The sequence below is a fragment of the Odocoileus virginianus genome, chromosome 32, assembly GCF_023699985.2.
Source record: "Odocoileus virginianus isolate 20LAN1187 ecotype Illinois chromosome 32, Ovbor_1.2, whole genome shotgun sequence".
Lineage (NCBI taxonomy): Eukaryota > Metazoa > Chordata > Mammalia > Artiodactyla > Cervidae > Odocoileus > Odocoileus virginianus.
Window position 1 is genome coordinate 18,619,333 of NC_069705.1, and position 288,358 is coordinate 18,907,690.

The following is a 288,358-nucleotide window of genomic DNA, read 5'->3' on the forward strand; positions in this document are numbered from 1 at the left end:
AATGGGCTTTCCAGGGGGTGCAGTGGTAAAGAATCCACCTGCCAGTACAAGAGACTCAAGCTCAATCTCTGGATTGGGAAGATCCTACCCCCCTGGGATAGGAAATTGGCAACCCACTCCAGTATTCTTCCCTGGGAAATTCCATAGACAGAGGAGCCTGGCAGGCTGAAGTCCATGGGGTCCGAAAAAGTCAAATATGACTGAGCGACTAAGCACATGATTGTAAGATATCACATACCAAATGTAGAAAATATGGAGAAGTATTTAAAGCAACAATTACATTTAGGGACTTCCATTATGGCTGAGTGGTAAAGAATCCACCTGCCAGTGCAGGGGACATGAGTTCCATCCTTGGTCGGGGAAGATCCCACATGCCGCCCAGCAATAAAGCCCACACTCCACAACTATTAAGCCTGTGCCCTGAAGCCGGGAAGCCACAACTACTGAGCTCACGGGCTGCAACTACTGAAGCCCGTAGGCCTAGAGCCTGAGCTCTGCAACTAAAGAAGCCACTGCAAGGAGAAGCCTGCACACGGCAACTAACTAACTAAAATTTTAATATATAAATAAATAATTTAAAATGTTTTTAATTACTTTTAATCCCGCAGTCAGAATGCAGCTTCAGTGGGAGAGGAGGGTAAATTGTTTGGGGAGGGAAAAAAAAAAGTCTGAACCTTGTGATTTGTCACTAATAATACTGTAATAATGCTAATAATACCAAAGGCGCCGAGGTACCTGTGATCCGCTGGGCTGGGGCAGTGGAAGGCAGTGGGCAGGAAAGAAGGGGGCAGGTTTTGGGAACTCCTACACCCCAGAGGTGGGAGTGACAGGAGCATTCAACCATTTCAAGCACTCATCTGTGCCTAAGGGAGTAGAGCTGAGATCACAAGGCCACTTGATCATATCTGACTACACTGAATACAGAATTGGCCCAGAAAGAGATCATTCCTTAAAAAAATCGGCAACCCAAACCCACTGCTTGATTTTTAAATATTTTCCATCTACAGTCTTTCAACAAGTAGGATGATATTTTTTCTCTTTTGAGGGAGTCAAATATCTGATTCTGGCAGAATGGATGATACTCTAGGATCTCTTCAGAAAATATGCTGGCTTTTCCTAATCTGGATAGACTAAGGTTGAGCCTTTCCAGAAAAGAAGTGAGCCACCATCTACCATAAGTTCCAATCTTGACCAAGGGCAGCTGCACCTCGTCACCATCACTTTCTTTATTTTTAAAATGTATTTGTTTTTTATTTTGGGTTTTCATTGCTGCTCATGGGCTTTTTTCTAGTCGTGGGGAGCAGACACTACTTTCTGACTATGGTGTGTGGGTTCCTCACTGCTTCATCACCACTTAAGTATTCACCCAACACACCCTCCAAAGAAATAAAACTGCAGCTTTTTTTTACTGCCTTGTATGCCTTAAGATAAACTTCCTTTGCAAGGCTAAAGCCAAGTGAAGTAAATTCAGAGATGCCACAAACAGAAGCGATATAAAGTGTGTTTTGCATTGTTCAGAGGTACAGGCCCTCAATATGGCATGCAAAATGTTTACATTACGTGAACATCAAACTCACTTTCCTGTTTACTGCCGTATGGTAGAGTATATCAGTTAAAAGTAGGGCTTTGGAGTCGGCCAGACTGGAATCCAATTAGTGGTGCTGCTGATTGTTTAATTGGGATTTGGGGCTACATTTTGAGTCTTTTAAGTCTCTTATTTTCTCATCCATGAAATGAGGATAACAACACCTCCCTCATGAAGTTTTTGTGAGGTTTAAATGAGAGGACACAGAAAAAATAAGCCCAGTGGATATTACATGACACGCACTGAATCAACACTCTCTGATACCATTGTCCACACGTTGTGGAAACAAGAGTGCCTGTCTCATGGGTGAGTAAACATTGCTCAGAGTTTCCAGCGACCTAAACTCTTACAGTCTATCTCTTTGGGTTCTAGAGCCCTTGACTTTTCCGGAATCAGAAAAGTCACGGCTGATTACTTGGGCTCCATCCAGTTTCATTCCCTCCCCCAGCCCATCACCCCTGATGAGTAAGTAAACAGCACATTGTCATAAAGGAATGGATGTTTATCATTTCGGGTTTAACCTGCATCATAGGGGAGCTGTCCTTAAGAGGACTCTGAACAATAAAAAGTTGACTTAAAAAACTTGGGAGAGGGGCTTCCCTGGTGGCTCAGTGGTAAAGAATCTGCCTGCCAATGCAGGAGACATGGGTTCCATCTCTGATCTGGGAAGAGTCCCCAGGCTGTGGAGCAACTAAGTGCCACAACTACTGAGCCTGTGCTCTGGAGCCTGGGAGCTGCAACTACTGAAGCCCACGTGTCCTGGAGCCCATGCACCCCAAGAGAAGACACTGCAATGAGAAGCCCGACACAGCTAAAGGGTATCCCCTACTCACCACAACTAAAGAAAAGCCCATACGGCAGCAAAGACCCAGCACAGCCAAAATAAATAAATAAAATTATTATTTTAAAAACTTAAAAAAATTTTTTTTTAGATCTCAAAGAGTCTGGAAAGCCTGGCAAAGAGAGGGTACATGTTTTTAAAAATCCCACTGGTCCCATGCAAGAAGCTTACAAAGTCCGCTAACAGCAGCAGCCAGGCCAACTTCTCTCTACAGGAAGGGAGAAGCCCAGCTGCCAAGGACAGAGCAAGGGACTTCGAAGGACCAGAGAATTCCCAACCATTCTTCCCAGACCATTTGTGCTGAAGGTCTCGGGGTCACACAATTTGCAATTTTAAAAAATGACGACAAAGCACATTTCCTATATCTCACAGCAGTGAGAAAAGTCAGCATATAAGCCACTTCTGTTCAAATCGAAGCCTTTCCCACCGATACAAGAACAGAGCCTCGCAGATTGGCTTAATTCCAGCGTGCTTGATGTGGTCTGTAAATTCCTGCGCTGTGTTCCTGAAAGAAGTCCCTGAGAAGATGTACTGTACCCCCACGGCTCTCCCCCTTTCCCCCTCACGCCACCCCTACTAGTCCACCCCAGCCCTACCAAGTAACTATAACTTTAAAAAATTAATAAATAAGATGCCTCACATTTTTGTGATAAGTTTTCCTAAAGCAGGCTGCATCCTGTTTATTTTATGGGTAGGGAAGTTAGGGTGAAGTCGCTTGGGCCATTCATAGAAGGCATTATTGTACTGAATAGAACCAAGGCTATAGGAACAAAAGCTTAACCCTGCATATCTCAGTATTGAAGAGAACTATCTGAGCAAGGTGACAAAAAGAACACAAAACCAAAAACTAGGACGTCTAACCCTAGTAAGAGCTTTCCTGGTAGCTCAGCTGGTGAAGAATCTGCCTGCAATGCAGGAGACCCCGGTTTGATTCCTGGGTCAGGAAGATTCCCTGGAGAAGGGAACAGTTACCCACTCCAGTATTCTGGCCTGCAGAATTCTGTATTTAACCCTAGGAAATAATATTTTTTAAAAATCTAAATTAACATGAGTCAATAAGCTAAGAGTCTGTCACCTATAGGAAACCAGTTGAGAAAGCAAAGCAGATAGTTGGAGAAGGGGACTCTTGGGTACCTGGAAAGGCTTATATCCCAGGAATAATCCCAGAGGCTTTTTCCCATCAGTGGGATGATCATTCATTGCAGGTTGACTGACATCGTGGATTGTAGCTCCAGGTTAAGGAGAAATAGCATTTTTTTTACTCCCCAAACTGTCTTTGTTTGGATGATAAGTTATATACTCACCCTATCAGTGGGGGACATTGTAAAGGCGTCAAGTGACCCATCGGCGATGATAGACAGAGTTCATTTCCTAGAAGAAGAGAAAAAGTATAGGTGAGTCGATACTCTACAGAGGATGCTGTAAGGCATAAATATCAGTAGAGAAGAGCTGACATTACACAGAGGAGAGTCAAAGAATATGACTGTCGCACAAAACAATATGATAGCAGGTTACAGCTCTGGGGCCTTTGAATTCCCTGTGCATGCTGTACTTATATTGCCCTTGCCATTTATAACGTTCTGTCTTACGCTATAGCCACAGGTCTGTAATACATACAGAATATTTCTTCTACTAAGATGTCAATGTATTGAATTCTTACCTTTGTGCTGAATGATGCAGGAGCTGTAGAGATAACTGAGCTACAGGTCCTGCCCTTAAAGAGCTTTAAATTAATAGGAGAAATAGGATAGAGCCATAATGACATAAGATGGAAACAGAAGAACATAAAAGGGGCTGGGAGGCATTAAAACAAAGGAGGAATCCTACACAATAAGGAAGGCAATCAAAAGAGTAACCCAAGAAGAATCATATTATATTAACCTTTATAATATTCACTGGAGATGCCGACATCTAAAAAACCCAAAACTGTAGCATCAAATCCTCTAGAAAATCTTGCTCCATTAATCAAACCCTCCACCGAATCCCCCAGAAGGTAAGACTTTAAAAACTTTGATCCCAAAGGCTGGGCTAGTTACTTAAATGCTATTATCCTGAGCTTCCTATTTTCCACATCTTTGGTAAACCAGAAAAAAATTCATTTTTCAATCAAAAAAGAGTTATACATGTTATTTTGTTTTGCAAGTGTTATTTTCCCCATTGTTTGTAGATTTAGGGTATCTCTTCTACATTCTAAAACTTTTCAGTAACATCCCCTGTGAGTGGAAGTTAGCAGTACCAGGTGGAGATGTTTTGCCCTGTTATAACTGTTCCTAATAAAAATGACTAGGGACTTTCCTGGTGGTCCAGCAGTTAAGACTTCACCTTCCAGTGCAGGGGTGTGGGTTCCATCCCTGGTCAAGGAACTAAGACCCCTCATGCTTCATGACAAAAAGCCAAAACATAAAACAAAAGCAATCTTGTCACAAATTCAATAAAGACTTTGAAAATAGTCCATATTAAAATTTTTTTTAAATTTCTTAAAAAAAAATTAAATGACTAATCTCCTAACAGTCCACTTGTAACTAACAGGGGAACGGTCATTCCTGTCATCACATCTAACTCACCAGAGAATCAGAAACAGGTTGAGAAGAACCTGATCATTTGTGGGCACCCCTTCTTCCAGCCAGATTTTGGTCAAGTGATCCGGGAAAATGGTATCTGAAGCAGGTGAAGTTGACATGCCTTTCTGTGCCTTCCTCCAGGGTTTCAGTGGAATCTGTGACCCAGGGGACTAATACTTGAAAATGTGAGCAGTTCTTTCACAGCTCTCGGGCTGCAAGCAACTGTGGAATGGGAATCTGTTCCACAACTTGATTGAGAAAAGGCCAAAGAGTAGTAGACAGGTTGACATGCTTTTGAGGGTCTGGCGTCCCTCACCCAAAGGGCAGCAAACAGCACCTGCTTACCTTCTAGTCAGACAGTATCTTCTACTTCCAGATGGTCATTACAATCTCCCCTAGTCAGGTCCCCTCCAGAAATTTCTGTCCACGATATATTCCAGGCAAGAATTTTGGAATGAACTGCCATCTCCTCCTCCAGATCTTCCCGACCCAGGGATTGAACTGGCATCTCCGGTTCAATCTGAGCCACTGGGCAGGTTCCCTCCAGAAACACAATGGCAGTAAACAGAGTCTCCCAAAAAAGTCCAGGGGCTGCTAGGCTGTGTCTCCACAGATAAGTTTGGTTATCCAAGAGCTTTGCAGGAAATCAGTCATTCGTCAACTGGAAAAAAAGGCACAATTTAAAAAGTGAGAATTCTGTTTTATTAAGCGGACTAACTGAAGACTTAAGCTCCAGCATCTCAGGTAGCTCTGAGGGATTCTTCCAAAGAGATAGGGAGGAGTCAGGAATATAGGCTTTTTTTTTGCAAAACAAACAACAAACAAAAAACCCAGGTAGTCAGAACATCAAAAGATTACTGCTAATTAAAGAAAACCAGACATCTCAAGTTAATGGATTTATTGGTAAGAGTCTAGGGCCAGTATTCCGTTTTTCCCTCTCCTGAAGCCCCTCCGGGTACACCACTGGGGGTGACCCGCAGAGGCTGGTAGCCACCTCTCCTCCCACCCCCCAGCATCTTGAGTTCCCCTTATGGTGCATCATAAAGGGCCAGGACAGTGGCTGATGATTTGATGGCCTCAGTATCCTTTGTTTATTTAAATGGCAGGTGACATTCTTTGTCAATGCATTCATTCACAAATACTCCTCAGCACCCACTAGTCAGACTTGTGGTGCTAAGCCTGCAGGGACTGAGGTAAAATAAGGTTTGGTCCCTGACATCAGGGATCCCTTCCGACCCACAGGGTAGACAGATAAAGGAAGTCAGCACAAGGGCTAAGAGCTACAGTAGCTCCAGGCCGAGTCCCAGAGCAGTGCTGGAGGAGGAGCAGCTTTTGAGCTGTTTTTTTAAGCTTAGGTAGAATTGCAACAAGGAAACGGGCCTTCTTGGCAGAGCAAAGAGCATGAAGGGGATGGCATGGCATGGCACATTTGAAGAAAAAAGTTTAGCGTGATAGGAACATGATGGGGGAAAGAGACATAGATTTACTCCTGCCTTCTACAAAGACCTAAAATTTGGGGGACTTCCCCAGAGGTCCAATGATTAAGAGTCTGTGCTTCCAATGCAGGGGACTTAGGTTCGATCCCTAGTCAGGGGAGTAAGATCCCACATGCCGCTCAGCAGGGCCAAAAAGTAATGATAATAAATAAGTTTTAAAAATAAAAAGAGGAATTGTAGTTTAAAAAAAAAAAGAATTTTCAACTTGGCCTTGGGGATACAGCAGAGAACAAGACAGAGTTTAGGCTCATGATCGCACCTTCTCATGCAGGAAGAGAGGAAACAAGCCAACAAATGAAAATTATAAAACAATTTCAGATAAAGCTTAGCAAGAAAGCAAACCAGGATGAAGTGATGGGGAGGGAAATGGACTTTCTTTAGAGAGGTGGTCAGAGACAGCCCTAAAGTGGGGAGAGGACTTTGGGAACTGAAGGTGACGGAGACAGGCCCAAGGAGAGAGGTTCCAAAAGAGGATGCAAAAGCAAATTTGGAGATGGTGAGGGGACCACTTAACCTCACCCACCAAGATGATGACTAAGAGATCAAGTTTTTATTCACCACTGATTTTGAAGTTCTATTCAGGGGTGATATTGCAACAGACCTGAAACATAAGTACATAATCCCTGACAGAGGTAAACATCAACTCTTTACACCAATGTTCTAAGGTGTTTATATTAAAATTTTCTGAAGAAAGTTGATTCACACCACCACCTCTCCACTTCCCCATGAAAGGATGTTACCGCATCCAAGCCCGCTCTGCTCACCGAACAAAAGGCCAATGAATCCGAGAAATGAGGGGTTGAGGCAAGGAAGAGACTTTAATCGGGGTGACCCAGAAGATGACAGGCTAGTGCCTCAAAATAACCATCCAGTCAGGGCCTGGTTGTGAGGTTCTTTTATAGATCAGAGATGGGGGGAGGTGAGGAAACAAAGTGAAAACCTTATTCGGTCCTTGCAAATGTCCCCAAAATGGCCAGCCTCAGGCAGGGGTAAAGTGTTAGTTTCACTTCCTTATAGCCCTTCACAGGTGGGCAGCTCAGGTTATCTCCTTGTGGCAGGTCATTATGTATAAGAAAAGGTTTAAAGTCACAGGGTTAAAAGGGTTAAAGTGATCAGTGCAAAGAAATAGAGGAAAACAATAGAATGGGAAAGACTAGAGATCTCTTCAAGAAAATTAGAGATACCAAGGGAACATTTCATGCAAAGTTGGGCTCGATAAAGGACAGAAATGGTATGGACCTAACAGAAACAGAAGATATTAAGAACAGGTGGCAAGAATACACAGGAGAACTGTACAAAAAAGATTTTCATGACCTAGATAATAACAGTGGTATGATCACTCACTAGAGCCAGACATCCTGGAATGTGAAGTCAAGTGAGCCTTAGGAAGCTTCACTATGAACAAAGCTAGTGGAGGTGATAGAATTCCAGTTGAGCTATCTCAAATCCTGAAAGATGATGCTGTGAAAGTGCTGCACTCAATATGCAAGCAAATTTGGAAAACTCAGCAGTGGCCAAAGGACTGGAAAAGGTCAGTTTTTCATTCCAATCCCTAAGAAAGGCAATGCCAAAGAATGCTCAAACTACCGAACAATTGCACTCATCTCACACACTACTAAACTAATGCTCAACATTCTCCAAGCCAGGCTCCAACAATATGTGAACTGTGAACTTCCAGATGTTCAAGCTGGTTTTAGAAAAGGCAGAGGAACCAGAGATCAAATTGCCAACATCCTCTGGATCATTGAAAAAGCAAGAGAGTTCCAGAAAAACATCTATTTCTGCTTTATTGACTATGCCAAAGACTTTGACTGTGTGGATCACAATAAACTGTGGAAAATTCTGAAAGAGATGGGAATACTAGACCACCTGACCTGCCTCCTGAGAAATCTGTATGCCGGTAAGGAAGCAACAGTTAGAACTGGACATGGAACAACAAACTAGTTCCAAATAGGAAAAGGAATACGTTATGGCTGTATATTGTCACCCTGGTTATTTAACTTATATGCAGAGTACATCATGAGAAACTCTGGCCTGGATGAAGCACAAGCTGGAATCAAGATTGCCGGGAGAAATATCAATAACCTCAGATATGCAGATGACATCACCTTTATGGCAGAAAGTGAAGAACTAAAGAGCCTCTTGATGAAAGTGAAAGAGGAGAGTGAAAAAGTTGGCTTAAAGGTCAACATTCAGAAAACTAAGATCATGACATCCGGTCCCATCACTTCATGGCAAATAGATGGAGAAACAGTGGAAACAGTGGCAGAATTTATTTTGGGGGGCTCCAAAATCACTGCAGATGGTGATTGCACCCATGAAATTAAAAGACACTTACTCCTTGGAAGGAAAGTTATGGCTAACTTAGGTAGCATATTAAAACACAGAGACATTACTTTGCCAACAAAGGTCTGTCTAGTCAAGGCTATGGTTTTTCCAGTAGTCATGTACGGATACGGATATGAGAGTTGGACTATAAAGAAAGCTGAGCACCGAAGAATTGATGCTTTTGAACTGCGGTGTTGGAGAAGACTCTTGAGAGTCCCCTGGACAGCAGGGAGATTCAACCAGTCTATCCTAAAGGAAATCAGTCCTGAATATTCATTGGAAGGACTAATATTGAAGCTGAAACTCCAAAACTTTGGCCACCTGATGCAAAGAGCTGACTCGTTGGAAAAGACCCTGATGATGCTGGGAAAGATTGAAGGCGGGAGAAGGGGACGACAGAGGATGAGATGATTGGATGGCATCACCAACTCAATGGACATGAGTTTGAATAAACTCCGGGAGTTGGTGATGGACAGGGTCCATGGGGTCGCAAAGAGTCAGACATGACTGAGCGACTGAACTGAACTGAACTGAGAGCCACAGAAACAGATCCAGTGTAAATTTAAAATTAACTCTTCCCAGTTACAAGGAGGTCAGGGTTGATTATTTATAATCCAAAGAGGACTAAAGAAGAAAATGATAGCTTCATATCCAGCGTGGAAAGGATCTTAAAAGTGGTTTATTTTAACCCTCCTCCTTTATCCCATTTCACAGATGGAAAAGACAAGGATCAAATCGGGTCATAAACTAAATCAATGGCAAAGTTGGAGCCAGGGACAAGCCAGGCCTCCTGACTTCCAGGTTTAACGCTTTTGCTAATTTTTGGTTTTTGTTTTTAAAAGAAAAGCTCAGGCTTTCAGCCAATGTTAGTCTACACAACTGGACTAAAAAGGATAGTTATCATTCTCTTCTATTTCAACTTAAACAGAATCACAAATAAGAGAGGGACAGTTACACAAGTGAACAGTGAAGAGTCTTGGAGTCTATTAAACACACTTGTAACTGTCTTTTCTTGGCCCCAATTCCACCTACCAGCACAGAAACAGCCCTTGCTGTGAAGGCTGTTTCCTGTATATGCAACTTCAGACTTGGAAAAATCAAACCTAAAGTAAATAATTATTGGGCAATGGAACAGGAGGCCTTACTATGGAGATACCTCTTACTCTTGGCCAAGGAGTCTGCCCATTTTTCTTCATCAGAGCACAGTAGCCATTAGAATGTATTATATTTGCCTTGAAGGAGTTGAAAAACCTTTCCCACCCCCTTTCCATATGGACAATGAAGAAAACATTTTGCCTTGAGAAGCTTCTGGCATTTTCCTATTCCCGGTTGTGATCCACACAGCCTGAGAAAAGCTAGTGTCAGGCAGACTATTTTGGTACCTCTCTCTAATCCCAGAGCTGAAAAAGGCACAATTACATCAAGTCAAAGGAGAGAGACTGAACCGCAAGTTGTATTCCAAGTGGGTTCCATTGAATTTTGTGGTGGAAAGTGAGTCTCGCCTCTTACACGGGCTTTGTGGGTTAATTCATAAACTCTACCCTTCCAAGCCCTGGAGCTTTCTCCGTGTGATTAAAGTCACCAAGAAGTTTCATGATTGAAAACTCCACTTTGCCCAGGATTTATTTAGATATTCCTCTGACACACTCTCGCTGACTCTGCAGCTCCGGTGGGAATTGTACGAGGAAATTTACCCATAAGTCACAAAGCCAAGCTGATATGACAAGCGGAGGAGAGCCATCTGGCAAATTGTTTGTAAGACACTTTCCTTGTGTTTGTTAAATCCTGTTTCCTTTTAAGTCATTTACCAGGAGACCTAACACACATGGTCTGACCAATTCTGAAAGTCCCCCAAAGCTTTCTGAGTGGGTATAAAATGCAGACTTAGGAAAGAAAACCTATATTCTTTCAGTGTTAGGATTCTTGATTGTGATGTTATGAAAAACACCCAGGCATTATGAAACAGACTCAGAAGCTTCCATAACTTCCAATAATTGACATTAAAAAAAAAAAACAAAAACAAACAGCTTTTCTTTGAACCAAACTGCTTTCCTTAAAGTTTACAAGAGGTTGAGAAGAAGGGGAAAGAGAAAGATACATAAACACACACACACACATACACACACAGCTTTATGAGGGCAGAACCAGACTTCTAAGATGGTCATCAGTACATCAGTACACCTGGGATGATTTTTATTTGTGAAAATTGAAAGACCTCAGGCTTCCATTCCAGCTGATAGAGAGTAGGGAGCAAAAACTATTAGGCAAAAATCTAGCCAAGCTCAAAAGCATCTTTCGTTAGTACTCCATTTCATTTCACAGCACAGTTTAACTCTCTCTGGTTGTTCTCTTTGGGCCCTGGCACTATAAAATGCTGAAGGACCTTATCTAACTAGGTCATCTGAGATTTCTCAGTCCTTCTATCTGACTTTGGTAGGTCTCACGGATGAGTTTATTAGCGAAGGTCGGTCGTGTTGACTCTGGGTTTGGAAGAGCCTAACTGAGCTTCACACCCCAGTCTACAGCCAGCCCGCCACCCCCCAGTGCCTGCCCCTTTCTTTCCCTGCGGCTGGTGCCTTCCCCACACCAGGACTGCAGCTGGGGCCCCTCTCAGGCTCAGCTGCTCCTACTGACTGCTCAGCTGCTGGTGGGGAGCTGGGGTGTTGACAACTGTGGTTGCCCAGAGTTCCTACAGAGAGATAGAGATGCCAGGCGTAGAGACCTGCAAAGCAGATAAAATGTGAGTTAGCAAACCGAGGTGGTGTCAGATGAAGAATTTACAAAACAAGAGCCCCTGGCCCGAGGTGAATGAAGGGTTTTAGTAGCATCTCCAGCACGCATCTGTCCCCCGTGTGCAGGAGGCTCCACTACCTCGCTGCTCACTCTGAATCTTCATAAATCTCCCCCACTCTAGGCTGATCCTCATGAATCCTTTAGCGCTGGGAAAACAGTAAGAAAAGATGCTGATTATACCCTCAAATACCTACTGGCCAGGATCTCAGTGGGGAAAGTCTGGTCTCAAATCAGGGACTGTACATTTTCTTGGACTTCCCTTGTAGCTTAGTTGGTAAACAATCTGCCTCTGCCTGCAGTGCAGGAGACCAGGGTTCAATCCCTGGGTCGGGAAGATTCCCTGGAGAAGGAAATGGCAACCCACTCCAGTACTCTTGCCTGAAGAATCCCATGGACAGAAGGGTCTGGCGGCTACAGTCCTTGGGGTTGTAAGAGTCAGACACGACTTAGTGATTAAACCACCACAACCACATTTTCTTACTTCACTTGCTCTATCTTTTCAATGAGAATAGAGCTCGCCCACATCTCCTGCCTGCATTTTTACTACACTGCAGCCTTAACTTTAGAGAAAAAGAATTTGTTTATTTTTAAAGACAGATATCTATAAATATGATAAATTAGATGAATTGGGGCTTTAAAAATAGAATCAGTTTTGTTTCAAATAAAATAACCAAGACCTAGATTTTTTTAAAGGTTAGTGTTTGTTTTTCTGTTATTTTTTTTTTTAAATATATTTATTTATACTGCTCTAGGCAGATTGTGGGATTAAACTCACATCTCCTGCATTGGAAGTGCGGAGTCTTAACCACTGGACCACCAAGGAAATCCTAAGACCTAGATGTTTTTATACAGGCCCCTCAAGACAGCTTGGGTTTCCCTGATGGCTTATATGGTAAAGAATCTGCCTGCAAGGCTGGAGACCTGGGTTCCATCCCTAGGTTGGGAAGATCCCCTGGAGAAGGAATTGGCAACCCACTCCAGTACACTCTGCCTGGAGAATTTCATGGACAGAGGAGCCTCGCTGGCTACAGTCCATGAGGTCTGAAAGAGTTGGACAGGACTGAGCAACTAACACTTTCACTTTCAATATAGCTTGGTGCCTACAATGCATGGTGAAAAGTTATTTTTCCAGCAGCTGTGTGCCCTTGTATAGTTAACTTTTTAATAATCTATGTTGGTAAGGGCTAGAAATACTCTGATGACCTAGATCCTGAATTTATTGTATTCGACTGGTGCTCTCACTTATTTTCAAAGCAAATAAATGTCATCCCATTTGCTCCTCTCATCAGTAGTCTGAGGAGATCAAAAGACTAAACCGAAACCCAGGTGTGGTCTGTCTCACAGAAGTGGTGTGGACTGCAGTTTTCTATTTATTCAATGTTTACAGTTTCACTGGCCTCCCACGGAGATGCTCCAGGCCACTTTCCCAGCCACAAAGTCAAATCCCATCTCCATCCGTTCACAGGAGATGCTGAGAGACCTCAAGGTCGGAAGCTTTTTCTCCCCTGTGCGCCCTCTCAACCCCCTGCTCAGGTCGAAAGAGTGAGTCCGTAGAAGAGAGAAACAGGAACAATAAGAAACATGCGTCTCTCTGCTGGGTCTTCCCCTGGTTCCAGTTATGCCTGTCCCTCCCAGTCCTCCCCTGCTCCACCATGTCCAACCCCAAATGATCAATTCTCAACGCATCAGGTTTTAAGAGGTAGAACAGAACACTGACTCCCAGAGTGGCAGGGAGATGAGACCAGACAGTTTACAAACGTGGTGGACACAGTTGAGAAATCACAAGAGCTGGCCAACACACGATGCTTCTTCATTCATGGAATTTAGAGAAAAAATAATTTATATCACATAGTGTTCCACACACAAAGCTGTCATGTTACAGGTCCTGTTAAGTGATGTGCACATTGAGAGAGAAGGGTTAACACGGGAAAAGGAAGCAGAGCATCCCTCCGAGGGTTGGTCCCATCTGCCTGCAGTTCCCTGCGTCCCCCACCTCACACACTTGGACCTAGTTGCATGGTGACCTTGAAGGGATCTTTAGGAAGACAAGTATTTAAACTTGGACTGTGGGATAAAGAAACATTCGCTGTTTATCCAAGGCATTTGTTTCTTTTTCCTTTACTTTACCCACAACATAACAGGCCCCTGAATGAGTTGGGAAATTTATACAAATAGAAAGTGTCCAAAAACAGGTGAAATTCATGATAAGTGTTGGGATGGAAGGGCAACTTGGAGAATGATGGTACGCCCAGCAATCACACGTCCAGAGATTCATCTTAAGACATAACTGGGCAAAAATGTATCTGTACATTATTTATTTATAACAGAAAAAAAACAAACCTATGAATAAGACAGAAGTTAAATAAATTGTGGTATATGCACAGAACAGATTACTATGGAGCCATTTAAAAACATCAGTGTTAATTTTTTTTTTTTTTTATATAAGAGACTTCCCTGGTGGTCTAGTGGTTAAGACTTAGCCTTCCAAAGCACGGGATGTGGGTTCGATCCCTGGTCAAGCAGCTAAGATCCCACATGCTTCACAGCCAAAAAACTAAAATGTAAAACAGAAGCAATATTGTAAAAGAAAAATTTTCAATAAAAATAAAAACAATAGTATGAAAATGACATTGCAAATTTACCCAGTGACAAGGTTAGATTCTACAACATGTACATTTTAAAAGTAATAGCATTTATAATATGACTCCATGGCCAGAAAAATAGGCACATATGTGTGCGGTTTAGTTTTTTTTCTCCTCCAAATATACCTATTATATTTATATTGTAAAGATTAGAGGAACACACAGTGAAATGGTAATGCCAATTACGGGTGGGGGTGGGATTCTTCTTTACATGCAGAATGTCTTTATTGTCAACTTTTTATAATGAAGCATATGCACGGGCACACACAAAACCAATTTTCACTGGTAAGAAAGCGAGACCTGGGCTTCTGTCTGACAAGTCAGTGGCATCTGTGCTCCAGGGCACACGTGCTGTGCAAACCTGCTCACGGGGTGACACGTGCCAGTCCCCTCTGAGCAGCACACGCTGACTTCTCGATGCCGGGGAGGAAGGAGGCGCCCAGCATTTGCTACTGTCCCCAGCTGCTTTATGGGACAGATGTCAAGATTTGCGATTCTGGTCACTCCTCAGAGGAAAATAAAAAGCAGCAAATGAGTCAGAGACACTGCTACCCACCAGGACAAAGAAAATAAGCCCCCAACCTCAAATACACTCCTCTGAACTTGGATGCTGTATCATTTTTCCCTGGGGTCAAGTTCAAAGTGATGAAAGAGATTCTGAAGATTACCCCTGGTTTCCGAGATACAAAGATCAAATAAAGCATGGCTGTATTTGAGTAAAAACGAACAGAAAAAGAGAAAATGTTGTCTTGTGACATTTTAAGAGGACATGGCCTTCCTTTTCTTTCTGTCTGCACGGCCCCACCTCCACCAAGTAGTTTAAATTAAGACCATCCTGTTTCTGTTATTTCTTCAGGCAAGGATCAGACAGGCAGACAAAACCTCTCCAAGGTGGTAAAGGACGTTGAGGGTGGGTAGGTGAGGGAGACACAGAAGAGAAAGCATCAGGAACAAAAGGAAAGGCAGACCCTAGCATCCAAGCTCGGTTGGGAGCATTTATTTTAATCAGCTGAAAAGTGAAGACAGAGTGCTAGGCTCCAATTCTGAAAGCCTGGTGCACCTAAGGGCTTCCCCGGTGGCTCAGTGGTAAAGAACCTGCCCGCCAATGCAGGAGACGTGGGTTCGATCCCTGGTTCGGGAAGATCTCCTGAAGAAGGGAATGGCAACCCACTCCAGTATTCTTGCCTGGAGAATCCCATGGACAGAGGAGCCTGGCGGGCTACCGTCCATAGGAGTCAGACATGACTGAAGCCACCATACACACACGTGCTATGCCCGGTGCATCTAAAGCCCACAACTTAGACAGAGGGAGCTTCCCTGGTTAGGACTCTGCGCTTCCACCGCAGGTGGCGCAGGTTTGGTCCCTGGTTGGGGAATTCAGATCCCACACGCCACCCGGCACAGCCAAATAAATCAATAAAATTTTTAAAAAATAAGAAAGAGGGAAGAAGAGAGGGGACAGAAAATCAGTGTGTGTCTGTGTGACTGTGTCTCCGGGTGAGTGTAAAGTAACGAACTCCATCGGTTTACAGGGTGTGAAAGAGACTTGAAGAACCATCCAGGCTCCACGGGGGAGGGGGCGAAAGAAGGAAACAGAATTGCCCTCCAGACCCTCTGCAACAGAGGAGATGCTCTTTCTGGAAGCCAGGCAAGGGATGAGGATGCAGGTGAGGCCAGGTCAGGCCCTGGGGAGGGCGTGGTCTACCTGGCTGGTGGCAGGGAGGGGGCAGGAAATGGATATTCTGACATCAAAGGCTGTAATGTGCTGAGGGACAGGACCGCATAAAGGCCTTTACCTCTCATAAGTCAGAGAGAGAGGATGGAAGGGGAGGAAGGTTGGGGGTGGGGTGGAGGGGGATTTGGGGGCGGTAGCGGAGATGGTTCAGGAAAGGAAAGAGGCTAACAGCCGCTCATCACTCTCAATTTCCTTTCCTGCTCCCTATGCGCATACACCACCTTAAGAAACAACTTCCTCTCTAAATGACTCTCTTGACCAGGGGCCTTATCCAGCTCGCTGACATGATTTAATCAACATTTAAAAAATCAGTTTCTTTAAAAAAAAAAAATGTGATTGGACAAACTCCAACTAGCAGTTTATGAAGTCACACATTTTCCCCACCACATGCTACCATCCTGCAAAGTATGTTTTATTAGCCCTGATTTTGACCGGAAGACCATGAGGCTCAGAGAATTTAAGGAGCTTAACCAGGTCACAGAGCGTAATAAGGGGTAGAGCTGAGCTGTGTGTCCAAGTTGTCACATGCTCTGACACCCTTGGTGAAGTCATAGGGTCTTAAGGTTAAAATCTGAAAGGTGTGAAGAAGTAGAGATTGCCAGTATACAGGTAATAATGGTCAGAAAGTCTTTTGAAACCACCTCAGTTGTAACCTAGCCATAATCACTTGGAGGGCCAATATAGAAAAGTGGAGACTGTTCTGATAGGTCCTTCCCTGCAGACAAGTTTTGCCATACGAATGCACAGAAGGTCTTCTATTTTTCTGATTGTGAAATGAACATATGACACATTATTTCAATTTAGAAAGCAGAATCTTTTTAAAATGTGAAGTAATAATTAAAAAAGCATTTTAAAGCAGCACTTTGTCTCATTTATGAAATGCTTCTAATAAAGTGTCTGCTTCTTAGTTGAGTTAACATTATTATATAGTCAGCCCTGCAAGGTTTGATGATCACGAATTTGTTGCTGAGGACACTGACCCGTCTGGAGAGGCCACTGGGCTCCTTTCAGGAAGAGGGCCCCAGAGATGATACCCGCTGCATTCTTCCAGGTCCCTGCTGACCTCTGCGAAGGCACACTTCACACCTCTGAGCAAAAGGCACGTCCCACACCTCTGAGCAAACCCTCTAGGCAAGGTTGTATCAGAGCTCTGCGAAACAGCTGGCTACAGAGGTTCTGTTAATACAATTGTGTTGTGCCAATGTGCTAATAAACCTTCGGCTACTTGGCAGAATTTAGCCTAAGACTGGCTTTCCTTGTCACTAGGACACCACTGTGGGGGCCCAACACACTTATCTCTGCTCCCCAGATTCTCAGCATCCTTTGAGGTCATCCTGCCATTTGCCCAATGGTCAGCCTGGCTTCAGTGCATCACCAACAGTCCCCCGACGTGGAGGGTGGGGGGCGCAAAGTCAGAATCTGGGGCCAGGTCCGTCTTCTCCAAGCCCTCGACCTCTAGAAAGAAAGGACGAAGGCCAATGCGAACAAACAGACCAATGGTTCTGTCAGTCAACAAGTAGGGAAAAAGCCCTTTTTATTGACTGAACTATCTTTAATCTTCAGGATCTTCCATAAAGTGAATCCTTAGAAATCCTCCTCTTGCTGTAACTTCTTTAAAGGTCAGGCTGAATATGTATGCCACTGTAAGTCCTAACAGGAAATAAAGGATGTTCAGTTTAGAGTATGTACTTATGTAAAATTCAGTGCTTGGCACACAAAATGGGAATGGGGGAGGGGGATGGAAACCACAGACACAAGTTTCTCAGTGTTCCTCTTCAAAAGGTCAACTTTATTTTAACTCTGTGTCCCTGGATCCAGCCAGGGAAAGGCACCCTCCTCTTTCACGTGGTGTAAGACTCCAGGCTGCTGCCGTTTCAAGCAGTCAGATTCTCCCGATCATCAACAAATGCTTATTTTTAGCCCTGAAAGGATGAGAATTTCCTATCCCTCCACCATCCTCACAAGGCGGTGGGGCCTTGTTTGTATTATCAACAAGGATAGAAAGCAGAAAATCTTTCAGAATTTTTTTTTCCCATCTACACTGACAGTTGACTAAAACCATTTCCAAATTAGACCCTAAAAAAGAGACATCGTGAGCAGGAAAATTGCCTTTGATAGGAACGAACAGTGAGCTGTTGTCTTTAAAACATGCGTGTGAGTCTTCAAAACACATGAACTCGATGCTAGAGATGGCTGTGAACATAGCTCCCTGTGCTATAGAGCAGCTTCCCACTAGCGATCTATTTTACCCACCAGTCTCATCCCTATAAATGCATGAAGGAGAAAAGTTCACGTGTTTTGTTAGTTTCACATCAGAAACTAACACAGAATTGTAAAGCAATGATACGCCAACAAAAATAAATAAATAAATATCGTGATAAGAGCCAGTGGGATCAAGGTTTTGAACTCGTGATGCTAGAAGCATAGGTTTTGGAGCTGGAGAGGCGGTGCTTAAGACATTGTCTAATCCAGCATTCTCATTGTACACGTGAGGAAACAGGCTCGTCGGAGGCCCCATAAATAGTTAGGTGCACAAGCAGAAGGATTCAGGAGTTTGGAATCCTACATCATTTTTCCACTATGACTTCCTAGAAACTAAAGTGCCTGCAGGTTCCAGGACAAGTGAAAGAGTTGGGTCATCACAGGCCCAAATCTAGATCCTTAGATACTATTTCTCCTGTGAGTCACAGTAGAGTCAGAGAACCCAGGAAACATCCTCTTCTCCAGCCTTCCCTTGAAACCTTTTGTTCCTGCCTGAAAGAACTTGAAGTTATGAAGACTTGTCATTTAAAGGAACATATTTATCCCTGCCTTGGGACAGACCCACTGAACTGAGGCCACAGTTTCTATCCCTTGTAAAATCAGCTTTCCATCTACAGGCACGTGTTTGGTTTCCTGAAGAGCTGAACTGTAGGAACCCGTGGCTGGGGAAGAGGAAAAGCTCTCCCCTTCCCGGCTTTGCTGGATACCACGGTGGACATGTGAGCCTGAAGCAGCCATGGAAAGGAGAGGGGCTGGGCATTCTAGAGGCGGTAGGTCCCTGGGGATCTCCAGGCAACTTTCTCGATTGTAAACAGGTGGATTCCTGTGCTTGGGTCTACCAGGGGTAAAAATGAAAGAGCTAATGTATAGGGCATGGGGCCAAGAGCTAGAAACCAGCTTATTTTAACTTTCTTCTGGAAACTCTTAACCTCCTCATCCTTATCTCCAGGCCTTCCTGGTGGACCTTTCTCTGCGTTTTACACTGACTCTTTGTCCCCATACCCTGGTGAGTGTGTCTTTTCAGGAAGCAAGTTTACTGTGGAAGCCAGGATGGTCCAAAAGGAGGAGAACCTAGTGATTGTCACTCCACAACGTGTTTGCTTCTTTCCATTTATTCGACATATATATTCTGAACACTTACCCTGTACTAGGAGCTGAGCTTAGCACTGAGGCTCTTGGATGAACGGCCCCCTATGTTTTCCCTGCTCACATTCTGTCTTATGCCCGGTGGAGCTGATCAGGGGTAAGCATTACCCCTCATCTCTTAAACTAGGCTCAGAGACTAGGCTGCACATTTCTCCACCTTCCACCCATTCAACAAAGACTTACCAATTCTCCCCTATGTTCAAACCACTGTGATGGTCCATGGAAGAATCAGGGGGGCATCCTGTCCTCACTGTCTTTGAGGAAAGATGATCGTAAATCAAAATAGAGCACTCACCTGGGTTGTTTCCAGTTTGGGGCTATTATGAGAAAAGCTGCTATGAATATACTTGTGGGATTCTTTTTATGGACATACATCTTCATTTATCTTGGACAAATATGTATGGGAAGGTCCTTTATTGGGTGAATAGATACACTGTGGTGTCTGCATCTCATGGAATATTACTCAGAAATAAAAAGGAATGAACTACTGATACAGCGTCATGGAAGAATCCAAAAAAAAACATAACGATGAGCAAAAGAGGCCAGGCACAAAAGAGTTCATTCTGTATGATTCTATTTATAGAAAGTTCTAGATCAGGCGCAATGAATCTATGGTGAGAGAAATCAGGACAGTGGTTGCTTCTGATGGGGGAGGATGGACCAGAAAAGATACACAGGAGAAAATTCTCTAATTTGTCTGGGCTGGTAGTTCCACTTATGTACACAGTTGTCAAAGCTTATCACACTGTACACTCAAAAATCTGTGTACTCTGTATATGTAAATTATACCTCAATAAATATTTAATTTTAAAAAAGACCCCACAAATCTGCAGAGGGAGTGCATTTGTATCCAGAATAAATGTGGCAAGAGGCTAAATCGGACAGTTGGTGCTGGTTACATGGATGTTTGTCAGTTATTATGTTACTTGTGTGCTTTTTTGCACACTTGAAAAATTCACAGTAAAAAAAATTGTTTTTAATTAAAAAACAAACAATAGATATAGAATAATCAAACCCCCAAATGAGAAGGGATCCCAGAGGTCATTTAACCCAACTTCCCACCTTGAACTTGGATCCCCTTAAAACATCCCCGTCAGATGGTCTCCCAGACTCAGCTGGGGCACACCGTTGGAGGGCGCGTGCGTGCTGCCTCCTGGGGCAGCTTGTTCCACGAACGACTAAGCAATGGGTGCAGCAGCCAGGGAGGCAGAGAGACAAGGTGTCTTGGACATTGAGAGGGGAAAGGGAGGGCCCCCAGGAGAGCCCCCCCTCCTTAGGAGCCGGGTCATTCGAGAATGACCATCCACTGAGCCCTTCCTCGGAGCCTCCATTGGAGATGCAACAGTGAGCAAAAATGGCCACGTCCCTGCAGTTTGCAGAGCTGCAGCCAATAGCTTGGTCAGACTCAGGTTCTTTCCTCCTGCCATACACTCTCCTTGTCTGCTAGTACTGACCCAGCTCCAGAGCTCTTGGGTGAGCTGATTTGGAAGAGAGAGGCCAGGCAAGGAGGGAGACAGCAGACTTGGAGCCTGGCCCTGAGTCAGAGCTGAGAGGCCAGGCTGGATGCTGGCCACCTAATGAGAGAACCTCCCTCCCAGGACACAGCAAGGTGAAAAGAATCTTCTGGAAACCACTGTTCAAAATACAAAGGCATTTTCTTCATGCCACCTAGAGCATGCAGCAGAGGGGCGGAGCTATTGGACGGAGCTCGCAGCGCAGCTGAGCCGCTCTGCTAGCAGCGCCCTCCTCTCGCGGCCGTCACTGGGGAAGGCAGGGTTCTGGGGACCCTGCGAGCCTGACCGGTTCTGTGTCAGCCTCTCCCTGCCCAGGATCAGGTCAAGGGACCGCCGCAGGCTACCTTTGCCATCACTTAGAGTTCTAAGGTTGCCAGCGACAGAAGACAACTCCAGATAACCTAGGCAAGAAAACCAGTGTATTAGAGGATACAGGTTCCCAGGAGGATATCCCAGGAGGATACAGGAGGATGCTGGTTCCCAGCATAGGAGATAGAACTGAATCATCAAGCAGGAAAAGGACACGAACCAGGGCCACGTGGGATGTGAGTAGCAGAATCCTATCAACAGGCCCACTGGGACAAATCCATGCGGCTGATCTCACGTGTACTCAAGAGAAAGGCGCTCTGAGAAGCCACTGTGATGTGTCCATCACAGGCAAGGCAGCTGGATCGACAACCCCACCACAACTGAGGGAAAGCTCATTTCCCCAGAGGAAAACCACGGTGCTGTGGCTGAAAGAGGAAATACAGGGCCGGTGAGACTCCTGGCCTTGTTCCACCATCATCTGCCGCAGGGCAGCTTCCAAGGGGCAGCACGTTATGCAGCATCATTGCCCGCTGTGCCCAAAGGCACCTGCCAACCCCCAGCTCCCCCATGTCCCCTCCCCTGCAGTCTCCCAGCTTGGACCTCAGATAGCACAGGGAGTGGACAGTGTGGACTCCGGACTGCACCTTTCCCCATCCCACCAGCCAAATGACGCTCACAAATGTGAGTTTCCCAGGCTCCCCAGGTTGGATAAACCTAAATTGAAGTTGAGGGGGGTTGTCCCTGAGCAATCACTGGAATGAGCTTCCTGAGTCACTTCTGTCTCGCATGGCCGGGCCCCCAGCAGGGCCTTAGGGAGGTCTTCTGTGCCTCCAGGAGGCCCTGATGGGGCTTAGAGGGTCGAGGAGGCCCACGTCCCACACCCAGGCCGACTCCCAAGATGAGCAGGGCCAGAAGGTAGGACCAGGCGGGGGGAGGAGACAGCCACGGGGACTGCAGGGCATGGATGCGGGGTGCCCGGTGGGGCCAGATCAGCTCAGGGCTGGGTTTCTTCAGCAGCTGGCTGAGCTCATTCATTCACCTGCTAAAATGTGAACTCCTGAAAGGCAGCATGTCTAGCTGGCTTTGTCAGCTGCTCGGCCTGCACCACCCAGAGCAGCGCTCGGCCTGTTTGGGAGACCAAAGTGCTTATAGCTTAAAGGGGTAACACTGTGTTGCCTCCTTTGCTTGGGATCCTCTCCCCCGAAGCTGGGTGCCTGTGAAGAGGGGCTGGAAAGGCCATCGGAGGCGGCCTAGGGACGGGCCCAGGCAGCTGGCCAGCTGCTCCGCAGGCTCAGGGCCGGATGAGTCAGGCACTCGGCCTTCAGCACTCAGCCCAAGAGGCTGTGACGCGGCCCGCCGGCCCCTCTGGGCAGCAGCTCGCAGCAGAAACACGCAAACAGACGCACACGGGAGCCTGGGGCTGAAGCCTGCGGGCCGGAAGGAGAGCAGGAGGCTTATGTAAGAGACGAGGGAGGGGGTCTGAGGCCGGCTGTCCCCGGCCACTACGCCCGGGCAGGCTTTCTTCCTGCCACTCCAGAGGGTGTGATGAAAAGGAGGGGGAAAAAAACCTGTGGCTGGAAAAGCTTCATTCACTGAGCTTGAGAGACAAATGCTCTTTTATCTCAAGCCCCCCTCCACCAGGGCTTCCCAGGTGAAAGAACCTGCCTGCCAATACAGGAAAGGTAAGAGATGTGGGTTCGATTCCTGGGAAGATCTCCTGGAGGAGGAAATAGCAACCCACTCCAGTATGCTTGCCTGGAGAATCCCATGGACAGAGGAGCCTGGTGGGCTACAGTCCATGGGGTCACAAAGAGTTGGACTGAAGCGACGGCAGGCACGCCCCTCCCCTAGGCACTAAAAGGGATGTCCCACTGCACCCAGCTGGGCTGATGGGCCTTAAAGCCACCGAGTCTCCTTGGAGATGCCCTTTGCAGGGGCTGATTCCATCCTGGTGTTTCTGTGCAGCCCTGTTTGCCAGCCCCCGCCCCCGCGGGTGTTTGGGGTCTGGCGATGTGGGCCCTAACACAGCCCCCTCTCAGCTTCCTTCCTCTTGCTTCTCCCCCCATTCCCACTTCTGTGCTCAGAAAGGGTTTCCCCTTGGCAATCAACTGTCCAGAGCCAGGAGAGCAGCCATTAAGACTGCCTCCCAACAGCAGTTGGAAACTGGAAACTACCCCACTTGGCCCAGCAAGATTCCTCTGAGCCAGGCAAGGGGGCTCACTGAACCCCAGACTCCCTCCTAAGCCCCTCTCTGGCTGCTCATTTATCCCCCTCCACCTGCGTGCACCAGGGGGCATGAAGGAGGCGGGGTTCGCGTAGGACTCTGGGGCCAGCTGCAGGGGTCACAATCCTGGCCCTGTGAGATCCTGTGAGATCCCCCTGCCCCAGGGATTCTCCAGGAGTGCTCCAAGTTCTGCGGGCCTCACTGTCCTCATCTCTAAATTGGGCATAGTCACAGTACCTACCTAGAAGGCCTGTTGTGAGCCGAGCACTCCAAGCAGCTCCTGACAGAACAGCTCCTGGCACCAGCTGCTGCTTAATAAATGTTTATAATTATTATCACCCCTGTCCTAATCCATCTACCTAACCCTCCAGGGCCCAACTGGTCATCTCAGGGGAGAATTCTTTTTCTTCTCCAAACTCCCACAGAACATTTCATCTGAATCACATGATATAAAACTTATTTCACAATGTATTGTCAATAGGTTTTGCTCGGGTTACTCATCCACACAGTTCTCTCTGCCTCTTGGGGAAATGGTGAGCACCCAGCTCAGCGAAAGGCCTCTCATGGGTGTCGGTTACATCTAAGACATGTCCGCAGTCTCTATGAACTTAGACCTTCTATGCGTGGGTCACAGGAGCGTGTCCCGATTTCCTACAAATTGATTTTAAAACTCTCCTTTAGGTTTTTCATATTTGAGTTCAATAACCACGACAGATTTTTTAGGCGTCTATGATGAAAGAGCTTCATCAACCTGTCTGCCCCGTTTGAGGCACAAACTTGGAGTGATGCCTCCCTGCCCCGAGTCTCCATCGCAGGCCATCACTCCTTCAGTGGTTTTCACGGCAGCCATCACCTCCGGCACGTCCTCACAGCATCACCCTCGTCTGTTCTTTCTTGCCTTTGTTGTTGTTGATTAGGTGCTCAGTCGTGTCCAACTCTTTGTGACCCTGTGGACTGTAGCTCACCAAGCTCCTCTGTCCGTGGGATTTCCGAGGCAAGAATACTGGAGTGGGTTGCCATTTCCTTCCCTTGCTTTTTTCTTAATTTCAAATTTTTAAAAGACTGAAGTGTACTCTTGATGGGAATGCAAACTGATAAAACCACTGGAGAATAGTATGGAGATTCCTTTAAAAACTAGGAATAAAACTACTATGCTACCCAGCAATCTCACTACTGGGAGTATACCCTGAGGAAATCATAACTGAAAAAGACACATGTATCCAAATGCTCACTGCAGCACTATTTACAATAGCGAGGACATGGAAGTAACCTAGATGTCTAGCAACAGATGAATGGAGAAGGAAGTGGTGGTGTATAAACACAATGGAATACCACTCAGCTATAAAAAGGAATGCATCTGAGTCAGTTCTAATGAGGTGTATGAACCTAGAGGCTATTATACAGAGTAAAGTAAGTCAGAAAGAGAAAGATAAATATTATATATTACCGCATGTATGTGGAATCTAAAAAGATGGTACCAATGATTCTACATGCAAGGCAGCAGAGGAGACACAGACACAAAGAACAGACTTTTGGACCCCGTGGCTGAAGGAGAGGGTGGGCTGATGTGAGAGAATAGCACTGAAACATATACCCTGCAGAGCCAAAAATAATTAATTTTAAAATAATTTTAAATATTCATATTTATTTATTTATTTGGTTGTGCTGGGTCTTTGTTGTGGCAAGAGGAATCTTTACTTGCAGCAAGAGGAATCTTTACTTGCAGCATGCAAACTCTTAGCTGTGGCATGTGGGAACTAGTTACCTGGCCAGTAATGGAACCTGGGCTCCCTGCATTGGGAACTTGGAATCTTAGTACTGGACCACCAGGGAAGATTCTAAAAAAAAAAACTTTTTTTAAAAAGAATCCACAGTCCAGGAATACTCAGCTGGTAGTCTCCCAGAAAAGGCATCACTCCCAGGATGCTATTCCAAGAATTTCTATTACCCCCATCTCAAATCTCCTGCCTGCAATGTAGGAGGCCTGGGTTCGATCCCTGGGTCAGGAAGATCCTCTGGAGAAGGAAATGGCAACCCACTCCAGTACTCTTGCCTGGAGAATCTCTATGGACAGAGGAGCCTGGTGGGCTACAGTCCATGTGGTCACAAAGAGTCGGAGTTCCTGCTCTGAGCCATACCCAGAGGTTGGTTTAGAGCGATTTGTGGACCAAGATCCTGACTAGAAGGCACAGAACCTGGGAAGTACAAAAAGTCGATGGGAATTCAGTACAGGTTGTATGAACAATTTCAGATCTGCTTTGCTAAAAAAGTATTTGATTAATAATCATCATAAGCAGAGTCTGGTATGAGCTGTACTTTGATTATTTCCCGACAGTGACATTACAGGGGAACGGCTAACCCCCACCTACCTCAAATTTCTCAGCAGCTGCTGCCATCTACCAAAAACCCCCTAAGAATTGAGCATATCCAAAATGGCTTAGGTCAAGTTTATAAAATGTCTTATTTAAAATTTTTAGCATCCTCCAATGTTCTGTATCTCTATCCTTGCTTTATTTTTCTCCATGGCCTATCAATATGTAACACATTATACAAATTACTTCTGTGTTTTTATTGTCTTTCTCTGTACATGATGTAAGTTCCATGAGATCAGGTTTTTTTATCCTTGTCTGTTTTGTTCACTACCATAGCTCAGGGCAAGCAACAGTGTCTGGTATAATAATAATGCCTGGGTATCTGTTAAATGAATGAATAAAAGAAGATAGGGGCCGGCTTTACAGAACAGACAAAATGTTAAAGGAGCTAGAGAGACAAGAAGGTTACTTTGGGCTGAAAAATTAAGAAAACTCTGACTAGGTCTTGTCAAGAAACAAAGACAAAGTGGCCTAAATGTACAGAATGTATTGTTTGCGAGGCAAAGAGAGCCACATCCTTGAAGGAAGCTCAGTGAGCCTCCCCGAACTGAAAGTGAAAGGGACAGACATCATGCAGAAGTTCTGTCCAAATTTCCAATTGATTAATAAGTGAAGTTCAAAGTCTCTCTTGAGAGCGTTATGACTCTAGTTTTGCATCATTCAGGCATGGGGCAATTCTCAAACAGACCGGGGGTAGCTTGCATAAGTCTCTGGTGAGAGTGGGCTGGGGATCACATGGATGGCAGATTCGGATGTGCGTGCTCAAAGCTCAGAGGCGGGATCTTTCTTAAACTGTCTCAAGAGTCCCAGGAGAAGGGCGTTGGGGGCACAGAGAACAGGGTGAGCCCAGTCACTTGGGAAAGAAAATACAGAGCATATCCAGGAATGACTTGGGGCAAAGGGTGATTCCAGACGAAGGGTGGACATTGGGAAAGGAGGTGGAGAGTCCACTGCAGCCTCCATGAAGGTGGCCAGAATCACAAACATTTGTAATCAGGATATATGATCAGAGTAGCCACGTGCGTAGGGTTCATGGAAGCAAGAAGAGACAGGGCCAGGGGCCTGGGATGGGGCGGGTGGACAAGTAAGGAGGCCGGGGCAGTAACCCAGGTGGGAGGTCATCCAAGTCAAAAGGTCCAGAGACACTGAGCCAGATGAGCCAGCTGCCAGGGGAGTGCCCTGAGAAGAGAGTGGGAGAAGTAGAGAGGGCTCTGGGAGGGCCCGCAGGGGGTCCGCAGCCCACTGCCGCGTGTGCCTCCCACACACCCCGGGGCTCCTGGGCTCAGCCAGGAGGCACGCTTGACACCCACAGTGGCAGCCAGCGGCCTGGAGGGGTTAACCCTGGTTGGTTTCCAACCTCCGGTTGGAGGGCAGGAAATGTAAATCCCCGTGGTCAGAGGGGCAGCTGGCGCCAAGATGCCAAGGGGGTCACTCACGGGGTGCAGGGCCTTTCTGTTCAGTTAGATAGAGCACACCCACCCCCATCTAGGAAGTGGGGCTTCAACAGGCAGCATCTAGCCCCAGGTGGGAAAGGCCTGACTGCCAGACCCAGGCAGCAGGAGTCCACGCCTGGGACAGACATGAAGCCCAGACCAGGAAATCGTGGGGAAAGGCCAGGCCTGGGCAACACAGCCAGCCCCGAGACTGCCAGCCGGTGGGGAACGGGCTCCCAGCTAGACTTGGGGGAGGAACTTCGGGGCTGAGTGGCATCTGTGTCGTCTTCGTGGATAAGCTGGGGAGCCCGGGGAGCCCTGTGCCCATCCGATCTCTCCTCCCCCACCCCCAGGAGAGCTGAAGGAAGACACTGGGGCTAGGGCGCTGACTTAAGCTCTTGTCTGTTCTCTGTTGCTCTGGGAAGAAAGGGGTGCCTCCGAGCACACAATACCTGCAGAACCCTAACTCAGCCCCATCTCTCTCCAAGCACAGCAGACCTGCTTCCCTGTGACCTCTCTCCACTCTGCACCATCTGGAGAGATGCAAGCCAGCCACGAAGGGCAGGAAAAGGCAACAGGGAGACGGGAGAGGACGGGGCCACCAGCGGGCCAGCCTGTCCCCGTGCGAAGCCTTAGTGGGGCTGGCCTCCCCCTCTCTCGTCATTTCTCTGCCAGAGGCTGCTGTGCCCCTCACCCAGAGCCCCCTGCCTCAGTGGAGCCCGCTGGCCAGCGCAGGAGGGGTGGATATGGGGGTGGCTCTTGGAAGGGCTGATGCCAGCTGCCCTGTGACACTCTTGATTGAGAAACTTCTTCCCTAAATTCAGGGCCATCCTCCACACACTGCTTTCTCTCCCAGGGAGTCTGGTCCCTTCCCTGCCTCCTCTCTCTCCCCCAATGCCCTGAGTGACAGGTCACCTTCCCCAGCCTGGGAAATTGCTAATGACTGGCCTCTGACAACTGGCAAGAGTGGCTTTTGCCTTGGCCCTGATCCAAGCCTGGAGCCTTCTGATTTCAGTCTGTGGCCCCTCTGGAGTCTAAACCCCGCCCCCTGCCTATTTAGGAACAACTGGCCTTGGAGGTGAGGCTCCCTAGGCTCTGCCCACCCCCAAGCCAGACCAGGAGCCACATGCAGGTTCAGCTGAGCCTGGGGGACCCAGGAAGAGACAAGGCCCTGGGAGATAGATTTCCTTTCATGGAGGTCTGAGGTGGGCATAGTGATGGGCCTGGCTGGCACCTGCTGACATATCACAAATAAATGCATCTGTCTTCTCTCTGGATGGCATGTCCTTGGGGACCTAGAGAAGGGAATAGAGTCAAGAGGAAAGAAAGGTAGAGGATCTGGGTACAGAGATCAGTACCAAGCCAGGCATGTATGTAGTTTGCCCCCATTTCCCAGGAGAGGAAACCTGAGCTCAGAGTTATCAAGTAACCGACCTAAGGTGACATAGCTAGAAAGGATCCAACTGGGGTCCAAGTCTGATTCCAGAACCTACAGGAAGCTACCTCCTGGGGAGACAGGGTCAGGAAGAATACGGTGAAGGGATCAGATCTCCTCCTGGGAAAAGTTCACAGCAGTTTTGTTACATCACCAGAATTAATAAGTTAACGTCCTAACTCCCAGGACTTCAGAATGCGATATAGTTGGAGGCAAGGGCTTTAATAAGGTAATTAAGTTAAAATGAGGACCTTAGAGTGGGTCTTAATCAAATATGACTGGTACCCCTATAAGAAGAGGCCACGAGGACAGAGACTCACAGAGGAAAGGCCATGTGAGGACACAGTGAGAAGACCACCATCCATCCATCCACCAAGGAGAGAGGCCTCAGAAGAAACCACCCCTGATCTCAACTTCTGGCCTCCAGAACTGTGTAGAAATAAATATCTGCAATGTAAGCTGTTCAGTCTGTGGTCCTTCATCACAGCAGCCGTAGTGAACGAGCCCCCGGTTCAGAGTATTTGTTTCCTGGCCTCCATGAGGGGTATTTTATATTGTGTTCTCTTCAGAGCGGAGTCCCACCCATCCAGGGGGCAGGCAGGAGGTTGGGGAATCGTCCACAGGCGCCCCGAGCTAATGGGGTACCTTGGCTACAAACCCAGCATACACAGTCCGTGCCTCTGTCAACCACCTTTCCATTTTAATTATCCTGGCAGCGCCCACCTCTGCCTCCTCTCAGAACAGGACCTGAAGGAACACAGGAGGGAGGCAGGGACACAGACACAAGGGAACCCCGAGGTGTTGACTGGGGTGCGCCCGGCACCGGAGCCATGCCAACGTGACCAACTACTCTCCCCCGCCCCGCTCTCGCCTGTCAATCACCACCCAGTGAGGGCTGCTGACCTTCTAAAGTGAAAACCAACTAAACATGCGTCGGCGAGTCAGAAAACGCACACTGCGGGTGGAAGAAAAACTGGTCTCTGAATTTTGTGAGCATTTAATTTGAATACATCCTGTCACGAGTGTATAAGAGTTAACAGCAACAAAGAGTGGGAAGGAGAAAACCCCCTTTACATTGCAAGGGGTGGGGAAGGGATAAGGGGATTTTGCAAAAATGAGGGGGAAGTTGGAAATGGGTGTTTCAAGATGAAAGAAAATAAATGTTATACACACATGTGTATATGTACACATGCCTATGCATACATACATATATGTATATATATGCACACACACACACACACACGTCACCTCTGCCGTGCAAGGTCATGGGGAATTTAATACAGGAAAAGACCTTTGCCAGGGTTGCCCTACAGAGAAAGTTCAAGCAAAACATTTTCCTTAATTCTTCAGTCAACTGGAGACAAGGCACAGAAACAGGAGTCCTCATAAGATAAAAAAAGAATCTATATTTTCAGCTTTCTTCAACTTGATACACTCCAGACTTGATAACTTCCAAGTGGAAAACTTGATCACATTTAGATAACTATTTAGATATTATATAATATTTAGATATTTACTGTTTTTCCCAACCCATAGATGGAAACTACTGCAAGAGGCACGCAGTCTAATCCCTTGCCTTTCCCTTTAAATCACCAACAAATACCCCAGAGAAAAGTCCACTTTAGAACTATCTCTGCTGACACGTGTATACAGTATTCAATGACAGGCTTTGCTGATTTCCATTTTCATTCACATGTATAAAGAAGAAGGAAAAACCTCTGACTGACCTAATATTCTAGAAGAGAATATGTTCTGACCACACTTCATTACAAGCCTGAAAAGTATCCCTTCTGAAAGGAAAAAATACACACGTGGTGTTTATGCCTGGGGCCAGGAAGTGCGTACATACCCTCCAGCGCGGGTTCAGCTCTGAACAACCATCCACACACATAAGCACATTTCAGTGTGACTGGGTTTGCAAGCCCCCGGTGAGCGGAAGCAGTCTGTCTGGTCAGAAGTTGCTGCAGAGAACACGAGAAGATTAAATCTGCCTTTTCGGGGGAAGATTGGAAAGGCCCTCGGGCTATTGGTGGTGCTGAGGGGGCCGGCGCCAAGCTGGTTGGGTGGACTAACCAAGAAGCTGAGGCTCCCTGTCCAGGGGAGTGAGCTGGTGGCCCTGGGTACCCACCCGCCCCCACCTCCACCCCCCACTCCCCACGCAGCAAACATCTGAACTACATAAAAGGAGCAGGAAGTGGAGGTCAGAGAAGGCAGCCACAGGGATGGTGTGGAGAGCAGGTGAATCCTACAGTGTTTGAAAGAATGTAAACAGCATGAACGGTGCAGAGAGGCTGGTGGGAGTGCAGGACAGAGGCGTGGAGGACTCAGGGCTGTTTTCTGAGCACAGTCCTAGCAATCAATAAATTAATACATCTCTGATCCAGGTATTCTGCGCTCAGGTTTGGCCTGAGGACTGTAGAAGTTTGGTCAAGGTCCATGATCAGATCGGAACCGTGTTGCTTGGCAGGGGTTGTAATGCAAATCGGCTGCAATACCTAAGATGACTCAATTCTGCTACAGAAAATGAGGAAAACTAAGTAGAGAAGTGTGCTGCAGACTGAAGGTTTGTGTCCTCTCAAAATTCATGTGTTGGAGCCCTAACCCCCAAGGTGATGGTATTAGATGTGGGGTCTTCAGGTGGTGATTAGCTCTTGAGGGCGAAGCCCTCAGGAATGGGGTTCATGCTCTTGTAAAAGGGACCCCAGGGAACTTCCTCATCCTTTCTGCCATGTGAGGTCACAATGAGAAGATAAAACCAGATGGCAGACCTGCTGAAATCTTGGTCTTAGACTTTCCAGCCTCCAGAACTGGGAGGAACAAATGTTTGTTGTTTAAGCCTCTCAGTCTCTGGAAATTTGTTATAACAGCCAGAATAAACTAAGACATAACTTATGAGACATGTGAGCTATGGAAAAGTAAATAGAGCATATGAGTATCCAACAGATAAAAAAAGATGAACCTCAAAGAGTTAAACCAAGAATTACTATATGATCTAGCAATTCCACTTGCAGATGTAAACCTAAGAGGTTTGAAAGGCAGGACTTAGCAGATACTGTACACCAATATGCAGAGCATTATTCACAATAGCTAGAAATAACCCAGATGTTCATCAACAGATGAATGGATAAAGAAAACGTGGTCTATACATACAATGAAATACTATTCAGTCTTAAAAAAGAAAGGAAATCCTGATACATGGTACAATATAGACCACTCTTGAAAGCATAATGCTGAGATAGATAAATCAGACACAAAAGGATAAATATTAGGACTTCCCTGGTGGTCCAGTGGCTAAGACTCGGAGCTCCCATTGCAAGGGGTCCAGGTTTAATCGCTGGTCTAGAAAGTAGATCCCACATGCCACAGCTAAGAGTTTGGATGCCACAACTAAGAACGGGCACAGCCAAATAAATAAATATTAAAAAATCAAAACAAAACAATGTTGCCTCATAGACATCTCTTAGCTTCTTTTAAAAAAGTTCTTTAAGAAAAAGGAGTAAGATTTGTTGAATAACATTCCCAATAATTAGTCTACATGTTAGTAACATTCCCATTGAAAAGATGAGGAAAGGGGAAATCAGGACTTACCTAAAGTTCCCCAGCCGCTAAATGGCTGAGCTAACAACCCACATTTGCCTGGCTCCAAAGCCTGGGTTTGTTCTCATTGCACCAAATGAAATCTAGGGCCTGAGAGGATACAGCTCAGACTCAAGGCAGGGGCAGCAGGATGGGCCTTGCTAAAGGGGCCTGGGTCACCTAGAAGAGAGGACAGAACTGTGTGACCCAGAGGACTCAGGACACTGGGAGTCTGGGGGGTGGGGATGGGGGAACAGGAACAAGTTAGATTAAAAACGGAGTTGGCTGGGTGCTAATTAGTTAACCTCTAATAAATGGGATAAATAGCAGAATGTAATTAACCACTGCTTAAAGAGGACCCTGGGTGTCTCCCTCAGTGAGTAAACTTCTGTGGACTGTTACGCTAATTCCAACAGAAAAGGTATCCAGAGACTATAACTCTTACCTGGGAAAGAATGGAGCACATTTAACTATATTCCTTTGGCATATTGACTCTGGATGGCTCAAATAATTTTTTTTTTTAAAAGACAGAAACTGGATAGCCTGGACAATTAGATCACACAGAGGAAATGTACAGAGTCTGAGGACGGCTTCACGGTGCAGGATGATGGAGGCAAAGGTGGGTCTGGGGCCCCTGAGCAGGTGGACTTTCTGCCGGAGCCCTAGCAGCTCACTGAGAAGCCTGAGGTGGCCGGTGGAGCCCCTTTGCCCCGCCTCCCTCTGCTTCTTTTGTTCCTTTCCAGGATTGTTGATCTGAGTATCCAACCAGCTAGGAGAGGCTGGTCCTGATTTCAGATTATTTCAACCAAGGTGAGCTGAACCAATGATTTGTGAATTGATCATGGAGTATCCATGGCATTTTGCTTTATGTTAAAATAGTTCATTGACTGTGGATATTTTTCCTTTAGGAGTTGTTGCTTCTTGGTCCCTTCCTTCCATCTGCCTGAAAACTCAGAAGTAAGGACTTTAGCTTCTAATGGGTTTCTAAAACCATTAATGGGCTGAATCATTCAATGATTCACTGATGGGTGATGTACTCATCATTCAAGTACGCCTCAAGCTGAGACTCTGGCATCTCTCTTTGCCCTGCCAAGTATTTGGTCAAGCTTCGAGATGGTTCTGAAGGGGATCACAATGTGCCACCCCCAGAAATGCTGCAGTAGCATAAGGACTATTGTCAGCTAAAGGCAACTGAGAAACAGATGTGAAAAGAGCTCTCTGCCTCCCTATGTCCCATCTGCCTAGAAGCAGGGCATGAATTCCCCCTTGTAGGTGCCTCCTTCTCCTCTCAGGGGGAGGAGAATGACCCTTGTCACCAGGGTATAGTACCTAGATGAGTCTGCACAAATAAAACCTCACTAAATAACCCTGAAAGTGAAAGTTGCTCAGTTGTGTCGACTCTTTGTGACCCCATGGGCTGAACAGTCCACGGAATTCTCCAGGCCAGCATACTGGAGCGGGTAGCCCTTCCCTTCTCCAGGGGATCTACCCAACCCAGGAACTGAACCCAGATCTCCCGCATTGCAGGTGGATTCTTTACCAGCTGAGCCACGAGGGAAGTCCTAAATAACCCTAATCTACCATTATTTCCCCCACTTATTTCCTAATCACCTTTCCATAACTCATCAGCCCAAGACGCTCAACTTCTCTTTGTCTAATTGCTCCTCTACAATTTATCAGGGGTTCCCTAATAGCTAAGTTGGTAAAGAATCTGCCTGCAATGCAGGAGACCCCGGTTCAATTCCTGGGTCGGGAAGATCCCCTGGAGAAGGGATAGGCTACCCACTCCAGTATTCTGGCCTGAAGAATTCCATGGACTGGAATTCCATGGTGTCATAAAGAGTCTGACACAACTGAGCGACTTTCGCAACTTATTGCTCTTTGTTAAAATGGCATATAAGCCTCCAAGTCTAGCCACTTCTTTGGGTTCCTTTTCTGTGAATCCCCTGTACATGTTAAAAAATATATATGTACATGTATATATTAACATCAATTAGAATTGTATGCTCTTTCTCCTGTTAGCCTGTCTTTGGGGGGGTGGGGTGGCTCCCAGGTGGTGCTAGTGGCAAAGAACCCGCCTGCCAAGGCAGGAGACATAAGAGACTCAGGTTTGATCCCTGGATCAGGAAGATTCCCCTGGATGAGGGCGTGGGAACCTGCTCCAGCGGTCTTGTCCAGAGAATCCCATGGACAGGAGCCTAAACGGCTACGGTCCATAGAGTCACAGAGTCAGATATGACTGAAGCGGCTGAGCGCACACACAGGCACAGCCTGTCTTTGTCAGTTTAATATGTTCCAGGTACAAAGCTAAGAGAGTTGAGGGAAGATATTTGGTCTCTCCTATACAGTTATGAAAAGAATGAGCCAACCATTACACAAAAAGACTTCAATTAGGCCAAAATGTGGAAGCAGACTACAGCTAAACCATCTGAAAGGCAGGACACACACTCCCTTTGTTACATCATTGGGCAGGAAGGATCGCATCCAGGACCCTCTGCAGAATGACTATGGAGACTTCAGTGGATGATGATGATAAGGGGCTGTGATAGCAAACAGGTGGCCTGACAGGGATCTTCTGTAAACTTTGCTTCCTCTGCTGTTTCACCAATGGGGCTTTCTAGGTGGCTTGAGTGGTGAAGAACCTGCCTGCCAGTGCCGGAGCCTCAGAAGACGCAGGTTCGATCCCTGGGTTGGGAAGATCTCCTGCAGGAGGAAATGGCAACCTGCTTTAGTATTCTTGCCTGGAAAATCCCATGGACAGAGGAGTCTGATAGACTATAGGCCATGGGGTAGCAAAGAGTCAGACATGACTGGAGTGACTGAGCACATGCTATTTCACCAGTGAAGAAATAATGCCCTGAAGTCCCAGGTTTCCTGTGATAGTCTTAATTTAGGGTTGTTTTATTGCTTTCAAAAAAACATTTAGAAAATACATAAATGTGATTTAATGCTTAATTCTTGGTAAGAATTTTAAAATTATATATATATATATATATATATATATATATATATATGCTCACAATTCCAGAAATCTTTTCTGACCACTTATGCCAATATTTGGTTTGGAAAAGAAGTTCACAGCAGGATTCCTGGGAAAGTGATTTAGATATTTTGCTGTTCTGAGAAAAGCAAATAAGTACATTATTTTCCCTACTTCTACAGATGGTAAATTAAGATGTAGAAAATTGATTTGCTGAAGATGACAGTGCAACCTAGAGTCAGGCCCACACTTGGGTCACCTTACATCTGGGTCGGCTCACTGTCCATGGCAGATATTTTCTACAGAACTTTTGCATCATCTTGGCTCCCTTGCAGCTTCAGACCAAGAGCTCATCTATTTTCAGCAGGCAAAACCACTGGGGAAGAGAGAAGTTAACAGATGAAAGGAAAAGACACAAGGCTCAAGGACAGAATGAATGTCAGAGGTGGAATGAAAGCTTAAAAAAAAAAGAATAGGGGCCAACCAAGAGAAATCAAGGATAACATCTAAATAGATGAAATTCATTTTATTCACAATGGCCTTTTTCTTCCATTTCCCTATAGATCTCACAAAACATTTCAACCTCTTTCTTGTCTGAATCCCCTTGGCATTGTGTTTGTTCTTCCCTAAAGATATTTGATTCTGCCCTGCAATAACAAACTGCAACAATCACATCTTGACTAAACCAAATAGATTATAAACTCTTTGAAGGCACAGTGTTTGAGACAAGTTTGTTTCCCCCATGGAGTTTAACGTGTGTCAAATACATGAATATTAAAATATTCACAGCTGGAGTGAACTCCCCCCAAAATCTGAGCCATTTTTTATCTCCTATGTGGAATACTTGCTTTCAAAATTTGATTTTCAAAACTTGAAGTTTTGTTAAGAAGCTGGGGACATTAGCACTTGACATAACATATAAATTAAAATTACCAACGTTAAGCAAATGAGGGACAGGAAGGAGGCAGAGACTGTGCTATGACTTGTGGATTTCAGAGTGCCTGGCTTTGAGAGAGAGAAGGTGATTATTTCAGGCAGGCAGAGAGCTCTCCAACTCAGAGTCACACAGGGTTGGAAATGAACTGGCTCTGACAAACCAATCGTGCCCAAACTCTTCATTTTGCAGATGAAGAAACTGAACTCCAGGGAGATTATCTTGCCCAAGATCACTAAGCTAAATGCTGGCATAGCCTAGATTGAATCGTTTTTAAAATAAAGTATGGGGTGAAGCAATGTATTAAAAGCTTTCTGCAGAGACCCTGGATTAGAAATCTAGCACTTTAAATCATCAGCAAGTGCTACAGTGCTATGGCTAGAAAAATAAATGGAGGTTACTGAACAAATCTATGAGAAAGTCAGGACTAAAAAAACCCTTCAGGCTGTTTTTGAGGTTGTTTGGTGATGTTCATTCTCAACACTGAAGACCTTCCATTGCTTTTGAGTCCTGATTTGATAAGCAGAGGGAGGCAGGAAAGGACAAGACATTCTTCAATTCATCTATACCTGTTACCTAAGAACACACAGTATGTACAGACTTCTTCCCTTGAGGAGCATGAGACAGCCTCTCAGTTCTTTTCAGCATTCTCATTACTAGGGTGGAAGCTCCCCAATCAGCTGATCTAAGAAACCTAGCCAACAGCTCTATGCCAAAAGGACGACTCCTGTTCCACTTGAGAGTAATAAGCAAGGTGAGAGGGATCCACTCAGTAAATAGGAATCCACATAACTCTTCTTTTCATCATCACTTTAATTCATTAGTGATTTTTCAGGCAAGTTTTATTTAGGCACTTGGAGACAGCACAGTGAGTCAGAGGTTGGCATCAAAACCAGAATAGAAGCCATAGATAGTCCTCTCAGGGGATCCTGCTCTGGGCTTTAAATTCCCAGATCACACAACTTCCTAATTGGAAAGAAATGTTCTTAAACAAGAACAAGGGTTTTGCCAGGCCTAACAGTGACTAATAAGGTTAGTCTGAGGACTATCTGATGAAAGAGAAGTTGGATTTACATGTCACAGTGAATGTTTAAAGTATTTTCACCCCCGAGGTTTCCTGCAGAGTATAAATAAAATATCTCTCCAGTGGGCAATCCCATTCCAGCTCCCGCAGAAATGCCTTCCTTAATCAAATTAACTTTGAAATGACATTCAGTGTCTTCCTTCCAAATGCCTTTGTTTTCTCCAAGATCTTGGAGACAAGCTGTTTCAGGAGGTTCTCCTGTAAACTGATTAAGGTTCCCCCCAACCCCTCCGCCCCGGCCTGCATACTCAGTGGAGACAAGTTTTATCACCTCTATAGCTAGGAACGAGGATCCCTTACATTGTATTTATTTGTGCAGCAAATGGCCCACACACTTATAACAACAAAAATTTAAAAAAATTATCTAGGGTGCTTACAGAGAACCCAGATAAAAACAAAATTTAAATCTTGCTGGCTGAAACTCACATAACCGAAAGCTAATTCCTGATTTGAAGGGAAAGGATTTTTTCCCCCCCAGTCTTTTTTCAAATATCAGGCATTCGCGTTGGTAATGCAAAAGGATTTTGGCTTAAATACTTGAATTGGATGCTGCGGCTCGCCTCCAGGTTGCGGGCGCGCAGGCGCAGGCGGGCACACGTGGACACAGAGACACACTCACACGCGCCCGCCCACGCCCCCTTCCGTGTGAATTGCCTGCGGGATTTACGGGCTTTGCCACCGCGGATTACCGTCAGGTGCAGAAAGCAAGTCTTTGTTCGGTGGGCATTTTCCTGCCTCCGGACCTGTTATTTACGGGCCACGTGAGGGCCGGCTGGGGGTCAGGAGGACGCGGAGGCGCCCCCGGCTTATGCCAGACAAAGGCTAGAGGGGCCCGGCCGTGCCGCCGGGGGACGTCTCCCAGCTCCTGCGACACGTGTGCAGTTCGCCCGGACCTGCCTCCGACTGAGAGGCTCTTCCAAGAGATGTCCAGTTTAAGTCCTTGTAAAGGCATCGGCGTTTTTCTGGAAGCGGATTCCAGGGCTGCCCAAGAGCGTCCCGGGGAAGCCGGGGAAAGTGGGCGCGCGGGGGGCTCCTTGGAAAGGGCGAGCTCCTGGTGTGCCAGGGACAGCAACTCTGTACACAGAGCCTCAAGACCACCTCAGCACGCGAGAAAACGGGCAAAAGCCTTGGGAGGGAGTACAGTCCCTTCCCAGCGGAGAAGCCAAGCAGCAAACCTTTGACTGGTGACCTCCCCTCCCGAGCGCCCCGCGGCCTCACTGGGTCCTCAGTGCTGGCCGCTCCTCGTGGGCCAGATGTCAAGGGGAACCCGAAACTGAGTAGTCAAAATAAATACAGTAGTGGCTTAAACAATTAAAATTAGTGCCGCCGCCCTCCCCCCCCTCAAGTCCACGATGAATAAAATAGTAAATTCTATATAGAGGCGGGATCAGTACATCGCGGAGCTATTTTGGCGCACTCGGCTTGGGCCTGGGGTCCGGGAGCCCGGACGCTGCGGGAGGGAATCGAGAGCTGTAGATTTCGGAGGTGGAGGCCGCCGCCGAGGCCCGGCTGGGGAGTGAAGGGGTGGCCCTGGGGGCCGGAGGCGACAGCCCTGGAGATCCGCTCCGCGGGGAACAAAGGCGGAGCGGAAGGCCGAGTCGGGGGAGGGAGCGGGTTCACCGGCCCTGTCGCCTCCGCCGGCCGGGAGCAAAACACTCGACCCCGCTGCCACCGGGGCCCCGAGCGAGTCCCGTAATTCCCTGCTCGGTGGTTAATTCTCACTAACAAGACTTGGCAAGATGTCGGACGCATCATTTTCGGCTTCTGTCGTGTCCCCACCGCTGCGCGCACGCACCCCCTGCCAAAAGCGGCCTCTGGGAAATTAAATGCGCAAGTAAAAGTGGGGGCGGGGAAAATGAGACCGGACCGGGAAAGAGGAATGCAAAGAAACCCGAATCGGCCCTGGGACGTATTAAATTCTTTTCGCGTCAATTTCTCGGGGTCTAGTTTCGCACCAAATGTGGACCCTAATTGTCATTTCCTGAAAGACAATTCACACTAGTACGAGAGGCGTGAGGACTTTTCCAAAAGCCGAAAATGTCTGCCCCCCCACCCCCCATCAGGGTTAAATAAACATCTTTAGGAAGCGTGGAAGGGAGTGGCACTCCGCCTTCCTCCTTGGGAACAACATTCCGGATCCAATTAATGTCTCCCTCTGGGTCGTAAAGCAACAAACTCAACACTTCACTCCTATTACCGGGTTTCGGGGCGCGAGGGCTTTCTCTTTCATCTTCTGGATTCGGGTTTGCCCACGTTCCTCGGGAGCTATAAAACTGATTTAATACCTTAAGATGAAAATCGATCAGGCTAAGGCAGAAGCTAAAATCGGAGGAACTGCAATTGAAAAAAACAAACAAAAAAAAACGCCTGGCGACGCGCTCCGTAAGCCTGGGGCGAGAAGGGCCTGGCTGGGCCGGCTGCGATGCTGTGTTTCCCAGTCCCCTGGATACGAGGGGGCCACCTGCGAGGCTGGCAAGGGGGAAGCGCGGAGGTAAACCGAGATGAAAGCTCAAAACCGAGTCCGCCCTCCGATAGGCCAGCTTCTCGGCTGGCAATTTTTTTCCGCAGATCATCGCCGCCACCACCGAGGGGTGCAAGGCAACTCGGGTCGGGCTGGACGCGCGCGCAGGCTGGGGAGAGGCGCCGCCACGCTCCATTCACAAAGTCCCGGCGCAGCCGCTCGCCAGCGGGTCGGAGGCCTCCTCCCTCTTCCTCTAGGTCTCGGTTTTATGAATGGGCCTGGCGGCGAGCGCCGCGCGCCCTGTTTACTCCGCTCTTTGTGACGTCGCGTCCCCGTGACCAGGAGCGAGCGGCCGGCACTCCATTCACGCGCCGGGGCGCGCGGAGGAGGTGGGGCCGGAGGGGCGGGGGGAGCCGCCGGGGGGCGGGGAGCGGGCGCGGGGGGCGGGGCGGGGCTCGCGGCCGAGAATGGAAAGAGGCGGAGCCTCGCGAGGTAGTAATGCATCTGCCCCCTCCCGGGGGAGAGCCGAGGAGCATTAATAAATCTATACGCCGAGGAGAGGAAACTCTGACTGGGGCAGAGCGCGGAGCTCCGGCAGTTCGTGGGGGAACAGCGGCCGGATCGGCAGCGCAACGGGCAAAATACAATAGAGGCGACAACAGAAGGGAGCCCTCGTACCTCTCCCGTAAACACACTCCACTCCACTGCCACCTGCCCCTTGGCATCGTGCTGCCCGGCGCCCGAGGCCGCCCGGACTGCTATGTAACCGAGAAGCTGCCGGAGGAAGGGGGAACCCGGGAAAAGAGGTTCGCCAGTGAGAGCCCCTAGGGGCCAAGTTTGCTGCCGCTTCTGCCCGCGCGCGCCCTTTCGTAGCCCCCGTTCACCCCTTCCTGGAACCCAGCTCGCCCGGGCGTCTTTCGCCTCCTCGCGTGCCCAACAGACGCGGTTCCCGGCGACCATGGTGACTGTGGACGAGCTGCGGGAGATGGACTGCAGCGTGCTCAAAAGGCTGATGAACCGGGACGAGAACGGCGGCGGCGCGGGCGGCAGCGGCAGCCACGGCGCCCTGGGGCTGCTGAGCGGCGGCAAGTGCCTGCTGCTGGATTGCAGACCGTTCCTGGCGCACAGCGCGGGCTATATCCGAGGCTCGGTCAACGTGCGCTGCAACACCATTGTGCGGCGGCGGGCCAAGGGCTCCGTGAGCCTGGAGCAGATCCTGCCCGCCGAGGAGGAGGTGCGCGCCCGCCTGCGCTCCGGCCTCTACTCCGCCGTCATCGTCTACGACGAGCGCAGCCCGCGCGCCGAGAGCCTCCGTGAGGACAGCACCGTGTCGCTGGTGGTGCAGGCGCTGCGTCGCAACGCCGAGCGCACCGACATCTGCCTGCTGAAAGGTAAACGGGGGCGCCGGGCGCGAGCTGGAGGGTCGTCGATGCGGCGGAGCTGGGCGGCCTGCACGTTAGTGGGCAGGAGAAGAGGTGCCTGGGGGTATTCGTGGCTGCGGGATCCCCCCGCGCGCTCTTTTGTGCGTGTTGGTGTGCGCGCTAGTGTGCAAGGATTGATTCTGTGCGTTTGTGTGCAAGCGCGAGCTCCTGAATTCCTCAGAGATGGTGAGGGCTCAGTCACCTGCAATTCCGGAGCCTTCCCGGCGATTCTGCATTTGTTTACACCCACTAACGGTCTGGCCTTGCGGGAGAAGCGACTCAGCAGCTTTTCCACCTTCGAGTCCAGGGAAGTGCTCTCAAGTGCCACTACGCGGGAGGTTGGGGACAGGTTAGGCCTGTTGGTTTGGCGTGGCCGGGTCCCGCACCGATTTCGAGACGTGGGAAAGAGAGGGAAGGAGGGTGAGCGCCGGGGTGCGATCGGTTCTGCGGCTCTGCTGGAAAGCAACCGTTCATAAATGCAAAAACGAGGGTCAGCTTGCGGGCTTGATGTGGAGCAAATCCATATCTCCTCTCCTGCAGCCCAACTCCGAGCTTCACCAGGAAGGGTGGCCAACCCCTCCCGCCTCGGGCTAGACCCAGGCTCCGGAGACGGAGGGCCCAAGCTCCGGGGACGGAGGCAGGAGGTCCGAGTATTTGCGGGGGTCGCCAAGCGGGACGAGGCCTCTTAAATGAAGGGAGCTGAGAAGTAACGACCTTTTGTTCAGACTCAAGACTCTCAGATGGCGGCGCGTGCTTAAGTGCGAAACTCTACGGGAGGGGAGGTCTTATCAAATCTGCAAGTCGGAAACTCCAAAAGGGCCGAAGGCTACCCAAGTACCTGGAAGGACCCGGGTGCCGGCCGCACCTGCCGGGCCGGGCCGGGAGCGGGCGAGTCGTTGGGGCCCTGCGGCGCTGCGTTCCCCGCTTCCACCCGCGCCACATTCCGCGCATTCCTCAGCCCGCTGCGGGTCCTGGCCGCCCCTGGACCCGAGGGAGGCGTTTCGAACCCCCGCCATCAAAGGGCCGCTCCTTTCCCAGCCGGCGCCCCTGGCCCCCTCCCTCCTGCCTTTCCTCTCCTGACCCGCTCACCCGAGAGGAAGGGAGATGGGGCGGGAGGCGCGGCGGAAACCTCTCCCCACCGCCCCTTCCAAAAAGCACGACCACACCGCTCGGAGCCGGGGGGCCGGGCTGGCCCCTGTGAACAGCGGGGGGCTTTGTTCTCGGCAGTTGTTTCCTGGCCATTTGACCTGTCAGCTGCTGGGGAAATGCTGTTGACCTTTGGTTGAACCACTAAGGCGATTTTGCTGATTTTTCTTTCTCTGCGAGGGCGGCCTTTGGCACCTCTGATTGGGCTCATGGCTCCTCCCTTCTCCTCGCAGCGCTTTAAGGGAAAGTGCCAGGAAGGGCCTTGCACCGGAAGGACCCGGCGCTAAGCGAGGCGACCTGGGCGCAATGGCCAAGGGGCCTTCCCCGGCGCCGAGGTGTGCCGGGAGCCCCGCGGCCCCGGACCGGGTGGAGCGCCGGGATGGGGTCCCCGCCGTAGAGCACGCCGCTCGTCCTCCCCTGCGTGGTGCTGGCGCACGTAGGGGCGGTGAGAGAAATTTCTCTGGGACGAAAGCCCCTTCGAGTGGCATGGGCTGGCCGCGGTGTTCTCCGAGCCGTGCTCACCTCGATCGCTCCGGATTTGGACCCCGATCGCGCGCCTGCCTGCTTGGCCCCGGAACCCAGGACCCTTCTCGAGGCAGAGCAGAAGCACGTGGCGTCTGGGTTCGTTTTGTTTTCTTTTTTTTTTTTTCCTGGAAGAAATCCAGAGAGGACCGCCCTAGGGTTTCCGGGCGCGCACTTAGGCCCCGCTACCGGCGAGAGAAGCAGATTTTTAAGGTTCCCTCTTCGGGCTATCGGCACCTGCCTGGTTCCCCCCGAATACCGCCGGGAGAGCCCGGAGCCAGATCTGTACCGAGAGCCGCCGCGCGGGCCGGCCTCCCGGCGCGAGGCAAATGCTAGTCTGTGGGGTCGGCAGTCCCCTGGCGGTTGGCGAGGTGCCTGGCCGAAGGAAAAGGAGTGCTTTAAGGGCTGTTTCCTCCCGAGGCCTGCACTGCCTCCTGTTGTCTGACCCGGAGCGCGCAGGGCGGACCGCTGCTGCCTCTCCAAGACCGCATCCTCTGAGCTGGGGAGGGTCATGACCTGGGCGTGGGGTCCAACTTCTCTTTAGAGGCCCTCCCAGGAAGGGCCAGGAGGGGTTCAACTGGGTCTTTCTAAGCACTGGGAGCCTGCCTTTGGAAGCAACCGCCTAAAATTCAGAGATTGTGGGGAGGAAGGATACCTCTTTCCAGCTTGTTCTGCAGTGGTGATAGAACATCTTTGAGGTTAACTGGTTCATATTCTATTCAGCTCAGCTTATTTTCATTTAGGTGCTAAGCAGAGGCGGTCTTCACACGGTTCCTCTTCCTTCTCCTTGCCTTTCCCTGCAAAGGCACCCCCCAGTGAGGGCAGAAGGAAATGGGCTCCCTTGGCGCTGCGGGGAGGTGCGCCTGGGGGCGGCCAGTGCAGAAGCCCGCGGAGCAGCAGGAAACGTGGGTTCCTCGCGGGAGGCCCTGGGGGCAGGAAACTAAAGGGAAACGGGAGGACACAAGCCGCTTGTATTATCTTTAGTAAATGCCTGAATTGCTGAGGGGTTGGGTAATTTGGAAGATTCCTCCCACCCGCCAAGTTCCTTTTATTTTGCGGCCAGTGGGGCCTTCTGTGTGACCTTTCCTGTGTGGTGGTGGGTGAGGAGTAAAAGTGGTCAGACATTAAGCCCGTGGAAGACTGTTGATATCTGCCATCCAAGGGACAGTAAAAACAGCTGGATATTTTCAGAAGTTCTGTTACCCTTTCTGGTCACAAGCTATGAACTTTTACCAATTAACGGCATTTAAACAGCTGATTTTTCTATTTCTGCCACTTTGAAGGGCAATTAGTTATATAGTGCAGGTAGTTAATAACTAATACCACAGGGAGGAATTCGTAGTTAAGAGAAAACTTTACTTAAGATCGAGGCAATGCTAGGGGCTGGCGTTTACAATTCCGAATAATACCCAAGGTTTGCTAAAAGCAGTAACCCAAATCACTACATTTTCTGATCATTTGGCTAGTTAATTTTCCCACTGGGGTAAAACTCATTTTATTGAAAACCCTGTAAGGCATTTTGGGACAGTTTAGAGATTTCAGCTTTTCATATTTAATTATATTACACGTTTCTTTAGAAATCCCTTTCTCTTTCCTTCATAGATCCTTGGATTAGGGTTTTAGACCCCTTCCCCTGAGTAGAGAAAGACAAAAAGAGCATTTTTTTTTTTACCTTAATAGAAGTCATTCTTTACTTTCCACATCCCCCAAATAAGAGGTCAGTCTGTTACACAGAAGATTTCGGGTATATAAACATTATCTTACTTTTTCTTCTGTCTAAAGTTTTTCTCAACCTTTGACTGTTGTCAGTTCTTACTCAAGTTCTGGTTTAAAAGCCATCCTGGAGCTGTTTTGAGAAATTGGGAAGATCAAGATACTCCAGCTTCTCCTTCCAGGTTGGAAGTCACATACCCGATAGTCCCCAAGCTTGATTATAGAGACCTGACATGATACCTTCAGTGCGAACAGCGACTGAGGCCCATCATGAGAGCTCTGGGCAGCGGTCAGGCGGCTGTGTTCTGTCTTTTCTCTATGCCCATCTGCCCTGCCCATCCTCATTTCCAGGTCAGTGGCACCAAATGGCAAGTCCTGGGGGATGCTAAGGGCAGCTCTTTCACCCAAAGGCAAAAGGACTGGCTTTTCTCCTCGTGAACAGGACACAATACTCATGAGAGCTGAGAACTGTTAGTTACAAACATAAATAAGGGTAGGCCTTAAGGGTGGTTCCTAACCCGTAGTGTGAGGCTGTCAAGAGTTTTAAAGAATGAGGCCAAGTCACCACTCTTTGCATCATCTGCACTGGATGTTTCCAGTCCACACAAGCGACTAAAGACGGCGTAGGTGTAAACTGAGGGTGACTCCTGATTGTCAGAAAGTCCATCTCACCCCCCTTGGGCTTGTCTTGGATGCATATAGGAAAGGTAGGCTGCCCTTCCCCAAGGTGGGCTGCAGAGAGAACTGAGAGGAGAAAGGTGGCCTTTTTAAAGAGGCAAGGAATTCCTTAAAAAAAAAATCAGAACATCCGAAACCAGATAGCTGGTTTCCTTCCTGGAAGGCAGTTCCCGTTTAACAAAGAGGAAGTTGGGGAGGAAGAAATCTAGACTAGACGGAAGCCAGAGTGCTGAAGGGAGCAGATGGCAGAGAAGGACTGGGAGGGGCTGCAAAAGAGATCCAGCCTCGGGTGTGACCTCGGGTGTCCAGCAGCTGCTCGGGACACCAGAGGTGTCAGACCCAGGACTCAGAGGTCTTGGCCGGTGACGCTGAGATGAGCCCACGTGTGTAAACCGGAAGTCTTGGCAGCTCTCAAAGCCAAAGGACCTTCAGATGTCCCCAGATTTTGCCTGCTGGGCAGTGTTTGCTTGGTATTGATAAGATGTCCCAGGACAGCAAGCCCATGAGCCCTGTTTGTGAACAGGTTGATGTTGTGAGTGTAGAGAGGGTAATAGGAGAAAAGTGGCAGCCACGTTAAGATCCGCGCCCATCGTCACCACCAAGAGACCGTCCTTCCCATCACAGACCCTATTAAGAGTCCTATCACAGCGAGATAACGGGCACTACAGCAGCCTGTCCTTTGAAAGGACTTCGCACACATCACCTCCCACCCCACCCGCCTGAGCAGTGGGCCAGCCAGTTTCACAGTTCCTGTCAACTTTGAAAGCCGCCTTGCTGTCCGTGTGAGAAGACGGAAAGAACAGAGTTGAACCATAGGCGCAGTTATTCCTCAAGGAAGCTGGGTAGAAAATTATAGTCCTTTCTGCCCCGCCCCCTCCAGACACTCTGGTTTTAAAATTAAGATGAGAAAATGAGAGCTTTAAGGCTAGAAGGTATATTATTAAATAAGAACATGGGAAAAACAGGTCAAAATTAGTCAGCATATCTGTTACTGAATTAACACGCAACAGGACGTAGGGGGAAAAAATGGTGGGAAATTCACTGACGAATGTGTTGTGAGATTGTGTTCAGAAGGTGGAAATACACAGGTCTGATGGGAACATACCTGCTGTCAGTTGATAATCAGCAAGTCAGTTGATGACCATCCAGGAGCACAGAATGTTGGAACTTGGAGATGATAGCGTCTGGAATCCTTGTGTTCTGAGGGTGGAAAATGGGGCGTAGGAGGGGATGTGTCTCTTCCGGCTCCTACCGTCAGAGCTGCGGCTCCTCTGTACCCATCTGCCTCCCCACCCCCCCACAAAGCTCCAAGGCCACGGGATAGAAGCTCCCCCATCCCACCCCACCATGTCTGCAGTGGCAATAAACTTTCCCTCTCATGAGTTCTGGATAAAACTTGGAGGTCTAAATGTAGCTCTTGGGACTTCCCTGGTGGTCCAGTGGCTAAGACTGTGCACTCCCACTACAGGTAGCACAGGTTCTATCCCTGGTCAGGGAACTACGATCCTGCATGCTGCAGGATGTGGTCAAAGATAAAAAAAATACAAATAAATCTCGCTCTTGCTGGAAGGGTTGTGGCTATGGTACCTGCACAGATGTGAGCTGGGAAGGGAGGCGCTGAGGGGAGAGGCTGAAAGCAGTCTTCCCCACCACCCCACATAAGAGAGTTTTGTTTCCATCAGGACCTAGTACAGGGCTACTCTATATACTTCTAGAGGATCTGACCCTTTTTTTTAAAGTGAAATGATCCATGTGTTTATTACATAGTTTGAGCTCTTAAAATACATTTTCCTCCAAGAGATGTAAGACATGAGTGGTGTCCTGCGGCAGCTCCTGGCCTGGCCAGGTGTCTGTCGCCCTGTTCTGGGGTCGTGCCTCGCTGCAGCACGTGCCATGTACGGTCTGGGAAAAGAAGAGCCAGCAAGTGCCTTTAAGTGCCAGGGAAGTCCCCATGATGGGGGACCATCGCTGTGAAACCAGAGTGCCATGAAATCATACCCTCTATAAATGCAGTGCTTTCACGTTGGTTTTATTCTGTTTCATTAAATTAAAAAAAAAAAAGCTGGTCACGACTCCTCCATAACTACCTGGAGTTCGAAAAGCATCGGAGAGAAGCGGAGTCCAGTGAAATGTCAGCAGTGCCCTGTTCACATTCTTTCTACTTCTGCATCAAAATTCTTTCCTAGAGTGATGAACCACTGCGGGGGCCGGGGGTGGGGGGGCTTAGAGAAGGGCCACTGGAGAAAGCAGCAGTGGGCAGGCACCAGGACGGGCTCCTGATGACCAGGTTCCAAGTGACTTTGAGGCCCCTTCTGTGGGCTGAATGCCCTTACGAGGGGGCCGCCGTGCAAGTTTTCTCTTCTGTTAAATTGGGGCTCGGCATGCCTTCCTCCAGGGCTGCTGGTTGTATACCAGAGTGGGAAGAGCCTGACACATAATGAACGTTTCCTTTTAAGAGGGTCTGTCATTTTTATGAACCTGGATGGGAGATGGCTTCCTGGGGTGTGGCCTGAATGGCCTGCACTCCTGTATCTGCACTGCATCACGCGAGAGCTCCCGACTCCACGATGGTGTGTTCTATCATCTGAAGTCCTGGCCTGACTGCAGCTCCTAGCCTCAAAAGGAGGTTCTTTGGTGATGCTCCTTGTAACTACCAGTCACAGATCCCCCACAGCTCATGACAGCTCCAGAGGGAAATCCTTTCCCTTGCTCCCATGGCAGGGACGCCACCCTCCCTTTTGCTCCTGTCTCCTGCACGAATCTTCTTCACTTAGCTCCTTTCTGCTTGTTCTTTGAAGATCTCCAGAGCAAACGGACTTTAGTGATCATTTTGCATTCTCTCTCTGTCCTGTTATGTGCAGCCTTGGGGAGACGACAGGTAGCCCCCCTTTCAAGCCTGGTCTGGTCTCTGGGCCCGCCCGCACCCTCCCCCACCCCCCACAGCTGCCACACCCCCAGGGTCATTTACAGGCTGGGGACCCTCCAGGGTTCTGCTGCTCCCTGGGGATTGATGGATGGTCAGCCCGGGAGGTAGCAGATGTCCTTGACTGGGCAGGGGCCGTGACACTCAGGAAGTGCCTGGTACCTGTTCTTCTGCCGCCTAACTACCAGCTCTCCAGATGCCCACTGGAAAAAAGAAGGAAAGCCTAGGAGGAGAAAGCTGTCCGGAGTGTGAGAAGTTGTCAGTGAAGCTGGAGTCCCCTTAGGTACCAAAGGAGGAAACGTTCATTGCATGTCTCCCTGGGGCCAGGCACAGCGCACTGGCTGTTCCGGTCAGTCCCCACCGGAGACTGACCTGGAAGTTTCATCACATTTTACAAATGAGGAGGAGGCTCAGAGATGTTCAGAGATGTTCAGAGATGTCTCCAGGCCGCACAGCCCATGATTTATTCACAGAGCTGGCATTCAGCCCAGAGCTGTGTGTCTGACTGCAAAGGCAAAGCCCTTTCCCTTCCGTCTGGTGCTCTGTCCCGAGCCTTCTCAGCAGCGGGAAGAACATTCTTTCTACCACTGAGGTTCCTTGGCTCCTTCTGCCCTCAGATCTGCTGCTTCTCTATGACCTTGGATTCTTGCTCTAACCCTCCTGTGACTCTGCTGGCCTGCCCGTCCAGGTGATGAGCTTTTTGGAGGGCACCCCTCAACGTCTTGTATCTCTTTGAGATGTATTTTCATAGCTCAAATTATGTAACAAATACATAGATCCTTTCACTCAACTTTTCAGATCCTCTGGAAGTACAGAATAGCAAGTGATGGTGTTTCATTTAGACGATCATCGGTTTGTAGATGGACCCACTTCTCCTTTTACTTTCTCCAAAGGGCAGCATTTCCCCAAGTTTCCATCCCAGAGGCCCATCACAGGGGCTTCAGCTAAAGGCCCTTGCCGGCTCTCCTTGCCCATAGCCTGCGTTTGGGGCAGAAGCGTTGGCAGGTTTATAGGCGAAAGGGAGGGCTGCTTCTGTGACAAGAAGCCCTCTCAGGCCACTAGCACCACTGAAGACGGCAGGACTGGGCCCTCCAGCAGGTTTTCCCTCCAGGGAGGCTGGTCATTCTGACTCGGCAGGAACGAGGGCCTGTGGCCAAGAAGTGGCCGTTCACAGCCTGGGGGAGGGAAACCGGGAGCCTCCCGCTCAGAGAGGAAAAGATGCCTGCCCTGTTTCTGGAAGCCTTAGGATGTGGCAGAGGATCATTTTCTTCCCTCTCCAAAGCGGTAGTGTCTAGGGTTGGGATTCAGGGCAAGGAATTAACTAGCCGTCACATGTTGGAAAATTGCTTTGAATGGTAGGGCTAAAGAACAGTGGCACCCACCCTATCAGTCAAAGGTGTAACGGGCCAGCTGCCTACGTGACCATGCGTTGTGTGGCTGTTCCACAACCTGCAGACCCTGCTGAGTTCATTTATAATCTATTTTTGGTCCAATAGTAATACAAGCAGGGGGATTCCCTCTTGATCCAGGGGTTGAGATGTCAGCTTCCAACGCAGGGGGCACAGGTGTGATCCCTGTTTGGGGAGCTGAGATCCCACGTGCCTCAGGGCCAAGAAACCAAAACACAAAACAAGCAGTGCATGCATGCTCGGTTGTGTTCGACTCTTTGTGACACCGTGGACTGTAGCCCGCCAGGCCCCTCCGTCCAGGGAACTCTCCAGGCAAGAATACTGGAGTGGGTTGCCATGCCCTCCTGCAGGGGATCTTCCTGACCCAGGGATTGAACCTGCGTGCGTCTCCTACACTGCAGACAGATTCTTTACCACTGTGCCACCTGGGAAGCCCCCAACACACATCCAATCAAGACTCCAGAAATGGTCCACATCAAAACAGAAACCAACAACAAAAAAAAAATAAAAAGGGCCAAACCTTGACAATAATAGATGGTAAGTTTCCCGCAAAGCGGAGTCCCAGAGTGCACAAGAAAATCAGAGACACAGGCTGATCTCTTCTTGGTGTGTTTTCCTGCCCGCCTCCGCCTGCGTCTCTGCCCACCCCTGCCCAGCCGCCCTTTCCTGAGTGGCACTAACGCTACTCCACAGAAGTTGGCCGTTTGTCTCCTTTTACTTAAACGACCTCCCTTCCCCGGAAGATGATCCTGCAGAGAACTATTCCAGGGCTTAGCAACTCTCAGGTCAGGAAATCCTCTCGTGCCCCAAACCTGGATGAGGCAGGAGGGATTTGTTTAGATTTAAGCCCGTTTCCTCTCGTTTTGGCCCCTTGTTGATGGAACAGCTGTTCATGAGGCTGTGTGATTGGCATCTGTTCTGATGCTGAGGTCCAGAAGGGCTGGTGCCAGGATAATAGTTTTTTTATTCTCTCCCGCACTGGAGAACCTCTCCAAAAGAAGAGCTGGAGTTGGGAGATGACAGACATCTTTGTGGTCCCAGGACTCAGTTGTGGCCTCATGAAAACCCCTAGTGGCCCTTGCCTCTTTCTTTGTCATCACTGTAAAGAAAGCATCCCTTCTTCATCTCCCCCTGCACATCCTCCTTTGTGTATCTGCATTCTAAACGGAAGTCTTGTCCCTAAAGCTTTTCTTCCAGCTTTTAGGATGCGTTCTTCCCCAAGGTAGTCTCCCCATCTCTGGAAAAAGGTCTCCTTAGCCATTATCTCTGGGCCCACAGCGCCACCCAGTGGCCAGTGGAGGTGCAACCAGCCCTAGCTTCCCAACTGCTTTCCTCTATGAAGGGTAGGGTTCAAGTTCTCCCCTGGTTTGGTTTCCTGCTAGCTCAGTGACCCCATTAACCCAAGCATCTTTCTCCTTTACAGGTGGCTATGAGAGGTTCTCCTCCGAGTACCCAGAATTCTGTTCCAAGACCAAGGCCCTGGCAGCCATCCCACCTGCTGCGCCCCCGAGCACGGCGGAGTCCCTGGACCTGAGCTGCAGCTCCTGTGGAACCCCACTGCACGACCAGGTGGGGGCTGAGACCAGACTTCTGCTTGTCAGAGGCTTAGGACTCAGGGCCCCAATGCTGGGTGAATTGATGAACCCTGAGTGGTGGGGTGCGACCTTAGGTGGAATCCATTATTCCTTCGAAATTCTTCCCCTTCCTTCTCTCATCAGCTTTAAAAAAAGAATATAAAGACCCAAGTCCCTGACTTCGCTCCCAGAGTTATGTGCAGACAAGTAAGGAGGCCAGATGTGTGTGGGCTGCTCTGTAGGAAGCTGAGACCCCAGCCCTGATTCAAAAGAGTCAGAGCTGTCCGCCCCCCATATAAGGAATTGTAAATGCTAAGTGAACATCAGTAGGCAACTAACCCTTCTCCTAAGAAAACCAGCTCATGCCACTATGATTCTTAGAAGCACGCCCCTTCCAGCCCTCTCCTTTAGACAGAGATGGAGTAGATTGATGAGGTCCTGCAACTCTGCTCCCCAAATCCCACATCACTCGCGTTGATCTGCCTCAGAATAGTGTCGTCAGCGAAGCCAACATAACCTCCTTTTGCCAGGATCTCTCCTCTTGTCTTTGAGGTTGCTCTGGCGTCTGTTTTTGATCTGCAGCAAGTAGCTTTGTGGTAGCAGGTGTAAGCTCCTCACATCACACAAACAGTGGAACAAGGCCAGCGCTGTGTCTCCTGCTTCATTGGTCACTGGGGGCGGGGGAGTGGGCTGCTTGCACCAGAGAGGGGGGCCCAGCATCAAGGCCAGAGAGGTCCCACTGAGCGCATCACACCCTCCCGGAGCCCCAGCAGGACATGGGGAGACCAGGAGGGGCTGGGTCCACAGGCCATCTTCCCAGGACCTGTGAAAGCGCCACCCCGCCACCCCAGACTGGCTTCCCTCCCCGTCCCACCACCCCAGCCCTCTGTTCTGTCTTACACTTATGATGTTTGGGGGGCCCCTTTGTTCTCCCCTTCTGCAGGGGGGTCCGGTGGAGATCCTGCCCTTCCTCTACCTCGGCAGTGCCTATCACGCGGCCCGCAGGGACATGCTGGATGCCCTGGGCATCACGGCCTTGCTCAATGTCTCCTCCGACTGCCCGAACCACTTCGAAGGACACTATCAGTACAAGTGTATCCCGGTGGAGGACAACCACAAGGCCGACATCAGCTCCTGGTTCATGGAGGCCATCGAGTACATCGGTAGGCTGGCCCTGGCCGGGGTGCTGGGTCCAAGGACGGGGTGCTGGGTGCAAGGCTGGCAGAGACAGGAAGGGAGGGAAGAGGGAACACTTGGAGCTGGAGGGACTTAGGAAGGGCCCTGCCCAGAGGGTGCCTATTTTCCCTCTTTCTCAGTGGGACGGCTGGCCCGTGGGGTGTTGAGTTGCTCAGGGGTAGGAAGATGGACTTACTCAAGCCGCAGGCACTGTTAGCTGATAGAGCCAAGAACCTTTGCCTTGGGTGTCCCACCTGCCAAGCAGATAAGACTTTGGGGGGTGGGGAGGAAGGCCCGGAGGGAACTGGGTCATTGTTTTTGCTCCGGCAAATGAAAACTCCTCTATGTGAGCTGGCATCCAGCTTTAGCATGTGTATTTTCTAAGCCTGGCACATTTGTTTGGTTAAGTCTCCCAAGTAGCCTAGAACTGACGGCCTTGCCTGGCCCCGTGGGTTTCCTCTCCCGGCCTCAGCCTCGGAGGGCTGTTCCTTCCGTGGTACAGAGGGAGGGCCCCGACCAACTCTTCTCCGATCCTTCCCCCAGCGCCCTCGTCCCGCCCGCGGGACGGACGGGGGCTTGGGGACGCTAACGGGCGCGCGGCTCTCTGCCCCAGATGCGGTGAAGGACTGCCGCGGGCGCGTGCTGGTGCACTGCCAGGCTGGCATCTCCCGCTCGGCCACCATCTGCCTGGCCTACCTGATGATGAAGAAGCGCGTGCGGCTGGAGGAGGCCTTCGAGTTCGTCAAGCAGCGGCGGAGCATCATCTCGCCCAACTTCAGCTTCATGGGGCAGCTGCTGCAGTTCGAGGCGCAGGTGCTGGCCACGTCCTGCGCGGTGGAGGCCGCCAGCCCGTCGGGGCCGCTGCGCGAGCGGGGCAAGGCCACCCCCACGCCCACATCACAGTTCGTCTTCAGCTTCCCGGTCTCCGTGGGGGTGCACCCGGCCCCCAGCAGCCTGCCCTACCTGCACAGCCCCATCACCACCTCCCCCAGCTGTTAGAAGCCTCGGAACACACCCCCCCCCACCAGCCCACATCGGGTGGGGCCCCGTGGCCGGGTAGCAGGTCCGGACTGACCCGCAGGGGGCCTGGCGACAAGCTCCTTCCATCCATCTCTCTTTGGCCGACCGTGGGGCCAGCTAGAATGGCAATAAGGACCTCGAATACATATTTAAACGCAGACAAACAAAACACTCCAACTTAGAGCAATAACGGCTTCCTCGGCAGGCAGGGAAGACCTGGGTCTTGGTTTGTGTCAGTTTTACTTTTCAGATAGGAATTTCTTACCTCATTTTTTTTTCCTTTTTTTTTTTTAAAGCAGTAAGGCTTGAAGTTAGGAAACCCACAGATCCTGGCAAATGTGCCCTCCTGGTTTTATTAAGGGGGACACTGGTGGAGGGGAAGGGACAGGGCCGAAAACAAGTTGACCAGAAGTGCCTGCTTCTGTGTGCTGGTCCTTTTGTTGTCGTAGTTACAGGATTTTTTTTTTTTTGGAAGAAATCTTTTAGGCCATGGTTTTCCTTTCTAAGTCACCACCAACAGGTGAATACTTATGCTTAATAATAAATAAAAGTATTTATTGAGAATTTGCTCAGAATATGTAAGTACACAAAGTTTAGTGACCGTGATTTTAGAATATATTGATGTTGGTGTGGACTGGCGGAGAACAGCAGCTTGCAGACGTCAACGCAGTGAGGAAGTGGTATGTTTGAGATGGCGTGACGATCAACTTGCATTTGCTCCCGCTGAGAAGGGGTCAGGGTGGGGTGGGAGGAGGAGAAAGGGAAGGGAGGACGTTGTTAGCGTTGTCCCTGGGTATCCGTGGGAGATTGGTTCCACCACCCGCTCCGTCCATCGCGAATACCAGAATCCGTGGGTGTGTACATCCGCAGATAGCACATCCTTGAATATGGACTGGAGACGTTTTGAAGTTGGTTCTTGGGCACATGGACCACCGAAGCGATTTGAAACTGCAACCATACAACCGATTCGGATGATCAGTAACTCAGTTTGGCGGTGGAAGCATTTTTCTGCTAGACCTGCCCGAGGACTTGTATATCATCTGTGATAAATGCCATATTGTGTAAGGTGCTCCTAAAAAAAAATTGGGTGCAATTCAGATTTTCCTGCAGTGAATCATTTGCCAAGGCCCCTGGGGAACCCAGCTAACAAGAGATAGACCAGAGAGGGAAGTGGAAGCACCGTTTTTTTTTTTCTCTTTTGCCTAAATCGGAGATTTTAATTTTAGGGGGTTTGTTTGGAATGAAGTATGCCAACAAATTCTTGTGATGGTGGATATCTGTAAAGTGAATAGGTGAACAAAAAGAAGGGCATGGACACCCCACTGGAGGTCCTGTGGAAGATTAGGACGGCAAGAGTGTGAGTGAGGAGTCAGGCAGACTCTTTGCAGGGAAGCTGGTTTCTGGATGGGCACCAGAGTGCCATAGCAGAATCCTTTCTTGAGATAATGCCGTTTTCAGGGGGCCTTTGCAAATAGAGGAGTGGCTTTTGGAACACGGAGCAGGTGGGTTGGGCTCGGGGGGGGAGGGAGGAGGGAACTAACTGCGGGTTATTTAACTTATAGTATTGTGGAACAGTGTTGTCACCCTGTGCCAGGTTAGCAGTAATCCCAAACTTGTCTAGAAACGAGAGCATGCTTTAGGTTTTGCTTTTTGGGGTTGTTTTTCCCCTCTGAGGATCAAAGTGCTGCTCACCCATTAATAACTTCAAGCCTCGATGTCAGCATAGTGTCGGAATGCTCCTCCTTGTCCCCACGTCCCAGACAGGACCAGGTTCCTTACGTTTTCTTCCATAAACATGAACCTGGCATCATCTGTCCTCCCTTTGTCAAGCCTTGTCTTGGGTGTGGCCAGAGTTCCCACTTCCTGTTTTTAGAAAAGCCCAAGGCCCCCTCCTTTCCCGGGAGCTGCTTGGCTGAACCCCTCCTGAAGACGTGAAGGGGTCGGGTTCATGACCCTGGGCCTATTGAGAGACAGCTCAGCTGGACGTTCCCTTGTCTTCCTTGATTCTTGGAAGTTGCTTCATGTTTTGTGATGAATGCAGTCAAACGGGCTCCACTGCTGGAAAAGTGTGGGTTCCCACAGACAGATAGGTCCGCAGGAGGGACTGCTTCCAGAGCAAGGGAAAGTAGCTTAGAACAGATCGACTTTTTACAGAATGAGTGTACATTTGCCAAAATCTGTGTATTGTGCTTTCCCGGACCGGATTCCAGCCGCCCGGACAGTTGGAGCCCAGGACCCGCCCCGACCGGATCTCTTCCCTGCTTTCCAATTCAAGTCTCGTGTCACAGTGTCAAACCACTATTTATAAAGCCATTTCCTTTGTACTTGATAACAGTGTGAGTCCCCAAACCCTTAGAAATCAAATAGGAAATGGGCTTGATTGGAATCGGGGATTTGGGGGTCACTGTCTACTTCTACCATCAGAAGCCTCTTTGATGACTTGGAAGGAAGAGCTCTAATGAAGACAGCACCATGAGGTCCCTCGAAATGGCCACTGGGTTTCAACAGGTGTCTCTCCCTTGAGCTGATTTCTGGTGAAATGCAATTTCTGTCACAGTCGGAAAGCTTTGCCACTTTGGTCCATGGTGACCTGTGCTATTGAATCACTGGATCATCTGTAGAGACTGGAGGCCATTTCCCTCAGATGTCCATCCTAGCCTGATTCTAGAGAGTTGATTCTGATTCTATAAGAGAAAAAATACAAAATTCTTGGGAAGATGGGCAGAGGGATGTGGGATGGGTGATTTCAGTGTGAGGGGAGGGGGCCGTGAGATCGGAGTTTGGCCACCAGCCTCTGTTGGTAAAGTCGGGGTTTGCCTTCGCTGCCCGTTAGCCCAGACGAGGTACACCAGGAATTCTGGAGGAGGGACCTGGGCATCATTAGGTTTCAAAGCTCCCCAAGTGCTTTCCCTGCATAACTGAGTTTGGAAAACTTAACTTTCTAGATGGCAAGGTGCTGTTGGAGGCCAGGGCTTGGTAATGCAGAGCTGGCTTGTGTGGCAGAAACCACAGCAGACAGTTGTCCCTGGCCCCGCATGGTCCCAGCTCTGCTGAGGGACATTATGGTTTCTGTCAGGAGCTCCCGGGGCCTAAGACCTGCTGGACGAGGTGCCTTTCTACGCCCCTCGAAAGCTGATGTGTGGTTCGTAAGGAACTGAAGAACGTGTCTGGCTGTTAATGCTCTTCTTTGCACATTTGTTTATCAAGAAGTGTGGAGAGGGACTTCCAGCAGTCCAGCCCCGTGCTTCTAATGCAGGGGCTGTGGGTTCGATCCCTGGTCAGGGAACTAAGATCCCACATGTTGCATGGTGCAGCCGGAGAAAAAAAGGCTGGAGAGTGCCACGTCTTTGAAGAGAACCCTGCTCTCCCTTAGAGCTTATGAGTCATGTGAGAAAGAGGCTTCTTCAAGACAGCAATGCAATACTTGTAATTTCTGTAAATAGCCCCATCTTTCAGAGTGATGTCATTTCTACATTTGATATGCTTGTATTTCTGTAGGATGTATATAGTTTAGGGGAATTTTTTTGTTGTTGTTTGGTTTTTTTTTTTTTAGAAAAGTCAACATGTCTGTTTTTATTTATTGCTTGAAACAAAGATCATTTGAAGAAAAATAAATACATTTTTGACCACCCCTGGCTTGGTTTATCCTTTCCCAAAAAACTGCCAATATGATGACTTGGAAGATCCGAATCATTTGATGGTAATCTTGTGGAGACGGGCCACTCAAATCTGAGCTCCCTAAACACCATGGAAGGTGCAGGTGAAGGCAGAGAGGAAATCTCTGAGAACTGGGTTTTTTAGACAGGAAGAAGTGAAGGGTAAGACACAGATGTCCTCATGTGAGAGTCTGCTTTCTTTTTAAAAAAATTATTTTTAATTGGAGGATAATTGCTTTATAATAATGTGCCGGTTTCTGCCATACATCAACGTAAGTCAGCTATAGGTATACATGCGTCCCCTTCCTCTTGAACCTCCATCCCACCCCATCCCACCCCTCTAGCTTGTCACAGCACCAGTTTGAGCTCCCTGAGTCAAACAACAAATTCCCACTGGCTCTCTGTTTTACCTATGGTAGTGGATATGTCTCAATGCTACTCTCGATTCGTCCCACCCCCTCCTTTCCCCACTGTGTCTACAGGTCTTTTCTCTATGTCTGCATCTCCATTGCTACCCTAAGAACAGATTCATCAGTACCGTCTTTCTAGATTCCCTATATATGCGTTAATATACAGTATTTGCTTTTGCGAGTCTGCTTTCTGCCAGGCACAGGATGGAGTGATAAGGATGGCTGGCAATCTTAAACACAGCACACGTGATCAGGGCTACAACAAGATTGTACACAGAGTTGCCACACCCTTCCCCAACAATAGCAAGGGGGCCTGGCTCTCAAAATCTTAGGAAATTTTGGAGACCTCGTGTTGCCTCATGTTCTGTTGGGAGCATGGAAATAGCAATTTGCATCGAGGCCAGATAGAATAAATAAACGGACGACTGTGATATAAGGCAGTGGTTCCTTAGTGCTCATTTGGGGATTGGTTCTATCAGATTCAGTTGGTACAAATGTCCCAAAGTGTAAACCAAAAGCATGTTAGTAAACATGTATTTTCACTGTGTCATTGTTATCTAACATTATTTTGGAAGTACTCAGTTCAGTTCAGTCGTTCAATCGTGTCCGACTCTTTGCGACCCCATGGACTGCAGCACGCCAGGCTTCCCCGTCCATCACCAACTCCCAGAGCTTGCTCAAACTCATGTCCATCGAGTTGGTGACACCATCCAACCATCTCACCCTCTGTCGTCCCCTTCTTCTCCTGCCTTCAATCTTTCCCAGCATTGAAGTCTTTTGTAATGAGTCTCTCTTCGCATCAGGTGGCCAAAGTACTGGAGCGTGAGCTTCAGCATCAGTCCTTCCAATGAATATTCAGGACTGATTGCCTTTAGGATCGACTGGTTTGATCTCCTTGCTGTCCAAGGGACTCTAAATAGTCTTCTCCAACACCATAAGCAATGCAATTAGCAATGCAGTTTGGAAGCACTAGTCAATGTAATTAGCAAGTGAAAGAAATTAGGTATACAGTTTGAAAAATGGGAGGCCAAATTATTTGCAGATGATATGTGTCAGGAATCAACTGGAATCAACTGAAAAGCTATCAGAAACGAGAGAATTCAGCTAGTGGTTCATCGTATTAACATGAAAAAAAATCAATAGCTTCCCTATATGAAAATATCAGTTAAAAATAAAATAGATGTAGTAGATCCCATTTACAATATCAGCTTAAGGATAAACTGCCTACAGTAAACTTTACCAGAGATAGGCAAGACCTAGCTGATGGACATTGTAAAGCACTACTGGACTTCCCTGCCAGTCCAGCGATTAAGACTACGTGCTTCCAATGCAGGGGGTACAGGTTCAATCCCTGGTCAGGAACTAAGATGGCACGGTGTGGCGAAAAAATAAAAAAATAAAGTCCTTCAAAGAAAAAAAAAAAGCCCTACTAAGGAACATAAAAAAAAAAGTCCTACCAAGGGACATATAAGAACACTTGGAAAAAAAACTGAAAGACATACCGCGTTCTTGGATAGACTCATTTTATCCATTGAAAGATATTGAAAAGGTACTGAAAAGGTATTGAAAAGATATTTTTTCTCCATACATCAACCTATACATTCAATATGATCTCAATCAAAACACCAACAAAATTTGGGAGGAACATGGCAAAATATTTCTGATTTCACCTGAAGAGACAAATATGCAGAAGTGTGTAGGAAGATGGAAAAAAGGAAGTCACAAGGTTGGGGGGGGGTACCACTTGTACTGCTCATCTCTCACTGTTGTGATAAAACAGTTTTAAATTTTTTATGAGATTATTTTAAAAATAGAGACCCTTGGATCCATCTAAGACATTGAGTCAAAGACTCCACAAACTTCCACAAGTGGTTCTGACTGAGCCACCAGGGGAAGCCCAGGTAATCTTTTTAACTAGAACTGTAGCCGAGGGAACTGATTCCCTACTAGTTGCCATAGAAAGGTTCCGTGGAAAAGCTCCTGAACTTGACCTTGGGGTTCCAGGCATCTCCACCAAAGTGTTGGCAAGCTGACTCTGTGTGACCACTTGGGGTGGCTGTAAAACTCTTTTTTTTTTTTTAATTTTTATTAGTTGGAGGCTAATTACTTTACATTATTACAGTATGTAAAACTCTTAAATTTGGTAAGTTTATGAAAAAAATCTTGTACACTTAAAATGGTAAGTTTCATGGTATGTAAATTACATCCTAATAAAGTTGTTTGATGATTAATACACAAAAATAAAAAAATATGTTCACTGCCACAAAATTCAAAGAACGCAAATACATACAAGGAACACTGAAGGTTCCTTCTTGCCTTACACCCCACTTTCTTTTAAGAAATTTTCAGTAACCAAAATGAGCCATGGGGTGTAATAACTTCAAGACTGATTTATGCATTTTATAAATTCAAGTGTTTGACAGTGCAGGAGAGCAAAACAGACCTCTCCTAAATGTCTTTTTGGCATGCAAATTATTTCAAGCTGAAAGTATGAACGAACAAAAGGCTCAGGAAGAAGCTTTGACCTTCCTCCTGAAGAATGCAGACCGGGGACCCGCTTCAGGAAGAGAACATCATCTTAGATAACCTAGTCTGGACCAGGTGTGTAGATAGGGAGGAATCCAGCAAAGTCTGTTAAAATTCCTCCGTCCCATTGTCTCCGCAGGGCCCAGCAAATATTTATTTACCAAACATTTGCTTTTCATCTCCATGTAAATTGCCTTCCTTTCCTTTGAAGTGCCAAATCACTACCCCCAACATCCTCTTTTATCTTTAGCCAAAGATGGTCTTTAACTGGAGGGTTTCAGCCGTTTTGAGTTACTCAGTTTTCCTGGGTCTCTTCCACAGATACATGTCATCCAACTTTTGTGGGCTTTTCTCCCGTTCATCTATACATACTTCATGCCAATTTAATTCTTAGACCAGTCAGAATAACGTAGAAGAGTAGAGGGAAAATTTCTTCCTCCCGGACGACAGGATAACATTTGAGTTGTTAACCAAGTCATTTATTTTAAATAGACATTCAGAGTATACAGTCTCTGCTTTTGTTTTATCTATTTGTTAAAAATCAAGTTAGTTGAATATCATATTCAACACCCTGATACTTTCATTTTTATTTTGTCAGTTTCTTAGAATATTACAAATATGAGGAGGATTTGATAAACTCAGAATCACAGTGGAAGACTTGAACAGTTTGTGTTTTCTATTTCAAAGATGCCTTACATGCATGAAGTCGTGCTTTGTACAGCTTCTTGTGGTCAGCAGCTGGGCTTCCCAGGTGGCGATAGAGGTAAAGAACCCGCCTGCCAATGCAGGAGACATGACACAAGGGTTCAATCCATGGGTTGGGAAGATCTCCCGGAGGAGGGCACCGTGGCCAACTCCAGTATTCTTGCTTGGAGAATCCCCATGGACACAGGAGCCTGGCGCGCTACAGTTCATGGGGTCACAAGGAGTCGGAAACGACTGAAGCGACTTAGCACGCATGCAGCACGTGGTTGATAGGTAGGTGATGTTTCTTGTTTTCCACGTATGTAATGTCATTCTATTGATACTTTGGAATCAATAATACCATGTCTACACTTGCTTGTCTGGTATGTCTTTATACATCTCCTTTTCATTTTAAGTAACAGTTGGGGATTTATTTTTCAATCCTAGAGAACACATGACCATTAAGTGACAGAAATATGACTAGATTTACAGGTTGAATTCTGTGATTAGGGTCAATGCTGATTCTGGATATTTGTTTACAACAATGCTACTCCTTTTGAAATATAACCCATGACTTTAAAGGGGTCCAGCAAGAAAATCAAAGTGATGTTCCACGCCCTTTTCATTTTCATCTCCCAGTGGAAAAGATTTTCTTCCAACATTCTGAGCAAATGGGCAAAAATAGAAGAGATGCTAGCAGAATCACACATTTATGGTTCTGTCGTCATCATCACAACTTTCTTCATTTCTAAGATGATTGCTCCTGCTTTTAAGTTTTCAAACAGAATGAAGCATTTCACCTGGAAATCAGACGCTAAATTTAGAGGACAGGCTTTGAATTACTGAGCTGCATGATTTAGAAAACATGTATTATTCTTGTTTCAATTTCTTCCCTTCCCACAGTAACATAGTTTTATTGAAAAAGTCAAACACATCCGAATATTAGAAAGCAAAAAATCTCCTGAAACCCTGTATCTCTGAATCACTCACCCTCAACATTCCATGATCACCTTTCTACATATACACATGTGCATATATATACAATACATATACATACATGTGTGTTTTCATGTTCTAGCTCATGGACAGAGTCATAATAGTTATGTTTTCTTGTGGTTTGCAGGTGATGTTTCTTTCTTTGTTCTATGTTCCAGACAGACAGACATAAATATATATGCACACATATTTTTTCCTTAAAAAATGTCAGCCATATTGTTAAAAAATATTTTCTTTTCACATGTCTCTCTCCACCAGATTCTGCAAACAACTACTGCTAACCATCATGTGTCCTTCCTTTTCTCTCTATCCCCACAGAGTCATACACAATATGATGTGTTGTATTATATGGTATAACAGTATCAAGTGCATAACACCATGTATCTATATGTTTAACTACATATCGGGATTTTATTGGTATTTGCTTTATAAAAACAAGATCATACAATACACAGTTTCTGCATCTTGCTTCCCTTGATGTATTGTGAAAATCACTTCAACCCAACGATAAATGAGTTGATTTACTCCTAATTTCTTTCTTTTCAACATTTTTTGGCTGTACCGCATGGCATGAGGGATCATAGTACTGAATGGGGATTGAATCCAAGCCCCTTGCAGTGGAGTCTTAACCACTGGACCACCAAGGAAGCCCCCACTCCCAATTCTTTTATGTAGATAAATTATTCACATAGATCAATAATTTTAAAAATATAGACACCTATATAATAAAATGCCTCTGTCTCAACTAAGTCACCTCACCACCTATTTACCAATGTTATTAGATTAAAAAAAAAATTGTTACCAGATTTTGACATATTCACCGACAAGGTATTCCAATCATTTGAGTAAGCACATGAAGGTATAGTATGTTTATATTTGTGTAACTTCTCCCCCATCTACTGCTTTTATACCCACTCACTAACACTTGTTATACAACTTCTTGAGTTTTGTCAGTCTGAGAGCTAACTTGTGTTAACTTATTTTAATTTGCATTTCTCTATGAGATAGAGCAATTTTTATATATTCAAGAACCATTTGTATTTTTCTATGAACTGTGTTTATAACTTTGATCTGAATTTTTTTTTTTTTTTTAGGAACACACTGGTACTTTTATATATATACAGTGCAAGGTACAAGGTCTCAGTAAGAAAATACACTCTGTTCAGATGCACCCCACCCCAAGAACACCCCAGACTGAGGACAAGAAGGAAGGGGAGAATCATAAAGAGAGAATAGAAGGGAAGGCTGATGCTCTGAAGGGCAAACACGGGCGGGGAACACACTGCTGGAAGGAGCCATGACCTCTTTTTCCCTGGAGGAGAGCAATGTAGGCAGCACAGGAGAATAGCAGCCAGGACGAAGCCTGTGGCGCCTGGCGTGGGGCACCTAAAGGGTAAGAGAACGGCGGTGGCTTCGGGAAGAGAGCCGGGACAGCTTCCTTCCCGCTGGTGGGGCCGGGGCCCCTCAGTTTACATGCATGAACCCTGGCTTGGGTGGTGCACCGCAGGCAGAGGACGCCGGGGGCTTCGATGAGCCAGCCTGGGGTTGCAGACGGCCTGCCACGTCCTGGCGCTGGTAGAAGAGGACATAGGCTGCCTTGGACTCAATCTGATTCTCCATCGCAGGCAAGACGCTGTTGTCATCGAAGTAGTGCCCCTGGCCGCTGTCCTTGTTGCAGGCAAATGTCGTGTAGTGTCCATCCTGCAGGCCCCCATGATGGTTGGAAACCGCGATGAGGTCGTATTTGTAGAGCTCCGGAGCTGAGTCGTCCTGTGGCTTGATGACAAAGTCGGAGAAGTCCAGGTCCCAGATAGGAAACTCCACAGAGATGTCCAGCTTTTCGCGGGAGAACGTGGTGTAGGAAAAGTGCTTCAGGTGGATAATGAGTGTCTCTGGAAGCATCCACAGGTCCAGCTTCTTGGTGGCGGTGCTTGCAAGTGGGGCAGGACCAGGGGTTTTCCTTCTCCAGGGTCTCAACGGTGGTGAAGAGCTTGATGCATTCCTGCAGCCACACTGGCACCTCCTTCAGCACGTACCCGACACAGTCATGCTTCATGTAGCTCTCGGCCTCCACCTCATCATAGTAACGCTTCTTCATCTCTGGCTCCCAGTCAATGCAATATACGGCTGGGCCTGGGTATCCTTGTTGAAGGGCGAGCGGTCGCTGGTCCCGCTGGAATTCACTGTTTGCAGGGTGAAGAGGTGCTTGTGCTGCGTCCTCTGGGGCCAGTGAGATGGCCCAGGAGAGGTGTGCCCAGGGCTCCGACGACTGCTCGTGACTCCAGAGCCGGACCCGGCCTGCTCCGGCCTAGGGTCTTGGGAGCTGCCCCCAGCCCCACATCCAGGCTGAGGGAGGCTGTCCTTACTCCCCAGGTCTCTCTCATCCCCATCCTCGTCATCCCAGCTGGGTCTGGTCACGTAGCGCGAGACGAGGTAGAGCAGGATGTGATAGAGGGCGTCCCCCGAGAGCCCGTCCCGGGGCACTGACACCAGAAGCGGGTGCCCAAAGAGCGCCAGGCCATGGGAGGAGCTGTTGTGATCCCGGGCTCCGGTGCGCTCCCGCAGGTAGACAGGAAGCACAACGTCCTCTCTGGAGTTCTCCCCAGTGGCCGCCCTGCCTGACATCTCGTATATGAAGATATCCTCTCGGTCCAAGATGCTGCTCAGAGACTCCTCCAGCTGGTAGATCTTACAGAAGCGGTGACTGAAGACATCGGCCACCATCATCCTTTCTGGAGAGACGCCAGTGTGTTTGGCCAGAGCCACACACAGATCCGAGACCTTGCCTTTCTTGGGGACCAGGAGCTGGTGCCACTCTGGCTTGAGGCGGGGGTCCATGGAGACAAAGAAGACCTCCATGACCCTCTTGTGGCTCACAGGCAGTGGGACACTGAGGTAGCAGAAGGGGTCGAAGGTCACAGACACTGCCACAGTCAGGGCACACCAGGGTGGACTTGAAGAGGCCATGGAAAGTGTCCACTATCACAGAATCCTTCCATCGTTTGTGGTTCTGCCAGGCCTCCTGAGTCACCTCCTGATCGGGCCTCCCAGCAGCGTTGCGCAGCTCCGCGTATCCCTTCTTCTTGACGCGGTTGAGGTCCTCGTGCAGTCCATCCAGGAGGAACGACAGCAGCTCCTGTGAGTCATGGAGCTGGTAGCCCAGGAACTGGGACGCAAAGTGGCCGACCTTGGTCTTGAACACGTAGGGCACGATGGAGCGGTGGTGGCCGGACCACACCTGCTTCACCAGGTCGGCATAGGCCTCTGCAATCTCCCCCTTCATGCCCAGCGGGTTGCCGAGGTTGAGCTCCTCCAGGTAGCGGTTTTGGAGGAAGTACTCGGTGAGCTGGGGCACGTTGCTGAGGCACTGCAGGGCCGAGTTCATGAAGCACGTGTTGCCCAGGTGGGTGAGCCCACAGATGCCCGGCTGGCCTTGGAAGTCCTCACCCTCCTCCGACGCGCCGCTCGGGGCCTGTAGCTGCGCCCTGGGCCAGGTGGCATCCTTGTTTCGGGTCTCCATGACGACCACCTGCTCAGTCTCGAGAGCGGGCGTCAAGCACTGTGACGCGGGCGTCGCATAACCTCTCAAAAGGGCCCTCCGCGTTCTTGAGCCACAGCCGGGTCTCTTCCTGGGGGCGCCCCGGAAACTGCTCTCGAGAGGCGCGCAAAAACGAGGTCCCTGGAATCTGCGGGGCTGAGCCGGGCCGTGGGAGGTGTGTCCGTATCGCTGAGCGGGACGAGCATCAGTTCTAGGGCGCACTTCAACCCTGCGGATGCGGGGCAGTTCCATGACCTTGCGTTCCACGCGAGGCTGGCCATGCTCTAGAACACACCAGTTGACCAGGTAATGCCGAGCATCCGCTGGGAGCAGCACGTAGTCCTCACCTTCCGCCAGTCCCTCTTGAGGCGCGCGTTTACCTGGTCTTCAAAGACCTCAGCCTCGTTGATGCATCCAGGGAAGGTGCTGGAGTCCTGATCGCCTCCTTGCACATACACCTCCCACTGCTCCTACCCGTGCTGCCAACGAGGAGCCTGCACTTTCTTCCGTCCTGAGAAGACGAGCTCGACCAGAGACAAAAAGCTCGCTGCGTCACAAACTTCGCTCATTTGCAGGCGCCATTTTTTGCTTCCCCTGAAAAAAAATTTTTTTTTAAAAGTAATCTTCCAGGATTTTAGGAACTCTTTCTGTATGAAAGAGATTAGCCCCCTTCTACAGTAAGTAAGTAACGTTAGTCGCTCAGTCATGCATGACTTTTTGCGATCCTATGGACTGCGGCCCACCAGGCTGCCCTGTCCATGAGATTTTCCAGGCAAGAATACTGGAGTTGGTTGCCATTTCCTTCTCCAGGGGATCTTCCCGACCCAGGGATGGAACCCGGGTTTCCTGTACTGCAGGCAGATTCTTTACCGACTGAGCTACAAGGGAAGCCCTTCTACAGTATGAATTACAAATATTTCCCCTCAGTTTGCAATTTGTCTTTTGACTTTGTTTATAATAGTTAAAAAAATATGTATCTTTTTGAGTCTTTGCTTTCCATTCTTTTTGTATACATTCTCCTGTCTTATTTTTTTTCCCCATTTATTTTTATTAGTTGGAGGCTAATTACTTTACAATATTGTAGTGGGTTTTGTCATACATTGACATGAATCAGCCATGGAGTTACTTGTATTCCCCATCCCGATCCCCCCTCCCACCTCCCTCTCCACCCGATTCCTCTGGGTCCTGTCTTATTTTAAAGAATATTGAGACCGGGAACACAGCTCCTCCCCTTGTAGGTTGGTCTCAGTGCTGAGCAAGGAAACATCAGTTTTATTTCAACATCATACATTGAGTGAGTGCCCGAGAGAGGGGCTTGCTTGGCTAACTGTTCTCTCTTCCCAGGACTTCCCCTGGGTCTGAACTTTGGAGCAAGGATCTGCAAAATCAGTTCCTAAGTTCGAAGTGGCAGAAACATAAAGAATATTTGAATTCACCCTCTGTCTTCCCCAGTTTTAAATGAATTTAAAACACCACCCTTTTAAAAAAATACATGTTCACACTATTCACCTCCTTGAAGTCAAAGGAGGATTAAGTTTAAATTAAATATTATTTATTTACTATTTATTTCATCACGTGCATCTCTAGGTCTCCTCTCTAAAAGAGGAAGTATTCATGTATACATTTTGTACATATGTTTCTAGCCTTCTCTCTCTTTATAAAATAGATTTAATTTTTTTAGAGCAGTTTTGGGTTCAACAAAATTGAGCAGGAGTTACAGAGATTTTGCATAAACCCCTGGTCCCGATTGATAAAAGCCTCCTCCATTATCAACATCCTCTACCAGAGTGGTATAATTGTTACAATTGATGAACCTATGTTGATACATCACAATCACCCAAAGTCTACAGTTTGCATTAGGGTTCACTCTGGGCGTTGTACTTTCTATGGGTTTTGGTAAGTGTGCAGTGACATTCATCCACTTTTATGGTATCTTTGAAGGTATTCTCACTGCTCTGAACATCCTCTGTGCTTCACTTAGCCATCTCTCCCTTCTTGACTGCTGGCAACCACTTCTCTATTTGTCTCCATAGTTTTGCCTTTTTCAGAATGTCATATAGTTGGAATCATACACCCGGTAGCCTTTTCAGATCAGCTTCTTTTGCTTAGCATTCATGTTTCTTCCATGTCTTTTCATGGCTTGAAAGTGCATTTCTTTTAAGCGCTGAACAAATATCCCACTGTCTGGAGGTGCCAGAGATTATTTATCCATTCAGCTACTGAAGGGCATTTGGTTGTTTTCAAGTTTTGGCAATTGTGAATAAAGCTGTTAGAAACACCTGTGCGTGGGTAGCAGTATGGACCTAACTTTTCAACACCTTTGCATAAATATCAAAGTGCACTCTTGCTGGGATGTATGGTGTGTTTAGTTTTGTAAGAAATGGCCAAACTCTTCTGAGGTGACTATACCATCTTGCATGCCACCAACAATGAGAGTTCCTGTCACTCCATATCCTCACTAGCATTTGGTATCAGTGTTCCAAATTTTGGCCATTCTAATAGGTGTGTTATGGCATGTCGTTTTTTAAATTTGCATTTACCTAGTGTCATGTGACGTTAAACATCTTTTCCTATGCTTATTCATCATCTTTACCTCCTTTGGTGATTGTCTTTTCAAGTCTTTGTTCTATTTTTTAACTCAGGTTGTTGATTTTCTTAACATCCAGTTTTAAGGGTTCTTTGTATATTTTGGATAGTTGTGCTTTATCAGATATACCTTTTGCAAATATTTCTCCCAGTCTGTGGCTTCTCATTCTCTACCCAGCATCTTTTGCAGAAGTTTTAAATAAAATTTTAGCTTATCAGTTTCTTTCTTTTATAGATGATGCCTTTAGTGCTATATTTTAAACAGTCATTGTGGTCTGGGGGTTCTAGTTCTACATGTAAGGAATTTGGAAGGTGCTAGTGCTAATAACACGTCAACAGCCAATCAAAGTGAAAAATCAACTCTTCTAGGATACGTAAGAGAGGGAAGGACACAGGGGAAATTGTCCCCGAGACTGGAGAAGTTGACAGGCAAATACAGAGAATAACAATTCACTGGAGCTGAGATTCATGAGCTGAAGTTGCTCGGGGATCCAGTACTGAGCAGGAAAACAGGAACTGCAATGACTTGCTAGAGGCTGAATGTGGATAACCCTGAGAGCTCAAAACTCCAGCGGGACCCAGTCACCGGGGACCGGGACAATTCAGAGAGATTTATTTCCAGGAGCTCAAATAGGTTTTCATAGTAAATACTGGAGAAAAATATCCTTGTTCTTCAGGCAGTAGGAGAGAGAGAGGAACCATTTTGAAATAAACCACAGCCTCTGTTCTTAACAACCTTCCCTTATGAGAACTAGCTGACCAGGGCCTAAATCAGCAGGTGCTCACTGTGTGTGCAGGTCTACTCTGTAGGATCTCAGTTCCAATACAAAACTCAGCAGAAAATGCTACTGTTAATTCTTACAGCAACTCTATGAACTGCTGGTAGTAGGAGTAGCATTTTATAGTCTTTTATTTTTGGCTGAACTGTGGGGCTTGAAAAGTGAAAGTGAAAGTCGCTCAGTTGTGTCCAACTCTTTGTGACCCCATGAACTGTGGGGCATATTGGATCTTAATTCCCCTACCGGGGATTGAACCTGTGCCCCCTGCATTGGGAGCACAGAATCTTAACCACTGTACTATGAGGGAAGGTCTGAGACTCATCTTACAAATGAAGGGACTGAGGCACTGGGAGGGTAAGGAGCTTCCCAAAGCCACATGGCTGTTAATCGTAAGTGGCAGAGCTGGGCCTTGATCTCAGGCAGTTTGAGGTGCCTTCACACCATACGGTCTAGCAGCAAACTTGCTGCACTTACAGACTGTAGTCGGCCAGACTTCTTGTTACACTTCTGCTTTCTCCTAGGACCCCAAGAGCACTTGAATATCTTCCAAATATTCCTACTAAATAACTTTGGCAGAAAATTTTCCCACTTAGCAGATAGAAGAGACCCAGAGTCCCCACAGAGTTTCCTGGGAGTTGTGATGCAACCTGGCGGTCCACAGCAGCCATGGTTTCCTGAAAACTCCAGCCTCTTCATACCGCCATGGATTCGATCCATGGTTTTCTTCTTTTTAAACTTTTTAAAACAAAATTAAGTATAGGTATTTTACGACGTTCTGTTAGTTTCAGGTATACAGCAAAGTGATTCAGCTTTATATATTCTTTTGCATTTAGGATATTACAAGATATTATAGTTCCCTGTTCTGTATTTTTTGTTGTTCACTCAGTCATGTCCGACTCTTTGTGAGCCCATGGACTGTAGCACACCAGACTTCCCTGGCCTTCACCATCTCCAGTTTGCTCAAACTCATGTCGATTGAGTCAGTGACGCCATCCAAAAGTAAGTCCTTGTTATTTTATATGGTAGTTTGGATCTGTTATTCCTAAACACCTAATTTATCTTATGCTTTGTATAACATTCTCCGGACTTGTAAGCAGAATTATGAAAGTAGAGATGAATAGAATTACTTTTCACATCAGCCTTTGACCAAGTAAAGTATGCCAAGAATCCTATTAACAAAATGAACATGTCACCTACATATTGTCAGATGTTTTATTCATTATTAGCTCTATCGGCCAGGTGGGGATTGGCCAATTGAAGTCCTGCACCACTCCCTTCCCCTTGTTCTGGACGCAGGTCTTCAGAGCAGATGCTAAGCTGCAAGTCTGGCAGCCAGGTCTCAGCTGAATGGGAACTGATGACCTTTTATATTATCTGTTTGTGTTGGATCTCAGTTACGGCCATGTGGACTTAAGTTGCCCCGTGGCATATGGGATCTTAATTCTCTGACCAGGTATCGAACCTGTCTCCCCTGCATTAGAGGGCAGATTCTTAACCACTGGGCCACCAGCAGTCTTCAGATGACCTTTGTAACGCCAGGTGCTCCTTCAGCTTAGATGCCCACTGTGCTGTCTTATGATTATAAAATAACAAGGAAAAGTGAACCATGCCCAGTGACAAAGGGTCCCAAGTGCTCTTCACAGGGTGCACCTTCTCTAGCCTGAGTCACAGCCACCACAGCAGCACCATCACAAGAGGCAGGTGGTCCGCTGGCTCCTGCGCCACCCCCCCCCCCCCCCCCCCATACAAGGAGCGAGTGAGGTCTGCAGGGATAGCGGTTAGCTGGCCTCCCCGTTGCCTTGGCAGCCAGTGTGGCGTCTGTCTCCAAGGCGCGTGCCCCGTTGTTGTAAAGGTACTTCTCAGAGGCAGCTGTGCTTCTGCTGTTGCTGGACCTCAGGGACTCCCACGTGGGCTGAAGGTGAGGATAAGGCCCTTCATGCAGGTCTCACTAGAGACCTGTCCCATGGTGAGAGGGACCTGTTGTTTGTCTTTTCCGGCAGTCTTAGGGCAGTCGCATTAAGGTTGGTCAGGTTGAAGGGAACAAAGAGGGAAATGAAAACACTTCAGAGCTAACTTTTACCCACATACTGTATACTTTAAAAACGTTTTTATTGAATATTAAACAATTACAAGTACTGTAAGTTAGACATTTAGCCAAAGCACAAGTACAGGTTAAGTATAATCATAAAGATGTCTTAAATAGAAACCCACCATGCAGGCAGGTTGAGTTCCTTGATGCCCTCTTTTGGAAAGAAGAGGGCGAGGGGGGAGAAAAAGGTCCTCCATTCTGTGTGAAAGAGAGTGAAGTCTAGAGGAATTTACATGCTGTAAGCAATTTCCTACGACCAAATCAACAGGCCTGCCAGATTTAGTAAAACTAAACAAAACAAAGCCGAAAAGCCCAGAATGTTCAGTTAAGTTTGAATTTCAGATAAACAATAATTTTTTACAGTAAATATATGCCAAATAATGCAAACCATACTTAAGCAAAACAATTATTTGTCTGAAATTCAAACTTAACTGGGTGTCTTTTATCTGGCAATTCTACAAATAGACAAATGCAAAAAAGGACAGGAGAGTGAACTGGAACTCCCTGCCACTGGTGGGTCACAGAGACTACAAATAAAAACATTACCAATAATGAACCGAAGAGTCACTACATTGGTTATGTACACAGACCAACATCACAATGAGAAAATACACTTACTACTTCAAATGCTGTTGCCAGGAAACACTCTTGATTTCCTCAAAGCTGGTTTTGTAAATGTTTTTGAGAAACCTTGATATAAGTACCTTTCAGTCTGTAGGTATCAAAGACAATAGCCAGGGTGAGCTTGAAACAATGGAAGCAGAAGCAGGTATTCTATGCACATGAAGGGTTTAAATATTCTGTGTCATGAACATAATGGTTATATAGTCAAGGTCCGCTTCTAGGTGTAGGCTATTAGCCTCAAAGATCTTGGCTCCTTTCTAATTTTTATTGTTGTGTTTTCTAGCTTTTCTTCCTGAGCCTTGGGAGGGGCTGGGAGTGTGTAAGGGACCGCCCCCGCCTCCACCAGGGTTTAACTGTACTTCTCTGCAAACACTAAGAGACAACAAGGGGCTTTTCAAGAGCTGCCTGTGGAAAAGGGCAGGCAGATAAATAAACACTCTAGATCCTAGAGCATGAGAAATCTGAAAAGATGGGTGGTGGGGTGTGTATGGAGATGTGAAAGTGTAAAGCATAAGAGAAAATGTGAAAAAATGAAGAGTCAGAATGCAGTCACCTCTGCTGTGTGAATATTATCTCAAAGGAGTTAAAAACCTCTGCAGATGTTTAAAACTGGTCACTTTGTGAGCATATTTAGTCTTGGGGAGTATGTAAAATCTTAGCTTCCTATTGCTTGTCACTTATCACTGTGGTTTATATTTTTAAATGGTTCAAAATTAGCTTGTGCAACACTCAAATTCTACGTGGTACCTTCATGAGTTGTTGGTAACCCCTACATGCACAAAACTTCATGGGTTTTGAAATCATTTGTCTCAACCAGAATGTTTGATAGCTGAGGAAGTTCAGATACGGAGGAATTGGGGACAGCTTGATCCTCTCAGCTGTTCTGCAGATAAAGGAGGATTCCTTAGAAAATAGACTCTCATCAACTTAAGTTTATCAGGTGTGAGATACATGGAGATACACCCAACATGCTGACATCTTTCACATGCTGAGAAATGGAATTACAACTCTGTGTTTATTAGGAGAAGGTTAAAAATTCTCTGCCATAGTTAAGGCTTTCTTAAGAAATTTTAATTGTCTATTAATTTCAGAATGCACAAGGTCTTTTTAAGGTTGCTTTTTTTAAAATGCATTTCCTTTTCATATGCTAGACGTGTCCAGCCATAGCACAAATATCATCTTCACAATTACTTTCTTTTAATTTCTCTGTCATCTGACATCAAAGAAGTTTAGTCTTTAAGTTTCTGATGCAGGAAACCCTATCTTAATGTTAGTTTTCAGCACTGCCTGAATGATTAAAATCTATATAGCTCTATGCCAGATAATTGCCCAACAGAGATATACAGAAAAAAGGCTGTTTATCACAGATTATCATACAAGTGGGATCTGGATATCCTAGGGGAAAGGTGCTTAAAAATACACACCATCTCTGTTTGAAAGTGTTCACGGGAACCCAGAAGGTACAGGTGTTTAAGAACGAGGGTGAGCCTTGGCCAAGAACCGTTGTGCAGCTGTGAGATAGAGAAAAACACAGACAAATTACTGCATTCTAATGCTGTTTTCTAGCATACACCAAAATTTTATTTTTTGAATAGAGGCTAAGTTATCACTCTATATTAACTTTATTTGCCACATTCGGGTATTTCTCTGCACCTATCAACGCACTTCGCTGTTTGAGAGCAAGGGGAAGTCAGTGTAGCCGCTAACATCAAGCTCAGAGGACCACAAGGATGTCATTTCACACAAACATCCTCGTACTGTTCACTCGACTCATGTTATTGAGAAGCTAGGAATTCCAAATTCCAAGAAGGAAAAGATAAAGGAAGGATTCTGGCTGTACTGCCATTATTCTACATAGAATTAGAACTCTGGGTTCCACGCTGTCATCTGTCAACAAAGTGACTGAATCTTCTAAGCAGAGAACGTAAGGCCTACTACCCGACTCTGGTTGTGAACTGGAAGCTGAGGTACAGTTGCTGTATGTATGCAAGACTTAAGACAGAGAAAGGAGGCAAATGAGTGGGGTCAAAGGTAACTGCTGGAGCTAATCCTAAATCCAGACTAGCCATCTGGGGAAAAGGGAAGGAGGCCAAGAAGAAGAAGAAAAGTGCCCAGTCCAGACCACTTAACTGATGCCAACAGCTAGCAAACTGGGCTATCAGGGCTAGAAGCCCTTTGGTGTCAGACCTGCAGCGGGCTGGTGGAGGGTCTGGATTCTCTCTCCTGTGTGGTTTGGGAAACAGAGGGGTCAACTCAGGGGCGGGCACAAAGGAAGCCCTCACTTGCTAGTGTTTCCGTAGAGCGTGCACAAGAAACAAACTGCATTTCAGCCTAACTGAATGCCATGCTTGTAAGCTCCAAAGGGTTTTTCACACTACTATGGGTAGAAATTCCAAATGCAATCAATGTCTGCTAACTTGAACGCGCTCAGGGTGACCTTTGGTTTTCAAGTTTTGAAAAAATGTATTTGGCTCCTATGAGATATTGATTACCTCATTCTCTTCAGCAGATGAGTAATATGTACACATTCCTTCAAGAACTACTACATACTCGAATCATTACAAGACAAGAAGCACAGCAAATGTCTTCCTTACACAGTACCTTTACTCGGCACACAGAATGTCAGATAGAACATTGGCAGTTTAAATACTGAACCACGGCTTAGCTTCTCAAATGTAAGGCTGAAGCTTCAACTGGCACATCCATTAACCCAGTTAGTGTGACGGAAACGACATAGAACCACAGTTGAGTGGGTAGTGGCTTATGTTTTTAATGAAGCTATAAAGCTTTTGAGATCCATACCATATTCATCCTTTTACTTAACTAAAAATCACAGCTGTGTTTACCATTTTAAACTATATCTAATTGGAGGCAAGTATTATACACTTTCACAGCTACTGAAAACGACACAAATGCCAATTCCTTCAACCCACTGTTACAAACACAGCAAAAAAGAAGGAAGGGAGGAAAAAAGCCCTCTTCATGAATATCAAACTTGGGAGCTCTGTGTGGAATTCTAGTGCTATTAAACAAGTAGCCAAGACACAAACACCCAGCTTGGGTCACTAAAACTTCAATAGAAGCAACAACTGAGGCTAATTCTTGATTTAATTTTGAGGACCCATGCAAGATTCAGCTATAAAACTCAAAACTAGTTCCTGATGCCTAGTTCTAGCATTGGACTCAAGCCAAAAGGAAAGCAAAATGTGTATTTTTAAGACCCTATTCTAGAATCTTTGCGTGTAACCGTTTTATTTTTCTTTAAGAGATTAAATGAAGTCACAGCTTAATCAACCTGCATTAAAAAAACAAGCAAATTAGTTGTCAGGACTGTAAATTGAAATGGCAAGTTTCCATCACACTGTTTTTCCTTTTTTTCCACCACATTTATATTACTTTGCTTCAAAGCTAAGTAGACACACAGCATGTCCAAGTAAATATGCTAATGCACTCAATTCAATATTCACTTAAGATGAAAAGGACAAGTGTGAGAACTGTCACGGATAATTTTTTTTTTTTTTTACAAGTGTCAATGTGCACTTGACAAATGTTGAGGGAAAAAAAGCAAAACAAAGCAGTGATTTCAAGAAGAAACAGTATGACTATTTCTCTCCTTTCATTTAAAAAACTGAAAGAGCTTTGGTTTCCATTTTTGTTCTCCTCATCTATTAAGTAGTTTGAGACAGTGGTTCAAAAATTTAGTGCAGGGACCTATGTAAACTATCTGAAGCACCTCACTCAAAATAAACCCCAAATTTGGAGCAAACAAAAGAGTTCTCCCATTTGTGCCTATCTAGTGACTAAACAGGATTTGAACCCCAGCTTTCTAAACTAGAGAAGTAATCAAGCAGTATTTTTGTTACTCTACTGGAGTATGGTTAGTCCACCGAATCTGGAAGTAAGGCAGCTGATTCTGGGGCGGCAGTTCCGGTGGTGCAGGCTAAGTGAAACAGTGTTATCTTGGACAAGTCCTCCTGGTCCTTTTCTGCTGCCGTATGATCGCGCCCCGGGCCCTTCACGTGTCTTAATGATGCTTCTGCATTCACAGGCCTCCCCGGCGGCCTCCCCTCTGGACGTCACCACAGCCTCTCACTGGCTGGGCTCTTCCTGGCCCTCCAGCACTGTCCCGAACGCCTTGGAGGCAGGCCTGTGTTGGGAAGTGCGAGTGGCTCTCATGGGCTTCGACTTGCTCTGAACCTGGGAGTTCCTAAATCAGGTGGACGCCGGGTGCCTTTCCCTTGTAAGACTGGCCAATCATAAAAGGAAACTGAAACGTGGCGTTTTTCCTTTCCATCTGAGTTTACGCTGATAAGAGGTACAGATAAAAATAAATCAGTGGGGGGAAAAAAGTGGACACTGAAAGCCTTGCTCAGCCAGAAGCTCAGGTTATGTCACTAGTGATTTTAGTCAGTGTGACTGTGCAAAATATCCTCGGGAAGGCTCGGGCTCATTTTCAAAGTAAGCAACAACAATGACAGCAACAAAAAGTGGATGATAAATGCTCAGAAAAAACTAAAAAATGAACCTGTCATACGTGTATATTTATTATATACACGGGCCATATGTAGAAAAGCAAGTGTAGTGTGTGAATTGTGAACATTTGGGAAAGTATTGGTTATGTTGTCTTTTTTCCCATTTCCAAGTCTAGATCGAAGCAGTCCTGTCTTAGCGATGGATAACTGCAATGAAAATGAGCCTGAGATATATTAAAAGGCCGCCCCTGTAAACATTTCCTCAAAGGGAACAGTAGCAGTTGAGTATGTATCAGTTACTCATACTATATTCATCACTATCGCAATGCTTTATAAAAGACAAACAGCTTATTTCTAGGCTGTCAGGGATTTATAGAATATTGATTTTGTTGAAAACAATCCACTGTCATCCAGGCCCAGGCTGAAATCTGATCCGGCCTTTACCGATGGCCATTCACTAGGTCTTTTGCTCTGCGGCTGTTGCGGTCTGTGAAGGAGCTTCCGGCTTCATGATCTGGTATGTGATCAGATACTCTGGGTATGCCTGGAAAGGACAGGAAGAAAGCATTTAGCACCCTTTGAGCAGGTAAGATACTGAAGCCCAGCTTCATGTGGACGCTTCAGAGGCTGCTGGTCATAACCCACACTCTACATACACCTGAGTGCCTGCAAAGGCCAGCTAATTTACAGGTGCCTGGACAGTGAGGAGGTCCACTTTCATCTCTGTACATAAACCTGTGTAAACCCTGTAATCCCAGAATTGCTATCATGTTATTTCACCTCTGAATACTGTAAATTCATCACACTACATTTATGCCTCCCTAGAGAGTCATGTGCCATAAACCAGAAAACTAAGGCAAAGAAAAATCTTTCTCATGTCACCTTGTGGATTGCTATCACATAGCATTTTCAAGAAAAGTCTGTTCAATGACAGAATAATTCACTGAACTGATTTCAAGTTAATCATAGATTATGAGGTAACCCACTGAGTGAGGAGGGGGAAAGGCGAGGTTTGCAGGGTCACCAGTAACCTAGAGGCAACAGTTTGGAGGTAATTTTGACAAGTTGACTAGTGAAAGGCAACTTTGAAAGAGAATGGCTCTGAAGATGAGCCTCTACCCCGTCTTCTATGATCCTTTGTGTGATACATCCTTTTGCTTGTAGAAAAGTTGCTTAAGCAAAGGAATAAGTAACGCAAGCGTTTGAATTTGGTAGTATGGTATTTTAGATTTCCAACACATGTAAAATTTAGGCAGATTCTAATGGTATGAATGATTTAATCATTCATACCATTCTGAGTGCTTCTGGTTCCTACTCATTAGGCTATTGAATTGTTTCTGTGTACAATGGCAACCCACTCCAGTGTTCTTGCTGGGAAAATCCCATGGACAGAGGGGCCTGGAGGGCTATAGTTCATGTCGTCGCAAAGAGTTGGACACAACTGAGTGACTGAGCACATAGTCTGAGACAGGAATTAATCATATCAAAGTCCAGAAGTAGGCTTTAAGTCAAGGGAATTAACTAAACTTCAGGACCAGAAGTGCCCAGGATAGACCAACAAACATTATTTCCTGTCAAGTCTTACTCTAAACCCAAGCTGGTTCTAAGAGCATAGAGCATATTTTTTTAAGTACTTAGAAAAAAAGATTCAACAACCACTTTTAGTAGCCAAATTCTCTGATAGCTCAGTTGGTAAATAATCCCCCTACAATGCAGGAGACCCCAGTTTGATTCCTGGATCTAGAAGATCTGCTGGAGAAGAGATAGGCTACCCACTCCAGTATTCTTGGGCTTCCCTTGTGGCTCAGCTGGTAAAGAATCCGCCTGCAATGTGGGAGACACTGGGTTCAATCCCTGGGTTGGGAAGATCCCCTGGAGAAGGGAAAGGCTACCCACTCCAGTATTCTGGCCTGGAGAATTCCATGGACTTTATAGTTCATGGGGTCGCAAAGAGTTGGACGCGACTGAGTGACTTTCACTTTCAGGAAATTCTTAACTCAGATCCTCAATGCTACAATTTAAACTCAAGTGCTTTTAGTTTATTCTCCACTGAGATGAAGAAGCATCATGCTTCCTTGAATGATTCTGTATGTTTGAAAATCATTCTACAAATCGTTCTGTTCCGTTCTCCAGGTTAAGTTGCTCTGCATTGTTCCTATCACTTCAGTAAAACAGGCCACATCTCTGTAGCTGCCAATGACCAGAGAATACTTCCTCTATGTCTAATTAATGTGAAGCTTAAAGTACAAAATACTAAAATATTCCTGATATTTTAAGTCCAGTCATATACTAAAATCAGAACTATTTTTCTTTCAAGTACAGTGCAGTTAATTTTAAATATATCTTTTCAATTCTAAAGAAACAATCCCACCAATAATAAATTATGCTCTTCAGATCAGCCCTCTGAATAAAACATTTACGTGGTCTTAAAAATGTTGATAATAAAGGTGAAATATGATATAAGGTATAACTAAGGGGAATGAAAGAAAAGCTGGCAAAGGAAAACTACCGTAAGTCAGGAGAAACTGCTCCTGGGCAACGACTCAACTAGTAGACACTAATTAACACTGTCCATGTGTTATCTGCATATGGAAGCACCGGTGTGCTCCCCTGAAACAAAAGAACTTACATTTTCAAGTTATTTTTTTTTCTTTCAAATATGATGTGGACCACATCATTCTTTAAATTCTTCTAGCAAGAGAATTTCAACAAGTTTTCAAGTCAAAGTACTTGGGAAATGGTTAAAAGATCAGCAAATACTAGAGGTGTAAACTTATTATTTGTATCTCTTATTTCTTTCCACCCAAATGTGAATGAAGTTCTATTTCCCGTAGCTAACTTACAAGATCTGGAAAAGTGTTCGGTAGAGAAAACTGTAATCATCTATAATCTTAATACCCAGATAATTGTTCTTATGTTTTCGTTGATTCTGTGTTTAGCAAATATCATGTAGACGTATTTTTAAATCACAGGCACACAAATATACTAACATTCATTTAATCATTCCCTTTTTGCTAAATATTTAGTTTGTTTAAAATTTTATTTGGTTAAAATTTTAGTTTGCTAAAATTTTCTAGGCGCTTTTTTGGGATGTGACCGTCACTGATTTTATCTGAAACAAATTTCTGAAGGTAGAATTACTGAGTCAAAGTGAAAATATTTTTTCTAGAAGCTGGGCATTTCTGATTTAAAAAGAAAAATCTGACAAAAGTATTCTTTGGTAGTTTAAAAGCTCTTTATTTGTAAACAACTGCAAACTGGCACATTAAGTTGCAAAAATTAAACTAGTACCTAATATACCTGTATACCCTAAGTTCTAAGTTCAGTCTCTCAGTCGTGTCTGACCCTTTACCTACATCCAAATATTGTTAAGTTTTATTTATCCTATTTGCTTTATCATGTGGACTTTCCCCCTACTTCTCTATATACTAGACAGACACACAGAGAGATTCAGATATGCTTCTCCCTGAGTCATTTCGGAGTAAGTAATATACCTCATTATGGTTCTTTATCCCTAAATATGCCAGTACTTATTTCCTAATAATAGGGATATTCTCATATATAAATTTTATACTGACATAATGTTTTTTAACCTACCATTTATATTTCAATTTTATCTGTGGATCTAATAACGTCCTTTTTCTTCTAGTACCAGATCTACTTTGGGGGGAGAATCTGCAGTTAGCTGTCCTGTCTCTGGGTTTCATTTAGCCTGAAAGCTTCCTTCCTCCCTCTCTTCCTTCCTTTCTTTCTTTGTTATCAGTATGGAATTATAAATTCCTATTCTTTCCAATGGTGTAAAATTTATTACTATACTTATTTTGATGTTCAAATTATCTCAGATTTGGCCAGTGGGAGCCACTCTGAGCTGATTTTGTTTCCCTGTGACATGCTCCCATCACTTTTTTGAGGACTTCATTACTTTCTGGTGTAACAAGTTCCTAATCTGCTCCAGCCCTGGAATTAGCTGTTTCTTCAAAGATCCTTCTATGGGGCATGGTATTACAGGCCAAAATTTGGGCTTGAAGAGTCCTCATTGCTACTGGGTTTTTTTTTGGCTTTCAGCAGACAGTGCTAAGAAATACATGCACATATGTACTCACATATATATATGCCTACACATATCTCTTGTTCATAAACCTATACATACACATACTTACATGTGTACAAACATATACGTATTTACTAGAAGCCATTCGTTCCTATCAATACCTCCAATTTCTGCCCTTCCCTAGAGTCATTGTTACCTTCCCTCATTCCATATTTACGTCTCTTCTTCCACTGTGAGAACCCAGTTCCCAAAATCAACACATCAACATATTTACTCATTTGCTTAATCCCAGAATACACCTGAAAGAGTTTCAAATCTTTGCCCACAATCAACAGATCTAAATGAAATCCAGGATTTGTTTGCAATTCTTCGCCCTATTCCACACCTAACCTGGCCCAAGACTGTTGGCATATAATAAAACATTGTTTTCGTGTATACAGTTAATCTGCTTTTTCTCCTTTTCAATCCATTTGAAATTCAACTAAATTCATATCTACATTATTACATTTAAATGGTTTTCTTTAATTCTTATGTGGTCTTCGCATTTTGAATCAACTGTTTACAGTAGCCTGGTCTCGCTTATTTCACGAGCACCATACCTGCTCTCCTCTGTAGATGACGTATTCGGCATAGGCCAGCCCATTCACACTTGGCCTCCCAATGACAGAGTGATGGCCTGGGGGGGCGTGGGCCATTTTCATGGTGCTGAACTGCAGAAAGGACTTGCCAAGGGTCACTCTACAGAAAAGCATTTGCCTGAAGAAAAAAGCAAAGCAATACTTTGAAGGAAGCTTTAAATCTTAGAATGGTATAACTGGTAGGTTTATTGATTTTTTAAAAAGACAGTTAACATAAGGCAAGCTAATTTAAATGTCACTTTTAATTTTATGAGTAGGAATAGGATGAGATTTAAAATACTGATTTACTATAAGCAGTTAGCAGGTTCAATAGTTACACTTTAAGTTTAAAGTGGTTTTGGTATGGTTTAGAAATCAATCACAGATAACACCTGGCAAGTTTTGACTAGTGGAAAAAGACAAATACTGGTGAAACTGCATTCTGGAAGAATGAGTGTGGACGGATAGGAGGAAAGTGAAGAAAATAAGCATATGGCAGCAGTGTCTGAAATTAAAGTTAGGTTTACTCATTATGAAGACGTAAAGTCTGAGATGAGATAAAGAATAATAATAAAAGTGGATTATATATAAAAATACTTAGCTTCAATATATGGCCAGAAAGTTCACTACCTGAGTGAAACATGAATTGAAGCAGTTGTTAAATATTATGGAGGGAAAGAAAGATTGATTGGGAAGACAGTGTATTAAATAAACTAGGCACTGGCAAACTATGGGCCAAATCTAGGCTGCCACCGGTTTTTGTAAATAAAACTTTATTGGAACACAGATTCATTACAGGCTGTCTGTAGCCGCTTCTGTACCAGCACAGAGCTGAGTCATTGTGACAAGGATCCTACAGCCTGCAAAGCCTATAATATTTACCACTGTGGCCCTTTGAAATAAAAGTGTGCAAACCCTTAATAAATACTTGAACATATTAATAGACATCTTAACTAAGCTATAAGATTTGGTCCTACTGTTAACTGTAAATAGTTGTTATTCAATCAAGTAGTTTTTAAGTAAAGTAATGAAGTATGATCTGTGCATTATGACTAAACAAGTATTACTTTGAATCAAAACTGTGCTAGACCCAGTTTAATTGAATCCTGCCTGGGCTGGCTTTTTTAGTGTGATGCTACTGGTGATGTTGGCTTGGCAGCAACTGTATCCTCTTGTAGGCCCCAGAGGAAAAGGTTTGGACTCGCATTAGAAGGAAGCTTTTTGAGACTGTGGTGGCACTACAGTGTCATAGGCCTCTGCCCGCTCAGCCTGCTGGGCCCACTGCCACGGCGATACCCAGTGTCCATATGTCACACGAAGTGTGACCTGACAGCCCTTGCTTCCTGCCTTCTGCCCCAGGGCATCCTTGTTGCTATGGAGACAGGAGAAGATGCAGGCCCTGCCTAGCTGGCTCATGTCTATTCACCAGCTTGCCTTGTGCCTGTGTGTGGCCTGCAGATGCAGTGGCCCAGTGTGGGATACCAATACCCTGTGGGGCAAACGCCGACCAGGAGCAAATGAAAGATTCTACTTGTTTAGAGAAGTTATGTGCTCTAGTTCAAATGTGATTAGCGCTAGAGGCTCCTTGTTCTCCAGAAATAATTCTCAATCTTGTCCTGAATCTGAAATAAGGAGAGTGGAGCCCGGGGAGGAAGTCAAGACAGAGGGAGCTTCGCTGAAACCTATGCCTGGCTTTCCCCAGACAAACATTTGGCTTTTACCACAACCGCTGTTGACTCTGCCGTCGTGGCTCTGATTAGAGCAGGGGCTGACCAGCTGTTCCTATCTAACCCCCAGGATGGTCTGATTCGTTAGGAGTAAGAGTGAGAATGACCTGTGACTTCTGCAGAGCCTGAGAAACTAATCTGGTCCATGACCTGAGGATAGCAACCCTTACACAGAAGGAATGATGCTCACCTGTGACATATATAACATGACCGGTCTTTGTGTGTGGGACAGCCTGTTCCTCCTCCTATTCCATAAACATACTGGTTGCTTTTAGAAGAGTTTTCAGCAAAATAAATCCCAGCACCAAACATTCCTCCTATATATGCATGTCGCTCATCAAACCCTTTATGAATAATGGCATTAATGAAAGGAGAACCTAAAAATATAAAGACAGATCAGTTTTGAGCACTTTCCAGAATCTCCATTAGCTGCATACTATTTGCACTTGGCAGAGTAACACTAATAATGCTTACATGAAAAGTTTACTCTGTAGGATGGTCTACAATACAGAAATTACTATCATGTACTAGAATTTTACCAGGGACTCATAGCTGTTGTCCAGCGAGGAACTTATATGGATTTTGCAGATGACATGGGATTTTAGATAGCAAAGTACAACATAACTTTGAAAATACAGATTATTTTACACCCAGCATTGCTTTAAGCAAAAACAGATAATTCAATAAACTAAAACAATTATGCTGAAACTACCACAAAAATAGCGTTCCACCATCTAGATGGCTCAGTATGCAATGTAAATTCTGAGACAATTTCAGATAAATTATTTTCATTGTAAATGCCTTGGAAAGCCCAGACATGTAATGCTTTAGAAAGCCGGTACGAACATGTAATGAAAAAAGATAAATAAAAACAAACCATTTTTAACACAATACGAATACAGTCAATACCCCAGGCTTTTCACCTTCCTGGAGTTTGCAAACACTCAGAGCTAATGACCAGTGGGTGCTCACCGTGAAACAACATGCGTTCATTGTGGTGGTTGTGATTCTCCTCAGACACTTCCTTCTGTCTGTGACAGAACCGTTCTCTCAACTTCTTGTTCACAACTTTTTGAATCTTTAAAGATGAGGAAGAAAGAAACAAATCAGTGAAATGCATGTTAACTGGCAGTCTATAATTTAAAATAAAAAGTATGTTTTTCTTTAGGGAGGTTCAATTTTTGTTTTGTTTGCTTAAAGCATTATTTAAAAACGATATAGTTGCCAGGTCACTACAGTTCAGTTAATACTCTGTTTTTAGTGACAATTCTCAGCTACACTTTTTGTTCGTTATCTACACCTGACCTGGCTATACCTCAGAATCACCTGAGGACTTCAGGTTGTAGGGGCCTGTAAATCTGCACTTTCAGAAAGCTCCCCAGGTAATTCTGATATGCACTGGTGTAATGTCAATAGGTCTATTAACCCAAAGGGTTAAACCATTTATCAACAGATTTTATTCATCTTTATGACACCCCTTTGAAAAAAGCATGTGGCAGTCATTTATTTCATGTTATGAATTAAAATATTGAGATTAAGAGATATATGCATTCTGATATAATCACTGACAAAATCAGATTAAAAATCGAGGCCTTTAATACTACTTTGAAATAGTGAAAACAAATTACATTCCAAATTTGTGCTGGGAGTCTTATCACCATACTTGTCTCACGAATGCCAGCTGATCTAGCTTATATCTGAGAGTCAGGCAAGCTGTGCTATCCAATTTTCACCCTGAAATGCTCAAAACTTACTCGAATGACATTGTATCTGTTGAAGATGCCACCAGCATTACCACCATCTCGGTGTTCTCGAATTGTACTTTGCATCTATAGAACAAAACAAAGTAACTTTCTGAAAACAGGCCAGTGTGGAATTCTGAAGACATTCCCCCTGTTGTTTTCAACATTTTAATTCTATTGTATTGTTTCGCTAATGAGTCTAAGACTCAGCACTGTAAGTAATCAGGAGTTCACTATAAATGAGTCAACAAGTTTACTGAATCAGTATTTCTGGTGAGAAAATAGACATAAATATCAAACTTTTGCACTTTCTGTTTATTTTTAAATAAAAGCTTTGAAAGTTTTTTCTGCAAACACCATGGGGTAAAATACCACAGTAAGTCACCCACATTACTATTTTGTTATTGAGGAGAAACAACATTGTGATTAAGTCAAACTAAAACTCTTAACGTTGAACTAATACCCCATTACACTAGTGCTAAAAGTAAACACAAAGAATTTATAAAAATTCATAAATCTTTGTCCCTTAGGTGAAAAAGTCCATGTCGTCTCTTTGCTCTGGGATCTCAAAGTATATCTACACAGACGGGGGAAGCTGGGTATAACGTGTAAGTAAGAAAGTGGAATAACTCTTCTGAACACTACTTACCCTTCTCCTACTCTCTAAATTAAGGATTATGATAGTTTGAAAATTAAGATGTTTTAAATACCTAAGTTTCTCAGAGAACTGACTCAGAGTTGATTCTCTATCTCACCGCTCCCTCGGTGAAGTGAGTCACTACATTTTTGACCTTATAATCAGAATTTACTTACTACAAGGAGAATGATTACCCAGTAAGACAGGAGAAAACAGGATGCTTTCCTGATAAACTAAGTACGAGGTGAAATGCTACCCTGGGGTAAGGGTCCTGAGACCCTGGGATGGGAATAATATCAGCAATAATTAAGATGTAGAAAACAAAATAAATGTAGGCATGCCTTTCTCTGCAAAAGGTGGAATTAGTTAGGAAGCTTATTTATTATGATAATGCCATTAGGCACTTTATGATGCATAAGCTAAGTGAGGCATAGGGCATCTCTGTGGCATCACGTCTACCAGGAGGCTCATACAAAGTCTTACTCTGGCACTTTAAAATAATTGACTGTAGAAATGAAAGCTGACTGGAGTTATGAGGCAGGTTTCCTAAGCACACATATTATTTTATAACCACATTTTAGAACTTTCATGAAAATAAAGATTAGACGATGTTTATTATTTATGACACAAGATTCTCACTCCGTATTATTTTTAGGTAGCATTTTAACAGTATGAAAAAATAGTTCTGTAGGGTCTTTACTTCTACGAGTTTCAGGAAAGTCTCCAGAGTAAAAAGGTACATGGTGGCCCACCCACTGGAAACCCTAGGGGTTCTGATGTGAAAGCAACATAGTGTAGTCCTGTGTTAATGTTGGCAACATGCCACCACAATGGCTAAGGGAGACACAATAATAAACAGGCAACAGACCATCAGTCAATATAAGACAAGTTTACCTCTTTTGGAAAAAGAGGTGTGAGCAGGGATTTCAGGAAAAGATAATGAAAAATTTTGATGTACATTACCTCCTCTTCTACTGACTGATATTCTTTATCTTCTGGAGCAAGATCCAGCAAAATAGTTCCCTGATTAACACAGTGAAAAGTCAAATAAGGATTGGTGCCTGCAGGGAAGAAAAATTAACATATTAAACAAAGGTCTACACTATCCAGGCGAAAACTCTCATAAATAATTGACATTCTGGAACAAGTCTAAGCTATTTGCAACTTGAACCCAATATATAAGGTAATATTCAACAAATACATCCAAAGACAAGAAAAACATAATGGAGATGTGTTTGCGGTTCAATTTGTTCTGTTCTTACAGTTCCCTATACCCGCAACAGACTCAACAATTATTTGTTGAACTCAATCATGAACATACATGATTCTGATCCAAAAGAGAACACACTGTAATTAAATGCAGTCAGGTCTAAACTGTAAGAATTATCCTCTAAAAGAATTATCATCTGTGAGAGCTTGAAATGGTCACTTATATAATAAGTTTAAAATACATTATTCTTGTTAATTTCATTATTCTTGTTGAGTTACTATAGCTAAATAAGCAAGACTCAAGATCAATATCTGCTAATATTTACTTTCATGTCACTCTTACAATTTTACTGTCTCTGCAGACTAATTCAAGTTGTTTCTTTTCTCTCTCTTTGCTTTTCTATAGTGAAAGCACTGCTAACAGAGAAATGATAAACATGGAAGCATACCAAAAAAGAAAAGGAAAGGCGTGTTAACAGCAAAGTGCAACAGAAAAAGACTGCACTGAGAGTTGTGAAGGAGGGAAAAGGACACAAGGTGAGACAGAAAGGTCAGCTTCTGAACAGTCATGTTAGGAACGTTTGATTTTATCCTAAAACCAACAGTACTCTATTGAAGGATTTCAAGCACCGGAATGATACGATCATACAGTCACTCTGAAGAGTCTTCTGGTTATCATCTAAGGAAGGTTTGGGGAGCCGGGTGGGGGGGAGGCCGCAAAGGTGACTGTTGGAGATAAGCTGGAAGGTGGTTGTGTCAGTCCAGGAGAGAGACGACAGTGGCGTGGATTGGGTGGCAGCAGTGGGAAAGGACCGAAGTGCAGATTCCAGGGAAATTTAGGATGCGGTGTTATGGGGGAGAGGAAAGAGTGGCTCTGATTTTTAGCCTAAATGACTAGAGGGAGAGTGAGACCAATGATGGAGACGGACAGGCAGGAGACGCCAAGCTGAGTGCATGAGCTCTGGGGTCGGGCCACCTGATTAAATGCCAGGCAGGACACTACACGGGGCTTCCCTGGTGGCTCAGCTGGTAAAGAATCTGCCTGCAATGCAGGAGACCTGGGTTCGATCCCCATGTTGGGAAGATACCCTGGAGAAGGGAACGGCTACCCACTCCAGTATTCTGGCGGGGAGAATTCCATCGACTGCATAGTCCATGGGGTTGCAAAGAGTTGGACATGAAATGAACGACTTTCACTTCACAGGACACTTTATCACTAATTTCTGAAACCTCTTTATTTTTAATAGCTTACCTTGTTGTCCACCTAAGAGTCTTTCCACTCCCTTGATTAATTTATGGCGGTGTCCGTATGCATTGATGCCTATTTCTTTCAACTCTTCATGACCCATATCAGCCAACACATCTAGCGTAATCTGAAAAATGAAACAAAATTAATTGCTAAATCTTTAACAGTTCTTCAGATGATGAGAACTCTTCCATTTGTCTTCAATGCTCCAGTATCCAAATTAAGAAAATTCTTGTCTCCTTTATCAGCATGAACTTAAATCTTCTTAAAGTTGCCTTCATAAACTTACCAGCTTTTTGCTCACTTGAAATACTCCTTGATTTGTTTTCAGTCGATGGAGACGGTAAATGGGAGAAACAATGCTACGGAAATATGAAATGATCATTGCCACTTTTCCTTTTGATTATTTCATTCCACCACATTTTCCTTGCCTCAAGATATGAGAGGAGACAGCCAGCAGCTTGAAAATGGGGAAATACCAGATCTCAATACCCAGAAGGTGGCAAAGACGAATGGCAGGGGAAAGAGGGGCTCAGCACAATGAAACAGACGAAGCTTTAGGGAAGTGGGATTTAAAGAAAGATAAGAAAGAACTTCCCAGTGCTAAGAAGTATTCAAGCATGGAAGAGGCTGCCTGAGAAAGGAGCAAGATTTATATCACAAGTATTTAGTTAGATTACAAACCATCTTATATAGAAACTATATAAAGAATTCCATTTTGGAGAAGAGAGTAGGTAGAATTTGTAAGAGCTTAAAAGCCATCTAACAATCCCTGAAGTCTAACATACATTTTATTTTATTCAAAACAGTGGTTTAAAAGTTTTGGTCTTTTTTTTTTTTTTTAAAGTTTTGGTGATTTAATCCCTGTAAATGGAGGTGGTTTGCTTCCACAATGCAAGATCTAAGATCTCTAGTCCGTTCTTTGTTTACTAAAAGTAACTGCGACTCTACTGCCACCCAGTGGTGGTGCTCTGAATGCACAGGGTGAAATCTCCAGCAGTTGCATCTCCTGGATTTTCAACTCAGAAGCAGCTGGTCCTGTGACAATCCAGATACTACTTCACAAGATCAGCTTCTGATTTTCTTTTTCCTTGGGAAACCGAGAAATCCTTTGATAAACACTCTTTTTCAACTCAAGAAATTTTTATTCATGGCTTTCTCTACCTTTATACTTGTACGTAACATTTTAAAAAACTAACAAATTAGGTCTGGAACTCTGATGATTTTTACTGTGAGAATAAAATATTACATAATGAGTCTGATCCTCTCAGAGCAAAAAGCATACATCATTCACTCTCTGGAAATAATTTGCTATATTTCTCCTAAGTGGCCATTTAAGAAATAATCTCTCCATTGCACAAAATGGGCAATTCACTTCCAGTCACCCAAAGGAAGTTTTTGGCAAAGCTTCTAAAAAAACCACAGTTCTGAAATGTACATCTTTGAGACAGCAGAGTTTGCAACATAATAGGAGTGTTTACATTTTAAGATAGATGTGATTTTAATATAATTTGGAAACATTATTGATATTTCCACTTTTTTCTTCTAAACTTCAGATCATGTTGACATAAAAACAGGATCTTATATCTATGTGGCAGCTTCAATTTAGAGTCTTTTAGCCTTTCTGAATTGATATGTATAGTGTATGTCTGAAAGAAGCAGAAACCAGGCCAACAAAACATAGTATTAGGTTTCAGAGAAGAAATGGAGAATGTTTGATACATTTGTTCATTATGTGATTCCAATTGTGAAATGAGTACCTCATTTCATCCTCATAATGACCCATGATATACTATTACTGTCCTTATGAAGAAATTCAGGCTCAGTGAAATCATAAAAATAGTATACAGAAGAGCTGAAATGTATTGCTATATTTGTCTTTCCCTTTGCTTATTTGTCTTAAAAGGGATGACTAGAGTGTTAAAATAATTAAACATTAAATTCAACTGTTTTGAGTTACATGGTACTCAATTTGTCCTTATATTTATTGGAACTGGGGACTGGAAAACCTTAAATAACTAGCTGTTGAATTTACATTTATGTTCACTTGTTCATTCGTTCATACATAATGTATTTAATGAGTACCTTCTATATGCCAGGTATTTCCCAAAAAGTGACTAATTAAACATTTAATTTTAAAATGACCCATTACAGCTCAGAAAGGTAAACAGCTGGCTCCAGTTGGTAGTAAAACAGTGGGGCTAAGGAACAAACAGAACACTAACACTACAGGTCATGACAGTTCCTCTACCAAGGAGATAAAAAGTGAACACAAATATTTGGTAAAGGTTGGTGTGTTTTGGAGGAGTCCCATGGGACCACTCAGGAAGGTTTCTGTGTTGCGGTTATAAGTAGGACTGGGAACTAAGATAGGAACAGGAAGGGGGTCAGGAAAGGTTCTTAAAAGAAGGTAATAATTCAGCTGAGGAGGAAGACTTAGAGGAAGAAGGGAAGGGTGTTTACAACAAAGGGACACCATGTACAAAAGGAAAACCAAGTGAATATAAAACATTTGAGAGACTCTGGTATTAATAATAAGGTTCAAAATGGTTAGTGTGTAATGTATACACAGGAACAAAAAAAGTGACGGACAGAGCAGCAGGCTAAGAGCAGGTCTTTATGGGTTTTACACTATCAAGTGAAGATAGTGTCCAAAATGTCCAAGGACACCTTTTCAGCAGAGCAATACAAAACTGTATTTCAGGAGGACAGTGGTACGAGAGGCAGATCTGGAAGGGAAAGTGACTGTGAACAAGATGACGACGATGGGGTGGAGGAGACTGGAAGGGGTGAACTGGAGAGAAACTTCAAAGGGAGAGATGCCGGGGCATGATCACAGAAATGCTGGAGGAGAAGCAAGGCATGGGAGTAAAGACTATTCCAAATTCTGATGATGAGTGAAGATGATACTACTGTATTAATAATAAAAGAACTGGAAATATCTGGAAGTTGAATTTTAGACATGTTTCTCCAAGATTCAAAGCTTTTATACTGCTAGAAATATTTTTCTGAAAATTATCTTTAACTCACTTTTTAAAAAAAACTTAGTTACATCTAGGAAATTACAAGTTTGTTGGGCCAGTTATTTATACTCAGCATACATTAAAACCAAATTATAACCTTTCACATAAAGATCACCCATGTATCAGTTAAATCATCTTGCATATAAAGCAAATTTCACTTCGAGAGTGTTACTTTAAGAAGGGCTGCCTCTTGTTTCTAAGATTTATTTATTTTCTTTGGGGTGGAGGGAGAAACACTGGGGTTTTAATGAATGAAAAAGGGCTTTCTTTTACATTGCGAGGTTGCAGGCTACAGTAACAGATATTAGAATTAACTTTGCAATCATGTTCATAATGAATTTACTGAGTCCATGCCTTTGTCTTTAGCTTCTGAAATAAAAATTGATAAGGTCACTTTTCATATGTATACGTGGACCACAAGTATGTTCACAAGTCGCAGCATTTATATTCCAAGAATTGCAATGTAAATCAAGCAGCCCTTCCCACAGAAAAAGTATCATAGTCAAGAAGCCAGGTTACAGAGGAAGGGCCCGAGTGACACAGGTATGACACTTAACTACAAAGGACACAGGTATGTATTACTTAATACAGAACTTGGCAAAACATACATGACAAACAAGCAGCTAAGAGACTTCTGAAAGAACAACTGTGAAGGTGAGAGGTGGGGTGATGATGCTCTGAAGGAGGAGAAATAAATGATCTTTCTTCCCCACTCCACTGGGAGAGAAATATCAGAAAGAATAGAAGTAATAATCTATTATGTGTCAAAGCATCTCAGTGATAGACAAGAACTAAATGGGCACAACACACACACACCCTGCCACTTCCCCTCACTCATGAACACCTTGCCCTCATCACGTTCTCCTGGACTGATGCAGAATGCTAATGGCAGAAAGTCCTTTGGATAAGTTATGGAAAGGGTTACAGAACTTACTACTCTAGAACTAAAGGCTAGTCAAGAAACAATTGCAGTCAAATAAAACTTTTGATTGCTTGAACACTGGGCAAGAAGACAGCCACACACAATTCTATACAGAGAATGGTAGTATTATTTGTCTGCAGGGAAGGAATTAGGCTAGGTAATACACGTTAAATGGAAGCGTCAACATATTGATTAAAAAAGAGGATACAGAAATTACTCTGGCAAAAGGAAAATCAATGGAACCATTTACTCAGAACAAAAGTGCAATGAAAAAGATAACAATGAAACCGATGAAACTACGGTAAGTTGTCAAAAGGACCAACTGTAAGATTAAACTATTAAAAACAAGAAAATGAGATAAGTATGCCACAGGGTACCATTACTATAAAAGAGAATATATAAAGTAAAAAAAATTATGATGCAAACTGACTAAACAATAGAGGCTGAACTCTTTTGAAAAATGGCTAACTGGAATGATTTGCTTGAACGTGGGTCTTTGTTTTTATTAAGCAAAGCTATGTGATATTTCACAGTTATTGTGGATATGACGTGGGAAGAAGGGAAATGGTCAGAATATGGCTGTAGCAGAGGATACTGCTTTTAAAACAGCTTTAATACCTTCAGAGAAAGGATACAGGAAGAAGAGTCTTACAGTGTAGGATATTCCCATAAGAAATCTCCAAGCCAGAGGTGAATCAATGGCAGGTGAAGCTTAAAGGCAAAGGTAATTACTATAGCATTTATAAAACCCTCACCACCAGACAGAAAATATAACCATTGTTTCATTAAAGCATAGTTAAAAAACTGGCACAGCAGTACAAGGCTGGGAATTTTAATTATCTGGACTTTTGAAAGTATTATTATATTTTACAGGCAAGGCAAGTGATAGGTTAAATGCCTTAATCAGAATCAAGGTCTTTTTTTAGTGCTACTTCTACCCACTGTTTTGATCATTAAGAGCATTAAAGATCAACTACAATATATAGTATGAAGAAATTAGCTAAAATGCAACGCATTAGAAAAATCTTGACATAAAAAGTCTTTCATCATTGATATGAAAAAGACCTGGACTTTAACTCTAAACAAACTATATGCCTACAAAGAAATCAGAATGGGTCAGAGAGCAGTAAAGAATTTGGACACTATATCCACAAAAAGAATAACTAAAAAAGAAGATGAATTTATTATGCTAAATTAGGAGAAACTTTGGAGGAGTGGGTAGTTGATTAGAAGGATAAATCCATGATAAGTTGAGTAGGTCTTAGAAATGTAAGAAGGGCTAGCTGAATGTAAGTAGCAAGCTGAATGGTGACCCTCAAAAAGATATGTCCAAGTTCTAAGCCCCAGACCTTGAGAAGAACCTTACTTGGAAAATTTTTTTTTTATATCTCTGCAGATGTAAATTCAGTCAAGGATCTTGAGATAAGGAGATCATCTCCAACTAGATGGGGAGGGCTTAAATTCAGTGCAAGCATCCTTACAAAAGACACAAAGAGACAAGAGACAGAGAAGGCAGGGTGAAGATGGAAACAAAAATGGAAAGAATGTGGCCAGAAGGTGAAGGGGCCTAGCAGCTAACGGAGGCATGCAGCAGATTCTCCCCTAGACCCTCTGTAGGGACTGAGGCCCTGCTGACACCCTGATTTTGAACTTCAGGCCTCCAGAACTGTGAAGGAATACAGTTCTGTTGTTTAAGCCAGAGGTCTGTGGAAATATGGCAAGGTGGCTGTATGAAATGCTAGTCTAATGCTAACGCTTGTCTAATATTCAGAAAGGGGTGAGATTTCTGTGCAAAACAGGGTAAAGATAAACAGAATATTAACAGATTAAACATGGAGCAGATGTGGGTGTATTTTAGATTAGAAGCATTTTATCATACCTGTCCAAATTGTAACAAGATATTGTTCCACATGGATATAAAAAGGGTTAATTCCTGTATCTGGGAGAAAGACTTACTGATCTCTAAAAAATGTTTCCCATTCTAAGATTCTATGTATATTGATAATACCCAGGTCAAACTCAGGAATTTATTACTTGATACTTAATGGTAATAAAATCATACAGTGATAAGTTAAAAACTCATTATTCCATATAAAAACAGACTGACAAACAGAAGGATCTTAATTCATAAACACCTAATGATGACTTCATACTAACATTTTTATAGGCATTTCAGATCTATCTGAAAATAGGCTAGTCTTTAAGCATATGGCCAAGTTCTGGTTCAACATATTTTAGTCTCTAGCTAGATAGTGGAAACTTCATAAAGGAGCAATTTTTAAAGGTACACTTGCCTAGGAATTATTTTGCTTTCTAGTTTAATGGACAACTACTTTGTGACAATTTTGCTAATCAGTTACCATAAAAATTTCTTACTAGTTTTAAGTGAATCTAGTCACACCAGTAATAAAATGAGGTGAATAAAGGCTAATAAACTTTTTGGGAACAAGACGAGGGAAGATTTTGAAAACATTCTTTTGAGGTGGTTTCATGGCCTACATTTTGACATGTAATAAAACATATTGAGCCAGATTGCTTATAAAGATACAACAACATAACGTTACAGACTCTGACCATCTGTTGGACAATTTTGGAAAGAAGCATAAATAGTAGATTCCTCTAGCTTCTTTGGAAATCCGTTTTGAGTTTTAAAAGAGTGGTTAAGAAGCAAAAGAGAAAGAATAACTGGCAATTAATAACTCCTAGTATTTAACTGAAAAGACTGGACATTATATGAGAGCTTACCTGTTCTGTTTCAAAGATGTCCCGAAGGTGTTCAAGACCAAGGCTTTTTAGGAACTGGCTAATATTCATGTCAAGACCCGCAACTAAAACAGACACATGTTAAAGTTTTTCAGAAAGAAGTATATCAATCTAAAGGAAGTTTCAGTATTTATTTAAAGCCATGGCTCTCTGACACACCCTTGGTTATGTAGCTGCTTTCACATAGCATAAAATGATCCAAATTACATAAAGTTAATTCAGACACTTCAAGTTAGCTCTGAATTTTATGGGGAAGTAAAAGCAGAGTTTATCTTACCAATAGTATTTATATTAATATTTTAAAGCATAATATAGTGATTTTAGTGGAATATTTAACAGTGGAATTTAAAAATCTAAATTTTTTAGCTATTGTTTCAGTTTTCATTTCTAATGTAATCTCTTCATTTTTCTGATACAATTTCAGTAACAAGACTCACTCAGTAGTTCAGTAAGACACTATAGTTGGAATAGGATGTATTGGGATATACATAAGTAATAACAATGTAGATGTCAATCAAGGAATTTATTCTATGAATGCATTTTTTTTTTAAAGAAAACATCTTATTTTATATAATTGCTAAGATTTCCCCTCTTGGGGAAACTGGAGGAAGGCATAAGCCCTGGCCCTTAGTTCTCCAAATATATTATTCATGGCAGGGAAACTCACGGCAGACAGGCAGGAGGGCCATACAAAGAAAGGAATACACTTGTTTAGACTTTCCTGCCGTGAGTTGAGCACAGGAGAAATCAAATGAGGACACTTTTCAGTAGAGTCAACAACTGATGAAATAAAGTGTGTGTTGCAAAGTTTCAGGTACCCGGACAGCAGAGCGTGGGGGAAGGAGGGTAAGATCCGTGAGGGCAGGGGCCGTAGCTGTCTGGTTCTGGTGCCTCAAACAGTGGGAATTTATGAAGACATGTTTCTTATGAACTGTTGTGTACGTGAAAACTCATACACAGGATATCTTTAAGTGAGGTGTTCAATAACTACCAATAGAAAAAAGGGAATCTGTTTATTTAGAACACCAAAACCAAACGGGCATTCAGTGGTGTACTTGCCTTCTCCTTCCTTCCTTTCTGCGCCCGCCGCGCCATCCCCGGTGTTGGACGCTCCTCCTACTGCCAGTTCTGCTAAGGGGCCGGTGAGGTTGTCTATGCTGCTAGCGGCAGACAGGCAGGAGGGGGTGGATGCTGGTGAGATCAGAGAGGCACTCACGACAGTAGCCTGAGGTTTGAAACAGGTAGGTAAGGCCTCTGGGGGCATGGCATCTATCAGCAAAGCTCTGATGTCATCGGCCTAAAAAACAAATAGATAAAATAAAACACACACACAAAATATTACATCTTAAAATAAGTTTCTCACTAAGGACCAAATGTGGAGTGAATCTTTTTCTTTCATGGATGCTCTATTATTCCCTATTAGTTTTTGACAATTCCTTCTTCTTTCCTTCTCTGATCGACAGCTCCAAAGAGTCCCAGTAGTTTCAGTAGGTAGAACTGTAGAAACTATTCGATACTAAAAAAAAATAGTATCAAATTTTTTCCAAGGTATTTCAAAATATTTTTAAAAATATTTCATTTTTTGAGGATCTAACGTGCAGCCTGTGATGAGTTAATAATGCTGTACTATATTCTTGAAATTTGCTGAGAGTATATCTTGAGTGTTTTCACCACAACACACACAGAAAAAAGTTAACTGTGAAAAGAATCCAAGAATGTGAACTATATTGATTCCCAGAAACACATTTTTTTAACACTAAATGAAAAGTATGACACAGTTGTTCATACTGATTACCCATGTATTCAAAGGACATATAAACTAACAAAGATATGAAGAGTTAAAAATGAAAATATTTCATCTTTCTTCTAAAAAAGAGCACTTTTCAGAACAATGACTCTCAGTCTCTTCTTTAGAAGGAGTTTCCATACTATGTTTATGCTTAACAACTATGATGATTTTTGTTCATTTATTTAGTGCACATTTAATAATTTAATGTACAATAAAAACCTGGTGAAATTTCAAAGGGACAGAGCTTTGGCCAGCTTATTCATGAACTCTTCAGTCTGTTGGGCACAAGTGCTGTTAGAGTATGCGGGGGAATCCCTTCCTCCCTAGACATCTTGTACCCCTCCTCCCATCAAGAGGTAGCACCTATATCCCTTCCTTTCAATTTGGGTTGTTGTGAGTTGCTGTGACAATTAGAATGCAAAGGAAGTGGTGCTCTGAAGCTTTTGAGTCAGGCTTTAAAAGGACTGGTGGTTTCTACTTTTCTCTCTTAGAAACAGTCCTCCCATGCTATAAAGAAGTTTGGACTAGATCACCGAGTCTGAGACACTGCGCACAGAGAGGTGCTGCAGACTTAAAGCCGTCCTGGGTGCTGCAGCCTCTGCTGAGCTCCCAGCCAAAGACGCTGCACAGACAGCTGGGCTGCCCAGCTGAGCAGGCAATGCACACCACTCTGAGAAATTACACGTTACTGCAGCGAGTCACTCACTTGGTTTTGGTTACGCCACTACATGTTTTGAAATTGTTTAATCCTCAGTGATAGATGTATAAACCAGAATGTGGCTTAGAGAAGTATTTTTGGTTAAAAAATTCTAAATTACGTGACCATACAGTAACTCCCTGATTTCCAGAAAGTTTAGGAAAGATGTTTCTGTACTGTGTTTAATTCTGTAGTTAAATAACACATTTAATCATGAAAATTTAATTTGGAAAATATTTCTATAATATATCAGTTTACTTTTCCATTTTCAGAAGAATGATATACTGCTTAGAAGATCATTTTTCTTTGATTATCTCATCCCCTCAGGTAAATTACCATAAACACCAAATGCTCTAGCATACTGTGTGAAATGTAGAAGGTGATAAGATAGCTTACTAAATGTAATTCTTTGAGAATACAATCTATACACAAGTTTTCCTATGATTCATGTTTTCCCTCCAAGTATGGTCAAAAAATGTAACTTACTGCTTAGTTTGTTTTAATAGTTTTAAATTAAAGCAACAAGAACAACAAGAACTTAAATTCTCAAGTTTCCAGAAGGAAGGAAACTTGTTCTTCTCCTAAGGGATAATATGCACCACTAAAGCAAACCTGCTAATAAACCTTGGAATTTACTGTCATCCCTGGAATTATTCTATAATTCCAATTCTAAATATTCTGAAGTGAGGACTTACTGTTGCCAGATCTAAAGGGGTCTGGCCTTCCTGGTTCTTCATAGTTGGATCTGCACCATGTGCTAGGAGCAGGGCACAAAGCTGCGTCCTGCCTTTTTGGGCTGCTTCATGAAGAGGAGTAAACGCCCACTTGTCTGTTGCATTTACGCACGTGTTGTATTTTATCAATAATGCCGCGATGTCCACATGCTGAAGGAAAACAAAAGGATACCAAGGGGTAACAAGGAGATTATCTGGTAAAGCTCCTTCAGGTACACTTGTTTTTACTTAACATTTCATTGCCCCTACATCTCTATTCTCATCCTTAACAGAAGCTTCTTTTATAAAAAAAGAATATTCATTGCACCCTTCCATCTGTATTTTGGACTTCATCTTTTCTTGCTTCCCCCAAAATATCAATTTTGGAATTATTCTGCTACTCTGTAATTCGTCACGGGAGCTTTAAAAATTTTTTTATTCAGCCCTATCGCATATTCAGACCTATCTTAAAATCTCTAACCCACTGCAATCTGATCTGTTTATTAAAACACTCATCTCAAAGATTCTCAATCTTCTTTCTTCAGCCTTTGGGGAAGTAATGTAACGTAACAAAGCAACATTCTACAAAAATTAGTCTGTCATGCCCAAAGTGACTTAGGGGGTAGAGACCATGTCAGCAGCAGCATACACATTAATCACCTGGACAGGCGGTGATCAGAGACTGAGCTGCGATGGCTAGAGAAGAGCACAAAGGAAGAGCTAAATGTGAGAAATTTGGAAGAAAAAAATGGGTTTTAGGAAGACAAATTAACTACAGAGGGAGAGGAAAAAGAATTCAAAGATGACTGTCTTTTGTTTTTATAAGGTAGTCTAGAAGATTTACAAAAAGGTAGAGGGAAGCATTAGCAGAAATCGAATAGCAGAAGTTTAAGTAGGAAGGAAACTTTAAGGAAGGTTCACTCGAGGTATGTGGTTTCTAAAGTAAAATATCTAAGTAATGGTGTTCTGTAAATGGTTTGACACAAAAGGTCAGAGCACAGATGGCAGGGTCATTTATGTATTCATTTATTCTCTCTAATGCACTTGCCCACCAATCAGACATTTGCTGAATACCTATCTGAGGCTGACTTTCATGAGAATGGATAGAGATGAGGAAGGTAGAGACAGGAGTATTGGGATTTAGGGCAGGCTTCTTCAAATTTTCCTTTAAAATTCCTTAAAATATTTTCTTTGCTCTCTTAAAGACACTCACTTCAAAAGGAATAGGTACTTCTTCTGAGGAAGTATTAAAATTTTTTTCATACAATACAAATATTTTCTAATTTTAGGAAAAGTGATTTCAGAAAACAGAAGAAAATTTATTAGGCAAATACAAATCAGAAACGTCTAAGAAAGCTTCCATACTTGCTCTGACAATATAAAAACAACAGCAACAGAGCATAATCAGACCAGGGCTTCTGAAAACAGACCATGTTTTGGACCTTCTGGGGATTATGAATGATATGGCATAATTATGAAATTGATTCTAACACAAAAGATAGAAAGAGGTGACATCTATAGTACTATCAAAATCACTTAAACCACAGTAATTTATTTCCCTTATTCAAAGGATATATGTTGAAAAGAATAGCTATTTTTATTCAATTAATCCAAAAGCATGGAGTAATTTCAAGCTTCTTCCCAGTATGGCTACAGGGTATTTAAACTATGTTCCTGGTGATTAATTTTATTCTACTGGCTCAGACAGTAAAGAATTTGTCTGCAATGCAGGAGGACCTGGGTTTGATCCCTGAGTTGGGAAGATCCCCTGGAGGAGGGCATGGCAACCCACTCCAGTATTCTTGCCTGGAGAATCCCCATGGACAGAAGAGTCTGGTGGGCTACAGTCCATGGGGTTGCAAAGAGTCAGACATGACTGAGCAACTAACACACACATTTGTATTGATGGAATAATATAATCAGGTAGGTGAATTCGTATAGGTCTCCAAAATTAAGGCAGTCCAAGGAAAATTATGTGTGTGAGGATAAAATTAATTATATATACAGTATATATTATTAAACTTTCTTTATATAAAATCTGTAGTTCATGCTTGGAGAAACCAACTACATGCTTGTTAAATTTGCTGACAAACATCTGAAAATGCAAAAACAGGAAGCATATTACTATACATGTAATATGGTACTTGTATAGTACCATACACTATAACACTAAAAAATATAGTGTTTTTTAGTCTTAAAAACACAACTCTTAAGTCTTTTAAATAGCCACATCACTGGGAAAAAATTATAACTGAAATTTAAGGCTGATGAATGCAATAAACAGCTACAGCTTGGTCCTATAGAACGGGACTGAGCAAAGTATTGAACTGGAAGGTCTAGAAAAGGAACTGAACTCTGCTGGAATGTTTCCAGGAGTCAATGTAATATGGTTTCAAAATTCAGCTGCAACACAAAATGCTTTAAATGACAAATGTGACATAAAAACACTGCAAGGGCCCTAATTTAATTTTAGCAAGTTGAGAAGCAAGGAAAAGAGAAACGTGCTTGGGCTCCAGTTAGAGCAATTTAATTTTACAATAGTGTCATGCAATTCCCCTAACGTCATATTATACATTTTAGAGAAAGCACTAAAAAATGAAAAAGTTGAGAAAGAAAACTCAGTAAATTGATTTACTCTTATGAAAGAATACAAAATTACATGCTGTGTGGTAAATAAATATCAATGCCTTATATCTACTGAAGAGCAAAAATATTAATGGTAGTGTATAAATGTATATTAAAAATAATATAAGGCATTATAATATAAAAACACTAAGCAGGATAAAGCACATTACCATTAATATATATTTTCATTAAACCTTCAACTTTTATTCAAACTTCTTAAACTATGTGTTTGTTTCTCCATTTGGAAAAACTGAAGTGGTAAGTTCTTTCTATATAAAAAGGCCCAAAGATACACAGAGAGCTGACTGACCTCTCAGAAGAAAAAGGTAAAATATGTATCAAAGAATAATGAACAATAAATAAGAGCTTAAGTAACTTTATGTCATTTCAGCTCTCTCACAAAACTATTTTATTCCCAGGATACCAGTCATTGTCCACTACCGAAGTCAATTAATTTGTGTCTATTTAATACTGATTTTGAGTTGGTCAAACACACACTCGGAAGTAATATTTTCTTTCCTATCTGTCCAACCTGAAACTGGTTTGTTGCTTTCCTGAAGAGTGTTTCAACTCAGGACATGTCATCTCCCTGAAATACTGGTCACTAAGAGGGGGCATGAGGAGATGTGGATATGCTCATCATAAAGGGCAAGGAAGGAGAGAGTAAAAGAATAAAAAAGTCATGTGATTACTTTTTACTTATAGTCTGTCAGGTTTCTTCAAATTTAGAAACTGTCCTCACCAATAATGACTCCATTTATAAGAACCCCTGGTATGTACATCCTGGCATCTGGGCACTTTTACAGTCAAACAGGGATTAAGTGGCTCAGCAGAAAGCACAGAAGCATTCATATTCTTCCTGCGTGAATCATCAGACCCAGAGTGGGCCCTGGTGACTTCCAGGCAGGCGGTCCAACAAGTATCAAGGTTGGAATACATCCCTTTCTCTCTTTCAGCTGATGATTACAGTTACAGGGCTTTGAAAGAATAAATTTCGACTTTCACGGTGGGGTTTCAGCTAGTCATTTGAACTGTAAGAAACCATATTTAGCAATCACTCAACCATTTACTTGAATATTTCTAAGATGCTGATGATAAACATAAGCAAGCATAATTTCCATGCTTATAGAGTAACCTGCTGGCTTTTAGAGTTTATAAAATCTACATAAGGTACCGTTAAGATTTATTATCTGTATCAATAAATATTAGCTGAGCAGTCATTAAATACCTATTATTTTACTACATAATGTGAAGAGTCCAAAAAGCTGAAAAAATATGGTCTTTGGGCAAAAGACAGTTAAATCTAACTGAGAAGGCTAGAAACACTTTGAATAGTAAGATTAAAATTGTACTAAATTATGCTGTGGGTTAGGTATCTGTTGGTTACTTCATGCATGGTATGTATTTAACAAAGTAGTAAGTATCAGTGAACTTTTCTGGACTTTAGCATGCTCACCCCATAGGATGCCGCATTGTGAAGAGGTATTAAACCACCTTTGTCTTGGGCATTAACATCTGCTCCATGCTCTAGAAGATACTCTGCTACTTCCAGGTTATTGTAGCCTGCTGTTAGAATGAAAAAAAGGCAAACACGTCAGTTTAAAAGAAAAAAAAAATGTATATAAATGATAATGACCAGAAAATACTGGCTTTTTAATACTTTTTGCTTTAAAAACTAGTTAAGAATGATTAAGAATAAAAAAATTTATAAGATTTATAATAAAAATTATGTAAAATGATGTCAGTGAAGCATTTTACTGAGTAGCAGCACTCTTCCTGATCAGCATTTCTTTCCTCTTCTGATGCACTGTATCCAAGAAAGGACATGAGCCTTGGAACGGATAGCGAAAGTGCTGGTGATGCTTACCTGCCAGGTGCAGAGGGGTTGAGTTTCTGCCCTGGGTGTCTCTGCAGTTGATGTTCTCTGGGGTACAGAGCTTTTGCACTCTTGCCAGGCAGCCCTTCTTGGCAGCATCCAACAAAGCAGCATCTCCTCTCAGCAAGTCCTGAATATCTGTGTCTCCTTCTTTTACCAAATCTAAAGGTGTATTTCCGTCTCTGTTCTTTTTAGTGGGATCTGCTCCATGCTACAAAATAACCAAATGGTCTTTGTGTTTTCTGTAGCATCTTTGTAATGTTTTGTTTCTTTATTTTTAACCTCCCCTTTCGCTCCTCCAAAGAAAAATACCTATTCTATGTGCATTGTGAAAAACAGAGCAATATTTGGTTTTCTTGCAAATTTCCTACTTAGCAACATATCAAAGCCCCATGCCTCAGGATCACCTGTGATGGTGAGAACAAGTGTCTTTTACTTTTGTAGCATATACTGTCTCAGACTCTATGCTGTCTTTGGAAACCGCTTTTTCTTTTAATGATGACCTGGATATTAATGTTAATCAAATCTTAATTATTAATATATAAAGATATTCAGTGCTGATGAAATGAGAAGAGGAAGACACAGGTGGAAAAAGTATTAATACTCAATTCCAAACGGAATCAGTAAAAAGAAAGTTTGGTAATTCAAAAATATTTCTGTTTTAAGTCTGAGCACCTATGGTGAAATTAGGTAGAAATATATTAACAATTAACTTGATTTAAAAAGTTTAATCATTTATACTTATGAAATAAAGTAAATAAAAGTCAAGAATCTTTATTTACAGGCCTGACACAGATGTTATTGGCCCACTGGGGAAATCTGGAATAACCAACCTAGACAGTGAATTCACAGTGACCTAGAAGTTATTTCTTACTTAACCAGTGGCAATAAAAATAAGTATCAAATACAGTGTTATTCTTAAAACTCATATGAACATATCTGATCCCATAAAAGTGGTAGGAGAAGAATTTTATATTTAACTAAGACAAGTTTCTCTCTAGTTTAAAAAAAAGAGAGAGGAAATGATATAAATACATGTCCAGTCATTTTTCATATCTTTTAATTTTATATCTTTTAATGTTTAATTAATGCTTAATAGTTAGAGATGAGTTTGTTAACAATAATAAAAATAGCTAGCAAGAAAAAAAAATCAAACCTGATGGAAAAACACATTTCTTCTTATATAAATGTCTTCACATTCTGTCAGTCACAGATAAGTCACATTCTGTCAGTCACAGATAAGTAATGCAAGCTAATTCAACTCTTTCCAAAACCTACCTTGTTGAATTGTGATGAACTCAACATAATCAAATCAGTTCAGAAAGGCACTTCAGCCACTACTCAAAGCTACAAAAGTATCATGATATCACACTTAACATCCCTCTAGAACAGAAAACGGAAGCAGTCTCTACAGCACTTACTGCACTGCATTACAGAATAATTTACCTTGATGTCACTTTACATCCTAACCAAATAATAAATATAATTACCTTGTATTTTATAATTTTTAAAAGTACATACTTTTAAAAGGAGCTTGCAGATTTCATATTTTCCTTTAGCTGCTGCTTCATGTAGAGGGGTAAATTTCCATAAGTCCGCCACATTGACAGAAGCCCCATGTCTTACCAAGAGCTCAGCTACTTCGTAGTGTCCGTATGAACAAGCATTATGAAGGGGCACCAAGCCACTAAACCAAAGAAAATTATTTTAAAGACATACAATAAACCTGCATGTTAAAATGATATATATAACAAAATAATTCTCTATGGCATTTGACTATTACTGAACACTCCCTTAAGAAAAATAATTCTCTGATCTTGAAGATAGAGTCAGTATTCAGTAATGAAAATAATGACATCAACCAAGAACTCTAGTCAGATGTGCAAACTATTCTGTGACGACTCTCAAGTTCTGATTACAAGGCAGCTGGCCTTCTAAAAGGACAAAAAGATGTACCCATAAAAAAGGAGGGTGCCTCAAAAGATAAGTTTAAGTTGCACTTAGTACATAGCAGACACAAGGTATCAAGTCAGTACCTTTCTGCTTAGAGATCGGGTTTCTTGTTTTTGTTTTTAATGTTTTGAGATCAAAAATACTAAGTGCTAAAATGGGGCAATAGAAACAAATGTTGGTTCCTCTCTAACTAACTATAATACTTTGAAAGAGATAGTGATCAATATTAAATATTCATGTCTGACATGATTCTTTTAAAAGAGAAATAAATGCAAAATGGTAACTGAAATCTAGTGAAAGTGAAAATGGTAGCTGCTCAGTCAGGTCTGACTCTTTGTCATCCCAAGGACTGTAGTCCTTTTCTGTCCATGGAATTCTCCAGGCAAGAATACTAGAGTGAGTTGCCATTCCCTTCTCCAGGGATCTTCTTGACCCAGGGGTCAAACCCTGTCTCTTGCACTGCAGGCAGATTCTTTACTGTCTGGGCAACCAAGGAAGCCCAACTGAAGTCTAAGTTGTGCAATTTATTTCTTAGCAATGTAACTGCACAGGAAGGTGCTTATTTATATTTTGAGATGATGTGAAATTAACTCAGGATATGGAAGCTCATTTCAGTTAAAACTTCCATCGTGCTTTTCTAAATGTCTTCCATGGCTGCTTTAAACCCTGTCTAAATAAATTGAAATAGTTTCATAAGCTAACACAAAAATAGAGAATACCTGAATTAGTAAAAATGAAATTATGTTTCTATTAATATGGATGACTCTGGGGTGGATGGCTTCTTTTTGGAGGAGACTATACATTTTTAATAACAAAAGGAGGGATGAACAATAAACTATATAAACATATTTACGTAATACAATAAAATACTATATATAGGCATTAAAAGGATGAAATGAACTATTTAGTACTGATATGGAAAGAAATTCAAGATATGCTATTATAAAAAAGGCAAACAGTAAAGCAGACTGTGGGGGATGACATCTTCATTTATGTTAAAAGCAAGCCCCACCTCAACAGCACACCCACTGGTACATGTGCTTCAAAACTCCAGACAATCACAACAAAATTTTGATGTTGTCATCTCTAGGAAATGGAATGAGAAGGACTTTTCACCTTCTATACATTTTCATAAAGTTTTAATTTTGGGGGATTCCCAGGTGGCTCAGTAGTAAAAACATATCTGCCTGCGAATGCAGGAGATGTGGGTTTGATCCATGGGCCAGAGAAGATGCCTTGGAGAAGGAAATGGCAACCCACTCCAGTATTTTTGCCTGAGAAATCCCACGGACAGAGGAGCCTGGTGGGCTATGGTCCATGGGGTTGCAAAGAGTTGGACATGACTTAGCTACTATACAACAACAAAGTTCTAAGCATTATGCTTTAAGTTTTAAAACAACAACAACAAAAAACACACACACATTACTTTTTTAACAAGAGGAAAAAATCTATCATGAAAAAATTTTTTTTCATTTTTTTTTTAAAAAAGTATCAAGAAAATGAATCCCACACAGTGACATTCTAACACATACCCTTTGTCTTTGGCATGGACATCGGCACCATGGTGGAGGAGGTACTCCACGACAGACACACGGTTGTAGCCTGCCGCGAAGTGTAAGGGCGTGGAATGCCGGCCCTCTAAATCTCTGCAATTCACATTCTGAGGGCTGCAAAGTTGCTTTATTGACACACACACACACAGAAACACAAAAAGAACATTAGTATTTATTTAAGGATCCTGCACCAAAATACTGCAGGCATCTTGGATAAGTTGTAATTTTCTAATGAATATTTCTTTGATTAGATAATACAAGTGACGTTTTAAAATCAGCAAGATGTTTTGCTTTACAGTGTCTACAAATATTCTTATATTTGCACAGCAATTTCACCTTTTTCAACATTTCCTGGCCAAAATCCTAATCAAATGGTGCCTTCCTTTCATTGTTACAACGCTTTCTTCCGGGTGAGAGCCTGTCTACTTGTACCAGCACGCTCTTAGTCACTCTTTGCTCAAATAAGATTAACCTTGGCTGACTGCAGAACTACCCAAAATTCTTGCCTGCTTTGACGTGGCAACAAGAAAGCTCTGGAAAAATTACATTCATTCTGTCTGGGCCATCCCTTTGGCCCTTTGATCCATCAGAGCAGAGCCAAGCAGTCACCAATGTTTTAACTGATCTTCAAGGGGATGTTTGTTTAGGTCTAAAAGTCAAGCTGATTCTGCTCATACTAGTTTTTGGCCTTCTATCTCCTTCAGCTGTGTCCTCCAAATCTTCTCTCCTTCACCTGTTCATTTTCCTTTTGAACATTATCATCTCAGCACAAGCCCAACTCTGTCTGCTTACAAAGCAGTGGAAGCAAAGTCAGGCTGGAGAGGCTGCATTATTGGTGGTGACAGATGGATGACAATACAAATATCTGAGTAATAATTTATAAAGAATTTCATTTTTTTTCCAGTGAGAGAATTATTTTCTACTTGAGAAGTTAATCATCATCTCCATTTTAGAGATAAATAAACCAAGGCTCAGAGAGGTTAAGTGACATCCTATGTCCTAGAGTGGTAAGGGGTAGAATAAAAACTCAAACCCCATTTTCCTGATTTTTAATCTTGCAATCTTTCTGCCATTGCTTATTTAATTATTTAATCATTGCTTACTTATTTAATCATCCCAAATTCAGGGAAGTGATGTGAAGAGAGGTAACGAAAAGAAGAAAGGTAAAAAAGGTAAAAAAAAAAAAAAAAGCAGAGAAAGTCACATTTTCTAGGCTACAAGGTCTGATGTCAAGGGCTTTCCAGGTATTTGACAGTCTGGTTGTTGCTCCTGCCACTGTAGTGAGCTGTTATAACAAAAACGCAGAACCTGGAAGTTACCTATAGATATACTGAGAAGGGGCTGGTAGGGTGAACACAGGACTTTTCAGGTGGTACAGTTTTTTTACACAACAGAAGGAAGTCTGGGCATAAGGGAGAGACTCTATAACCTAAAGAGCCATCATCATTTGGTCAGATTGTATCTTCATGACAAGTGAGTCTGTGGCTACATTAATACATAAATTATAGAATCAAAAAATACGTCCCAACTACAGGATCATAAAGATGATTTCCTAGACAAATGTGAGAACCTCTTGGAAAAGGTCAAGAACACTGTTTCAAACTTTATTGTACTATTACTTGGGCTTGCGCTAGCTTGCAAATTTATAAGTGTGGTCCAAAATAACACTTTAATTTTAAAAAGTGGGAAGAAATAAAAAAGAGCATTCACATAACCAGAAGTAAAGTGACTAAAAAGTGACTTAATGAAAGGCACATACTAGGAAATTCTTCATAAAGATCTCTCCTTATGAGTCCACTCTGCTCATCCCTTTTATTGTTTGGATTTGCGTTGTTTCTCTTACAAGCTTAAAATGAATTGGTAAGCGAAGGTTTCAAAGAGCTACCCAAGACATGAAAGCATTGACATACCTTCACAGTTTCCAAGTCTCCGGCTTTAGATGCTTCTAAGAGTCGATAGTCAACATCAGAAGTGCGTACAGGTGTACTTTCTGCATAAAAGACAACGGAAGGTTACTGCTGGTTTTTAAGGACCCAGAGTAGCAAAGGAGGGAAAATTATTTGGTGAATGGAAAGACAGATGTTACCATAAAGGCTGTCAGAGTTTACAGTTAAAACTCTACTACTGTACACTGTTGCTAACTACAAGCTTGTGGGATCAAGTGCTGGTTTCTCAGAGTGGCTCTCAAACCTGGCATTAACAGGGGATGTTAAATAAACCTCTAAAACATTGCCCAGAACAGAACCCCAATAATGTACCATACACTCTATATAACTGATGTGTTCTTTCAGGAGTCTTACAGACAACCTGCAATTGGATTAGTAAATACAGGTACAACTGAAAAGTATGGCCAGTATATGGTATATAGACATACAATTTTTTTTGCAGAAATATTAGTTTAAAAAGTTATGTTGTCTTCTAAGTAAAAAAAAAGAATTCTCATTTAAGAAAACCTTTGTAAGGGCAAGACTTTACCACCAAATTCTATTATTTGTATTATCCTTCCTGATCAATAAAAAATATGAAGACTTAAATTAAAAAGTTCTGGCACATACTGAATTAGGCATTTAACGACCCATATAATGTTTTATCTTACTAATCAATTTTTAAGAAGAATTATCAAAATAAAAAAATTTTCTTTTGTGATTCAGTATTTAATTTTATCTTTTACTAGCAGCCATATATTCTAACTGTATTCATTTAGAAGACATTTTAAAAGCACTGCTGGAGCAATCTGCTTAATTTATTCAACCCTTTCCTCCTCATTTTATCAATTACCTCTAAAAACTACAATAATATTATGAGAAATTCTGATGTAATAGCTATATGTTTGCCTGATTTATAGTTCCAACTTGCAGAAACTAACCTAAAATTCACTATTAAGTGGTTCTTAGTACAAGTATAAGAGAAAAATTTGGAATGTTTGAAGTTTAAGAATTACAAAAAGGAGAATGTTGATGGGCAGGGCCACAGGCTAAACTGTAAGCAAAGAAAGGCAGGAAAAATTTTCAGGCCAAGAAAATTATTCCAAAGAGCCCCTTAAAACTAGGGGCACAAAGTCAGCGTGTCAGTGGACAGACCTGGAAGAGGAAGAACAGAGGGCAAGGTCTGTTTGTGTGAACTTACCACTCAGAATCTGCTGCACGGCCTCGTTCCCCATTTGTGCTGCTGTAAAGCCTTGTAAGGAGATGATAGAGGGATCAGAGCCATAACTCAGCAGCAGGCGGCATGTCTGCAGATGACCAGCAAGGGCAGCTCTATGCAAAGCGGTCTGACCAAGGGTGTCCAGTGCATTCATCTGAAAAATCATTGAAGGGGGCACATGGGACTGAGCAGCTGTTTTGTTCCCCTTTATACCCTAGTAAATAAATTCTTGAGAAAAATCAATTGTCAACTTTTATGAAAATACAATAGACTATTCATAAACTATTCACAAGCTCTTGCATACTGATTCTAAAGAAATACCATCTTCTTAGCTGCCCTCCTCTGATCATCTTATTGAAAATTACAATATACCCATCTCTTCCCTGAATGACTGTCTTCCTGTCCATCCTCCATTCCTTGCCACTCTCCTTGACAACTCGAGGTCTCTGTAAGGTCCCCAAGGGCTGGGACTCTTGTCTGAGGTTTGCTGCCTGCCACAGCAAGATGCACATTTTGGATGAATGGGTTCTACCAAACTTGTTCTCAGAATGTAAAGACAACAAAGTAAGTAAGCAAAGATAAAGTAATTAATTTTTCTAATTTTAGCAAATGATTATAATAGAATGACCTAATTGCATTACAGACACATTTAACCAAAAACTTGATTTGAAAATTCAGAAGTTCCATTTTTAAAACTTTGAAAAATCATAATGAAAGAACGTTTACTTTTAAGACTGTTAAGACATGTTAAACTTTGGGATCATGTTTATAATTTGATCAAAACTAACTAGTCCTAACCTGTTTTCTGGAATGCCCCAGTAAAGACTACTCTAGTCAGACCAAAGTCCACATTCATTGTACACAATGCTTCTCTCAGAGAAGCCCTTCGTTCTGCCTTTCTGGATTACGAGATCCATGGCAAGTCTCACCTTTTCTAAGAAGTCTTCCTTGATTACTTTAAACCTTGATGATTACTTCCTTTCTGAACACCTGTGTCAATTCAGCACTATTTTAGAAATTAGAACACTGGGATAATGTTTGTTTACCAAGTAAAATTAAGGTTACTGAAATATGGACTGTATGGCATAGGTTTTCTGTGTCTAGAAAGCTCCTATTAATGGTACACGGTAAGTTCTCAAATACATACTGGCTGATTATTCAAAACACTTGTGTACCCCCGCCAAACACAAGAATAACAGAGGATTTAGGACAATTGGTCTTCCTGTCTCCAGTCTTTCACTGTTGTACGTAAGGCCGTGACACTTCAGGCAAGGGTTCAAATAAATTCTTAACAGTGTTTTACAAAATTCACCGTGAAATACTGACAAATTTAATTATATCATATTTGCTAGCAGAAAAATGACTATTTATACATAAAAGCACAGTCATTATTAGCATGTATTGATGGAAAACACAAGTGGTCAAACTAAACTTGAATTTTTCTATTAATATTTCTATTACGTTCTCACCACAGGAGAAAAACTTAAAACTGAGAACATTCTAATCACTAACATTTTCCTGGAATTTGCATAAAACACCAATTTAATTACAGTGATGGAAATCCTCAATCCAGTTCATCAAATCATGGGAACATGGTTTGAGAAATACTAGTCTAAAATACAGATCTTACCAAGTTACTCCTCAGTTGAAACTCAGGGACTCTTTAATGCCTTCACAAAAACTTGAATCCCTCCACATATCATTAAAGACCATCTGTCATTTACTTTTACATCATCTCCCCTTCTACAATATTTTTTCATCACAATCTGATAGGCTTGCTATGCTCCACTGTTATTAGGTTACACTGAAGCCCTATTTTCTGGAGGTGTTAGTTTCTAAAGTCATTGCAAAAGGTAAAATTTGCCTTTGGTCAAGATTATCCTTGAAGATATCTTAATGCAGTGGTAGAGACAGATATAGTTTCTCAGTAAATCCAACATCAGTTTCACTTCCAGTGTCTGAGCAAATCAACTAAACACCAGATGAAGTACAGAGAGTATTTTTAAACATTAACAACACACTGTGTGTAAGAAGTGGTTATCTCTATAAATATGTGTGGTGGAACTGGGTCCAACACAGAAAACTGCAGATTCGCTTCTCCCATTTCTTACAAACTCTGGGGCATGCACTCACGGAGTGAAATACTGAGCAACACTCACTACTCACTAGTATAAGGAAGGGATGCAACTACATTTACTAAGCACTTACCAGTACTAGACTCTGTGCCTGATATTATATGTTTTAATATATTGTAAGCTATTTAAAAGCAGAGACTATGCTTTTAAGATTTTCCTAAAGAGAATGATTGAGTACTGTAATGATATGTGGCCGGAAATGTATAGGACATAAAATTATGACTAAAAAGTGCCCCAAACTGTTTTGGAAACCAGTAAGCAGACGATAAGGAAATGGTAAGGGGACTCTCTCCAAATTCTAGTCAGTGTGAACAGCCTAGTCTCAACAGCTAACTGTGAAGTTGAGTTCACCTCCTGTCTAAGCTTAAGCTATCTTTGTCCACATCACTCATGTGGTAATTCATCATGAATTATTCTGTGACATTTCTGTACTTAGGAATGTGAACTCACACAATTTTACATTAACTATGAACATGTGATGATGTCCCAATCTGATTTCAAATAATCTGAGAGTTGAAAACGGTCTCTTTTGCTATTTTTTTTTTTTCTGTTCAAATCAGGGCACTTTGAAATTAAAAGCAAAGAATAGTAAAAATAAAATCCACAATAGAGGGACAAAGATAGGAATCTGAAACAGGTCTGTGTTCTGATAGAAACTACAACCTAGGGAACAGGTGGCAGGCATACTGTAAACTTTTTCGCTTGAAGTTAACAAACACTAGGCTTCCCTGCTGGCTCTGATGGAAAAGAATCTGCCTGCAATGCAGGAGGCTCGGGTTCAATCTCTGGGTTGGGAAGAGCCCCTGGAGAAGGGAATGGCAACCCGCTTCAGCATTCTTGCCTGGAGAAGTCTGTGGAAGAAGAGTCTGGCAGGCTCAGTTCATGAGGTTGCAAAGAGTTGGACATGACAGAGCAACTAACACACCCACTTTTTTTTTTAAAGGAACATTAACTCTATCCTTTTTTAAATAAAAGTCTTAATTTTGTTGAATACTGATAAATGATTATGCCAACTATCATACATACATCTTGAGTCTACATTTCTGTAATTGGTTTTCTAAGAGAAAGTAGTTCCCTAGGAAGTTTATTTTCTTGAAGCAGGATTTGCTCGTGCCATCTGCCTATTCAAAAATTTCCAATGGCTCTCCAAGTATTGTAAGAACAAATCCAAAACTGTCCAATTGAGACTACTAAGACCTTGCTCCAATATGTCTTTTCAGATTTTCCTTAATTCCCCATGAACTACCTACCTATTATTCTATCTACTGAACTAACTAATCATAACTTGTGACTAACAAACTCCTTTGCTTTCCTGATTGAGTCATTATTTAAAATGTATTCTGAGCAAATGCTAACTACATTTACTACTATTTCTATAGATCTAATGGACATTCCTAGTGAAAATTCTATTTTATTCATGAAATTTCCCCATTCTCTCCCCAGCCTGCCACCACTACCAGAAGTAATTGGTCTCTCCTCTGAATAACAATCTATCTGTCCTTTCCAATCTGATAATAGATATTCAAGTAGACTGTATTAGTTGAGACTATTTTTAGATTTTAAGTGCCTTAAGACAAGAAGCTTTATCAAATTCAAACTTCCTATATACCTCATAGTAATAAGTGCAATGCCTTGTATACTGGGTGTTTGAAAATGGTTGGTAAACGGATGGCTCAAAAGAATGACAAATTAGTAAATTCTGATGATAAAGAATACAGTTTTCGATATACTGTTCTGTATAATGAACAGAGACTACTGAAACATTCTCTAACCAAAAACCATGTATTCTTCTTTCCCCAGAAATCTGGAGGAAAAAAAAGTTAAATGCCTGTGTTGACAGAATTGTTCAATACTGAAAATAACTGACTCACTTTACCTGCAGTAAAAGTATAATTTAAGTTTTTACAGATTATCACAGGCCACTGTTATCCATGGTAGGATGTACACAGGTCAAAGCATCTCCTATGAGGAATGAAGTAAACAAAATGACTACCAATTTAATTCTTAGTGAGAGTTCTGCTACAGTGATCAATATTTTACTCTCAGAGGTTTTTAATCCTTTAATGTGTTATGAATCCATCACAAAGTATAGAATTTTTCTAGGAAGTTAAATTTTAATATAATCTGAGGAACATGAAACTAGATTAATGTTTACTAGCCACACTTGAGTATTATCATTTGTAAACCTCAACATCCACATGTTATTTTGAAAGAAGCAATCAGGTTTTCTGAAAAGAGATATATTCTAATGGTAAGTATTTTCTTTGCTTTCTTCAAGGGGCACTCACACTGCCCACATGCCCAAACTGTCAGAGAAATAAGTTGCAGAGCATGGTTGATCAGACTCGAGGTGCCAATGCCATGGCTGTGCTAGACAAACTGAAGTCTCATTTGTGGCTCCCTTTCTCACCTCTCAGACATGGGAGAGATGGCAGCTGCAGGTGGTATATTTCTAAGCCAAACGTTTATAAAGTAAGGGCTGTGAAGATCATATTCAGGCCACAGAGAAGTACAACAGAAAAATACAGTCTATAAAAAGAAGAATGAAGCAGATGAACAAAGACTGGCAGGGAAAAGAAACTCGTGCAATCTCAGAAAGAGAGAGACATATACAGAGAGAATGGCAGCTAAGGAAACTAACAGTTATTTACAAATTTATTGTTCTGTCTTTTGTGAATTTTAGCTATAACTCCCGCAGATCATTTCTTTGGGATTAACTCTGTGGTTATCTCACAGAAGTAATAAGCCAGATTTCTACTTCTGCCTAATCTATATTCAGTCGATCTAACTGAATGGTAACTAAAATGTCTTTGAGACACTGGCCCCTTGGGACTTTATTCTGATATGATCAAACCTCAGATATTATTTGAACTATAAAAGCTGCTTGGGATGTACATTTTTAAAAGCACTTTAAAAAAAAATAAAAGCACTTTAACACTTTTGGGCTGACAGAATCTGCTTATCAACCCACCTCTGAAAGAGAATTAATAAAATCCTTATAATAAGCTAACACATTTCTCTAAAGAGAGCAAAGATTCTTGATCACTCTCAATGTGAGAAATAATACCATTAAACACCAATTACTATTGACACAATTTCTTTTTACATATAGTATAAATAAATCTGTCAAATTAAGACATGAACATCAAAAAAATTTCATGTTCCACACATTTAACAGATGCTCACTAATGACAAAACAGTAGTGCTTTCAAGTATGAAAAAAAGAACTGAATTAAGCCTTTTGTTTCTAGGTACTAACAATACCATATGCAACTGGGGCTTAGGCTCTACTTAATAATGATAGCAGACAAAGCAGTAGCAATAGAAGGCGGAATGTCAGAGTAGATTAACAATAATAAAGAAAGAAAAATAAAATGTTTATGTCTCTCTTATTTACGGTTCACAGTAATCTTGTAAAGCAGGGAGCTGGTAGATATAATATTTTTTTAAGATACATAAGTTTACTCCTATAAAAGAGGACTTCTCAAATAAGTTGGTTAATAACCCCTTTTCTTATAACCATCATTTCCTTACTAGTCCTTTGTTTTCTGTCCTTTTGCTGAATACTGCCTGCTTGCCTTTCTGGACCCATAATATCATCCTTGACCCTGCTTCGTGTCCTGGGAAAATCACTTGTATAGACGACAGCAATGGCTTTTTTGTCTTTACCTTTTTGTTGTACTTGGCCAGTGGGTGGTCATGAGGAGGGGACTGGTGGGAAGGAGCGGAATGAGGAATGTGAATGAGATCTACCCTTTATCAAAAGCTACAGATGCCGTCAGGTGGTATTCTCTAGCTCCCTCCCCCTTTCTGCGCCCCTTCAGGCCCGGGGACAGCTCCCACAGGCTGCTGGTACTACCTCCTTCCTGTGGGTTTCCTAAACCCTGCACACACCTTTGCGTGTAATTTATTAAGTATTCCCCAGATTACCCACTTTGAGTGTGTATTTATTGCCAAAACCCTAACTAATACAATTTTCTACTTCTATACCTTTGGAATACCTCCTTTAAAAAGCTGTGTGTGTGTGTGCATGCTCAGGCCTGTCCAACTCTTTGTGATCCCATGTACTGTAGCTCACCAGGCTCCTCTGTCCACGCAATTTTTTTAGAAGAGAATACCACAGTAGGTTGCCATTTCCTTTTTCAGGGATCTTCCCGAGCAGGGATCAAACCTGCATCTCTTTGTCTCCTGCAGTGGCAGGCGGATTCTTTATCACTATGCCACCTGGGAAACCCCCTCTTCCCACTACTGTTCCACAAAGATGAGCAACCGTCAAAAGTTCTTTCCCTGACTCTCAGTTCATCTCTCCACATTCTCTACCCGAAACCTTCCTCATTCCCACAGTGTGTGATCATTATGTCAAGGGCTTCCCAATACATATTTCTAATCCTGAACTCTCTATCATACTCCAGTGCTATGTTTCCAAACTACTAGTTTTATTTAATGTCCTTCTATTCCTCCTATCATCTTAACTCCAAGTACAAAAATCATTGCCAACACATAGTTTTCTTACTTCCTTAATTGTACCACCATTTCCTAAGTCTATTCAAGCACCCAATTCACTTCCAAGTAATACAGCTTAGTATTTCACAAATGGCTTTCATCATTCTCTTCCTTCTTCACTACTGATGCCACTAAACTGATTCACGATTAGCTTCAAGTTTGGTAACTGCATTAACTTCCAAACTGGTATTTCTCACAGTATCCAGCACACTATCGTTATAATTTTACATCTCAATGGTGAACTAGTGGATCAAAACAAATTAGAAGGTGATTATACACATATGTCTTATATAAAATTTAGATAATGAGGGGAAATACATATATAAGTTTAGAAAGACAAATATGGAAAAAATTACAACACTCATACTTACTACTAATTAAAGAAAGTATGGTTTGTTTGCATATATATATAAAAGCTCATTTAATTTTTACCAAAACAAAACAACAATAGTCACCCTTGTAGGGGAGGTATTAATACCCATATATCACTATTGAGTCAACTGAGGTTCAGGAAAATTAAGTCCAAGGTCATAATACTAGAAAGTGGAAGATTCCAAACGGAAAAGTATACCTGCTTATGTTATGTATACAATATGCTTAATTTAACATGCACAATGAACCTAAACTTTGAATCACCAAGCTTCACTCAAAAAAATGTTTTGGCTTATATTACCAAGTTCTATTTAAGTAACAAATTAGTTAATGGCATTAGATCTCCCTACCAAATTCTCTGCCGTTTCTGATTTACTAGTCTTAGCTTAAGAACTAGGTTCATGGTGAGGAGGTGAAGGCAGCAGAAGGGTAGAAGCAGCGTAAGAGAGCTGAATCATAATTCAAGGGTAGGGCAGCTTGTTGGGAAGGTGCTTTTAGATCAAATGGAAACAATGAGTTGTTCAAAAATCAAACTGAAACTACAAGTTCCCCAGAAAGAACACCAGGCAGGCAAACATTAGGGCCCATCAGTAGCTAAACTGGGTTTTTACAGTGAGCGTTTACTAATGCTAGTCACCAGATACACAACCTTAAGGGGCAGCAGTCTGCCTTGGAATCAGGGAATGAATGAATGGGAGAGTGGAAATTGGTGTCTGTGGGTTCACAACCCTGCTTAATTTTTTTTTCCATTTAAGGTGCTTAGTAGCAGGAGTTCTTAATTTTGTTGAACTGTAGTGGGAGGACTAGGGAAGATATACTAGTCTAAAAGTCATTCTACAACACTGGCAGGGCGTTTAAAATTATACACATGCCTGACTGATGAATTGCGACGTTATTGATGAGAATGTACTGTGAACATGAAGGGCAGAAAAAGATTTAGAGCCACAGGCCTAGAGTAATGCTGACTAGGATAGGTTATATAAAATAATGTTATTTCTCACTGAATCTTCATGAAATAAAATGACTCATGGGAGACAACAAATAGATACTTTCCCAAAATGAAGGGCATTATTCATGGTTGTTCAAGAACATTATGAATGCCATAAGATATTTTTTAAAATAGGTCAATGATAAACATACAATGCTCTTAACAGTAGCAGAAAGCCCACTTAGCTTATTATTTTCTGCTTGATAGAGCAACAAGACATTATTTATGTAACAACACAGTGGCTGTACCCTCAAAATAGGTAATAAATTTGTAGAACTCTGCTCCTTTCATTCCAGTTCATCCTGCCTCTTTAATTAAAAACATCAATGGTCCTTTTAAAGCAAGGATATACTAATTTTTGGATCATGCACTTCAGGAGTAAAAATGTATTTTGAGAACCCTCTCAATATTCATTTATGTTCATCTGTAAATCATAACCAAGCAGTGCTAAACTAATGCATAATGAATATTATAAAACTTATATAAAAGGAGAAATTACAAAGGATAGGAAGCAGATGAAACAATAAAATATTAAAAAAAAATTATCATTCATACAAAATGTCATTTGGCTCAATTAAAAGACTTTTAAAAAATCTTATAAAAACTGTGATGTAGATTTGAGGGTGTGATTCTAGATTCATTTTCAATAATTGGGCCTACAGCTAGATTTCCCATAGATATGTGGTGCAACTGGAAAAAGAGCATTGTTAGCGAAGTCTTCTAAATCACAATGCCTATTTTTAATGTAATTTACTAATTATGCTAAGGCTTTAATTGAATTCTGCTAGTAAAATTGCATTTTTCTTGATTCTTGCAAACTTATCATAAGGTACTACATTAAAATGTCATTAATAGGTTCAAAAACTACCTAACAAAAAAAAAAACTTTAAAATGGCCTCTTCATTTGTTAAAAGTTCCTTTTAAAAAGCAGTTACTTTCTCATTCATTTCTCTAAAATATGTAACTTTGATCTTTAAGGTTCTGATTGTTTCTTTTTAAAAATATGTACCTACATACAAGTAATAATCATTTGTCACCATAGAAATATAAGCAAATTTTGAACTCACTTTCCTTAAAAAAAAAAAAAAGCACAACAACCAAGTATATCAATTCCTGAAATATCCTCATTTATGAAACAGCCAGATAAACCTTTTTATAAGATTGTCATGGTTGTTTCCTCTGATTTTCAACAATGGTATTTATCAAGATGCTACCGTTTAGAATAATACCCATAAATCTACTCATGTAAAGTGCAACATGTCACATTGTGCTGGATGTGAGCAGACAAGTGAGTGTATCACTGTCAATCCCCCCACCACACACACACACACACATACACACACACACACACACACACACAGATTGATGGCAGTATCAATCTGTGTATGAAACAGTAGTATATCTTAATTTCTCTGTTCTTAATAAATTACTAGTTCTTAACAAATTACTCTTTCAATAAATAAAAATTCTAGTATTTTCCCCCTCTACCCAGTGGCTCCTTCTTGTATGTTCCATAGAGTGTCTGTATCCCACTTTGGGGACTCCTGCTTTAAAATATACATTCTTGCTTTCTTTCCTCAGCTGCTGCTAAGGTGCTTGGTCCTTCCGAGAATCCAAGGCCATTTTGGGGTGAGGCCCTCACTTCATCTGGAGACTGGCACCGAGCCAGCAGCCCCACCGAGCACTCACCCGCACCATGGCCTCTGTCTCGGAGCTCGCTTGCATCTACTCTGCCTTCATTCTGCACGACGATGAGGTGATGGTCACAGGATAAGATCAACGTCCTCATTAAAGCAGCTGGTGTAAATGTTGAGCTTTTCTGGCCAGGTTTGTTTGCAAAGGCTTTGGCCAGTGTCAACATCAGGAGCCTCATCTGCAATGTGGGGGCTGGTGGACCTGCTCTGGCAGCTTGTGCTGGACCAGCAGGAGGTTCTGCCTCATCCACCACTGCTGCCCCAGCTGAGGAGAGGAAAGTAGAAGCAAAGAGAAGAATCTGGAGAGTATGATGATGACATGGGCTTTGGTCTTTTTGACTAAACCTCTTTAGTAACACATTCAATAAAAAGCCGAGCTGTTAAAAAAAAAAAAACACTGTTGAGGATTTAAAAATTTTCACGTTCAAGTGCCTCTGAAAAACAACCAGCTTGCTTCGTTCAAGCAAAATTTCCTAAAGCAGTTTATGGGAGTTATGGAGTTGCAGATAATGTCACTCAGACAATGCCAGTAAAAATGATTAAAATTTTATTTCTTTATATTGAGGTTATGTGCAAAAATGGTTATCATTACTGGTTTGAAGGAACAAATATTCTTTAAAATAAGTAGCAATATTTTGCCCATAATTTACATAAATTATTTTCTGATAAGCCATCACTGATGTTGACTACCAAAATGTATCAATTCCAGTATTAAGGTAAAATAATGTATAGCTGAAATGCATTTCAAATGATAAGACCCTAACCACACTTTTGCTTTAGAGAAGAATGACAGTAAAGTACAACATAAAACACCAGTAATTATCTCTATTAGCAACCAGATTTAAATCAGCTTTAAAGGAGAATCAACAGATTCAAATACATGCTAACAGTCATCTTTATAAGATTAGTTTCTTCAGGAGAATCAGAGAGGAGAGGAATAATCTTTAAGTGCAGCTAGCTGCTCAGTGCCAAGACTGGCACCTTATTTCAGGTGTGTGCCTTTTACCTTTGCTCCGTGTTTATGGAGAACTTCCATGACGTCATTGTGGGCTCTCTCTGCTGCAACATGCAGGGGAGTCATGAAACTGTGGAGAGGAGAGAAGGAAAAGGTCACCTCTGAACTTGAATTGCATTCTGGCTTTAACTACAGAGCAACGCCTTCTGCGGCTGCACTTACTCTTTATTTTTCTCATTAACATTTGCTCCTTTTCGAAGTAACAATTCTGTCACTTGTTTGCGTTTGGGATGCAGCGAGGCCACAGCGCAGTGCTATAAAATAAAGAAAAACCAGTGAATAAAATAAACTTCTGTGTAAAAGCAGATTTCTGAATTGAATAGCACCTGCCGACTATTTAAAACACTGCTGTCTCAAAACATACATTTTCACATTATGGAGATGACTGAAATTCCTCCTAAATACATAGGGAATATGAAACATAAGCCTTTAAATCAATGTGAAATTATGCTCTTAGTTGAGCATTCAGAGAGACTTCATTCCTTTCCCTTTAGCCAATAAGCAATTATCCAGTATATGTTTACTTGAGGTATCAGAATACTGCCTCTCTGAAGCTATAAAAATCCATAACTGAATTACTCAGTCCTTCAGTAGGCTGTCAGCCACAAAAGTCAGTTATTTCTCAAGCTCTTCCCCAGAGGTACTCCTATTGGAGAATAAGAGGTATTGTATTGGAGAGGTACACTATTGGGAGAATAAGTCCATATGCCCAGGGACAGGTAACAAGGTAACAGACTTGAAGGAGCTTAGAGGGAGAAGTATTCTTGGAAATTTTATATTTTATCCTCTATTCAAACAACCTTTGTGTTCAACTTCACTTCATATTTGTATTAAAATTTAAAAAGTAAAAAACTATGTACTAATGAATAAAATGAACACTCTAAAAAGCAGGTCAGGTTTATTCCGTGGCTTTGAGTGTGTCCTGGCATAACACTGTGTGGCCTGAATGTATCTAAACCCCTGCGTGGGAGCCATATTCTAAGCACGCATACAGTTGGCCAATTTTGGTTTGGTAACTCTTACAATGTTATTTTCAGCAGGTATTGCCTATAATTTGACAATTCTGTGCCAGATATAAGTTAAGAATGTTAACTGAAGCATATTTAGAGGTTTGTGACAGAGGCATCCCTTATGTTTAAATTCTGGATTAAAGTGTAATCCAACCAGTCCTATACCTGAAACTTAAAGTGATCATTGACAAAACATTATCATCTTTCTGAAAGTACATAACAGAAAGAAGATGAATAGTTTAAAAAAACAATCTGTACAGTCTGGAACAAAAAATTTCCTAGTCTTACTATATTTCATTAAGGAATATAATAGTTCTTTGACTACAGTTGCTCAAAAGGATGAGGCAAGTACCTTTGAAAATAATTTAATCTTCTGTAGAAAGCAAATATAATGTTTATCTAGCAACCAGCAACCACAAGAAAAGGGATATTCTATGAGAAAAATCACATTTTATATTTCATAAGCACACTGGCCACAAAAGTAGGTTTGTTATAATATGGTTGGATAAAGGCAAATGTAAAAATAATTTCCAAATTAAAGTTGAGCAAATGGCTCTTCTCTCACCCATGAAAGCAATCATCTCCTGAACCAAATTTAAAAATCAATGCAACCAATATTAAAATGCAAATTCCTGGCACTTTAGATACTAAAGTTACCTTAAGTTTTCTGAAATGAAAATCACATTTTGAGTTTACACTACTGTTACAGACCCAAGGAACGGAATAGCAATAAGATCTTACCAGTGCAGTTTCATGAGACTGCGGCTGTTTGAAATTAATGATTTCCAGAGCAAGTGTTTTTTTAACTTTGGCTAGGTCTGCTTCTCTGGCTGCTTGTAGTAAAGAGTGACCTTTAAATTCATCTGTTAATGAAATAATGGTGACATATAAATATTTAAAATCTATAAAAATTATCATGATTATAAAGTAGGAAAACTATTAATTTTACATATTCCTCTATTTTAGCAACAGCCACAACATGACAAAACAATGATAAAAGTACCAAGGAGGAGGGTGTAGCTTAATGAAAATTTCTGAAATAAGACTATTTTCTACTTACTGTTCACATATAAATACACATACAAAGATACTCACTCCAGCAAAGTTTTAAATCAAGTGACTTAAATGTACACCAAATACAAACCAGTTAATTAATTTGTGAACATTTATACACTGGAATAGGCTTCCCTGGTGGCTCCCAGGTTAAAGCATCTGCCTGCAACGCAGGAGACTTGGGTTCCATCCCTGGGTCGGGAAGATCCCCTGGAGAAGGAAATGGCAACCAACTCCAGTATTCTTGCCTGGAGAATCCCATGGACGGAGGAGGCTGGTGGGCTACAGTCCACGGGGTCACAAAGAACTAGACAGGACTGAGTGACTTCACTTTCACGTTCACACACTGGAATACTTTCTAGCTCATAAACAAAAAGATAGTTCTCTATATATTGGACATGGAAGTATAGATTTTTAAATGAAAATTTAGGTAGCAAATGAGAGAGGGAAAGTTGACCCATTTTTTTGGTATGATTACTACTACCTTACTGCCAGCACAACTAAACATAGCTAATGATATAAAAAATACATTTAGAGAAATATTCACCAAAATATGAACAATGATTATATCTTAACACAGAGGAGAGGAGAACTGATTTATGGGGGAAGTGCCAGAGTCTGAAAAATTTTCAAAGAACAGTTAATGTTATATATTTATTATTTATATAAGCAAGTAAGACTTTTTAAAAGGGAGTTCTAAATTAACTACATGAATAAGAATCCACTACCCTTATTTATTAAAAGCAAATAGTCTTATTTTTTATTTTAAAAGGTTGGAGTGTATTTTGATAAGTCTACTTGTTAACAAAAAGCTGAAAATTGTTCTGAAAAGATATAAATGATACGTGACATAATATGTTACATAATTCCAGGCCTGCTCATGTTCAGGCCTTTGCATCTGCCTAGCATTGAACGTTTTCTCCTTGCCTTTCTCTTTCCTTTGAGCGCCCCTTGTCACTTTCTTTTCTCCCTTATAAGACAGAGAGACAGACACACACATGCACACACACGTATTAACTCCTACGCATCGCTCAGGGTCTCGGTTCAGATGCTCTGGATAAGCCTTTCCAATGTCCCTGTTAGGATTCTTTCTTCTACAGCGTCTGCACTTGCCGTTAGCCTTCTATCACAGGGCTTCCGGCACTGTCTCATCTGCTGCAGTGGTCCCACCACTGACCACAGTGCTTGGCATACAGCAGGGAGCCAATAAATAACTGTTTCATGAATGGTGATATATATAAAATAAGTCATGGCAGGTTTGGAGGAAAACGTTTTTGTATAACTGTGTGTTTAGTGGTACTTTATCATTGCCAAATTCCTCAAAGTACAGGACTTTGAAACTTCAGAAATCCTAATTACCTTGAAAACTTAACATTTACAGGATGCCTTAGAAGTTTCTCTTTCTAAATGCCTTTTGAAACAAGAATGAAAGCTACTTTTAGGATTTTCAACTCCAGTATGTGCAGAACCCACACTATTGGGTTCATCTGGCTTCATGAAAACAAACAAAACAGTAAACAAGAAAGAGTAGAAAAAGTGTATAGAGAAAATGCGGTAATGACGGGTATGATCAAAATATTGTTTTCTGTTTCCTGTATAATTTTCTTAAAATGAAGTCTGTTATTGTGATTGCCTAGCATAAAGTACATACGAAATGAAGTCTGTTACTGTGATTGCCTAGCATAAAGCAGTAAGCCTGAGGATGAGAACTGGTTAGAAAAGTTTCAACTTTGTTAAATACTTTCCTTCATTAGTAGAATCTTATTTAAGGAGATACTGAGAAGGTTGCAAAATACTCTAATCAGGGAACTTTTTCCTTTACAAAACTATAGAAATCTTGGTTAAATTTTAATGTTTACACTGGAATAGAGAGACCAATGAAATACAATGCAAAAACTCATAACAATACTTGTATTCACAAAACGACTGGAAGGAAAAAAAATCAATTGGTGACGGGATAAAGCCGAGTCTGGGGTATAAAACTAAAAGAAAGAAATAGGAAAAAGATATTAAAAAATAAATACACTTTGAGTTAAGTTAAATTCAATTCAATAAACCTGCTGGGCACACAGCATGCACAATGTACTGTGCTAGGTTGGGGGCAGGTAGATACAAGCCAAATACCAACACCATCCACACATTTTTATTAGGTAATAAGGCACTGTGCAGGTGCTAAGAAGATAGAATAATAAAACCAAAGATCTTTCAAGAATTTAAAACTAAAGTGAGAAGACAGAACATCACATGGAAAAATAAACTATATAATGGAAGATAACTTATGACAAGAGTCATATGAGTGGGAGAGGAAAAAATGCACTTCCACAAGGATTCTCGGCCAAGACATCTGCCCAGCGACAACCTGGTTTGTGCGGGCCTCTAATCTAGTGAATGTCATCTCTTCCGGCACCAAGATAAGTTTGAATTTCCATTTAAACAAGATCAGGATTGCAAGGAATTCTTCCTATTTTAATATAAACATATTTACAGTCTGTTTAAACTTCAATGATGTTTTCATTTTGACTATGCCTTTTTCTTAAATGATCATTTAAAGGTTTTCTCAGGTGTTTAAATCCAGTTATCTGATTCTTAGCATCCTACATGTAAGACAGTATCAACTGTGGGACAAATTTAAAATAGGTATGTGACACCTATTTTAATTTAAACCTGAAATGCCTACAGGTAGAATTAAATATATCTTAGTATTGGATAGGACAACTAAATTTAATGTAGTATTCTGAATGGGATCCTGGAGCAGAAAAAGGACTTCCCTGTGAAGGACAGGGAAGCCTGCCGTGCTGCAGTCCAAGGGGTCGAAAAGAGTGAGACACGACTGAGTGACTCAACAGCAACAGCAACGCTGAATGGGATCCTGGAGCAGAAAAAGAACTTGAGGTAGAAACTAAGGAAATCTGAGTAGAGTACAGCCTTCAGTTAATAATGTATTGGTACTGGTCCATTATTATGACAAATGTACCATATTAATATGTTTATGGGGGGAAACTGGGTATGAGACATATGAGAACTTTCTGTATTAATTTGGTAAGTTTTCTAAATCTAAAACTATATTAAAACAAAAGTTTATAAAAAACATGCATATGTAAATATAAGTAAGATGTATCTGAGAAAATTACTTCAACCAAGTCGTAAAAATTATCTTATTTAAATTTGGACTAGTGATTGTGCTTGGGCTGCAACACAGATAAAAACATGACTGTGCAACTTGCAGGGTTTGGGAAACAGGGAGCATTCCATGATGTTATATAGCATCTATTATTACTAACAGTACAAGAATATAAGCCCTGTGAGCTTAGAGATTTTTTTCTGGTTTGTACACATCAACATTTCCAGTTTCTGGCATATGGTAAATATTCAATAAATGGTTACTGATGAACTCATCCTCTAGTCTTTAAAAAAAAGAGCCTGAACACATAAATTAGAATTAACTTGAATAAACACAAAATAAATATAGTGTACATATATAAGATTCCTGCAGAATTCATAGAGAAAAGAATCAGAAAAGAGAATAACTAGTTGCCTACAAGAACACAAGGCCATTATCTAAGCTGGACAAAACATCAGCCCTAATAACAAAAAGATATTCCAATTTACAACAAGCAGTGTTGATTTTAGGATAGAAACACATACAAGTCAATCTTTCCCGGAGCTCAGGAGTTGGAGCCATGTCCACCGCACTTTTGCCATGGCAGTTGACTAAAGTAGGATCAGCACCATGGCTAAGTAACAAAGAGCAGACCTCTACGCGATTCTTGGAAGCAGCCTCATGAAGTGGGGTAAACTGCCACAGATCCATAGCATTAACACAAGCTCCATGCTGAATTGAGAAAAGAAAAGTTACTGGTCAGGAAACATTTCACTGAATCAAAAAACACTGATTTCACTGTAAATTTCAGTTATAACTCTGAAATGTCAACAACTGTTTTAATTTCAGCATTTAAAATACAGTTTAAAATAAGCTGAATACTTTAAACATTTCAAGGCAACAGTGAATATTAAAAAAAAAAATTTTGCTCTTTTAAAAAGCTTGGTAAAAAATCCCCATGAAGACTCATGACAAATTAAAGGCAAATAATATTCAGTATCTTTAATTTTTCTTACCTTTAGTAGCAGTTCTGTGACTTCATAATGTCCATATGAACACGCATTATGAAGAGGCACAAGTCCACTAAATGGAAAAAAGCAAACTGAGACAATGTAATGTTCAACGGCTTAGAGTCATTCATCCAAGAAATGCTAAGAAACAAAAATCTAACCAATTCCAATACAATTATATTCAAAATACTTTAAAGTAATAAGAGGATACAAAGCACAACTAACGTCCAACCTTTCGTTATTTGGGTTATGTCAATCATAAAGCACCAAGTGGAAAAGCATTTAAGTAAAGGTAGACGTGCATGTACTAATTCAAACTGCGTGCTTTATGTTAAGTATTTACAGAAAATAAATGTTAACTGATAGTGAACTGAAATATTCCTACCATATTATTTCACTTTCATGGTGATTTCCAACATAAGAATTGAATATCCAAATTATTATAGCTTGCATATCGAAATGTCATTCTGCACAAATCAAGAACCCTCTTTTGGGGGTATACTTCTCTTGAGGACTCACCTACGGCTCACCCATTTGCTTTCAGACATGCACACGGATTACAGGGGTGTACAAGAGGATCAGGCAGGTGTGCCCCTGTACTATGGGAACACCATGTACATATGGCACCGAGAATGGGGCAGGCGAGAGAGAAAACAGAGCACGGAAAAGAGCGGATTTGAAATGACAGACTCCCCTCCTGAGAACTGGCTCAAGTACCGAGCTCTCTCTTGTCTCTGCTTCCTGCTGTGGAGAGGGGCAAAGTGAAAGACAGCCTTCTCTGGGGCTATCCTTTACGCTACTCATCACGACTGTAGTAGGAATCTACATCACATGGGCAGTCAGGTAATTATCTTTTAGATCTTAAAGTGGCATAAGGAGAAGTGTTAGCCCAATGTATAGGCTAACAGACCCAATTCCCACGTCCCTGGAGATAAGCTAGGAAACTGGTACAAAGTTTTCCAAAATTCACCTGTTTATACAATAAATGACATACTGCTTTTTTTTGACTCCCAGACACCTCTCTTTCACATCAATCTTCATAAGGACCTTTAAGGTTTTCTCAGTTTAGATGGTCAAGATTTCATCAGGAAAAAAATTAAAATACTGTATACTTAAGATTTTAGCTTATTAATAAAAGATGATCCTTTCATACCTGATAAATAGAATAGTCATATTACTGGGTTATAAGAATTTTTGATTCATCTGTCTTTCTGAAGTACAACTTAAGAGTTGAAAAACAGTAATTGGAATTGAGAGAAACAAATTTTAACTGCAAATAGTAGAATACAGTAAAATTAAACTAATTTGGGAAATTGTTATGAGACAAATCCTTAATTAGTAGGAATATAAAAATAAGTCAAATCACTGTGAACATTCTCAAAATGCTGTACAAACTGTAAAACAATGGGATGTAAGACTTTGCCCAGTGCTCAAAAACTTTGGTGTACCAGATGTTGAACACCAAGTGTAATAAATGACCTGTTAGTGAAACCATTCAAAATAAGCAGATTCACATACCCTTTGTCTTTTGCATGCACATCAGCACCATGCTGGAGAAGAAGCTGCACGATCCGAACTCGGTTGTAGCCTGCTGCTAGATGTAAAGGAGTTGACTGGAAAAGAAAAAGAAACAAAGGTAAAATAATCAGGTAAAATAAAGGCAAATAATTCTCATTTTGGCATTTAATCTGTATTTCTTTAAAGGCAGGGAGTGTTAACACACACAGAAAATACTGAGGTGAAGTGCTCAAATTCATCTTTCTTAATTGGATAGAAGACAATTCACTCATCTCAGAAGTACATTCTAACTTCAGTTGTTGTTGCTGTTTATAGTCACTAAGTCATGTCTGATTTTTTTGCAACCCCGACTGTAGCCGGCCAGGTTCTTCTGTCCATGGGATTTCCCAGGCAAGAATACTGGAGTGTGTTACCATTTCCTTCTCTAGGGGATCTTTCAGACTCAAGGATTGAATCTGCATCTCCAGGATTGGCAGGAGGACTCTTTACCACTGAACCACCAGGTAAGCCCCCTAACTTCATGCCATTCACCTATTTCTCCTAGTGGTTTTTTTCAAGGCCTTCAGTTATCATGCCCTACTCTATCTACTCTACATTATTTCTTAGTTTCTTTACATCAAGGACCAACCCAACTGTTCTGGGAAGACATGTCAGAGTTCATATTCCTCATAACTGGAAATATTCTTCTTTATCCTACTTATGTCCTGTCCACCTTTCAAATTCTAACTTTCAAATCCCAATTTTATTATAAAGAGCTAGCTCTCAGAATTCCTCCTAAATAGGAAAAGCTGAAAAACATCTCTAAAGAATATCTGAAGAAATTCTAGTGGAAAAAAAAAGACAATGGACTGTATTCATCCCACCAGACTGCTGCTAGCAATGGGTCAAAACTAATTTCCTACCTTAGATACAATGAAATATGCCAAGATGGTATTTAATTTATATGCAGTATAAATACAAGAGGAAAATAAGGTTTCTCTTCAACAAATTTGTCACATTTTAATTTGACTCATTATCAAAAGGTTCTCTGATCACATATATGATAATGAAAAATAATCAAACTTCTTACCTTTAGAAAAAAATCACAAATAACATTATTTTAATTAAAAGTTTCTCCACAATCACAGCAATTTCCCTACCTCTACTCATTCACTTTAAGTTCAAATACTGCAATGGTTTCTCATATGCCTTGGGATTTTAAAAGATTTTCATTTTATTTTCTTCACATATTTTGTCAAGATACAAAAGAATTACTAAATACTGTATTACCTATTACTGCTTTCAAGGCATTCCATGCTGCTGCTGCTGCTGCTGCTGCTAAGTCACTTCAGTCGTGTCCGACTCTGTGCGACCCCATAGATGGCAGCCCACCAGGCTCCCCCGTCCCTGGGATTCTCCAGGCAAGAACACTGGAGTGGGTTGCCATTTCCTTCTCCAATGCATGAAAGTGAAAAGTGAAAGTGAAGTCACTCAGTTGTGTCCGATTCTTAGTGACCCCATGGACTGCAGCCCACCAGGCTCCTCCAACCATGGGGTTTTTCAGGCAAGAGTATTGGAGTGTGGTGCCATTGCTTTCTCCGAAGGCACTCCATACACTTTATTCTGATAGTCTCTAACTTTAGGAATTATTTTTGAGCAAAACATAGGTAATAACGAGGTTGGGTAGATAGAAGAAGGTCCTGAATAGGAAGTCAGGAAACCTGATCACAGTCCTGGATCTTACAGAACTGTAAACATTATGTTAACTACTAGCCCAGCTTTCTCACATGCAAAATGGAGATAAAACCACTCCTCTTGGCTATTTCAAAACAGTGTGAAAAGTTTTCTCCCACATTTAAACACCTTTGAAATGTAAAATGCCATATGAAAATAGATGATTAAAATTTCTGAATCATCAAACAACAAGCCCGTCCAAGTTTCTGCCTTCAGACACATGTCAAATGTTATTGCAAATACCTCCAAGGACAATCAAGTTATTTTCAGGACTTATTTTCCCCTTCCTTTAACATTTTAAAAATGTCATTTCACTATCTTCTGGCTTGTACTCTTGAGACTAGAAATCCGCCTACATCCTATCTTTATTCCTGTGTACATGTGGTTTTTCTTCTGGGTACACTCATAATTTCACTTTATCATTAAGAGACATTAAGCAATTTGATTTGTGATGTACCCTGGTAGAGCATTTTTCTTCTTTTTTTGGTATATGTGAGTGCCTGGGGCTGGCTGAGTTTCTTGGATCTATTATGTATTCAGTTCAGTCAGTTCAGTTCAGTCGCTCAGTCGTGTCCGACTCTTTGCGACCCCATGAATCACAGCACGCCCGGCCTCCCTGTCCATCACCAACTTCCGGAGTTTACTCAAACTCATGCCCATTGAGTCGGTGATGCCATCCAGCCATCTCATCCTCTGTCGTCCCCTTCTCCTCCTGCCCCCAATCCCTCCCAGCATCAGGGTCTTTTCCAATGAGTCAACTCTTCACATGTGGCGGCCAAAGTATTGGGAGTTTCAGCTTCAGCATCAGTCCTTCCAATGAACACCCAGGACTGATCTCCTTTAGGATGGACTGGTTGGATCTCCTTGCAGTCCAAGGGACTCTCAAGAGTCTTCTCCAACACCATAGTTCAAAAGCATCAATTTTTTGGCGCTCAGCTTTCTTCACAGTCCAACTCTCACATCCATACGTGACCACTGGAAAAACCATAGCCTTGACTAGATGGACCTTTGTTGACAAAGTAATGTCTCTGGTTTTTAATATGCTATCTAGGTTGGTCATAACTTTCCTTCCAAGGAGTAAGCATCTTTTAATTTCATGGCTGCAGTCACCATCTGCAGTGATTTTGGAGCCCAAAAAAATGAAGTCTGACACTGTTTCCACTGTCTCCCCATCTATTTCCCATGAGGTGATGGGACCAGATGTCATGATCTTAGTTTTCTGAATGTTAAGCTTTAAGCCAACTTTTTCACTCTCCTCTTTCACTTTCATCAAGAGGCTTTTTAGTTTCTCTTCACTCTCTGCCATAAGGGTGGTGTCATCTGCATATCTGAGGTTATTGATATTTCTCCCAGTAATCTTGATTCCGGCTTGTGCTTCTTCCAGCCCAGTGTTTCTCATGATGTACTCTGCATATAAGTTAAATAAGCAGGGTGACAATATACAGCCTTGATGTACTCCTTTTCCTATTTGGAACCAGTCTGTTGTCCCATGTCCAGTTCCAACTGTTGCTTCCTGACCTGCATACAGGTTTCTCAAGAGGCAGGTCGGGTGGTCTGGTATTCCCATCTATTATGTATAGTATTCACCAAATCTGAATAACTTTCAGCTATTATTTCTTTAAATATTTTTCTGCCTTCTCTCTCACCATTCTCTCCTTATGCAGATGTTAGGCTGCTTTTGAAGCTTGCTTTTAAGAAGGAAAGAAGGGAAGGAGGGATAAAGGGGAGATGGGAAGGGAACCAGAAGGGAAAAAATGTGAAGTTCGGGTTTATTGAGTTTGAAGTGCCTATATGATACACTGGCGGTAATGGGGCTGAGAATGGAGTTTTGGAAAGATCACTCTGTGTCACTCAATGGAGAATAGACTGGACAGGGAGGGCAAATTTGATGGCAGCAAGACCTGAATAGAAGCCTGCAGGACTAATCTAGGAGAGACAGAATGACGGTGTCAGTTAGCAAAATAATAGCGGCATCTAGGCAGAGAAAGATGAGCTACGGGAGCAGATGAATTCATAGGCAGTGCGTGCTGAACATGCTAGATGAAACTTTCCCAGCAGTCATGCTACTGTGGATGCTAATTATGCAAACTAAATAGTATCATTGGAAGGCACATAAAAGTCTGTGAAATGCATGCAGTAAATCTGAGGAAATGGTATAAAGCAAAAAGAAAAAGTACAAATTGAGAACAAAGGATGATTTGAACAAGCTCCTACTACTGAGCCCAGGGGTTTTTCCTCTAGAAAAACATTTACAACTAAACATTATATACTAAATGCTATCTTCTGATGCAAAGCAATTAAAATCACATGGTGCAGGACTAAATTTAGTGAATGGTTACCACATAGTGTCAACTTTATACCTCAACTACTAAATGGCAAAACAATGGTAAGAGTAATTTTCTAAATGCTAGGATAATTAACAGAGTATAATTTTGGTTTTGGGGGAAAAAAAAAGCAGACCCATTTACTCACACATGGTACTTGATAATTTTGTGGTGGCCGAAAACTAGCAAACACAAGAACCAAACATTTGAGGCATCTTTGTGGACAGGACAGCACAGCAACCGGTCAGTTTGCATACCTCAGACTTACTTTTAAAACAAACTTTTCTGTTGTGAATACTTTAAAAGTCAAACATGTAGAGCGATAAAATATGAAACAACTGCAAACATGTAGCTCTATCAAAAAAGCTATCTTAATACTACTCTGCTGTAAGAGATTTGCTATTACTACTATTTTTATATTGTAAAATGTTTATACAAAAAAGAATCCTTACTTAAGTTCCATAATTCAAAGTTTTCTTCTTGGAATCAGGCCATAAGAGAAAAAAGAAACATAGATGTATATTTATCTTTCTTTCTTATGATACAGATTTGAAGCACACAATAATGCATGAACTTATCCTAAACTTTTTACATGCATAGCTAAAACAGGAACAACCGACAATTCTGTTATAAAATTGTGGATGATAATTATGGCTGATTTGCATTGTTGTATGGCAGAAAACAACACAACACTGTAAAAATGTAAAAATTTTTAAATTAAAAGTATATAAAAAATTGTGGACACAACTTTATAACAGAAGTGTAGACAGCACAGTATGAAGAAGTGATGAGCAGAGACTTTAAAGTTTTGGGTTTGCATTTCTCTTTTGCAAAATTTACAAGCTATGTGGCTTTGGACTCGTTTCCTAATGTCTGAGCCTTGGCTTCTAATATCTATAAAATGAGAATTATAATTCCTACCATGTAAGACTATCTTATGGATTAAAGTTAACTATATAAATAAGCACCTAATACAGTATCACACAGAAAAAGCTCAACAAATGGTGGTTATTACTTATTATCACCTTATTGAGTATCTTGCACACTTAGAAGTTATTTCCTAATGGTCATTTCTCAGCCGTCATCTTACTTCACCTATTTGCATCATCTGACATAGGTGATCATTTCTTCCTTCTTGAAATGTTTTTCTCCTTGGTATCTAGGACACCTAGGTACCCACACTTCTTTTCTGGTTGCAGAATTTCCTATTGCTGTTAATGGCAACAAAAAGTATTCACTTAAGAGATTGCTAAAGACTGGTCCTAAAACTGTGTGCCACTATCTTTTACTTTAACACTTGTCACAAAATAACACAGTTAAACATTGATATTTATGTGTCTGTCTCCTCCAATCCATTGTGACCTTGTTGAGAATGAGGAGTGTATTTTAATTTTATGTTCGAAGGCTTAACACAGTGCTTCATGCTAGTAATGAAATGAAAGTTATAGTTTGCTTCTGATTTACATTAGTGAAAGAGAAGAGGGGATACATATAATCCAGCTTGGTGAATATGACTTCGAATTTGCGTAAAAGATTTATACCACATTTCAACACTGGCCTGTGTGATGTATGAAGCATTCCCTAGGAAAGGACAAAACCACAACTGAGAAGCCATGATGTAAGTCAACAGAGAGCTGCCTAACGTCATGATGTGTTGTGTAGTGTATTTCGGTTTTCATTAAGATTTTCATTTTGACCTAGATGAAATCCTCTGGGATTTTTCAGGCTAGGGTAATCACTTCATCCTGGTTTGCACAGGCCATTCCTAGTCTCAGGAAATCCACTCACCCCAGGCAAACTGGGATGGTTGATAACCCAACTCTAGGCAGACTTAAAGCTGAATGACTCTTGGATTCTGGACCTGTCTCAAGTCAGAAAATAGTGTGTGTGTCTGAGTGTGTGTGCCAAGGGCACACATGCATTTGCAATAAGGTAAGACTTAGTGCTGCTGCTGCTAAGTCACTTCAGTCGTGTCCGACTCTGTGCAACCCCACAGACGGCAGCCCACCAGGCTCCTCCATCCCTGGGGTTCCCCAGGCAAGAACACCGGAGTGGGTTGCCATTTCCTTCCCCAATGCAAGGATGCATGCTAAGTCGCTTCTGTGCGACCTTATGGACGGCAGCCCACCACTTCAGAATACTGGAGTGGGTTGCCATTCTTTACTCAACAAACGCCTTTCCTAAGATAGGCACTGCTTATAGTTGTATCATCTGAGATATTTTTCTATGTTATATGAAGGTATGTTTGTTTTTTCTGAGTTCTTTGTGCTGTTGCTTTTGTCACACAAGGCTTCCCTGGTGGCTCAGATGGTAAAGAATCTGCCTGCAATGCAGGAGACCTGGGTTTGATTCCTGAGTTGGGAAGATCCTCTGGGGGTATGGCAACCCACTCCAGTATTCTTGCCTGGAGAATTCCATGGACAGAGGAGCCTGGCAGGTTATAGTCCATGGGGTTGCAAAGAGTTGGACATGATTGAGTGACTAACACCATATAAATGGACATTTATAAATGCTCCATGTCTGTTCTGGTCATCTTAACAAAACACATCTCATTCAAACTTACCACTGGTTAAGACAGATCAGTGTGCCCCTTCTACAAATAAAATACTGTATCAGCCATTAATATAAAACTCTCAGGAAGATATAATAACTGCATAATCAGAGCTTATTAAATTTCCTTTAGGCATAGAGTGTAAGGTATAGCTAAGAAGTTCTTTGAGACAGTGAAACTTAAATCAGAATCAAACCAAATTAAAAGCCAGAGAATCAATATGGGCATGAGTCCATGGAAATAACTATATCTCATCACTGACACCTGTCTTTAGAATAGATATTTTCAGTAGTACCATAACAAGTTTCCTTGTAGCTTCTCAACTCTTGAGCTATTATAAAAATAATTTAAAAGAGAAAAACTATCTGCAGAATGAAAACTGATGAACCAAAGTAGAAATAAAACTTTTAAAAGATACCTTAATTCACTTCTTTCCCAAGTATCTCCTTTAACTTGTTTCTTTTCTACAGACCACACATTATTAGATCTTCTAATAATAATGTTTTCTTTCCCATTATGAGTCTTTTTCTCTGATGCAGGGACACTTGGTCAGCAGTTCTCTAAAGGGTAGTGCCTGGAGCTAATGCACCTAATAATAGCTACAGTCCCATCACAGCGGACTACAACAAGACTTACTTTTCATTAGTAAGACAACTATTCCTACAATCTAGGAGCATTTAACATATTAATGTTTGTAAGTCTCAACCTCGAAATAAGACAGTAATAATAGTACTGGCTTCTTTAGTGTTATTTTCTGGCGAAAATGAAATAGAAGATATAAAAACACTTTGAAAATACAAAGTATTTTGGTAAAATAATAGCTAAAACCTACTGGGTACTTTCTATGTACTAAAGTGCATTATATGTATTAACTTGCTTACTTTACATAAACATTGACCAGAGCTAGAGACTATTATTATCTCCATACAACAGATAAAGAAACTAAGAAACATGGGGATTAATACGGCAAGTTAATAGCAGAGTCAGATCAAATGCAGGGAAGTCTGACTTCGGAACTCGCACTTTGCCTTCCTTCCTTTCCTTTGGCTGGGTTCTGGCACTCAGATTCTGGAGAAGATGTTCAGAAATGGATGAGTATGGCTGAGAGAGACGGGAAATTGCTCTTGGTGGGCAGGGATCGCTTTGGTAGTTCTGACTCAACTCAGCATTCAAATCAAACCCTATCAATATTCAGAGTGTGACATACTATTGGATGAGTGCCCCAGAAATGTAGGACTTCTTTCCTTTTTTTTTTTTTTAAATTGAAATACTGTTGTGTTATTTTCAGGCATATGGCAAAGTGATTCATATCTATATACTTTTCCATTATAGATTATTGTAAGATACTCAATACAGTTCCCTGTGATATACAGTAGGTTCTTGCTGTTCACCTACTTTATATATATATAGCAGTGTGTGTCTATTAATCCCAAATCCTTAATTTATATCTCTCCTTGCTTTTCCCTGTTGGTAACCAAGAGTTTGTTTTCTATATGTTAGACTATTTCTGTTTTGTAAATAAGTTCATTTTAGATATCATATGTTTGTCTTTCTTTGTCTTCCTTTACTTAGTATGATAATCTCTAGGTCCATGTGTGTTGCTGCAAGTGGCATTATTTCATTCTTTTTTATGGCTGAGTAATATTCCATTGTATATGTACATCATGTCTTCTTTATCCATTTATCTGCTGATAGACACTTAGGTTGCTTTCATGTTCTTACTATTGTAAAGAGTGCTGCTGTGAACCTTGGGGTGTATATATCTTTTTGACTTAAGAGTTTTCATCTTTTTCCGGATACATGCCCAGGAGGGAGATTACTGGGATCACTTGGTAACTTTAGTCTTTTTAAGAAACCTCCATCCTGTTCTCCACAGTGGCTGCACCTATTTACATTGCCACCAAAAGTGTAGGAGGGTTCCCTAGAAATGGAGGACTTCTTAACAAAAGAAGTGATTTAGAATAAGCATCAGAGGACATGGAAGAATAACAGAATACTGAAATTAAAGAAGATAATTTATCTGCTTCTTTCCCAGTGCTAGATTTTTCTATGATCTCTAATGGATGGTCATTTGTCTCTTCCCGAACTAAATCCCTCCAGTTGATTCAACTGCTTCTTAAAGAATGATTTTTTTAAATTACCTTCCTGGTCACCTTCTGACTGGTCAATATCTCTCCTTAAAGTGTGAAATTCTAAGTTTGGTGCTAAATCCAAAGATGATCTGTTGAGCCAGATCAAGTAGAGTGAGATGCCAACCTATCAGAGTTATTGGAGGGAAGCTTCCAACACTGTACTGGGAGGCTGGACTAGCTGCCATTTATGTCCTCTTCCAAATAAAGTTCAACGAGGTAGAATAATGATTGATATTTTACAGTCTTAAAGAGAATGCCTTTCCAAAGTAACACATGTAGTTATCTTTAGGAAGGAACCTAAGGCACTTGAAAATTTGTAGAATTTATGAAAAAACTAATACAATAAAACTTCTATACTTCAAATGCCTTATAGAGTAAAAGTTTATTTTTTAAAGTAAGACTATAAAAGACTATCTTTAAGTGTTATGTATGAAGGACAGGGAAAAGGAAGTGAACAGACAAGAAAGAGCAGGTAATCCATAGAGTAATCTTTGTGAAGGTAAAGCTCTGAATGCCAACTTAATTAAATTTTAACTTGACGTTATCACAGTGGAAACTCCAAGGGGATTCTTCAACAGCCAGAAATTTGTGTTTCTCTTTACCAGCCTCAGAACCAGCAGAAGAATTGAAATGTATGCATGAAAATGAGTTCCTAGCATCCTCTCACAGGGTTTGTATGGGAAAGAAAAAAGAATGCTTAGCAGTTTCAGGGGGTGCAATGTTAATTTTGCATTGTTTAATGAGAAACAGCTGGCAGATTTTATGGAAATCAGGTTGCGTGGTCTGACAGTAGCCTGATGTTTTATACTTTTCAAAAGAAAAGTTTTTGGACTATTCGAATCTCACCTGAACTCCTTATTGTAATTAATATTTACAATCTCAGGTTTTCAAATCTAAACATCAAAGATTCTAACGAAAGTTCAATAGACAGATGTCTTATTCTGGAAGTACAAGGAACCGAGTCCACTGAGTTTCATTTAAAGATTATTTATGGGGAAATCATTTCACCTTAGACCCTTAGGGAGTCATTTTAACTACATAAACTGTGAGAATGAGACATTCCTTTAGCTGATTTTAGTGTCTCCAGAGCTCCAGGACTTGGGAGACATAGTGTCACCTCAAAGTTCCTTCAGTGATCAAGTCCTGTCATTTCTGAGTTTGCACATATGAATTCAGCAGCCAGAGGCAGCCAAGTGCGAAGATTTCCAGCTCTATTCCTGCCCAAGCCACTGTTCTCCATAGTGGCTGCACCAATTTACATAGCCACCAACGATGGAGGAGGGTTCCCTAAGAATGTAGGACTTCTTAAAAAAAGAAGTGATTCCTTGACCTCACTCAATTCTGAGCCCTCTCAGAAACTAGGAGGTAACTTTAATGGGCATTTTTATGGTATTCCGAGTAGGGGATTATCATGTTAGTATTGAAAAATAAAAATATCTTTACAAAAGGGAAAATCAACATATAAAGTATTTAATATTTAGTCGATTTCCAAATTTACTAATTTGATTACCCAAATATGTATTTCAAATAATCATGCATGGTATTTATGGTTTTTTTAAAGTTTTACTCTTGATGCCATTTTTATCAGAGGACATTTTATTAGTCACTGAAAATAGTCTTCTCTTAAAAAAGAATATTATTTAGATTCTTAATACTTTTAGAAATTTCCTTTTATAATTCTAAATTAATTGAGGAATTGAAGAATGGAAGAATATGCTTTTGTGTGTGGGGGAAGATTTCATGAGCAATTATTATACTTCAAAAAAAAAAGGCAGCATACAAAAAACCCAGGTGAATGTTTGGGTCCAGCCTTCCGGTTTATATGCTGAAGCCCCAGCCTTCACTGTGGCGGGACATTCCAGGAGACGGGAGACAGGACTTCCAGGAGGTAATCAGGGTGGATGAGGTCATGAGGGTAAAAGCCCTCTAGACAGGACTGGTGCCCTTATAAACAGACAGCAAAGAATTCTTTTTCTCTCCTGGCAAGAAGGCAGCCCTCCACAAGTCAGGAAGAGATCCTCTCCTCAGAATATGACCACACTGGCACTTTGATCTTGGATTTCCGAGCCTCCAGAACTGGGAGAAATAAACTTTTGTTGTTTAAACCACCCAGTCTATGCTATGGCAGCCCGAGCTAACTGAGGCACCAGATGGTGGTACACAATGAATGAGCTGTTTTACATTGTTTTTATATGATGGCCAAACAACTGTTTCTCGTAATACCAATCCAAAGCTACAGATAATATCAAAGTTCTTCAATCCATAATGAAGCCTCCACTTTTTGCTGCCTCTCAGGCCAGAAGAGTTTCTGAAACCAGACTTTCTTTGTAACTAAGGAAGCCTTTTCACAGACTAAGGTTCACCCTTCACTTGAAAGGACTTAAGAGCTGATGGGGGAACACTCTACTTCAAGTGATATTAACTAAACAGTCAAGGCCAAAGCGATCATAACCAATCATAATCATCAGAGAACTATTTTAAAATCTCTTTATCATGTGATAATTGATAAATAATTATCTGTAAATAACACCACTGACAATCCCACTACTGAGGAACTAGGAAGAGCGTTAAAGTGACCTGCTTTGTTTCTTCTTAATCTCCCATTCCCCTAACACTCTGCCAGATGGACGTTTTTCAAGCTACTGCTGCAGTTGTAATTTAACCTACCCTATAAAGTTCGGTTCATTTGGAGAGACAGAGGAATCACTTTAGATTCTTACAAGGCTATACTGAAGTGTCACATTTGTAATTTCACTTCTAAATTGAATTTTAATAATGAATCATACTCACAGCAAAATGATTTCATACTCACTCCTTTTTTTTTATCCCTCAACTCGTCTATACTGAAAACTGCAGGAAACTTGGGTCTTTTGGATATGAGTATAGGAGAAATCAGGGGCTTCCCTGGTAGCTAACTGGTAGAGAACCTGCCTGCCAATGCAGGAGATGTGGGTTCGATCCCTGGCTCGGGAAGATCCTCTGGAGAAGGAAATGGCAACCCACTCCCATATTCTTGCCTGGGAAATCCCAAGGACAGAGGATCCCAGCAGGCTCCAGTCCACGGGGCTGCAGAGGTGGACACGACTTAGAGACTTAGCGTGAGCATACAGGAGAAACCAAAGTTCAGAAGAGGGTGGCTAAGCTGAGCTAAACTGAATTCCTGTTTTACCACCTGCTTTTTTACACATATCCCTTTCTACTAAAAACTTTTTTCTCAAAGAGAGAAACAAAACATGGTTGGCATGGGTACTAATTACCTTCACCAGTAGAGATGTCATGCGTGACAAATAGAGACTGTTTTAGTAGAAGTGATTCCCTAATGAAAAATAAAGAAGGCATTTTCAAGCCTTTATTGTTATAAAATGAATATACACAGGCAGAAAGATTTTATACAGTATATCCCAACACCAGCAGGCAAGAACACTTGCTCTCACTGATTTCTGCCTTACAGTACGACACGCACTACTCAGTAAGATGTACTTTAAAGAAGTGATTCGATTAGATACGTAATTAAAGTATTTGAAGAGTTCCCTCATACAGACTTAACTGCACTTTGACCTTCCTATAATCCCAAGCAACATCTAAACTATGAGCCAGAAAAGCTGGAAATTAAAAAATGCTCTGCCCTTTTCCAAATCAAGATTTGGCAAGAACAGAGGAGGATGATAAAGGCCACTAAAAGCCACAGGGATATACACATGTGCCCTCAGGTAACACTAAGACTTTTTTAAAGGTGAAAAATGCTGTATGTAAACTTTATTCTAGATATCAGGTATGTTTTATCTCATGTAATACTACTGACTCTTATATAGTCCAATTCTATATTATTAACTCTGATGAAAAACAACAAAACACATAAAAATCTTAAGATGTTAGAGCTGAAAGGTAAATCTGAGTTCATGAGGCCCAAACCTGTCATTTCTTAAGCTAAAAGATTGAGAACTCAGAGATATAAAGAACTTGCCACAATCACAGTTAGTAATGATTTTAACTTAAAACCTGGTCTTTCGGTTTCAATGTTCTGCTTTTTCCTACAATGCCACGACCCAAAAAGATGTGCATAAATTGTTTTTTGTTTTTTTTTTGTATTCTGAGGGGAAAGTATCTTAAATTGTAAGATATAAATATAAAATAAGTGAGCATATCAAAAGAAATAAATATGTTAGCTGATTTATTTTAAAAATTTCACTTGTTCTTCCAAGTAGCTATGCAAGAACCATTTTCAGTAATCCAGCTGAGAAAAAACACAAACTCTCTTGCCTAACAGATAATACGCACTGAGTTATGTAACAGGCACTACGCTGTATTTTCACATGGGGTATTTCAGTTAGCTACTAGTACATAACACAGGACCCCCAAACGGTAGGTTACTGGGGTGGCTCTTCTGTTCCGTGTGGTATGAACTAGGTGTTAGGATGGCTAGTGTCACCTGGAGGCTAGACTGGACACTCAACTGAAGCTAAAAGTCTAGGACACGCGGAGAGTTATGAGTCATACAGAGGGTGCGATGAATTGAGAGAATAGCACTGAAACATGTATATTATCGTATGTGCAACAGATCGCCAGTCCAGGTTCAATGCATGGGGCAGGGTGCTCAGGGTGCACTGGAATGACCCAGAGGGATGGGATGGGGAGGGAGGTGGGAAGGGGGTACAGGATGGGGGACACATGTAAACCCATGGCTGATTCATGCGAATGTATGGCAAAAACCACTGCAATACTGTAAAGGAGTGAGCCCCCAACTAAAATTAAAAAAAAAAAAAAAGAAAAGAAACATAGAGAAAAAAGAAAAAAAAAAGGAGTCATTCAGACCCTTAACCAAGCTCGGTGCGGGTTTTTGGCTAGAGGCCTCAGTTCTTCGTCTTCCACATGAACTTCTCCACACAGCGGCCTGTGCTTCCTCACGGTGTGGCATCTGGGTTCTAAGAAAGAGCATTCCAAGAGCAAGAAACTGCAGCTACTAGGCCAATTCCACGGGCTAGTCCCAAACCTGGCATAGCATCACTTCAACTTTATTCATCAAAGCAGTCCCAGTCGTTGTTCACAGGTTATGTGGGAATGGACCAGTCAAGATCATAAATAATGAGAGGCCTGGTTCACTGAGGGATCTTCAAAGTAACAACGTGAGGATTGTTAATATCCATTCCAACATGCTATTTAGAGAAGACTTACACTGAAGAAGAAAGCTGTTCATCAAGAACACTGTATTAGAATATGACAAATTCATATAATCCTAAAATTTAAGTATGAATACAAAAAACATTGCACTAATCCTATTTATCTTTTGTACCTCACTGGATATGCTTTATGGAACTCAAATGAACATCATGGCATTATTTTTCAGCCAGATATTAATTTTTAATAAAGATATTCTTAAAATGGGTATATGTGTCTTATGATCACATTTCTCAATTTATAATCTGCAAAAATATATTTATTATATGCGATATGGGATGGGCAAGGGACAAAGACCAAGTTTCAAGATAATTGATTCAATTGAACGTGTTACAGATTACCTGATAACCTACATTTTATTCAAATGCCACCTAGGACTGAGCTTGGATAATATACAACTTAAGTGGAGAACTGGGGAATGTTAAAGTACTCATAAGTATGTATGTGCATGCTTACTCAGTCATCTCCGACTCTTTGTGACTATAGCCTGCCAGACTCCTCTGTCCATGGGATTTCCCAGGCAAGAACACTGGAGTGGGTTGCCATTTCCTTCTCCAGGGGATCTTCCCAACCCAGGGATTGAACCTGCACCCCCTGAGTCTCCTGCAATGGCAGGTGGATTCTTTACCACTGTGCCACCTGGGAAGCTCCAAAAGTATGTATATGTACATTCTAAATATGTTGAACAGCTTTAAAAAATCTATCAAAGAAGTGGGGATCTAATTTACTGAAGTTCTACTGTGGGTTATATTAATCACATAATTTCATTTAATCCTCTCAAATGTCTTGTGGAACGGGCATCATTATCCCTATTTGGTAAAGAATACACTGAAAACTGCAGTGCCATAGCCACACGCTTAGAAAGTAGATAAGCAGAGAATAGAATTCATCTGTTTGGCCTCAAAGCCTATTTGCTCTTCCAACTGTATCACACAGTTTTTTATGGTATCTTCGAGGGATGGTATTAAACTCTACTTTATTTCTGATTGATCTCCATTAAAAAATAGTTTTTAAACACTTTACTTTTCTCCATTTCCAGAGTGTTATTCATTATTAACTATTTTATGGAAGCAAACATTTACACAGTAGAAATCTGACATTTAAAGAAACCCTTCAGTAATCTTTCTGAATTTAAAACATGCTTCTCCAGTTGTCTTTCATCTAAATTTGTGGTTTCTTACAGAAGAGCATACATGTCTAAATACTAATGCCGTCAAAATAAAAGAGCTAGGAAAAAAACCCTCACCTCAAATCTACATTTTATAACTCTATCACAGCAAAAGGAATCACATTTTTAGGCATTGGCTTCAATGTCTAGGATAGTATCTTAATCATTCCATCAATTTTGAACTCCGAGTGAACCAATAATATTAAATACACAGTTAGCTCCCATGACACTAGAATAGTGACCTATACATGGTATGTATTGAGTGTTGACTGAATGAACAAAAGGAGCAGAGAGAAACCACCAGAAATCACACTGAAAATAATGAAAATAAAAATTCCAACCAAACTTTACTTACTTTCAATATTTAGTGATGTACAGTTACAGCAATGGTAGGCATAGAAAATACATGCAAAGATACATATTTTGGAATACATGCAGTAATGTCAAACTCCAACCTATTCCTTGTTATAAGGAGGGGATAAATTTAGGATATTTATTTTGGAAGGGGATAAAGGCAATCAGGAAAGGGACACAGAGAGACCTAAAAGGATTCTGAAAAGGGTTGAGTGTTGGAATAATTTGAGATGTATTCAAATATATATTTTCATGCACTGTAAAATCCTCATAAAAATTAATATTGAAAAATAAGATGACCACCATCTTAAATTTACATATCAAACAAGACTTGAATATTTGGATAATTGCTAATAAAACATCTGATCTTGACAGAAAATGCTGTAAAGGGATATTAAAGGACAAGAAACATAAGTTCAAAAATACAGGAATTATAGAAGGGAAGCAATCTGTTTTAAGGACCTGGTCACTACAATTCAAAATAGGAAACTGGAATGCTATGTCTAACTATATCAATGCCCTATGTTTCTAAAATGGCCAGCATTAGAATACACATATAATTAAATGAAAGCAGCATTTTAAAACAAAACATCACTAAAAACTTTTTTGCCTTTGCTTTTTAGGGAAAACAACAACAACTGGAAATCTCTAGAGGAGTCAAGCTCTGCTTTGATTAACATGTAAAATAAAATATAACAATACGAATTACTTAAAACCTTATTCACTATTTTCAGACTCTACAGGTTAGAAAACCAAATGTCTGTTGGAAATCAAAGTTTTAACCGCTCAGATTATTACTTAATTAGATAATCAAAAAGTCACAGTATAGAATTAGGGGACTATTTAAAATTTACACTGTCATTGTATAAGCCCACATATTACTTGAAAAAGGAATACTGAAGTCTAAAACCCCCACATAAAACTTGGCAATTTCTCCACCTACTAGTTAGTGTATAAGGAACACTTCTTTTCTAAAAACATTTCAAAACTAACATTTCCATGGGCTTTTAAAATTTACAAACCAGGAATCATAGTAACAGAGCCAACCAAAGATTCAGTTAAGCAGTAAGACAGTCATTTAAAAACCTTTAAACTGAATCTGATTCTGCACTGTGCTCTAAAATGCAAAGTCAAGAAATGAAACTTCATATACCTTACTACATAAGTAAAACATCTGTGTCCTCTTGTTAATATACAATCTGACTTCCTTAATTCTAGATAAACAAATGAATTAAATGGCCTGGAAAAATACTGAATATATCACGTAGACTAGTAATTTAGCAGCTAGATTTGCTTACACATTCTCTTGACATCAACAGCAAGAAAACAAAGAGATTTTCATAGCTAAAGGATCTTTTCCCAGCCTCCCTCAGCACCTAGGTTATCTACCATTCTATGGCTCCAGTGCAAGTGGTCCATCTAATAAGAATTGCTTTGTGCCATAAAGTAGGGTAATATCTAAATACGCACATTATTCAATTTTAATCATGAAATTTTATTTGCATTCTGCATATCAATGAACAGTATTGAATGATTTTTTATGTTTTATGCATAGCACCAAAACCTAATAAATGCTTAAGTCTAATTTTCTTTTTCTAGATACTTTGAGAAAATCGATAATCTAAAAAAGTATAGGAGCACATTTTGGAAAATTATTGCATTATTTATATGTTACGAGACTTCAGTATAATAATAATATTTGAGACATTTAAAATGTTCTACCTATTAAGATATATAATTCTCCCCTGTATTATAATTACTCAAAAATAAATTAACAAAATAATACTAGTAATAATATATAGTAACAGAAAACACACAATTTCCCATTGATACACTTCTGAGTTAAATTCCTATATGGCAAAGAGTACAGATGATTTTTTTTCACTCGAAGGATAAAATTATGTTCATTGGGGAGCATATTCGTAGCCTAAGCTTTTTACATCAAAGTGCCAGGCATGGTCTGGTACAAAAGAGAGCTAATAGACGAGTAGAAGAAAAAGATATGTATGAATAACTACAATTCAAGAACTCTGTGGTAAATGCCACAGAGTGATACAGAAAAAGAACCATAGGAATTTGAATGAGGAATGTATTAGTTTTAGCTACAGGAATAAGGAAAGGGTTTCCTCCTTTGGGGAGAAGAAAAAATAAAGAAGTTCTATCTATTTGTGTAGGGTTGAGGCAGAGAGAAGAAGTAATTTGTAAGTTATCAGAGTTCACGCTCCTTAATTATTATAATTTACTGAGTCAGAAATAGGGTTGTCAAGGTATAAGGGTGAGGAAGGGAGAAATAAGGCTGGGATAGAAACTGACTCCTGTTACAGTAATCTCACATCAATTTTGTAATATTAAAACAGCTGTGAGAAACTGAAGCAGGCTGGGTTCTCAGAGAATTCTGTCTTAAGATATAGCTGCACTTACAGATAAGACGGTCTTTTTCTGCATAGTGATAAAAGTCACCTATCTACTAGGAGGATCCAAACAAAACCTGGAACTCAAAGTAACTCAAGAAAGTTAAAATTTCCAAAGCAACTTCAAAACTGAAGAGAAAATGAGCAGTTATCATTTGAAAACATCTCCCAAAAGTCATTCATAGTACTGAATAAATCTTTGCTAATTTATAGCTTAATTTATACACAGTTTAACTTTCCAGGAAAGTAGAAGTCTCTCTCCATTTATTCAGAGATAAATGGAGACATGTTAGATGGGTAAATGTTAGGTCATGCGAAATAATATTCAAGTCATCTTCAATAACAACATATATTCAGAAGGATTCAATTCAATGCCACTATTATATGAATTTCATTAGAATAGGGATAAGAGTGTGCAGGCAGTCAAGGAAAGCTTAATAATTTTAATCTATAAAATTATCAGAGAAAAATGATTTTTTAAAATGCAAAACAGTTCATTATTTCTAAGGGGTACCATCCTTCTGATACCATCCATAGCATATTTTTTATATAAGTAATTCCAAAGCAGTTAATTATTTAAATATTAGGTACAAGATAATTTTCTTCGGTGTCTACAGTGTACTTTAAAATTGTTTTAGGTTTTAAAAATATAAAAGCCATCGTTAACATTAAAAAATTAATCATCATTTAAAAGAGACTTTATAGTTCAAAGTACTTTTAGGTAAACCACTGCAAAACTTTGCAGTTAAATACCAAAGGCTATAAAGGGTTACATTTTCAGTCTAAATTCAGCAAGAATACGAAGCAGAGAATGAAGATAACAACTGCACATTTCATATATTACCTATGACAAGTGTATATTAATACAGGTATTTTTCACTGCTCTAATATACTTTCTTTCAATATATAATAACGAAAACTTAGCCAGTGAGGGGGGGGGGAAAGCAGGGCTGTTAGAACAGACCTGAAAAATCATTAGCATTTTCTCAGCTTGAAAAAGTATTGGTTGTCTAGTAAACAAATTTTCCTCTGTCAGAAAGAAACAAACAATACATATATCCTAACAAAGATGGGTAATTAGGACATAAACAAAAATTTTTAATTTTCATTATCACACACAGAAAATAATATATGTTGTTATAATTGTTATCACCAAAAAAGCTGCAGTTCCATTTAACAAATAACTTTCAGTGTCTGACATTTAAGAGAAGATGCTTAAAATCCTTGCTTCACCAGCTCTATGAATATGTCACAACTGCCAATAACAGATACAACAGCATTTCATTTACAGTGAAAAGATGCCAGTGAAATGCAGCCATATATATGTGTGTGTGTATATATATGTATACACACACACATATATATGCCAACTTCAAAAATTTTAACTGTAAAGCAAAAAGAAATCATTGAAGGGGAATTTTACATCTTAAATGACTTACCTTTCGCCCATCACTTGCATGGCAATTCACATTTAGAGGAGTCAGTAAAGCCATTAGTTTTTCTTCATTACCACTCCTACAAAAAGGTAGTAAGTCAATTCCTATAAAATTTACAGTGCTTCTTATGAATATTTATGGATATTTTTCACAACAGGATGGAAAATCATATGACCTCTTTGATTTCTTTTATATGGTTCTGAATGAATGTCTTTTGCTATACTTCATTCAATTCAATCAATATATTCCTAATTAATTCCTGTTAATCATCATACAGTGGTATATCTTAGATAAGGGAGCTTTCTACATTATTATTTGTTTTGTTTATCTGCATAAAGTCATGTTCTTAATTACAAACAAACTTTAGTCTGATAAGTGATCTAAAACACTGGAGTTAAATATACTTACAAAATGTTTTAAAAAGCTAATCAATTAAATTATAAATGACCAAGAACAAAAGAAAATGGATGAGAATTTTAACATTTACTTTATGCCCCTCATTCAAGCTTGGCTAGAAAAATTTCCAGAGAAAAATACAGATATAGCTATTTAAATACTCCTAGAATATGAACTGAAAAGCTGGGCAACTCGGGTTTGCAGGTACCTTAAGAAATGTTCCAAATAAAATTAACCTTACAATCATCACCATATTGAAAGACAGTCTCATTTAATACACTAACTGTGCAAAATAAAGTATACAAAGATTTAGTATAAGGTCTTAGCCACATTATTGCATAAAATCCAAGTAAGACAATAACATGCTTTAATTTTTATAGTCTTCTACCTGCCCTCCCCCTTTTCTCCCTTAAATGCCTTATACTCACTTAAAATGAATGGAATCACTTACCTAGCAGCTTCTAGGAGTTCGTCTTTCTTGTATTCACCTAGATGATTGCAAAATATCATGCTGTTAGCATTTGGCAGAAGACAGATTAAGAAATGCAGTAGGCAGCAATAGAGAATTAAATAGAGAAGAACAGAAAAAGAGAGTCCACACCCCGCTGGGTGATGGAGCCGTGACGTTAGCCAGCTTGTGAAGGCAGCATCACCAGTGCCTTGGAGACGGGCAGCAAATTGACGCAGCTTCTTGTCCAATCCTCAGATGAAATAGCTTTCTTCAGACGACCAATGAATGCTAAATCTCGTGTCCAGAAACACATTCCCTCTGATAACAGCATGCCAGTTGAAGACAATGTCCCCTCCCCCCTTTTCTATTCAGACTGTCACAGTATACTTGTGAAGCATAATACATTCTGAGACAAAAGCAAAATAATGTGGCTGTTTAAAGGTACAAATTACTAGTCTTCAAAAATCCTCAATTTTACTTTAATGACATGGAAAGTTTTTTTCAAAAAAAAAAAACAAAACAAAAAAAAACACAACCCACACAACCATTAATTACCATTGCTGAGCTTTATAGCAGTAGAAAAAAAAATCAGGATCACGAAGCCTTTGCCTCAATAGGGTAAGTCTGTAGACTAGAAATACGTGAAGTACGTACCAAATGCTAAGAATCCCTTGGAGGCAGTGCTCTAAAAACCCATAAATACGTTCTTAAATGACAATAATATTCTAGCATGCTGCAATCTACACTTTATGCAAATTCAATACCAAATTTTAAAAACAATAAATCTTAAAAATATTTTTTTAAAAGGAGACTAGGGTCTCTGAGAACAAGCAGACATTCATCTATTAAGATGTGGATAATATTTTTCCATTCTATTGCTTAACATATCAAAGACTGAAAATAGGTATATACTTCAGAATTTTCAACACAAATTTCTTAGGGCATTCAAGAACTAAAAAGCAAGTCTTTGCCAGCACAATTGAAGGACAAGGAATTTTAATAATATAGAGTTTGCTCACTGAATGAATAAAAAGAACAGCGAGGACCATGATTCAGCTATAATATGCTGACTCAGTTTGCATTATCATTAAAGAAATAATTATATAAAATGTCTAAGCAAATAGTTATATGAAGGTAAATATTAAGTGAATATACATATATATGTATAAGAAATAAAATTTTAGATTAAGATGTTATAATTCTATTAAGAAATAAGCTTAAATTACTTTTCAAAATCTTATCACTTATAAACATGAATTTCTTTGCATTTTGTTTGCTCTGCTACAGAATGTGGAATACTGATGCAAATATTTTAAGGACATTTCAGGACCATTAAGCACATGTTTAAATTCTATAACCCTTCATTAGCAATTTTTTCTTAGTTTAAACATTTCTCTTGGTTCTTGGGTTAAGATTTTATTAAAATCTAGAAACTGAAAGCAGTAATTTTCAAATCAGGAAAAAGTTGTTAAATATCTATTCTCTCCTAAAGGAATTTTAGATACCAATGAAATCATGGGTTCAACAACATATGTGAATAAGCTAGAATGCTTGCTTCACAATAAGAGTTTGCCTTTCCAATTTCCATATATTACATCCCAGATTCTTCAACTGATTGACAGTTTGAAACCTATATTATAATCCCCTAGCAAATAAAGTTCTTATCTTTCCAAAGACAAAAAAATCTACCCTTATTAAATATTTCAGGTGGCAACATGGAAGTGAGTCAATTTAAGATCCTTTTGAGAAAATGGTTCGACCCATACCCTCAAAATGCCTTAAGAATCAAGAGCAAAGTAAGTGAAATTATGGAATTAACTATAAAAGTCACTAATTTAGTCAAAAAACATTTATTTGAAAGGTCTATAGGCCAGATTCAAAACTGAAAAAGACACTATCATTTCTGAACTGAAGGAATAATAGTCTATTAAACAAGACAAACAAGTAAACCAATGATGAGAGTAGGAAATGAGTCTTACAGAGTGCTATAGAGTTTAAAGGCTAGTCTAAAGGGGATAAAAAAGAAGCAAGTTAATCGTAGTTCAAGGAAGGTTTCCTGGAAGAGGGCAAACTTGTGCAGGGTTTTTAAAGTAAGAACAGGTGATACTCAGATAAAGGGTGGGGGAGAAGGAAGCAACCAAAGGAAAAGAAATGAGAGCGGAAATGGCCACTTTAAACCTGAAAAAAGGACATTTTACAGGGAACTGGGTAAAAACTAGACAGAGGAAACAGAAAGATCACATGAATGGCACTCTAAGAAGTTTGAACTTTATTTTGAAAACAATGAGAAAATACTGAAATATTTCAACAAGGAGAATGCAAAGTATATTTAAAGATTTGTAAAAGTTTTGTGATTAAAGTCTTTCTATATTCCATGCCAGTGAACTTTTTGTTGGAGAGGAAAGTGGCCCAAAGCGGGGGTAATGGGAGGTGAAGACAATAAATTCTGGCATAGCTTATATTTTGGAGTAAGTTATACATTTCCTGAGATACAGTAATCTGAAATTGAGAACTGAAAGCAGCTACTATTAAAATTAAAGTCACAGTGAAGCATGATTCCAATAACCTAAGAAATAAAATCACACAGAATTTGGGATCTTCAAAGTTCAAATCAATCCTCTTACATAAACTTCTCATCTAGTATAGCTTATTGATGTTTTCTCCAAAAGGCACTTTTCTTGGGGGGGAAAAAAAGTTATTCCTTCATGGTTAAACTGATAATAAACCAAAGCTTTCAAAAGGAAACATATGACACCCAAAGGTGCCAGACTCAGGTATTACAAACGACTTTGTACTCTTGCGGTTAGAGATCCTAGTACTTTAATCAGCTTTTCTGCAATACATCCCAACATCCACTATCTGGTGCCCGAGGACCACAATCCATAAACAGTGGAAGCTATTTTTCAAATGCTACACTGTAGGAACAACTAGCATAATGAATTTAGAGTCCCTCACACACTCTGACAACAAATCTAAGCTACTTAACAGCTAAACCCCTTGTTCTATTTCATTTTAGCTGCGAATCTGAAAATATTCTGGCTGAGATTCTGGTGCTTTATGGAGCATTTATATTCTTTAATCACATCCAGATAAAGGCTAGCAATAGATCAGCCGGAAAGGAAACCAGGCAATTATAGTCAAGATAACAGCATTCAGGAAAGGACAAAATAGATGGCTTAAAATATTTTTTTTTTTATTAGAATAAGTGGAATAAAAAAAAAAGCAAGCCACAAAGTTTACTTTCCAAAGTCTGGGCTGTTTTTATTAGTAAAAATGGTTTATTAGTATAAGTATTGACAGGATGCATAGGAAGATAAATACACACACACAGACACAGACACAGAGTGGGGGACAGGGATATGAGTTAATGTGTTAAAAAGAGTATGTTGTCAGAAAGAAGGTTAAAAATGAAAGTTAATAAATAAAGGTTAAAAGTAAAACTCCCCTTTGTATTTCTCTGAGGTAGGTAGAAACAACTTTTCTTTCACTTACTGTGAAGGCAAAATTACTTTGTGAATAAAAATGAAAAACTGAATCAATAAACAGAAGTCATAATTATTGACTTATCTCAATTTCAACATCTTAAAGTGTTTTTGTCCCTTTCTTCAGCAACTGACAGGATTCAAAGCAGACTAAGTTTTCTAAAAATGAGTCATTTGCTTTTGTTGACGTGGAATAACATGGAAAGATTATGAACAGAGAAATCATAAATTCTAGAAGCAATAAAGGACTAAAAAAGAATTGCAACCTTTCTTTTCTCTACTTTGAAACCACGCATAATACATGCCTATCAGTAACATCTCTTGTTAGATGCAATGAGAGGGGATGTAATTTGAAAGTCACCTTTCTCCTGTCATCTCATCCCCAATTTCAGAATTGCTTTCCTAAGGGATCATCACATATTCATGTACAGTTAATGAAACTGATGCCAAGGCAATTAAATAAACTGTCTCAGGTTTCACTGAGTATTATTCACTATCTGTCAAGCCCTGAAAAATGCTAACATGTGAGCAGAAACTAACCATATCTGAGTTTTGGAAGAAGTGACATAAACAAAAGAAAAGAGTAACAGAACAGTAACAGCAATAAAATAGTTCTAAAAACAATGACAACAGCTAGCTTTAAATAGGCTGAACATATTTATATAACATAAGCCAAACACTTCCATCAAAACTACTTTAAAGTAGTGAACTTTCACATGAGCTTGTAAATGTGGGCCCCCCTACCCAAAAGTAAGTATGTAAATTTTACATTCTAGTTTAAAATTTTGGACCAAAGGAACAGGAATGAAGAAAATGTATTCCAGGTCTATTAAAATGATCAATGCATTTTGCATTTCCCATAGGATGCATTAATTTCTTATGCTTTAGGTTGCTCAAGAGAAGAGCTATGTAAAGTCTTCAATCAAGAATCTCAATTAACAAGTTTAGGGACTCAGATTGCTGAATGCCAAAACCCATGAATTGATCATTCTCATATAGATATTTTCTCATTAAAGTGCCAACAAATACAAGAGATGAACTGATTCTTGTAACTAAACTGACAGCCAATATGTGGAAATAAAATATCAATTAAGGTGACAAAATCCATTGTGTTTTCACTAATAGATTTGAATATTTAAAAACAGTTATGTAGCTGTGGAAGGAATTTCACTGAAGCACCAGGAAATAATCTAATCTCAAGATGTTAAGCTAGGTCTTTGATATCTACCATACAGAAACATGACCCTAGGAATGACCTGACTTCTTCCCTCTCTGAAATTATTTTTTGAATTATTTATTTCAATTATTTGTTAATTGCATTTATTACTTCTCTCTCTGAAATCTTTCATGAACATTTTCAGGACAATTTTAGGGGGAAAAAAAAAAATCCCATAGTACTAAAAGTTCTCAATGCCTACTTACTATTTCTGAACCCTATCAATCTTCCTGCTCATTCTGATTCTGGTTTCAAAGTCCATACATTGGCTAAATCTAGAATCGTGATCAAATTAAACACTCCACATCAGTGCTAAACATGGGAAAATTGGGGGCTTTAAAATTTTAGGTGTCAACAGAGTGTTTTCCTGGTGGAGATCCTTTCTATCTTTCGTCTTCTACAACTTTGACCTTTCTAATTAGCTAACATTCATCCTGTGCAACATAAACTTGAAGCTATGCTGTCCAAACAGCACAGCTGGAACAGAATTTTCCAATTTTTTAGGAAAATGGAGATGTCCCAATCCCTGCAGGGCAGCTGAAAATCAATTTTCAAAGGTAGAAGCTCACCAGCCCCACCAAATACAACTATACTATCTTAAATCATAATATTTATGACAATAGTTACACATGTTAACAAAAAAAAATGTCCTTAAACATTTCAAAAACACAATATTACATCCATAACAAAGGTTCTACAAAAAAAGAAAATAATGCGGTCAATAGATGACTGTTAACAACCAGTTTCTTTGTATGCAGTAGTATGTCTTCACTTAGCCCCAGCAACATCTTAGATACATATCCCATTTATGGACATTTAGCAGGGTTCCTGGAGAAGGCAATGGCAACCCACTCCATTACTCTTGCCTGGAAAATCCCATGGACGGAGGAACCTGGTAGGCTGTAGTCCATGGAGTCTCTAAGAGTCAGACACGGCTAAGCAGCTTCCCTTTCACTTTTCCTTTCATGCAGTGGAGAAGGAAATGGCAACCCACTCCAGTGTTCTTGCCTGGGGAATCCCAGGGATGGGGAAGCCTGGTGGGCTGCCGTCTATGGGGTTGCACAGAGTTGGACACGACTGAGGCGACTTAGCAACAGCAGGGTTTTTCAGTGAAGAATGAAATGGCAACCCATTCCAGCATTTTTGACTGGAGAATCCCATGGACAGAGGAGCCTGGCGGGCTATAGTCTATGGGGTCACAAAAGTGTCAAGCACAACTTAGCGAATAAACAACAACAAGCAGGGTTTCAAATAATTTATACCTATTTCTGACATTCTGTCCATTGCATTTGCTTCCTTGGTAGCTCAGACAGTAAAGAGTCTGCCAGCAGTGCGGAGACCCAGGTATGATCCCTGGATTGGGAAGATCCCCTACAGAAGGAAATGGCAACCCACTCCAGTATTCTTGCCTGGAAAATCCCATGAACAGAGCAACCTGGCAGGCTACCGTCAATTGTATTTGGAATGTAACTCAAGATTTTTCACTGGTATTTTTTGTTAGTTAAAAATCTAAGTATTAAAAATTGGGACATAACTACAAACACACACTGGCCAAAAAAGGGGCTTCCCCGGTGGCTCAGATGGTAAAGAACTCTCCTGCCAATGTAGGAGACACAGAGATGTGGGTTGGATCCCTGGGTCAGGATGGTCCCCTGGAGAAGGACATATCAGTATGTGACCATTTTGATTATGTAGCATTCCATTAAATGAATGCACATGAATTTGCCTATCCATTCACTAGCTGATAGATATATGGGTTGTTGCCAGCTTTTGTGATCATGAATAAAGCTACTAAAAATTCAGGCAGGATTTTGTATGGACCTATGTCATCATTTCCCCTGAGCAAATACTTAAAAGTGTGGGGGTGCTAAAATGTACAGTAAATGTTAAACTTTCTAAGAAACTGCCAAATCACATCTTTTTTAAAATCTGAAAAATTCTTAATTCTGGAATATAAACATGCCATCTATAGAAAGGAAAAAGAACAAAAGAGAAGAAGCTGACTAATGGGAAATATGACAGTACTGCTAGAAATCCCACGTCACAGCTAGAAATCCCATTCTTGCCTTTTTGTGAGGAGAATTCATCTAAACTGAGTTAACTGCACAGCTTTTAGTTCTTCATAGCTCATTTGTTCTAGCTTTTGTATTTTTTTAAATAGACAGAATATATATTAATAAAATTGACCTCTTCATTCAAGGACTGTTTTGTATGTTGTACCTGTGAGCTCAGAGCTATAAGACGACATGAACAAAGCATATTTTGATTTATAGGTATCAAATTGTTATCTGTGAAAAGAAAATTACTTTCCTGCAGTCCTTGCTCTTATCAGGATGGTTGGCCTCTCAATGCATCAGCCTACTGAGGGCCTGGAGTTTGGAGAGATACCTATTTGGGATTGTCAGACTGTTGCCTTCTTACATTAGATATAAAAAATTAAGGAAACTAAAGTTAACACAGAAGTACAAGTGACTACTGCATGAATGATGTAAGAACTATCCTGTCTTCATTGTAATTATTGTGTAGGATTGTATTTTATTCTTTGTATATTTTGTCCTGTTAACAAAGTCTCTGAAAGACACAGTAACTGCAATTTTGGTCATGTCAGGAAGCAGCAATTACAATTTACTTCTTTAAGCTGGAAATGCTTAACTACTCTTCTTTCTTATACTTCCCTCAAGTATCACTAAATCTCTTATTCACAGTTAGAGTTAATTAACCTTAGTGCAACCTGAGTAATGGTATTTTATCCTGGGCATAATCTTTCTCATGCAAACTCTCTTTTTTAAAATACCATTCTTTTATTAGCTCTCTTTTGAATAAATTCATTTATTCATTTAACAAATATTTACTATCTATAACATGCCAAGTATACTACAGCTACTACTGAATCACGTATTGAAACTTGGAATTAGTAGGACAGAAGTGATGAAATTGGAGCTAGCATGCAAGGAATGGTAGCAAACCTGTAGGATATGGTGTCAAATCCATAGGATAAATAATTAAGAACTTATTTAGAATGCTGCAGTGCACAACTGTTATTGACGGAAGCATATCACATGTGCACGTAACTGTCAGGTATAGTAAGGAAAAGGGGTTGAGGACCTCTTATAGGGGATAACAAACCTAAGCACTATGTTCTTAAAGCTTTTAGGTATTTACCATTGACAGTGAGAGAGGGATAGAGCCCTTGAGTATGTCTGTGTTAATAAAAGATTTAGATCAGGGAAATGATAGAGCCTAACTTTTTGGGCCTCATGAACCATTTTAAGAAGCTAATGAAACTAGCTTTAGATCCTCTCCTTAGGGAGAAAATTCCTTGCACATTTGAAGATAAACTCAAACTTTTGCCTCCAGTTTTAGAGTTTTCACAGAATTGCTGAAGTCTGTGAAGTTACTACAGGTTAAGAACTACTGTTAAAAAAAAGTACCTTTGACTTACACTCGTTGATTCTAAGGCAGGCTTGGCAAGCTAAATTAGTTTGATATCCTTATTTTATACATGACTCAGTTAAGACCCAGAATAAATAAATAATTTGCCTAATATTTTAAAACTAGGTAGTGGCAAAGCTCAGACTAGAATATATCCCCTTTGACAGTATTTTTAATTGGAATAATATGGGATGATTTCATGAAGACATACACAACCTTGGCCACACAGTTTTGGGCAAGTATTAACATGTGGAGATGGAGTAGAGTTTAGATAATTATCAGTATGAGGAAAGAAGTACAGGAAAATGGAATACATATTTGGAGAAAAGTGACTGATGTCAAATTTAGAGTATATGTTGGGAAGATGAAGTGGAATGGGGAGCATTGAAAAATAATTTAAAAAGTAAATTTATTCTACATTTTAAAGGATCCTGAATGTTAGGTTGTAGAGTTGAACATGATTTTATAAGGAATAGGAACAGGGAGTCAGTCTTGGGATATGATCTAACATAGCTATAAATTAGAAGTAAATTTTAAAATATTTACTTCTCAATCTTAGACTAATACTTCATTCAATAATCTTTCTGAACATGATCACAGCAGCAGCAGCAGCAGCATGTTAATTCAGCTTCTACTTAATGGCTATATAATCACGGACTCAGACTACATATATTGAGAAATGTCCATTAAATTAGAACAATCTATTTAAATAATATAGCCATTAATAGTTTAAATAATTATTAATTGTAAAAACTTAATTTGTCTTTGATTTTTGCACAGTCTATTCCAAGATAGACACTGAGGGTTCATAGTTCAGTTAGGAGGTGTTCCAGGCATATTAAAGAAAATGTTCTCCATGAGAAATAGTTTTAGGAAAAAAAAAGGAAGACTATAAGAGAGCTATTGAGGTATAATATCTGGAAGGCCAGTTTGCTCCTTTCCTGAGCATAATATTAGCTTAAAAAAATTCAATACAGTTGCACATTCACTTAATTTACTTAATCATTTTCATTTCCTTATTCTAAGGTTAATGTAATGGGTTAGTGTACTATCATGATAACTACTGATTTTGATTTTCTTCTAATACTTTTATCTACTTTTTCTTATTTTGTTCAACTGAGGAGATATATAAGGATGCTTATTATTTCAGAAAAATATGGAGGAAAGATTTTAAAGTTGAGGAAATGAGAATATATTTGCAATTTGGGGGGAAAATTATTTCACAGCATTTTATTTTGGGAAATTGCTTCAAGTCTTTCAAAATGTAAATCAGAAAAAAAATCTTTATTTGAAGTAACAAACCCAAGAAATAGAAGTAGATGTTCAATTTCAGATAATCTTAAAATTACACATCTTACTGGGATATACTTTACTATGTAGCCAGGGCAAGAAACCACACAACTGTACATTTTAATTTTCTTATCTGGACTATATTAACTCTACCCCTTAGTGTCAGTTTTATTGTCTATTTTCAGTTCCTTTTTATTGTAAACACCCAGCAAAACAGGGCAGCAACATTTCTATCAGAAACACATATAAGACAGTTTTACATCAATAATAATGAAATCTGTGTCAACATTCCATGTCTTCTGTGTGTGCTATTATGAATTTCTTAGCAGAAATTAGATTTATGTAATGTTACTATCTTTTCAGTAGATGGTTATTCAGAACTTCCTCGTTTAGAAAGCTGCTTAGATTAACCTGTGATATAATATCACTTCATGCATACAACCCTGCCATGATGCTTAAAACATTAATTTGTTTCTCCATGATTAGGTTTTAGTTTTGTATTATCTATAACTTTACTGTAGAATTTGCCTTTGAGAAACACTTACTACCATTTCTAAATGTAAATGAACAAAGACAGAGATTGCAGATATTAAATACAAAAGCTTCTTGAATGAAGAGATCAAATTCATGTACTAATTTTAAACAACAAAAATCAATTCTTTTAAAAATAATTTTAATATAAATATAACACTTCCTATCAAATATTAAGAAACATTTCTGAAAAAAAAAGTGGTTTTGATATTTTGGTACTTTTACTCTTTTAGGGACTTTGCTCCCGCAAATTTATCAACTACTCTCACATAAAAATTATCACTTAGCCTTATTAAAAAAGCTGCAGCCATAAAAATTAATTCTCTTGGAAAATTCAAGGACTAAAACACTCTAGATAGCCAAGTTTTCAACATAACTGCTAATTTAGCATTTTAATTCCTCTGCTCTTGAGGGAATTTCTTTCTGAAACATATTAAACACTTCTGTGCATTCAAAAATGGATTATTCCAAACATAATTTAACATTTCTTGACAAATCATGGCTGATTTCAACCTCCACCAGACTGTGCAATAATATAACAAAGCGCTCTGGGCATATTGACATGTGCCAATCCAAAATGGCTCCAGAATGCTATGCATTTTATTATTTGTTCATGTGTAACTGATTTTCCTCGTTTTCTTTGTGCTAATGAATCTCTTTATGTATTTCCTTTTAATTTAGACTGTCTAAAAATTGCTGTCTAGTAGGAATATAATTCAAAGCACATACATAATTTAAAATTTTCTAGTAGCCACATTGGAAAAAAGGTAACCAGAGAATACTAATTTTAATATTTTATTTCATCCAGTATATCTAGAATATTATCATTTCAACATGTGGCATTAGACCCACTTACATGTCCAATAGCCAGCTGTGGCCAGTAGCTACAGTCCGGCAGAGTGTGCATCTAAAACTACCCTGAGCTGAAGGTTATAAAACTGAGTAAACACTCACTATGGAGGGGCACCTTCTCTTTGAGTGACCTAAGAAGGGCTCTCCTGGGTATAAGCAACTTCTGGTTCAGAGCACGACTTCTGGACATTTATTTGGCAGGAGTGGAGTGATGGGTGGGAGAGAGAATAGGGAAAGGGAAATGGAAGAAGGAGCAGTAAAAGAGAAGGAGTAGTAAAAACAGAGGTAGGAACGAAGCTGGGAGGAGAGCAGAATCCAATAATAAAGTTGATGAGAACGCTAGACACTCTAGAGGTGGGTAATACATAAGTACTGAACATTAATGAGCAGAATAATGTAAAAAAGAGGCTTATCTTAGTAGGTAATCTAAGGCTTTTAAAGATGTATGTGATAACTGACGACAATTCACAGGCATTAAGCGCTGAAGAGTCCTTGTAATATGCTACAGCATTTAGAGAAAGGGACCAGTATGGTTAATGATGACTCATAGGGACAGCACAAGCTTTTTAGGTTACCTCATTCAAACGTACAAACCAAGAAGTGACTGAGTATCTTAGAAAGTGTATCATACCCCACTAACCACTTTTACTGAATCTTGTAGAGATGAATAACTTTACCAAAAGAAACACAGACGATTTCCAGTGACTCTGAAAGTCCTGGGCAAAAGACCAAAGGACTTGGTAAATTCATCATTTCTTCCTTCTGACTAACTTGAGAGAAATGGAAATTTGAAAAAAAAAAAAAAAGAGCTGGTTATCTAGATAACATGGAGGAACAATATCTGGTCTTGAAGAATCTGAATTTAGGATACAGAATAATGGCAACTGATGGCGAACATTACAAAAAGAACATAAAGAATGAGGAGGATCAATGTAGTGTCCTGATATTAGAGTCAAAAAAACAAAACAAAACACACACAACTGTTCAAATATGTAAGTCAAGAAAGACTAAAAACTGGCTTAAGAGTAGCCTGGATTCACTACTCTGGAGCTGGTTTGACAGGAAACTCAATGAATCAATGTGACAAATTTATAGAAAAGCACATGGAAACTCATTTTGTATCAGCAGAATTAAAAAAGAAAAAGGAAGTAAGGTGGCTATTTGGCTTACAGGCTAAAAAAGACAAGGTGGTAGAGGTGCTGGTTACAGTTATACAAACGGTCCTATCTACTCTTATTGGTATTTCAGAGGAGGTTCTCAAAAAGAAAAATGCTTAGCCATATACAATTTGGCTCCAAAAAAGAAGTTATTGTATTTGGCTTCAAAAATAGGAGAATATTCCTAACTGTTCAAGGTATTTAACAATGGACTAATTATGGAAGCAAGTTCATAAAGAAATAGTGAATTAATGGCATAGGGAATTAATGGTATGTTGGAATAAAAAAAAAAAGACTGAACTGACTTAAAAGGAGAAGGTAAAATGCTCTAATTGTATATTACTGCTATCTTTAAATTTTTTCCTTCCTCTAACTTTATGACTTTTATCAAGACAGGGGTGGTTTGTGCATATATGCAGGGGGTGCATGACCTGGGTCTGGCTTGGGAATCACCAGTAAACCATACCAAAGGAACATTAGGTTTTGTGCCAGATATTCTGAATCAATCCTGGGTTGGCTACTGACTAGCCATGGGAGTTTGACAAATCATTTAACCTTCCTCTCAGCTTCATGTTTCTCATTGTAAAATGAAAAAGATAAGGCTTATCTTATGGGTTACTCTGAGGGTCAGGGATAATGTAAATAAAACACCCAACGATGCTTCCCAATCTTCGACACAAGATAATGGTGATGACGACGAAGATGACAATGCTTTTCAAATTTTAAAGCAATTGCTTTACTGACAATTGTTTATTATTTCTCCCTGTAAATCATCAGGGAGATAGGACCTCTTTTTAATTAACATCAGTGAAAGAATTCTTATTAAAAACAAGTGACATTTAAGAGATCTGAGAGAACAGATTTCTCCATACTCCACTAACTTTCTCTATAATACAATGGCTTTTACATAGTGATAAAAGGGAGGCATTTTATTTTTCTGTCCTAAACATTTTGCTGGGTCCTTAGAAAGTTGCAATCACAATATGAGCAGAAAGCTATAAAAACTGATGTACAACATTAATCAACTGGTGGAAAAAAACAGGTTTTAAAAAGTTAAATAATTCCCAAGAAACAGTGAAAGCCATTCAGGGTAAGATAATCAGAAAATTATGCAGATGAACTCTCCCTCCTCCTCCAGATTGTGAAGAGGTAGAACTTTACTGAGATTGATAGACCCTTACAGAATCTCATTAGAGAAAAAATTTCATTCCAAAAGATACATATGTGTGTGTGTCTGTGTATAGTAAATTCCTGCTATAGATATTTGATATTTCTTAATAACTATTGTTTCCTAGTAGCTAGATTCACCTATATCCATGAGTCAATGATGCTAAGTCATAATGCAAACTATGAATGTTACTATATATGATGTGTTTTGGTTTTTGTTAATTTTAAACTTTAGATTTACTTTATATTAACAATGATTTAATGAAATGCCTATCAGTCTTGGCATATTTTTATCTACCACAGAAATGTTCCAACCCTGCAATGTAGCAATCCTTATGACATGTGACTGAAGGTTAATATGCACGCAGCCAGTATTTTAAAGCATGAAGTTTGAGATAAATTAAAAATAAAATAATCTAGCATTCAGTTCAGTTCAGTTCAGTTGCTCAGTCGTGTATGACTCTGCGACCCCATGGACTGCAGCACACCAGGCTTCCCTGTCCATCACCAACTCCTGGAGCTTGCTCAAACTCATGACCATCGAATCTACCATTAGTACATGTTAAACACTGAGGATATGCAAGTCAGTTCTGCTGATAATAACCGTTTCCAACAGGACATGGACAAGGTCACACAAAACAATGTTTTTCCACAAGGCCATACCACAGCTATGAAAAAGTGGCAGACAAGCCTTTCTTCTGAGTTGCCACTGCTTTCTTAATAAGGACATCGTCGACCTGAGCTCAGGGTCAGGGCTGCAAGTCACACACCCATGTGTGTGTGTGGGGTGTATGTGTGTGGGTGTAGGTGTATAAACCACCCAGTGTACCAGCTAAACACTAAATAAGTCAGCACAGAAATCTACCATCTGTGGATTGGGGATATCTATTAAAATTAATATTTCCTTTTCCTGTCTTCTTGCTTCTTTAGTAGCAAGGTATTAATAGCTTAGAAAATTAAAGAAAAGGCACACTTGAAACTCAAATAAGTACGAAAATCATCGTTTTCCGGAAAAGGTTCCAAGGTTATACAAGGTCTAACTTTAAGAAACAACTACCAAAACAGTGTGCATACATAGGCGAACACACTTGTACCCTCAGTCTAGATCATAATTTTCTATGTTCAAGTTCTGCATAATGATACTGATCACTTGATTCCTCCAATGGATTCAGAAGAAAGTACTGTCTACTTGGAGTAGAGTGATACTGTTGTTGCTGAGGACAAGCTAGAGAAGAACTGTATTTTTTTTTCCATTTCCTTAGTTTGCTTATTGTCTTTATTTTCTGCCAAGCTTTTAGATGCCCCAGAAGTAACTGAGGAGAGAAATTGAATAAGATTGTTTGGTTTTAGTCTAGGCCATATTCTTCTGACACTGCTGATCAAAAGTATAGAAAAACAACATATTCTAAATGGAAAAATACACAGAAATGTTAGACAGAAAATACTAAGTCACAAAAGTGGACAGAGAACAGCCCAGGGGCGGTAAATGCCAAATTCCTGGCTTTAGTTATTTCTGCAAAGAATCACCTGCACCTTCCTCTGTGCTGCGTAACACTTTCTATGTTGTATGAAAAATCACTTGTGGGTCTGTCTCCCTTGCCTAACTTGAGATCCTTGAAGTCAGGGACCATATTTTATATTCTTTCTTATATCTCCAGAAGTGCACAATGAACTTTATTTATAAAAAAGGCATACCTATCCCACATTCCCATCCCTGGAGCTGCCTGTGTTTCCGAAAAGAAGTGTCTTATTTGGAGGAAGTTCCATTGCAACAATGAGAGAGTCTACTGTATCTAATTTTAGATATAAAAATGAAAGTATCACCAGGTTATTACAGAGGCAATCCCTGCAGGCGCGGGGGTGGGGGGACCAATAGGACAGGATTCAGATATAAGTGCATTGTAAATCAGAATAAAAACAAAATTTGATGTGGCAATTTTGAAATTGTTGAATGAAACTGTTATGATTCTAATTTGGTCAAAAACAATTATTATAAGCACATGCATATAACAGTTCTTTCCAGTACAAAGTTTGGCTTGCTACTGCTTTTTAGCATTTTGTGAACATGTCTTATCCCTGAAAGCAAAGCAAATAGTTTTGGGGAGAGAGCTATTTGAATTAGTCTAAGAAAAAATTAATAGCAACAGTAAACTAATCAAACATATAGTCCTTTATATTATGCAAAGAACTTACTTTTCTCTATGAGAATACTGGACTAATGAGTGGTGGGCCTTTAAAAAGCAGAGTAAAATTCCACTTTATGTACAGAACACATTTAGTTTATCCACTCATTTCTCGATGGACACTTAAGGTGCCTCTACATTTTGGCTCTAAAAATGCTATTACAAACATGAGTATACAAATATCTGAGTCTCTGTTTTCAATTCTTTTGAATCTGAGTTGCTACCTCACGGTAATATTATTTTTATTTTTGAGGAACCTCCATAGTGTTTCCCACATCCACTGCATCGTTTTACATCCCCACCAACAGTGCACAAGGGTTCCAATTGCTTTACATTTTCGCTAATATTTATTTTTTCTCTCTCTTTAAAAAAAATAGCAGCCATCCTAATTGATGAGAAGTGGTATTACCTTAAATTTCTTTTCTATTTCTTTTCAAGACTATTCCTAACGGATAAATTTTTAATAAAAGCTGACTTTTCAAGATTCTATAAATGACTTCAAAATATGCAAAAAAGCAAACCTATCTGAAAGATTTCTTATATTAAATTATGCTTACTAAAGCAGATTTTGATTTTTACTTGATCTGTTTTCCTTTCACTGAATTAATTCAATAAAATATTCATTTTTTTCTCAGTATTATGGGAGTGTGGTATAATCAGCTACTTTATAACAACAGGGTTGGGAAGATCCCCTGGAGAAGGAAATGGCAACCCACTCCAGTATTCCTGCCTGGGAAATCCCATGGACAGAGGAGCTTGGTGGGATACAAGCCATGGGGTCGCAGAGTCAGACATGACTTAGCTACTGAACAACAACATAAAGAAGTAGAGTAACAACATACTTTCAGCAAGCTATTATTGATAGTAGTCCTCCAAAAGAGGTAAAATAATAAATTTTCCATATTTTGAGTTTACGTACATTTTTATGAGACACAAAAGTAGGTACATTTATTTAGTCACATTTTCTTTGCAGTGATAAACCAAGGTTTATATGCTAGAAAGAGATAGCATGTTTTCACTAAAGGTACTATTACACATTTTAAACAGAAAGTATCTCCAGAAATGACTTGATGAGAAACCAGTGCTAAGAAAATCAAAGAAAAAATGGTATATAACATTCTAAATTAAAACTGAGTCTCACTTCAAGGACAACATTAAGAAATTTATTTTATATATAAAACGAACAGTCTGACAAATGACAGTCATGACAGCTCATGGCCAGTCGTGTTCATGAAAGATGACGTTACTCTGGCACCATCTCAACTTATTTGTCTCCAGCCCAGATAACATATAGACACACACACACAATTAAATAATGTTTGTAGAAATCTTAGTGTGACAAAAGTAGATAATTATTTCAAATAATTTAGCACGTCTCATTTGTGGTTATACAACAATAACAGAATCATCGGGAGAAAGTTAGAATTGGAGGGGAACTAGTGCTGGTTAAACACGGTGCTTCTTCCCATACACAATCTCTTATTCTGTGCTGGCGGAAAATACCACGCATTCACTCTGCTTAAACGCGGTTTACCTGACAAAACCAGCCATTTGCATAACGGCTTCCGTGAATAACTACCTAGGAATCCTGACAAGGACTCCCTAAGAGTGAGTCAGTATAATAGGAAGGTACTTTCAGATTCTTGACAGCCTAATGTTTTCTCATTTTGATAATCTTAAAAGATTTAAGGCAAACATTTCTAATACAGTTTGGAAAGAAATATCTGTAGCTGTTTGGAAGTGTAAAATTTTAAATCCCAGGGTCCACTGATTTGCCTTGGAATATTAAGAAGATCTGGCAAGGTTATTTGTTGAAGAGCAAAACTAAGAAACATATTAAGATTCATTCTCTTCATGTGAGATGAAGATCTACAGTTTTTGTGACATAGACAAAACTGAGAAACTTTCACATTTCACTGAAAATGACTTGTGGAAATAGATATATCCTGGGGCAGACGCTGGAACTAACAGTAATTCCAGAAGTTCTCTTAGGAAAGGCACATACTATATCATCATAACTGCCATCACGTGGTTCTGTATAAATCATTATGACTCCCTATCTCTTTTTCTTTGACACACACAAGCATACAAATACATTTTCAGTAAGAGTTTCCTTTATAAACTCTGTGGTACTAGAGTTTTTGTGAATAAATTCCAAAAATTTAGCCCTTGTCAAGGTATTAGGCAAAAGTAATCAGAATTCCATACCCTACCCTATACAAAGTTAACAAATTTTCAAGCATTTTCTTCTGCCTTCAGATGAAACATGGTAAAAATGATTAAAATCTATGAAGGAAAGAGATTTATAAATTAACCAGACTCACTGTTATTATCATATGAAAACATACTAATCATTCAGTTTGAAATTTCCTAGAGGTCAGAGATAGTGTCTTACTTATCCTTATGTACTTAAAAACTATCAAAATGAACATGTAAGTACTAACAAACATGCTGAGCTGAATACACACACACATACACACATATACATACAAAGTTAACAAACCGTTCATTCACCTTTTAAGTGTTGGGGAGTAATCTGAATCTAAGAAATGTCTTTAAGGAAAATGTTGATGTCTTCCAGCCAAAGTCCACCAGGAAGACAGCTACAGTTGAATAAACTGGGATTGTTACTTGTTACAGTGAGGGAAGAGACAGGCCAGAGGGGACACCAGGCATCTCAGTAGGAGGGTGTTAAGGCTCCATTACAGCTTTTGAGCTGAGTTGAGAGATTTGGGAGAGGGTTTAAGGAAGCCAAGGTTTCTCCTAGACTGTATGTTATTAGAAAAAGGTGGGCAATTATTTTATGGCTGGGTAAAAAGAGAGCTGTCATTCACATTAACCAGAGGAGGAAGATGTTTGCTATGCTGTGAGTGCACCACGACCTTGTTTTTATCTGTGGCCCAGATGTATTAAAACAGTTCCCATTTATAAAGTTCTATTTTCTTTCTCAAAAGGAACATTTAATTAATTTACAATGAAAAAATTATTCTAATGTTTCTATTGATGAGCTGAGCACAAATTTACAAGTTAAAAAAATGGTAAACTTCTCTTTGGAAACTCTTCCTATGCCCAATTTACTTGTTGATCACTGCCATCCATATAACCAACAGATTCTTGAATGTAATGGAGGCAGATAGTGATCTATTTACTTTCCAATATTACAGTCTAACTAAAAATGTTCAAGGGGAGCACAATTCTCCAATAAATAATTCCAATAGTATGTGCTTAGTCACTCAGTCATGTCTGTCTCTTTGTGACCCCATGGACTACAGCCCGCCAGACTCCTCTGTCCATGGGATTCTCCAGGCAAGAACATTGGAGTGGGTTGCAGTGCCCTCCTCCAGGGGATCTTCCCAACTAGCATAGCCTTGTATTTAAGGGTAAGTAAGGCTAACCTTGGGATGATCAAGATCAAAGAATATCAAAATTACCAGAGACACCTTTTGATACATTCCCTGTAGAAGTGCTCTTCAGCTAAGGAGTTGGGACACAGTGGGGAAGCTTTACAGAGGCCCACAATGCTTTGCTGCAATCATCCTTTGCTGAGTAAATAAAAGCACATCTCCCACTGCTCTGGACCTTTCGTGTGTTGCAAATCAAGCTTTGTATAGTTTAGTAGAAGACATAATGTATACATGAGTGTCTTAAGGGAAAATGAATGCAAGATTCTAAGCATAGGAACTTGCTGCAACTACTCAAAGAAATCTTTTTGTTTCTGCACCTTCTTCCATGCATGCCCTTATTGCAGCAGACTCACAACACAAGGCAAAATTCCCTAATTATGACACTAAGAACTCACCAGCTTCTAAGGAATAGACTCAGTGGTCAATTAAGTCCATTTAATTAAATCAGATAAATACAAAAGTTACTGAGCTTCATTAAAACACATAAAACATAGTAAACACATATTATGTTATTCTACATCATGAAAAGATACAAAGTCTTCCATTGAAAAATACTCAGGAAAACCCAGACAGTCAAACAAATAAGGAATTAGATAAACAAGATTATACAGCATTATCCACAACATTTAAACATGGCACTTGGTGCAATCCCAAAGAAAGGCATCACTGAAAAATGCTCAAACTACCTCACAACTGCACTCATCTCACACACTAGTAAAGTAATGCTCAAAATGCTCCAAGCCAAGCTTCAACACTACATGAACTGAGAACTTCCAGATATTCAAGCTGGATTTAGAAAAGGCAGAAGAACCAGAAATCAAATTGCCAACATCCGCTGCATCATCAAAAAAGTAAGAGAGTTCCAGAAAAACATCTATTTCTGGTTTATTGACTATGCTAAAGTCTTTGACTGTGTGGATCACAACAAATTGTGGAAAATTCATCAAGAGATGGGAATACCAGGCCACCTTACCTGCCTCTTGAGAAACCTATATGCAGGTCAAGAAGCAACAGTTGGAACTAGACATGGAACAATGGACTGGTTGCATATTGGGAAAGGAGTACGTCAAGGATGTATATTGTTACCCTGTTTATTTAACTTACATTCAGAGTGCATCATGTGAAATGCCAGGCTGGATGAAGCACAAGCTGGAATCAAGACTGACAAGAGAAATATCAGTAACTTCAGATACACAGAGAGAAGGCAATGGCAACCCACTCTAGTACTCTTGCCTGGAAAATCCCATGAATGGAGGAGCCTGGTAGGCTGCAGTCCATGGGGTCCTTAAGAATCGGACACGACTGAGCGACTTCACTTTCACTTTTCACTTTCATGCACTGGAGAAGGAAATGGCAACCCACTCCAGTGTTCTTGCCTGGAGAGTCTCAGGGATGGGGGAGCCTGGTGGGCTGCCATCTATGGGGTCGCACAGAGTCGGACACAACTGAAGCAACTTAGCAGCAGCAGCAGCAGCAGATACACAGATGATACAACCCTTATGGCAGAAAGTGCAGAAGAACTAAAGAGCCTCTTGATGAAAGTGAAGGAGAGTAGAAAAGGTGGCTTAAAACTCACATTCAAAACATGAAGATCATGGATGGCATCTGGTCCCATCACTTCATGGCAAATAGATGGGGGAAGAATGGTAACAGTAATAGACTTTATTATTTTGGGCTCCAAAACCACTGTAGATGGTGACTGCAGCCACGAGATAAAAAGATGCTTACTCCTTGGAACAAAAGTTATTACCAACCTAGACAGAATATTAAAAAGCAGAGACAGTACTTTGCCAACAAAGGTCCATCTACTCAAAGCTCTGGTTTTTCCAATAGTCATGTATGGATGTGAGAGTTGAACTATAAAGAAAGCTGAGAGCAGAAGATTTGATGCTTTTGAACTGTGGTGTTGGAGAAGACTCTTGAGAGTCCCTTGGACTGCAAGGAGATCCAACCAGTCCATCCTAAAGGAGATCAGTCCTGAATATTCACTGGAAGGACTGATGTTGAAGCTGAAACTCCAGTACTTTGGCCACCTGATGTGAAGAACTAACTCACTGGAAAAGACCCTGATGCTGGGAAAGATTGAGGGCAGGGGAAGGGGACAACAGAGGATGAGATGGTTGGATGGCATCACTGACTCAATGGACGTGAGTTTGAGTAAGCTCCAAGAGTTGGTGATGGACAGGGAAGCCTGGCGTGCTGCGGTCCATGGGGTCGCAAAGAGTCAGACAAGACTGAGCAATTGAACTGAACTTGGCCCAACGTGTACTTTAAATAAAAGAGAAAGTAACATTGACATTGAAAAGTCATAATTAAAATGAATATAGGGAAATATGAAAGATCCAAGAATTTTCTATGAAGTTCTAGTCCTTTAAGGGTCAAGTTAAGAATTAAAATATGAAGAAGGGTAAGTATAAAAACATATCCTTAAGAAAAAGGAATGAGTAATATTGTAAACTTCTGGTATAAAGATTACTTCTATTCTTAACTGAACTTCTTTTCCTTCTACTTTATGGCTAGCCTTTTCTTCTATAAATCATCATTAACATTACTACCTGGCACGCTTTTGTTTTACAGAGTATAGGCAAGCAGTTATTTTATTTTCTCTTATTAGGTTTTAAAAAAAGAAGACTTATTTTGCAAACAAGTTCACAAAATCAGCTGCTCTTCTGGAGGAAAGGATCCTCTCCCATGTCTGTCTGTTATTGCTACTGGCATTCTAATAACTTCTTAGAGTCATTTTTATGTCCTGTCATAAGCAAAATATCATTCATCTTCAGTGCAATGGAGGATAATAGAATAATAGAAAAACAACATGTGGCAAGATTAGAACATCAATAAAGAAAGAAGGATTCTTCTTCACTCACCTGGGGCCCATTTCCAAACACTGAAGCCAAATACATATAACTAGAATTATAAAGAGCAATGAATTTTTCCCCACCAAGAAAAACTGTGAGGGGAAAAAACATAAATAAAATTTGATACATAGAATGTTCCTCTGCTTCAGAAAGTAAAGAAACATGATACAAACTGGGGATGATGAAATTCTGATAATCCACAAATCAAAGGATAGTCAAGCACTCCTTATCTAGTACTGATTTCCTGTCTAATTAACTTCCTAATAACTACTTCTTTTAAAAGAAATCCCCACATATAAAAAACAATACTTGTAGTTATTTCAGATTATATTTTCCACTTTCATTTAAAAAGACTTGAGTATATGATTCACTGTATTTCTCTCCATGCCCTGTCAGGCTATCAATTCAGATGACTTTCAATATCCACAACAAAAAAAGTCTAGCAATTCTAAAACTGTCAGAGGCTGATGATCAAACACACTTTTTTTTTTTTTTGGCTGTACCAGGTCTTAGTTGCAGCATGTGGAATCTAGTTCCCAGCCCCTCCACCCCCTCATTGGGACTGTGGGCGGACTCTTAGCCACTGGACCACCAGGGAAGTCCCAAATACACACTTTTCAGTAGATACTCTTAAGTTACTGACACTGTAACTAAACCTTATCCTTTCCCTAAGAAAAGAAAACACTGCTCCTTTCACAGAAGCAGGAGAAGGCTCATTTGATTAAAAAGCTTCTTAGGAAATAGTCAGTACCAACCTTGGGCCCACTATGGCCATGTATCCTCAAAGAACCAAAGAGAATATACTCCTGCCCAAGTAGGAACATTGAATTTATTGTGTTCTTGAGGGGACAAAAAAAAAAAAAAAAAAAAAGACAAAAGGGTACAAATAATATTTGTTTCAAAACAATCTCAACAAATCTAATGCCCAAGAGTTTTCTTCAGAACAAGACAGAAAACAAGGAAAGTTAACAGTTTTAACAATGACCATAAGATGGTGTTCAATCTAAAACAAGGCAAAGAAACTTTTATTCATAGAAAAGAAACAAGTATTTAATTTTGAGGCAGTAAAAAATAGAAAGATGCTGGGAAAGATTGAGGGCAGGAGGAGAAGGGGACGACAGAGGATGAGATGGTTGGATGGCATCACCAACTTGATGGACATGGGTCTGGGTGAACGGGAGTTGGTGATGGACAGGGAGGCCTGGCGTGCTGCGGTTCATGGGGTTGCAAAGAGTCGGACACGACTGAGCGAATGAACTGAACTGAATAGAAAAGGACACCCACGCAGTTGAAAGTAAAATGTAAAGAAAAAAAAAAGGGTTAAGCTTTTCCTAAACACTAGTAATGAAAAAAAAAAAAAAATGAGACCATCTGAGGATGAAAAGTAGAAAAAAATAGTACAGGGTGACCATATAATTTATTAACCAAACTGTCACATTTTTGTGTGTGTGTGTGCCCAGAGTACTAGTTTTTAAGATCTTTTCATTTGAAACAATTTTAAACACAGAGAAAAACTGCAAAATAGGTACAGAGAATTCCTTTGAAAGTGAAGTTGCTCAGTCGTGTCCGACTCTTGTGACCCCATGGACTGTAGCCCACCAGGCTCCTCAGTCCATGGAATTTTCCATGCAAGAGTACTAGAGTGGGTTGCCATTTCCTTCTCCAGGGGATCTTCCTGACCCAGGGATGGAACCTGGGTCTCCTGCATTGCAAGCAGATGCTTTACTGTCTGAGCCACTAGGGAATTGCCTCTCACCAATTTTTAATATTTTGTCCATGTTTTTTATATCCTCTCTTTCTCCTCTATATCTGTCTCTATGTAGGTACACAGAAGCAATAAGTAATTTTTCTAAACTATTTCAGAAACTTGCAATATATCATGTCTCTTTGTCTTTTATTACTTCACTGTTTATTTCCTAAAAACATGGATATTTTCTTATGTAAGCACTGTACAGTAATTAAAGTCAGGAAATTTAACACTGGTACAATATTTTTATTTAACAGAGAGTACACATTCAAATTTTGTTACTGTTCCAATAATATTCTTTATAGCACTTTCCCCCTCCAGTCCAGGATCATCTATTTTGCATTCAGTTGTCATGTCTCTTTAATCTCTTTTAATTTAAAATAATTCCTCAGCCTTTGTCTTTCCTGACATTGACATTTTTGAAAACTACAGGCCAATTATTCTGTAGAATGCACCTAAATTTGTATTCGTCTAATGTCTCCTGGTGAGATTTAGTTATGCATCCCTGGCTAGAATACAACATGAGAGATGCTGTGTCCTTCTCAGGTATTACATTTGCCAGCACTCAAGGCTTATCTGACTCTCACTGATTATATTAATTTTGCTTCCTTAACAAGTATACTGTCAGATTTCTCTACTGTATAGTTACTGTTTCCCCCCAAGTAATAATCAATCTCTTGGCAGTCATGCTCAGAACCACACAAATACCCTGCTCCTCATTGAGTCTGGTCCCTGAAATTTAGTATCCACTAAGGATTCTTGTCCCAGCCAGTCTGCTACCGTGGCTGCAAATGGGGATTTTCCAGTTCCAACAGTTCAATCCACATTTATCAACGAGCATTCGCACAGTAAGAACTCTCTCTACTTACTTATGATCACTGGATGAACACAGCTCTTCCTATGTTACCTAATGGGTTATAATCCTTTACTCTCACTTATTCTGATAGTCAAATTGTTCTAGATTTGCTCAGTGGGAGCCCCTTCAAGATGTCCTTTTGACATGCCCCTGTGTCCTTTAGACCTGCTTGCATTATTGTTTGAGCACTTCCTTACTTTCCAGCACATTAAGGTATTCCAGGTTCATAATACCTTCCTCAATCTAGTCCTGAAATCAATCTTTTTTTCCTCAAAGAACCCCTAACTCATTTACTCCTAACACACTGACTCAATCTTACAGTACACCTAAAATAGTTTCATAATTATTATATCACATTACTGCGAAACAGCTTAATGGAAGGAATTCAGGGTTTGTTTGAAATTGCTCTTTTTACCCCATTCTTGACTGAGGGCCTGGTGGAATGCCGCAGTCTTACAGCATGGCCATGAACCTGCAACTCGTGAAGCCTTTTCCTCTGTAAAGAGGGGAAAGGGTTAAGAAAAGCACTGTCTCCTAGATCGTCAACACCCTCCCCTTCCAAAGCTTGGCTAAACTGCCCCCTAAGTAAATGGGTATACACAACTTGTTTGCCTCTTCCTAGCAGCTAGCACATGTTCCTTCCTGACATCTGCTTATACAGCATGCTGGAAGGTGTGAAAATGTAGGTGTAAGGCAAACTCTAGTAGAAAACATCAGGCATAAAAGTGGGTATATGTTCAAAGGGGAGGCTTTTCTTTCAGGTTAACTTATATTTTTTGCATCATCATAGCCTGCTCCAGTGCCCTCAGCCTATGAATGAGTAATGTTAGGCAGGCACACTGACACAGCTGCAGTACAGCAGGAAAAGATGGTTTCTACAAAAATTCTACTAGGAAACTCTCCAACACTAACTTGCTTTAATTATGGAGCCTCTCTGATCTGAAATAATTACCAATTACTCCCTTTATTCCACTCAGGGACACCTCATTTTTAAAATAATGAAACCTCACACCATGTGTTCAATGACTGTTTAAAGTTTCAGAAAAATAATTCTCCTACATTAGACCAACTAGGAAAATACTGGCTGCTGGGCTATTCCAGCCTTAGGGCTGAGCCAAAGAATAAATGGAAATAATGAACACCACAGAAAGAAGACCATGGAAGATGGGATTATCTACCACTTACCAACTGATAAAGCAGCAAGCTGTTGATAACTATCACTTCTGGTCACAAGTATTTCAATTGTAAACTCATAATTTTGCTTTTGATTCAGCTAAAAAAGCAAACATATTTCACAGTTACATTCTCTGCAGTATTATGTGACTAGAACTGAGAGTCCAATCATATCCCTCATAACTCACAGTTGCTTAAATTTATGTTTCTGATCAGTAAATAGCTTTAGAAAGATAAGCATGCCATCCAAACTGTCCCTGCTGTTCATGCGGTTACACTCAATGCTTAAATGTTCAGAGTATATATATGAGAATAGACTGATTCCAAATACTATAAGAACCAATCAAAAATAGTTCCAAGACTTCTAGGAAAATGGAGTAGATGTACTTTTCCATACTTTTCTCACTAAGTACACCTTTAAAAACCTGGATATCATATATAAAATACACATAAGAAGACTCTCAATGATGGACAGAAGGCACATTGGCTAAGGACCTTGGTACCCAAGGAAAGACACGGTGGTGAGTTCCCGAGTCCTTTTTGTCCCATATATCCAGACTTTGCAAATATGCAAAAAGGCAAAGTGGTTGTCGGAGGAGGCCTTACAAATAGCTAAGAAGAGACATGAAAGGCAAACAAGAAAAGAAAAGATATATCCATTTGAATGCAGAGTTCCAAAGAATAGCAACGAGATATAAGAAAGCCTTCCTCCGTAATCAATGAAAAGAAAGAGAGGAAAACAATAGAATGGGAAAGACTAGAGATCTCGTCAAGAAAATTAGAGATGCCAAGGGAAAATTTCATGCAAAAATGGCACAATAAAGGACAGAACGGTATGGACCTAACAGAAGCAGAAGGTACTAAGAAAAGGTGGCAAGAATACACAGAAGAACTATACAAAAAAGATCTTAATGACCCAGATAACTATCATAGTGTGATCACTCACTTAGAGCCAGACATCCTGGAATGCGAACTCAAATGGGCCTTAAGAAGCATCACTACGAACAAAGCTAGTGGTGATCTGTATGTCTTTGGAGAAATGTCTGTTTAGTTCTTTGGCCCATTTTTTGATTGGGTCATTTATTTTTCTGGAATTGAGCTGCAGGCATTGCTTGTATAGTTTTGAGATTAATCCTTTGTCTGTTGCTTCATTTGCTATTATCTTCTCCCAATTTGAGGGCTGTCTTTTCACCTTGCTTATAGTTTCCTTTGTTGTGCAAAAGCTTTTAAGTTTCATTAGGTCCCATTTGTTTATTTTTGCTTTTATTTCCAATATTCTGGGAGGTGGGTCATAGAGGATCCTGCTGTGATTCATGTCGGAGAGTGTTTTGCCTATGTTCTCCTCTAGGAGTTTTATAGTTTCTGGTCTTACATTTAGATCTTTAATCCATTTTGAGTTTATTTTTGTGTATGGTGTTAGAAAGTGTTCTAGTTTCATTCTTTTACAAGTGGTTGACCAGTTTTCCCAGCACCACTTGTAAAAGAGGTTGTCTTTTTTCCATTGTATATCCTTGCCTCCTTTGTCAAAGATAAGGTGTCCACAGGTTCGTGGATTTATCTCTGGGCTTTCTATTCTGTTCCATTGATCTATATTTCTGTCTTTGTGCCAGCACCATACTGTCTTGATGACTGTGGCTTTGTAGTAGTCTGAAGTCAGGCAGGTTGATTCCTCCAGTTCCATTCTTCTTTCTCAAGATTGCTTTGGCTATTCGAGGTTTTTTGTATTTCCATACAAATTGTGAAATTATTTGTTCTAGTTCTGTGAAGAATACCGTTGGTAGCTTGATAGGGATTGCATTGAATCTATAGATTGCTTTGGGTAGTATAGTCATTTTGACAATATTGATTCTTCCAATTCATGAACAGACCTTTCTCCAAAGAAGACATACAGATGGCTAACAAACACATGAAAAGATGCTCAACATCACTCATTATCAGAGAAATGCAAATCAAAACCACAATGAGGTACCATTACACGCCAGTCAGGATGGCTGCTATCCAAAAGTCTACAAGCAATAAATGCTGGAGAGGGTGTGGAGAAAAGGGAACCCTCTTACACTGTTGGTGGGAATGCAAATTAGTACAGCCACTATGGAAAACAGTGTGGAGATTTCTTAAAAAGCTGGAAATAGAACTGCCATATGACCTAGCAATCCCACTTCTGGGCATACACACCGAGGAAACCAGATCTGAAAGAGACACATGCACCCCAATGTTCATCTCAGCACTGTTTATAATAGCCAGGACATGGAAGCAACCTAGATGCCCATCAGCAGACGAATGGTTGAGGAAGCTGTGGTACATATACACCATGGAATATTACTCACCCATTAAAAAGAATTCATTTGAATCAGTTCTAATGAGATGGATGAAACTGGAGCCCATTATACAGAGTTAAGTAAGCCAGAAAGATAAAGACCAATACAGTATACTAACGCATATATATGGAATTTAGAAAGATGGTAACGATAACCCTATATGCAAAACAGAAGAAGAGACTCAGATGTATAGAACAGACTTGTGGACTCTGGGAGAAGGCGAGGGTGGGATGTTTCAAGAGAACAGCATCAAAACATGTATATTATCTAGGGTGAAACAGATCACCAGCCCAGGTTGGATGCATGAGACAAGTGCTCGGGCCTGGTGCACTGGGAAGACCCAGAGGAATCGGGTGGGGAGGGAGGTGGGAGGGGGGATCAGGATGGGGAACACATGTAACTCCATGACTGATTCATGTCAATGTATGACAAGACCCACTTCAATATTGTAAAGTAATTAGCCTCCAACTAATAAAAATAAATGAAAAAAATAAAAAATAAAAAAAGTAAAAAAACAAAAAACTCAACATTCAGAAAACTGGAAAAAAAAAAAAAAAAAACTTGCTCAAAGAAAGGCAAGGCCAAAGAATGTTCAAACTACCGCACAATTGCATTCATCTCACACGCTAGCAAAATAATACTCAAAATTCTCCAAGCTAGGCTTCAACAGTACATGAACTGAGAACTTCAAGATGTTCAAGCTGGATTTAGAAAAGGCGGAAGAAACAGAGATCAAATTGCCAACGTCCGTTGGATCATAGAAAAAGCAAGAGAGTTCCAGAAAAACATCTACTTCTCTTTTACTGACTAGGCCCAAGTCTTTGGCTGTGTGGATCACAACAAACTGTGGAAAATTCTTAAAAGAGATGAGAATACCAGACCACCTTACCTGCCTTCTGAGAAATATGTGTGTAGATTAAGAAGCAACACTTAGAACCAGACATGGAACAAACTGGTTCAAAATTGGGAAAGTAGTACGTCAAGGCTGTATACTGACATCATGTGAAATGCCAGACTGGAAGAAACACAAGCTGGAATTAAGATTGCCAGGAGAAATATCAATAACCTCATATATGCAGATGACATCACCCTTATGGCAGAAAGTGAATAGGAACTAAAGAGCCTCTAGATGAAAGTGAAAGAGGAGAGTGAAGGCTTGCCTGTCCATCACCAACTCCCGGAGCTTGCTCAAATTCATGTCCACCCAGTCAGTGATGCCATCTAACCATCTCATCCTCTGTCGTCCCCTGCCTTCAATCTTTCCCAGCATCGGGGTCTTTTCCAATGAGTCAGCTTCTCACATCAGGTGACCAAAGTACTGGAGCTTCAGCTTCAGCATCAGTCCTTCCAATGAATATTCAGGACTGATTTCCTTTATGATTGACTGGTTTGATCTCCTTGCTGTCTAAGAGACTCTCAAGATTCTTCTCCAACACCACAGTTCAATAGCATCGATTCTTCAGCCCTCAGCTTGCTATGTCCAACTCTCCATCTCTGGTGATGGACAGGCAAGCCTGGCGTGCTGCAGTCCACGGGGTCGCAAAGAGTCGGACATGACTGAGTGACTGAACTGATACAGACCTTAAGAACTGAAGAAGCTAGCAACTCAGAAAACGCCATTACGTCCAGACAAACAAAAGCCTGTTCTCTCAAACCAAAGGACCAAGACAGGTACAGTCCAGCATGACAGTAAACCTTTAGACAATAATTGCCTCTTCGAGTCAAATACTATAAAAATAAATAAAGAGGCAAGTAAAAAATCACACCTCAAAACAAAACCAAAAAACACTGTAGCTCCACCCCTACTCATGAAGCAAAGACCTTGGGATTAGCCTAAATCTGCAAGCTCATTAGGAACCAAGATTTCATCTTTGCCAGGTAATAATTAGCCCCTCCTCACCACAATGTTGGTGGAGACAACAAACTTCCATAGATTTTCACTACAGCCCAACTGTAATGAAGTCACTGCTCCTTTCCTCCTGTGATCCCAGTCAAGGCCATATGGGGAAAAAAGTCAGCAAGGATAGAGTAGAACTCAACAACACTATCAATCAATAGGATGGAACAGACATTTATAAAACACTTCATCCAGCAACAACCAGAACACATTTTTTTTACATGCCCATTGAACATATAGCAAAAGAGACTACATTCTAGGCCATAAAACAAAAAATTTTTAATGAGAAGAATTGAAAACGTAACAAGTGTTGTCCAATCACAATGGAATCAAACGAGAAGGTATATTAAAAAGATTATAAAAAATCTCCAAAACTTAAGATTCTAAGCAACATACATCTACTAAATATCTTTGGGCTAAAGAGAAAGTCTTAGGGAATTAAAAACTAATACTCTGAACTAAATGAAAATGAAAATACAAAATTTGTGGGACACAGTCACCGTAGTACTTAGAGGGAAATTTATGACACATTAGAAAAGATGAAAAATTGCAAATCAGTTTTCTAAACACCTCAAGAGCCTAGAAAAACTGTGAAAAAAGCCCAAAGTAAGCAGAAGGAAATAATAAACATAAGGACAGAAATCTATATAATGGAAAAGAGGAAGAAAATCAATGAAAAAATGACTAGGTTCTTTGAAAAAGGTCAAAAAACTTAAGGAACTTCTAAGCCACATTAATAACACAGAAAACACAGGGACCTCCCTGGGGGTCCAGTGGTTAAGACTCTGCCTTCCAATTCAGTGGGTGTGGGTTCAATCCCTGCTGGGGGAGGCTAAGAGCCTACATGCTTTGTCACCAAACAAACGAAAAGCCCCATAAAACAGAAGCAATGTTGGAACAAATTCAACAGAGAATTAGAAAACAAAAAGAGAAAGCACAAATTACCTATTATCAGGAATGAAACAGAGGATAACACTATATATCTTAAAGACATTAAAAATTGTCTAACAAAGGAAAGATCCGTCTAGTCAAGGCCATGGTTTTTCCAGCGGTCATGTATGGATGTGAGAGTTGGACTGTGAAGAAATCTGAGCACCGAAAAATTGATGCTTTTGAACTATGATGTTGGAGAAGACTCTTGAGAGTCCCTTGGACTGCAAGGAGATCCAACCAGTCCATCCTAAAGGAGATCAGTCCTGGGTGTTCACTGGAAGGACTGATGCTGAAGCTGAAACTCCAATACTTTGGCCACTTCATGCAAAGAGCTGACTCATTGGAAAAGACCCTGATGCTGGGAGGGATTGGGGGCAGGAGGAGAAGGGGACGACAGAGGATGAGATGGCTGGATGGCATCAACCAACTCGATGGGCATGAGTTTGAGTAAGCTCCGGGAGTTGGTGATGGACAAGGAGGCCTGGCATGCTGCGATTGATGGGGTCGCAAAGAGTCAGACACGACTGAGCAACTGAACTGAACTGAACGGAACAAAGGAAAACTACAATCAACTCTATATACAGAAATCTGACAGCTTAGATGAAATTCCTTGAAAGGTAGAAGCTACTGAACTCACACCAGGAAAAAATATATAACCTAGTTAACCCTGTATCAATTAGAGATAAAGAATTAATAGTAATCTTCTAAAAGAGAAAGTACCAAGCCCAGATGGTTTCACTGGTGAACTCAACCAAACATTTATTAAAAACAAAAACAAAAACCTCTTTCAGAAAACAATCTCATCCAGAAAATAAGAGCAGATAGTTGTTGTTCAGTCGCTTAATCACGTCGACTCTTTGCAACCCCATGGGTGGCATTATGGCAGACTTCCCTGCCCTCCACTATCTCCCAGAGTTTGCTCAAACTCATTTCCATTGAGTCAATGATGCCATCCAACTATCTCATCCTCTGTCACCCCCTTCTCCTTTTGCCTCAATCTTTTCCAGCATCGGGGTCTTCTCCAATGAGTTGGCTCTTCACATCAGGTGGCCAAAGTATAGAACACTTCCTAATTCATTCTATGAAGCCAGCATTACCCTAATACCAAAATAGATAAAGGTATTACAAGTAGGGAAAACTACAGAAGAATATCTCTGGTGATGGAAATGTTTTGTAGTCTTGAGTGCATCAATGCTGTGATACCATACCAGTCTCACTAGACATTATTGTTTCACTAAGTGAAAGCAATGCAGAGGGTACAGGGAACCTCCCTATATAATTTCTTACAATCGCATATGAATCTATAATTATGTCAAAATAAAAGTTTAATAAAAATTGCAAAGAATAGAGTTATTAACCCTTATAATACTAAAGTATTAATGAATTCAAATGTCACATGTGCTATTTAAGAAAGCAAATGTTAACAGTAATTATTATAAGAATTTTTTAAAAGAACCATTTAAAATAGCAATTTGATTGTAGTTGAGGTATTAATACAAAATGCAGTGAGCACTCTATAAGATTGCTTCAGTTTATTGTGGGAAATGACAGTTGCTCTCAGGGTACACACTAACAAGTTATTATGCTTTACAAACAGGTAATTTTTGATGAGCTGAAAGATAGTGCTGGTTTTAATGATGCAGGCCTGCTGGCTTTAACTACACAAAAGGCTGATAGGAAGAGAGTGAAATACTAGAATTCTGGGTTATTTAAACAGAAAGTTTCTATTCTCTTCCACTCCATGCATTTATGTCTGTTGTTGTGTTGTTTAGTCACCAAGTTGTGTCTGACTCTTGCAACCCCATGGACTGGAGCCTGCTAGGCTCCTTTCTTCATAGAGTTTCCAGGCAAGAATACTAGAGTGGGTTGCCATCTCCTTCTCCAAAGAATCTTCCAGACCCAAGGATTGAACCTGCATCTCCCACGTCTCCCATATTGGCAGGCAGATTCTTTACTATTGAGCCACCTGGGAAATTCATATTTCTGTCTAACGGCCTATAACTCATATAAGGCTTACACACTTACATTACTTGAGTTGCTTCTTAAGTATGAATAGCTCAAACATTTTGATTATTAGATCTTTCCTTAGAGATTCTAAATATTGTTGTCTTAATATTTCAAATGAATGTTGAATTCAAGCCTACTGCCTAGAGAGCAAAGACTTAAGAAGAACAATTATAATGTTGGATAAATCAATTTACTATCCAAATAATTTATTATTAATTTATTATTTTTATTAATTATTATCCAAATAATTAACATTTTATAATAATACAATGATAAATCTTGCAGGCAATATTAATCAGGTAAATCTTGTCTTCAATCATGGGAGACATAGTAAAAATGTACTACAAATGAAAGGTGATAGGCTACACCATAGTACAGGTGACGTGCAAAACAGATAATTAACAGAACAACGACCAAAGAAGAGTAAAAATGAGGCCCTGCCTTGACATCTGGAATTCTGATGTGACAGCTGCAGGAAGTTTGATCTTTCCAGAACTGAAATATTCTCAATCAAAGGAACTATCCAAGAATTCTGATAAAAGGCTCAGTACATATCTTACCCATCAGGTATATACTGATTAAAAAAACGGAAAAAACTTTAATGCATTATGTTTTAAGAGGTGTACATGACTATAAGCAACTCAAAATAATTTTTAAGAAGCAGAAAATTTAATAATCAGACCCTAGATATACTTGTTTATTCAATAGTTTCACATACTCATCCAAGTCCTGGGCACAGTGGAGTCAGCAAGACAGACAAAAGCCCAAATTCTTGTGAAGCTTTCATTCTATTGGGGCAAAAAAATAATAACAAACTAACACAATTTCGGACACTGTAAAGAAAATACAATAATAAATCCATAAGGGAACTAAAGTAAGCTAACGGGATTGAGGACAAGAAGCCTTCTCTGAGCAGTAAACGTATGAGTGGAGATCTGACTGATAACCCATGTGAAGCTCTGGGCCAGTTGTTCCAGTTTTAGTAAAGAGCTTGCGTTGGTCCAGACACCAAAATGCGCTTCATGGGTTGAGCAACAGCAAGCATCCCGCTGCAGCTGAAGCAGAGAGCTCAAGGGAGAACACAGAAGAAGACAAGATCGGAGATGTGCAAGGAAGGGGTCAGACCATGGAAGGCTATGGTTAGAGTCTAGATTTTATTCTGTGGTAATGAGAGTATATTAATGAAGTTTCTAATCACAGCACTGATTCATGCTTTAGAAAACTCACTCCAGCTATAGTGGATGCAGAGAGACCCATTACGAAGCTACTGCTGTCAGGAAAGAAAGATGATGAAAAGCAAGTACTAAGGCTTAGGGCAGGGAAGCTGGTAAGAAACGGTTGGCTTGAGGATTTGAAAGTATGGTAGACCTGAACCACTGATAGGTTGGTTTTGAAATGTGAGAAAAAGAAAGGAATCCTAAATTTTTGCTTAACTAAAACCTAGCAATCAAACCTACAGGGTTCAGATCATTTTAAGTATTCACTGATCATGCTGAAGGTTTTCATTTTATCTGAAAAGCAGGAGGAAGCAGTGGAGTAGAGTAACGACAACACAAAAAAGAGACAGGATTCCAGATAAATTTTGTTGATTTAGCACACCAGGCTCAGCAAGCTAAAACAGTAAGACCCCTCAATGTTGCCTTTAGACTGAGCCACAGTTGTTTTCTTCTAAAAAGGGAGTCAAAAGCAAGCCCATCAATCATAGATTAGAATCGCCTCAGAAATGCAATAAATCCAGATTAAAGTTTATTCTTGAGACACCCTGGTGCAAACATATCCCTCTTCCTTATTCCCCTACCTCTAAATCTACTAGGAAACTTCTGGGACAAATTACCTTGGCAACCCCGTGATCACCTAAACTCACTGCTACATCCCTGTCATCCTTGGTTCTGCCAACCGTAACTCTCCTTTGGCCATCTAGCCTTTCCCAAACTCTCAGCCTCAATCTGCTGTCACTTCTTGTTATGACCCAACTTTCCATTCTGCCCCACAGAATCCCCTTTACATGATTAACCAACACTCCTACATCTTTATCCTCTTCAATGAATACTCCCTTTATCACCCACCTTCAATTTACATGTAGCTCTCTCAAAATAATACCACATACAGTGCAGTCCTTTAAAAAGGAAGTCTCTCATTCACCAAATTCTCTATTTCATTCAGAAATAGAGACGTGTGTGGATGCTAAAACTGAATATGGTAAAGAAGATAATGCCAATGAAACTGATAAAATAACTCTAAATTCATAAGAAAGAATAAAGGATGAAAACAACCTACCTAAATGGTAAATACTAGACGATTAGCTCAAAAAACTAAAATGTATCCATAGAAGGATACCATGAAGTTCTTTATAAATTCATGTTGTGGAAGAATACTTAGCACCTTCTGGGGATATTCATATAACTCAATTTTTAAAAAAGATTATTAAGCAATATATAATGTATAAGGCTGATTTCATTAAAGAGAAAGAAGAATGTGGGGTGTGCGTGCTAAGAAAAAAATGTTATAAATAAAATATACCAAAATGTTCTCTCTAGGTGGCAGAATAATGAGCAATTTTTTTCTTTTTTGTACTTTCCCTATTTCCCCCAATTTCTAAATGAATATATTTATATACCTAGGAACAAAGGTCAAAATAAATAAGTTTTTAAAAATTCATCATCTTAACACACTGAAACTGCTCCTCAATGAAATTTACACAGGCTTGTTTAAACTTTTCCTATCCTTGTTTCTTAAAAAACAAAAAAAAACAAACAAAACCATCTCCAAGTCCTTCAGTTGACTGCCCAGAACTTCAGACTTATAAACAAAAAACAAAAACCCCTCAAGATCTCTTCTAAGCATATCAGTCACTTAACATAATAATTCAACAAAGAGTTTAATGAGTTTTTCCAATTAATTATTCTCTTAAAAATGCCTAAATGACTAGCCAAAGCAAATGGCTATATGCTGGGGTCCCTTAGCTGTAAAACCAGAAATATGTTGTTGTTTTACACAGCTCTGCAAAAACCCATGCATTCTTTATACAGAAGAGGGTATTAGTCATTTACATATTTAAAATATTCAGTAAAAGGGATTTTCACTTTGATAATTTCTTTTAAAGATTATACATATACCTATACTCAATTTTGGCTAATGCACAAAAACAGTAAAATAAAAAATACTGGAAAGTCATCTTTGGTAATTAAATTCCCAAAGAGGAAAAAAATTAAGAACAGAAACTTCACCCTCAAGGTAAGTAATGGTACTACAACTATATCTGGCATAAAAATAATGACACATCATCCAGAATAATCTCTAATAACTCTAAATTAGGGCTTCCCTTTCAAAAGATTCTCTTTTTGTCAGTGCTCAATCTTTTAAATTTAACTTTGCAAATATTACTTCCACCATAATTCCATCAAAAGAACTGCTTAGAAGAGAACCTGCATGGGCAGAAACACATTGTAGAATATATTTCATTGCATTATATAACACAAATGTGTAAATATCATTAGCGTATATTTTCCACAAACATTTTCCACTAGAATGTTTTTCTTATAAATCATACCTGAAAAGTTGTATATCATTTCCAAGAGAGCATATTCTTGAAAAAAACAATTAATGAGCTCAGTATTACGACCAAGAATTTAATACTTTCCTACTAAGCAAAATACAGGCTAGATGCTTTACAAGTGAAGTTTAACAGTTTCCCTCCAGGAAATCTTTGGGGTCTATGAGTTATTCTGCCAAATTTCTTTCCCAAACTAACAACAGGCAATATAATCTCCCATGAAATTCATTTCTAATTAGAATATAGCTTCTTGTTGTTAATAACATATCCAAACTTTGTCTTTTAAAAAAAGTGAAAAGTGGATCTAAGCAGCGCTGCAGTAAATGAACAACTGAACGATCTGACACAGGGACAAGGCAGGTGCTGAGGGCTGAAGAGAAGCAAAGGTCAGGGGGAGGACACAGGCGGAGACCGCCTTGGCCAGCTTTTATAACACCCCTCGCTTGCTGTGAGTGCCATTTCTCCTTTGGTCGGAGACCACTTCAAGGCTGCAACTGCTGCCCAGGGCTTTGTTAAATGGAAAAACTGAAAGGCTGTGGAACCTAAACAGCAGACCTGAGGCTAGAGACTTTCATTTCATTATTTAAAACTTCATAATTACATTAAAATTTTTTCTTATCTACTCTGGTTTAAAATAGCTTCATCCCTCTAGTGTATGTTATCTTGATTCAGCAACTGAATCACCTAACCTTTTATTAATTTAGATAAATCAGATAACTCAGATTTAGCAGAGATTATATGAATTTTAACACTGAGGGAAGTTGTCTTTCTATGCAGAGTAATTAAGCAAAAGTCCAAATATTTTTAAACCTTTCTGTATATAGATATTTTTCATTCATGTCAGGGACTTTGTTAATAATGGACTCTAAATTTAAAAGTGAATACAAGATTTATTTTTCTCAAGCTTGGACAAATTTAAAAGGAAGCTAAAAGTCATTTACTTTCATGCAACCTAAAACAATACTGTTAGCACTGCAGTGACTAAGAGGCTCCAAATTACAAAGGTCAGTTAAGTAAAAGGCAAAGGCAGCAGAACTCAGACGCTAAGAATAAAAACAAAAATAGACCCAACACAGCATTTTGCGAATGAAGATCAATGAAAATGGTTGCTCAATATCACATCACTCACAGCATTATTTCCTATGTTATTATTGAGAGCCTCTCTATTCCAGCATTTCTTCTTTGCTGTTCTTGACATCTGCCTTAATAAAACCAATACTTAAGCCCAAATTTTTATTATCTGAAGTAAAAAGGCAATGCATGGCCTCAGTTAAAAAGTACTTACTTAGTTATCATGGGGAGAAGATAATGATAAAAATATAAATAGAGTGGCAAGGGAGGAGCAGCACCACATTTTATTTAACTACTGACCTCAGCAATGAGGCAGCAGGTTGTTTTTCTGATCAAAACTACTTTTATAAAGTAACACAAATGCCCTTGCTTGCTCCATAGTGAAGGTCTCCACAAGAATTAACTGAGAAGATGAAGTACAGGAAATGAGGATCTAAACCATAAAAAAAAGAAAGTCTAAAATATGAATAATTATGTTTTCATTTCATGCTGTAATTCTCAGAAATTCTAAGCAGAATAAGCAATCCTATTGCTTCTGCTGTGACAGCATAGCAATTAAGGTTAACAGTTAATATAACAAATAAATAATAAAGTAGAGGTAATGGCATATATATTTCTTGCACTTTTATGTTTAGGAAAACAAAATAAAATTCAGAGCATAACGGTTTTATACAAGCAAGCTGATATAGCTAGTAGATAGGATAACTGGGCAGCTCTGTCTCCTTACCTGTAAGGACGGCTTTGGCTGAAGGATCTGCCAGGTCCAGGGCTGACTTCCCATCGGTGTTCCGAATGTTTGGATCAGCTCCGTGCTGCAGCAGCACTGTGCAGGGAAAGCAGAAACAGTATCTTACCTCGGGGATACAAAGATTATTTACTGGTAAGTGTCTCCTCGGCATGGTGTAGGCATAAACATACATTGCACAATTTTTTTTCTCTTTCAAGAAAAAAAAGCAAAGGAAGAAAAAGCAAGAAAGGAGGAAAAAAAGCACTGCAGCAAAGGCTCCTCTCTAGAGTACAGCGAAGTTGGCAACTTGTGGTACAGTATTCTCACGTGACTGAACATCATAAACATGAAACTAGAGAAATCTTGCCACAGACAGTTTGGGTTTGCCTCCTTCGGGCGGCAGGATGGGGAGCTGTGTGCTCGCTGCCTCGCACTGGGAAATTGCTCGCAGTGAGCTGCCCTGTCTTTCCTACACTGTGGCTGCTTGTTGCTGCTGCTGCTTCACTGCTGAACTTCCCACCGCTTCCTTGCCTCAGAACGGCTGTAATACTGGGTAAGCCTTTTAGTGCTCACCACTTACATACGTGAAAACTCACCAGAACACACTGGCTGGCTTCCAGGAAGTTTACCAGACACAGCAATGCATGCAACTCAGGTTCCCTGCAGCCAAGCTGCAGGAAACAACTGCCTTCCACAATAATTCTGGCAGTCAAAAATTTTTAGAATCAGAAATTCGATCACTATAATATATGCTGAGGAATGAATGTTACACATGCTATTATGGGTAAAAAGTAACTACAGAGAATTTTGAGAAGTGTAGGCTTCCAAAAGAAAGAATCACTGTTTAATTATTAATTCAAAAGATTTCAAATACATCTGGTATGTGTGTGTATAGGGATGTTCAATCACAAGGTATTCTAACAGTTCAAACTTAACGCAAGATTCTGTGTACTCCTGGAGAGAACAGGAGTTACTACCATTTACCAACATTTTATAGGATAAATTTAAAACAAAGTAGAAATATTCAATTCAGATAAATGGTTAAAGACATTATATAATGACTGTTGTGTGTCCCAGATTTTCATTCATTAATAGTCTCATGCTAAAGTACATACAATCTTTTGGAATACTGGGAACGCAATCCTTATATATTACTAAGTAATCCTGCTGTTTATAAGGCTTTTCCATTCGCTTTAAAGCACAAGCCACTTAGTCAACGGCTTTACTGTAAGGTACAAAGGAACAGCCTTATCTAGATTTGGGAGGCAGCTGCTAGGACAACAGACACCAGCATCTCTTGCACTAAACCCTGGGTACTTTCAGATCTGGGGTAATAACAACTAGCCATGGCTTGAAAAGATGCAGTGAGATTTTGTCAAGACTGTCTATAATATCTCATTCTTGATTGTAAGCAATGAACATAATTCATTTCCATATGTTTTATAAAGTGACAAGAGCTAAGTAGCACAAAATAGCAAGTACCATAATATCAAACATCATAATATCAAACTGCAATTATTCTTTCATCATATAATGAATAAGCTTTCACTGCAATTATGTAATTTTTTATTCCAAGAAATCCCAACATGAAGATTTGGCTTGTAATCGGTCTATATCATGAAGTAGGCTCATGTAACAAATGTAAAGATGACAGTTATTGCTCTGTCTTTAGTTGTTGAGTGATCACATGCAAAGGGTAGGAAAAGAGAAATAACAGCTACCATGAAAAGCTCAGTTGTTTTTTTTTTATTGCTTACTTAGAGAACTTAAGAACTTGCTTTACACAAGAAGTAAAGAAATATGTTAGTTTAACAAGCCTTGACGATAGTATGATGGGAGCTTTGACTCTGCAGTTTAATGAGTGGCAGAGGCAAAACACTGAAAACCTTACTGATCCTCCAAAAGTCACCTAAAGCCTCAACCTTAGCTGTTGTATCTTTGCTGTCTGCAACAGAAATCTGCCCTTACAGTTTAGCTGCAGTTTTGTTTTGTTTTAGCTCACTTTTAAAGGATTAATCTTTTCACTAGAAATATCTGTTTTCTTAACATTTTTGAGTCAGATGCATTTCATTCACTGGACTTGCACACACAGAAATATCACTGCAGAGTTATGTAGCAACAGGGAAGAAGCTGGATTTTCCAAGCCACATGCTGATAATAAATTTCAAATATCAAACCATTTAAATTGACCAGATATGGGTAAAAAACTCACAATATTGAGTAGAGTTAAGAGCTTTAGGAACAATAAAGGTATCTATAACTGGTATAGAAAAGATCTAAACTTACCTAAGGTTTTAGAAAAGGACAGCACCGAGGAGATTAAATGAGAACAGAAAATGGCAGCAAAAGTACTAAGCACAGAGACTGATAATACATATCAGCTAATAATAATATGTAAAGCACATTTTAAAATGTATTTGTACTCTCAACTCTAGCACTAACTACTAATTCTATGCTTTGTTCTAGAGCCAAACCTTCAGATTTTAACTTTTTCTGTAAAGGCCCAGAGAGAAAATATATTATGCTTTATAGATCATATGGTCTCTGTCCCAACTACTCAGCCTTGCCTCAACTCCATCATTATACAGGAAAAGCAGTCGCAGACAATACTTATAGGATGTGTGTGGCTCTATTCCAATAAAACTTCATTAAAATTTGAATTTTATATAATTTTCATGTATAAGGAAATTTACTATTATGGTGAATTTTAAGAAAGCACTTAAAAACAATTCTTAGCTTAAACGTGTCATAGCTCAGCCATGTCCGACTCTTTGTGACCCCATGGACTGTAGCCGACCAGTCTCTTCCGTTCATGGGATTTTCCAGGTAAGAGTACTGGGTTGCCATTTCCTTCTCCAGGGGATCTTTCCGACCCAGGGATTGAACCTGGGTCTCCCACACTGCAGGCAGACGCTTTACCCTCTAAGCCACCAGGGAAGCCCCTGGTGTCTTAGCTTAAAGAACATATCAAAAAAAAGGATGATCATGGCCCGTAGTCATAGTTTGCCAACTTTGACCTTGGGCAGTAACAGATAAAGTGTGGGCAGGGACAGACCAAGTGCGGTCTATGGACTGTTCTAGTCCCAGAATTCTCCGTAATCGACATTGAGATAACCACAAAAAGTAAGAAGCATTTATAACTGTGTATGTCATGTAAAAATTACTTTTTCCAGTACTTGGTCTTTATTGTAGTTTAAAAAATTATTGGCCTGCCATTCATTGAGGAAGGAAAAAAACTGGTCCCCAACCACAGCTTGAGGAGCACAACTTAGACAACTACCAGGTCTACAAAGTGAAGGAGCTGGATTGTGCGGTCCTTAGTCACTCAGTCGTGTCCAACTTTTTCTGACCCCATGGACCCCATGCGACCCCACCATGGCTCCTGTGCCCATGGGATTCCCAGGCAAGAATACTGGAGTGGGTTGCCATGCCCTCGTCCAGGGGATCTTCCCAACCCAGGGATCGAACCCAGGTCTCCCGCATTGCAGATGGCTTCTTTACCATCTGAGCCACCAGGGAAGCCCTAGAGAGATGACTTCCAGGTATGGAGAATGGTCTTAGGGACTCCCTGTGGCTCAGACAGTAAAGAATCCACCTGCAATGCAGAACACTCAGGTTCGATCCCTAGGTTAGGGAAGATTCCCAGGAGAAGGGAATAGCTACCTACGCCAGTATTCTTGCCTGGAGAATTCCATGGACAGAGGAGCCTGGGGGATTACAGTCTATGGGGCTGCAAAGAGTTGGACATTAACGAGGGACTAACATTTTCTTTGTTCAGAATGGTATCAAATCCCTGATGATGTTTTCTACACTACAGTCTAAGCATTAATATCTAAAATCTTAAAAAAGAATTGTCTCAAATAGACCTTTTTCCTCTCTTGCTTTAAGTCAAAGAAAAAAGGAAGATTTATTTATCCTAACACTATCTAACAAAAACAAAACTAAAAGTTGAGACTATAGATCAATGAAAGTTGTAGGGTACAAAGAAAAAAGTCAACTTCTCGAGCAGTTGCTCAAGTCAAATTTCTGTTTCACATTATTCTCCATGAAGACTTGTGTGGCACTATTTTCTAATACCAGAAGAACAGCACATACACAGGGCAAAGATAACAACCATGCCTTTCAAGAATGTCAGTCTGTACTTGAAGTGGTGACAAGTAGGACTCTCAATGCTAAAGGCTTCAAAATTTGCTTTCAAAGTTCTGTGCTACCAAAAGGAATAATGAAATATGACTACAGATAAATAATACAATAAGAAATTCATTTTGTAATAGATTCTTCTTCAAAAGTAGCACATATGTCTGAAGAAAGTCCCCCAAATACACAATCAATACACAAAATAAGGTTTGAAGGAAAACCAGGAAACTAAGATCTGAATGATATTCAGTATGCAAATCTGAGACTCCTGGAGACATTCAAAATCTCTTTACAATATCTTTAACCAATTAGGGCATTATCAAACCTCAAATCCCAAATGACTAGGCTGTACATCTCAAATTCATTTATCTCCTTTGGAAATTAGAGAAGTGGAGAAAATATAGCAGCTAGCATACATAATAACAGGGAGTTAAAACTAAGGTAAGATCCCAGTATTCAAAATGACATTCTCAAAAGAGCTATGGCAGAAAGGACATGTGATTTTCCTATTTCTGGGGCAAATGTTCAACTATAGTAAACCAGATTCAGAGAGCATGCCTTCAGCCGGTGACCAATGAAGCAAAGATAGAAATGGACTCATTTAATTCCTCAAAACTTTAATTCTTCCAAACAAAAAGAAATATTTTTACATATATGCAAAAAAGTCTCATCAAATTCCTAGAAAAAATATGAAATGCTATAATGGTAAATTATATTTAAGTACAGGCATTAATAAATGATTTAAGAAGACAGAAGAAATAGAAGCAATATGAATTTTCCAAGCTAAAAATGCAGCAAGGCTTTTAGGTAAATTATGAAAAACCATTTGTATAGTTTTCACTTTTAATGGCAGAAATTCACCTATTAAACGATGGTGAATTCCTTGTTATGTGAATTTTAGAGCTACATTAAGGATCTAAAACTATTCATTACAATGAACAGATATTTAATTTTAAAAGAAGCTATGTTTATGTTGAAATGTTTTACAAGTATTTCAATATCATCTTACTCTCTTAAGAGTACAGAGATACTTATTTGACTGAGTATCTAAAATTAAATCATACAAAGCATTAAGTTTATTAGATTTTTCAGCAAATAAAAAATTTAAAATTTTAAAGCAAAATACTATGGAACCAAATTTTAACTAGCTATAATCTTCAATGCATAAGACAAAAAGATACACAAACTGCTAGTATGCGAAAAGATGCTCAACATCATCATTCAAAAGAAAAATGCAAATGTAAAGATGGGCAGTAATCCATCTTTTATTATTAACGGTATTAAGTATTAGTGAGAATATACTAAACTGGGACTCTTACACATTGCTGGTGGGCATGTAAAGCGGCACGTAACTACTCAAGAAATCAATTTGGCAATTACTTATAAAGTAAGTACACTACTGTTACATGCTAATATCCTACTTTTAGATATTTATCCAAGAGGAAAAGAAATATGGCCATACAAAAGATTTGCACATGAATACTGCATGTTTATTTAGAACAGCAAAAAAATGAAAAACGTCTCAATATTCATCAACAGGTGAAAGGATAAGCAAATTTTAGCATATCCATACAAAAAAACTCTACTTAGCAATTAAAAGAAATAAACTATTGACTTACACTTTGCCAGCAAAGGTCTGTAAGTCAAAGCTATGGTTTTTCCAGTAGTCATGTACAGATGAGAGAGTTGGACCACAAAGAAGGCTGATGCCAAAGAACTGATGCTTTTGAACTGTGGTGCTAGAGGACTCCTGAGAGTCCCCTGGACAGTAAGGAGGTCAAACCAGCCAATCCTAAAGATCAACCCTGAATAGTCATTGGAAGGATTGATGCTGAAGCTCCAAAACTTTGGCCACATGGGAAAAGCCAACTCATTGGAAAAGACCCTAATGGTGGGAAAGAATGAGGACAGGAGGAGAAGAAGGCAACCGGGGATGAGATCATTGGATGGCATCACCGACTCACTGGACATGATGGCGAAGAACAGGGAAGCCTGGAGTGCTACAATCCATGGGGTCACAAAGAGTTGGATATGGCTTAGTGACTAAGCAACAACAACATACTGGAGGGATGAAATCTCTATAACATGATCAGCAAAAGAAGCCATACAGCAAAGAACCTATTTCTAGAACAGAAAGCTAATCTACTGTAACAGAAAACAGATCAATTGTTCTCTAGGGATGACAGAGGGGGAAGAGAAAACTGACTGCAAATAGATACCAGAGAACTTCTTAGAGTGATAAAAATGTTCTATAAAATTACAGCAGTGATTACATGGGCCTATACATTTGTCAAAACTCACCAATACACATACTTAAAATGGATGCATTTTATTTCATTATATCAAACTAATTTTATGTTAGAATTCAATAAAGTTGATTTTTTTAAAAAGCTCAAAGAGGGGTCTCACCACAGATTAGAAACACCTGAAGAGAAATTTCTGACCTCAAAAATATGTCAATAGATACTTCTAAGAATGCTACAAAGAGAAATAATCATGGAGAAAAAATGGAGTGAGAATGTCTAATAAGTTGTAATCAGTCTTTAAAGAAAAAGAAGCACATACACGTTTGAAGAAATAATGCCTAAGAGTTTCCCATAACTAATAAGACAAAAAAAAAAAAGACAGCAATTTACAGGTTCAAGAAGCTCAAACAGAATAAAGTCAATGATACAGAAAAAAATATTACACATATAAATGAGGAATAACTACTATAAAAAACAGCTGATAATTCAAGACAAGTCAATACGTTAATAGAGTAATAGTACAACACACCAGAGGTAAATATCAACAATTTGCAAAACTACCCTAACTATAGCATATGCTCAGTGGCTCAGCTGTGTCCGACTCTTTGCGACCCATGGACTGGAGCCCACCAGGCTCACCTGTCCATAATCTTCCCCAGACAAGAATACTGGAATGGATTGCCATTCCCTTCTCCAAGTGATCTTCCCAACTCAGGGATCAAACCTGTGTCCCTCGTGTTTCTTGTATTAGCAAGCAGATCCTTTACCACCGCACTACCTGGGAAACCCAACTATAGTACATGTTATACTGTATAGCAAATGTTAAGCAATGATTTAATTATAAATCTCTTTCTACATATATTAGCAAAAAATTATATTTTTGCAACTGTAAAAACACTATATTCCTATTTTGAGCACAAATTTAATGTAGGTAAATTATTTTAAAATAAAGGTTAATAGCTTTAAATACATTCAAAGTTTTTCTACAAAACTACTCTGGAACCAAGATATGTAAGGTCTGATTAGCCAAATCCAAGAAAACTTTCTTTGATATAAATATTTATTTTCATTTGCAGAATTTTCATTTTGATCCATCTTTTTCCCAACAGAGTTCTTACCTCCAAAAAAACTAAACATTTAAATTCTTCAAATTTTAACATTCATTGGCGATAAATACTGGTTCTAAATACCAAATTAAATTTGGGACTCAGAGTGATCAATTCTAGTCCCTGTCAACACACTCATGCTAATCAGCTAGTTTCAATGTAAGCGAGACTCATCTTGATTTTTGTGTGTGTGTGATGCTCAGTGGCTATCTTTTCACTGAACGAGTAGTGACATTCACTGGGTGAAATAAGCTTCTTTCATCTTAATCTAATATCCTTTGGAGAAACCGCTGAGAACCTTAAATATAATGCCTGGCTTAAATTGACCTTACTAATAAAGCTCTTCTAAAATGAGATTTAAGAGCAGGTATTCTAGTATACTGTAGTAGGAAATGCCAACTCACTCCAGTGTTCTTGCCTGTACAATTCCATGGACAGAGGAACCTGGCAGATTACAGCCCATGGGGTCACAAAAAGTCAGACATCACTGAGCAACTGAGCACATTCTAGTATAATGTACAGAGAACCAAGCAAGCTGGAGAAAAGTTCTGAAGTCATGGTTGCGTGGTCTTAGTTTGGTCTGGTTAGCCATAAATTAAGATGATTAGTAATTTTCCAGGGTCCTAGAGTTACACCATCCAGTACAGTAGCCACTCACCAAATGCAAGTATTGAGTCTTTGAATTGTGGCTAGTGAGACTGATGATCTGAATTATTGATTATATTTAATTTCAATTAAATATTAAAACTGAAGCATGATTCAACTATTGGAAAATGTTGAGTCTGTTTTGAACACCTTAGATATGTGAAGCTACCATTTCAACTGTAAACTGAAGCAACTGATGAGGCAGGGTAGGGGCTCTTCCTCGCCCCTTCTGCTGGCTCTTCAGCAGTAGAGCATCCCAGTGCCTACTGCTGTCATTCGGCCCTTTTCTCTCAGCGTCACCTTTGGCAGTGCATGGTACAAGGACCACAAGGAGCTGGCACACTTTGATTATTCTTCTTTTCACAATCTATGTATGTAACAAACCATCCAAATCTAAAAGTGGCTTGTGGCATCTCTTCTGATCAAATCAGTCAGGCCCTGGCTTTGGCCCTGGATTGTCATGCAACATGAACAACAGGGTGTAGCCCTGGGCACTGTAAGACGTTTAACAGCACCCCTGACCTCTACCCACTAGATGTCAACAGCATTCCCCCACTCTGACAACCAAAACCACCTCTAGACATTTCTAAGCATCTCCTCAGTGGGCAAAACCATTCCTGGCTGAAACCACTGCTCCCGAGGGTCTTCCGGGCCCACAGCCAATCCCCTTATGCACACGCACTGGTGTGAGGTGGAATACATGAATGTCTAGGCTTCTCTCCTCGCCACACTTTTCCATATTGGGTTACCGCATTAGATTTGATTTGAAGGAAGATTTTTGTGGTTTAATAACTTAATAAGAAAGAAGCGAATAGTAAATTAGTAAAATAGTAACTCATAAATAACTTTTTAAAAAGTAATAGTAAATAGTAGCAAATAGTAAATATAAAAGTGATTTTTAAGGATTCTTCTAATTTTAAGATGCTGTGATCTATGAAAATATTTTTTGGGTACTGACTTCATATTAATAGAGAGGTTTTACTTATTACAAGGGAGAAAAACTACTTTAACTGGCTTAAACAACATGGAAATTTATTAAAGAAGAGAGGTATCTCATCAAAAACAAAGGCAGAAACATGTCTCCAAATTTATCCTGTTGCTGCCGATCCCTGTCTCCTGGCTCTGTCGCCATCACCCTCAGATACAGACAATACATATACTTATGCTATCTGAATCTTAATTCCAAATTCTCATTAGAGAGAATTTGCTCCAGCTTGCCTCAAAATCCTGTTCTGGACTTCAAAAGTTTTTCCAGAGAAGAGGAAGAGGCAATAGAAACAATGATGATGGAGAAAGAGGCATTATTAGTTCTAGAATACTTGGGCAGATCTCAATGGGCATCTACAGCAATAAGAGATCTTAATTTTAAAGTATTATATAGAATACATGGTAAATGAGTAGGCTTACAAAAATATGTCTCTATTTTACATATTTCTACAGTGTTTTAATGTTTATTACAAATGACATGCAGTGCCAAGTCACTTCAGTCGTGTCCAGCTCTTCGTGACGCTATGGATGGTAGCCTGCCAGGCTCCTATGCCCATGGGATTCTCCAGGCAAGAACACTGGAGTAGGTTGCTATTCCCTTCTCCAGGGGATCTTCTTGACCCAGGGATTGAACCTGTGTCTCTTACATCTCCTGCACTGGCAGAGGGTTCTTTACCACTAGTACCACCTGGGAAGCCCCAATTATCACAAATATATATTACGTTTATAATGAGAGGTAAATGAGAGAGATATTTCTCCTCAGACAAAAAAGATCTTTATGCACAGTGTAAGTATATTCACAAAAACAATACTTCTCTTAAAGTTGCTGTTTGAGTAATTAATTTGTAACCAATGGAGAAATAAAAATCAGGTATTCTTATCAACTGACTAACATTAAATATGGCAGTAGCAGTAACAAGACCAATAAAAAAATAAATACATTAATTTAGAAACTGTGATAATGCCGAGACTGGAGAATAAGTCTTAAGCACAATTGTCAAGAAGTAATTTTCTATTGTATAAAAGTCCAGATTTTTAACCATACCACCTTTTGTCTTTGCCTTTGATATAAAAGTCATCAAAAATTCAGAATTCTGTCCACATATTTGTGATATATTACCTAATTTTACCTCAATGAGCTATCTGCCCTTATGTGTCTTTGAACTTAGAAAAAAGTGCGTTCTAATTTTTTCCTGGTGAGGTACATAGGACTAAATGGATTAAAAATAGGTTTCTATTTAATGAGCCACATAAAGGCAGATAGTTCACTGAGGTAAAATTAAGTTCAAAAAATCAAATTCTCTCCTAAGGCTGCTTCACTGACTAGTGGCAAATCACCACAGTTCAGAGTGGTCCTCTGGAATCAGACTGAATGGGTTGGAATCCCAGGTCCACCATCTCCTAGTTCTAGGACCCCTAGAAGCAACGTCACCTCTCTGCGCTTCCATTTCCTCACCTGTAAATCAGGAGACAGTAACAGTATCTACTCATGGAGTTATTAGGACGACAAAACAAATATTTGAGGCACTCTTAGAACAGTGACTAACATATAGTCCACATGTGCATATAAGAATTTTTTAAAGACACTAGGAAACTAATTCAAGAAAATAAAATGTTACCAAATTTACATAAGAGAGTAGTTCTTTAGGATAAAATTCTGGCATGAAATGTTTTAATAAAAGAATCATCCAATTAAATTTTGCTCCTATAACCCAGTCCTCCTATAAATAGAAAAAACTAAGAATTTTTGAAGAAGCCCGTTACATCTGGAGTAACTGAGGTAAGTATTATTCTGTATGTGTATACAGCAGATTTTAATATCCAATTCAATTATATCCTTTTTGCAATAAGTTAAGGCTGGCCCCAATACATGTGGGAAATCAGTCTTATCTTCTTACACAAACCACAATTTATTTTAAGACAAAGCAGGCAGTAGAATAAATATAAGAGTGATTATGACAAAGCATATCTCCTTTCTACCTGGAAACCCTAGAGAATCAAGTCTAAAAGAAAGTCCTGTCAAGGAGTCAGACGAATTTGGGTTTAAGAAGACTGCTCTCTACTTAGCAACTGTCTGGCCTGAGGCAAATAACTTCACCTCTGTCAATTTCAATTTCCTCTTTCATAAAACACTACCTTCCAACAAGGACTGCTGCCATAATTGAGACTATATATAAGGTTTATATATAGTCTCAATTATAAACCTTATATATAGTCTCAATTATGACAGCAATATATATATATATAAACCTAGCTTGGTTCTTAGCACATAATAGGAACTCAATAAAAACCCTGTCCCTTCAATCAGTTTTTCATCTGCTTTCAAAAACAGAACCACAAACACAGAAGGTGCTAAAAAAAAAAAAAAAAAATACAAGTTGATTAAAATAAAGGCAAACTGGTAACAGCCCTAGGAACAATGAATCTGTGCCCAAGTATTGTTTTATGCTTGCTTGTACTTAGGAGAAGATTACTTTTTCGAATACTTGACTAGACTCAGCCAGATAAAAAATTAATTAAGGGACAAAGCAGACATTTCAGTCTGACCAAGTAAGTTTATAACATGGGTGGTCAGTCGTGTCCGACTCTTTGAGACTCCCTAAACCGCAGACCGCCAGAGACTGAACCTGTGTGTCCCGCCTGCATTGGCAGGTGGATTCTTTACCACTGCGCCACCTGGGAAGCCCTCAAGTTTATAACAGGATGACAGAAGCCTTACAGTTCTAGGGACAGCAACCACATGCATGAGCTGCTTTCCAATCTGTCTCTAAGAGAAGTTTCAGATACATGGTTTTCTGCATGCATCCCTAAATTGTCAAGGGCCGAGTAAGGCCTCAAGGACTTACTAGTATTTCCAAGGAAATTCCTCATTAGTATAAAATATTAAGACCAATTCAGTATTAGTGCTACTAGACACAAGGTTTAAAGTCACACGTTTTAAAATATTTTCCACAAAGAACACAGGGTTGAGCCGATGTTGTAATATTCTGATTCTGCTTTGAATTTCAGTTTCTTCAATAATATCACAACTTTATTATTTTCCTATGTCTCTAAGAATTCAAATGACTGGAACTTCAATACACTGTTGTACTTTCAATCTGAAGGAGGAAAGGAACATAACTGTTGAGTTTTCATTCTTTGGGAAATAAAACAAATAATTTTTTAATGCAACTTATTTTGTATTAGATTCAATAAATTATCCTATGAGTGATACTCTTAACGACAGTACTCAGTCACACTTCTCCCACCTTAGCTCCTTTAGCCCACGTTCAGGAGGAAAAGAATGCCTTTTTCTTCTATCCGAGTTTTTTCTTTGCTCTTTCCCTTTTCTCATTCCGAGGGGGTTGCAATTTTCAGAAACAGTCAATTATGATGCCCTCTAATAGCTTGAAGAACTACTTCCTCATAATTAATTTGCCTTTAAAAAATTATCATTGTTCACACTTCTTTACAACTGTCAAGCTTTCACAGACTTTTTATTCAGTCACAGCAAATCACTAGAACATCATACAACTGCTACTGAAATATTTGCAGGGAAAGGTTTAAGTTACAATAATTTTCTATTATCCTATCTGCAATGTCTCTGCTAAGTTAAAAGACCAAAATCGTAATTTTAAAAAAATTTCAAGTTTCATCAAATCATAATTCAAGTTTACACAGTTACAATGAATCTGAAACAAAAGACATAAATGAGTTCAGTGACGTCAACAAAGGGCCACATATCTCTCATTAAAGTTTTACCCACGGTCAGAATACAAAAACGATCTCTGAGGACATCTTATGCTGCTACCCAAGGGAGAAAGAGAGCCGAAGGGAACAAGCACTTGCTGAGGCTTCACCTGCTTTATTACTTCAGTTAACTTCCCATAACAACCCAGTGCAGAAGGTCTGATGCCCGCCTTATAAATGAGAAATTGAGGCTCAATGCAATTAAACTGTTTGTGGTAAAAGAGAATTCATACTTAATTCTAAAGCCAAGCATTTAATTTCTGCCATATCATTCTACACAAGTACAAGTCAAGATCACACCAGAACTGTAACTCAAGCTTTCTTTCCTTTATGTGACTTCTAATGGGGGCATCTATGCAATTGTCCTAAACACCTTCCTCCAATGACCAATGCCCTTGTCCTAATCCCATCAACATGCAACCACAACTCTGCAAGAACACCAAGACACCAGGGTTTCACTTCAGGAGACCCCCTAGAATACTTCTTGCTCTTGTTCCCTCCATCCTTACATTCAAGTAAATTCTTTTAAAAGATCAACACTCAAAATGGTGCCCCCAAAGGCAAAATAAAATATACACCCTCTATCTCTAACCATGATTATTTATAACCACAGCAAATATAGAAAATTTCAGGCTTGACACAAAATAAAAATATTTGGACACACTGTGGCATTTCTTAATATCTTATTTGGACTGTCATACCTGAGGGCAGACTATCAAACAACTCACAATAAAGTGACATTCTTAATCCCAGATTCTGTTTACAGATGAAAAGTCTAACACCCACTACATTTAAAAAAACAGAATTAGCAGATTTAAATAACTGAACAACTAAACAATTTTTTAAAGCCCTGAAACTGCAATTATTATACTTAACATCTAGTTTCGTCAGTGAGAAAGAGAAGTGAGAAGGACTCCACAAATCTTTATCTCCAATTTGGGCCTGCCTCTGAAATCTGTTACCAGGGAACTGTACAAAGCAAGGATACAATTTCTTAAATAATATCACAACTACAACTATTACACACATTTCAGATAATATGGTGATCATGTAAAGAGAGAGCCAAATGGTTACATGAGCCATTTGTCTCAAATACCACTTTCATACAACCCCAAGCTTAAGCCATGCATTTCAATAAACTCCACAGATTATCTGAATGACCATGTTTAATCTAAAAGTAAATGCAAGTATATAATTATTTCCTTAACAGACAATCTTGAGCATTAAGTAAAGAATTATCTCACTTTAAAAGATGTATGAGGTCTTTTTCGGTCATTCTTTTGTTATTTGTTACTGTTATTTGACCTTTTCCCCTCTAATTTAAGAATCTTTGATGTATTTCTTAAATGAGAATGAAGGCACTCATTCTGGAAACTAATAAAATACAATGAACAAATAAACTCTCTATATAAATATATATATTTAACATTATTAACCAGAAAGCCTACTAAAGTAGTCCCAAATTTTATCAGGTAAATGCAAAACCACTAACCTTCTTGAATGCAGCTAAAATCAGTGGGCAAGTCATCAACATAATAGTGCTCAGTGTCAGCAGGGATTATTTCAGAAGGGAAAAATTACCATCATTTTTGGCTCTTCTCCTTTTGAAGGATACAAGTATGGAGTTTTGCCAATTTTTTACTTTTACAAAAATGCTACATTGAGACTTGTTTAAAAGATTCCCAATTCAGTTTTTATATGGAAAATGGATGTTAAAAATGCCAAAGGGAGGTACTCTGGCAGGAAGAGGCAAGAGACAGAATAAGGAAACAAAGGCAAACGAATCAAATTCTCAAGGCTTCACTGAATTTTCAATGAATTTTTGCAAGGAGTAAGAAAGGTGTGGGAAATGACTTTTGTTAACCTAACTCATTTATAGATGACATATGGATAGATGAAAGTGACAAGCTAAATCCAGAGCCCTAATCAAGTTCTCCGGCAACTATATTTCTTTGATTCTTATTAAGAAGCTTTAGCTTTCCAGTAGTTTCCTAAAAGTAATTAGGGTTTACATATGTGATTAATGAAAATGACATTCTCTATGGTACTATTTATAAAATAGTGAAAAATCAGAAATCTTCTAAATGGCCTAACATGGGTGAATGATTTAAAAAGTAGCTATTTCTATATAATTCTTGACAGCCTTTAAAAGTGAGGTTAGATAAAATAATACTCACTGATAATGAAATACGGTCATAACACAAAGTGAAAATATAAGAAAACGGCACGTGTGGAATGATCTCATTAAAGGACTATGTACACAGGTACAGACTCTAACAGCACTATCTGACAGAACTTTGTACAATGATGGAGATTTCAATATTCACACACTCTGATACAGTAACCAATAGACGGAAATGGTTATTAAGCACTTGAAATGTGGCTAGTGCAACTGAAGAATTAAATTTAAAATTTTTTACATTTTAACCAGGTTTCATTTATTGGCTACAATGTCAGACAGCATAAATCTAGATGGACAGAAAATGAGGTGTGCCAGTTAATATCACTGTGCTTGCTAATAAACCCAGGAAGCTGTTCATCTTCAATATACTATATTTGAAATAACAAAAGACAAGAAATGCATCAGAAGTGGTCCCATTCTTCCCTACTCAGCTCCCAATCCCACGCCACAAGTTCCAGGACTTTTTAATGAAAGGACTGTGGAACTGATCAGGTAATTTAGTAAAGGGGTATATGATTTGAGGAGAAACATGAGTACGTAGAACAGATAATTTAAACTAGAGTTTGAACAAGGAAAGTAAATATATCTTTCTAGATAGAAGACAGAAAATAGAAATCATTCCTGGAAATCATGAAAGCAAGATTACTTTAGGAGTGAGTTATAATAATAAAGACTTAGTTTAAGCTTTAGTAAATAGATTAAGTTCTTTTTAAAGCAAGGTAAAGAGTGCCACTTTAAATTTGTTAAGTATTTGATGATCTAAGAAACTAAACTAATAATAAAGAAGAATGTTTGGCACATTTAAAGAATCAAATTAATTTTTTAGGCTTAAAATACACTCTTAAATAAATCTCACTAAGCAGAGAGAACTTTTCATTCTCAGTCAAGAAAACATTTTTTATTATAATAATTTTATATTGGCTCTAGAGATTGTGGCAAAGAAACAGCTTTCTCCTTTCTTTACTAGTAAAATGGTAGGAAATTTGAATCATCCATTTCATGCATAGGATATAAACATTAGTGAAGAACTTTGGTTAAGTACTTTGAGTTGCCTTCAAAGGAAAACAGTGAATTATATATCATCTAACAACAGCAATTTTTTGGTAGATTTACCAGCATCACCTTTTTCTTTCTTTTCCCTCCCTATCTCAACTCAATTCATGATAGAACTCATGGGTTTAATCTACAAGTACCAACAAAAAATGTTTGACAGTCCATTCATTATAGACATTCCATAACCAGAATTCAATGCATGCTCAGGACCAACATTCAACAACCCATCCTTAATGAAGAAAAACAACGATTTAACGAACAGTCGATTACCTAAACATAGTTTATATCTGACTATAAAATGTTTTATATTTGTATATGAATATAGGAGTATCTGTATTACCCAGCAATCACACTCTAAAGCATTTATCTCAGAGAAAAGAAAACTCATCTCTACATAAAAATTTGTACACAAACGTTCACAGGAGCTTTATTTGTAACAGCCAAGAAGTGGAAACAACCAAAACATTCTTCAGTTATGAATGCTAAACTACATTACATCAAAACCATGGCATAATAATCAGCAATTTTAAAAAAGATCTGGAAGGCAAATAAGAAAAAAAAAAGCCAATCTCAAAAAAAATTACATACTGTATGATTCTGCTTATAGCATTCTCAAAATGACAAATTATACAGATGAGCATGTTATTGGTTGCTAAGGGTTAAGGATCTGGGATCGGGAGTAGATCATTATAGAAGTAGGCTATAAGTAGGCTTCCCTGGTGGTTCAGATGGTAAAGAATCTGCCTGAAATGTGGGTTCCATCCCTGGGTCGGGAAGATCCCCTGGAGAAGAGAACAGCAACCCAACCCACGCCAGTATTCTTGCCTGGAGAATCCCATGGATGGAGGAGCCTAGCAGGCTACAGGGGTCACAAAGAACTGGACACGACTAAGTGACTAATACTTTCACTTTTTTTCATAAATAAACTGAATGAGGGGGAGCTTCCAATAATATGTTCTGTATCTTGACTGCAGTTACATGAATCTGAACATGTGATTAAATGGCACAGAACTCTACACATTGTACCAACACTAATTTCCTATTTTTGATACTGTATTATGACGCAGTAAGAAGTAACCAAAGGGTGAAACTAGGAGAAGGATACATGGACCTTCTTGTACTATTTTTGGACCTTTCTATAAATCTATAATTATTTCAAAACAAAAAGTTAAAAATACATAATAAATGCCTCTTATTATGTAAAGGGTTCTAAAGAGTCAAATATAATAAAGCAGTATGATTTTTTAAGATCTGTGGTTTACTGGTAAGTACAATCTCGCAAAGACAACATAAAAGGAAATTTTCTTAAAAGCAGCGACAGAATGAAAAATTCAAGAGGTACAGGTGGGAAAATAGAACACTTCAGCCTAAAAGAGATAATACATTAAAAGGTGAAAATTGTGTAAAATTCTGTAACTAACAACAGAGAAATCTAATGGATGTGACAAAGTGAAGCAAGAAAGAATGAGAGTAGGGAAGTTGAAGGTCTAGAAGATTTGGTAAGAGTACACGTCAAATTCAATAACAATATCACATAGTAACTTATCACAAATAACTTAAGAGATTTAGTAATCAGAGAATCTGTGGTAAACTCAAGCTTTTCAGATTACTTTTATGAATGACTTAGTCTAGGACATGGCTGTTTTATGAGAGACTTAGGAGGAAATGGGAGAATCAAGTGTAAGTGGAAGATGTCAAAGGTCAAAAAGGATAGGGTAATTCAAGGGTCATGTTGAAATGACCTTGAATTTCATTTGGTAAAATTGGCTAGTGAAGTGATAAAGGATAATGACAGAGAATAGGATAAAGAAGTTTTGTCAGACAATGCAATAATTTGAAGAAAACTAAAAAATATATTTGAAGTTGGAATAGATGGCTATGAAGTGGGAGACAATCTTAATAATGGCACCACCTCTGTATCTTTAAATGTGACATATTTATTTGAGTTTTATCAGAAAAATAGCCAATTATACTGAGATGGGTGCCATTCAAGAAGATAATTTGTAAATCAATCTGCCAAAGGCTAAACAAATATCCATCATCTTGGGTTTCAAGAAAGAGATGATACACTCAGGAGACACTATGCTTGTTCTCTAGAAGCCTGTTTTAGATTTCAAAATGAAAGATTTTACGCAATAAAGCAAAGTCTAAAATAGATGCCTATTTAGATATACATATAAAGGAGAAAGAAATGCTGACTGAATACAATTTCATATAACTGCAATACTTAAAATCATTGAAAAGTTCAATTTTGTTTGAAATTGCTTTTTCTCTAGACTCTGTTGAAAATATTAAGCCTTAAACTGTTGTATTTGAATCACTCAAAGCTTTTCCAGGGCTAATAAAATAGCTGGTGTTCAATTTTAGCAACATAAAGAAAAAGGTTTTCCCTTAGTACTAGATGACTTTCCTTGAATCAACCTGAACATCCAAATATGTCATCCAATTCAGTAAGAACTTGTACTTTATAGTGGTTCTCATTGATGCTAGGATAGGAAACTTTTAGACTTTAAAGGACTGTAAATTAACTAAATTTGATAATAGTAATCCATCAAAATTTAGTTCCACACCAGCTGGCATTTGCCTTACATTTGGAGAGTTAATATTGTGAATCTTGTTCCTAACCAACTTTAGATTTCCATCTCTCTACTTCCCCTTTGACGGAAAAGAATTGCTTATAAGCAGTAACAAAGTGTTCTTTATTCTGAGGAAACATTATTTCCACTACAATAAAAAACAAGGAAGGGTAAACCTTTATTTTAAATGTATTCTATCTGTGGGGTTGACCTTACAATTTAGATATCATCAAATAATACTTACCAATACATACATCGATCTTTCCTTTTATAGCAGCTTCATGCAGAGGGGTATAGTTCCAGTTATCCCTGGCATTTGGATCAGCTCCTTGGCACAGTAACAGACTCACAACCTCAGCATGGCCAAAAGAACACGCATTATGAAGTGGAATGAGACCGCCATCATCACGAGCATGGACATTAGCACCCATTTGTAGTAAGTGTTCTACCACGTCCTTTCTTCCAAAACCTAAAAAGAAAGAGGGAAAATATTTTATATTGTAAATTCAGTTTTGTAAAAAGAACCACTAGAATTCCTTTAACAATGATATCAACAAATATGAACAACTGAAGTACTATGTTCTACAGCAAAAAGGTTATTAAAAAAAAAAGATGCCATTCAAATAGATTCTCTCATCTCACAGAACTGAGAACTAAGGAAGTTCTTCCCTTAGTTTGGGTAATTCTTTCCAAAAACATTTCTTCAACACCTATTACATGCTAGAAATGCAGGATGAATGAGGCAAAATTCCTGTCCAAGGCATTCACTTTCCTCTCAAAATCAGATGCATAAAATCCATTTCTGTATTTTTAAATACCAATGAAAATCAAATCTAAGACAAAGCACAGCACTTAACATTACACTAGGGAAATCAGAGAAGAATATACGGATATCAGAAATACATGGTGATAGTTTGGCTACAAGCTATTTGCAAAGAAAGAGCTTAAGATAATGCCATAATATCTACTCTTGGGACTGGTACCCAAACTAAATGAATGTGTAGTTACAATTCAAAGTTGGATTTACTGAGTTTGAGGGAATTTTATGACAAACAAGTGAGAATACAGGCTTTTGGAAATACAGAACCAGAACACTGGTGAAAAGCATCCCAATTTTCAGACAGAAAAATAGTGTTAATGGATGGTGTTGTTAGAAGAGCCAGAAAAAAATCTAAAGCACTGTACAGACTAGGCAAACACTGAGAATGGTAAGAAATGCCAAGAAAACACATTATGGATGTTAAAGGGCAACAACATTATGCCAAGTCCAGCATGATGAGGATTTAGTGAGATAATGGAAAAGGGAAAAAATAGCCATTTTGACAATTTGAAGGTCATCATAGTACTGTGATGAAATTTTAAACTACACTGCAATGGGTTAAAAAAAAAGATTACTGAAAATATTAGCATTTTTATTTTTACCAGCTTAATACTTTTATTAATGATCTTTCCCTTCCTACTTTAAATTTTATTAGGATTTGCCGGCTAGGTATCACTGCCTCCATGCTATTACTTACCATGTAATGTTGTTAGAAAATGACATTTTAACACTGGAAAGCAGTAATGGTCATATCTTCTTTCATTTTATGCATATATTAACTAAATAAATGAGAATTATGCAGAAAATAGAAAACAAAAAAGGATTTATTTCAATATATGTCCTTTACACTATCTTTAGAAATTCATTCACTCCAGGAAAGTAGGCCAAGAAAAAGTCTCCTGCTTTATAGATTTAAATAAAGCCTGCATGCAAATTTACATTTCTCTAATTAGTGCACTAATAGTGTTTGAGAACTAATTTCCTTTCTTCACTAATAAATGAAGTAAAAACAAAAATGCTTGGTATCAGCAAGAAAGTGGTGAAATGGAGTTGTGTTCACACTGGTAACGTGAATATGAACTGGTGCCACATTTTTTTTTTTTACAGTTTTTTGATGTGGATCATTTTTTAAAAGGTCTTTATTGAATCTGTTACAATGTTGCTTCTGTTTTATGTTTTGTTTTCTTGGTCTGGAGGCATGTGGGATCTTAGTTCCCTGACCAGGGATTGAACCCGCACCTCCTGCGTTGGAAGGCAAGTATTTACCACTGGAACACCAGGGAAGTCTCACGGTACTACATTTTAGAAAAAAAATGTAGCATTATCATGAATAGGCTTAAACAAATATACTCTCTGACTCAAAATACCACTTTTCAATTTTTATCATTTAAAAAATGATTTATCCATGGACAAAGATTTTGCATCAAGAATTTTATCATAATGTTATTTACAGAAAATCATGGAGATTAGATGCCCAATAATATTCTGTTACATAAATGTAAAATGACAGTTTCTGAATAAAATCATCTGTACTGAAAGAATGCTAACACTGTGAATGGACTTAATATCACTGAGCCATATATTTTAAAGTGGTGAAAATGGCATTTTATTTTTAAACTGCTTAAATAAAAACTTAAAATGTATATTTTATCACAGTAAAAAAAAAAAAAAAGGTATAGACCAGCCACCCACCCACCCTCACACACACACACACAATATTATAAAAGATTCCAACATGTATCAGTGAGTTCTCCTTCCGTTGTTCTCCACCTTCCCTCCCTCCCTCCCTCCCATCCTTTCTTTCCTGGCTGCGCCATGCTGCATGTGGGATCTCAGTTCCCTGACCAGGGATCAAGCCTGCATTCCCTGCAGTAGAAGTGTGAGTCTTAACTGCTGGGCCTCCTGGGAAGTCCCTCAATTAGCCTTTTGGATTGCGAATACATAAAACAAAATATAGGAGAAAAAATATGACATTTGAAATATAGACAGAAAATGAGACTAAGTCACTAGGTAGTAGAAATACGGAATATTTTCTTCTTTTTCATTATCTTTTCTTATTACATAAAACATAATTGTGCATAAAATATATGTATGTGTACACACACAAGTTTAAAAAGGTGGAGGTGAATAGCCAAAATCAGTAAAGATACATTTTATGTGTCAACTATGAAATCATCTAATTTGATTTTGTATTAAAATGCATTAAATCAGTGTTACCCACAAGAAAATTAATCCCCTAAAGTACTCTAATTTAGAAAACCATACATAAAAAGCTTATCAAAACATGTACTCTACCTGTACTATTAAGTACAATTCATAACTGGTCATGAACCACTCTATCCATGTTTAATGCATATGCATTACTTTTTATACATAAAGAGAATTCATTATCTATGATGGTCATACAAGGCCTTTATTTCATAATCAAGGTTTGTAGCAATTATCTCTGCAATTGATTTTTTGGGGGTCTAAAAAACCAAAATAAAAATAATAATTAGGACTGGTTCAAAGAACTACACAGAATTTGACTATACAGTAACTTACCTATAAATTAACTCATAGGAAATAGCTTCTAAGTGAAACCATTACACACCCACATAAGATTTTCAGTGTCCCATTCCACCAAGCTAGCACATGTCAAAAAAAGTTAAGTCACAATTTTTAAAAGGAATAATGTTGCTACTTATACATATCTTTATGGCTGAGTGTTACAAAGCACAAAAGAAAAACCAATGAACCATCTCTCTCTGATCCAAGAGAGGCTGTTAAAAATCAAGACAGTGTAATACTCTGATCTTTACCAACAAAACGGTATGTGCTATTAGAAGAGACTCCCAAACTGAGAGTTGTACAAAAGGTATAATTTAACTTTTACAGAAAATTTCTTACAGAAAAATTCTTTTTGCTTAAAGTACATGCCTTATTCCTGACAATAAAAATAGCAATAATAATGGTAAGTAGCTAACATTTAGTAAGCTCTGTTTTCTGACAAGAATGCCAAATGCTTGACAAGCATTAGCTCCTGTGATAACATCCTGTGACAAGCATTTCCCTCATTTTATTGTTGAAGAATTCTTTCCCTCAGTTCTGATACTCATGAACTATACTTCCAAACACGCATGTCAAATCTGCCTACTCCCCAGGGCCACCAGCTTGGTTGCAAGCTCCACGATCTCTTGTCTAGACTTCAGCACAAAACCTTTTGTTGGTCTCTCTACTGTCACATCTGCTGCCTGACAATTCAGCCTTAACAGCACAGACAGTGAGTCTCTCTTCAAGGCATGCATCAGATGATGTCACTTCCCTGCTTCAAGTCCTGCAATGGATTCCAATAACACACATAATAAAACCTTCTTATGACCTAACAAGTGAGCTGGCCACTCTCACTTCTCCTATCTCATTGAGCTTTACTAACCCTGTCTCTCACCTTGTGTCCCCTGGATAAGACAAACTTATTTCAGCCTAGAGGACTTTGTGCTTCTGTGCTCTGCCTGAAGACCCAGATCTTCACATGCCTAGCTCCTTCTGTCATCCGATTCTCAGCCCAAAGATAACAACTTGGAGAGACTGGCTAATCACTCAACATCAATCTACCCACCCACGCACACACATTCTTTCAACATTGCTTTCAACATTAGTTCTTTGTAGATTTTGGACATTAACCTTTTACCAGAAACATCATTCACAAATACTTTCTTCCACTCAGTAGGTTGCTTTCTCATTTTTGTTGATGCTTTCCTTCACTATGCAGAGGCCTTTTAGTTCAATGTAGACTCACTCATTTTTGCTTTTGTTGCTTTGCTTTTGGTGTCAGAGTCAAAAAATCATCACCAATAGCTATGTCAAGGAGATTAACACCTATGTTTTCTTCTAGGAGATGTATGGTTTTAGGTCTTACACTAAGGTCTTTAATCCATTTTGAGTTAATTTTTGTGTATGGTGTAAGATAGTAGTCCAGTTTCACTCTTTTGCATGTAGATGTCCATTCTCCCAACACCATTTATTAAAGAGACTGTCCTTTCCTCATTGTATATTCTTGGTTCCTTTGTCATAAATTAACTGACCATATATGAACGGGTTTATTTCTGGGCTCTCTATTCTGTCCATTGAGCTATGTCTTTTTTTATGCCAATATCATACTGTTTTTATTAAGTTAGCTTTGTAATATAGTTTGAAATCAGAGAATGTGGTATCTTCAGCTTTGTTCTTCTCTCTCAAGATTGTTTTGGCTATTTGGAGTCTTTTGTGCGATACCATGCAAATTTGAGAACTGTTTTGTTCTATTTCTGTGAAATATACCATTGGCATTTTTATAGGGGTTGCATGGAATCTTTATTGCTATATTGTAGTACAGACATTCTAACAATTGTAATTCTTTTAATCCATGAGCACAGAATATCTTTCCACTTATCTGTCTTCTTCAATTTCTTTCATTAGCATCTTATAGTTTTCAATATACAGGTCTTCATTTCCTTGATTAAATTTACCCTAGGTATTTTATTTTTTTTTACACTTGTAAATGGGATTGTTCTCCTAATTTCTCTTTCTATTAGTTCATTATTAGTATAAAGAAAGCCTAAAGATTTCTATATATTGATTTTATATCCTGCAACTTTATTGAATTTTCTTATTTAAACCTTTTTGATAGACCCTTCAAGTTTTTCTATATATGGTGTCATCTGCAAATATGACAATTTTATTTCTTCTTTTTTAATCTGGATGACTTTTTTCTTGTCTAATTGCTCTGGCTAGGATTTCTAATGCTACGTTGAATGAAAGTGGCAAGAGTGGATACACTTATATTGTTACTGATCTTAAAGAAAACACTTTTGTCTTTTCACCATTGAGCATGATGTTAGCTATGGACTTGTCACATATGGCCTCTATTATGTTGAGATATGTTCCTTTTCTAGAATTAATTCTGGAAAGTTGCAAATTTAGAATAGTGAGTCTTCTAATCCATGTGTATGATATACCTTTCCTTCAATTCAGATCTCATGTGTACTTCTATTTTTGTTTTTCTCCATTAATACCCTATTTTTCAAGGATTATTGGTATTTTAAGCTTTTTGTTGCTTTGGCAGTGAAAGGGGCAGTGGTGCATTAGGGGAGATCAGTAAAACCAGATCGCACAGAACCTCTGAGTCATAAATAATCAATCTGAATTTGAGCAGGGCAAGCAAGTAGCAATAAAAAGTTCACCCTGATGAACTGTTGAACTAAACTAAGTTTTATGAACCTCTTTGATAAGTTTCAGCATTTTCTTTCCCCTAAAGACTGTGACAGACAATTACATTATTTCACATACTCAGAAAGTTTTAAAAATATATTATGTGGAAAGCATTGTGCTGGCACTATGAGGAAAACCTAAACTGATAACACGTTATCTACTCCCAATATTCATAACAATTTTCTTATTCTAATGTTAGAGTTTCAATTAAAGTCTCTCAAAAATGTTTCAATATCAAATGTAAGGTCATTGGTATCTATTCACTAGGCCTGAGTTTAGAGACAGAAAATTGCTTCACTTGTGTTCAGCATTTTAAACTGCTTAAAATTAAAGCCTCAAAGGAACAACCTTGGGCAATATTAAATCTTGTAACTAACAACTATGCATTCTAAAATTTAATAGAAGGAGAAAAACCTAAGGTATTTGGAGTATTTAAAAGTGATTTTTTTTATTTATAGTAGCAAAATCATAGCCTAAAGACATTTTCGACCTAATTGGATTGTCAGCAAAGGCACAAGGCTGTACATCATTTGAACTGCTAAATTCATTGATCTACACTTATAAAACCAATGAGAAAATTTATATTGCATCTCACATATATTTATAATTTTTTTCTTTAAGTGCAAAAAAATTGTACCCAAAAGACTCTCAAAGTAACAATAAAATAAGTCTGGAACTATCTAGAAAAACAACTCACGAACTTTTATATGTATATGTATTATATCTATTTTTCTGACACAGAAGAAATAACAGAAAGCTACAAAAGATAAAATGTTACTTGGTGACAGAAGTGTTCACTGTTTTCTCTAAAACCATTAGGAAGAACTTGAACCTAAAATATCAGAATAACCTGGTTACTTTCTTAAGCATACCAATCCATTTCAACCCCCCCCCCCCCCCCCCCCCCCCCCCCCCCCCCGGAAAAACAAACAAAACAAGGCTCTTACAATGACAGTAAAATTACTTTCAATGAAACAAAATTCAGCCATGACACATTTATGCAATAGCTGAAAGGTTTCTAAAGTAACTTTTCTTTCCCAGCCAACTAACTTTTTCAGCAATTTAATACCAGTAGTTCCAGGTATCTGTGAGCATCTCTAAAGGTCTATTAAGCACAGTAATTTATATCTGTACTGAATTAAAAATCAATAAATGATGTTGGGAAAACTGGATGGCTACAGGCAAAAGAACCAAAGTGAACTACTTTCTCACGCTATGTACAAAAATAAATTCAAAATGGATTAGAGACTTAAATGTAAGACCTGGAACCATAAAGCTTCTAGAAGAAAACATAGGCAGTACACTCTCTGACCTCAGCCTTTGCAATATTTTGGGGGTTATGACTCCTCAGGTGAGAGAAACAAAAGCAAAAATAAACAAATGAGACTACATCAAACTGTGAAGTTTTGCACAATGAAGGGAACTATCAAGAAAATGAAAGGCCATCTACTGAATGGAATGTTTGCAAACCATGTATCTGATAAGGGGTTAATATAAAAAATATACAATGAACTTATACAACTCAACACCAAAAAAACAAACAAACACCCAATTTTAAAAATGGGTAGAGGATCTGAACATTTTTCCAAATAAGATGTACAGATGGCCAAGAAACACATAAAAGACGTTCAATTCCCTATTTATCAGGAAAATACAAATCAAAACCACCTCACACCTCTTAGGATAACTATTATCAAACAGACAACAAATAATAAGTGCTGGTGAGGATATGGAAAAAAGGGAACTGCTGTGTAGTGTTGGTGGGAATGAAAACTGGTGTAGTCGCTGGAAAACTGTATGGAGGTTTCTCAAAAGAAAAAAACCTACTAGACAACCCAGCAATTCCACTTCTGGGTATTTTTCTGAACAAAAACACTAATTCAAAAAATATCTTTTTTGCACCACTATGTTCACTGCATTATTCGTGGGTCAACTGTATTTAAAAAGTAAACAAACTCAGAGAAAGAGATCAGATTTGTGGTTATCAGAGGTGGGGTGGGGGTGCAGGAGGGGGAAGTGAATAAAGACTGTCAATAGGGACAAGTTTAGCTGTAACTAAGTACAAAGGATGTAATGTGCAACAGAACAAATACAGTTACAACTGCTCTACATTACACATGAAAGATGTTAAGAGAGTAAATCCTAAGCATTCTCATCACCAGGAAAAATATTTGTTTCTTTTTCTTTTATTTTATATTTATATGAGATGACAGATATTCACTATACTTACTCTGGCAATCATTTCATGACATACATAAATCAATTATGCCACACATCCTAAAAACTATACAGTGTGATAAAGTAAACTTTATCTCAACAAAACGAGAAGGAAAAAAGCCTGACTCACACCTGTATCTTAGCTGATGTGCAGGAGGCAGCCTCAAAATTAGGAGGACACCCAGCAGAGCAGATCCATTTCAACATGATAGGTAGTTCTATTTTTTTTAAGGTTTCAGTTTCACTACATTTTATGGAAGTAATTATGGGTTTCCTCGGTGGCTCAGTGGTAAAGAAACCTGCAATGCAGGAGCTGCAGGAGACACAGGTTCAATCCTAGGTCAGGAAGATCTCCAGGAGGAGGACACTGGCAACCCACTCCAGTATTCCTGCCTGGAGAACCCCATGGACAGAGGAGCCTGGCAGGCCACAGCCCACAGAGTCTCAGAGCTGGACACGACTGAAGCGACTTAGCACACATGCACGCATGGAGGAAATTACATGCCACAATATTATGCTTTGAACTGCGAGGTAGGGGAAGTCTTGTGATAATTCTTTAAAATGTCAAAGGTTTTCTATGCACTGGGTTAAATTTACGCAGTCCAATATACATAGATCCCTAGATATCTATTAGATTTCTGCTTACTTTATAAGAAATGTTCTACGACAAAGAAACATACATTTTCTACTTAACATTCAAAGTCATTATTACTTCTTTTTCTAATTTCAACTGTAACTATATCAGCTTTTAAATAAAAAACTATTTTACATTTCATTAGATCAGAAGTCATGGTTAAGCAAAAGGGAGTATATTCCCTGTTACTTCTGAAATAACATTTTAGGAAGCAAACTACAAAATGACTTCTATAAAGCAATAAAGTTGAATATATTTTTCATTTGTCAAAGGCGGACTCTGACCAATTAATTTCTCCATCTTCTAGAATCTGATTTAGAAAGGAAAACGTTTATAGCTAGACAGAAGAAAAGAAGTATGGCATTAGGAAGCACTAAAAAAGGAAGTATTTCATTAGGAAGAGGTAAAAAAATGTATATTTTCCCCCAAAACATTGGGAAAAAACACCAAAAGTGCAAGGATAAGACACAAATTCCGATGCCAGTTTAAACAACAACAAAAGGCAAAATAAACAAACAAAAACAGGGTAAGAAATCACAGGTCCTTGGGAAGGAAAAAAAAAATGGTTGAGTGCCACTGTGGGAAGAAACATCAGCTTAACTGCAGAAGGTCGGTTATGCTGGACAGAATAGAGACCAGAGGAACGTGGTCTGTGTCCTGTGCCCCCTCACCATTGGCATACTGCCCCGTGCTGCGGTGGAATATGAGTTCGGTATCTCCAATGCACCTCTAGTCAGAAGAGAAGGGGTAATACCAAGTAAAACAGTGGAACCTGGCTGAGGCAGGAAGCAAAGGACATGCCCACAGGACATGTAGGACATGCCTACATGCCTACAGGACAGAAAAGAGTCAGGGGAATCTTGTAAGTACCTAGGATGTCACCCCCATCCCGGGCCTCTCTACCCTGACGCATGCCCTTATTTGCCTAAAACCACGTGGAGAACCAAAACCTAGAACCCCAAACTCATCCTCTCAAATGCAATATGGGCCCAACTAGCTGTCAGTTCCAAGGGATTATAAGCTCACGGCAGAAAACAATAAGATGTCTGAGGTATGAAAGCACCATGACAGAATAAATGAAAGCAGAACTACTAGACCAAAAAAAAGATATTTAAAATTGGCAAATTAAGTGTTGCCAGCGAAAAACTGAAGAACACTGAAAACACAAGAACAAAAATCTATCAAGTAAAACCAACTGGAAATATTATCATGAAAAACATCATAGGAGAAATAAAGGATATAATAAGTGGACTGGATAATAGTGGAAATAAAGGAAACAATTCCTGAGGAAAAACCAGTTGACGAACTCTCCCAAAAACCATCGGAGAAGGAGAATCTGAAGTAGAGGAGAGAAGAGAGGCGTGAGACAGAGGACTGGGAGAGGGGAAAGATACATGCAGAAATAACGACAGGACGTCTCCTAATTAAAGGAAAACGCAAAATTTCAGATTAATAAGAGTTCATGAAGTACTAAACAGGGTGGATGAAAAAATACAAATTCTCAGACTACTCCAGACCAACTGAACGAGAAAAGATGGGAGCACAGCCTAGCAACCTGCTTTAATAAAGCCTTCCTGGTGGCTCTGATACAAAGTCTGAGAACCACTGAGCTACTGCTTCTGGAAGTTATAATCCTCTGAAAATTACATGTAAGTCTGATGTTTAAATATATATTTCTGAGGGAAATGTCCATACCTATTATCAGATTCTCAAAAGAAAAAAAAAAGTTAGCAAAATTAAGAACTATTTGTATTAGTTCAGCAGTTTTCAAAGTGTGGTCTGTGGACCCCTGGTGGCTCCAGAAACCCTTTCCAGGGGGATCTGAGAAGTCAAAACCATTTACAAAATAATATTAAAGATGGTGCTCATGATAATGCAAAAGCAACAGTAGGTAAAACTGCTGACACCTTGACATGAACCGAAACACTGGCACCAAGCAGTCATTGTATTCTATAGCACTGACATACTTGGACACATGTTAGTCATTGCATTCTTCACCAGCAGACCCTCACAATTTTTTAAAAAAACCCACCAGCTTCACTTAAGAGTGTTCTTCATAAAATAAAACAAAAGTTGCTTCTTTTTTTTAAAAAGTCTACCACAGAAGAAAAAAGTTGCAAGTCCACACAAACAAACCAATAAATCATCTGCCACCAACCATTAGTTTAGTTTGTGTTATACCAAAAAGGCAAAAGGGAAAGGAAAATTTACACTTTATTTCCTCTTTTTGTACAATTAAAAAATTCACAAACCTTAATTCAAAAGCGAACCGACACATTTCAAGAAAACACTCAAAAAAAAAAAAAAGGTTTAAGCTCACACTGCTTTCATTTTAATTTTAAACACAGATTCCTGTACCAAAAGGCAAAGCAAGTTTCTATTTGACAAAGGTCCCAGCAACTCACTGGAGGGAAAAGCAATCCTGAATATCTGATGAAGCCTTAAAAGGAAAACCCAGTAGGCACACAAAAATAAAACACTCATAACTTTCCTCAATTATTCAAAACTAAATAACTTTTAGAACATGAACCTCAACGTTATCTTGAGCACCTGGGCTTTAGTATAAATACCCCAGAAACCCATGCTACTCAATTCTTATTATGAACCCACATTGATGATACAGGTGTTAGGCCCCCCCCCAAGATCAGGGCTACAACCCACCTTTCTGAGTGTTCCTGTCAGAAGAATAAACATAGACCAAGGTAACTTCAAGTACCCTGACATAAGGGAAAAATGAGAATTTAAGAGGCTCCTGTGTCTTCAATTGTATCTCTCACATATTTTACAATCAACTACTTAAAACATTTCTTTGTCCAAGAAGCAAAAACAGGCTACTAAATACATTTATGAATACGTTACTCTAGTGTTTTCACCTGCATTTCATTGCAAGACTCATGATGATGTTTATTCCTTTCTAAGACCTAACACTAAAGTAAAATGCATTTGCTTAGCATTATTTACATTCCTCTATCACTTTTCTTCTCCTGGGCTCTAAGTTGAAGATCCAACTTTTTTTTTTTAAACATATCCATGCTCACAACTTGGCCCTTGAAGATATGCCTTTTATCCTCCAGATATATTTCTTTGGTCTTTAAACTGCCAAAGAATCATGTCTGGTTAGAAAGAAAGGCACACCCAGCCTGTGACCTAGTCAGTTCCTTGTGAAAGAAAGGGATGCCTGAGGGGAGGAAAAAAAGGCAGGTGACTAGACAGCCTCTCTTCAAGAAAACTTCTATGTAAATAGACTATGAGGAAGACATCTTACATATAAAATGCCCTTAGCATGATGTCTCTGGTTAAGGCTCCTAGAAAGCAGCAATGTAGGCTATAGAAACTAAAATATTAATATAAAATTATGTTTCTTAATTTAAATGCTATGACTGTAAGAGATGGTCCTGCAAACCTTCCTGTGAGACTTACTCTAGTCTAGGTCCGAGTTCCATGTCCAACATGAGGAGAAAGGACAAGGGGAGTTACCCTCAAGGTTCAGGCTTCTATTTTTATCCTTGATTATTTAGCAATTAATTTCTCTAAAAATGAGCAGTAAAAAAAAATGAGGTCAAATTCCACGCAGAGTTTTCATAAGAATGTGAACAGGGTAACACCTCTATCAGCAATATATACTAGAAGAAAATGCCCCCCTAAAAAACCAAAAGTAGGATCTACTATTTCAATATCAGCTAAAAGACAATACGAAAAAGATGTAAGATATGAAAGACCAGCATATATGTGAGTTAGAATAAGATGATGGAACTCAGAAATAATTCAAAATAAAAAAGTATTTCAGAAGTAAAGACTAAACGAGAAGGAAAACAAAAGTGAAAAAAAAATACAAACAATGCTTTATGACAGGGATCAGCAAACTAAAACTCATGTGCCAAATCTGGCCATCTCCTCTTTTTATAAATAAAGTTTTATTGGAACATAACTATACCATTCATTTATGCATTGTCTATGGATACTCTCACGGCACAGAAGCAGAGCTGACCAGTTGACAGAGCTGAAACAGAGATCACACAGGGCATGAAGTCTAAAATCTTTATTGTCTGGCCATATGTACATAAAGTTTCCTAACTCCTGCTTATGAGAAATGAAAGGTAAAAGGGGAAATCTTTTAAAAGAAATAAGGATATAGTTTCTTTTTTGGAGCGGCTCAGACCGTAAAGACTCTGCCTGCAATGTGGGAGATCGGGTTTGATCCCTGGGTTGAGAAGATCTTCTGGAGAAGGAAATGGCAACCCACTCCAGTATTCTTGCCTGGAGTATTCCATGGACAGAGGAGCCTGGCAGGCTACAGTCTATGGGGTCACAAAGAATCAGATAGGACCGAGCAACTAATACTTTCACATGCATAAGTTTATATACCTAAAAATGCCAGTAAAATTATGAAAACATAAATATGATATAAAAATTGTTACAAGGAAAAAGTAAAATTATATTATTTTTTGCAAAGGATGGAAAACATAGCTATACATTGGTCTGTTGCAGTAATGCACAGAAATAATTTTAACTGAACTATAGTTGATTTACAGTGCTTGTAAGCTTCAGGTATATAGCACACTGATTCAGTTATATATATATAACTAAGTTTTATATCTATATATATCATATAAAGGGTCTCCCTGGTGGCTCAGATGGTAAGGAATCTGCCTGCCCAGATTCCTGACCTACACCTCGAATCTCGAACCACAGAAAATAAAATATGCTTGTTATCTGAAGCTACTAAGTTTTGGTGTGAAAAGTGGAAGTGTTAGTCACTCAGTCGAGTCTTACTCTTTGTGACCCCATGGACTGTAGCCTGCCAGGCTTCTCTGTTCACGGGGATTCTTCAGGCAAGAATACTGCAGTGGGTTGCCATTCCCTTCTCCAGGGGATCCACCCGACCCAGGGATCAAACCAGGGTCCTCCACATTGCAGGCAGATCCTTTACCATCTGAGTCACCAGGGGAAAATCAGGGAAGTGTTGGGGTAGTTTCATACACATTAGGAAGTACAGTAACTAATATAGTAAGGCTTTAATAATTACTAACATAGTACTACCAATTTGCCCAATTTAAAAAAAGGGTAAGTGGACTTTATGAAAAAATGTAAATGGCAAATAAACACATGGAAAGGTCAGGGAAACGCAAAATAAAACCAGAATGAGATACCACACATTCCCATTGGAATGGTTAAAATGAAAGCAACAGAAAACGTTAAATGTTGGCAAAGATATGGAACAACGGGAACTCTTGTATGTTGTCAATGGGAATGTAAAATGGTATATCCACCTTGGGAAAAGGTCTGGCAGTCTCTTATAAAACTTAAAATTTACCTATCCTAAAGCCCAGCAATTTCAATACAAAGTACTGAGAAAGATCTATGTTCTCAAAAAGAACTTTACAAGAATGAGCATAACAGCTTTATTTATAATAGTCAAAACTTGAAAACAGCCTAAGGGTCTAAAAGTAGGGATAAACCAAACTGAAGGGATAAACCAAATGTAGCATGCTCATATAATGAAATACCTACTACTGATACAAGTTTCATCAAAAACATTTGTTTAGCAAAAGAAGTCTTACAGAAAAAAGCAAATATTGCATAATTCCATTTATATGAACTTCTAAAACAGGCAACTCAATCTATAGTGGAAAAAAGTCAGAACAATGTGTCTGCTGGGAGGGGAAGGGTAGGGATAGAGGAAAACAACATGAAGTAACTTTCTGAAATTAGAATTATCTATAAGGATTTGGATTATACAGGCATTTGCATTTGTCAGAATTCTGTGAATATAACATGTAAGCTTTGTACAGATTTTACATGAAAAGACAAATCTTTAAACAAACACTAAACTCTGGATAATGATATGTATACTGGTGTATTTACAGGCAGCTGCACAAATGTCTACAATTTACACATCATAAAAAAATACTGACGGATAAAGGAGAACATAAGCAGACAGGTATGTAGCAGAAATCAGACAGCATTTTTAACTGATGTACCTATTCCTCTATGGCTGCAGTTTGCTTGTTACCAACTTATTACTATTGAGAGATACTTCTAAATAACACCTTCATATAACTAATTTGCTCTTTCAGTCATTTGTTTCCAAACAGTAGTATCATTAATGCAAAAGAGAGACACTTTGTACACCTTTCTAACTAAAAGTTCTATGTGAACTTTTTTAAAGTGGTACCTTAAGCAAAGTATGAGATGTTGAGAAAAGACTAAGTAAAAGATAATTCAGTTTGTAGCGAACAATTTTAAGTCTGAGAAGATATTTATGAAACTACTAACTCCTTGTCTTCTGTTATCACATCAGACCTTTGCTAAACCCTGAGGCAAAAACATTTGCTTAAAAGTATAATCAAGGACTTTGCCAGATAATGTATAGAAAGATTCCATTCCAGAACTGAAGTGTTCTGACTCATTTTTTTTACCTACTGATGGGCAACAACAGTCTAGAGGACAGTGTTTTGTTTTCTTCTTTTTTAAACAGAATTGACATTTGTACAGTGAAGGAGATGGAGGTAGGGGGACAAGCATGGACATGATGAAAAAAATTAAGAGAAACAGAAATGAGTCAGGCAATCTCTATATGGTTAATGTGTGTTGAGGTAGGTATCTCTCAAATCAAAAGAAAGCACAAAATTCCCATACATATTTTGCTGGTTTTGATACTGAAGTACCCCATATCACAAATCCTAGTCAAGTCATATGTTAACTAATGCTCACCATTAAAGTAACCAGGAAGCCTACTTCAAAATTTCTTCAGTTTAAAGTAAATATCATGAAATTTCAGAAATCAGTGCTTCATTAAACTCTTTTTTCATTGTTGTTTTTTCACAAAGACCTTATCTGAACTTTTCTTTAAAAAGAAAACTCATCAGAATATACTGGTCCTTTAAAAAAAATATGTCATTACTAGGAATTGAATTCAGGAGATACATCACTCTAAATTGATACTATTTCAACAGCTTAAAGCTCAACATTCAGAAAACTAAGATCATGGCATCCAGTCCCATCACTTCATGGCAAATAGACAGGGAAACAGTGGCTGACTTTAATTTTTCTGGGCTCCAAAATCACTGCAGATGGTGACTGCAGTCATGAAATTAAAAGACACTTACTCCTTGGAAGGAAAGTTATGACCAACCTAGACAGCATATTAAAAATCAGAGACATTACTTTGCCAACAAAGGTCCATCTGGTCAATGCTATGGTTTTTCCAGTGGTCATGTATGGATGTGAGAGTTGGGCTATAAAGAAAGCTGAGTGCCGAAGATTTGATGCTTTTGAACTGTGGTGTTGGAGAAGACTCTTGAGAGTCCCTTGGACTGCAAGGAGATCCAACCAGTCCATCCTAAAGGAGATCAGTCCTGGGTGTTCACTGGAAGGACTGATGTTGAAGCTGAAACTCCAATACTCTGGCCACCTGATGCGAAGAGCTGACTCACTTGAAAAGACCTTGATGCTGGGAAAGATTGAAGGCAGGAGGAGAAGGGGACGACAGAGGATGAGATGGCTGGATGGCATCACCGACTCAACGGACATGGGTTTGGGTGGACTCCGGGAGTTGGTGATGGACAGGGAGGCCTGGCCTGCTGTGGTTCATGGGGTTGCCAAGAGTTAGACACGACTGAGCAACTGAACTGAGCTGAACAACAGCTTTGATGGTCCTTTGAACAACGAAGGTCAAGCATCTTATCTGTGAAAGTCTTATATAAACTCTGCTGCTGCTGCTGCTAAGTTGCTTCAGTTGTGTCTCTGTGTGACCCCACAGACGGCAGCCCACCAGGCTCCCCTGTCCCTGGGATTCTCCAGGCAAGAATACTGGAGTGGGCTGCCATTTCCTCCTCCAATTATATAAACTCTACTCAACAATAAAAGACTGGATCATTTTGATATAGTCATTTTAAGAAGGTATCAGAAGCAGTACTGTAAGAATCTATACCAATAGTGGAAACTAAAGATAATGTTTCTAGTTGTGGACATTATTAATACTGTCTGTAAGCCACATTTAACAATTATCACAGTCCAAAGTGGGATAGAAAGAATTCTTAACTCCGCTGCTGGAAAGCATTATGGTTTAAAAAAAGGCATAAGGATTTAAATATGAATATGACTTCACACACTTCAAAGAGCCTTAAAAATGATTTCATTTCATTCCATAGAATGATACTTATTTTTAAACAGAAATAAAGGCATTAATTAACATTCTTCCTTCCATCTTTGCTTGGCGAGCTTGGACTCATCCTTTAAATCCTCACTTTAAAACATCTCTTTATCTAGAAAGACTTCTTTAAATGATCTAAAATCAGGACAAACATCTTCACTGCCTGCTCCAAAAGAGAGTAGTTTACTTTTCCTATCACTCTAGGACACTCTGTGGGGTTTTTATTATTGTTGCTTTTAGTTCCCCACTAGACTGTAAGCTCCATAAGGGTAAGGATAACTGACCACTTCAAAGCTGTGTCAATATTTAACACCAACCTACATAAGCTATCAGCTCACTTGGTAAAGAATCCGCCTACAAAGCAGGAGATCCTGGTTTGATTTCTGTGTCAGGAAGATCCGGTGGAGAAGGGTTATGTTACCCACTCCAGCATTCTTGGGCTTCCCTTGTGGTTCAGCTGGTAAAGAATCCACCTGCAATGTGGGAGACCTGGGGTTCAATCCCTGGGTTGGGAAAATCCCCTGGAGAAGGGAAAGACTACCCACTCCAGTATTCTGGCCTGGAGGATTCCATGCAGTTCTGAAAAGTCCATAGGGTCCCAAAGAGCTGGACAGGACTGAGTGCCTTTCACATCTTAAGTAATAAAAGATTTGTGGAACACTGGAACTACAATTTTTAAATCTTTCCATCCAAGGCATGGCACCAATTTCCAATCTTTAAAACAGCTTTTCCATGACATTCAGTGACTAGCATTCCAATCAAGTAACAGTCAACTGAGAATCACTTCTAATTACCCAGCCTACACATGAAGAAGACTAAATTAAAGAAAGCTTTAATGCTATGAACACAAACATGAAACACAGTAAATGGACTAGAGTGTTATGTTTTTATACCATGGAGAGTTTCACTGTTTTTGTTTCCTTTTCCACATGGAACTAAAAGAGATTATTTTTTTTTCCCTAAATAAGCCAGTTCAATATTAGGGTCTCATAACTACAACATAATTACAGGATTGTTTCACTGTTTGTCTTCTAGCTTAGCTGGGTACACATAGAACTCTAAAACAGAATAAAAAGTTAACTACTGTGGCAAACAGAAGATGTGACTTGGGAGATAAGCAGTATTTTATGTGTGACTAATCCTAAATATTACAAAAATTAATGTAACTATCATCTGCAAGTGATTACTTACAATGCAGTATGATGAAAAATGACAAGATTTCTGAAACAACGTGTTATAATAATCAAATCTGGAATAAAGTCTACAAAGGCAGTCTTGCTTCATTTATTATAGATCTTTCATCCTGCCTAAAAAAAAGAAATGATTTCATCTAAAATAGGCAACACTTGTGAGCATCTGCATACTTAAATGGGAGCCTGACTTTGATTCAATTCACTACATTCCTAATAGTTGTTGTTGTTGAGTTGCTAAGCCATGTCTGACTCTTTGCGACCATACAGACTGCAGCATGCCAGGCTTCCCCGTCCTTCACTATTTCCCAGAGTCTGCTCAAACTCAAGTCTATTGTGTCGATGATGCCATCCAACACTCTCACCCTCTGTCACCTCATTCTCCTCCTGCCCTCAATATTTCCTAATAGTAGTGTCCACATTTCCAGTGATCTAATAATGATTTCCTGTAAGTATTTCTCACATTGCTGACCTTGACTCATTAATGGGATCACAAACAGCATTTGCAAGCAAGGAAATAGTTTAGGATACAAAATATCAGAGTACAACACACATAGCAAGGCAAAGAACTGTTTCCTGAAACTTTTGATTCACTTTGCATGTGGCAACATAAAATTTATTGCTAAGTACAGGCTGCAAAAAAAAAAAAAAAAAAGTGTGAACATTACTCTTGGAGTGTATATGCCCCCAATTACTACTTCTCCCCAAACACTGCCAAAGTGAAAATTCCATAAGAATTACTCACAAAAATGAAAAGTGATCTTAAACCAAGTATAATTGTTTAACCTGGACTTCACACATTCCAAAATCAAACTAAATTTAAATCCAGGTTCCACTACTTCTTATGTGAATTTAGGATTATTTAAGCTGTACATGCTTCACTTCTGTCATCTGTAAAATGAGGATAAAAATATTTTCTGAGTTCTGGTAGAAATAAACAATACATTAAGTTCTTAACATATGCTTTACATTAACAGAACAAACTCAAAGAGTGGTATATATTAAAATACAGCATGAAACTTAACAGAAGTTATCTTCAGAGTATGATCTTTGATGTTTATGTGCAATGCTTTTTCATTTCATATATTTCTGTACTATATGAATGTACATACAACACACACACTTCTAATGTAACATTTCTAAGGTATATAATCTTTATTTTTTTAATGTCAATGGGAGGATTCTAGGCAAGGAGATTATGACCCTTTTTGTTTTAAATTTCTCTGTATTTTATAAAAACATGTTAGCTGTTTTTAAAATAAAACAATTACTTGCTTAAAAAAAAAGTGTACAGTGGTCTAGGTTTTAGGAATAAGTACTTTCGGGGGAGAACTTAGGTCTCAGATACTTCTCACTAAATCCTCACATAATCCCCATATACATTTTTGCCCATGAGGAGATGGAGGCTACTGAGATAAGGAAAATGATGTTACACAACCAACAGACAGCAGTTGCCAGAACTTGAAAGCCTTTTCTTCTGCCATCACATAATGCATCCAAATATTCTTCTACAGCTCTTTCACATAGGCACGTTTTGATCTACCCAATCAGACTGTACACTACCTCAAAAGGGGAGAAAGTTTCACTAACTTCATTTAAGTCTCACATTTAAGTCTCATATTAATGATAAGGTTACGATAGCTACTTAACACTTGTTGAGTTTTATTAAACTTCTCTTGGGCTAGTTTGTCCTTATGCGACATTACTCCTGTAAAAAGGAAATAAGTAAAACACACGACAAAACTATTCTAACACTGCTCAGACCTAACTTTATTCCGACACACTCGTAACTGAAAAAGTTTAAGCATATCTATGTCCTGAGACGACCACTACGGGAGGTTGGAGATCAGCAAGAGGATCACAGTGCAAACTAAAAAGAAGGGACTCACACGTTCCCCTACCACGCCCCCGTCACCCTGGCACCACCTAAAGAAAGGAACCTCAAGGGTTCCCGAGAAGTATTGAGGCATCATCACCACGCCCCCATCGTTCCCATCATCGTAACTCGTTTTCTTTCCCTACCCGGACCGCAGTGCCAAACACCAAAACCCTTAATAAACAATTCAAAAAGTCTCTGACCTGCAGCGAAGTGCAGGGGAGAAGACTTCCGGCCGGCCATGTCCTTAGCATTCACGTTTGCCGCGTCCACCAGCCTCTTTACCCGGGACACGTCCCCATTGCGACAGGCCTCCAAGAGTTCCCGCAGGGCCCCGCTCACTGCTGGGACCCCTGGCCCCGGGCCCGCAGCCCCAGGCCCCAATGGTGCTGTCGTGCTAACTCCGGCCGCCTCGGGGCTCTCCGCCAAGCTCGATCCAGGGGAGGATGGAGAGGAAGAGGAGGAAGAAGTCGGGGAAGAAGAGGACGACGGTGAATTGTTACTGCCGCCGCCGGCTGGGTTGGGAGCGACCCCGACGGCAGATGAGGCAGAAACCGCCGGGACCACGGGAGCGGCGGCGACCGTACAGATTGTGCTCGTGGGACTGCAACAGCTGGCACTGTCAACCGGGTCCGGGGATCTGGGCCTGTCGGGCGGATCCCGACTGCCATCCCCCTCCGGCAGCGCTAGGCCGTGCCTCGGGGAGGCGAACGGGGCCAGGCTGCCCACCGTAGGGGAGGCCGGGGTGGTCCCAGGGGCCAGGCCCGGGCTGAGTGGGGGGGGAGGTGGCGGCGGCGGCGCCGAAGCCCCTGGGGCGGGCTGGAGCTGTTGTTGATGATGGTGGTGATGATGCTGAGAGCGACGCGACGCCGCCATCTTCGGACTCCCCCAGCTCTGTCACTGCGGCAACGGCCCCACCGCCCGCCCTCACTTCCGACTGCCGGACCAATTAGCGCCCAGCGCACAGGAAATGATGCTAGGAGGAGAGGGCGGGGTCAAAGGGTGGGAGGGAAGTATTGGAAGCTCCCAGCCCCTCCGCGAAAGGGGGTGTGGCCTCGCCTTCGAGGGGCGGGCTTTGTGATGCCTTCGCGGGCTGGCCGGGGAGATTTGAAAACTGGAACTATCCTAGGCTTAAGTGAGAAACTTTTCCTGCATTTCTCACTTTGAACTTGCTTACCTTGCCCTGTTCCGTTCTGTTGCCAAGTCTCCTACAGTCTTCCTTGTCTTGCTGCAGAACCTGCGTGAGATGGAACTCTGTGCAAAGTTTGTATCGTTTATCAAATGTCAAGTGCCCTTGTCTGAAAAATGAGCTAGTATCTATCTCACAGAATTGTTAGCGGAATTAAATGAGCTAACATTTACAAAATGTTCTGTCTGCTTCCCTTGTGGTTCAGATGGTAAAGATCTGCCTGCAATGCAGGAGACTCAAGTTTGATTCCTGGGTCGGAAAGATCCCCTGGAGAAGGGAATGGCAACCCACTCCAGTATTCTTGCCTGGAGAATCTCGTGGACAGGGGATCCAGGTGGGCTACAGTCCATGGGGTCGCAAGGAGTTGGACACGACTGAGCGACTAACACACATAATTAGCACACTGGTAAAAAAAAAAAAATAAATTAATGCAGCCTTCTCCCCCTCTCGGTTAATACCTTGGTCTCTATATACCCCCTCTAGTAGAGTTCTCACTTTATGTGCTTTGTTAAGTACCTCATTCTAAAATAGAAGTTAGGAATACAAGGATTGAAATTCAGGCTCTGCCATGAAAGAGCTGTGTAGATTTGGGCAAGCTATTTAACCCCTCTGTGTCTTAGGTTCCCCTCTGCAAAATGAAATTAATAGTTCAATGTTAACTACTAAAGTTATGTTTCTTCTATTCTGTTACCTCTGTGCTTTCATTTCTCACCTTAAACTCGACTGAAGTAATGACAAACGTGTTCGTTTCTTTTGAATTCTTTTTAGCTGACCTTCTCTTCTTTACTCCTCTCATCCCTCTTCCCTCTCCTTCCCAAACTAAGATAAAAACCGGCTTGCTACACCCATCACTCACCTTCAAAAGCCATTCTTCAGCATTTCTTTCTCTTTCCTCTGCCTATACCTTCCTTTTTTTATTGTCTACCATCAAAAGAAATGTATCAGTGATTTGGATCATCTCATTAAGGTCTCCGTTTCCTGCTTCTTGTTTAAGAGTAAACTAGGCATTATGGAAATTTTAAAAAATAGCATTATTCCAAGAGAGTGGACATAGATGGAGATTCTGTGTCTTAAGAAATGCCCAAGATTTAGATGGGTCAGGTAGAAATTGCATTTTGTAGAATTCTAAACCACATGATAAACTGTCCTTTCACATGTTCATTATTCAGTGTAATTATTTAGATGGGTCAGGTAGAAATTGTGTTTTGCAGAATTCTAAACCACATGATAAACTGTCCTTTCACATGTTCATTATTCAGTGTAATTAGTGTGATGCTAACATTCCCATCCAAATAAGTAGGTAAGTTTATTTATGACTACCATTAAATACAATAAGGTCAAAAACATAATGTTATGAATGACATTTATTGCCATCTAGTCTGTGGTTACAGATTATAATACATCATCCATCTGTTTGATAAATTTGTGCCATTGTTCACATATTGACAGATGTGTGACTGGATAGAAAAACTTCCCTCAATGTAACTGAAATCTCTTCACACATCCTCCTGGTTTTGAATCTTAATGGACAGCACGGGGTGGCACCGAGGAGCTGGTGAATCAACATGCACATTAGATGTCAATGACTCCCCTTTGGTCCCTTTACTGTGACCTGTCCCTGAACAGGAACACGGAAATTATGTTACCTGCTGCCCTGATGGCCAGTTACTGATAGTGATGTTCACCCTAATTCAAAATGCATCTAATATGTCTGTTTATCTGTACAAAATAAACTTAAAAGTTTCTGCTGGATAGAGATTTTTTTAAAAGGCTGAATTGCCTGAAACTATTGTATGCCTACTCCTTGGAAGGAAAGTTATGACCAACCTAGATAGCATATTATAAAGCAGAGACATTACTTTGCCAACAAAGGTCCGTCTAGTCAAGGCTATGGTTTTTCCAGTGGTCATGTATGGATGTGAGAGTTGGACAGTGAAGAAAGCTGAGTACCGAAGAATTGATTCTTTTGAACTGTGGTGTTGGAGAAGATTCTTGAGAGTCCCTTGGACTGCAAGAAGATCCAACCAGTCTGTCCTAAAGGAGATCAGTCCTGGGTGTTTATTGGAAGGACTGATGCTGAAGCCGAAACTCCAACACTTTGGCCACCTGATGCGAAGAGCTGACTTATTGGAAAAGACCCCGATGCTGGGAGGGATTGGGGGCAGGAGGAGAGGGGGACGACAGAGGATGAGATGGCTGGATGGCATCACCGACTCGATGGGCCTGAGTTTGAGTAAACTCCAGGAGTTGGTGATGGACAGGGAGGCCTGGCGTGCTGCGGTTCATGGGGTCGCAATGAGTCAGACACAACTGAGCGACTGAACTGAACTGAACGGAACTGATTCTACTGATAAACAGTGTCTGAAAATGCATTCAATCAATTGCAATTTTTTCCCCTTTACTGGAAAGTAGTAAAAGTGCTTAACATTAAGTATTTATAAGGTTTGGGTTTGTATGGACTAATGTTGAGCTCTAAACATGAAAGAGCAGATATCATTACGTGATCCTTTATATCTAAACACAATTCCATGAGGGATGCACTGTACCCTCATGAAAAAAATTCAGAGTTTATAGTAAAACAGTCCTGGGCTTGAATCACATTTCTGGTGGTTACTAGCTGGCTAGTAGTGGTAGATAGGCTTCAACTCTGTCATTCTAAAATTCTGATTTTATTATAGCATTTTTGTGAGGGTTGAAAGACCAGGGTGTTTTGTAAGGACATCTCGGTTTTTAGTTTCATGCTCTTGTGTGTCATACATAAAGTGTTAATAGCCACTACTGATAGCACTCACCTCACAATTTCCTCTACGGCAAAGATAGTGGCTAGGAATAAATACCACTATTTTACATGTAACAGGAATATTAAATAGAGAAAATCAGATTTAATTGTTTCTTCTGAAAATTGAAGATTCCTCCCAGGCCCTTACTATCTCCAGTAACTGTTGTTGAGTATCATAGTTGTATAGCATCTTATTTTCAAAAATGTTTTCAGAAAAATCATGTCCAAGTGGTATAAAATTGTGACCTCCCCAGCACTCTCTTTAAACCATATTGCTGACACAAAAGAACCACCAATTCAAAGGTCACTCATCTTTAGGACAGTGCTGTGATATTTATTTTTCTCCCCATAGGATAAGCTTTGTAAATTACATAGTCATGAACTTGTGCGGTGTCTTTACTGCCGTTAGACTTGGTGTCTTTATTCCATCCATATCCTTCCTACTGATCTGCTCCAGATCCAAGTTCACTGGCAGTGTCCCCTATGTACTAAGTCCACTTATTCTTCAGTGCTCTCTGCATTGCCTCCTCTGCAACCACAGCACAAACTAAAGTTATCCTTTGGCTGAGACAGTGCCATTTCCTCACCTGGGACTTAGAAGAAGATACTGTTGTCCTTCTGTCATCAATGCCCATGAGGCCAGAAGCCCAGATTTCTCTATGAAGGTATTACTACTAAGCTGAGAGAATATTTAGCTGAAGTTTTATCCAGAAGCCCAGGAGAACCTTTTTTTGTAAAGCTATAGGTGAACAATTTTGAGCATCATTCTGCATGTAAGATGAGTGCAATTGTGCGGTAGTTTGAGCATTCTTTTGGGATTGGAAGGAAAACTGACCCTTTCCAGTCCTGTGGCCACTGCTGAGTTTTCCAAATTTGCTGGCATATTGAGTGCAGCACTTTCACAGCATCATCTTTTAGGATTTGAAATAACATGACTGAGTGACTCAACTGAACCGATAGATGAACAAAAATTCTAACAGCTGCAATCATGCTAACCACATTGTGCCAGGAAAAATTTTATTAGGTAAAGCAACTTATTACAAGGGAAGAACATTATAATAGTTTAAAGATTCCCTATATATTAGTTTATTAGCATCCCCCCTGCAGTTGATTTTTATCTTTTCTTACAGGGTCCTCTGGATGTTGCTCACAAGACATCCCTTGTCTGCCCTCTGATGAACTGGATTTGCTCCGGGTATGAACTGTACACTTGGGAGTAGTATTGAGTGGAACAAGGAACTGTTAGTTCCAGGCCATGTTCCCCTATAGCTTTACAAAAAAAGATTCTCCTGGGTTTCTGGATAAAACTTCAGCTAAACATTCTGTCAGCTTAGTTAGTAGTAATACCTTCATAGAGAAACCTGGGCTTCTGGCATCATGGGCATTGATGACAGGACAATATTAGTAGTTAAGCATGTGGATTCTGCATTTAGACTGCTTGAATGTGAATCCTAACTTTGTCACTAACTAGCTGTGTGTGATTAAAGGATGGCTTATTCTACATTTTAACAAGGATAAATAAAAATCTATTTGCTGTACTTTAAAAATGGTAAACTAGCTTTCCCAAAGCATTTCTTGTAAACATTTTTTCCAAAAGTGATTAAAATTGTACACATATTCCCCATGAAGAATTAGCACATGGCTCTCTCATTCAAAAAAGATAAACACCTGGTCATAAACAAGTTTAGAAAAGTTCCCAAGGTTATAAACAAGTTTAGAAAAACTTCCAAAGTCATAAACATGTTTAGAAAAGTTCTCCAAAGTTCTGGAATATATTGATGTGGAAATGATGTAACTATGATATAACTATATATAATAATGCATATGTAATGATGTAATGGCTTACATGACTTTGGAGTTCCCTAGTGGCTCAGAGGAGAAGGCAGTGGCAACCTACTCCAGGTCTTTTGCCTGGAAAATCCCATGGACAGAGGAGCTTGGTGGGCTGCAGTCCATGGGGTCATGAAGAGTCAGACATGACTAAGTGACTTCACTTTCACTTTTCACTTTCATGCATTGGAGAAGAAAATGGCAGCCCACTCCAGTGTTCTTGCCTGGAGAATCCCAGGGATGGGGGAGCCTGGTGGGCTGCCGTCTATGGGGTCGCACAGAGTCGGACACGACTGACGCGACTTAGGAGCAGCAGCAGCAGCTCAGATGGTAAAGAATCTGCCTGCAGTGCGGGAGACCTGGGTTCAACCCCTGGGTTGGGAAGACCCCCTGGGGGAGGGCATGGCCACCCACTCCAGTAATCTTGCCTGGAGAAAACCCATGGACAGAAGAGCCTGGTGGGCTACAGTCCATAGGATCACAAAGAGTCAGACAGGACTGAGCGACTAAGCACAGCGCAGCAATCAGAATAGGGCTGATGCTGCTGCAGACCAACAGTGAGGCAAAGCCTGAGGGCTCACCTCCCTAATCAGAACAGTATGCCAGCCAGCCAAGCCCTGATGAACACTCATTCTGTGAGAATAAGTGGCACCCAAGGGAGTGAGAGGCACTAGTCCATCCTGGAACAGGATTCCACCCACTTCTCCTCTTGCCTGCTTGCACTGTTTGGCTGGTTGAAGGAAATAAATGAGTAGAAGCTGTTTGAGCTAAATGGTATGTGTGCGTGCAGTTTCTCTGGCTGTTGCCCCTTCCTTCATACCTTGCTTTTGTTTTGATGTTGCTCAGGATAAAACATTGAATAATCCAGAAGTTATTCAACGTCTGTAAACCCATCTGCAAGGTGGGGATATTAAGAGTTGGGAGAAATAAATGAGTTAATATATGCCAAGTTGCTTAGAACAGCTTCTGGCACTTGCTAAATGCTATGTAAATGTCAGCTCTTATTATCAAAAACTGGAGAAGGCCTCTGGTATGGGACATTAAAGGTTACCTGGGAGACAGGACTGGTTTTGCCTGCCCAATTTAGGTTCCTTTTCACCTGCTAATGTTGATCTCTAGCCTCTCATACGTCTTTTTTCATAGTATCTTAAAGGAAAAAAAGCTTGGAAACTGGAAAAGAAGAGGGAAATCTTCCCTTCTGGATGTAGTCATGATGTGGGGGAGGTGGAAATTCTGCAAAGGAGGGCTCCTCAGTGTGGAAGTTTGCATGTTTCTCCCTCCAAAGATTCTGCCCACAATACTGAGAAACCACAGAGCCTGTTGAGAAACTACAGAGCCTGCCACCTCAAGGGAAACCCACTCAGCCATAGTTCCTGGAGTCAGTGAACGTTTGCTGCAATCTTCCGGAGAAGATGCGCTTACACAATAAGTCACCAAATACATGAGAAGGACCTATAACCTGAGAGAGAAAAAGCCAACCCAACAAATAAAAGGCCGTATATCAGAGAAAGCATAGAACAATCCAGCATTTATTTTTCTGTCTATATTTGAGACTTGTAGTAGGCCAAATAATAGCACCCCAAGTATAGCCATGCCCTGATCCCTGGGATCTGTGAATATGTTACCTTACATGGCAAAGTGGATTCAAGGTTGCAGATAGAATTAAGGTTGTTAATTGTTATAGCAGCAAGAGAAAATGAATAAAGGGCTTTGGAAAATCAGGTGATATGAAGCCCCTGGCTTATTTTTCCATGTGACAATAAGCTGGATTTGCATAGTTCCTGCTACTTGGTATTGTGAGAGGGCAATTATTCTCTACCATTCCTTTTAGTGATTGAGATCTAGATGACTTTACTCAGTAGACCTTGGCCCCTATAGGCTCGAAAGTGTTTTCTAGGTGCCAGGTGCCATGTCAGGCAGAGATTATAAAAATGAATTGGACCTGGCTCTAAACATTGAAGGTTTATGGCTCTAGTAGGGGAGACAGATCCATCAGCAGATGTGAACACGATGTGAGTGCTCCAAGGCCAGTGCATCTAGGGTACTAAGCAGCATATAAGTGATAGCTTACAGTGAATGGTGTCTGATTCGTGATCTCTGAAGAAGAAGGTTTACCTTCCAGACCAGGGACCAGGTTGTTTGATCACTCAAGAGCTTTTGTGTAGCAGAGTTTTATTAAAGTGAAAAGGGGCAGAGAAAGCTTCTCACATAGACATCAGAAGGGGGACGGAGAATGCCCCCATCCCTAGTGTTAGCAAGGGAGTTATATACTTTTTAAATTAGTTATTACACTAAATCAAAAGAATGTCTCAAGGTTGTAAAGATCTCACTAGACTCACTCCCATAATGTACATTTTAAGATAACAGGATTAGCCAGAAGGTTTTCAGGAAGGAGAAACTGTCCTCAAGCATGATACATTATTGTAATATAATCCTTAGCACAGAGTTTAAACTGAGTTGTTTGTTGTGTAATCATCAGTTCTGGGCTTAAAGAAAAAAACATTTTATGTGGCTAAGACTAAGGAATGTAGAGAAAAAAAAGATGTTTGTCCTTTCCTCTTCCTTGAGAATTCTAGACCCCTATTTCCTCCTTGAGGCTTCCTTGGTGGCTCAGATGGTAAAGAATTTGCCTGCAATGCAGGAGACCCTGGTTCAATCCCCAGGTTGGGAAGATCCCCTGGAGATGGAAATGGCAACCCACTCCAGCATTCTTGCCTGGAGAATCCCATGGACAGAGAAGCCTGCCAGGCTGCATTCCATGGGGTTGCAAAGAATTGGACATGACTCAGCAACTAACACCATCTCATCCTTAAGAGCCCCAGACCCCTCTCTCCTTGGGCCCCCAAACATCTTATCAACCTGCCTAGGAATTGACTCTCTTATTCCCCCCTTTTCTTTTAGGAGAATTATGTTGCCACGGGAAAGGAGCATCATTTTCGTTGCATAACTACTTCCTGCTGTTGAGGGGAATCATCCCTGAATTGTTGAGACAACATATTCTCCTAACCCTCATATTGAGGGTCTTTGATCCATGGGTCCCAAGTAATAGTTTGAGGAAGTTGTGGCACTCATAGGAGCTTGAACAACCATTTATAACTTAAAAGCTTTCAGATGGTTAGAAACAAACCCCATTATACAGTTATAGATGTAAGGCAAAATAGTCATTAAACCAAGTTAAAACATAATCAAAATTAAAAGTCACATTATGTCCATAGTTACATCATTCCATCTTAGGATTGTTAGATGTCATCACAGAGTTGAAGAAAGTCCTTTCCTTTAAGTGGAGAAACCCACCATGGGAAGTCTTCAATTGATGAGGAAGGGAGTGCTTCGCAGACCCAGCAATTAGACCGATTGTGGAATGCACCGAAGGAATGAGTCCAGGACAGGAAGTCACTGTCTTGAGGGTCAAAAGGCACACTCGTGACTTTCGGAGTCAGCAAAAGCAAGCCCACCTAGATTCTCAGGCCCATCTTGGCTCCTGGCTCAAATAGCAGCTTATTTGACTCAAAGGCTGGGTCAGGAGTTGACCTCCCAGTAATGTCTGTTGAAAAGCTAAAAGCTGAGTCACATAGTTAATTCTAAGGCTTCAGGATCTGTGAAAATATCTGTGCACAAAGACAGTCTGTCTTAGAGACCGTCCATTCTTCTTAGGGGCAGTTAAAGCCCTCATTAAAGGTATGGGTAAAACTTTAAACTAACTGTCTTGTGTTTCCTGAGTTAGCTTACACAGATGCCTCTTAATAATGTTGTTAGCCTTTTCAACTTTCCTGAGGATTGGCGTCTCCAGGTACAGTGTTAGTGATATTCTATTCCTAGAGCTTTCAACACCCCTTGAGTTACAGCAGCTTTAAAGGTGGAGCACTGTTGCTCTGAACTTTAGAGTTTAAGATCCCACCTACATCATGAGAAGTTAGTACAGTAAGATTTTGCCCATTAGTAAACTTATGAGCTTTAGGCATTAGTAAAACAATAGCAACAATTACCCTTATTCCATGTGGCCATAACCTTTTTCAGTAACAAACTAAACTCTGATCCTGTAAGACAGCTAAAAGGTGGAGCCTATGGGAGAGAAGTTTCAGTTCAGTTCAGTCGCTCAGTCGTGTCCGACTCTTTGCGACCCCGTGAACCGCAGCATGCCAGGCCTCCCTGCCCATCACCAACTCCCGGAGTCCACCCAAACCCATGTCCATGAGTCGGTGATGCCATCCAACCATCTCATCCTCTGTCATTCCCTTCTCCTCCTGCCCTCAATCTTTCCCAGCATCAGGGTCTTTTCAAATGAGTCAGCTCTTCACATCAGGTGGCCAAGGTATTGGAGTTTTAGCTTGAACATCAGTCCTTCCAATGAACACCCAGGACTGATCTCCTTTAAGATGGACTGGTTGAATCTCCTTGCAGTTCAAGGGACCCTCAAGAGTCTTCTCCAACACCACAGTTCAAAAGCATCAATTCTTCGGCACTCAGCTTTCTTTATAGTCCAACGCTCATATCCTTACATGACTACTGGAAAAACCATAGCCTTGACTAGATGGACTTTTATTGACAAAGTAATGTGTCTGCTTTTTAATATGCCATCTAGGTTGGTCATAACTTTCCTTCCAAGGAGTAAGCATCTTTTAATTTCATGGCTGCAATCACCATCTGCAGTGATTTTGGAGCCCAGAAAAATAAAGTCAGCCACTGTTTGCACTGTTTCCCCATCTATTTGCCATGAAGTGATGGGCTGGATGCCATGATCTTAGTTTTCTGAATGTTGCGCTTTAAGCCAACTTTTTCACTCTCCTCTTTCGCTTTCATTAAGAGGCTTTTTAGTTCCTCTTCACTTTCTGCCATAAGGGTGGTGTCATCTGCATATCTGAGGTTATTGATATTTCTCCCGGCAATCTTGATTCCAGCTTGTGCTTCTTCCAGACCAGCGTTTCTCATGATGTACTCTGCATATAAGTTAAATAAGCAGGGTGACAATATACAGCCTTGACGTACTCCTTTTCCTATTTGGAACCAGTCTGTTGTTCCATGACCAGTTCTAACTGTTGGGTCCTGACCTGCATACAGGTTTCTCAAGAGGCAGGTCAGGTGGTCTGGTATTCCCATCTCTTTCAGAATTTTCCACAGTTTATTGTGATCCACACAGTCAAAGGCTTTGGCATAGTCAATAAAGCAGAAATAGATGTTTTTCTGGAACTCTCTTGCTTTTTCGATGATCCAGAGGATGTTGGCAATTTGATCTCTGGTTCCTCTGCCTTTTCTAAAACCAGTTTATATAAAGGCTGGCCAAGTTCACCATAACCCGGAATCCAAATGCAGCAATAGCCTGTAATGTCCTAGAATTCTCTCAATTGTCTTAAAGTCATATTTGATTTGTTTAGGAATTTCAGACAAAGTATAAGGATTAGGCACTTATTTGCATATCTTGAACAAGTTTCCATTTATCATTTGACTTTTTTCACACCCAAATTAGGAGTGTTGTAATGACTTTTACAGGGAATTAATAGCCTCTGTTCCTTTAAATTTTCAATGATGGGTTTTAACTCTTCCTTAACCTCAGCCTTTAGTGGATACTGCTTTTGAAATAAGTGAGGGTCTTTGAGCTTGATAACGATAGGAACAGTATTTTGTGCTCAAGCCGCTGTTTTTTCATCAGCCCCGACTCTAGGATTTACACTTTAGTTAGAAGAGCAGGTTCCATATTCATGAAAACAAAGGCCCGGAACTTGCTCAGTATACCCCTCCTTAGAAGGGGTGAGGGAGACTCCAGCACAATTAGAAACTCTAGAAAATAGCACAAAGTCCTAGTTGCAGCTTGAAGGATGACTGAAATAATAGCGTTTGGCTCATCCTGACAGTTCCATTACTGCAGTGGATTAGGAGGAAAGCGGACCAGGGGTTTCAGTGAGCCCAGAGAAAGTTACCCCAGTGTCCAAAAGAAATCCATGGACTGGCCCTCACAGTTATTAATACCCAGGGTTCCTCAGGTGTAATTAGGATGGGAGCTTGTGTGGGGACCCCCAGGCACCTTCAGTCCCTGATTGCCTTGAGAGTCCAACCCCTGGGGCCTACACCTCGGAGGCAGTCTCTTCTCCAATGTGGTCCTTGCAGACCAGACATGGAGCTGGGGGTGGCTTAGATGCTTGAGGGCAATCCCACTTGAGAGCAATTCCGCTTGAGATCCCCCTCCTTCCCACAGTAATAACAAGTCCATCCCTTTTCACCTGGGTCCCTCTGGGCATTTTTTTTTTTTTCAGGCTGTTTCAGAGCAGACCTAACAGCCATTGTTGGGGCGTCAGTCTTTTGTCTGGTTCATTTTCCCTATTTTCCTCCTTATTTTCCCTACCATAATATACCATCTGAGCCAGCTGCAACAGTTTTTCTAAAGACTGATTTGGTCCAAACTCCTGTTTTGGTAACTTTCAGCAGATATCTGAAGCCAACTGAGTGAGAAATCTATCTTTTAAGATCATTTCTCCCTCTGTAATTTCAAGATCAACATTGGTATACTTTCAGAGAGCCTCCCTGTAGTCTATCTAGGAATTTACCAGGAGTTTCCTTCTCTCCCTGTTCTATGTCAGTCAGCTTAGCATAGTTTAAAGTCAGTGCGCGCTCGCTTGAGTCCTTCAAGAATACATCCAGCAATGTGGCTCTGTTATGGGAACTGCTTGGCTCTCAGTAGGGAGGAAGACTATTTCATGTTCCTTCTTTCTGCTTACCTTTAAGCCATTCATCTCCAAAAGTAGTAGCTTCCCCCAAAACTCAAGCTCTGGAGTCAGGAGTCAGCATCTGTCCCAAGACATGTATTGCAACTATCCAAGTAAGCTCATAAAGTAAAGTTAGTCCCATAAAGGATTCTGTGTACTTTTTGGATCCTCTGAATAGTCTCAACCACATTTGGGACTGTTTTAGTTTCTACCGAGTCTGAGGCAAACCCTTCTGGAAAGGTGCCCTAATTCTCAACCTGCTCGGTTGGGAGCTCCATATACAGGTGCAAAGTAAGAGAACAGGAGGCAGCTGTAGGTTTCACACCCAAATCTGAACCCTTAGGACACAAGTCTAGCATGTCACGCAGAGAGATAAAGAGCAACATATATGGCACTTATACCCATTTCTCTTGTTTTCTGTGGAACCAGTCTAGTTGCAAAACAGTATCATAATTAAGAGACCTTTCGACAGGCCAGCGTTCCCCATCTTCTAAAGGATACTGTGGCCATTCAGTATCACAGAAGAAGATCAGGAGTGTTTTTTTTAAACTCTGGGGATCAAACTTGTCCCAGTTTTTCAAATACATTTTAAAGAAGTGGTTCTGGAACTGTTAGCTCCTATCTGTAAGAGAGAAAAAAGTGGCATCCACAGCCGTGGCTTCTTTCCACCACAGGCATCCTTCCCTGCTCAAGATGGGGATGTAGAGAGACTCCACCAAAGCTTTCCTTCCCTGGCTGGACTTAGTCTGTCCCTTACTGACACAGGCATCTTACTCATCCCTCCCGGTTATACCACCGGGGTGGGGTGGAGATGCACCAGGGGTAGACCTGATGGCATCCCAGATTGATTTCCAGTTCTTTACCACCAGGACCGTGTTTGATTTTCACGCCTCCTCTGATGTCACCCCTGAGTGCAGCAGAGTAGCTTTCCTGGAATGTTTCCTGGGACTCCTAGGGGAAGCATCTGTCTTTCCTGTGCCTATACACGTTCCTGAGTATCGTCCTGAGCGCAGGTAGAAGCGGTGAGTCATTGCCACATCAGTATATGTGATAGCAAAAGGGTTGACCCACGAGGAAAAAGGGATTTTTGTCCTCAAGCTACCAGGGCCAGTCCTTCCAGTTCATTTCCACAGATATCACAGAAAGAATATCTAGGGAGTTGAGACAGAAGCCATCATAGAGCCTCCTCTGGCCTGCTGAGAGCTAGCACTACCAAAGGAAGAAGGCCACTGCACTTCCAATCCGACCAGATCCTGCAATTCCTGATCTGTGTCTTCAAAAACCTCATGTTCACCAGCAGTGCTTCTGTCCACATAGATTGGAGGCACAGCCATGACAAAGGCCCACTTTCAGGTGGCTGGCCCCTGAGGCAGGCAGCCAAGAGAATGACCTCTCGCCTGAGAGACGTTCCTGCAGCTAGAGTTCCGCCTCGCTCCCAGACGTGCTCCCAGCGAGTCTGGGTTCCCCATGACTACCAAGCTTGAGGTCTAAGTAAAAGTACACAGTAACGGCATGGATCACAAGTCACTCAAAAGTCTTTGATCTGACAGATTAAGTTAGTGGTTCTAATTCCCCATGCAATTACGAAATGGTCAACGAGACTGGGAAAGGATGACTGAGAAAGGAAAGTTTGGTCCACACGCTTTGCCCATCTCTGGCCACTCCCCTCGCAGGGAGGTTGGGTGTCTGTTGGCATTGGCAGGTTGGTATAAACCCCCGACAAGACTCCCCTTTTGGGGGCTGCCTTCAGTCATTACAAGGCACCTCGAAATCACACACAGGGCTCATCACTTGTTTCACACATGGTGTGTCCTTCATTCACACAAGCACACCAGAGAGTAAAGTAAAGCAGAAAACATGTGTATTCAGAAAGCAGTGAGGCTCGAGCTCTGAGTGTTCTCACCTTATCCTGAAGATCCTGGATGAGCCCCCAAGATGATACCTTACAGTGAATGATGTCAAATTCGTGATTTCCGAAGAAGATTTACCTTTCGGACCAGGGACCAGGTTTGATCACGCAAGAGCTTTTGTGTAGCAGAGTTTTATTAAAGTGAAAAGGGACTGAGAAAGCTTCTGACATAGACATCAGAAGGGGGACGGAGAATGCCCCCATCCCTAGTGTTAGCAAAGGAGTTATATACTTTTTAAATTAGTTATTACACTAAATCAAAAGTATGTCTCAAGGTTGTAAAGATCTTATTAGACCCTCTCCCATAATTTACATTTTAAGATAAAAGGATTAGCCAGAAGGTTTCCAGAAAGGAGAAACTGTCCTCAAGTAGCATCAGTTCAGTCGCTCAGTTGTGTCCGACTCTTTGCGACCCCATGAATCGCAGCACGCCAGGCCTCCCTGTCCATCAACAATTCACGGAGTCTACCCAAACCCATGCCCATCGAGTCGGTGATGCCATCCAGCCATCTCATCCTCTGTTGTCCCCTTCTCCTCCTGCCCCCAATCCCTTCCAGCATCAGGGTCTTTTCCAATGAGTCAACTCTTTGCATGAGGTCGCCAAAGTACTGGACTTTCAGCTTCAGCATCCGGTCCGTCCAATGAACACCCAGGACTGATCTCCCCTAGGATGGACTGGTTGGATCTCCTTGCAGTCCAAGGGACTTTCAAGAGTCTTCTCCAACACCATAGTTCAAAAGCATCAATTTTTCAGTGCTAGCTTTCTTCAGAGTCCAACTCTCACATCCATACATGACCACTGGAAAAACCATAGCCTTAGCTAGACGGACATTTGTTGGCTAAGTAATGTCTCTGCTTTTTAATATGCTGTCTAGGTTGGTCATAACTTTGATTCCAAGGAGTAAGCGGCTTTGAATTTCATGGCTGCAGTCACCATCCGCAGTGATTTTGGAGCCCAGAAAAATAAAGCCTGACACTGTTTCCACTGTCTCCCCATCTATTTCCCATGAGGTGATGGGACCAGATGTCATGATCTTAGTTTTCTGAATGTTAAGCTTTAAGCCAACTTTTTCACTCTCCTCTTTCACTTTCATCAAGAGGCTTTTTAGTTCCTCTTCACTTTCTGCCATAAGGGTGGTGTCATCTGCATATCTGAGGTTATTGATATTTCTCCCGGCAATCTTGATTCCGGCTTGTGCTTCTTCCAGACCAGCGTTTCTCATGATGTACTCTGCATATAAGTTAAATAAGCAGGGTGACAATATACAGCTTTGACGTACTCCTTTTCCTATTTGGAACCAGCCTGTTGTTCCACGTCCTGTTCTAACTGTTGGGTCCTGACTTGCATATAGGTTTCTCAAGAGGCAGGTCGGGTGGTCTGGTATTCCCATCTCTTTCAGAATTTTCCACAGTTTATTGTGATCCACACAGTCAAAGGCTTTGGCGTAGTCAATAAAGCAGAAATAGATGTTTTTCTGGAACTCTCTTGCTTTTTTGATGATCCAGCGGATATTGGCAACTTGACCTCTGGTTCCTCTGCCTTTTCTAAAGCCAGCTTGAACATCTGGAAGTTCATGGTTCACGTATTGCTGAAGCCTGGCTTGGAGAATTTTGAGCATTACTTTACTAGCTTGTGAGATGAGAGCAATTATGTGCTAGTTTGAGCATTCTTTGGGATTGCCTTTCTTAGGGATTGGAATGAAAACTGACCCTTTCCAGTCCTGTGGGCACTGCTGAGTTTTCCAAATTTGCTGGCATATTGAGTGCAGCACTTTCACGGCATCATCTTTCAGGATCAAGCAGGATACATTGTTGTAATATATGGCACCATCCCCTCCTTAAATGCCCATGCAGGGCTGGGTTATGAGAGAGTCAATCCCTAGGCAGGTTGGTAAGAAGTCCAGGCGTCCCTGAGGGGAGAGGGGTCTGGGGCTCTCAAGGAGGAGCAAAGGGCAAACATCTTTTTTTCTTCTTCTTCTACATTCCTTAGCCTTAGTCACATAAAATGTTTTTTACTTTAAGCCCAGAACTGATGATTACACAACAAACAACTCAGTTTAAACTCTGTACTAAGGAGTTGTACGTTGTTGTTGTAATATAATTCTTAGTGCAGAGTTTAAACTTAGTTGTTCTGTAATCATCGGTTCTGGGTTTAAAGTAAAAGACATTTTATGCGACTAAGACTAAGGCATGTAGAAGAAGGAAGAAAAAAAATGTTTGCCCTTTGCTTCTCCTTGAGAGCCCCAGACCCCTCTCTCCTCAGGGACGCCTGGACTTCTTACCAACCTGCCTAGGGATTGACTCTCTCATAACCCAGCCCTGCATGGGCATTCAAGGAGGGGATGGTGCCATGTCTCAAATAATAAGATCCTAGCTTCAAGATGACCATTATATCTACTACCGTGGGCAGGAATCCCTTAGAAGAAATGGAGTAGCCATCATGGTCAACAAAAGAGTCTGAAATGCAGTACTTGGATGCAATCTCAAAAATGACAGAATGATCTCTGTTCGTTTCCAAGGCAAACCATTCAATATCATGGTAATCCAAGCCTATGCCCAACCAGTAACGCTGAAGAACCTGAAGTTGAACGGTTCTATGAAGACCTACAAGACCTTTTAGAACTAACACCCAAAAAAGATGTCCTTCTCATTTTAGGGGACTGGATTGCAAAAGTAGGAAGTCAAGAAACACCTGAAATAACAGGCAAATTTGGCCTTGGAGTACAGAAAGAAGCAGGGCAAAGGCTAATAGAGGTTTGCCAAGAGAATGCACTGGTCATAGCAAACACCCTCTTCCAACAACACAGGAGAAGACTCTACACATGGACATCACCAGATGGTCAACACTGAAATCAGATTGACTATATTCTTTGCAGCCAAATATGGAGACGCTGTATACAGTCAGCAAAAACAAGACTGGGAGCTGACTGTGCCTCAGATCATGAACTCCTTATTGCCAAATTCAGACTTAAATTGAAGAAAGTAGGGAAAACTACTAGATCATTCAGGTATGACCTAAATCAAATCCTTTATTACTATACAGTGGAAGTGAGAAATAGATTTAAGGGACTAGATCTGATAGACAGAGTGCCTGATGAACTATGGATGGAGGTTTGTGACATTGTACAAGAAACCAGGATCAAGACCATCTCCATGGAAAAGAAATGCAAAAAAGCAAAATGACTGTCTGAGGAGGCCTTAGAAGTAGCTGGGAAAAGAAGAGAAGCAAAAAGTAAAGGAGAAAAGGAAAGATATTCCCATTTGAATGCAGAGTTCCAAAGAATAGCAAGGAGAAATAAGAAAGGTTTCCTCAGGGATCAATGCAAAGAAATAGAGGAAAACAACAGAATGGGAAAGACTAGAGATCTCTTCAAGAAATTAGAGAGACCAACGGAACATTTCATGCAAAGATGGGCTCAATAAAGGACAGAAATGGTATGGACCTAATAGAAGCAGAAGATATTAAGAAGAGGTGGCAAGAATACACAGAAGAACTGTACAAAAAAGATCTTCATGACCCAGATAATCATGATGGTATGATCACTCACCTAGAGCCAGACATCCTCGGAATGTGAAGTCAAGTGGGCCTTAGAAAGCATCACTACAAACAAAGCTAGTGGAGGTGATGGAATTCCAGTTGAGCTATTTCAAATCTTGAAAGATGAGGCAGTGAAAGTGCTGCACTCAATATGCTAGCAAATTTGGAAAGCTCAGCAGTGGCCACAGGACTGGAAAAGGTCAGTTTTCATTCCAATCCCTAAGAAAGGCAATCCCAAAGAATGCTCAAACTACCATACAATTGCTCTCATCTCACAAGCTAGTAAAGTAATGCTCAAAATTCTCCAAGCCAGGCTTCAGCAATACGTGAACCATGAACTTCCAGATGTTCAAGCTGGCTTTAGAAAAGGCAGAGGAACCAGAGGTCAAATTGCCAATATCCGCTGGATCATCAAAAAAGCAAGAGAGTTCCAGAAAAACATCTATTTCTGCTTTATTGACTACGCCAAAGCCTTTGACTGTGTGGATCACAATAAACTGTGGAAAATTCTGAAAGAGATGGGAATACCAGACCACCTGACCTGCCTCTTGAGAAACCTATATGCAGGTCAGGACCCAACAGTTAGAACAGGACATGGAACAACAGGCTGATTCCAAATAGGAAAAGGAGTACGTCAAAGCTGTATATTGTCATCCCTGCTTATTTAACTTATATGCAGAGTACATCATGAGAAACGCTGGTCTGGAAGAAGCACAAGCTGGAATCAAGATTGCCGGGAGAAATATCAACAACCTCAGATACGCAGATGACACCACCCTTATGGCAAAAAGTGAAGAGGAACTAAAAAGCCTCTTGATGAAAGTGAAAGAGGAGAGTGAAAAAGTTGGCTTAAAGCGCTACATTCAGAAAACTAAGATCATGGCATCTGGTCCCATCACTTCATCGCAAATAGATAGGAAAACAATGGAAACAGTGGCTGACTTTATTTTTCTGGGCTCCAAAATCACTGCGGATGGTGACTGCAGCCATGAAATTCAAAGCTGCTTACTCCTTGGAAGGAAAGTTATGACCAACCTAGATAGCATGTTAAAAAGCAGAGACATTACTTTGCCAACAAAGGTCCATCTAGTTAGGGCTATGGTTTTTCCAGTGGTCATGCGTGGATGTGAGAGTTGGACTGTGAAGAAGGCTGAGCACTGAAGAATTGATGCTTTTGAACTATGGTGTTGGAGAAGACTCTTGAGAGTCCCTTAGACTGCAAGGAGATCCAATCAGAGATCAGTCCTGGGTGTTCACTGGAAGGACTGATGCTGAAACTGAAACTCCAATAGTTTGGCCACCTCATGAGAAGAGTTGACTCATTGGAAAAGACCCTGATGCTGGGAGGGATTGTGGGCAGGAAGAAAAGGGGATGACAGAGAATAACATGGCTGGATGGCATCACCGACTTGATGGACATGAATTTGAGTAAACTCCGGGAGTTGGTGATGGGCAGGGAGGCCTGGCATGCTGCGATTCGTGGGGTCGCAAAGAGTCAGACATGACTGAGCGACTGAACTGAACTGAACTGAGCTTCAAACAGCATCCATATATCTTTCACTATACAGTACTCACTACATATGTACATCTATAGGACTTTATGTCTCAAGTGCCTTCATTAATTCATGTAGTCTTCCCAATGTGTGTGCATGTGTCAGTAGCTCAGTCATGTGCGACTTTTTGCAACCCCGTGGACTGTAGCCCTCCAGACTCCTCTATCCATGGAATTCTTCAGGAAAGAATACTAGAGTGGGTTGCCATTACCTTCTTGAGGGGATTGTCCCATTGCAGGCAGATTCTTTACTGTCTGAACCTTCAGGGAAGTCTGCAATCTTCTCAATAACTCTACTGTTGTTAAAGGCATTGCACAGATGATAAAGGGAAGAACTGAAAATTTAGGTTGCTTGCCCAAGGTCACAGGACACTTAATAGTGTGGAGCCACCATTTGAAGCAACATATTTTGGCTCTGGAATCTGGGCTTTTAACAGCTACCCTCTTCTAGGTTCTGTAATAACTCCAGGACCATTGTTTGGATGCCAGGAGTTAAATTAATGCCTGTCCACTCTGTGAGGCCCAGGTCTCTTCTGGAGCTTTATCTGACCCCGATTTGCAGAGATAGGACTTCTTTTCAAAGGTAAAATAACTCCCTGTAGCCCCAGTGTTTTTTACTGGAAATAGCTTCTAAGAAATGGCTGTGGGGAATTCTCTAGCCATCCAGTGTTTGGACTCCATGCTCTCGCTACCAAGGGCCTGGGTTCAACCCCTGATCGGGGAGCTAGAATCTCACAAGCCATGCAGCATGACCAAAATTAAAAAAAAAAAAAAATTAAAATAAAATAAATGTTTTTAAAGAAATTGTTGTGATTCAAGGAGACATAGAAAGTAGCTAGACAGATAGGTGAAGAAAGAGCAAGGGAATCCTAGACCTCTTTTTCCTCTGTATATGTACTTCCGGGTCATTCCATCATACCCATCGTGCTATTAATAGTAACACTTGTTAGGCAGTCACTTTTTATTGAGACATTTAAGGTCTGTCAGGCTAGTTTTAGTAGTCACTAAGGTCAACCACAGTGAATCAAGCAGATTTTATTAATACCAGGCTAACCGAATTCTTCAGGGTCATCTATCCATCCATCTGGTCATTCATCAAATACATATACGTATCAAATGCCAGGCACAGTTTTTTTCTTCTTCTTTTTTCATTCATTTTTATTAGTTGGAGGCTAATTACTTTACAATGTTGCAGTGGTTTTTGTCATACATTGAAATGAATTAGCCATGGATTTACATGTATTCCCCATCCCGGTCCCCCCTCCCACCTCCCTCTTCACCCGATCCCTCTGGGTCTTCCCAGTGCACCAGGCCCGAGCACTTGTCTCATGCATCCAACCGCCAGGCACAGTTTTACATTCTGAGAATATAACCATGAACAAAACAAAAAGTCTTGTTCTCATGAAGCTTACATATCTACTGAGGAGACATAGACAATAAGCAAATAGGTAAAAACCTATGGCTTGTCAGGTGGTGACAAAAAATAAGAAACAGAAAAAATAGCTGGGGAAATGAGTGATAAAAATAAGGGTCATGATTTAAAGGAGCAAGCCTGGCTGTATCTGGGGAAGAGAGTTTCAGGGAAAGGGCACAACAGATACAAAGGTCCTGGGACAGGAAGCAGTTGGCTTGTTCAAGGAACACCGAGGAAGTTCATGTAGTTGGAGCAGAATGAATGAGGAGGTGAAAAGAAATGAGGCCAAAGAATAACAGAAGATCGGATTGTACTATAAAGTCGTAGTGAAGTGAAAGTCACTCAGTCGTGTCCAACTCTTTGTGAACCCATGGACTCTACAGTCTGTGGAATTCTCTAGGCCAGAATACTGGAGCAGGTAGCCTTTCCTTTCTCCAGGGGATCTTCCCAACCCAGGGATCGAACCCAAGTCTCCTGCATTGCAGGTAGATTCTTTAGCAGCTGGGCCACAAGTGAGATGGGTGGCCATCAAAAGTTTTGAGCAGAAGAATGGCTTTATCTCACCTACATTTCTAAAAGCTTACTCTAGTTCAGGTGTCCCCAACCTCTGGGATCTAATGCCTGATGATCTGCGGTGGAGCTGATGTAATAATTATAGAAATAAAGTGCATAATAAATATAATGTGCTTGAATCATCCTAAAACCTCCCCCACAACTTGATCCGTGGAAAAAATTGTCTTCCGCCTATCCAGTCCGTGGTGCCAAAAACATTGGGGACCACTGCTCTAGCTGCTGTATTGAAAACAGATTCTACGGTGGAAGAGACCATTAAAATGTAAGAGATGGTGGTGACAAGAAGTAAGGATGATGCCAAGGGTTTACCTGAGCATCAGGAAAAAAGAGAGTTGCCATTTATTACCTGGGGACTATTTAGAGAGAAGATCAGGAGTTTGTTTTTGGACTTGTTAAGTTTAAACTTGCTGTTTGGCATACAAGTTTAGACAGTTGGGTATATGAGTCTGGAGTTGCGAGAAGTCACAGTGAAGATACAAACAATGGAGTCATCAGCATATAGACAATTTCTAAAACCATAAAACTAGTTGAGATCACCAAATGAGTCACTAAACTGGAGAAGAAGTCCAAGGACTGAGCCTCAAGGCATCATAATTCTACTGCTGAAAAGCAGTCAATGGAGTAAGAGTAAAACTAGTAGAATGCAGTATTCTGGAAACAAATGAAGAAAGTGATTCAAGGAGGAATGTGTGTGCTAAGTTGCTTCAGTCATGTCTGACTCTTTGTGACCCTGTGGACTGTAGCCCGTCAAGCTCGCCATCCATGGGACTCTCCAGGCAAGAATACTGGTGTGGGTTGCCATTTCCTTCTTCAGGGGATCTTCCTGGCCCAAGGATTGAACCTGCATCTCCTGTGTCTCCTGCATTGCAGATGGATTGTTTACCACTGAGCTGTTGCGGAAGCCCTATACAATCAATCAAATGAGAGGCCTTAGTTCCCTTGTGTCCGTGCTTTTTGCCATATTACTTTGTAAATACTCCCCTTAAAGATAGAGCATATTCACCAGCTCTCTGATTTGGTGCTCAAAGGCATGATTTTCTTTGGCTGGCAGAATGATGGTGGAGGTGTCCATGCCAGTTCTGAGCCTAGACCTTAGAGGCATCCTGTGTTTGCACTTGCCTTCTTGAAGTGTATGATCAGCAAGAGAGAAACATGACCTAGTTAGCACACTGGTCCAAGAAAGTTTAGAGACTTGTAGAACAGATCTGAACCCATCCTGCTGCTTGGAGCCCACCCAGCCCAGCTGAGCCAAGCCTAGATCAGAAAACTCATGTGATTCACAGATGAATAAGCAAAAATGTTTTAAACTCCTGAGTTTGGGGGTGGCTTGTTATAAGTACTCTTATAGCCATAATTGAGATAAAGGAAGACAGGGAAGGAGATGGTAAACTGGGTCAAATACGACTGACAGGACCAGTAAGATCAGGATTGAGAACTGATGATGATATTTAACTACATGGAAGTTACTGGCAACCCCGAAGAGCAGTTTTGTTGAAGTGTTGAGATGATAGGTTCAATAGAGTGTGGGGGAAAGGAAGGATGGAAGAGAACGACCATATTTACACCAAGAGGGAAAGGGGAGATGGGATGAGTTGGGTGATTGGAATTGACATATATACACTACTGATACTATGTATAAAATAGATGACCAATGAGAACCTACTGTGTAGCACAGGAAACTCTACCCAGTGCTCTGTGATGGGAAGGGAATCAAAAAATGAGGGGACATATGTGTATGCATAGCTGATTCACTTCACCGTACAGCAGAAACTAACACAATGTTGTAAAGCCTATAGACTCCAATAAATGTTTTTTTTTTTTTTTGAAAAAACGTAAAGGCAATTTTAAAAGGAAACTTTAGTGCCAAGAGAAGAAGAAGAAGAAAATAGCAACTGGAGGGAGGAGTTAGGGTCAAGAGACACCTTTTTTATGGATACACTTATTTTTTATATTTGTTTTCTTTTTATCATGTTTTTTATTAATGAATAGATGCTATTTATATCATTTTATAGAATAAGTTTGCAAATGTTCTCAGATACTCTATTAAAGTAGTTAAAATATCATTGTGACCTGCCCTACCCAATTTCAAACATTTAGAGTATCATATTTGCCAATATCCTCTTTTCAAAATAATAGCTCTTTGAAAAAAAAAAACAACAAAATAATAGCTCTTTTGAGAGACACTTCACATACATTCAGTTCACCCATCTGAAGTGCAAACACCCGTGGTTTTTAGTAGATTCAGAGTTGTGGAACCATTGCCATAATCCATTTTAGGACATTTCAGTACCCAAAAAGAAACTGCATCTCCACTATTAGTCACTAAAGAGAGGCATTTTTAGGATGGCAAAAATACAAGCATATTTTTATGCTGATAAGGAGAATCTAGTGTAGAGGGAGAAATTCATATTTCAGTAGATGGAAGAATTCCTGGGGCTATATGTCCTTAAGTAGGTAAAAGGACTCAAATCAAGAGGGCAGTAACTGGTAATTCATCCTTAGTATCACAGAAAAAGGCAGAGTATATGGGCACAGATGCAATAAATGGCTATACTTCACAGTGGGAGATTGAGAAAGACTCTTGATTGCTTCTTCTTTCGTTTTGTTTTTCTTTAACAAAAAGGGTTTATTTCACGTAAAGAGAAGCAGGTGGGAGCAGGTGGGGTTAATTTCTTCTTCTTTCTTAGTAAAACAGAAAACAGAAGAGAAAGATGGGTCTTTGTTTCTCCCTGTATCTCATTGGCCCCAGTTGGATCACATACCCACTTCTAAATAAATCCCTGTTGCCAGGAGAACTCCGCACACTGATTGACTTGAGTTTGTGCTCCTGAATCAACCAGCTGTAAGGAAGTTGGGCTTGAACTAATCATGACCCCCTCCAAGGATCAGTTCACAAAATGGCATGGTTCGTACTGAATGGGAGGCCATGGAATGGATTCTACAGCCCCAAAAATGTCCTCCTCACTTTTCACAATCACAATTCACAGCACAGGCTGACCTCAGAGCCTTAAGCAGAGTGCATTAGTTTCCTACAGCTGCTGTAATAAGTTTCCACAAAGTAAATTTGTTCTCATTTAAAGTTCTGGGGTGAAGTGTTTGCAGTCCATGTCACTGGGCTAAAATCAAGGAGTTGACTGTGCTGGTCTCTGCTGGGGGCTCCCAGGGCATAATGTTTACTTGACTCTTTCAGCTTCTGTAGCTGCCAGTGTTCTTTGACTTACAATGCCCTTATCTCCAAAGCCCATCACTCCAATTACTGCTTTCACCATCACATCACCTGTTGTCTGCCTATGACTCCTCTTGCTTCACTCTTAAAAAAAGGACCATTGTGATTACTCAGGCCCACCCAGATAATCCAGGATAATCTCCCCATCTCAAAATTCCTAATTTAATCATATCTACAAAGTCAATGTGGTCATATAAGGTCAATTTCATGGGCTCTGGATTTAGGATGTGGAAATATTTGGGAAGTCGTTATTCAGCCTACTACAATGAGAATGGAGAAGGAAATGGCAGCCCACTCCAGTGTTCTTGCCTTGAGAATCCCAGGGACGGGGGAGCCTGGTGGGCTGCTGTCTATGGGGTTGCACAGAGTCGGACATGACTGAAGCGACTTAGCAGCAGCAGCAGCTCAATGAGGATGCCAAAAGCCCCTCATTTGAAGAGGAGAGAGAGGCTGCTCTAAGGGGCAGATCTGAGTTAATTTACAACATGAAAGTAACAGGAGAAGACAAAACATTATATTCAGTCAAAGAACCGTGATGGGGTTTACACTGTCCTAAATCAGCATGTCAGCTTCCTAGACTCCTGTGATTAGTCCACAGAGATATAGATTTCTTTTCTGTAAGATACCACACTGGCCCATCACAGTGAGGATATTATCTTTTTAAATTTTTGGCTGTGCCATGCAGTTTGTGGGGTCTTAGTTCCCTAACCAGGGATTGAAGCTGGGCCCTCAGCAGCAAAAGTGCAGAGTCCTAACCACTGGACCACCAGCAAATTCTGGAGGATAGAATTCTCATTGGACCTAGTAAGCAAGAGTTTATAATGACAGTAGACTTATTAGTAAGACATTAGCATGTCTGAGGATGGGGTCTTCGGCCTCAATAAAATTTCTAGGGCATGCCGAGACATCCCTCCGAAGGTGAAGGAGAAGTTGTTGCATCTGGCCCTCCTACAGTCAAAAAAGATGCATGAAGCCTAGTGGGTCTCTTTGGGTTTTAGAGGAGACATATCCCCTGGAGAAGGGTTAGGCTACCCACTCCAGTATTCTTGGGCTCCCCTGGTGGCCCAGACAGGAAAGAATCCGCCTGCAATACAGGATACCTGGGTTCCATCCCTTGGTTGGGAAGATCCCCTGGAGAAGGGAACAGCTAGTCGCTCCAGTATTCTGGCCTGGAGAATTCCATGGACAGAGGAGCATGGCAGGCTACAGTCTACGCAGGTCGCCAAGGGTCAGACATGACTGAGCAACTTTCATTTATTCCTCAGAGTGTATGACTACAGCCTGTTTACTGGGTGACCCGCACCACCCCCATTCCAAAGCTGCTGGTTTGGAATTGGGTCCAGAGCAAGAGGAGGCTCTGCAGCAAGGCCAGGATGCAGTGCAAACTGCTCTGCCACTGGGCCAGCCAGCAGGTGGAACGGGGCTTGAAGTGGCAGATGAGGACGCTGTTTGGACACTTTGGCATCCCTTCTATGTGAATCACAGGACAAGCCCTTAGGATTTTGGAGCAAATTTTGCCAGCCTTTGGGGGTGATTATTCCCCTTTTGAGAAACTTGCTTGCTACTGGGTTTTAGAGAGACTGGAATGCTTACGTATGGCTCACCAAGTGACCATGAGACCTGAGCTGTGCTCACGAGCTGAATGTTGTCAGATCCATGGAGCCATAAAGTTGGGCATGCACAGCATGCTCCAACATCCAGTGGAGCCAGTGCAGGAGACCGAGGCTTCCCTGGTGGCTCAGTGGTAAAGAATCTGCCCGACAAAACACTCTCCGACAAAAATCACAGCAAGGTCCTCTAGGACCCACCTCCCAGGGTAATGGAAATAACAGCAAAAATAAACAAATGGGACCTAATTAAACGTAAAAACTTTTGCACAATGAAGGAAACTATAAGCAAGGTGGAAAGACAGCCTTCAGAATGGGAGAAAATAATAGCAAACGAAGCAACTGATAAAGAATTAATCTTAAAAATATACAAGCAGCTCAATATCAGAAAAATAAATGACCCAATCGAAAAATGGACCAAAGAACTAAACAGACATTTCTCCAAAGAAGACATACTAACAAACACATGAAAAGATGGCTAACAAACACATGAAAAGATGCTCAACATCACTCACATCAGAGAAATATGAAACAAGACCACAGTGAGGTACCATCTCACACCTATCAGAATGGCTGCTATCAAAATGTCTACAAACAATAAATGCTGGAGAGGGTGTGGAGAAAAGGGAACCCTCTTATACTGTTGGTGGGAATGCAAACCAGTACAGCCACTATGGAGAACAGTGTGGAGGTTCCTTAAAAAACTGGAAATAGAACTGCCATATGACCCATACAAATCCCACAGCACTCCTGGGCATACACACTGAGGAAATCAGAATTGAAAGAGACACGTGTACCCCAATGTTCATCACAGCACTGTTTACAATAACTAGGACATGGAATCAACCTAGATGTCCATCAGCAGATGAATAGATAAAAAAGACTGTGGTATATATACACAATGGAATATTACCCAGCTATTAAAAAGAACGCATTTGAGTCAGTTCTAATGAGGTGGATGAAACTGGAGCCTATTATACAGAGTGAAGTAAGTCAGAAAGAAAAACACCAATACAGTATATTAATGCATATATATGGAATTTAGAAAGATGGTAATGACGACCCTATATGTGAGACAGCAAAAGAGACACAGACATGAAAAACAGACTTTTGGACTCTGTGGGAGAAGGTGAGGGTGGGATGATTTGTGAGAATAGTACTGACACATGTATATTACCATATGTGAAAGAGATCACCGGTCCAAGTTCGATGCATGAAGCAGGGTACTCAAAGCCAGTGCACTGGGACAACCCAGAGGGATGGGACGGGGAGGGAGGTGGGAAGGGGGTTCAGGATGGAGGACATGTGTACATCCATGGCTGATTCACATCAATGTATGGCAACAACCACCACAATATTGTAAAGTTATTAGTGTCCAATTAAAATAAATAAATAATTTTTTTTTCCAAAAGAATCTGCCTGAAATGTAGGAGACACAGGTTTGACCCCTGGGTTGGAAAGATCCCCTGGAGGAGGGCATGACAACTCCGGTACTCTTGCCTGGAGAATCCTGTGGGCAGTGGAGCCTGGGGTGCTCCCATCCACAGAGTTGGACACGACTGAGGGGACTAAGCGGCAGCATAGAGGCGATCAGGCTTGAGGAGGCCCTGCGGAAACAAGTTAGTTACACGAGGAAATGGCCCAAGGGCCCTTGGCTCCCACTTCCACTCTTAACATTGTTTTCTCCCAGCCTGCATTTATGGCCTTGTGGACTAATGAAGACAGAACGTGTGCCTGAGTCACAGATGGTTCTGCACAGGATTCAGGCACCACAATATGCAAGAGTTCTGCAGCCCCTTTCTTAGTGGTAAAGGGAAATCCTCCCACTAAGTGAAACTTGAAGGGGTGCACCTGCTTGTTCATTGGGCTTGCAAAAAGAAAGGGCCAGATGTGCAATTACATACCAATCAGGGACTGTGGCCGGTGGTTTAGCTGGATAGGTAGGGACTTAGAAGGAATATGACTGGAAAATTAGTGACAAAGACGTCTTGAGAAGTAGTATATAGATAAACCTCTGTGATTGGGTGAAAAAAAACAACATGGAGATACTTGTATCCCATGTTAATACTCACTAACTAGTGGGGTTTTAATAATCAAAAGGATGAGATGACATGTCTTGTGGGTTCCAGTCTTCCTTTCCCCAGCCCCCCCTTTTTAAAAATTAATTAATTAATTTATTTTTTTCCCCAGCCCCTCTTGCCATCATCCCAAGTGGCCCTGGTGGTAGGGTTGTGTTCAGCAACATAGACTTCCACTCACCAACGCTGATCTGGCTACAATCACTGCTGAGTGTCCAATCTGTCCAAGTGAAAAGTGAAAGTGAAGTTGTTCAGTTGTGTCTGACTCTTTGCTACCCCATGGACTGTAGCCTACCAGATTCCTCCGTCCATGGGATTTTCCAGGCAACAATACTGGAGTGGGTTGCCATTTCCTTCTCCAAAGCAGACTCTAAAACCAAGTCCCCAGTATGGCACCAGTCTGGGATGATCAGCCAGGTACACGGTGGCAGGTTGATTACACTGGACTACTTCCATCACAAAATGGGCAGTGTTTTGCTTCTACTGGAATAGATACTCTAGATACAAATTTGCCTTTCCGGCTTGCAATGCTTCTGCCAAAATTACCATCTGTTGTCTTACAGAATGCCTCGCCCACTGTCATAGTATCAGCATTGTAATAGGCATTGCTTCTGATCAAGGAACTCATTTCACACCAAATAAAGTGTGGCAATAGGACCACGCTCATGGAATTCACTGGTCTTACCATGTTCCCCATCGTCCTAAAGCAGGTGGCTTATAAAACAATATTTTGAGCAGGGTCAGATATACAGCACAAGTTAGGTGGCAGTACTTGCAGGGTTTGGGCAATATTCTGTGGGAGGATGTGTGTGTTAGTCGCTCAGTCGTGTTCGACTCTTTGTGACCCCATGGACTGTAACCTACCAGGCTCCTCTGTCCATGGAATTTCCCAGGCGAGAATACAGGAGTGGGTACCCATTTTCTTCTCCAGGGGATCTTCCCAACCCAGGGATCAAATCTGGGACTCTTGCATTGCAGGTGGTGTCTTTACTTTCTGAGTCACCAGTAAAGCCCCTTGGTGCTGTTTCTCCCATAGTCAGGATTCACGAGTCCAGGAATCAAGGGCTGGAAACTGAGGTGTCACCATTCACTATTATGCCTAGTGACCCACCAGCAAAGTGTTTACCTCCTGTCCCTGTGACCTTATGCTCTGCTAGTCTGGGAGTCCTAGTTCCAAAGCAAAGAATACTTCCACCAGGAAACACACTAATGATTTCATTGAACTGGAAGTTAATGCTAGTACCTGAGTACTTTGGGCTCCCTTTGCCCCTGAATTAATAGGCAAAGAAGGGAGTTACTATAGCAGCTGGGATGATTGAGCCTGATTACCAAAGGGAAATGGGGCTGCTACTGTAAGACAGAGACGAGTACTATTCAGTACACCAAATGTGTTAGGAAATTTGGTACAATCATGCCCTGTGGCTAAAGCCAGCAGTGTTCTTTCTCTAGCGGTAGAATTCGATCTCTTCTTTCAAAACGTTCTGCTGAAATATGCACTAAGTATTTAAGATCAGAATTACTGTTGCTATAATGGGGCTTCCTGTCCTTTCAAAAAATCAGAGTTCCATGGGGACCTTAAAGATAAATGTTTACACTCCTTTCTTTTGTCCTTTATTTGACTGTTCTGTATCTACCTCCGTGTATCCTTTCATGCTTAGGGTCAAAGATCTCAAGAAGATCTGGTCTTCTTGTTTGGGTTCTGCAGTTGATAATCAGTCTATGGCAGATCATGAGAAACGCAGGGCTGGAGGAAGCACAAGCTGGAATCAAGATTGCCTGGAGAAATATCAATAACCTCAGATATGCAGATGACACCACCCTGATGGCAGAAAGTGAAGAAGAACTAAAGAGCCTCTTGATGAAAGTGAAAGAGGAGAGTGAAAAAGTTGACTTAAAGCTCAACATTCAGAAAACTAAGATCATGGCATCTGGTCCCATCACTTCATGGCAAATAGATGGGGAAAACGGTGGAAACAGTGGCTGACTTTATTTTTCTGGGCTCCAAAATCACTGCAGATGGTGACTGCAGCCATGAAATTAAAAGACATTTACTCCTTGGAAGGAAAGTTATGACCAACCTAGACAGCATATTAAAAAGCAGACCCATTACTTTGCCAACAAAGGTCTGTCTAGTCAAGGCTATGGTTTTTCCTGTGGTCCTGTATGGATGTGAGAGTTGGACTATAAAGAAAGCTGAGTGCCGAAGAATTGATGCTTTTGAACTGTGGTGTTGGAGAAGACTCTTGAGAGTCTCTTGGACTGCAAGGAGATCCAACCAGTCCATCCTAAAAGAGCTCAGTCTTGGGTGTTCTTTGGAAGGATTGATGTTGAAGTTGAAACTCCAATACTCTGGCCACCTGATGCAAATAGCTGACTCATTTGGAAAGACCCTGATGCTGGGAAAGATTGAGGGCAGGAGGAGAAGGGGATGGCAGAGGATGAGATGGTTGGATGGCATTACCGACTCGATGGACATGGGTTTGGGTGAACTCCAGGAGTTTGTGATGGAGAGGGAGGCCTGGCGTGCTGTGGTCCATGGAGTTGCAAAGAGTCGGACAGGACTGAGTGACTGAACTGACTGACTGTGGCAGATCTCGTACAGTGTGCCCGGATTCTAAAGAATCCAGCATAAGCAGGACTGCCGTTCAGCTGAAAGCAGCAGTCGGGCTACACTGTTAGTGGGAACGTAAATTGGTGCAGCCACTATGGGAGAAGAGTATGGAGGTTCCTTAAAAAACTAAGAATAGAGCTACCATATGATCCAGCAATCCCACTCCTGGGCATGTATCCAAAGAAAACATGGTTCTAAAGGATATGTGTACCCTAATGTTCATTGTCGTGCTATTTACAACAGCCAGGACAGAGACGCACCTAGTTGTCCACTGACAGAGGATTGCATAAAGAAGATGTTGTAAGATGTTTTCTATGTATACAATAGAATATTACTCAGCCATTAAAAAGAATGAAATAATGCCATTTGCAGCAACATGGATGGACCTAGAGAGGGTCATACTGAGTGAAGTAAGATAGAGAGAAATATCCTATGACATCCCTCGTATGTGGACTCTAAATAGAAACGATACAAATGAACTTACTTAAAAAACAGAAACAGACTCACAGACTCAGAGAACAAACTTGTGGTTACCAGAGGGAAAGGGTGGAAGAGAGAGATAGAGTGGGAGTCTGGAATTGACATGTACACACTGCTGTATTTAAAATAGAAAACCAACAAGGATGTACTGCATGGGGCACTCTGCTCAATATTCTATAATAACCTAAATAGGAAAGTAATTTGAGAAAGAATAGATACAGGTATACCTAAATTACTTTGCCATATACCTAAAACTAACACAACACACATTGTTAATATGTACTCTGACACAAAATAATTTTTTCAAAAAAGCAGTAATAGGGCTGCAATGGTTGTTGTTGACTGACATCTGTCAGGTTGACATCTGACAGGTTGGTGGCTGGACCATATAGATTATTACATGCTTTGACTGTCACTAAAATATCTTAAAAAAAAAACCCAACCCCACAATGTTGTAAAGCTATTATCCTCCAATTTAAAAATTTAAGAACAAAGCAGGGGTAAGGAAGCAGAAGATAAGACTTTACTAAATGAACTCCTCACATGCAGAGGGTTGCAAATGCATACAACTCTACTATGTTTAAAGCTTCATGCACTCACACCTTCAGTAATAGTAGTTCTGTTACTTTCTACAACGCCGAAAATCTCACAGATCTCCAGCAAACACCAATCAGCCGGTTAGGGGTGGTGTGTATTCATGAAGCACCACAATTGATGACCGAGATCTTGTTTTAAATGGTGAGTGGTATTAATGGCATTAAGATCATAGAAGGAGCCGCCCCCTGGGCTCCCAGGCCTCCCGTGCTTCTAGAGGCAGATCGAACGCAGCATCGTTGTTTCCACTCTGTGAGCAAAGTGCCCAGATTCACACCACCATTTCCCTTGATGAGCTCCTTGCCAACCCAAGGGCAGCCAAGAAGAAGTTCTCATGAACACCAGTGATCTGTATCTTCAGGGAGTGTCATCTCAGTCCCTAACTTGGACAGAACATTTGAACAGTAGCTGGAAGTTACAGCATTGCCATTTTTAGTTTACATCCCAAGAGCAGATTAATACCACTATCGCCCCTGCATATGGGTCCTCATATGCAGAGGGCTGCAAGTATGTACGACTCTACTGTGTTGAAAGCTTCATGGAATCACACTTTCGTTAAATAGTAGTTCTGTTATTTTGTATGACACTGAAAATCTCACAAATTTCAGTATTTTTATTGGATCCCTTTTCTAGTTTTTTTAGGAAAAAAAGCACAGAAAGAAAATGGATAAAATGTGACTAATGTGGATAATTACCTTTATAATTATTTCCTATACAGTACTCTCAAATTCTTTTCATCATTTTCCTTTCAAACCCTCCGAGAAACAAATCTCTCTGGCAATTTGAACTTATTGAAAATCTTTAGACTTCAGCCAACCCTTTCTATGAAGCGAGAGCATCGTTACGGCTTTTCTCAAGCAAAATAAGAGGTGCTCAACTTGAATTATACAAAGTTTCTATTGATTGGGCTGGCTTAATATCTTAAGCCTTGATTAAGATTGGAAATACATAATCATCACTATTCAGACTTGGAGAAGTAGAGGATACCCAAAGAGGTCTGCTACCAAGAGCGGTTATTATTAGTGGAGAAGGAGGTGCTCCAAAGTGACAGAGACAATGAGATTAAAACAGAGAATCAAGTGACTCTTGGTCCCTATTGAGAATACTCAGGGTGCTTATGGGGTGTTGTGAAATCAAAGCAGATGTAAGTTGGGACTACTCGGGCAGTCTAGTGGTTAAGACTTTGACTTACAGTGGAGGGGTTGCAGGTTCGTCCCCATGTGGGATCTGGGAGCTAAGATCCCTTATGCCTCGAAGACAAAAAAAAAAAAAAAAACCCAAAATATAAAGCAGAAGCACTGTTGTAACAAATGCAATGAAGGCTTTTTAAAAATGGTTCATATTTTTTAAAGCTTTTTTTTAAAAAAAAAAAAAAAACCCAAATTGTAAAGCAATTATTCTCCAATTAAAAAATGAAAAAACAAAGCAGATGTAAGTAAGCAGTATGAGAGTTTACTAAATGCACTTCTTTCACGGGTCTGCTGTTGTTCTGTTCTGTTGCTCAGTCATGTCTGACTCTTTGCGACCCCATGGACTGCAGCCCACCAGGCTCCTCTTGTCAGTGGGATTCTGCAGGCACGAATACTGTAGTGGGTTGCTATTCCCTTCTCTGGGGGATCTTCCCGACCCAGGGATTGAGCCCGAATCTCCTGCATCTCCTGCATTGCAGGCAGATTCTTTACCAGTGAGCCACTGGGGAAGCCCCTTTCACAGGTCTGCTGCTGCTGCTGCTGCTAAGTCGCTTCAGTCGTGTCCGACTCCGCGCAACCCCATAGACGGCAGCCCCCCAGACTCCCCCGTCCCTGGGATTCTCCAGGCAAGAACACTGGAGTGGGTTGCCGTTTCCTTCTCCAGTGCATGAAAGTGAAAAGTGGAAGTGAAGTCGCTCAGTCATGTCTGACTCAGCGACCCCATGGACTGCAGCCTACCAGGCTCCTCTGTCCATGGGATTTTCCAGGCAAGAGTACTGGAGTGGATTGCCATTGCCTTCTCCTTCACAGATCTACTGCCATCGTATGACAGGAATGATAATATCATCCATTAATCAAGTACAGGCTACAATGCTTCTCAAAGTATCACTAAGAAATGAAGCCCCCAGGGAACCCCTGGAGAACCTACCACCCTCTGTTTGTCTGATTTGAAAGTCGCTGTTCTCCTGTTTTATTTTCTATTTTACTTTTCTTGAATGCCTAGCTTCTCAATTGCCAGGGATATTTAGATATTATTGAATTGGCTGCCGAAACTCTTTCCCTCTATGATTTATTGCAGACAAGTACCATGGGAAGAAAGTGTGTTAGAAGATAGTTGAAAAAAAACCTTGCTGCGAATCACATCTCATTATTATTTCCCTTTTGTAGTACAAGAGTCTGGGCCTTACTGATCTGCAACAATAAAATATGGTCACATATTTATACTCAAATTTATACCCTTTCACTTGCCAGGTGATTAAGAAGTCCAACTCTTCCTAGGTTTCTCCTCTCCAAATACTCTCTAGAACTCCCAGGGTTACTTATGACTGTTAATGAATCAGTTCTTCCTGCCTACTACTGCCTACTGAGAGGGTGAGAACTCAGAAATGTTAAGATTAGACTTCACTGTCCTTTGAGGTTGAGAAGGCCTAGTCTGTTTGTCTTGGATGTCTCCAGCTGTGGCTTTGCACCTTATTTAAGTGGAATTGGTTTTTGTCCTTTCATTCTGGCTTCACACAATAAGATCAAAGTTCATGCATGTTGTGTGAACATGTATGAATCAGAATTTAATCCCTTTTTAAAGTTAAGTAATATTCTATTTTCAGTATAAACCACATTTATTTATTCATTCATCTGTTGATGGACATTTAGGTCATTCCCACCTTTTGGCTACTGTGGATAATGCTGCTATGAAGATCGATATACAAGTATCTGTTTGAGTTCCTGCTTTCAATTTTTTTGGATATATACCTAGAAGTAGAATTGCTAGATCATTTGATAATTCTGTTTAGCTTTTCCATATCATTTTCCAGAGTGGCCCCACCTTATATTCCCAGCAGCAGCACTCAAGTGTTGCTGTTTATTCACATCCTCACCAAATTTTACCATTTTCTGGGTTTTTTTTTTTTAATAGTTTACATTTTCATTCTAATGGGTTGTAACTGGTATTTCGCTGTGACTTTGATTTGTACTTTCCTGATGATTAATGTCCCATAGGTCCCAAGCCTCCTGGGGGTAGTGCTCTCCATTGGAATGCCTGCTGAACTCACTGGCCACATGTTAATCCTAGCGATCTCCATACATGTTTTCCCACTGGGAGACCGTACTTACAACTGGATCAGTTCTTCTGGGTTATGATTGCAGGACATACTTCAGCAAAAACCACCAGGGGACTTTGACGAAGATGCTTTTAACTCAAGTCCTGGAGGATATATCACACAACCAAGGGCCACAGTGAGGTCATGGGTGAAAAGAGAGCTTAGAGCTTGGGCTCTGCCTTTATTAGGGTCTGAGAGTGAGGTGTCTCTAGAGATTCTTGGATTCACTATTTGTTGGCTAATTGAAAGCATAAGAGCAAGAATCATAGCACAAAAAAGGGAGAAGTGGGGTCATTCAAAGGGATAACTCAATCAATTATCTTGATTTCCTTGGGCTTTCCAAAAGGGGACCACCATGGGTGGGGACAGTCTGGTCCCTTATCTGGTTGGTTTTTTAATATTAATAACTGTGTCATAGAGCCAGAAACGTGTTTACTCAGAATGGATATCTTTTGAAATGAATGCCTCAGGCATTGAAAGTCAAGCACTTACACTACAGCTAGTGATATTAAGTATCTTTTCATGTGCCTATTGACCATTTGCACACATGTACTGTTTACCTATATCTATCTATCCATCTATCAGAAATGCCTATTTTAGTCTTTTGCCCATTTTTCAATTGGTTTGTCTTTGTTGTTGAATAATTTATATTCTTTTTTTTTAATATCCTTAACAAGTTCCCAGGTGATGATGATCTGAGAATAATACTTTGAAAATCACTGTTTTAGATTACATATGTTAAGTGATGGAATCCCAGTCTTATTCGTGGTATAAAAGATGGGAAAAATTTGCTTGGTGTATGGCTTACTTCTTAGATTTTAATCAGTTCTTAGGCTTTCGATATTCATCATCTATGGTTTTCCTGGGATTTTGATATATTACCTTGTTTCCCATGAAGCAACAGTAGAAGTCAATACAGACCTGAAATTGAAAAATCCTAGTTCTCAGTCACCCAACATCTTCAACCCCCACCCCCCAGAGATCATATCTGGTTGTGTTATAAAGTCCTGTGAATACACATCTTACTAAATCTGGACCTGGAAGGATGTTACTACTGACTTGAAGATTTCAGAAACTCTTGTTCATACATCATAACAAAGCCTCAAAACTCCTAATCAGTAGAGTTATTTTATACATGTGATTTTTTTTCTTTTTAAAAAAAGAATAATTATCTAAAAGAACTCTTGCTTATTAGACTGAATTAGAGGAATTATCATTGGCCATGTGAATATGTAATTACCATGATTTATTTGTCAAGAACTGAACATAAGTAAATTTCCTACACTTTTATTGAATTTGAGAAGTTAATTAGTGTGACTATTAAGCAAAACCCAGAGATCATTATACATGAAAGATTTCCTTATAATTCTAATAAATTGATTTCAAAACCTATTAGGCTTGAAATTTCATTCACTTGTCCCTAAACATTTTTCCCTTTGGTTAATGGATCTCTGTGCTTATCCTCACTAAAAATATTCTGGATCTATTTAAAAGATTTACAATAGTTCTTGCTGGACATAAATAATTAAATTTGTTTTCTGTGAAAATCAGTGGAAATGTCCTTTGGAATTAATGGAAAAGTATAATTTGTCTTATTATCATTACTTTGTAATTTTTAGTACTTTTTATTCCCCAAATACTATATAATCACTAGTTCTTCTTGAGCTGTTTTTATGTTACCCGCTATAATGTTCTTTTAATATAATATGTGATTTACTCTCATTACGCGTTTCAGTGTAGTTCAGTGGGGAAAAGGAACAAGATGGGTACTTGTACTACCCTGGGTTGGGGATTCTCAAGATCACCACCAGGTTTGATGATTCACTAGGAAGACTCACAGAAGTCCATGTCTGGTCATGATCACAACTATGGTTTATACAGACAAAGACGCAGAGCGCAATCAGCAAAGGGAAAAGAAATATGTGATAAAAGTCTGGGGGACCAGATGCAGTCTTCCAAGTGTGCTCTGCCAGTGGACTTGCATAGGATATGCTTACTTCGCCAACAGCAAGATGTGACGACACTTACAAAATGCTGTCCATCAGGGAGCTCATTAGAGATTCCATGCCCGAGGTTTTACTGGAAGCTGCTCACAGAGGCAGTCTCTGTGTGGATGGCACCGTGTGTCCCAGCTCCCAGAAGGAAAGCAGGTGTTCAGATGTCTTGGTTATCTTCCTGGGTGTCTAACTTACCCTGCAGATTTTGGATATGCCAAACTCTCCATAATCATGTGAACAAACTCCTTAAGATTTCTATCTACCTACCTATCTATCTATCTATCTGTCTGTCTGTCATCTATCTATCTGGAAACAGGGGAAAAGGATAGGAAATGCTGTAATTTGTTTATGGTTTTATATATAACAAGAATTCTTCCAGCCCTGTGGACATCAGAAATCCCCCTTCCATTCATGAACAAGGTATATATGCACAAAGATCCATCAAAGAGACCAGAAAACCTTTCCAGTCTACCTGAAACTTCAGATTGTATTACCCAAGTAAAGAAGTTAGTGTCAAAAAACATCAATCCACCTTTGTTGTCCTCAGATCTTTTCTTCTTGCAGTTTCTGTCCTGTGATTTTTCAACAGATAACATGACTTTCTCTTTTAACTTCCTAGGAAATGCCACGCTTGAATGTCCCTTGAGACGTGAAGCATGACGAGAACTAGCACCCAAGAGCTCATCAGGATAAAAACAGTCTGACAGCAGCTGCTCTGGGGGCCAGCCCCTCTCCTGCTAGTCATCAACATGAAGATGCTCCTGGGCTGAAGAGGTGGCAGCTTTCCAGGCATAACCAGTGTTCTTATTTACTGTGTACGTCCAGATCAAGGGCAGACCTGGATGGGCAGGGTGAAAACGCACACATTCTACTTCTTTGCCATCTCAGGCTTTCATTTCTTTCCTTGTTACTTTGACAGCATCTTACCTAGTCTCTCTGTGTCTTCTTTCCCCTCTCCATTTTCAATTTATTTGGGATCTTGGTATAAGATTTTTTTCTGTAAACATGAATCTGGTCATATTGACTCCCTGAGTCCCATCTCACCCTCTAGGGTTCACTGAATACATTCTCAAATCCCTGACATTGTATTGAGAGACCACCACAGTGTTGCCAGAGTTTATCCTCCCAGCCCCATTTCTTGCCACCTGCCTATCAAGGGTAAGTCAGCCATTCTCCCTTGACCCTTAAATCTAAGAATTCACCAGATTTTAAAGTCCAGTGGTTTTGTAAGACCCACTATCAGTGAGATGCATTTTTCAAGGAGAATTGGTATTAAATTATTTAAACAGATAAATGCAGAAACATTTATGTTTGTGCAATAATAATCAATATGTAGCTTGATTAATTTTCATAACATACTTTCATTCAAATCAAGGACATACCATCACCAACTCCCCTATTAGCCCATTCGGATCCTCTTCTGCTCACTCCCTGCCCCCTGCCTTCTATCACCTGTGATTCATTTTTCCAGTCTTCAACTCTATATAATAAACTTCACATAAAGTTTATTTATGCAGAGTATGTTCCCTTTTGTATTGGTTTGACCAAAAAGTCTGTTTGGACTTTTTAGTAACATCTTATGGAAAAATCCATATGAACATTTTGGCTAACTCAATATCTAGCTTCTTTTGTTCAATATATGTTTATGAGGTTTGTCTGTGTTAGTGTGTGTAACAATATTTGGTTTATTCTCATTGCTGTCTTGTGTTCCAGTTTATCCATTTTATTTTGATGGACATGAAGTTGTTTTATTTTGGGGGCTATTAGGAATGGTACTACTCTCAATATTCTTGTATATTTGTTTGGCAACTGCTGGTATATATTATAGTTAGATGTATCCCTAGGAGTAAGTGCACTAGACCATAAGATATGTGTAGGGCTTTCCTGGTGGCTCAGTGGTAAAGAATCTGCCTGCAATGCAGGAGGCCCAAGTTTGACCCCTGGGTTGGGAAGGTCCCCTGGAAGAAGTCAATGGCAACCCACTCCAGCATTTAGGGCTTTCCTGATAGCTCAGTTGCTAAAGAATCCACTGGCAATGCAGGAGACCCTGGTTTGATTCCTGGGTTGGGAAGATCCTCTTGAGAAGGGATAGGCTACCCACTCCAGTATTCTTGGGCATCCCTTGTAGCTCAGCTGGTTAAGAATCTGCCTGTAATGCAAGAGGCCTGAGTTCAACTCCTGGGTTGGGAAGATCCCCTGGAGAAGGGAAAGGCTACCCACTCCAGTATTCTAGCCTGGAGAATTCCATCAACGGTATAGAGTCACAGAGAGTTGGACATGATTGAGCAACTTTTACTTTCAGGGTATGTATATCCCTGATATACATATAGATGGCACCAAGCAGTTTACTCAAGTTGCTGTGCTAATTTATATTCCCAACCCACAATGGATAAGCGTTCATCAACATCTTCACCAACACTTGGTAACATCACCCTTTTTCATGTTACCCATTCTGGTGGATGAGTAGTGCTATCTCACTGTGGTTTTATGTTCCCTGCTGACTACTGACATTGAAAAACTTTTTATATGTTTATTGGCCATTTTGATTTTTGTCTTTTGTGACATGTATGTTCAAGTCCTTTGCTCATTTTTTCCTATTGATTTTAGTAATTATTTATATATTCAGAGTTATATATCCTTGGCATCCTTAATATACATGTGTGTATTTATCCCATTCTGTGTCTTGCATTTCTGCTTTCAATGTTATTTTTTGATGGATATTTATCTCATTCTGAGTCTTGCCTTTTCACTTTCAATGTTGCTTTTTGATGGACACAATTCTTAATTTTACTGAAGTCCAGTATGTTCTTTTTTTTTTTTTTTAATCTTTATGGTCAGTGTTTTTTGTGTCCAGTTGAGAAATCTGCTTCCTCAGTTTATGAAGATTTTCTCTCATCTAGAAGCATTACTGTTTTGCCTTTCATATTTAAATCTGAAATAGTCTAGACTTCATTTTTTTAATATGATGTGAGACAGAAATCATAGTATGGTTTTTCCATATGGATATCCAACTGACTTAGTTTATTGAAAAATCCATACTTTCCCATGTTGTACTGCAGTGTCACCTTTGTCATAAATCAAGTATCTATAGTTATCTATTTCTGGATTCTCTGTTCACTTCTTTCTGACTTACTTCACCCTGTGTAATCGGCTTTAGGTTCATCCACCTCATTAGAACCGAGTCAAATGTGTCCCTTTTTATGAGTGAGTAGTAGTCCATTGTGTATATGTACCACAACTCCTTTATCCATTCATCTGTTGATGGACATCTCAGTTGTTTTCATGTACTAGCTATCGTAAATAGTGTGGAAATCAATGAATATTGGGGTACATGTGTCTTTTTCAATAATGGTTTCCTCAGGATATATGGCCAGTAGTGGGATTGCTGGGTCATATGGTAGTTTTATCCCTAGTTTTTTAAGGAATCTCCATACTGTCTTCCATAGTGGCTGTATCAATTGCACATTCCCACCAACAATGCAAGAGTATTTCCTTTTCTCCACACCCTCTCCAGCATTTATTGTTGGAGCATCTCCAGCACTGATACCTCACTGTAGTTTTGATTTGCATTTCTCTAATAATGAGTGATTTTGAGCATCTTTTCTTGTGTTTATTTGCTATTTCTATCCACTTCCAGCAGTGAAATTATTTATCCATCCTTGTGCCAATGGCATGCTGTTTTAACTATTCCAGCTTTGTATTAAGTCTTGGCATTTAGGAGGGAAATCCTACAATTTTCTTCTTCAAGGTTGTCTTGGCTATTCCTTTATTCTTCTAAACTTTAGAGTCAATTTCCAGAGAAATAAACCTTCTGGGATTTTGACTGGTATTTCATTGAATCTATATATCTATTTGTGTGAGAAATTCTTTTTTCTTTTTGGCCACACCACAAAGCTTGTGGGTCTTAGTTCCTGGACCAGGAATCGAACTCCTATCCTCAGCAGTGAAGGCAAGGAGTCCAAACCAGTGGCCTGCCAGGGAATTCCCTAGAATTTCTATTTTTATAATAGCAAGTTTTCTAATTGGTGAATATGGTTTATCTATTTATTTAGGACCACTTTAATTTTTGTAAAAGTGCTTTATGGTTTTCTGTAGAGGTCTTGGCTAGCATGTTGTTTATTGTTTTAGCACTAATGCTCATGAGAAATATAGTCTTGTAGTTTTCCTTTCTTGTAATGTCATTGTTAGGTTATGCTGACCTCACAGAAGGAGTTAAAGATGGCTTTTGCTCTTAAATTCTATGGACGGTTTTTTAAGACTGATGTTACTCCTGAATTTACAAACAAGACCATAGAGCCCTAGTGTTTTCCTTGTGAGAGAGTTTTAAACTGCAGATTCAATTTGCTTAATAGATACATTAAAAAAATTTTAAATTTATCTGTCAATTTATTAAATTGTGTTTTTCTTTGAATATATATATTTTATCTAAATTGTCAATTTGTTGGCATAATGTTATCTATAATATCTTATCAGATTTTAGCATCTGTTTAATCTACAGTAATGTCCCTATTCCATTTCCAAAATTCACAGTTTGTATCTCATCTCTCTTTTTCTTATCAGTTGTACTCAGTATCTGTCACATTTAAATGTGAACCAACTTTTGACATTGTTGATTTTTTTGTTTTATATTTTCTATTCATTCATTTCCCCTTTTTGTTATTTCTTTTCTTCAACATTATTTGAATTTGATTTACTGTGCTTTAAAAAATTGCTTGTGATGGATGGATACTAGGAAGAAATACATTAAGATACTTTCTCCATAGTGGTGATAGATTACACTATACCATTCACCTTTCTCCCTATTGTCTTTATGGAACCAAAAGCATGTGTTTTCAAATGAGGATCCCTAAGAAACTAAGTACAAAAGTCTTATTTTTTTAGATAGTAATTGGGCTTCCCTGGTGACTCAGTTGGTGAAGAATCTGCCTGCATTGTGGGAGATCTGGGTTCAGTCCCTGGGTTGGAAAGATCTCCTGGAGGAGGGCATGGTAACCCACTCTGCATTCCTGCCTGGAGAATTCCCCTGGACAGAGGAGCCTAGCGGGCTACAGTCCATGGGGTCCCAAAGAGTCAGACAGGACTGAGCAACTCAGCACAGCTTCTATGGTGTAGAACTGTGGCCATAATTATAACACTGTTAATGTAACAACTGGAAATGTTGCCCATTGGTCTGGAGGGTGGAGATCATCTCTTGCACACCCAATTTATTATATAGTAAGAAGTGAGTTACCCAGAGAAGAATTGAATACAAACTTCCCTAGTGGTCCTGTGGCTAAGACTCCACACTCTCAATGCAGGGGGCCTGGGTTCTATCCTTGTTCACAGAACTAGATCCTACCTGCCACAACTAAAGATTCTGCATGCTACAACCAAGACCCAATGCAGCCAAATAAATTAATTATTTATTAAAAAAAATAAGAAGAATTGGATACTGGGCAGTGCCTTGGACAGTATGTCATTTTTCATCTTCTTTTGAAATTAATCTATCACTAGAACTGCATTAGTTCTCTAGACCTGCCATGACAAATTATCACAAACCGGGTGACTCAGAAAAATAGAAATTTATTGTCTCAGAGTTCTGGGGACTAGAAGTCTGCAATCAAGACCTCAGCAGGATTGTGCATCCTCTGAAACCTATAGGGGTAGGTTCCCTCCCTGTCTCTTTGTAGCTTCTGGTTTGTTAACAGTCCTTAGTGTTCCTTGGCTTGTAGATGCATCACTATAGTCTTTTGTCTTCACCTGGTCTTCTTCCCTCTTTGCCTGTCTGTCTCTGTGTTCAACCTTCCCCTTTGTTGTAAGGACACCAGTCATATTGGATTAGGGTCCACCATAACAACGTCATTTTAAATGATTATTTCTACAAAGACCTTGTATCCCAATAAGGTCACAATCTGGGAGTTAGGACTCCAACATATCTTATTTGAGTGACACAATTCATCTCACAGCAAGAACAATTTCAGTGCTTGTTGAGAACTCTCTGCTGCTGCTGCTGCTAAGTCGCTTCAGTCGTGTCCGACTCTGTGCGACCCCATAGACGGCAGCCCACCAGGCTCCCCGCCCCTGGGATTCTCCAGGCAAGAACCCTGGAGTGGGCTGCCATTTCCTTCTCCAATGCTTGAAAGTGAAAAGTGAAAGTGAAGTCTCTCAGTCGTGTCCGACTCTTAGCAACTCCGTGGACTGCAGCCCACCAGGCTCCTCCATCCATGGGATTTTCCAGGCAAGAGTACTGGAGTGGGTTGCTGTTGCTTTCTCCGTGAGAACTCTCTACAGGTGGACAAATGGAAAGCCAAACAATGGAAGGAAGGAAAAACCTCCCACAGACATGTAGGTAAAGCTCTCTCCTTGAATCTGGAGACAAGTCATTCCAATAGTTGAAGTGCTGCTCTCCATACTCACTAGCTTTTTTGAGCAATACTGTTTCCAGCCTTTGATCCTATTAGTTTTAGTCCTTGGAGCGAACATTATTTGCTCCCACATGAATAAAACAATTTGGTCCCCAGACTCAGCTCTATCATGGATAGGAAAGCTGCCTTAGCATTTTGAGGCCATATTGTTTAACTGTTTTCAAACCTATACATGTTATATTAAATCAGTATTTTCAAGGTGACAGTCACCTTAAAGAGAAAAGGAAGTTTTTGGAAAATGATGGGAAGCTAGTGCGTGCACTTCTAGACTACATCGAAGCTTCTCTCTGGCACCTCTTCCTTTCAAAGAATTTAGTACCTACTCTGCTCCTGTGATTTGCTGCAGTGTCTGCAATGTTTTTTTTCTAAATTGCACTTCAGCAGCATCACCCTCTAGGCAGCATCAGTAGATTTTTAAGAACAGAAAGCAGAGGGGCAAATGAACCACTAAGAATAGTTACATCTCTGGGTCAATTAAATCCAACTTGACATCCTTAGTGCATCTGTAATGCGATAATAATGATGATCTACCTCGTAGCAGTGTTGTGAGAAATAACAAACTAATGACTGCAAAGCGCTCTGAAAATAGAAAGGGCCCAATATAAGCTGGTAATTATTAACGATAATAATTTGCAAGTGACCTAGAAATTACTGTTAAGTTATTGCAGACATCTTGTCATCCATTCTTTTCTTGTCAGTTTTGGACTTCCAGCACCAAATTCTGTGTTGAGAGAGATTATATGTTGTTGCAGTGCGGCCCTCAGGAGCCTTCCAAGCAGAAGCTTAGAAGCAACATTATCTCTGCTTCACCTGTCTCTAAAATTTTCTCTTGGGCTTCACTGGTGACTCAGTGGTAAAGAATCCACCCGCCAGTGCATGAGACACAGGTTTGATCCCTGATTCGGGAAGATCCCTCTTGCCTCAGAGCAACTAAGCCCGTGTGCCGCAACTACAGAGCCTGTGCTCTAGGGCCTGGGAGCCGGAACTACTGAGCCCGTGTGCTGAAACTGCTGAAGCCCACCCACCCTAGAGAAGCCCCCACAATGAGAAGTCTGCACACCACAGCTAGAGTAGCCCCCTCTCACCCCAACTAGAGAAAAGCCTGTGTAGCAATGGAGACCTAGTACGGCCAAAAATAAATAAATTAATAAAAATTATTTTTTTAAAAAGAGTGAAACTAAAGTTTTCTCTTCTCTGTAATTGAAACTGGAGATAAATTCTTGATCTTTATTCATTCACTCATGTATTTATTCATCCATCCAACTGTTACTTATTGAGCATCGCAGGCACAGAACTGGGTTCTGGGGATACAGAGATTAAAAAAAAGTATACACAGTATCTATTCCCTTGGAGTTTATAGTGTTAGAGATAAAAATAAAATTGTAAAGAATGTACACAGTGTACTAAGATGGAAATAGTAAAGGACGCTGCTGCTGCTGCTGCTGGGTCGCTTCAGTCATGTCCGACTCTGTGCGACCCTATAGACGGCAGCCCACCAGGCTCCTCCATCCCTGGGGATGCTCAGTTCAGTTCAGTTCAGTTCAGTCGCTCAGTCGTGTCTGACTCTTTGTGACCCCATGAATTGCAGCATACCAGGCCTCCCTGTCCATCACCAACTCCCAGAGTTTACTCAAACTCATGCCCATCGAGTCAGTGATGCCATCCAGCCATCTCATCCTCTGTCATCCCCTTCTCCTCCTGCCCCCAACCCCTCCCAGCATCAGGGTCTTTTCCAATGAGTCAACTCTTCGCATCAGGTGGCCAAAGTATTGGAGTTTCAGCTTCATCATCAGTCCTTCCAATGAACACCCAGGACTGATCTCCTTTAGGATGGACTGGTTGGATCTCCTTGCAGTTCAAGGGACTCTCAAGAGTCTTCTCCAACATCACAGTTCAAAAGCGTCAATTTTTCGGCGCTCAGCTTTCTTCACAGTCCAACTCTCACATCCATACATGACTGCTGGAAAAACCATAGCCTTGACCAGAAGGACCTTTGTTGGCAAAGTAATGTTTCTGCTTTTCAATATGCTATCTAGGTTGGTCATAACTTTCCTTCTAAGGAGTAAGCGTCTTTTAATTTCATGGCTGCAGCATCATCCGCAGTGATTTTGGAGCCCCCAAAAATAAAGTCTGACACTGTTTCTACTGTCTCCCCATCTATTTCCCATGAGGTGATGGAACCAGATGCCATGATCTTAGTAGGGGGCAAATAGCTCCACACTGGGAGCTGAAATATCATATACAGCCGTGGACTGGACTGATAGGGTATTGTTGAGCTGAAACACAATGCCTCTCCATTAAGGGTTATTCTGTCTCCTTCCATCACACTTTCCTAAAAGAATTGTCCTGATGGATGAACTTCCCCACCACCCATTTCTCCAGGTAACAGTTCATTAACATCCTTTGTCCTTTCTCTCTTCAGAAAGAAAAAAACAGGACAGGGAGATCTTTTCTACCAAGCTGGGGAGGAGCTATCCACAGGAGCAGAATGCATGACTCATAACTAGTCACCAGAAAGACGTGCAGTAGCCTGTTAGGTTTCCATTTCTGACCGACCGTGAACGTTCTATGTGAAGAGTACGGAGCCACTTGTGCGGGTTCAACTCTACCCCAGACTGACAATGACCCTGGTTGGGGGAGTATCCTGGTCAGGGTTTGGGGTTACTAGTCCTGATATTCTCAGTACCTCCCTACCCTGACGCCCTGGTCTCTCCTCCTTCCCGTGTCTTGGTGTTTGAGGTCATCCTTGATTTTCCAGTTCCTCGGAGGCAGGATGTATTCCTCGTTCTCACTACCAAATGGGTTTTCCATTCAGCCCCTCTTTGCTTGCTTTTTTTGTCTTGAAGATTTTTTTTTTTTAATGTGGGCCATTTTTGAAGTCCTTATTCAATTTGTTACAATACTTCTTCTCTTCTATTTTTTTGGTTTTTTGACCACGAGGCATGTGGGATCTGAGTTCCCCGACCAGGGGTCGAACCTCCACCGCCCCCTGCATTGGAAGGTGAAGTCTTAACCACTGGACCGCAAGGACAGTCCCCACAGGCCTTCTTTGTGACTGGAGAGTTTCACTTCCCACCTCCCCGGTGGCCGAGGTCCCAGTGTCTTTCCTGATGGTTGCCATCCTGCAGCTCGGAGCTCGGCTGTATCTCTTTCTGTCCTTTCTGGACACAGCCGTGGACCCAGGGCTTGTTTTGAATGGTTCGCTAGTGGTACTTGAATCTGGCCCACTCATCCTTTCCTTACCTTCCCGCCTTCCACACATATTGATTGAGTCCTTCATGTGATCTCCATAGAGTGCTCAACCTTTTGGACACAAAGGTTCAAACTAACGTTCAGAGTTCCCTGCACGGCTCTCTCCGGAGTCACCGAATACTGGGAGGACCCAGGCAGCTTCTCAGCCTACTAGGGTGAAAGGCATTTGAAATGAAGGTCAAGTAAGGACAGAGCTTGAAGCCCTCACTTCAAAAAGTGACTGCTCCCTGGGTACCTACCAGAGCGGCAGGCGGTCGGCTCAGGCCAGCTCGATTCTCTCTGTCCTGACTTTGGGTTCGTTCAGTGTCCTCTCCGCTTTGCTCAGCAATCATCTTTCTCCGGTGAGAACAGTCTGACCCTGTAAATGGCTATTCTTTCTGCTCAACACAGCCTCTAATTCCTGTAATTGTTCCTGGACTCTGTAATGGGTTCTGATTGTAACCACACACAAAAAAAACAGTTTTTCTGGGCTTGGTTTGGCCCCAGGAGAAGTACTTTATTGTGTGATTTCTTGGATTTGACTTGAGTCAAACAAAGTTTTAGGGGCTCAGTTGAGTATGTGGATCCCAGCACCCATGGATCCTGATCTTCCTGCCTGGACTCCAAGTCTACTCTGCCAGCTGGACCCATTCTCTGAGGCCCACCACAGGATGGGTTTAGTGGAGAGGGGAGAACACAGTGTTTGAGAGTTGCTTCAAGTCGTGGGAAGGACATGCTTTGGAACCTGGCTTCACCACCTGTAAATACGTGTAATCTTGGGTAATTAATTGACTTAACATTTATGAATTTCAAATCCTACTCTGTAACAATTACAGTGTACTTGAAGGAGGCAGAATTTATTTCATCAGGCTGTTGAGGATATTAAATAAGAGTAAATGTACAGGGCCCTTCTGGCAGAAAGTGAAGAAGAACTAAAGAGCCTCTTGATGAGAGTGAAAGAGGAGAGTGAAAAAGTTGGCTTAAAGCTCAACATTCAGAAAACTAAGATCATGGCATCTGGTCCCACCACTTCATGGGAAATAGATGGGGAAACAGTGTCAGACTTTATTTTTTTGGGCTCCAAAACCACTGCAGATGGTGACTGCAGCCATGAAATTAAAAGACGCTTACTCCTTGGAAGGAAAGTTATGACCAACCTAGACAGCATATTAAAAAGCAGAGACATTACTTTGCCAACAAAGATCTGTCTAGTAAAGGCTATGGTTTTTCCCATGGTCTTGTATGGATGTGAGTTGGACTATAAGGAAAGCTGATCACTGAATAATTGATGCTTTTGAACTGTGGTGTTGAAGCGGACTCTTGAGAGTCCCTTGAACTGCAAGGAGATCCAACCAATCCACCCTAAAAGAAATCAGTCCCGAATATTCATTGGAAGGACTGATGTTGAAGCTGAAACTCCAGTACTTGGAAACATGATGCGAAGAGCTGACTCATTTGAAAAGACCCTGATGCTGGGAAAGATTGAAGGCGGGAGGAGAAGGGGGCGACATAGGATAAGATGGTTGGATGGCATCATCGACTCAATGGACATGAGTTTGAGTAATGAGTGATGGACAGGGAGGCCTGGTGAGCTGCAGTCCATGCGGTTGCAGAGTCGGACACGACCGAGTGACTGAACCGAACTGACTGAAGTGTACAGTATCAGCACATGAGTTGGCATAGAGTAACTGCTTAAAAATGTTGGTTCCTGGGACTTCCCTGGTAGTCTGGTGGTTAAGAATCCGCCTGCCAATACAGGGGACATGGGTTTGATCCCTGGTCTGGGAAGATTCCACATGCTACAGGGCAACTGAGCCCATGTGCCACAATTACTGAGAACATGCTGTGTAGCCCATGCTCCAAAACACGAGAAGGACATGAACTTGCAACTAGAGAAAGCCCGTGCACAGCAACTAAGACCCAGTGAAGCCAAAAATAAATTACTTTTTAAAATGTTGGTTGCTTCGTAACTTTTAGAGCTGCCACTTCAAATCTGTGGCATCAACTGGATCTCTCAAATCTCCATAAGTTTCATTTTTTTGTTTACTTCAGATTACACTAAATTATTGGGTTTCTCTGGTGGCTTCAATGGTAAAGAATCCACCCGCAATGTGAGAGACTGGGGTTTGATCCCTGGGTTGGGAAGATCCCCTAGAGGAGAGCATGGCAACCCACTCCAGTGTTCTTGCCTGGAGAAGCCCATGGACAGTGGAGCCTGGCAGGCTACAGTCCATAGGGTCACAAAGAGCTGGACATGACTGAGTGATTAAACACAGCACAGCACACCTTATTATTATCTTTGTTAAATACATTTGTGAAGTAGACACAAGCAAAAAGACACAATGGATTCAAATCCACCAAGATTAGCAAACTCTAGGGAAGATTGTGGTTTTATTAATATTTTCTTTAATTAATTTTGCTTAATTCAGATCACTCATAATAATATAACCTAATTATACTTTGTAAGCATTTGCTAATTATTCAGATAAATATGTGTAATAAGTATATAATCTCTGTGTCCTGTCTTGTATAATTTAAGAATCAACCTCTGGGCCTCGGTTGGTTAGATGTTGCCCCTCATTGCCTATTTTCTAAACTCCAGGATTGGGAGAGAATCATAATTTTTAAAAAGTGATTGTTAAAGGAGGCTTGTAAGGCTATGGTTTAGTACAATTATGATGTTAGATTCTAGGGCTGCTAACCTGGCAGTCCTGTGACCCCCAAGGATAAATTAATTTAAAGTGAATGAAGAAGAAGTACAATTATTTCCTTTTGTAGGGCCAAGGAGTGCTTGTTAAGAATAAAGTGTGTGATCGAATGCTAATGATGGTTCTGCAGGCTGAGCATTTCTGTGTGCATTAGGTACACAAATTGCTCTTGGTGGATATAACTCTGTTTCTTGCGAAATGTGCTCCTTGGGGAAGTATAAAAGAAAAGTATTCTTAGGTCTGTTGTTCAGAGAAGAATGGCACTGCTTTCATATAATGAGAAATAAGGTAGGAGATGAGGAAGGCTGTATTACAAGTGTTTATCTCCATTTTATGATTCTGTGTTAAGGATAGCAAAGAGCAAGTACATTTGAGTGTTATTAATATTATAGAACGTGGTTGCTGTTAATTGAGGCTTCCCAGGTGGTGCCAGTGGTAAAGAACTCACCTGCTAATGAAGGAGACTTAAGAGACACAGGTTTGATTCCTGGGTCAGAAAGATCTCCTGGAGGAAGGCTTGCCAACCCAGTCTAGTATTCTTACCTGGAGAATCCCATGGACAGAGGAGCCTGGCAAGCTACAGTCCATAGGGTTGCAAAGAGTTGGACAAAACTGAAGTCACTTAGCATGCATGCATGCTATTAATTGAGTACAATGCAATGGTTATTTTTGGAATGTAAATCTTCAGATGACATAGCAAATGTCCCCAAAGAAAGTGTTCCTCAAGTGTTCTAGACAGAGCGGGACTCTGCCTCTTTCAAGTCCCCTGAGGTTAAGTAGGACGATGTTTCTTGGAAATGCGAGTGGTAATGAAATATTGTAATAAAGCTATTATTATACTCTGGATTTGTAAAATTAAAAGACAGCTTTATATGCTCTCATGTGTTTTTTTTTTTTTCCTTAAAAAAAGACTTGGAAATATTTTCCATTTACTCCTCTCTATGTTAGAATAAAAATTATATGATCCTATATTATGGGGCTATTCACTCTAAGGTACTGCCCTACAGAGAAGAACAGCCCTTTTGAACATTTATTCATGGGCCTGGAATATGTAATTCATAGGTTTTAATAAATTCTTGGCCATTGCCTTGCTCCAGGTGGATGTGGGCAAGCACTTTCAACCTCATTGGACTTAAGTCTCTCCAAGAAATGAGGATTAATATAGAAAAAGTCATCCAAATGCTTGGCTAGAGCTATTCCCTGTGCATTGTGGCATTCAGTGCCCCAAGAATCCTACCTGGGCCTCCACCCAGCTTGTGAGGGAGATTGGTGTTGAGGGGATGCAAAAGATGCTGGTGGATACCACCACCAAGAATCTGCCCATCTTTGCTTTTTGTACTTGCACATTGGGTACCCCAGACTCTTTCACATGCCTCTAGACCGAGATAGACATCTGGGATTCTGGGTTACTTTGGTAGAAACAACCCCCAAAGTACCCCCCTATAGACACGGGCGTGCATTAAATTTTTGTGCCCAGCACAGGTGCCCAGGTCATTCACTGGAATGGCTGTTTCCACTGTGATTTTTTACACACTGAGATTGTGATCATCTCTGAGACTGCATTGCAAAGTCAAGGTCATGTCCAGTCACTCGTGAGATCTTAGTGGGTCTGTTTTTCCCAATCGTTTTCCCTCATTCTATGGTCTCATTCTTTATTAAGTAAGGCTTCAATAAAATGCTCATCTCAAAAAAAAATCAATAAAAAGACCTATAAATTCACAATTTCACACATAAAAGTTTTCACAATTGTGGTTCAAAACCACAATTGTGCATGGTTTTGAAAGCTGGGTCTTTATATTTGTAGATGATAAAAAGTGCTCTTGGACATAAAGAATAGAATCTCCTATATTTCTCATTCTTCCTCCACTCTTTCTACCTTTCAGATTAACAAACTAAAGGATTTTAGGTTAAAAAGAAATATTCAATGCTGCCAAGCATGGACAACACCAACTCACATCTTAAATACCATGGATTTTCTTCTCTACTGTGCTAGGTCACTTCAGTCGTGTCCAACTCTTTGCAACCCTATGGACCACATGTCCATGGGGATTCTCCAGGCAAGAATACTGGAGTGGGTTGCCCACCCCTCCTCCAGGGGATCTTCCTACTCTTCCTATTTTCTTCTCTACTCATATCTATTCTTTGCTTCACACTCACAGTATTTTAATCTCAGAATTTCATCATATCATACCAGAGCTTTCCAGGTCTAATCCTTACCACTAAATCAGAGTCCTGAATGGATTCGACAAATCGCAGGACTCTGCATAGGTGGATTTACCGCTGAATACTTTGCTTTGATCTCTCTAAGATCTGAAGTGAGCACACTTGCCTTTGGGTGTGTGCCAGTCTTTCATTTGAAAAACCCAAACAAAGATCTCTCCCCTCGACAGTGTATACGTTAGGGCGACTTCCAACAGCATCCCCAAAGACAAAACTGCCAAGAGATAGTAAACAACATTCAATAAATAGAACGTGTTTTGGTGAATGCCTTCTGGTGTTGTATGTTTTGATGCAGCACTTGGAAATTTTCCCAGCTGGTTAATAATTTATGGGTTATTTGAATATATTGAGGTACAAATACATAACTTTAATTGGAAAAAAACTCTTATTTGTCCTTATTCTCCCCTCCCCCGTTATGGTATTCTAATGGTGTCCTTCAAAAGTAATTCCAGGATTTAAGAAGACATTTTTTTTTCTAAAAGAAAACATTAAAGGAGAGTTTTTCATATCCTGTTGGATCCTGCATGCTCTCCAAGGAACTCCACAGAGTTGACAACATCAGGTATTATTCTAGAAGAGAGTAGGCAGGAACCTTTTTAGAAAAATATTTATAAAGCAATGTCTCTAATTGGACAGACAAGTGAGAAGACAAGTGACTTGGCTTTTATGTTCTTGGCAAATGGGGGGCTGTTTTTCCAGGGTTCTGGAAAGTCCAGCCCAAGTCGCTTCTTATTCTGGGCTGGGACCGGCCACAGCTGTGGAAGCAACAGAGCTTCCCTTTGTTCCTGAGGCCGGACTGCACTGTTAGAGCTGACAAGCCTCCAGTGTTCCCACTGGGCGTGCAAGGGACAAGCCTGGTGCAGAGCTCTGGGGAGTTTTAATTAGGCAACAAAGTAATCAGACAGGGAGAAGGTTGTTCTCAACAGGACCCAGCATACAATAATGCAGAAAGTAAGCAAGGAAATCAAGAAGAGCAGTGGGTGAAAGAGAAAGGACATAAAGGGGAAGATTAAGATGAAACTAGGTGGGAAATTGGTACCCAAAACACAGCCATGAAGCCCAGGAAACGTAAAGAATGTAGGATGATCAGTTATACCTAAGACCAGAGCAAGCCCAGTCTCATGGGAGGCAAAGTTCTTCTCCAGCTTCTGACCTCAAAGAAATTCCTCCAGCAGCTTTTATCTGAAAGATCTGCACTCTCATTCCTACATCAAACACAGTGATCAGATTTTCTGTGGTTATTCGGTTTAATTCCGTCAGTGTAGACAGAGGAGAGATCACATTCTCTGAAATCAAATAGGTGGGACAAAGCCTTCTGTCTGAGACTCACAACTATCTATATCTGTGTTCTTTACTCCTGCTTCTTCCCCCAACCCCCTCCCCAGGCAAGGCTTTATTGGGGCTCCTACTGAAGTAGGGGAACTGAGAAAAAACAGTTTCCCTTGCTCGCTGGGCTAGCCCCCAAGGCAGGGGTGGAGGGTGACGAACTTGTTCTTTATATGGGGTGAGGGTAGGGGTGCGTCCAGGGGTTGGGCTGCAGGGGCGGCTTAGGCGGCTTGCCACCCCGTTGGTGGTGCTGAGTGCAGGGGGCATGTGCAGCACCCTGCTTTTGCTCCCAACACCCAGTTTCTGCTCCTGGCTCTTCAAAAGTCGCAATCAGGATTTTTTTTTTTTTTGGTCTTTTCATATCTGTTTCCCCATAATTTGCCCCAACTGCACACATGCAGTTATTTTTAGACCCATATAGTTTCTTTATATTTTGTTGCTCAAGGAAAGGTTTGACTTGCCTCTCTCTCTCTCTCTCCACAGAGGTCAGAGGACAAAGAAAAGGAAATAAATATTCAGTTTTTCTTACTGTATGTTAAGTGTGGGGCTAGGAGATTCATATATGTTGTCTTATTCAGTCCTCACAATGAATCTATAGTGGAAGTACTATCTCATCCATTTTATAGACAGGAAAGAGGTTAAAAAAGAGATTAACCAATCTAGAGGTTATCACATATACCCGATCCCGGTATATGTTAGGGGCATGAATTGGGCCACATCAAATACAGCTCTAATTTCTGCTCAAATCAATCAATCATCAAGATCTTTCTAAGTTCTTCTCCATGTCCAGCTCTGGAGATGTTCCATAACTCCTCAAAATTCCTCCATTTATTTGCTAACTCCCAGCCTGGGGAGAAACAGCAGGGGACAATATCTGTGGATTAAAGAAGAGTGAAAGGGATTTGATCTTTTTTATATTCCAGTGATGTTTCATTTTTCTACTTTATGTTTTCTCTGATCATCCACCCTTAAGCAATCTATTGGTCAGGATATTAAAAATGAGCAGAAAACCTGTTTTTTCTTTTTTTTTTTTTCCAGTTACCCTTTATCTAAGCAAGGCATAGCTCACTAGAGGTAATTTCAATACATTTTGGAGAGAAGACTGCCTGCCTTGGCATGTTTTTATCCCTAATACCGTCAGGCTGTAGATAAATCCAGGACAAAGAGTCTTCATTGTATTATAAGGGAGAGAAACAGAGTCAAAGTCATCTTAACTTTGTAATGAATAGCATTTGTCAGAGTGAATATTTGGCTCCTGGGAGGTTAAAGGAGAAACAGGACTAAAATGCTTTAATAGTCCAGAGACCAGCACAGTGAAATGAATTTATTGCTTTTAGTGGAGTCCCCAGCGGACAGCACATAATGAAACTCACTATCTGATGAGGCCGCCTCGGTGCAGGAGACGCACTGGCAAGCAGAGTGGCATGCTGAGCCCCGGCTGCCGGGAAACCTGAGGTGACCCTCACACCTGCCGCAGAGGTGGCAGATTCCATCGCTATCTGGGAGAACTGATATGCAGAATAAATGTTGAACACTCTTAGTGGGAGTGGTGGGCGGTGGTCAGGGCATATCACAGCTGCTGCCAAGATCATCCATTTTCAGGGTTGGCTGTCCAGAGATTAGACGGATTGGACACCCATAGCGCACTGAGAGCCCGACTATACTTGGATTAGCTGTAAAATGAATCACACCAATTTGTGTCCAGCAGGGAGGGTTTTTAACAAACCCAGAGGCCCACCTAAGTTCTCTGGATGCTGAATAAGGAAATAAGTGAATTCGGCACCTCTGACCTCTAAGCACAAAGCCACTCGTTGGACAGAAGCACATGGGCAGAGAAGGAAGGACAAACAGCTATTAGAAGAGGTGGGTAGGACTGTTGGTGGGAATGCAAATTAGTACAGCCACTATGGAAAACAGTGTGGAGATTTCTTAAAAAGCTGGAAATAGAACTGCCGTATGACCCAGCAATCCCACTTCTGGGCATACACACCAAGGAAACCAGATCTGAAAGAGACACATGCACCCCAATGTTCATCGCAGCACTGTTTATAATAGCCAGGACATGGAAGCAACCCAGATGCCCATCAGCAGACGAATGGATGAGGAAGCTGTGGTACATATACACCATGGAATATTACTCAGCCATTAAAAAGAATTCATTTGAATCAGTTCTAATGAGATGGATGAAACTGGAGCCCATTATACAGAGCGAAGTAAGCCAGAAAGATAAAGACCATTACAGTATACTAACACATATATATGGACTTTAGAAAGATGGTAACGATAACCCTATATGCAAAACAGAAAAAGAGACTCAGATGTATGGAACAGACTTGTGGACTCTGGGAGAAGGCGAGGGTGGGATGTTTCAGGAGAACAGCATTGAAACATGTATATTATCTAGGGTGAAACGGATAACCCGCTCAGGTTGGGTACATGAGACAAGTGCTCGGGCCTGGTGCACTGGGAAGACCCAGAGGGATCGGGTGGAGAGGGAGGTGGGAGGGGGGACTGGGATGGGGAGTACATGTAAATCCATGGCTAATTCATATCAATGTATAACAAAAACTACTGTAATGATGTAAAGTAATTAGCCTCCAACTAATAAAAATTAAAAAAAAAAAAAGTGCAACATGAAAAAAAAAAAAAAAAGAAGAGGTGGGTAGGGAGTACAGAATGCTTTTTGGTACAGAAAGAATTGTAGGGAGGGGCTTCCAGTTTTGCCAAGGAATGGAAGGTTAAAACACAGCCACAGCCTCTAAGATGGAGAGGAACCCAAGAGACTCCTCTAGTACAATTTCGAAAGAGGAGTGGAAGGAGAGAAACACAAACATCTATCTAGATGTAACTCCAATGAGTATCAATTGAGAGGGGAGACAAATACCACTTCTTTCCTACTGCTAAAAGTCTTCTGAAGCTTCTATTCCATTATTCACCCCATTTATGTATGTGCAATATTAAATCATATCATTATGTATTCTTATATTCCACTGGATTGGATCTTGTTTAGGACAGAAACCATATTAATGTAGGGGTGCTTGCATGCATGCTCAGTTGCTTCTATCGTGTCCAACTCTTTGTGATCCTCTATGACTATAGCCTGCCAGGCTCCTCTGTCCATGGGATTTTTCATGCAAGAATACTGGAGTTTGTTGCCATGCCCTCTTCCAGGGGATCTTCCTGACCCAGGCATTAAACCTGCATCTCCTACATTGGCAGATGGGTCCTTTACCACTGGGCCACCTGGGAAGCCCTTAATGTAGGAGAAAGGAGTAGAAATTGGTGCAATCACTTTGGAAAGTAGTTTAGTATTCTCTCTTAAAGTTGAGCCTTTGTATACCCTAGTACCTAGCAATGCTACTCTATCTTGGCAAATAGCCAAGATACATTCTTGCACATACGCAGCATGGGTTCCATATGAGAATGTTAAACTTGGGACCAAATGTCTATAAATGAAGGGAACAAATAAATGGTCGGTTCACATAATAGAATATTATATAGTAATCAAGCAAATGAACCACAACAGTTTTGCAGCAGTATGGATAAATCTCTGCAAGTAATGTTAAGTGGGAAAAATTAAGACTGGTCAAAAAGAATATACTCTTTTTCCAAAGTTAAAAGCAATTTTTAAAATGTAATTAAAAGATTATGTGGATATAGAAAGATCACACGCACATATGAGAACAGGAAGTGATGTCTATAGAACTGAGGATGATGTGGAATGGGTTGAGGAGACCACATAGTTGGATGTGGGTTTTCAAGGTTCTGGCTATTATTTTGGGTGGTGGGCCTATAGTTGTTTAATACAAATGACTAAATAATAAATAAACAGAAATGAGTCAAGCATAGGCCAATAATGAGACTATGACCAAGGATTAGGGTAAATCTAATTTCTGGCCACCTGAGAGCTAAAGGGATGAAAGAGGACAATAAGAATAATTTATGCTGATTCTAGAATACTTCATTTAGTACTTGTTGTTTAATAGAATTTCATAACCATGATGATGGAATAAAATGTTTGAATCTAATTAGGCTCCTTTGTAATAGGGTTACTCGTAATTAGTACTCCAAGCAGAGTTGTTCTCATATATTGGTCCAAGTTTTTGAGTCTTGACTCAAGCCTTGGCATAATTCTTAGGAAGAAATTATTTTTTTCTAAATATTCCAACATTTATTCTTTTCAACATTTTGTTATGAAAACTTCAAATTTATAGCAAGATGGAAAAAATTTTATAATGAACATCATATACCTACTACCTCAGTTCTAACATTAACATTTTACTCTGCTTATATCACATACCCATCTACCCTTCTCTCCATCCAATCAACCTATCCCAGTTTTTTGTTATATTTCAGAGTAAATTGCAAATATCAGCACATGCATGCATGCTAAGTTGCTTCAGTCGTGTCTGACTCTTTGCAACCCCATGGGCTGTAGCCCACCAGACTTCCCTGTTCATGGAATTTTCCAGGCAAGGATACTGGAGTGGGTTGCCATTTCCTCCTCCAAAATATCAGCACACTTCTCCATAAATACTTCAGCATTCATATCTTTAGCTCCAACATTTCTTTTCTTTTCTTACTTACGAGAGGCTATAGATTTAAAAAAAAAATCAAGGCATTCTGGATGAGAAAGAAAAGTAAGTGTCAAGTAGATTTGAAACGTAAAGCAGTAGAAAGAATGTGGTTTTTAAAAATGCTCTTCAGTAACTGAGCTCCGGCATCCAGGAGCAGCATGACCAGGGAAAAGAAGACCGTTTGGTCGATGGAGGAGGACAAATCGATCTTGAATGAGGCCCAAGGGAAACATAATCCAGAGGTAGGTGGCACAAAGGTAAGTGCACCTGCAGAACTGTTGGCAGGCAGAATCAAATCCCCACACTCTGATCAGCCCCCACGTCAGCTGCTGTGGTCTCTCTAGTAGAAGCACTTACAGCCTCCCTGGAGCACAGGGGCTCAGCATTTGTTCCTAAACTGAACTGGATATGATTCTTTAAGTGGGAGAAGCCCGGACACAAAGATTCATACAAGCAAACAGGGCAGATTTTGAAAGGGAAGTTTTCACCTCAACACAGTATCACGATTATCTGACAGAGAGGGTAAGATCACTACAGCTCTAGCTGGCCCAGATCAGGCCCTCGTGCTAGGTAATTCCAGGAGGGTGTGTGTGTGTGTGTGTGTGTGTGTGTGTGTGTGTGCTTAGTCATCTCTAACTCTTTGCGACCGCATGGACTGTAGCCCGCCAGGCCCCTCTGTCCTTGGAGTTCTCCAGGCAAGAATACTGGAGTGGGTTGCCATATCCTCCTCCAGGGGATCTTCCCGACCCAGGGATCAAACCTGCGTCTCTTAGGTCTCCCGCATTGGCAGGTGGGTCCTCTACCACTAGCGCCACCTGGGAAGCCCTCCAGGAGGTTGGAGGTACTTCTGTTCCTTACTCTTTAAACTCCCGTTCAGAAGAGACGACTGACGGAGTTACCGTCGTCCCAGTTTAGTCCTTGGCATAGACTTGCCACTTCCCACCAATTCTTCCCTCGGTTCTGTTCTACCAAAGCCATCTAGGAAGTCCAATTCTTGGTATTTGAGGGTGTTATCAGAGGTCTCCAATTAACACACATGTAACTTAACGAGCATAGATGTAACTTGGATGTAAGCAAAACATAAGCATACTGAGTTTTTAAGAGTAGCAATCCGTCATCTAGAAGGGGATGATGTTTTAAGACATGAGTCAGAAAGCTATGGTTGGCGTGTCAAATCCAGTCCACAGCCTGCTTTTGTAAATAAAATTTGATTGGCACTCAGCCATGCTCATTAGTATACCTATTGTAAATTCTGGCTGCTTTCATGGTCAATAACACTGTTGGGTAGTTGCGACAGAGACCATATGACTTGCAAAGCTTAAAAATATTTATCACTGGCTCTTTACAGAAAAAGTTTGCATACCCATGAGTTGAATGCAGTGACTTTCAGGGAAGGTACATTTTGATGGAGCAAGTAGATATCCATGAAGCCTATTAGACAGTCCTATGGAGGCCCCTACAGACGTGTGTTCCTTTCCATGCTTATACTTCATCAACCAAAGAAACTCTGTTTCAATTTGATTTACACTTTGGGTTTTGGTGTAAGTGTTCCCTTGAACTGAGTTCTATAGCTTTCAAAAGCTTAAAAACAAAACAAAACACTGTCTACAGCAATGATTCTCAAACCTGGCTGCATGGTAGCATTGTCTGGGGGCCTTTTAAAAATACCAGCAGTCTGCCCTGGAATTGAAATAAAAAAGCAAGCTTCCCAGATGATTCAACTGGACATCCAGGTTGAGCAATCACTGGTATAGGGAACAAGGCCAATTCCAGGCAAGGTGCCCCTGCAGAGGCCGTGGACAGTGAAGTGAGTGGATGAGAGCTCTGAGAAAACTGTCAGGGGGCGCCCAGAGGGGTAAGAGAGACACAAAATGTGGGAGTTGACTCAGGACTTTCATAAGGTCAAAGTCTCTTTAAGTTGATCTACGGCTAACCATTGTATCTTAGTTGACAACGCAAATCGGCTTAATATATTCCCTCCAGTCCACTTAAACCAGGATGGCTGCAGTTAAAAGGAGCAATTCAGGAACACATTTAAAGTTGGCCTGGTGGGAAAAGAGTAGCCTAACTATTATTTTTAAATATGCAATGTATCTGGTACTGTTGTCAGGATCTTATGGGCGGTCATTTCAGATATCATAGTAGATGGTGAAACAGCAGTGAGGAAGAAAACATAGGATAAAAGGTAACACCTTGGATTCCACTGTTAGGAACTTAGGCTACATTCTTATTCTCAGGTGAGATTTTGTCTAGGATGTATTCTAGTGATGCTCTGGAATTTTTTCCAGGGTCTTTGGAACTCAGCCAGTCAGATACACAAGGGGAGGGTAGGAGCTTGGAGGGACTGCGTTAGGACATTCCTACTGGGGCAGAAATTATGAGTTCTAAAGGCTTCTCTGGTAAGAAGCATCTCTGATTCTACAAACAAGCAACCAGAAACAAGGAATCAGGGATCTCACATAGAGCTGAGAAGAGAGGTTTTTCTTTTCCTTCTGAGAATCGTGACTTAAGTGACTGAGCCCCTACAGAATTCCTAACCCTGCCTGCTGCTGCTGCTGCTGCTAAGTCGCTTCAGTCGTGTCTGAATCCGTGCGACCCCATAGACGGCAGCACCTGCCTACCAGGACCCAGATACAGGACAGGAAAGACAAACAAGACTCTGAAATAGTCGTGAAGACATTTCTCTTTTTAACGGTGTAATTGACATGTAACATCATATTAGTTTCAGGAATACAACATAATGAATTGATATTTGTATATCTTGAGAAAATATCACCACAGTAAGTCTAGTTAACATGCATCACCATGCAGAGGTATTAATTTTTTTTCTAGTGATGAGAACTTTAAGATCTGGTCTCTTAGCAACTTTCAAATATGCAATACACCTCTTGTTAACAATAGTCACCATGCTGTACATTTTATCCTCAGGACTCATTTATATTTTATAACTGGAAGCTTGTACCTTTTGACCCCCTTCACCCATTTCAACCATACCCTACTGGAAGAGATTCATTTTTGAAAGCCCACAACACGTGCTGGAGATGGGCAGAAAAAGGACAGAAAAAGCTGGCTTGAAACTCAACATTAAAAAACTAAGATCATGGCATTCAGTCCCATCACTTCATGGCAAATAGAAGGGGAAAAAGTGGAAGCAGTGACAGATTTTATTTTCTTGGACTCCAAAATCACTGCAGATGGTGACTGCAGCCATGAAGTTAAAGATCCTTGCTTCTTGGAAGGAAAGCTATGACAAACCTAGACAGTATACTAAAAAGCAGAGACATCACTTTGCTGACAAAGGTTTGAATAGTCAAAGCTGTCGTTTTTCCAGTAGTCATATACGAATGTGAGAGCTGGACCATAAACAAGGCGGAGAAGAACGGATGCTTTTGAATTGTGGTGCTGGAGAAGACTCATGAGCATCCCTTGGACTCAAGGAGATCAAACAATTCAGTGCTAATGGAAATGAAGCCTGAATATTCATTGGAAGGACTGACACTGAAGTTGAAGCTCCAATACTTTGGCCACCTGATGTGAAGAGTTGGCTCATTGGAAAAGACCCTGATGCTGGATAAGACTGAAGGCATGAGGAGAAGGGAGCAACAGAGGATGAGATGGTTGGATGGCATCACTGACTCAATGGGCAGGAATTTGAGCAAACTCTGGGAGATAGTGAAGGACAGGGAAGCCTGGCATGCTGCAGTCTATGGGGTTGCAAAAAGTAGGATACAGCTTAGTGACTGAATGACAACACAGAAGTAAGAAGGACAGAACACAAAAGGCATTCTTCATGCCTTTTTAGACTTGAAATTTTTATTTTCAAATGTAGTTTCTTTCCCCTAGAATACCTTTCACCCTCCTATACATGGAAAATTTTACCCACATTTCAAGACCCCTTTAAAATTCATCTTCACTGTGGAATCTGCTGGAGTTGGCCTGATGGAGCTGGCCACTTCCAGTGTACTTGTTTAGCACTGATTTCTTTCTCTACTTCAGTATGGTAATGATGTGTCTTCAAGTCTGTCTACAACTGAGCTGTGAGCTCCTCGGGCTGTAGGCAATGTCTCTGTCCTCTTTGTACCCAGGCTGCCCAATTCAGAGAAGACAACAATATACACTGAGGAAGTAAATCTATCCATCTTTTCTTAAATCGGTATCCTAAAATTCTGCTTCCATTGCCGGTCATGAAAGAACAGGTAAATTATCATTTAGAAGACATATTCAACTGCAAACAGTCATTAAAAACCAACTGTGTACCAGGGTCAATATTGGGGGAGCAAAGTTAAAAGTAATATGATATGGTTTCTGGTGTCTAGCAAGTTACACTTTAGTGGGGATACAAGTAGGGGGATGTGAGCTGAGCTACTTAAGAAGCATGAGCAAGGCAGTGTAGGAGGAAAGAAGGACATGTTTACCTCTCTTGGATATTCCAAGAAAAACTGCCTAGAGGGTGCAGGAATTTAGGCAAATTCCTAACAGTATATCTGTGTAGGGGATGTGGATGTGGGAGGGCAGTGGAGACGGGAGAGATAGGTAGGCTGTGGCGGGGGGTACATTTAGAGGGTTTAGGTCCAAAATCATGGTGAAAAAGATTTCAAAAACGTGCTCTGAAGGGAATCTCCTCTCTTTTCCTGGACCATGACAGTTCAGGAGTTGACCGTTCCTAAGAGAAAAAGGAAGAAAAGAACCGCTGCTTCTCTCACTAGTTTGCCCCAAAATTGCCAACCCTCATTTTAAGGGATCATAAGGTAGGAAAAGCTTTCTCCCTGTAAAATTAGTTGGATTTTACACAACCCAGCAGGCAATAACAAGGCTCCCACATCATTTTGTCAGGGAGAGGCCAGTAATTTTGGGGTGGGAACTGATCCATTTACACAATGGGAGACTTTCCCTCACGTACAAAGTGCTCCCTTGCAATTTGCGGCCTCACAGAATGCCATTTATAGTTCCTGCAGTGGCAGGAAAATGAGGGGGCACACTGATTATCACTCTAATCGCAAAGCTGAAGGATGCCGTGGTTACACTGGTCTGTTTTACCTTTCCTGCCAGCAAGGGACTGCTCTACTTGGCTTTCAGCATGCAAGAAGCAGAGAGAAAAGGGCCGATTACTTCCCCTCTTAGATATTAGCTTTCAGCTTGAACGTCTCCTCGTCAGCTGCTAACTATAGCCTAGGGTCTGAAGTCATTACCCAAAATAATGCCCCATCTTCATTTAGAAAATATCTTAAATACTTCTTTAGGGAGTCTCGCCGGGGCTCAGGAAGCTGAAGTTCAATGAAAATGAGGTCCCCAAAGAAGCCCTGACAATCCGCTGAAACCTGCCCCACCATCATCTCTAAACAGTTCGTTTAAATGTTATACTTTATTCTCGCTAAAGACTTCGATGGCTCCCAATTTGCACTTTGCAAGGCAGAAGTAAACACGGTCTCCCAATCTGGATTGTGTGCAGAGGTATTCATAGCAGGATCTCCCTTTGTAGTGCTCAGCTAATTGCTAATTATGTAATGATGGATGTGAATTGCACAGTTGGTACTTGAGGCTCACAGGCTCACTCTGTTTCTGCTGCTTAAAGGAGAATGGCTGAAATAGTATGAGATTACCAACCACATTTCGATCCATGAAGATACAGTCTAAAGGGCTGAAATAACCCTTTGGAAGAGCAGAAGAGGTTTGAGGGAAGAGGTAGAGCTAAGTCCTGCCCAGACTCTGCCCTGGTTTCATACAGTTTAGGATTATGAAGCCAATATTCCATGCATCTCGTTTAACATAGAAAGAATAGATGGTCTTGTTTGCAGGCGAAGCAACACCAGTTGTCTCCAAATATTTTTTTTTTCAGAGAAGAATAAGTAGCACCACTAATGGTAATACCAGGTCTTTCAAAGTTGTGTTGAAATGTTAAGCCTGCTGTCTCACATATTGTGCAAGATTGTTGAGTGGGTCATATTGTTAATTCTATTTTGTACATAATGGAATAAAAATCCCAATAAAAGCTGATGATTCACCAAGCCACCTGTTGGATAATGGTGAAGTAGGCAGACCCCCCACCCCATCACATCTGCCATCAGCGTCCTGCCCTTGTGACCACAGCTGGGTGGCTGTCTCTCTTTAGTTATATTTATGTGATTTGAAATTTTTGTTTGTAGGTGCATTTTTCAGTAGGAAGCTTTTGATTTATGACTTATTTTTTTCCTTTCTCTCTATTGTATCCTTGATGATGAAAAAGTAAAAACCCAGACTAAGAAAGTAAATAAAATATCTGCCCTGCTACTGTCATCACTCTGGGCTAGCAGGTAGCAGATAAAGCCAGCTTCAAAGTGGAGAGTAACCAATATTTCCTCCCAAGGACAACTCTGTCATTGTAAAATTTCACAACAACCCCCACTTTTAAGGGATGTTTCTTTTACTTATTCTCTGTGAAACCTTATTTTCAAAAATCACATATTGTCTGAAATTTTTCAGTTTAAAATGATACCAGGAAGAATGAGTATTCCACTTTGGCCTGAAAGATCTACAAAAGGCCTTCTGTGACAGAAGCAGCCTCAATGGCCAAACCAGGCACAGGGGCTCAGATGAGGGGTTTCCAAACACAACATTTCACATTAACTTTGTAGCTTCCAAGGAAATGAGACTTCGAGTCCACTTCACAGTCCTAACCTGATGTTGACCCTTTTATTCACAGCCCTGCTTAGCACTGAGATCATCAAAACACTGCTTCATTCTATAATGAGATACCAGTTTATACCTACTAGGATGCCTATAATCAAAATCATGGAAAATAGCAAGTGTTGGTGAGGATGTGAAGAAATTGTAACCTCATGCATCGCTAGTGGGAATGTAAAATGGTGTAGCTACCATGGAAGACAATTTGGTGGTTCTTTAAAAAGCTAAATATAAGAGTACCAGATGCCCCAGCAATTCCACTTCTGGATATATGCCCCAAAGCTCTGGAAATAGGGACTCAAACAGATATCTGTACATCCATGTTCATAGCAGAATGATTCCTGATAGCCAAAATATGGAAACAATCCAATATCCATTGACTGATGAATGGAGAAACAAAATGTATAAATTTTGTGTATAATATACATACAATGGAATAGTATTCAGCCTCAAAAAGGAAGGAAATTCTGAAATGTGATACAACATGGGTGAACCTTGAAGACCTTATGCTAAGTAAAACCAGACAGTCACAAAAGGAGAGGTGTACGATTCCACTCACATGATGTATTTAAGTCATCAAATTCATAGAGACAGAAAACAGGAGTAGCTGCTAGGGATGCGCGTTGAGAGAAGGGATGAGGAATTAGCGGTTAATGACTACAGAGTTTCAGTTGTGAAAAATGAAAAGTACTGTATAGATGGAACTGTTCTACAGATGGTAGCACAAAAATGTGAGTGTCCCAAATGCCACTGAATTCCATACTTCAAAGGGCTTCCCTGGTAGCT

General features: G+C 40.7%; 3 protein-coding genes, 2 long non-coding RNA genes and 1 pseudogene across 6 annotated transcripts; 3 read left to right on the forward strand and 3 right to left on the reverse strand.

The window, feature by feature from the left end:
• Positions 1–3,726: 3,726 nt before the first annotated feature.
• LOC139032590 (uncharacterized) lies at positions 3,727–40,819 on the reverse strand. The gene is made up of 3 exons (XR_011485125.1): positions 40,596–40,819; positions 5,333–5,648; positions 3,727–3,797 (listed from the first exon to the last, which is right to left on the reverse strand). It is a non-coding gene; the product is annotated as an uncharacterized lncRNA (long non-coding RNA).
• On the forward strand, positions 40,670–54,390 carry DUSP4 (dual specificity phosphatase 4). The gene is made up of 4 exons (XM_020903596.2): positions 40,670–41,102; positions 50,947–51,092; positions 52,041–52,260; positions 52,887–54,390. Exons 1-4 carry the CDS (start codon positions 40,670–40,672, stop codon positions 53,270–53,272), a joined length of 1,185 nt encoding a protein of 394 aa, XP_020759255.1. The 3' UTR covers positions 53,273–54,390.
• A 7,564-nt stretch (positions 54,391–61,954) lies between these two features.
• LOC110143849 (ubiquitin carboxyl-terminal hydrolase 11-like) lies at positions 61,955–65,691 on the reverse strand. The gene is given in 6 exon segments (XM_070459945.1): positions 61,955–63,492; positions 63,494–63,683; positions 63,686–64,491; positions 64,493–65,112; positions 65,114–65,233; positions 65,235–65,691. Coding segments are annotated over 6 exon segments (2,349 nt in total). The 5' UTR covers positions 65,385–65,691; the 3' UTR covers positions 61,955–63,029.
• A 4,551-nt stretch (positions 65,692–70,242) lies between these two features.
• On the forward strand, positions 70,243–89,830 carry LOC110143870 (uncharacterized). The gene is made up of 4 exons (XR_011485126.1): positions 70,243–70,386; positions 84,321–84,398; positions 86,043–86,173; positions 89,587–89,830. It is a non-coding gene; the product is annotated as an uncharacterized lncRNA (long non-coding RNA).
• On the reverse strand, positions 70,543–224,015 carry TNKS (tankyrase). 2 transcript variants are annotated; one of them, XM_070459943.1, is made up of 28 exons: positions 223,289–224,015; positions 203,209–203,433; positions 184,304–184,399; positions 182,503–182,538; positions 146,450–146,486; positions 145,606–145,681; positions 126,339–126,433; positions 124,827–124,893; positions 124,356–124,542; positions 120,399–120,520; positions 118,810–118,901; positions 118,639–118,717; positions 107,923–108,094; positions 106,707–106,786; positions 104,776–104,921; positions 102,812–102,977; positions 101,282–101,501; positions 100,871–100,980; positions 96,772–96,960; positions 94,650–94,887; positions 93,573–93,655; positions 86,889–87,009; positions 85,391–85,488; positions 83,803–83,877; positions 83,021–83,126; positions 82,239–82,425; positions 80,304–80,460; positions 70,543–76,197 (listed from the first exon to the last, which is right to left on the reverse strand). In XM_070459943.1, exons 1-28 carry the CDS (start codon positions 223,959–223,961, stop codon positions 76,111–76,113), a joined length of 4,020 nt encoding a protein of 1,339 aa, XP_070316044.1. In that variant the 5' UTR covers positions 223,962–224,015; the 3' UTR covers positions 70,543–76,110. The 2 variants fall into 2 exon arrangements, with proteins under 2 accessions (XP_070316044.1, XP_070316045.1); XM_070459944.1 differs by lacking the exon at positions 182,503–182,538.
• LOC110143858 (large ribosomal subunit protein P1 pseudogene) lies at positions 117,617–118,021 on the forward strand (annotated as a pseudogene).
• Positions 224,016–288,358: the final 64,343 nt, after the last annotated feature.

What these genes read in the sequence shown, in the direction of transcription:
- TNKS (XM_070459943.1), bottom strand. Translation starts at nt 223,961, where the DNA reads ATGGCGGCGTCGCGTCGCTCTCAGCATCATCACCACCATCATCAACAA. An exon ending in ATGCAAGTGATGGGCGAAAG is followed by an intron (nt 126,434 to 145,605) that starts GTAAGTCATTTA and finishes TTTCTTTTCCAG; the next exon opens with TCAACTCCTTTACATCTAGC. An exon ending in CCCCTTTAGATCTGGCAACA is followed by an intron (nt 94,888 to 96,771) that starts GTAAGTCCTCAC and finishes TTTGTTTTTTAG; the next exon opens with GCCGATGACATCAGAGCTTT.
- DUSP4 (XM_020903596.2), top strand. Translation starts at nt 40,670, where the DNA reads ATGGTGACTGTGGACGAGCTGCGGGAGATGGACTGCAGCGTGCTCAAA. An exon ending in CGACATCTGCCTGCTGAAAG is followed by an intron (nt 41,103 to 50,946) that starts GTAAACGGGGGC and finishes TCTCCTTTACAG; the next exon opens with GTGGCTATGAGAGGTTCTCC. An exon ending in GAACCCCACTGCACGACCAG is followed by an intron (nt 51,093 to 52,040) that starts GTGGGGGCTGAG and finishes CCCCTTCTGCAG; the next exon opens with GGGGGTCCGGTGGAGATCCT.